Genomic DNA, 224506 nt, shown 5'->3' with positions numbered 1-224506 from the left:
AGATAAATGTGACACAGTACAGAAAGATCTTTCTTTCGCTGCACAGCAGTGGTTCTCAAGTGGGGGAGATTTTGCCTTTACGGTACAATTTGGTAATGTCTGCAGACCTTTTTTTGGGGGGGGTGCAACTGGCATCTCGGGGTAGGAACCAAGAATGTTGCTAAACATCCTGAAATGCACAGGACAGACCCCACAATAAAGTGGAGCAGCAATTTAAATATCAAGTCTAAAATGTCAAAGTCGAGGTCGAAAAGCCCTTGTTGTACAGGGAAAGAGGATATTGGTGGTAGCAGGTGAGAAAAGTAGAATAAAGAGAGGATTTTAAGAAAGGAGAATGAACTTGTTTACATATTGATAGGAATGAAGCAGTACATATCACTGGCTAAATAGCAGGAGAAAAGTTGATAATTTCTCTAAAGAAAGAGTGCTAAAACACACCTGTGCAGTTGACAAACTCACAGAAAGAGTGCACAAAGCAAAATATCTATAGAGAAAAAGAAAGAGGTAAAGGAGAATCCTTTTTGAAAATTTTTAACAATCCTTTTTAAAATCAACCCAAAGGGGCGCCTGGGTGGCACAGCGTTTAAGCGTCTGCCTTCGGCTCAGGGTGTGATCCCGGCGTTATGCGATCGAGCCCCACATCAGGCTCCTCCGCTATGAGCCTGCTTCTTCCTCTCCCAGTCCCCCTGCTTGTGTTCCCTCTCTCGCTGGCTGTCTCTATCTCTGTCGAATAAATAAATAAAAATCTTTAAAAAAAATAAATAAAAATAAAATAAAATCAACCCAAAGTAAGATAGATTCATGATCAAGTTCCATCAACCTAAGAAAAGTCAGATCATACTGGGGCACCTGAATGGTGCAGTCTCTCCCTCTCCTTCTGCCCCCCCCCCTTGTGTGCGCTCTTTTTTAAAAAAGAGTTAGATCGTACTGATTTTAATATTATCTAAAGGACATGTACAATGTTAAACTCACTTGGGACACTCGAGAGATATACCCAAGGGGACCAGGCCTCCTCTTATGGAATCATCTTCTAAAATGATAATTTTGGAACTGGAGGGGACTTTAGAAGTCATCTCACTTTTAACCTCCATTTTATTGGTGAGGAAACTGAGGCTCTGGGGTGGGTTGATGTGAATAGTTACACAGCTGGCCCTGAACATTTAAATAAGCCACTTACATACTGAATGATGTGGATATCACGGATACTGTGGAGTGTTGAATCAAATACATTAGAGGGACAATTTATAAATGCAAATGTTCTGCTCCGCTTAAGTTCATTTCCAAATGTTCAGCAGCCTCCTAAGAATGAAAATCTTTCCCAGCTGCATTAGACATTTTTCTTAGATCTGTCTTTTGTACAAGGGGAAAAACACAACACTTGTAAATTGCTCTAAGGGAAACATTACTTAACATTCCTTAAGTGTCTCCTGGCAGTGACAGCTTTCCTTTCAAGTGGAAAAGTAACTTCAGGTCAAAGAATTTGGAGGGAATACTTAGGGCCATCTTTCCAAAGGACGTTTTCCCCTTTTCTTTCCTTTTTTTTTTTTTTTTGATTTTTTTTTTTTTAAGGATTTTATTCATTTATTCGACAGAGATAGAGACAGCCAGCGAGAGAGGGAACACAAGCAGGGGGAGTGGGAGAGGAAGAAGCAGGCTCCCAGGAGGGAGTCTGATGTGGGGCTTGATCCCAGGGTCTTGGGATCATGCCCTGAGCCGAAGGCAGACGCTTAACCACTGTGCCACCCAGGCGCCCCTCCCCTTTTCAGTAAAAGTGGCTGGCAAGGGAATATTCTGAGGTTCTAAGGTGTTCATTTTATTTACAAAATGGTCAGATAAGTAAGGCTAGAACAACTAACTCATTCAAACACAAATGCAAACTCAAGAAAGCTTGCCCCAGTCAGTGTTCAACTGCCATAAAATAAAGTTTTCTGTAGATTTTAATACTATTAGCAACCCCCTCCAAGAAACACCTATGACTCCTATGCTTTATTGATCAACGTTTCATTCTGACTAACCTTAGACTGATTCTCTGCTAATTCCTTCCATCTTCCTGATTCATAACTGCTGATTTGTCTCAGGGATCAGATTCTATTTCCCAATTCCACTAGAAGTCTTTGTTTCTATTCCTGATCTTTCACATATATTTGCACTTGCTGCTGGATTTCACCCAGGCCATCAGCTGCCCCCTCAAACTCAGTGTGCTCAGTATTAAACTCATCTCCCACGTCCCTTCCAAAGGACTCCAAGCCCAAGTCCTCGGGACAATCCCAGTTTATGTCCCCTTTCCCAAAAGAATTAACCATAGCGTGCTCTTTTACACCCAAGAGTTTGGATGACAAATTATATTGTCACTCAACCTATTTTCATGAAAGGCACTGCTATTCTTCAAGTCAACTAGACTCAAAACTTCAACCTAACCTTTAGCTGCTAAATTCAAGGTAGTCAAATCCTCTTTTAGAATGTCCCTCAAATCTCCCCTTATTCTTGCATTCCCAGTAACACCCGCTAAAACCTTACATCGGAACCATTAATAAAGCTTCTTACTCCCTGGTATCTCTCTCTCTCCCATATTCCCACCCTCCAATCCATCTAGTATAATGTAACTAACTCAATCTTATAAAAATCCTGATTTTATCCTCTCGCCACTCTGCTTGAAAATCTAAACGTAACAATTCAATGAATATTTATGGTATTTACTATGTGAGAAGCAGTCAGTATTGGCTCTCAAAAAGCTTCATTCATTCAATATATATTTGAGTGCCTACTGTATGCACCTCACCTTTGTAGGCATTGGAGCATAGTGATGATAGGCATGGCCCATGGCCATGTAAAAGAGCTTCAATAGCAATATAAGACAGTCAGATAATGGCTTAGAGAGAAGTTTTAAGGGGACATGTGATGAAATGGCAAACGGGTGTTTTTTTTTTAAAGCACCCTAAGAAACAGGAACTTGAAGAGAAACCTACACACTGATGTTCATTACAGCTTTATTCATAATGGCGAAAAGGTAGAGACAACTCACCAACAGATGAATGGGTAAACAAAATGTGGTCCATCCATACAATGAATTATTATTCAGCCATAAAGAGATTGAGTTCTGATACATGTTACAATACAGATGAACCCCTAAATCATCAAGATAAGTAAAAGAACCCAGACATAAAAGGACAAATATTGTATGATTCCCCTTGTATGAAATATCTACAATAACCAAATTCAGAGACAGAAAGTAGATAAGAGGTTACCAGGGGTTGAGAGGAAGGGGAACAGGGAGTTATTGTTTAATGGGTACAGGGTTTTGGAAATAGTGGGGATGGTTGTACATTATTAGTGTAATTAATGCCACCAAACTACACTCTTTTTTTTTTTTTAAGATTTTTATTTATTTCACAGGGAGAGGGAGCACAAGCAGGGGGAGTGGCAGGTGGAGGGAGAGGGAGAAGCAGGCTCTCTGAGGAGCAGGGAGCCCGACCTGGGGCTCGATCCCAGGACTCTGGGATCATGACCTGAGCCAAAGGCAGACACTTAAGCGTCTGAGCCACCCAGGCGCCCCCAAATGACTCTCTAACAATGGCTAAAATGGAAGATTTTATGTTATATATAAAAATTAATGTAACATGGTAAAAACCATTGAATTGTGTATTTCAAGTGGGTGAATTATATGAAATTTAAATTATATTTCAATAAAACTGTTTTTGAAAAAGCACTTGAGGGGCACCTGGGTAGTACAGTCAGTTAAGCCTCCAAGTCTTTTGTTTTCCACTCTGATCATGATCTCAGGGTCATGAGATCGAGCCCTGCGTCGAGTTCCAGGCTTGGGACTCTCTTCTCTTCCTCTCCCTTTGCCCCCCTGCCCCCACCCGAGCTCGCTCTCTCTCTCTGTCAAATCAATCAATCTTTTTAAAAAAGCGCTTGAGAGGGGCTGAGAGTTGAAAAATAGATCAACATTCTCCCTCAAAAATAAATAAATAAATAAATAAATAAATAAATAAATAAATTAATTAATTAATTAAATAAAATAATAAAATAAGAGCACCTGAGAGTCAAGTGCAGAAACCGTGGAATGGTTTGGAAAGGAAACAAGAGTAGGAAAAGTGATGGTTGCTCAGGCAAATGGTTCTCATGGTGGTAGATAAAAGCAAAATGGTGCCCTGGTGTGGAGAATCTGTCCTGTTGTCTTGCTAATAGAATAAAGGTTAAAGGTCTAAGCTTGACCCTGGCTCTCAAAAATGCGAGACAGCTGCTTCCCTACCATATTCTTCACCCGAAGGTTTCCTTCACAGGAGGCTTGCGTCTACATGAAATCTTCTCCAACTGACCTTAGCAATAACAGCCTGTTCTTTCTCTGAGCCTCTAGGGCTAGGCAGTCTTGCCAATCTCTGTGTTTCTTGGTTCCATCTTGTTATACACATTTCTCATCAGATGGTTAAGGTCTTGGAGAGGAGAGTTCATATTTACATTTCTTGTACATACTTTCAGTAGCGGGCACAGCCGAAGGGATACAGCAGTCTCCCGATCTTGTTGCCAGAATGCATTACTAAAAGTTGCAGTGTAGCATAGTAATCACCTTATAATGGCCAAGAGGGACAGCCCTGGGTTCAAAAGGACTCGGGTTTAATGGCCATTATTGCCAACTTTCAGGTGTGTGAGTTTGGTCAAGTAATTGAATTTCTGTACACTTCAGCTTCTTCACCTGGAAAAGGGGAGAGTACTTGTATCTGCCACAAGGGTTCTTGCAAGGGTTAAACAGGATTTTAAAATGTAAAGTGTTTAACACACTGCCAGATTACCTGTAAATTGAAGCTGCAGTGTAAAAAGCAAAGAGGGAAATTATGACTGATGATTTACCTCAAAATCAACACGGAACAGATGTAGCCCTAAAATTATACTCTGCTAATGGAATGCTCTTCCAAATTTCTATAAACAAAGTGAAGGGAGAAACAAACCAAATGGCTTTTGGTGTAATAGTATCACATCCCTTTCTGGACATAGCCCTGAACTCATTAAGGTCTTCAGCACTGATAATTTTGGAGAAAATGCAAAAAAAAATAATTCTCATAAATCTTGTTCAAGTATTCTCATGTAATCTTTCTACTCATGATAGTAATTAGTAGCATACTAAAATGATAAATGTAAACCGGATGCTTAAGAAAAGACAAGGTGACTGTTGTCCTTAGCCTGTTTTTGGCTGTTAATTTTTTCTAATATTTCATTTTTTATCAATCTTTTTTTAAAAAGTAGTCCCCACCCTGGTTATTAAGGTGACACATATGTGACTTGGAAGGGGCAGGTCTTTGTAATTTTGCTTCTGCCCCAAGATAATCACTGTTAACGGTTTGGTGTATGTTTTCCCATAGCATTTCCTGGAGTACATACAATTAAATCAATAAAGATGGAATCACATTATAATACTGTCCTTTTTTTTTTTTTTTTTTTTGACTCAACGAAGTATACCAAGATATCTTCCCATGACAGGATAGAATCTTTTATTATTTTTAATGGCTGCATATTTCATTTTATGGAGGTACCACAATTTAACCAATTCTCTATGAAAAGATGACTCCAGGTGTGTGTGTGTGTGTGTGTGTGTGTGTGTGTTTCAGCATTCAACAATGCTTGAAGTTGAGTTGCTGGATCACAAAGAATCTAAAACTCTGATACAGTTTTAAAAAGAAACAAAAAAATATAATTATTACAAAATTGCCTTCCCTAAAGAGCCATGCATACTGTGTAACAAACTTCTTTTCATGCTGGCTTTACCTTTTGATGAAAGCTGTATTTTATAACTCACCATGCTACACTTCATGTATAATTTATTCTGGATTCTTTGGAGACTATTCTCTCAGGTGCATTAAAAAAAAAAAAAAAAAAACTCCTACTACAATATAGCACCAATGGAAAGGCTTTAGAAGCCAGGTTTTAGCTCTTATTGTCTGCAATTCCCCTGCCAACACTAATGGAACAGGCATCAGAGTGAGCAGTTGCTATCACAAACCTTCCACAATAAAAAAACAAAAAAACCAAAAAACCCAAACAAACAAAAACTCATCTGTTATAAATAAACCTTGATATGAATAATCTTGATATGAATCACTGTGGCTTTCTTTCTTTTCTTTCTTTTTTTTTTATTTTTTTATTTTTTATTTTTTTTTTAAAGATTTTATTTATTCATTCGACAGAGATAGAGACAGCCAGCGAGAGAGGGAACACAAGCAGGGGCAGTGGGAGAGGAAGAAGCAGGCTCATAGCGGAAGAGCCTGATGTGGGACTCGATCCCATAACGCCGGGATCACGCCCTGAGCCGAAGGCAGACGCTTAACCGCTGTGCCACCCAGGCGCCCCTCTTTCTTTTCTTTCTGACATGTGTCTGAGTTTGTAATAGAAGTTTAAACCCAAACACACAGAATCTGATCTTATTTAAGATTTTATTTATTTGAGAGAGAGAGAGTGAGCGAGAGAGTGAGAACAAGAGCAGGGACAGAGGGAGAGGGAGAAGCAGACTCCCCTGCTGAGCAGGGGAGCCCAATGTGGGGCTTGATCCCAGGACCTTGGAATCATGACCTGAGCCGAAGGCAGATGCTTAACCACTGAGCCATGCAGGTGCCCCTAGAATCTGACTTTAGATAACAATTTTAATTATAAAACAAAAACACAACGCAATAAAAACACTCTTTTGGCTTTAAGACTGAGCTTTCATGCGTCTGTGGAGTATGTTTTTTACATACCCATAGTCCTGGGTATGTGAAATTGGTACTTAGTCCGTAACTCAGTTCTTCAGTGAACAAGATGGTTCAAGTAGATTTAACTCATGCATTACAATTATATAGTAAGCCATAAAACCAAAATGGAAATACAGTTGACCCTTGAACAACATGGGGGTTAGGGGCACTGACCCCCACTCCCCGGTCAAAAATCTGTGTATAACTTTTAACTCCCGAAAAACTGAACTACTCATAGCCTACTGTGGACTGGAAACCTTACCGATACCATAAACAGTCAATTAAGATGTATTTTGTGTATGTCTTTTATACTATATTCTTGTAATAAAGTAAGCTAGAGAAAATAAAATGTTTTAAAGAAAATCACAAGGAAGAGAAAATAACATTTACCGTATTGTACTTGTAAAAAATCTGCATGTAAGTGGACCCAAGGAGTTCAAACCCATGTTGTTTAGGGTCAACTCTATTCTACATCAAGTAACACCATCAAGCTCCAGTTTTAATACGATCTGAAACTTAGTTCTGCTTCTGTATGACCTTCCCTTTGTCCTTAGTAGCACAACACAAATAATAAGGGTAGCAATGCGCTCTGCTAAAATTTTCTTCTTTCCAGACTCCTTTGTAGCTAGAGGAAAAGGAGACACAGTGCAAGTTGCTGAACAGGTTTTCTGGGAAGGATGGTTAAGGTGGCACTCAGCTGGTGTGCCCTTCAGTCCTCGCACTCTCCCCATGTCCTCCTGCCGAGCCCAGAGGAGCCGGAGCATCCAGAGACACTTGACATGCGGCATGTTAAGGAAGGTAGAGCAAGGAGATTAATTGGAGGAGCCTGGATCTCCAATGACATCTTTATTTTTTTTTTTAAGTTTTTATTTATTTTTTTAAAGATTTTATTTATTTATTTGAGAGAGAGCCAGCAAGAGAGAGCAGGAGCAGGGCAGAGCGAGAGGGAGAAGCAGACTTCCCACTGAGCAGAGAGCCCCATATGGGGCTCAAACCAGGACCCTGGGAATATGACCTGAGCCAAAGGCAGACGCTTAACTGACTGAGCCGCCCAGGTGCCCCTCCCATGACATCTTTAAATGGCTGCCCCATTCAGGGACTATTTCCAGAAACAAAAGAAAAACAAGACCCCCAACGCACTGCAAATTGTGCTTGGGGCCAAATATAATCCCAATGTAGATACAGAAACAACTGCCTCTTAAAATAAAAGCCAAACACATATAGGTTTGACAGAGATGACAGTGCAGTAACTTTGTATCTAAAGGACTCAAGGCACTTTCTGAATTATCTAATTTATAACCTTAACATACCAGGAAACATGGTCCCGTAAGTATTTGGAACAACTTACATAATAGCTACTCTGTCAGTCAAATAATGAAAACCTCTTAAATGCTAAGAACTGGCCAAATATAAAAGTGAATGTCACATAAGGACAGACAATAGAGTCCAGAAAGAAACCCACACATTTATGGTCACCTGGATTTTGACAAGGGAGCCGATTCAATTCAAAAGAGAAAGGATAGTCTTTTCAACAAATGGTACTGCAAAGAATGGATAGCTGTGCCCAAAAGAATAAAGCTGGACCTCTACCTCACATCATATATAAAAGGTAACTCAAAATGGATCAAAAAACCCAAATGTAAGAGGTGAAAGTATAAAACACTTAGGAAATAAATACTTAGGTGTCAATTGATGCTTTGGATACATGATGGTTTTTTATTTTTTTAATTAATTTTTTAAAAAGATTTCATCTATTCATTTGATAGCAAGAGAGGGAACACAAGCAAGGGGAGTGGGAGAGGGAGAAGCAGTCTCCCCCTGAGCAGGGAGCCTGATGTGGGGCTCGATCCCAGGGCCCCAAGATGCCCACACGATGGTTTTTTAAACATAACACCAAAAGCACAAGTGACCAAATTAAAAGGAGACAAATGATAATTCACCAAAATTAAAAACCTCTGTGCTGGGGCACCTGGGTGGCTCAGTCAGTTGGGCATCTGCCTTCAGCTCCCATCATGATCTTGGCGTCCTGGGATCAGGCCCCGCCTCAGGTTCCCTGCTCATGGTGGAGTCTGGTTCTCCTTTTCCTTCTCTCTGCCCCTCCTCTCCGCCTGTGCTCTCTCTCTCAAATAAATAAATGAAATCTTTAAAAACAAACAAAAAACCTCTGTGTTTTAAAGGACAGAAGAAAGTGAAAAAACCTTACATAAATGGGGGAAAATGTCTGCAATTCGTGTATCTGATAAGGGCCTAGTATTCAGAAGACATATAAAGAACTCCCACAACTCAACAAAAGATAAATAATTCAAGTAAAAAAAAGGTCAAATAATTTGAATAAACATTTCCCCAAAGAAAATATACAAATGGCCAATATCCACATGAAAAGATACTCAACATAGTTAGAGGAGTACAAATCAAAACCACAATGAGATACTGCTTTGTGCCCACCCAGATAGCTCTAAGTTACAACTGTTGGTGAGGACATGGAGAAATTAGAACCCGTATTGCTTGCTGTTAGAAATGTAAAATGGGGCGCCTGGGTGGCACAGTCGTTAAGCGTCTGCCTTCAGCTCAGGGCGTGATCCCGGCGTTCTGGGATCGAGCCCCACATCGGGCTCCTCCGCTGGGAGCTTGCTTCTTCCTCTCCCACTACCCCTGCTTGTGTTTCCTCTCTCGCTGGCTGTCTCTGTCAAATAAATAAATAAAATCTTTAAAAAAAAAAAAAAAGAAGAAGAAATGTAAGATGGTGCAGCCACTGTGGGAAAAATTTGCCAGTTCTTCAGAAAGTTAAACACAGGGGCGCCTGGGTGGCTCAGACGGTTAAGCATCTGCCTTCGCCTCAGGTCTCCTGGGATGGAGCCCTTCATTGGGCTGCCTGCTCAGTGAGGAGTCCGCTTCTCCCTCTCCCTCTGCCCCTCCCCTTGCTGTGCTCTTTCTCTCTAATAAACAAATAAAATCTTTGGGGAAAGAAAAAAGTTAAGTGTTACGGTATGATTCAGGGATTCCACTGGTAGGTACAGAACCAAGAGAAATGGAAACACATATGTACACACAAAAATTTGTACAGCAATGTCCCTGGCAACATTGTTCATAACAGCCCAAAAGTAGAAACCACCCAGATGTCCATAAACTGATGCATGGATAAACAAAATGGGATATATACATGTACGGGATACATATATATGCACACACACACACATATACACACTGGTTATACAATGGAATATTATTCAGCCACAGAAAGGAATGAAGTATTGGTACAGGCTGAAACATGGATGAATCCTGAAGACATTATGCTAAGTAAAAGAAGCCAGATATGAACGGACAAATGTTGGATTGCATTTATATGAGGTGTCATAATAGGCAAATTCAGAGATTGAAAGTAGAGATTACCAGGGGCTGGGGGTTATAGTCACCAGTGGTGAATGGTTAGTTTCTGTTTGGGGTACTGAGAAAGTTTTGGAAATGCAGTGCTGATGGCTGCACAGCACTGTGAATGTAATTAATACCAGCGAACTACACACTTAAAAATGGTTAAAATGGTAATGTTATGTATGTTTTACCACAATAAAGAAAAAGAAAAAATGAAAGGAATGGAGAACTATTAATGTCAGTAACATGGATGAACCTTGAAAACATTATTCTAAGTGAAAGAGACCAGACACAAAAGGCCACATGTTATATGATCCCATTATGGGAAATGTCCACAAGAGGCAAATCCATAGAGACAGAAAGTAGATCAGAGGTCGCTGGGGCTGATGGAGGTGGGGGTGGTCGGGAGAGGAAAAGAATGGGGTGGTGATTGCCACTGAATTGTATACTTTGTTCTTTATTTATTTATTTAGGTAGGCTCCACACCCAGCATGGAGCCCAATGAGGGGCTTGAACTCACGATCCTGAGATCAAGACCTGAGTTGAGATCAAGAGTCAGAGGGCACCTAGGTGGCTCAGTCGCTAAGCATCTGCCTTCAGCTCAGGGCGTGATCCCAGGGTCCTGGGGTCGAGCCCCACATCAGGCTCCTTGCTCTGCTGGGAGCCTGCTTCTTCCTCTCCCACTCCCCCTGCTTGTGTTCCCTCTCTCGCTGGCTGTCTCTCTCTCTGCCAAATAAATAAATAAAATCTTTAAAAAAGAAAAAAGAAAAAAAGTCAGATGCTCGACCGACTGAGCCACCCAGGTACCCCAGTATTGTACACTTTAAAAGGGTGAATATTATCTCTAAAAACTTTAAGTGAATGTCAAAGATAAGCAATAAAGTTTTTTGACATGGAATGTTAGAAATTTCTTTATTCTTACTTATTCTTATTAAGCACCAGCTTAATACTGCAGAAAATTTCAAATCACCCTCTGACAACCCATTCTTCCCTCCCCCACCCAAATTCTTGATAAAGAGCTCTTCAAGTGAAGACATGATCTCTTCTCTCTTCTGTATAAAACTTTATCAAATAAAGGCAAAGAACTGTGTACATCTTGCTGTAAAATGCTGCCCACAGCTTAGAAAGTGTCTGCCCAGGCTCCTTTCACTGTCCAGGTCCTGAAAGACTCTTGTTCATGAACTGTCTCTTCACAAAGCAAGTCCACCACTAACAAGAGGGGATAAAACAGAATGAACAGTGGTGGTCAAATCACAATGCAAGTTCAAGGTAAGGTCAGGGTAGGAATTTATATAACAACAAAATTTAATTTTGGCCTGTCATCCCTTATGTTATAAACTTCTTGAAAACACATGTAAAAAGTGGTGTTTGTTTGTTTTTATCACATCAGTCAAAATTATGACCAAAAAAAATGTAATACGGTCAAGATATCTCACACAAAAAATCTCCCCTATGGGTTTACAATGCCCTAACATAAGAGCATGCAAATAAAACTGTTTATTACCTGCAATTCATTATGCAGCGTGACTCACTGAATCCCTACTGTGTACTAGGCACATACTCGGAGTTAAGCAACACTGCAATGCAGAAACTGGAAGTATTCTCGCCACAGAAAACCTTAGTTTGTTTAATGGTAGCTACATGATAAAAGGTTATTTATGAACTAAATAGGTAAAGAAGAGGATCTTACCTTGCTAGGTTTATCATTCTGAGGGTCAAAAACTTTCTCACAAAGTCTCAGTCCAGTCTCTTGTCTCAGCTGCTGTAAGTAGGCCCTCATCACCTCTAAAATAAGGAGCAGGCAGAACAATAAAAGAACCCTGAGAACACCTCCCTCCTGTGCTGGTCGCTGGTCTGTACAATGATGTGGGTGATACACTTCTGCACATTCAAACAGGAGGAAGCAACAGAAATGACAGCCCCAATGGTTTTATAACCATTTTGGTTCAAAAGATTCTCTATGTGTTATATTTGTTGCCAAGAATCTTTTGTGAGAGTGACTGGTAAGATAACATCCATGCTAATAATTCCACTCTCAACCTGTACACCAATCAAGACAAGGAAAGGACGGGGGTAAAAAGCCAAATGGAGGAAATCTTGTGCCATAGAGAGGGAGGTAGAAACCCTGTTCTTACCATCTTCCTGTTTGTTTGCAGGTTTGGCATAAATTGCATTAAGTGGAAAACCAGGCTCTCCAGGAATGGGAAAATTAGTGATTCCCAGCGTGTACATTTCTTTTTCGCCTTGGCTTTTGGAATTGCACTAAAAAAAAATTACACACACGCACTTTACAGAGAAAAGGATAACAACATCCAATTTGTAATTTTTTTAGTCTAAGTAGATATGCTTGGGATTACTAATGTTTTTGGGTACCCTTCTGCAATCCAGGGAAGGCTGTGGACGCCTCAGAATAATGTTTTATTCATTTATTTGTTTTATTTATTTATTTTAAAAATTTTATTCATTTATTTGTCAGAGAGAGTGAGCGAGTGTAAGCAGAGGGAGCGGCAGACAGAGGGAGAAGCAGGCTCCCTGCCAAGGAGCCTGATGTGGGGCTCGATCCCAGGACCCTGGGATCATGATCTGAGCCGAAGGCAGATGCTTAACTGACTGAGCCACCCAGGCATCCCCAGAATAATGTTTTAAATGAATACAATAAAATACACAAAATTACAAAAGAAATCAATTATAATCAAACACAATAATTACAATATTAAAAAGCCATATTTATGACACACTCATACATGTGCTTCTTTATTAATGCACAAAATGACAAGATCCAGGCAATGGGCCTAAGAACTAAAATTTGAAGTAGTAAGGCATGAAAATAAAATTTTCAAATATTTTCAACTCTAAATGTAATATGAAAATGCTGTGGGGGAACCTGGGTAGCTCAGTAAATTAAGCGTCTGCCTTCGGCTTAGGTCGTGACCCAGGGTCCTGGGATCCAGCCGCAGATCGGGTTCCCTGCAAGCAGCGAGGCTGCTTCTCCCTCTCCCACTCCCCCTGCTTGTGCTCCCACTCTTTCTCTCTCTCTCTCTCTGTCAAATGAATAAATAAAATCTTAAAAAAAAAAAAAAAAGGAAAATGCTGTGATTTCTAATGGAGAAAAAGTCACAGGTATGGCTAATGCTACTGTGGGTTGTTGCCTACATTAATAACTAAAGTAAATGCTAAATCTCAGTTACAAGGTAGTGAAAAGAGAGACGTAATCTTTTCCCACTCAAGCTCACGAACCCGTGAGTTATATCCTTGGCTCAGAGGTTCTTAACCTGGGGTTAAGATTTCTGTCTTGGGAAAATACATGCAAAGCCTTAAAACGCCAGCCCCATATCTTCTCATTAGTCAACTAAACTACAAGTTTAGAATCCACATTCAGATTTTTCTCTTAGGTCCATGCTCTAAGTGGGAGGAAGTATTGTCTACTTGTCCTTAAAGTCTCAACGAGTCCAAACAGCTAGGAGAGTGAACATGTATTAGTACTGTGTTTTTCTGAGAGACAATCATCCCAGTTTAATTACCTTCTGGAGTTTCTTTAGACACTCAGAAATGTAGAGAGTTATATATATCAAGGTTCTATCAGCTTCATTCTGCAGGGGCGTGGGGTGGGGAGGTCAGGGAGGGAGGAACAGAAGTTAAAAACAGTCCTGATCAAAACATAACTATCACATGCAATAAATGAATTCAAGCTTTGTCTCTTGAGTATCACCTGAAAACTGCGCAGGCATAGTTCCTACAGCATCAACAGTTCCCACTCACCACATGCAGTCCTCCCCAGCCAACTTCTGTCCGCTCTGGGGGAGGGAGCCACCTCCTGCCATCCTGAGCTGTGGGGCTGCTCCTGTTCACCTCGGCTACCCTGCCTCTGGGTCCCAGGGAGCTGTGCCAACAGCCCCCCTCTCCGTGTAGGAAGGAGAGTTCAACAGAGCCGCCCAGAGAACCTGAGGTGCACCATATGGCCGGCTAACTGTTAAAACCCTTTCACTTCAGGATCTCTGCCGAGAACAAAAGCATTCCCGACTCTAAAGCAGGAAACAACTATTTCACGTGTGTCTTGTTCTTGAAGAGCTCTAAGAGCCCACCTCTTGATCTAACCAAAAGGAAAATGTGAAGACTGGATGTTGAGCAGAAGTGGCATGTACTTCAGGTCAGATTTTACACAGATTTACAGTTAAAAAAACAAACAAACTACACCTGCCCCTATTTTTAAGAGCATATGACATTCAGAAGAGAATGAAATGTGGCAGAATTATATTTATTTACACCTACTACAAACATCACACTTAGACCGAGCATTAAATACAAAAAACACTGTGAATATCATAGGATGTTTAGACTACAACTTGTAGACCAAGAGCCTGCAAACAAAAATTTCACACCCTGTTTGACTCCACAAGGTCAAAGTTTGGCAAGGAGAGGATGAAGTTCCATATTCTAGAATATTATCAAGAAAAGTTGTTGACATTCTTGTACCTTGCTCATAGGAAGAACTCAGAAAAGTTCTTTTTTCCACTTCCCCTCTCCTTTTCTGCCACACACTTTCTAAACTTCCTTTTGACCTCATTCCTCACAAGAACTAAGAGCAGAAAAGAAAAAAGGGTAGTTGAGGGAAGGGTCAGGATCACTGAACTTTATTTCTCCATCTCAGGTCCAGGACACAAAAGTATATAAAAATAACACAGCTACAATGTAGAATTTTTGGTTTTGGACTGGTGCATAGTAGGTGCTTTATTAATGTTGAATGAATAAAAAATGTCTAGATCATGGGTTGGCAAACTTCCTCTATAAAAGACCAAACATTAAATATTTTAGGTTTTGTGGGCCAAATAGTCTTTGTCACAACTGTTCAACCCAGCTGCTGTGGCATGAAAGCAGCTATAGAGAATATATTAAAAAATGAATGTGGCTGTGTTCCAATAAAACTTTATTTAGAAAAAGAGGCAGTGGGCCAGATTTGGCCCTCAGGCTATAGTTTGCTGACCTCTGGTACAGACTTTGGAGGAAAAGTAAGAAACTAATATTGATACAGCATCTAATATTAAGCCCTATTCTGAGTTTTTAAGGTTATACAAACTCATTCAATTTTATTTACTTCTCAGAACAACCCTGATCGCCAGGTAGATTATTATCCCCATCAGAAAACTAAATTAAATATTAAAAGCTCTATACTTTACCTTAATTTCATAGTTTTTGAAGAAGACATTGGCCTTGAAGTAATAGATGGCTTCATCCACAATATCTGTATCTTTTGCTAAACAGGACACAAGGGGGGAAAGGCAGAGAACATTAGCTAAATGTAAAAATAATATTTAACGAAGCTATAGAGAAAAAAACGCCAGTTCCATGGTCAAAAGTCTTGGAGTTGAGTAAAATAAAATGAGGCCACTGAAACGTAAGGTCTTTAGAAACAATTTCTAGAAAAATAAGCACATGGTTTAGTCTGATAGCTATATTGTTTTTATAAAAAAATATACTCATTAGAAACAAATTAATCAGTACAGAAAAATATTTTATTCTCACCTTAAATCTCACTACCTAAAAATAACTACTATTAACATTTGGTGAACATCATTTCAGACATCTCTCAACACATTTATAAAAATAGACTGAGACAGACTAACTTTGATAAAATGCTGTTTAAAAATAAAAAGTATTCAATGTAATTTTATATGAATTACCATACTGCAATTTCGGGGGAAAAGATCTCAATTGTCATTTAGGAACACACTGGGTTCACACATACGTCTCTTTTTATGAAAACTGTGACTTAAAATATACTTGGTACAAGCTGTTCTAGGTGGCTAGAGACTGAGAAAAGCCAGAAATACTGCTGTGACAAAGACAGATCTTATTATACAATTTCTTCGGGAGTTTTTTGTTTCCCTTTTCTTATTTTAAAAAGGTCAAAATCCCAGGGTCTTGATATCCGGCAGGCGGTTGCAGCAACGCAGAGACAGTCCCCCCCCCCCAGAGTTATTTATATTTCTTGTCCATGACTGCTATTCCTCTCACACAGCAGAAATGCAAAGTAATCCTGGAGGTTTAGTACTCTGTGATTCAGCTGTCTTTAACCCTGCTTGTTCCCCTGCTAAAGAATTTCAACAGAATTCTAACTCTAGACTCCTGTTCTTGCAATTTTCTTATCTGCAGAAAGGAAGTGTCCTCAGAGGATTCAATGTCTACAAACCCAGCTAGTTCTTCTAAATGTAACATTGTCGGGGTGAGGGGTAGGCTATAATCTTTGGAACCTAGAAGGGTGTTTGGCACATAAAGGTGTTAAAAAGGTGTCTGTGAATGTAAATAAATGAATTTGATTAATGCTAACAGTTATTTAGCTCACAGCATAGGCTTGTACTCCTTTATGATTCCAGTTTAGTTCTAATCCTGTTCCCTGGGAAAGAGTAACAGGTCATTCCCTGTCTACAGAAACCATGAAGATCTGGTTTCTTAGGGTCCTGTTCTCCCTCAAGGGCCCATGAATTGTTGCAAAGGTGGTAATTAGATAGACTCCATCCTTGGTCAACTGTATCTTCCGATATGCTACATGGTATTCTGTAAAGATCTGAGAAAGGTTCTTCTCAAAGAATCTGGGCCAACGTTGATTTTTTATTTTTTTGCACTGTAATTCTTTTAGATTATTTTTCTTCTTTGGTCTTTTTTTTTTTTTTGGTCCCCATCTGTTCCTTTTCCTTCATCTTGGAATCAAGCAAAAACTGTGGTGACTCACCAAATTTATTTAATTTACTGAGCTTTCAACTGATGTTAAAAACAAAATTAAAAAGAGGTCACGTCAAATAGTCTGGTAAAGGAATGAAGATGGGGTCAGTACAAAATTGGCAATAAAAACCACAGTCTTAAAAACCTTGAATGGAACTCAGTGCAAATGCTTTCTGGGTGCAGGGAAATGATGTCTAATTTAATACAAATTATACTGCTGGCAGAACATCTCAGAATGTGTCAGAAGAGACTAAAAAGAATGGGGCTTTCTAAACAGTAAGAAATGGTTCGAAAAAAGAGAAAGTGAGTATCAAAAAAGAAAGCAAAGATACAAAATTAAGCAAGAGAGGGGCGCCTGGGTGGCGCAGTCGTTAAGCGTCTGCCTTCGGCTCAGGGCGTGATCCCGGTGTTCTGGGATCGAGCCCCACATCAGGCTCCTCTGCTGTGAGCCTGCTTCTTCCTCTCCCACTCCCCCTGCTTATGTTCCCTCTCTCGCTGCCTGTCTCTATCTCTGTCAAATAAATAAAATAAAATCTTAAAAAAAAAAAGGAAAAGAAAAGCAAGAGAAAGAATGTATAATGTTATATAGGACACTTAAGATTTAAGATAGGGGTACTGCTGAAAATGAAGATCTTGAAGAATGAATAAAGGAAGTAGATACAGATGAGGGAAGGGGTCAAAATGTTTTGTTTTTTTCCACCAGTCTTACGACAGAAAAAGGATGGGGACACGGTATTCTATAGAAGTAACAGCATTAGATCCCTTTGTAAGATCTGAGAGTGACGACAGAACAGTGTCAAGAATTAAGAATATTTCCTCTTCCCTCTCAACAAAATATCCATAACTCAGCAGCAATAATACACTTTCTTACTAGATATAACATATGCTCATGATCTTGAAAGGTCTAGAATGCTATCTACCAAGCAAACAGAAAATACAAGAGCAGTCTGAGACAAAGGACTGAGCTAAGAATTTGCTGATTTGATAATGTCAGAGAGTTGCTAGATGTTTCCTACTAAAATCTGAAAATAATGGAAAGAAGTTTCAACTTACTCTCTCTAGGGGCAGGTCCTTTGAACTGACTTCTGATGGGCAACAGTGCCATGTTTCCAATGAGTTTGGTGTCAGGGTCCATGAGAGAAGAGTGGTAAGCCTGTAGTGGCAAGCCAGGTACGAATATGGAGATAAAGAGAGCAAATGTCAGCAGGGAAGACAAGTAACATTTCTCCAGAGGATAAAAGAGGAACCCACCCAAGACTAACTAGGAGAGGAAGAAAAGGGATGGTAGCAGCGATATGCTGAAGCTCGCTCTTACCTGCTCATGAAAATTGAATGTTAAATTTTGAGCAATTTTTGAATTTTTATGTATTTTATTTTAATTTTTTTTAAGACTTTATTTATTTGAGAGAGAGTGAGAGTGAGAGAGCACAAGCAGGTGGGGGAGCAGCAGAGGGAGACTGTGAAGCAGGATCTTCACCAAACAGGGAGCCCAATGTGGGGCTCGATCCCAGGACCCCGAAATCATGACTGGAGCTGAAGGCAGACACCTAATCGACTGAGCCACCCAGGCACCCCTTGAGCAATTTTAAAAATTTTTATTTATTTAAGTAATCTCTACACCCCACGTGGGGCTTGAACTCACAACCCTGAGATCAAGAGTTGCATGCTTTTCTGACTGAGCCAGCCAGGCACGCCTGAATTTTGAGGAATTTTTACAAATTTTGAGGCAAGCTGTTGTTAAACACAGCCATTACTAAAAATTAAATTACATAAATTTGCAACTAAAAAATTATATAAAAAACAAAGGTAATAAATACTCAAAATTCATTACTCTTATTTTAAAAAATTATTTTACTATTGCCTATGATCTTAAGGTTATTTATAGCTTTTGTATCTTTGTGGCAGAAATACTATGTAATGTGTGTGCTACTGCACATCTTCCAATTCCATGTTCAACGACATCACATTGGTAACCGGTGGGAGTATTTATGCTATAAAAATAGGCAGACATTATACAAATCAGGGGTGGACCGCCCCCCCCCCCCCAGCTATAATTAAACCAGAACCCAAGCACTGGCTTTTCAGTTCTGCCACTTCCTGGTGTGTTTGACCAAGACATCACTTTTCTTCTCTTAGCCTGTTTCCAAATTTATAAAATGAAGAGTTATCTACTGTCCTCAGTGGGTAGGTGTGAGTTAAAGGAGCAGAGGAAATCACACTTATTATGAGAGCAATTTGTATGCTGATTCCTAGTTCTGCTTTTTACAAGATGTTTGGCTTTTAGTAACACAAGAAGCATACCTGTGTTTCATTCATATATTCGTACGCATATATTCACATATTCATTCACCCACCAAATGATTATCAAGCACTTTCTCTGTGCAAGACATGGTGATAAAATGGTATGCAAGGCCAGCATGCTCTCTGCCCTTGAAGAAACTTCAAGCTAATGGAAGAGGCAGATATTAAATAAGTAATCATAGGGAAGTCCAGGAATGAGCACAGGACTTTAAAGTCCTAGCTTAAAATCTGGCTTTACCTCTAGTACTTCAACCTTGGGTAAGTTACTATACTATTCTGAGCCTCAATTTCCTCCTCTGCAAAATGGGAACAGTAAGTATCTACTTTCCAGGGTCACTGTGAGGATTAAATGGGATAATATACACACAGTGTGTAGCTCAGGGCCTGTCTGGCACACGTCAGGAGTGGAATGGTACCAACGGGATTCATTAAGTAAGTATTTCTAACTATGGCTTGCTCCTTTTTGTCACAAAACTTCATGGCATTTGTCACTACCTAAAACTATCTTAGGGGTGCCTGGGTGGCTCAGTCGGTTAAGCCACAGACTCTTGATTTAGGCTCAGGTCACGATCTCAGGGTGGCGGGATAGAGCCCCTCAGGGGGCTCCAGGCTCTGCACTCAGCGTCAGAGTCTGCTTGTCCCTCTCCCTCTGCTCCCCCCCCCCCACCCAGCCTGCTCGCACTTTCTCTCTCTCAAAAAAAATCTTTAAAACTATCTTTTTTTTTCTTTATTTACATTTACATGTTTGTCTCTCTCCCCTTTAGAAGGTAAACTCCTTGAGTGTAGGGATTTGTTGGCCTTATTCGCTGCTGTAACAGTTCTTGGCATGCAGCAGGTGCTCGGTAATGTTTTTTGTGTGAGTAATAGCATTATTGAACCTCCTTTTGCTCATCTGCAAAATGGAGACCATGATGGCGATAAATTCACCCCACCAGACTGGCTGTCAGAAATAAAGGACAACCAGACTACAATCAATTTTACTCCTACTCTGATGCATATGAAAACAGAAACAGACATTTGCGTCTGCTCTGGCGGCCCTACGCCCAGCACATAAGGGTGGCCACCAGTGCCCGGGCGACAGAGGAGGAGTCCGGGAAGTGGAGTCTGACAGTGACAAGCAGCGGGAGGGCCCTGGGGCTGAGGAGGAAGTGGGCCTGCGGGCGGGGGGTAGGGGGGGGAGAAGCCGGACCCTAGACTTGAGAAATGAAAAATAAAAAGCACAGCCCTTGGCTTCTCGGCTCTAGTGAATCTTTGGGGATCCTGACGGAGTCGAGGAGTACAGAAAGAGCGAGAGATGGGGTCGGCACTGGAGCTAAGGGGGCGAGAGGGGCCGGCAGCCTCCTCTGCACGCTCAGGGTCTCTGGCCCACTCTGCCGCGGCCCCGTCCCCTCCTGGCCGACACCCCCGGGCCGACCCAATCCTACAGCTACCAGCCCCCTTTCCTCGCTTCTCGCCTTCTCAGGCTCCGCTTCTTCTCTGCCCTCCTCGGCCCGCTTCTCTCAGTTCACGCACGATTTCTCGCCGCTACCCCTCTAGCTCTCGTCATCCCCCCACACCGCGAATTGGCCCCCCTACCGGCATCCTGGCGGGCCCCGGGTTTCAAGCTAGACGAGGAGGTTGGGGCTCGAGCGCGGCGCTTCCGGTCCGGCGGCCCGGGCGGGGTAGGCGGAAGTTAGACGGAAGGGGAGGGTGAGGGGAGGACGCGGCACTTCCGGTCTTGCTGTCCCGCCGCAGGCTGCTGCGGCTGCGCACGGTCGAAGGGACACCAGAGGGCGCCCGAGCACTAGGCAGGGGCTGTGAGTGCTGCGCATGCGTAAAGTGTGCGCGAACTGGGGCTACATCTTGGGTTACAGAATCATTGGTTTTTCCTCAGAGTTCATCTTTTCAGTGAAGCATTTCCTGGATCACACTATTTTAAATTCAGCCCCACTCCACTCCCCTGCGTCATCCTTTTTTCCCTCTTTTTTCCTTAGTTAGGACTCTTATTATTTAGCTTTTGGTATTTGTTTCCTTATCTATGTGAACGTCAAAAAGGCTGGCATTTTGTCCGTTTGGGACACTACTGCATCCCCAGCGCCTGTAATGGTGATGTACGTAGTAAGCATCAATAAAGATCTGATGAGTGAATGAATGAACCCAACAGGTTCGTTCTGGATTTAACAATGGGTAAAGGGGAGTGCTCTGCAAAGGGCTTTATGTATTACACTGTAGTTCAATTTTTGTGTGTAAAAATTGAGAAAGTGGACTCTGGATTTGAATCCCAGCTCCGATATTTACTAGCAGTGTAATTCTGAGCAAGTTAATTAACCTCTCTATGCCTCTGTTTCCTGAAAATGGAGATAATAGTACTTACCTCATTGTTTCCTGAGGGTGAAATGAATTACATGTAAAATGCTTAAAACTCACATGCCTGGAACATCCTGAAAGTGCAGTTTTTGTACCTATTACTGGAAAGCACTTCATGTGTTAGTTTGTAAACTGGCCCTTGTACACAGTGTAAGGACAGACTGAAGAGGCAGACAAATCCGGATGTATACAGGTGATGGTTTTAATAAGCGAGGGAACTTACTTGTGAGGCTTATCGTTAAAGGCTTTTGTGTCCCCTTAGTGCCTGCAGTTCTTGGTCATGCTACTTTGAAGAATGAAGAGGTAGACCAGACGAAGAGTGGTGGGCAGCAAAGCAAAGTTTCTTGAGCAGGAGTACAAAGCTCCTGGAGAGGGAGGGGGATGCGAGTGGGTTGCCCTCAGAGTTTCTAAGTTTAGGGGATTTTATGAGCTCTTTTGTGTCTATCCACCTATTAGGTTAGTGTCCACGTGCTGACAGGTCTTTTTTTTTTTTTTTTTTTTTGCTGACATCTGGGGCTTATGTCTTACTTGCCTCTTGCCTGTGATATTGACAAATGCTTTGTGATTGTCTTATTTTAGGACGTTTTGCAGAAGTCATTTCTGCAAAGGCTGCAAAGCAGAATGTTGGTGCAGTCCCGTCTAAGCTGCAAAGAGGATGTCAGTCTTGTTTTATTTTAGTTGTCCTGACCTGATATTTTCTTGTTGGGGACCCTGGCCCTGACTACCTAACTGTCCAACTAACTCCTAACATTATCTCTGGCGAGGCACCCACCTACCTGACAGAATCTTCTAAGTTTATATGGAGGCCTTAACTGGGTTCAGTCACATCCAATGGTCTCAACACCTTATTCTCTCCAGACTGTGTCCTTGGAACATCTCCCACAGTGAAGGGTGAGAGGGGTGAAGAACCTCCCATTGCCTGGGCCCAGTTCAAGGGTCAACCAGTGGTCACATCCTCTTGATTATCTTCTCCAACATCACCTTCCTTCAGTGCCAAGTTCATTGCTGCCTCAGACTATTTCTCCTGTCCGTCCCTCAGACTGGAATACTCTGCTCCATGTTCCCACAAATGATTTCTCATTCAGGTTTCTGGCCAAATAGTACCATTCAGGAGCCTTATGAGCCCAAAGGAGTCCGTTAGTCACTCTCCGTTTCGTTACTGTTTTCGTTTCTTCCTATTCCTTATCAAGTCTTTCTTGTTTATGGTCTCAAGGGCCCTGCATGTCGGCTCCATGAGAGTAAGGCCTTGTCTGCTCTGAGTGCTCCCATTTTATCCTCAGTGCCTGGCACCCACCAGTAAATTTTTCCAAAGAATCATGTCAGGCTCTCTACCAAGATAATGAAATCCTTGAGGACTGGAATGGACATACTCATCTTTGAAACCTGTGTCCAGAGGGGAAGGAAATTCAATCTGGCCCTTCACTTCTTGCTCCAAGGCACATACTGGACTCTCCAGAAGCTGAACCAGGGAAGAAATGCTCAAGGAGCAAAGAGGGCAAATGAAATTGCCTCTCCTTTCTTCCATAACAATAAAATTTTTAAGAATTAGCAACACTGGGAGATCAGGGTGTTTTTACCCGCTCATACTCAGGGCCATAGGGAGAGACCCAAGTGGGACAGCACATTCCCATGATGCCCATTCACGTTCTCTCCTGATTGCCCCCCCCCAGACACAAGTTACCACTGATAGCTAATCATAGATAGCTATGGTTCCTCACACTTGGCACGTCTTTAGTTAAAATGGATCAAACGTGACACTGCAGGTGTACTCCTGCTATCTAGCCCAAGAATGATTAAAAATTCAACCTGAACTGTGGTTTCTGTAAGTGCTTAATTTGTATCAGCTGGATGATCCAGGGCCAAATGGCCAATGAAGCTTGGTCCGTTATGAGGACTAAATGAAAGAGATTACATAAAATGTTTCTTAGCATAAGGTCTGGCAGAACTCATTAAGTTTGATTCTGTTTTGCTTTAGCAGGGCCTGGCCCATGGTAGATGCTAGAGAAATATCTGTTGACTGACTAGCCACTTTGTAAGCTTTTACACCCAACGCTACTGAACTTAAAAACACTGAAAATAAACAATTCAATGTGTATATTAAAAAGGAAAAAATCATGTCTTTTGCATTTTTGTGTGCATCTGTTATTATTCCAGGAAAGTATAAATTTTTAAATGCTCAGCGACTACAAACTGCATTTTTTAAGAAATCGTGGACTATATTTTGACAGTTGGGCAAATTTATTCATTCAAAAATTTGCCCTGGCTGAATATTTCAAATTCTGACTGGAAAACAGGAGAGTAATGAAAGGTTAGCACTTTCTATTTCTTTTATTTATATACATACATATATATATTTTTTAAAACACTTTTCATTTTTTAATTACACAGATGATACATTTTCAGTGTTAAGAAAACTCAGACATACAGATAAGCAATAGTCTTAACTATATCCTTCCAGATTTTTTTCCTTTGGACACAGATGTGTATGTTTTGTTACAATAATTCCTGCCTCTTCAAAAAACCTTCTTAAATAATAAAAATCAAATAGTAAAAATAAAGGTAGACTGGGTCCTAACTGTACCACAGATGCTCATTTATACTATATACAAGTCTGTGCACTGATGTCAATTTCAACATTTAAAATCTTAAATTGATGCTGTTAAAATAATACTAAAAGATTCCACTTGAAATGCCAGCCATTTCAGAATAACTAGAACTTGATTCAGGCATGCTGCTGATAAAGAGCCAAGTATTGCATTTTTCATTAAAATAAGTAGCCTTCTAGTATTGTTGCATCCTTTGAAGAGAAGAATGTCTTGCTGCTTTGGCATATATAGTTACTCTGATAAATTCTTCACTCACTCTGGTGTCCTTGAAAATATTCATCAAACATAGAAGAAGATTCATCTTCATGTTCCTGACACAAAGGAAACACAAAACAGAAAATATTCATTTCCCCCAAGTGAGACCTAGTATGTGCTTACCTATTTTTCAGGTCATGCTCTACCAGGAGATAATGCCCAGCTGCATTTTAGGTGTCTTTTATAGCAGCAAAAGGCATGACTGATAGGATTTTTCCAGCTAAATTAAAGTACTTATATCTCATTGGAAGCATTTTTTACTTGAGTTTACGGTTGCTGACTCTCAGTTCATTTGCTGAGATAGTGGCCTACGACAACTACCATCAGGCTTCCTACTGACAAATGTGAGGGCGGCCCAATTTCAACTGAATTTTATCTCCTCTTTGCACACCCCCCCAAGCCCTGAGGACAAAGAAACCTGGTAACAGTGCCTCAATAACAGGGAGAGTAAAACTGATACACCTTGTTGAGCACAGATGTCAATTTCAGATGTCCCCTTGACAAGCCCAGTTTACTACTGCTGCTAAGACAATCTGAGGAGTTGCTGGGCTTATGGAAGGGCCAGTGAGTGCTGGCAAACATGGTTACCAAAAGCCAGTGATCAAAAATTACCTTTGGTTCTTTGAATTCTAAGTCTTCTCCATACTGAATGGCAAAATCAATATGCTGTAACACAATGTTCATGCTTTCTTCATCTGACTGATCGTAAGGCAAAAATCGAACCATGCTGTAGTCATCAATCTACAAGTTGAGAATTTCATAAAGGGTCATTCTGAAGCTGTACAAAATACTTAATTTTCAATTTACATTTTAAGTTTATAACCAGTTATACTTCTGATTAAAAACATTCGATGTGTGGAAGGAGCGGGGAGGAGGGAGCCTGAACAAAAGCAAATCATCGATTTTTCTGACCTCTGACCTCCCAGAACACTCATTAACTTATTACTTAACTAGACACTTACTGTTTCATAGATATTTATCTGAATTCAACAACCATCAGAAATTTCAGAAGGGTACAGTTCTGAACTCCCCAAATGGTTTGGAATAATAGACAAGTCAGTTACCTTATCAGCTACCACCAATAACTACTTCTAAATTAAACTACCGACTGGCCAGCCCACAGCCTGCCCCACCCGCCTCCCCTTTCCAAGGAAATAGGATTGGAGTGTGCTTTCCATAACGGTGGCCACTGCCTGGCTACAGGTAAACAGATGACCAGGTCATTTAAAAAACATGAAAAACTTACCAGTCCACATATAGCTTTAGTCAATTTTTTGAATTTTTTGCTTCTTAAGTCACTTGCAGAATCATCTAATAAAGAATACATGTCTGGGTCTAGAAACCTTCGAAAGTGAAAAAGAAGACTGATGAATGAAAGGAAGAATAAATCAGGAAACCAGATTTGTAGACTAATAAAACCTCACATCTCTGCAATTAAGATCTGATGATAATGGAAGAAGTGAACTCACTTTTCAATTTCCTTTTTAGCTTTCTTGCTCAGCAGATCCATTTTTGTCATGATGTTAACTTGTGGAATTTCTAGAGAGATCATAGCACTCAGAGCTGCCAAGATGCCAGAAATAAACTGAAGGAGGGAACAGAAAAGAGAAGATGGAACTGTTGCCAACAAAAATCGCTGTCTCCACAGAAAAGAGAAGCTTTTGCTCCTTACAGGAACAAGTAAAAGAAATGTTCCTAACGAAAAGACAATCCACTAATCAGACAGTTGACCCTTGGCTTCCAAAGGTGAGAATAAGGAGGGAAGAGGTAGATTTAATTTGCAGTGATCATGGGGCACCGGACTGGCTCAGTTGGCAGAGCATGTGACTCTTGATCTCTGGGTTGTAAGTTTGAGCCCCATGCTGGGTGTAGAAATTACTAAAAATAAAATCTTTTAATGGGGGGTGGGAGAAGCGCCTGGCTGGTTCAGTTGGTTAAGTGTCCAACTCTTGATTTCAGCTCAGGTCATGATCTCAGAGTTGTGGGATGGAGCCCCACATTGGGCTCCACGCTGGGCTTAAGATTCTCTCTCTCCCCTTCCCTCTGCCTCTCCCCTCACTCGAAAAAAAAAAAAATTAGTGATCACAAATCTCAATTTAGATGGTATCTTTTCCCACTGAATATTCCTTAAGGGCGATTAATGGGAAATATAGTTCATAAACTAGACAAAAGGCTCTCAGAGAATTAAAAATACTTATAAAATATGCATCTGCCTCATTTTTCTTGGTAAGTAGTTTCCCCAAATCTATATGATATCATAACATCATTTTTGAGTTAAAAATATGTCATTACAATAAATGAGTAAGAAAGGATACTAAATTATTCTGGAATATAGTTTCTGAAATATCCAGAGTGCTGAAATCACAGATTCCTTAAAGGAGACTGTCATCTGCTTGTACCCCCAACTAAAAACATCGAAAGACTGATCTTCAAACCTTGAACGACTCCACCATGAACTGGGAATCAACGAGAAAAACTCCACAGACTCGGAACTCCCACTGTTCCAGCTGTTGGACCAGCTGTTTCATCACGGGCAGGTGCGTATACAACTCAATCTGACCTACACGAAGAACATGACAAGACTAATACAAACAGGAAATATGTAGTCATCAAACTACACGGAAAAAAAAATTTCCCATAAGATGGTTAAAAAGGGAGTGAAAAGCAAGTGCCACAACGGTGTGTGTTGGGGTATTCATCAAGCTGCATGGTTCGGATGGACGTGCTTTTCTGTGGGTTCAATTAAAAACAAGGGGAAATACCCTCTCTCTTTCTAAAAAAAGGACAGGGGGCGCCTGGGTGGTTAAGTCGGTTAAGTGTTCAACTCTTGATTTTGGCTCAGGTCTTGATCTCAGGGTTGTGAGATCGAGCCCCACGTTGGGCTCCACACTAGGAATGGAGCCTGCTGAAGATTCTCTCTCTCCCCCCCCAATCCTTGTGCACACATGCTCTCTCCCTAAAAATACAAAAATAAAAAATAAAGTAAAGGGGCGCCTGGGTGGCTCAGTCGTTAAGCGTCTGCCTTTGGCTCAGGGCGTGATCCCAGGGTCCTGGGATCGAGCCCCACATCAGGCTCCTCTGCTGGGAGCCTGCTTCTTCCTCTCTCACTCCCCCTGCTTGTGTTCTCTCTCTTGCTGACTGTCTCTCTCTCTGTCAAATAAATAAAATCTTTAAAAAAATAAAGTAAAATAAAATAAAATAAAAGCAAGGGAAAATAAAGGGAGAGCCACAAATGATCAGAGCTAGGTTAGCCTCAAGTCTAAAACCCATGATCTGGCTTAAGAAGTTGTGTTATCTATTCCCCGCCAGCCTCACCTTATGACATTTCCCTGGGTTTTCAGTACTCCAGCCCCCCTACCCTTCTTGGTACCCCAAATCCACCTCACTCCTTCCTGCCTCAATGCTTCTGGAATGCTGTGCCTCTGCCTGGACCATAGCCTCCCTCACCTTCACCCCCCAGCCCAGCTTACGGACCACTTGATCAGAAGCCTCCCAATCTTATTGCTATGCGATGGTCTGTGCGACTCCTGCGGAGCACCTGTCACAAATTAATGTTAAATGATAATCCAGGTGACTCTGTTCATTCTGTCTAGCACTCCCACTTGACTGTGAGCTCCATGAGGGCAAAGACTATGGCTGCCGGGGTCTCTATGGTATTCCCACCATACAAACTAAGCACTCAGTAAATTCAATGAACGAGTTAGAGCCAATAAACAAGAGCTTTGTGCCTCACTGCACTATAGTTAAAAGCCAGGAAGGCTCAGTCCACTTTCTCTCACTGGGGACAGAATTAGCACAATTTCCAGGAAAATGTCACATTCAAATTGTTGACTTACCTGGACAGTCAAAAAGGATATAGTCGTCCTCTACGTGGCCAAGACAGTTCTCTAGCCAGTCAAAATTATTGGCGAAGTACTCCATGCAAAACACCAATCCTCCATTGGGACCAAACCGCAGAGAGTCATCCTCCATGACATCATCCACCTCAATCAGTTCCCGGATGTCTGCAAAGATAGGGCTCAGAATATAAGAATGTCCATTCAAAAATTGTTATCCTTGTTAGCAACAGTTAACAGTTATATAAAAACTCACATGCGTAAAGCTATTTCTGTACATGATTATTCACTATAGCAGTGTTCGTGGGAACCAGTTAAATTACCGTACAGCCAGACAACAGAATCCTACATAGCCATTAAAAGGAGAAGTTCTTTAAATATGGATGTGATATAATCCGCCAAGTATACTTTTTAAAATTAATTAATTAACTGAGAAAGAGCGTGTGCATGCACACACATGTGGGAAGGGCAGCAGGAGAGGCAGCGAATCTAAAGCAGACTCTGCACTGAGCATGGAGCCCGACCCAGGATTCGATCTCACGACCCTGAGATCATGACCTGAGCTAAAGCCAAGAGTCAGATGCTTAACTGACTGAGCCACCCAGGTACCTCATCCCAGGTACACTTTTAAGTGAAAAATGCGAGGTGCAAAACTCTGTGTAAAAATGCCATCATTGTGTTAACAACAACAACAACAAGACAAAGATGCACTACACATATATAATAATACATATATCTGATTTTATATCCATAGCCTCTCTATGGAAAGACACCCTAGAAACTGGCAACACTGCCTGCCTCCAGGGAGGGGAACCAATTACTGGGACACAGACCTGGGAGGGAGACATTTTACTGTATACTTACTCTTCTGTACCTTTTGCATTTTAAACCGAAGTCAATATATACTACCTATTCTAAAATGATTAAAACAAAATCAAACCAAAAAAACCAATTGCTGTTTTTTGTTTTTTTTTAAAGATTTTATTTATTTGTCAGAGAGGCAGAACACACGCGTGCACAAGCAGGGAGAGTGGAAGAGGCAGAGGGAGTAGCAGACTTCCCACTGAGCAGGGAGCCTGTGCCAGGTCCTGTGCTCGATCTCAGGACCCCGGGATCATGACCTGAGCTGAAGGCAGATGCTTAACCAACTGAGCCACCCAGGCGTCCCCTGGTGTTTCATAACATGACCTTGGGGAAGCTACTTAATCTCTCCACACCTTATTTATAAAATGGGGGACAAATCATATTCCTGGGGTACAAGGATGAAGATTCTATGAGGTAATGTAGCTAAATCACCTACAGCAGGGGCTTAAAAATTCTAGCATATTCATAGTTCTCTTCTACTACCAATTTTGGAAATCTGTATTTATAACCTTCTCCCATAGGTTTTTTTATGTTTGTGCACAAACCTACAATCTGTCCACAGAGCACTGACTCACTCATAGCCACGTTTATGTGGATAATACCTTCCTATGCACTTCCTCTCTCTATCCAAGGGGTAAACACCTGACTAAGTTGGGTCAATGAAACTGGGTCTTCTAAAAGGATGACTCAAGGACACAAGTCAGTCATTAAGACATCTGGACCAGAAAGTGATGAGAAGCTGAAGTTGGTAGCACGTTGCTGGGCCCTCTGAAGCTGAGAAAGCTGGTCTGTAAGAGGGAGAAAAAGGCAGAGACAGAAAGAAAGCCAGCTTCGGTCTGTTAGTTTTTGTTTTGGGTTCTAGTCTCTCATTAAGCCTTGCTCTTGGGTTTTGTGAGAGATCCCCTGATTCCTTCTAAAAAACAAATCCTCCTTTTACATAAGATGGCTTCAGTGATTTCTGCTGGGTGCAACCAAATGATCCCAAAGATATGCAAAGCCTTTTTATTTTGTTTTGTTTTGTTTCTTGAGGGGCAGAGGAAAAGGAAGAGAGAGAAATCTTAAGCAGGCTCTACACCTGGTGCGGAGCCCAGCACGGGGCTCGATCTCACAGCCCTAAGATCATGACCTGACCCAAAATCCAGTTGGATGATTAACTGACTGAGCCACCCAGGCGCTCCTGCAATCCCTTTTCCTATGCAGGATGACTATTTCATACCTCCGCCTCTTCATTCAACCCCTGCCTCCCAACCCCATTTTTACCCACTTCCAGCCACTCTCATGTCCTGATGGCACACATGTCATCGCTTCTCGGGCTTTTGGCTAAGATCAAGTGTAGTATCTGACGGCACACGTGTCATTAACAGAAATCAGAAGCCAACAAAAGAGAATTTCCCATATTCCCACTACCAGTATTGCATGGTGTCTTCCACCCTGCCTTCCCTTTGGTTACAACAGAAGAAGCATCCCACTCCTGGGGCACCTGGCGGCTCAGATGGTGGAGCATGTGACTCTTGATCTTCAGGTTGTGAGTTCAAGCCCCATGCTGGGTATAGAGATTACTTAAAAATAAAATCTTAAAGCAAAAAGAAAAAAGCACCCCGCTCCTAGTGAAGGCAAAACTCCCCACGTGTTTGGGATCCCCCTCCCCCTTCTTGCTCTTGAAGTTATTCCCATTGTCTGGCATTTTCAGTTTCTCTTTGTCTACCGGATCTTTCTTTCTTTTTTTTTTTTTTTTAAAGATTTTATTTATTTATTCGACAGAGATAGAGACAGCCAGCGAGGGAGGGAACACAGGCAGGGGGAGTGGGAGAGGAAGAAGCAGGCTCATAGCGGAGGAGCCTGATGTGGGGCTCGATCCCAGAGCACCAGGATCACGCCCTGAGCCGAAGGCAGACGCTTAACGACTGCGCCACCCAGGCGCCCCAGTCTACCGGATCTTTCTGTTCAGCAATCAAGTCCATTCCGGTTAGCATCTCCAATGTTAAAACACAACCTCCCTTGGCCCTCCTACCCTCTCCAGTTCTCACTCCACTTTTCTGCTCCTTTCATAGTGAAACTTCCTCATCTCCTCTGCTGACACTGCATCACCTTCAGGCCACTCTTCCAATCACTCCACTGAAACTGCTGGGCACAGTCACCTCCATCTCCACGTCCCCCCATCTCACAGCCACTTCTCCGTCCTCATACAACTTCACAGCCGTACCTGACATACCATGCACACAAGCGTATTCTTCAAACAGTCTCTCCTGGCTTCTGTGATGGTACATTTTCCTGGCTTTCCTCCGATCTTACTGACGCCACCTCTAGGCCTCTGAAGATTAGACAACTTCAAGGCTTGGTCTTGGGTTCTCTTCTCTCACCACACTTCCCCACCCCCCCACCCCAATGATCTCATCCAGTCCTGGAACTTTATGGTCTATACGCTGACTCGCAAATTTATACCTCCAAACCAGACCTTGTCCCTGAGTCCCAGACTATTGTATCCAGTTGGTTCCTTGATATCACTTCTTAGATATCTATCAGGTGTTTCAAGCTTGGTTAAGTGCAAAGAGAACTGCCCCAAACCTAAACGGATTTGCCTTCCTTCCCAATAAATGGTATCACATGCTCTCTTCAGCAATTCAAGCAGTTCAAGTCAGATATCTAAGAGTCACCCTTGATGAGTCCTCCCTTTCGTATACCCTTCTGGTTCACTCTCCCACAAAGTGCTGCTAATTCTACTTGCAAAGTAGATACTGAATCCATCTGCTTCTTTATATCTCCACCATGACCACCTAGTCCAAGCCGCTTAGACATCTGTAATAGCCGTCCTACTCGTCCCTGCTTCTACTCTTGACCCCCTTGAGTCCATTTTTCATCTGAGAGCCAGTTATCTTTAAAAATGTATATCAGATATCAATCCTCTCCCCTGCTTTAAACCTTCCAATGGCATTCCACTGCTGACAGATGCTGCAGATTGAATGTGTCTCCTCAAAATTCCTATGTTGAAAACCTAATGCCCAAGGTGATAATATTAGGAGGTGGGGCCTTTGGGAGGCAATGAGATCATGAGAGTGGTACCTCATGAATGGGATTAGTGCTTTAACAAAAGAGGCCCCAGAGATATTCCCTGCCCCTCCCCTCATGTGTGGACACAGTGGGGAGTTGGCAGTCTGCCACCTAGAAGAGGACCTTCACCAGAACCCGACGATGCTGGCACCCCGATCTTGGGCTTCCAACCCCCAGAACCATGAAAAATACATTTCTGTTTATAAGCTGCCCTGTCTGTGGTATTTTGTTAAGGAAGCTCAAATGGACCAAGAAAACAGGATAGAACCCAACTTCTCATGTCCTACTAGCACCTACGACTTCTTTCCTTCACTCCTTATGCTCCAGCTCATCGACATCTTTGTTTTTTCTGAAATATACCAAACCCCTTCCTATCTCTAGGCTATTTATTGACCTGATGTTCCCTCATCTTGGAAGGCCTCTCCCCAGCTTGGTGAGAACAGAATTATCTTTGGGTCTGGGCCCAAATCTCCCCTCCTGAGACTTCTTCCGAACCACCCTTCCTAAAGCAAGTTATTCCTTCTCATCAGCCTATTTGCAAAGTTCTTATCACAATCTGCAATGTTTATCATTTTGCTCATCTCCCGGCTAAAAGGTTCATGAAGGCAAGGACGTCAGCCTTGTTCTCTGCTAGAACCCTGGTATATGGCATAAAGTGGGTGTTCAAAAGACATCTGAATGAATAAATTAAATGAATTTTATTTGGGGGCACCGGGGTGCTCAGTTGGTTAAGCATCTAACTCTTGATTTTGGCTCAGGACATGACTGTGAGACCAAGAACGGCCTGGGCTCCACACTGGGTGTGGGAGTCTGCTTAAGATTTTTTCTCTCCCTCTCCCTCAGCCCCTCCCCTGCCTCTCTCCCCTTCTAAAAAAATTAAATAAATAAATAAATAAATAAATAAATAAATTTTTTTAGAGAGAGAGAGCAGGAGGAGCCCCTAAAAGAATTTTAAAAAACAAAACAGTTACACTGCTCACTTATACCATGATCTGCAGTAAACCCGATTCACCACAGCAGAACTAAGCATGAAGGGGACAGAAGGGAAGTGTGATGGAGGAGACTACTCACTTAATACCTAAACTAAAGACCAAGAAAGATACATGTCACTATGAGTGGATGTCACCAAATGACATTCAGCCTCATGTTGTTCACCATGAAATAGGGGCGCAGACTGTAATAATTGAGTTTTCAGCTTCTGTGCCAAGCAGCCAGCACTCATGGCCTCTCCACCCCCTTATTTTTCCTGAAGGAGGGGGAAAGCTCTGCTCAGGACTCACCAGCCATCACGGAGTAGTTGAAGTGTTCTGCTGCAGGATCCAGGTTCACAACTTGGACAGACCGATTGAGGGCTTCACAGTGCTGGACCATGGTGGCACAGTAGGTGCTCTGTAATGTCACAAGGCACAAGGGGGTCAAAGCAACAGGCAGTGTAGTGCTACCCCCTGCACCCCCAGAAGGACACCCTATATCACTTGGTCAGTATCCACTAAGGCCAAAACCATGCCTTCACTGACCAAGAAGCTGAATGAAAACAGGAAAGTTACCGGACTGGGAGTCAGGACATCTGACTGGGCTGCACGCAGGTCTAGACCTGGCTGGGATTCGTGGGTAACTTTAGCGAAAGTGCTTCTCTACTTTGCCCCTCAGTTTCCTCTTTCTTTCTTTCTTTTTTTTTTGTTTAAAGATTTTATTTTTAAGTAATCTCTACACCCAATGTGGGTCTCAAGCTTAACCCCAAGATCAAGAGTTGCATGTGCCACCAAATGAACCAGCCAGGCACCCCACCAAGTTTTCTTGTCTCTAACTGGGATGGCCTCCACGATCACTAAGGCTCCTTGCTGCTCTAACATGCGGCAAGCGGAATTTAAAGGGAAGACTTCTGATCATACCATGCGGCACCTAACACCCTATGTCTCCACCAAGATGATTACAGTCCAAACAAAGCTTTAAGTAGGGTAGTCATGGATGTTTCGGGTGGGGTGGAGGTATGTTTGAGCCAAGGAATATGAATGTGCTTGCTGAGCCAGGGAGAGAATTTCAAAATGAGAGCACACAAAGGTCAATAAATAGTCTAGAGATGGGCTATCAGTTTGCACTTTAGTTTAGAGAATTCCTTATCCCCCATGTAGTCCTTAACATACTATGTTAAAGTCTCTAGGCTACTTGTCTGTCTTTTCCACTTTCTATTTAAAGGCAGGGATGCCTTTTACTCAGTTTTATAAGCCTAGGGACTAGCACAGTACCTAGTACATAATAAATGCTTGATAATTATTTCTAATTCACTTAATATGTTTGATATAAACTCTACAAGAGCAGAGATTTGTGTGCATGTGTGTATGTGTTTTGTTCATTACACAATCTCCAGGGCCCAGAACAGTGCCTAGCACAGAGAACACACTCAGTGAGTACTTCAAACAGTAGGCATCAAAAATCTGTAGGAAGGTACTTGTCTAACACAATCAGTCTGAAAATTCATCTGGAATATAGAAAATAACTTCTATCATGCTCAGTGACTTTTCACATACTATTATCTCTGCCAAAGAGGAGGCCCTCTCCGTGCATCACACTGTATTTTAATTGGCAAGGCATCTATCAGTCTTCCCAAATAGACTATAGACTCTGGGTAGGCAAGGGCTGGATTACAGTCACATGCTGATCTCCTACACCCAGAATAGGTCAAGCTTTAGAACAATGTGCTCAAGACTGAAGCCAGACAACACCTCCACAGACTCCAGTGCTTCTCACGCTCCTGTTATTTGACTAATACCTTCACCCATTTCTGTATTTGAATGCCTCTCCTATTATTCCATGCATACTTATTTACAAGAAAAAAATTATACCTCTATTGTAAATAGAAAACCAGTTATATTTATCATAACGTGAAGGTAATTATAAAATTAAATACCCTTAAAGCTCTTTTTGTTCCAGCGAAAGATAAATGTCTGTCAAAAGCTCTAAGATCTGATCTCTGAAGAGATTTGGGGATTAAAAAAGTATTAAAGATATACAAGCATCAAACTGACAATTTCACTTCAATGCAAACCGAAAGAGGATTGAAAAGGGAGTAACTTTCTCAATATATGATTCAATGTTCATTAAGGTTAGGCCCTCCTAATGTACCTACTAAAATCGCCTCTATGTACCAGAAGTCCACGTTTCAAGCTCTAAGAAACAGTGATTTAATGAGACCTCATTTGAACTTTCTACGAGCGAGACAGGGCCGGATTCTGGAATTACACAAAAGTGGATTCAAATTCCAGCCGTCACTTAGCAGCTGTGGGATCCTGGGCAAAGAACTTAACCTTTCTGTGTCTCATTTTCTGTAAAATTCCCATCTGCAAAAATGAGAAAAACAGGACTTATCTCACAGCGTTGTTCTGGAAATAAATTAGGAGTTCAAACGCAATATCTGGAGCATAAGTATAATATAAACGTTAGCACCATCGTTAGTTACTCCACTTTCAAAACCCCAACAAAGAGCACTGAAGCCCAGACTGCAGAAGCGAGCTGCCCAAGGGTCCCCAGTGCACGCACCCGCCGGTCCCCCCATCAAGACCAGCACGTCCCTGCCTCCCACGAGCTCCGACTTTTCTCCTCTTCTCCCGCCAAATCCTCACCTTCCCGCTGCCTGCCGGGCCCATGACCAGCTGCGCATACCGAGGCATGTCGGCGCTCCCGGTAGCGGGTGCTGCCCGCGGCACGGCGGAATCCGAGCGCCCCGCTCCCTTCAGCCTTCGCGCGGCGCTCACTGAGTTCCGGGAACCCCACGTGCGAACCAATCGCAATCCAAAATCCTTTTGTGCCTTCTGTTCTAGTACATCCCAGACTACGGAGCGTCCCGCAGGTCAAATTTCGTGTGAAACGCGTTCTCAGGAAACTTCGACTGAGGTGGGAGGACGGGAGAGAGGCGGGGCGTGGAGCGGAGTGGGGAGGGAGGGCGGTTTGCGTGTGCGCAGAAGTAGTTGGCGGAAATTGGCGGTTGGGATAGTAGAGACGCCTGGTTGCCTTGGTGATAACGGATAACGGCTAACCCTGCATCCCTGCGCCGGGGACTTTGGTCCTTGGTTTGCGTCCTGATGTTTGACCTATATGGTGACACTCAAGATTTGCAAATTTGTAAAGGGTCTGGAATACTAAGGGGGAAGGCATCTCCTGTTTTAGAGGGCATGTATATTTCCTTCCCGTGACTAATCCCTTCCACAAACCGTGCAAACGCTCAATCAGCTAAAGAACTCCTGCCCCTCCCCCAATTTAATTCCAGTGTCGTGCATCTGCCCTCCCCGCTCTCCCGAAGCTATTCGGGCAGTGTCCGGAGCGCATCGGAGGGGGCTAGAATACGGCGTCCGCCTCTTCACCCCCAATATCGTCCAGCCTGACGCACGCGTGCTGACGGGGGAGGGGAGAGGGCAAAGCCGCTTCCGCACACCGCTCGAGGTCCGGGCACCGGGGAGGAGATGCCCGGCCAGGGTCCGGTGTCCGACTGGACAGAATGCAGCTCTTCCGCAGAGCCTCCCGCAGTGGCCAGGACCGAGGGTGGCGGCGGCGGGTGAGGCTGAGGGGCCCTGAGGGGTTAGGGAGGACGACGACCGGCCCCGGGTCGTGATCCCCTGTGGAGGAGGGGGTGGGAGCTGGCTGCTCCAATGGACTGGTCTGGGGTGGACTGAAGTGGGAGGAGGGGAGAACCTTTGTTGTGATTGGGGTGGGACAGATGGAAGCCGACTCACTGTTTAGGGGAAGGGCTTGTGAGGTAAGGTTGAGTGTTGGTGCAGTGACTAAACGCGGTGACTGCGACAATTGCCTGGGTGCATTTTTCTGCCCCGAGGGGGCGCTGCGAAACCTGCTGGAAAATACGCCGTCTCCCTCTCAGGATCTCTTGCAAAAAGAGGGGGTTGGGGGCCCAGCAGAAACAGAGGCTCAAAGGAGGGTTTCCAAGTCAATAAATCATTCCGTATGTGCGACATTAGCCACCTTTATGTCCAGGGGATTCATAAATGCCAATGAGAGAGATACGTATGAATATTAGAGCACCTTGATCTTGACATTTTCTTCCTACTGAAGTTTTTCTTCATAAATCCATTTTATTTTGAGTAGGTTTTTTACTATTATGTCCTGGATGCTGAAGACAATTAGTATTTAGTACCTTCTCATCCCTTCCATCAGTTTGTTCCCTAAAAGTGAGAGCTGCAAGGGTGTTCCTCTCCAAAAGCACACAGTCATGGCTCCTGCTGCACCCATGACTATATATATATATATATATATATATATATATATATATATATATATATATATATATATATATATAGTGGATCGAAGACTTTCTTAAAAAGATTTATTTATTTGAGAGAGAGCGGACGCGCGCGGGACGGGGAGGGTCGGAGGGAGAGAGCAAATCCTCAAGCCGACTTTCCACTGAGTGAGGACGCCCAAGATCATCCCAAATCAAGAGTGAGCTGCTTAACCAACTGAGGCACCCAGGCGCCCCTGGAAGACTGTTAAAGATGGAGTCTTGTCTTTCTTTTCTGTTCATTATAGTGCTTGACTAAGTGCTGGATCCTAATATATCAGGAGATCGATGAACACTTGGTCATTGAATAAATTGAAGGAAGCAGGAAGGAAGGGTGTTTTGTCTTAATTTGAAAAAGAAAAAAGAACTTGCACAAAAATAGAAACATTCTGGACCTGGGATGTCTGGGTGGCTCAGTTGGTTAAGCATCTGCAGGGTCCTGGGATCGAGTCCTATATGGGGCTTCTTCTGGAGGGAGCCTGCTTCTGCTGGCCATTACCCCTGCTTGTGCGCTCTCTCTCTCTCTCTGACAAGTAAATAAATAAAATCTTAAAAAAAAGAAAAAAGAAACATTCCAGACCAGTTTATCAGTTCCAGTATACTTTAATTACATACAGTAAAGAACAAGATAGTCTTTTCCATATCAAAGTTACTTTATTAAAAATAAAGAGAGCAAAGAAATACCACAGATAACACAGAAGCGCAAACTACTTTATTGAGCTCAATGTAGGAATTAGATTAAGAGGCCTTAAAAGTAAGACCAAATCTGGCTTAAGGTAAATCCTTTCTAGTATGGTAAAAACCTCAGATAACTCACTTTGAAAAAGCCTGGAGCCATTAGGATATAACCAGGATTACAGTAGAAAAATTGCAGAATATTCCATCTGATGGAAACATGAAAAGTAAGAAGCATATGCAGTACTGTCCTTTTTTCATTTAAAATACTTTCTTTAATGCTTATAAAACTGTCAATTATTGCATATTATTTAAATCCTTTTTTTCCCCCAACAGATCAGCTGGACATTCTTATTATCAGAATTCCAAAGGTATTGGTAAGTAGAGCATATAAAGTAGATAACACCTATAAATAACACGGTTCAGAGATGCTAATATTGCTATAACTACAAATATAATGGAGTTTTATAAATATAAATATAACATGGTTCAGAGATGCTAATATTGCTATAACTACATGGTTATAAATAACCTATAAATAACATGGTTCAGAGATGCTAATATTGCTATAACTACAAATATAATGGAGTTTTTAAAATAGACATTATTAGCATCCTGGTGAACTTAGTCTTTAAGATTTTCAAAGAACAATCCAGCAGGTTCTTTTTCTCTTATTAAGATACTTCACATCAAGCATTTTAAAAAGAGTACTTCAAAATAGCAACAAGTCTGAAAAGAACTGTGTTTATAACTGATGTTTGAAAAGCACAGAGTATGGCCTTGGGTTTATACATAAATTGAAGGGAAAAATTCTAACTTGAACAACTTTAAAGAACATAAAATATTTCTCAATGCTGCTATTTTTCCTCTCACTTGAAATAAAGGATAAAGCTGCTGGAATTGAGAGAGTAAGACAAACCCCCAAAGGCATCTCACTAAATTTTTTTTGTGGGGGGGGGAGCAATTTCAATTCAATGATACATAAACCTGGATTCACTTTACTTTTCCTTGGAAAATGTATAGTCCTTACAGTTACTTGAGAAAAATACAAAGACACATACCTATTTGTATATACATGCATAAAAATGCATATATACATATAAATAATGTGGTTGTTTTTAAATGGAATTGCTGGATCATATGGTGATTATTCTGTTTAATATTTTGAGGAACCACCACACTGTTTCCCCAGCAGCTGCACCATTTTACATTCTCACCAGCAACGGACACAGTCTGAGTTTCTCCACATGCTAGCTAACACTTGTTTTCATTTTTTTTTTAAAGATTTTATTTATTTATTCGACAGAGATAGAGACAGCCAGCGAGAGAGGGAACACAAGCAGGGGGAGTGGGAGAGGAAGAAGCAGGCTCATAGCAGAAGAGCCTGATGTGGGGCTCGATCCCATAACGCCGGGATCACGCCCTGAGCAGAAGGCAGACGCTTAACTGCTGTGCCACCCAGGCGCCCCTGTTTTCATTTTTTTAAATGATAGTTATCCTTAGGAGTATGGAATGGTACTTCATTGTTATTTTTATTTCTATTTCCCTAATGAGTAGTGATAGTGAGCATCTTTTCATGTGTTTATTGGCCATTTGTATATCTTCCTTGGAGCCATCCAAAGTTTAGTCAAGTCCTTTGCCCATTTTTCAGTTGGGTGTTTCTTTTTGAGTTGAACTATTATTTTTAAAAAAGATTTATTTATTTGAGCGGGGGTGGGGCAGAGGGAGAGAAATCTCAAGCAGGCTCCCCACTGAGCATGGAGCCAGAGTCAGCTGCTTAACTGACTGAGCCACCCAGGAACCCCTAACTATTATTTTTAAATGTTTCATTTTCTTTTTTTTTTTTTAAAGATTTTATTTATTTATTCGACAGAGATAGAGACAGCCAGTGAGAGAGGGAACACAAGCAGGGGGAGTGGGAGAGGAAGAAGCAGGCTCATAGCGGAAGAGCCTGATGTGGGGCTCGATCCCAGAACGCCGGGATCACGCCCTGAGCCGAAGGCAGACGCTCAACCGCTGTGCCACCCAGGCGCCCCTAAATGTTTCATTTTCTGTAAAGAAATACTATCAAGTTTTGAGAAGTTAAATTTTAGTCCAGGCTATAATACACATTTCAGAAATACTGATTAGCAGGGACACAAAAAATATATTCTTACATAATTAGCCCACATTTATGACTTGAAGGATTTTTTAAAAAATAAACTTTTATTATTACAGATTCCAGATTATATTTTAAGGGTCGTAATAACATAATTTCCAGATGATTTTCCATTTGTTGGCAAACCAGTTAGTCTTTCAGCAAGGCAAATATAACACTTACTTATCTGAATTAACTCTCCAATTTGTCAAAATCTTGAAGAAATAAATAACTAAAGTTTAATATGTAAAATCTTAGTGGCCTTTGTTGTCAATACTGAAACAAAATTGTGCTTATTTAATTCAACTTACTAAATATATAAACTTTTAACTTAAAAATCTGTTCTTCCAGCTTTATTTGTACTAGCCTAAAACTGGAAACAACCCAGATGTCCATCAACAGGTGGATGGATAATCAAATTGTGATATATATCTATATATATCACATATATGTGTGTGTGTGTGTGTGTGTGTGTGTGTGTGTGTATATATATATATATATATATATATATATATATATATATATATATGTTTGTGCGTGTGTGTGTGTGTATATACATATACTGGAATGTAACCCAACAATAAAAAGGAATGAACTATTGTTACACATCACACACTGATGGATTTCAGTATAATTATGTTGAGTGAAAGAAGCCAGACACAAACAGAATATATGTATGTTTCCATTTATATCAGACTCAAGAAAATGCAAACTGATCTACAGTGATACTAACGGTAGTGATGGAAAGTTGTCTGGAGGGAGGGAGTGTGTGGGAAGAAGGGTAGTGTTACAAAGAGTTATATACTGGTTAAATTTTCCCAGATGTTTTTCCCCAAACTGCTACTGAAGTTTATACCCTAAATTAAGTTACTGATTTCAATTATGTCTGAAACTGAAAACCAATTTCATTCTTCTAGATATATGTCAACTTTTATCTTTATTAAATGACTGTTCTTTTAATCTACCCACATCAATATTAAAAACATTAAAATAACTGAAATTGTGTAAAAATAAGTTTTAGTAAAATTCTGTAAAGCCCTTCCTTTTAACACTGCCTCATTAAAGATATAAAATTTGTGTTATTCTATCTTGTTTAATACTATATGCTAAAGGCAAATGAATGATAAAATATTGTTGTAAATCTTGTAATACTGTATATTCCTGTTTAATGTGGTCTGACATACAATTAGCTAACAAAAATAAACTACCATCAACAGTTTGCATCTCAGCTGAGTTCCAAATAATGTAGTCTATATATATAATGATATATATATATAGTAAATATTTATAAATAACTTAGAGTTTTTTATGCTCTAAAACCAAATGGCCATATCAGTCTCTTCAAATTTAACAGAATGACTCATACTACTACTCCAGGATAATCAGACACAATAAATATATAGATATTAATACTCAATTTGTTGAGCTGATGTTTGCTCATGAAATTCAAATAATGTCCTTGCCTACAGACAGAATCAAAGATGGACACAAAGTGAACACACACATAGCCAAGCTGCAAGAGTTGTGGAAAACTCCTCAAATTCAAGCAATTCACATCCCTAAATCAATGACAGATGCGTCCTTTCTAAAGGTATGCTAACTAAATACCAATACTTTGTGTAAGTACCAAATTCTTTGTATTCAGAGATGAACTTTTTATTGAAGATAAGCTACTTAGAGGGTAAGGCACTTCAGAAGACAAGCCCTTTCAGGGCTTTATGATACTTGAGATCTAATGTACCTTTACTCCGGAAGCTCAACACCCCTAAGGAAAGTTACATTCTAGAGACGGAAACTCAAACTCATAGATTCCACTGAAGGTCTGCAGAATTAGAAGCAAGAAAGTAAAGAAAATGGCAGTAAGCATTTTACAACTCTTGAACCTCTATTACCCATTAAGGGTCATAACTGCCAGAAGTATCCTTGTGAGAGCAATGCAAATGAAGGTTATAACAGATCTGTGTAAATTGGTCAATTTTTTGACCAAAATGTTTGAGTTTTCTCTGGATGTCACAGTAAATCCTGTGTGTGTATACCCACATACATGTACAGTGGAGTCTTGCATTTCAAGTGAGTGTTACCTTCTAAAATCAGCAAGTAAAAATCTTAGTTAAAATTACTTTACCAAAGACCAATAGACTATCCCTTAGTCTGTACAACACAGTTATTCTTCTGGTGCTAGAAAAGACTGTTTCTTTAGTTAAGACTAAGTAGAGTGGTTGAGTTGCTTTTAGATACCACAGGATACCTCAAAAATTGTATTTAGAAGGCAAGATGCCTACGCTCACTGAGAGGCACCCAGGAACTAAGACTCACTGACGGAACAGCATATCCCTACTCTCCTTATTCTTCTAGGGCAGTGGTTCTCACACCGCAGATGCATCTGAATCACTTGAGTGGAAACAGCAGGCGGAGTCACTTGTGCTGTTTAAATGGCCATTTCTTTCTCTTCGTGGCCCTATTAGCATAGCTGAATTTGAATAAGCAAAATGTAAGATGGTACAGCTCTCCTGAACATTCATCCTTTCAGATAAGGAATACTGCCAACCTCTTGTTCTTTTTTTTTTTTTTTTTTAAAGATTTTATTTATTAATTTGACATAGAGAGACAGCCAGCGAGAGAGGGAACACAAGCAGGGGAAGTGGGAGAGGAAGAAGCAGGCTCCCAGCGGAGGAGCCTGATGTGGGGCTCGATCCCAGAACGCTGGGATCACGCCCTGAGCCGAAGGCAGACGCTTAACGACTGCGCCACCCAGGCGCCCCGCCAACCTCTTGTTCTACAGTGCCTATAAATCTTGTTTGTCTTTTAGCATCCGGACCTCACCACAGGCCAGAAGCGTTATCTGTGCGGCATTGCTAAGATCTACAATGCCAACTACCTGCGGACGCTAATGAAGAGGCAGTACATGCACGTGATCCAGCACACGCAAAAGCCAGGCAGGTGCACCTCGTTAGTTTCTCACTAGTTCTCACAAGAAAGCAGAGGGTTTTCTAACTGAGGTGATCTGTATGACAGGTATCCTCACTCATCACAGGAGCCGCCTCAGTTCTCGTTACTCACAGAAGCAGCATTACCCCTGCACCACATGGCGACACCAACTGGAGAGAGTGGACTCAGGGCCTCCTAACATGGCAGCTGCACCCGCACCTGAAATGATCCTACAGCATTCCCTTTGGCGACCAGTGAGAAACAAAGAAGGGTCTGTTTCTTATTGTTTAAAAGGAGGAAAATATACCCCAATTTTATTTGAAGGGTAGCTAAATGAGATTAAAGCTTGTTTCCTGATATGTTCATTGGGCTAAATTCAGAATTTGTTAGACAAAAAGCACTAAAGGATCTTATCTTATGGTCTCTTTACTGATCTGACTGGGATATGCCACTCCTTTTAGAACACATCTTGTGGAATTGTAAAAATTTCTTGAACAGCTAGAGATCTGCAAGACTGCCCTTTTCAGTAATTCCCACTCAAATTCGAAATAACACAAACACTTCCAAAAGGAGCATATGGTTGCTTCTGCACAGGAGAATACTATAAACAAAAAAAGGAATTAAGGAAAAGAATAAGAGGCCTGATTATTCAACCTGCACTACAATATTTAGCTTTGCATTTCAGGGTTATTAAGTCATAGGAGACTGAGAGTCTTTTTGGTGATGCTGGCAGCTTAATAAAAAGAATTCGTATGGTCCTCCACATGCATTAGACAGCTGTTGAGAAGATGCTTCTCTTTCTTACAGTTTAAAAACTGGATATGCATCTAAAACAAGATGTAAGTCACTGAAGATTTTTAGAAAACCAAGCAAACTGTTCATGCAATCAGGTAAATGTGGAATTTTAAAAATACGCATTTTTGTAAGATCTTATGCTTAAAAAATATTAAACCCAATAATTTCATTTCTATCACAGAAGATATTAAAAATTTAGAATGTAATTTGCCTTTAATTCTCCAAATGAGTATGAAATATAGTTTCTGCTTTCATTTAAGAGAACATACTGCTCAGGGGAGTAAAATTCAAGGTCGTTCTAAGCAAAGGTAGAATATCAAGGTCAGAGACTTTAACAGAATGAATTTGTTGGAACCCAGAACCACAAACGTGACTTTTTCAAGCCATAGCACTTTTATGAGATAGTGCCATTTTTGGATGAACAACATATTTTGTATGGCATCATAGTTTATGAAGGGCTGTATCACCTATATAATTTTAACATTCAACAAACCAGTGGAAGCAAGCCAACCAAGTTGTATCAAAATTTTGCGGAGCAACTCAGATAAATCCAGAGTTGGTAAGTTATCAGTATAAAGGATCCTACAAGTGCAGAATACTACAAAATGAAAAGGGCAAAAGGGGAAGATAGAATGCTCAGAAGTATGCCTCAGAATTGATAAAGTGGAGAGGATTAAGTGGAAGTTAAACAATTTCATAGTTGTTCCTATAATGAGTAGGGAAGTAAACAGGAAGTAGGGAAGTTAGGCCTTCTGAACTCCTATCCCATTGCTGGGTGACAGTTCAAAAAATGAGGGAAACAGCAGGGGAAAAAGTAAGTCTGGGTTCAAAAATAATAGCTGGAGGAACCCCAGGTAGGGGGGAAGTCCCTGTGGTCCCTGAGAGAAGAGTGGAGTCGGAACTTAATGCTTAAGGAGAGGACAATGCTGAAACTATGAGAGGAGAAAGCTGAAGCTATAACCAAAAGATTTTGACAAGTGAAGACAAAATAGGACTTAGTAACAGAAAATTTGCTATACAATAACATGGCTTGAATACTTACTGGGTATCTTATTTTAAAAAGTAAGAGATTTGGAGGAAGGGGGAAGTGGTTAAGTTTTGATAATTGCAGGCCATTTGTTTTTGTGAAAGGCTTATTACTAAGGTAGTCATTTTGAAGGTTGTTCTTATATACAAGTCTCAATACTCAGGACGAAATACATCTTTGTTTCCAAAACAGACATTATAAACTCTTTTTCTTTCAGTTTCTACAAATGATTCTGAATCATACATGAATGAAGAAAAAAAGGAAGAAGATTTACTAAATAAGTGTATGCAGTCGATGTCAATTGAAGAACAAGGAGAACATCTGATGTGAATTTGACAGTCTTGTCTTGTGAATTGATGAGGTGCCAAAGGGGGGGGAAGGGTTGTGAATTGTGTCCTCTTTCTACATTAAGGATAGTATTGTTATTCACCATGAAGTCATTAGGTAATTTTAGTTTGTTCAGAAACATTTACAACAGTGTAATTAACTGGTTTGATGTAGTTCCATGTACTAATGATATCTGTGTAATAAAAGTTATGTGCAATATATGCTTGTGTTTCTAGCTAGACACAATTAAAATTTTTCTTGTCGCTTAAAATTGAATTATTTTTCTTTATATCTGTCAAATATTTGTATAATTCTTTTTCTGCTTACATTAAGTCCTAAAACAAAAATATGAGAATCCCCTACAAGTATTTTCTTGATTGGGCTAAGGAAAACTCTGAAATAGTCTGATACAGAATAGCATTTGATAGACTTGCAAAAAAGGTGCTTAATAAATATTTACTCCTTGAATACAACTTAAAAGTGGAAGTATCAATTTGCCCTACTTTATGAAAATTGCCAAACATTTGGGCTGTCAAACTAGAGTAAGTTGGGAGTAACTGTACCGAGAAGATTCTTTACGTTATATATTCACTCTACCATGCTTCCTTTCTAAACAATTAAAAATAAAAAATACATACACACACACAGTTAAAACTTGAAATATAGGAACAGGGCAATTTAAACCAACAGTTTTTGAGAAATTATTGCTAATATGTGAGTGTAGTATATTCTTTAGAAAATAAAATCTGAGCCCAACATTTTGACCCAGAACATTTTAAGAAATGAGAGAGCCCTGAAAGGTCAACCCATCTACCTCATCACTTTAATGCTCTGGTGCAGTTTCATACGGTCTCTCATTTTTATGATTTTTAAAAATTAAAACACAGTTTATCAAGAAAGTATAAATGAAAGGTAACTGTTTATTACTGGAGAGAAAAGTGTATACAAGAAAGTCTAGATTTTTCTTCCTCATGCACTACTTCTGTAATAAAGTTCCAGATATCAACTTTGAAGATATTTACAAGGATAAATTTTTCTTAACACATGACCATTTACTGTGTGATGGACTTTTTTTCATAGAAATCATATATGGAAACGGAATATATTCTTATAGTTTACAAGAAGCTTAGAACATTGTATTAACACTAGACGATATATTTTACTGCAAAATATTATAAAAGTGATACAATTTTGTGCCTCATAAATGTTTAATTACTTGATTTGAACAGGGGAATGAAAAAAAACAACCACCCAGCAAGACAGGCCTGGCTTTTAAGATTTTTTGTATTCAATTCGTTCTACTTTCACATCATCTCCAATTAGTTGATACACGTAAGTGACAACTGTAGAAGCCTGGATGTCCATCAACACAAATGAAGGAATAATGTTTCTGGAAGAAAATATAAATAATGTCAGTGTTTCGTACTAAAAAGCACCAGCACTAAAAATTTCAATTTACAACAATTTGGATTCACAGAGAATTCTAGTTGTTATATATTGAAAATAATCACCAAAAGAAGATTGCCCAAAAGGCTATAATTATTGAAATGGTTGCATTTCTCCTTTATGAAATGACACACATGAAACTAATAATTTTTAAAAATCCCCAAATCCCCAAATTACTACTCACGTTTCCAAGGCATTATATGCTCCGGTGGCAGAACCTGGGTTAATGTAGAATTTATTTTCATGCTCAAATGCTTCAAATTTGTGTGTGTGTCCCGAGATAAGAATGTCTACATCAAACTGCCTCTGCAACAGGGCTAAGCTGGCCATATCTCCCCATGGAATAACTTGATGCCCATGGATCAAACCAATTTTGAACTGCCCAACAGTCACAACTTTCTGTTCTGGATAATTCAGATTCTAAAATAAGAAACAGACATAAATATATATATTTTTAGAGATATTGATGTTTAAAAACAACCTGGTTCAATATTTAATCCCCTGTGGATATTTTGATACAGTGCTCCACAACCAACACATTTATTAAATATTTGATTTTTCCTCAGTCTCTAAGGCTACGACTATGTTCAAAACATAACTTGGGGTGCCTGGATGATGTAGTTGTTAAGCGTCTGCCTTGGGCTCAGGGCGTGATCCCGGCATTCTGGGATCGAGCCCCACATCAGGCTCCTCCACTATGAGCCTGCTTCTGCCTCTCCCACTCCCCCTGCTTGTGTTCCCTCTCTCGCTGGCTGTCTCTATCTCTGTCAAATATATAAATAAAATCTTAAAAAAAAAAAAAAGAAACAGCTGCCTTTATGGCATGTTGCCGTGGAGTTATACGACAAACTTCCCCCATCGTGAAGGTTAACTTGTTTCTAGGAAAAAAAAAAAAAAAAAAACTTATTCCAGGTAAACTGGAATTTATCATGCAATCCCTGCCTCGTGTTTATCTTTTTTTTTTTTTTTAACAGACTATCGGTTCTTTGGGGAATGCTGTAGAGAATAATTATTCCCCCAAATTTGTGAGTTTCTTCTACCTAAGAATCCTAGGGATATGACCTATAAGTTAGGTGTGTTCAAATTATATCCCAGACTTTAATAATTATATAGATGGCTTCAATTAATAATGATAGTTAACACTCATATAGCACTTAGTATGAAGCAGGCTCTAAGGGCTTTCTAAATATCAACCTATTTAATACAATCCTATGAGGTAGCTTCTCTTATGACCCCCATTTTATGGATGAGGAAACCAAAGCAGAGAGAGGTTAAAATAACTTGCCCACACGTTAGTAAGTGGTTGAGCCAAGATCCAAACCCTGGTAGTATGGTTCCAGGGTCTGTGAATTTAGCAAATCAGAAGCAAAAAAATTTAATTCTTGCTGTTGAAACTGTCTTTAGCACAACACAAACAGAACCCCAAATATGTTTTTAACAAACCAAACCTATATTGTATTTATTGACAAGAAATCTGCCCCTTCCCTTCTCATCTCCCTGTCTTTTGCCCCCAGGTGAAAGGTTATCTGAATTCTTTTTTAAAATCCACTAAAAAAAAAAAAAAAAAAAAAAAAAAAGACATGATGCTTATTCAGTTTCATATAAAGGAGAACCAGTAAACATCACCAATGAAGTTAAATGATTTTGACAAAGCTTATATTCCCAGAAACACAAAGGGAATTCTTCACACATCAGATTTATCATGCTAAATCATATAACATTAGTATGGGTTGGGGTCTTAAAAATCATCTATTCCAATCATATTTACATAGAGGAAACTGAGGCCAGAAAGAGGATGCAATTTGCCTAAAATCTCATTATTAACTAGTGGGCAAAGCTGCAATCCCAGAACTTCTAACTTTGTTCTTTAAAGTCAGGTTTATTGAGGTATAATTCACACAGAGTAAAATTACTCTTTTTAATTCAAGGGGTTTTGACAAACGCATACAGTTATGTAAGCTCTGCCACAATCAAGACCCAGAACAGTTTTATCACATCCTCCCACTTCCTCATGCCCCTTTGTAGTTAACCCTGGAGTTAGAGAGCCACAGCAGGGCTTTCAGCATAATGGTGATGTGATCTTACTTCACCTAAAAAGGATCACACTGGTTGCCACTTGGAGAACAAAGTTATGGAGGAAGGGTAGAACGAGGAAGTTGGAATACAGGAAAGTGATATGGTGGCTTGGAACAGGGCAGTAGAGGTGGTGGTGAGAAGTCTGTAATAAAAATTTTATAAACTAAATGACAGTACTACAAAAATAGTGACAAAATCACTTTTATTCCATATCAATTTAGTTTAGAACAAGTATTTAATATGTTTACTGAGTAGTCAGGGACAAGTATGTGTAGTAAATTTGTATTTGGGAAGTTAACAACCACAAGAAAAAGACCGCGACAGCTGAGAAACTCAGGTGTAAAGGATAAAGCTTATATATGTAAGAATCAAGAAAAGAAATATTTGTGAATGGAAAGAAATAATACATCACCTCATCGAAGTCTCCTCTCACAATATGAACATCACCGGCCAGAGTCTTGAGATAGTCATAACTCTCTTTGGTGCAAAGGTTTCCAGTACAGAGAATATGCTGAATCTTTCCTGGCACCAGCAGTTTTTTGAATTTAGCTGGCAAACTGTTGCACCGGTGTGGGATGTGCAGGTCTCCTAATACCAACACCAACTTTAAAGTGTCAAGGTGAGACAAGGTGTAATGTCAAACATGACGTCAAAACAAGATGTTCTCCTCTCTTAACTCCCCTTTTAAACTAACTAAGCAGAGATTCCAGAACCCAAAGGAGCAGAAGTTATCCATACCGTTCTTATGACCATTTAAACAAAGACACATACGGTAACATATTCTGTTCTAATCAGCCTTATTTTATTTTGGTCATAACAGTGTGCGTACACAATACAGGGCATCATTCTATTTACCAAGAATAAAATCAGGCTTTCTAAAGCAATTCATTTAGAGACCTATAAATGACACTGAGTTTTAAAAACTGCAAAATGAAATATACTATGGGGTCCTATGGAGTTTGGCATTTTTGAGTGATATGGTAATTCCTATTTCTGCAGCTATAATGTAAAACATAATGTACAGGTTCCTATGTTCCAGGAACATTAATAAAGACAATTGTTAAAAATGTAGTGATAGAAAAAAAACTTAATTCTATAACTTATGTTTACTAAATAATTTGGAGAAAAGTAAACAAAATTTACAATATTTGTTACCAAAAACTATTAGCCATATAGTACAAAGGAAGAAAAACAGCCTACGTTTCAAAGAGTCTCAATAGGACAAACACGTGCTTTTGAATTATGATCTCTGTTCTCTCCTCTTTCCTTATTAGAAATCCTGTCATACTTCTACTGTCTGGATTAAATGGCCTATGTACCCTCAGTTTGGTTCCCAAACTTAAAATAACATTATCACGGTCTTTCATGTGCATTAGAGCATTAAAAAAAAAAAAAAAAAAAAAGAGAGAGAGAGAGAGAGAGAGAAAGAGGTCAGCTAAATAAGTGATGAATTTAGCAGGAGGTAGTTTAGAGTTGCAATACAGTCTCAGATGACAAAAATAAATTTTTCACTTAAGTATAACAGAATAAAAAACCTCAATCCTGTAAAATTTTAATTTTATAATTTCAAAAATTGACATATAAACATTACTTAATTCAGTCATTTAATGGAATATTGTCAAAACGTCATTTTGAACAACAATCAATTTCTTCATGTTGATTAGTATAAACACCATTCTGTAACAGGATGTCTTCCCATACAGACATCCCATCCATAAATGTACATGCCCTTTAACTGCTTTTAAAGAAGGCATGACTATTCCTTAATATCATCCAAGAAAACATATCTAAAGTAGAATAAAAACAGAAAATAGTTTTGCCACCACAGACTTTGTAAACTGAAATTAATCAAAACAAAATGTGTGAAACTAAAATTATTACTAAAACAAACAATTCATTTTGCAACAAATATCAACATGATTACAAAGGAAAAGAACTCAGGACACAGAGTAACTGAAGTAACACAAGGTTAAAAAATTAGCACACTTTAAAAAGAAATTGTTAAATAAGTTTCTTCTTTTTAAAGAGTAGTTTCAGCTGGTATTTGTTCAATGACTTAATTGTTTCAATCCAGATCTTAGTGGATAAAACATCTTATTGTAAAACTAAAAACCACTATGAAGTTTCCATCCTCATCGGTAATCAATGCAAAAGTACCTGGAGAGAGAACAATCTTCATCTTTAGAGGGGGATCCCTTCAGATATGGATTGAAGTACATAATTAATGTGGGAAGCTGGCATTTGAGAAAAAGGTAAAACATAGATTTCTATTAAAAAAAAAAAAAAAAGAACCTGAAACTCATAAACGGTATATGTGTATTGCAGGATGAAAATCTTTGAGACTGATAATGAATGGGCTGTTCAATCTAAATGTGCTACAAAGAATATTAGTATGACATGATACTTTATAATGATCGATGACCTCAATTCTATCATGTATTATGGATTACGCCCAAGTGTACCCAGATTATTAGCAGCTTAAAAATATAACTATATAAATGAGCAAACAAAAATTATTTCAAATTAGTAAAGATTCTTACTAAGACTCTTGTTTCATGTAGATGACTAAGTTATTGGGAAATAATGTCACATAACAAATGTCATACTTTGAGGAGTGTACTTGCCCAAATTCCACACTTTTGACAGTTCAGGTTAGACAAAGTTTATAGTCTTTTGAGACAGCAAAAGATCCTGGAAATGGCAGTCTTGTTAAATTCAAATAAAGAACCAAACCAATCAAAGCATAGGCATTTGGCCACTTCCTATTGGATAGACTGTAAAAGGGTGGAAATCCCAGTAATCAGCCACCCAACCACCATTGTTAGTACGAGCTAAGAGAAGAAACTTACTCTGTGCCCAGCCTTAGTGGAATGAAGAAGTTGATTGCAGACAGGGGAATGAAAAAAAAGGGTGAAACATGACCAATGTTAAAAGAAAGCAACGAAAAGAAACAAACCGAAAATAGAGCAACAAAAAACCCATATCAAATGAATATGCAAACAATTGTTAATGATTTCTGAGTGTTATGAAAGAAAATGTTAAAAACTGGCTTTGCTCAAAACAATACCAAAAGAACCACTTGCTGTATTTTCAAACATGACACACACACACACACACACACACAGAGCAAAAAAAAAAAAAAAATTTTTTTTGCCTTGTCAATATTTTCTACTTCTAGTCTTATTCTCTATATAAACTCCCTTCCCTTTTGTTTCCTGTTCTGTTTAGAATTTTATAAGACAATTTGGAAAATTTATCAGTAACAATGTATATAGAATTAAGGACTAATTATTCCTCAAGTATACTGATTTTAATTCTCTTATGCTCAAAGTTCTAGTAGCTGGAAATTTATGCTGCAGCTAGATCATTATTTTGTATAGAAGATCTAACACAGCACTCTGAATACATTATCAGATGGTGAAGTCACCAACTAAAGATAAAAAACCAAACACATTCCTCCAGCTAAAACTGGACCTTCTCCACACCTGGAATTTGCTGCCCATAGACTCTACACTACTGAGTGTTGAACATTTCTAGTCTACTCTGCCAGATGAAAGATTTTTAATCATGAAAGAATCAGCTAATCCTAAATTTTACCCAGTTCTATCTCAGGTAACAAGCTATGTTCCAGTATAACTACCCTAAAAAAGTGTTCATCTTTCAAAAAAAAAAAAAAACAAAACTTTAGAAACATGAGTATGGAATCATATGTCATCTTCTCAAAGCTGTCTCAAAATTACTGTAAACCGGATCACTCTAAATTGGAGTCTATTTAGGAGCAAAAATCAAAAATGGGATTAAAGCCTTTCACATATACAGAGACACTAAAGAAGCACATACCACAAATCTCTGGCTGTCACATCTATAAACTACCTCAACGGCTATGCTTGTCACCGAACCCTGATAATCTTAAAAATGCAATGGATGCTCATCAGAAAGAGAAGTCCCTTTACAGTTACCCTCATCAACACAAATAGCAAGATAATAAGAGCTCCTTTTGAACACGTTCTTAACTTCTTAGGGGGTGAAGGGCACCTCTTAAAGTCTGATTACAGCTACGAGCCCTCTCCAGTAGCAGCTCCTGAGTTTTTACGTAGGACGGTCTTAAGGGCAGAAACCTACTGGAGGCCAGTGGGTGGGGGGCCGGGCTTGAAGCTGGCTGGGCAATCTGGTGAACGACTGAGGTGAAACTCCCCAAAGTATCCCTTGGAGCCAACACTGGCTCCTTACCTGGAAAAACATACATATTCACAAAATTTTCCAATTTCGAGGAGCTCATAAACCATTTAGGAAACAATAGTTCCAGCCATTCTAAGAGCCAAATCCAGTCCCTTGAGGACTCACTACCACATTTCAATGGCAGCTGCACTTTATTTCAGGGGAGAAGGGGATAGTTTGTACCCCTTTTCCCCTGATGGCAAACTAAAATGGATAGGGGATTCTGCTCGTTACTTCCCGTTTTGCATTCGAAAAGCCAGCTTTCAACACAGGCGGCTGGCAAACGGTATGCCCCAACCAGCGGGAGGTGCCTTTTAAGGGAAAGGAGTAGGGAAACGTCTGGAAACGGAGGGGACCATGCCCCTTTCTCGGGGACGCTGGAGGCACAAGCTCAAAGGCCTTTCCCGGCTCGGGCGTGCGGCTCTCGTGACAGGACGAGCCGCTGAAAAGGGCCCTTTCCCCCTCGGACGTCCTCTGGCCCCTGGGGCGGGGGTGCGAGGCCAGAGCCTGCCGCACCCAGAGGTGGCTGCTCCTTATCCTCCCCTGCCCTCCCCCGGGCCTTCTCCAGGCCTGGCCCTGGGCTGCACCCTCCACGGCCCCCAGAATGGTCCATGCCCTCGTCTAGAGACTCCCGGCTGCTCCCAACGACGCAGCACCGCGGCCGAGAGCTAGGCCTCGGTCGCCGCATCTGCCGTCCTCACCATCCTGTCACTGGGCTCCGCTCAGTCACCACCACCACCACCGCCGCCTTCTTCCTCGGGCTGCTCGGTGACCCGCCCACCTCGCTCTCAGCCAATGACAGATCATGTCGGCAGGAGACGGCCTACGGAGGCCCGCAGAGGCCCTTCCCCGCCGTGAAACACAGCTGCACTTTGGGACATTGTGGCGTGGGGGCGGGAGGGGTAAGATCTCGAAGCTTCGAAAAGAGCGGACGACATCCGGGCACCTGGGGCCGTCGAGCAGAGGCGCTCCTTGGAGCGCGGCTTGTTAGGGCTCGCGGCCATGCTGAAGTGCGGGATGAGCGGCAGTCAGGTGAAAGGTGGAGCGACTTTTCTTGCTTTCCTATGTAGAAAAGGGAAAGTTAGAGAGAGAGTAAGCTTCATGGGGGGCGATTTCCCCTTTGTCCTTTATGTTCAGGGGCTGGTGGCACAAGGCCTGGCCACGAACAGCCGCCACCCACCCAGGCTCCTAATAGCTTTCGAGGGGAGGAAGAGGGCCCATCTGCTTTTATTTATGCATAGTATTTATTGTCTTCAGTGTCCATGATATGGAACTAAACCATTGGAACAGAGATTGGGAATGCGGGCATCAAACTCGGAATAAGGACTGCGTGAGGAGGAGTTGGGGGAAAAATGATGCTTAGGCCGTTAAAGTATTTTAGTGCCATGAGGAAAGCATCAACCTGGTTTTTGCCCCAGATTCTACCATTTTTTGATGTATGACCTGGGGCAAACCACTGAATCACTGTGGGGCTCAGTTTCCTCATCGGTAAAAAAAGAATAACAGCATATTCGTCACAGGGCTTGTTGTAGGAATGAAACAGATGCATGTAAAGAGCTCAATAATAGATGGGAATGTAGATGAATATGTTATAAATAGTACTTAAATGTAAGTTACTCCAGAAAATCTCTATTTAAGAGAAGAACGGTTTCCTACAGATTGTAACCTGGAAGTGATCCTAGAATGGCGTCTTGTGTCATGGTTAGCTTCCCCTGGGTTGAGGCCATCCATGGAACGGTAGTAATGAACAGGAAAGGGAAGCCCAAACTCCCAGCTGTTCCAGGTTCTTAGAGTTCTAGAAGTTCTCTTGCAGTTTATAGCTCAGTTCTCAATAAACAACTATTTGTATGATTGTTTTGCTTTTCCTCCTGTACTGTACGCCATGCGCTGTGAGGGCAGGAACCGTTCCTGTCCTGTTCATTGTTCTACCCCCATCGGAGTGGGCTGTACTCGGAACATAGTGGGTGTTCCAAAACCATTCATTGGATGAGTGAAAGGTCTGCATCAGGCAACTCCAGGAAAAAGTGTTGAATGTGAAGTGGTAAAAAGGGAGAAATGCCTCTATCCTTTTTTATTACCCCCCTGGTCATCCCATCTCGGGTTCACGCTGGTACCCCCAATTCACAAACTTCTGATTCTTAAGCATTATTATAAGCTGATTTTATGTTCTGGAATTTTTTCTTCTTCTTTTTTTTCTACTGTTCTGAGGATTAATCTGGCCATCCATTTTATTTACTTATTTGAGAGAGAGAGTACGAGTCGGGTAAGGGAGAGAGAGAGGCAGAGGTCATGCTGAACATGTAGCCCAATGTGGAGCTCACATAGTATTCTCTGCTGCATTTTGTACTTATTCATAATTCTTAAGAATATTAACAGTCTCATATCAGATTAGACAAATATGTCACCCAGCCTAGCCTCTCTTCCTTACAGGGCACTGAGTGTATTTGGTGGGAAGATCTCGCATCTTGCATGCTTCCCTCAAATATCAGAGATGCATCTTGAATGCCTCTAATTTCTCTCTCATGACTTGTTTTGAAGTTATTAAACCCCTTCAAATCCCTCCATGCTCTGTTTTCACTCTTGTTTTTTGGGGGGGGGAGGGGGCAGGTAATATATTTATTTAAACCAAGTCTAAAGATACAGTAGTATGGAAATTGACTTGCCACAGTAGCTCCATGCAAACATAAAGGAAGAGGGTGCATTTTATCATTTTGCACATTCTGTAAATTTATTGAGCTCTTACTATGTGCCTCTCATTTTGTCATGAGTACTATTATATATTTAAAGCAATTTTTAGCATTAGTGTATAAAACACTGTTCTTTATGCATTAAAACTTGAGTCCTGTGAATGCTGAAGTAGTCCTATGATTTGTATTTATTGTTTGAGGAAAGAATGTAAGCAGTACCTTTCTTTTTCTCTGTAGTATTTGGGAAAGCAATTCAAGCTCTATCACGAATCAGTGACGAGCTGTGGCTAGACCCATCTGAAAAAGGTGTAAGTAAGAAAATTAACCAATATACCATCTATTAAGGCAAAAGAAGATGTTTAAACATCCCAGTCCAGATTGAATGTTAACTAGGAAACCCAGAAATTGTAATTATCCCTTTCACTGTTCATCTTTATTTTATATATGTGAATACATTGAGAGCATATTATAAAAATCATGCAGAAAAACACAAGAGATTTAAATTAGAAATTGTGAACTGGTGGTCAAGAGGCTAGGTATGGCTTGCAGAGGTATTTTCTGGGACCGAACTGTTTTTTTTTTTTTAATGAAATAATTTTCTAAACTTAAAAATTGGGAGAGTCTACACAAAGATGTGAGTTTCTTGCTTCTCTTAAAAACTTAGATGGTCTGACAGTTTGGGGCCAGCATTACCAGGTGGAAGTAGTTGGCTGGCACTGACCAACAGTTTCTCACTTTAGATGAGGCAAGAGATTGCCATTTTGCTTCCATCTTTTTACCCCCATTTACATTGCCTTCTGTCACTTCGTGCATTAAAGTTAAAGGCATTTGCAACTTTACAATTTCAGCATGCAAGATTTTAGAGTTAAACCTATATGTATTCATTACAGATGTGTATCCATTTATGTATATGTGTGCAAATTCAATATACAGTGTATGACGCAACCCATTTAATATCTATAATAATTAATATGTATAATGTCCATATAATGCAGTTACCATCCCATAGCCTTATTTGAACTAATTGCAGTGTTAAATATAATAGAATTTTTTGAATTAATCGTTTAGAGAAAGTTGATTTTTTCCTTAATACCTCTTATTTTTCAGCTTGCTTTAAGATCTGTGAATTCTTGTCGGTCAGCATATGGATATGTCCTCTTCTCTCCTGTGTTTTTTCAACATTATCAGTGGTCAACTTCAGTGAAAGTAAATGAGAATGATTCGACAACATCAAATTTAAATTGCAAATTGGGAATGAAGGTAAATATAAGTGGCCCTGGTTTTCTCTTGTATTGTAGAAATATTTATTACATAGAACATGACATCTATTCTGCATTTAATACATGGTTTAAAAGGCATGCAGAACATCCCCATGTTTATAGCAGCAGTGTCCACAATAGCTGAACTATGGAAAGAGCCCAGATGTCCATTGACAGATGAATGGGTAAAGAAGATGTGATGTATATATACAATGGAATATTACTCAGCCATCAAAAATGAAATCTTTTTGCAATGACATGGATGGAACTAGAAGGTATTATGCTACATGAAATAAGTCAGAGAAAGACAATTATCATATGATTTCACTCATATGTGGAATTTAAATTCTTAAATTGTTAAGAACTTAACAAAAGAGGATCACAGGGGAAGGGAGGGAAAAATAAAAGAAGATGAAACAGAGAGGGAGACAAACCATAAGGGACTCTTTTTTTTAAGATTTTATTTATTTGAGAGAGAGAGAGAGAGCACAAGTGGGGTAAGGGGCAGAGGGAGAAGCAGACTTACCGCTGAGCGGGGAGCCCAACATGGGGCTCTATCCCAGGACTCCGGGATCATGACCTGAGCCGAAGGCAGACACTCAACCGACTGAGCCACCTAGGCACCCCAGGAGACTCTTAATATAGGAAACAAACTGAAGGTTGCTGGAGGGGAGGTGGCTGGGGGGATGGGGTAACTGGGTGATGGACATTAAGGAGGTCACTTGATGTAATGAGCACTGAGTGTTATATGCAACTGATGAATCACTAAACTCTATCTCTGAGACTAATATTACACTACATGTTAATTAATTGAATTTAAATTTAAAAAAGAGAAAAAAAGTGTTAAAAGGAGGGGAAAATACATTTTCAACCCAGAAAAAAAATGAATATTGGCTATTTTATTTTTAAGGTTGACATTACATAGTTACATAGCTCAAAACAGAAATAAAAATTTAAAAATACTTTTAAAAAAGGCATGCAAGCCAAATCTATTCATTTGTGAATATACATACTCTTCTTTTGTTAGTTCATTTAAACTAATCAAACAACCATATTAAGTATGTGCTATTTGATAATGTATTTGTGTTACAGTCAATTCTGCCCATCTTTAGATGTCTGAGTTCCCTCGAAAGAAATGTAGAGAAGTGCAAAATATTCACCAGATCTGATCAGTGCAAAGTTGTCATTCAGTTCTTCTGCAGACATGGTAGGTATCATTAAAACTAGTTTAAAGTATTGTGTGTTTTTTTGTTAATATTTTTTATGTTTAGAATATTCAAACTGCATATTAAGACTTCTCATTGCATTACTGCTTAGAATTTGGTTTTATGGTAGAGCTGTTGTAAGTACTTGAAAAGTATTATCTTGTCTCTGTAGAAGTATTATGAAGTGATTGGTATTAAATTTTTCCTTTTTCAACTTGTCAGCAGCACAAGCTTTGCTTGCATACAAACCATTTTTTTTAAATGTCCACTTGAAGTCAAACAATAGGTGGTTCTAAAATTAACTGTCTGCCTGATGATATTCTGTAAGAGTGCCTTGGTAACAGTGTTCTTTGGTAAGAACAGAAAGGAATAATGCCAACCTGTATTGAAAGTCCTCTGGGTGGCAGATAGTACTGTATCTGGGACCGAAAGAAGTGTGGTAATGGGCCCAAGGTCACAAAACCAGTAAGTCGCAGAGCCTGGCTTTGAGTCAAGCCTCACAGTAGTAGGAGCTGAAACCATACATTCTCTCTGTCACACCAAGCTATAAAACAGATTTCCTGCCTCACAGCCTTGCATGGTAGATATTCAAATGTTTTACTCACAGGACATTTACATGCTTAAGTATCTCTAACACAGTGATTAAGAGCATGGATTGTGGAGGCCACAAGGTCTGGGACGGAATCCTGCTCTGCACTTTCCTTGCTGATACTTTGGGCAAATTATTTTACATCTGTGTGCCTCATTTGCCCCAAATATAAAATGGGGATCATGTTAGTCCTAGCATTCTTGGGTTTTTGTGAGGCTTCAATGAGTTATAGGAAGTTATGGTTCTACAGTGTTTAAAAGAATGCCTGGTACATTCTCTAAGTGTTAGCTCTAGTTATAATTTTTATGATTGCTGCTATTTTATTTGAAGTTAGCAGGTAGAATTGCATGCTTTAAAAAACTCATGCTTGTGATATAGTCCAAATCTTGTTTTGTAGTGGAATGGTCTTCTGGAAGGTTATGATAGTGTTACAATTATCTTATATCTGTTACTTTGCCTGAGATTTATCTTAATATCTTAAACTCATATTCGTGTTATATTTTTAAATTTTTTCCCTTCAAAATATCCATGATTTAACATGATTTTCCCCATTCTTTGAATTTCAGTTCACATAATAGCAGAATCACGTAAAGAGCATGATTAAAAGCACAGCAGGCCTTGACATCACAGACTTGGGTGTGGATTCTTCTATACTTCTTATTAGCTTTGTGAAAGTACTTAAGCTTTGTCAACGCAAATTGAACAAACTTTTTAGAATCTTAGAAAGTAAGAAAGAGAGTTTTATTCGAGCCCAAGTTAGGACAACTGCCCAGGAAACACACTTTTCCCAGGGAAGAAAGTGCTCCAGAGAATGAACAGTTTTTGCAGGGTTATATACATTTTTACATCATGTAAAAGCTGAAAAGATTATAGATTAGCATGTAGGCAGGCATCATGAGTTTCATTGTGAAGGAATGCAGGGAGCAGGAGCATTGATTGAGATGCCTCAAGGACAAGATGGTTTTCCTTTATGCTACTCATTCACAAAGCAGATGTACATTGCATGTGTGGTAGGCCAAAAATCAGGCTTTTGGTCTGAACAAAGTTTACGTACATCATGTGAACTTAGAAAGAAATCTAAGATGGCCTACCTTGTATATCAGGCCTTTAGAGTTTTTCTCTCGTCAGTTCTCTGAACTGTCATTTTCTTTTCCGTAAATAGGGATAATCTTACCTACCCTCACATTCCAGAGTTGTGAGTGTGAAGCAGGATAACCAGTGTGAAGCATATAGTGTGGTGTCTGACGTAGTCGATGATTGCTATTATTACAATTGCCCTCATCCCTTATTTCCAGCTGGACTTTAAACAACCAACTTTTCAGTTTCTTTTTTAAAAAAATTTAATTATTTGACAGAGAGAGAGAGCACAAGTAGGGGGAGCCGCAGGCAGAGGGAGAGGGAGAAGCAGGCTCCTCGCTGAGCAGAGAGCCTGACGTGGGGCTCAATCCCAGGACCCTGGGATCATGACCCGAGCCGAAGGCAGCTGCTTAACCAACTCAGCCACCCAGGCGCCCCTTCAGTTTCTTAAAAGTCTCTCAAGTAGTTTGATTAGAGTAATGTTTAATACATATTTGTTATTGGTTGATTTTTAATAGCTTTTGTAGGAAAGCTGTATGAGTTAGGATGCTTTAAGTTGCAAGTAATAGAAAAAAGCCTTTAATAATAAGGAGGAATATTGGCTCTTGTAAACGAAAAGTTCAAAATTAGGTCATAGGCGTGGTTTGGTCCAGGCTGCAGCAGCTGCTGCTTCTTTTCCTCCTTCCTTTTCTTTTCTTTTTTTAAAATATTTATTTGAGAGAGAGAGAGAGAGAGAGAGAGAGAGAGAACACAAGTAGGCAGAGGGGCAGAGGGAGAAGCAGACTCCCCACTGAGTGGGGAGCCTGATACGGGACTCAATCCCAGGACCCTGGGATCATGACCTGAGCCAAAGGGAGATGCTTAACTGACTGAGCCACTGAGGCGCCCCTTTCCTTTTCTTTTTTAAATTCACTCAGCTCTACTTTCCTCCATGTGATTTATCCTAAGGCCAGCTTCTCTTACAAATTTTCAATGACCAGGTGGCTTGCAGCAGCAGCCAGGGCTACATGTTTCCTCTTTCACATCAGTGGGAGTGAAAGCCTTACCTCACGTATCCAGTGAACAAAAGTGCTTGACTTTGTTCTAACTGGACCAACGTAAATTAATCCTAGTGGCCAGGGCATTCCCATCTATAAGTGCCATATCTGGTCCAAATTTAATTGCAGGGGGGATAAGATTACACCAATTGATTTGTACCAGTGAGGGCCTATCAGTGATGCAGGAAGTAGAGTCAGTCTCCCCCATCCCTCGAAACTCATGGCTGTGAAATGGGGAAGGGCCAGCTCAGGAAGGAAGGGGACTGGAGGACATGGATGCTACTATGTAATTGGAGTAGTTATAGTTTCCAAAACTGTATGCACACAGAAAATTATGCTTGCAATTTTATATCTATAATCCGGTGGGGAAACACTGTTCAAATTTAGTTGAGAAAAAATGACCTGGGTGGAGATAGCCCATAAGCTTCTAGAAATACATGTTGGGATTTGGGAAGGAATTAAGGACAGTGATGTAAATTTGGCTCTCTTCACTGATAGCAAACAATCGAAAAACATGAGCTACTAAAAAAGACTAACTTCTCTAAATCTAACCATGAAAAGTTTCCAAAAAGTGATTTCTTGAATTATTTAGCATCTGCTAATAGGAAACAAGGATTTGTATCATCGAGAACCAAGATTTATCTGAAATATTTATCTTATTAATAATTCCACCAATTCTCCATACTTTCTTTGCAGCGGCCCTAGAGTTGCTAAAAATGAGTCCCTGAGTTCCTGAGGAACACTCTCTGATATACATCACATGCTAATGTATTCTGTCCTGGCTCAAGGAGACAGGACTCCAGCAGAGAAGGGTTTCCATAAGAGAAGAGGAGTGCACTGGGATACCGAGTGAAAATAAAACTTTGATACATACTCGTGTATTAATGAAGTGATGTCAAGAAATGCTGGCCTCCCACTTCAAGTTTTGAGTTTTTGTCAAAGGGCGTTCTACAGATGTGCTAATGACTTTAAACTCAATTAACAGTGAGCGTATAGTTATCGGGTCTTATCTGAATAACTTACAAGAATTTTGAAGTATCACTCACCTCTGAAATTCTAAACTTTACAAATGTAACATCTCCAAACTAATCGTTGTTCCTTAGCTGTACCCCTTCAGGTTTGAAAGAGTTCTCTGGACCCACTGAGGGGAGTTCCAAATTGAGCTTATGAAATGGCAAGTAGAATTCTCTCCTAGCATCAGGAATCCCATGGCCAGGAGCAGATCTTATGAAACACTACTACTCAGAATGATCCTTGTCCTGGCTGCTGGGCCCCACACTGTGGTTACCAGTCTGTGAGACAATAAGGAGCTTATGCCAGAATTTAAGTCAAACATATGACTAAGCATTTGCTTTAGTTCAGCTGTTGTTGTTGTCTTTATCTTTTTTTTTTAAAGATTTTATTTATTTATTTGACAGAGAGAGACAGCTAGCGAGAGAGGGAACACAAGCAGGGGGAGTGGGAGAGGAAGAAGCAGGCTTCTAGCAGAGGAGGGAGCCCGATGCCAGACTCGATCCCAGGACCCTGGGATCACGCCCTGAGCCGAAGGCAGATGCTTAGTGACTGAGCCACCCAGGTGCCCCTTTATTTTTCTTCTTAAGTAGGCTCCACTCCTAGCGTGGAGCCCAGGGCGGGGTTTGAACTCACAACCTTGAGATCAAGATGGGAGCTGAGATCTAGTTGGATGCTTAACCGACTGAGCCACCGAAAAGCCCCAGTTGTTAATAGTAAGATTTTCTCAATGAAGGAAGTCCATTTTAATGCAAAACTCCTTATCTCATTACAGTCCATTACTTTGTGCAGCACAAGATAAAGTTAATAAATGACCCAGGGAGAAAACAGGACTTCTAAATGTTTATCCCATTTGTATCCTATCAAGGAAAATTGTTATTAAACCAGAAGACTAGAAAAACCGCAGTGAAGAGGTACATGCTTGAAAGAAAGTACAGTGGGGGGCACCTGGGTGGCTCAGTCGGTTAAGTGTCTGACCGTTGATCTGAGCTCAGGTCTTGATCTCAGGATTGTGAGTTTAAGCCTCATGTGAGCTCCATGCCCAGCGTGGAGCCTACCTAAAAAGATAAAATAACAAGGGTACAGTGGATGCTGTTTGGGTCAGAGATTCAAAGGAGAGAAAGGTGAAGAGGAAAGGCTTTGTGGTAAGTGGCTAGGTGAGTAACTAGGTGAGTTTCCAGTAGGTGGAAATGGGAAGGCATTCTGTGAGGAGGGAGCAGGAGGGAACAGTGTGAGCAAAGGTATAGGTTGAAAGTTTAGCACTTGTAGATAAGGAAAAAGGAGAAGGAAGCAAGTGGCAAGAAAAGGAGCATCAGGAATGACAAAGAAATTAGACATTTCTCTGCTTGGATGTCTTTGGCAATGCCAGTATTTACTTGAGTGAAATATTTAGAGGTATGTTCTAGAGGTACGATCGTGCTGTATATGCCAAGGCTGTTTCTGAAGAATACGTAAGAAACTGGTAAAAGCGGTTCCCTCTGTGGAGGGTATGGGGGTGGCAGGAGCCAGGGGTTGGGGTTGACTTACTTTTCACTGTCTATTTTTTGGTATCTTTTGAACTTTAGACCATAAGCGTCTAATACCTGTTGCTCCAAAAGCAACTTGGAAATAGTGTTTAAAATAGGGTAAATTATGCCAACTTTTGAGCTTTGTGTCTTCCTGAAATAGACATCACAGTAATTCCTCGCAGTGCCATGCTCTTTGTAGTACATCTAAGATGTATGGATGAATGCAAAGATGAAATAGGTTGAATATGTCACTCCAGTGCTCAAAATTCTCTCAGCGCCTCCCCCCAAACCCTCCCCCATTTACCCAGGGTGAAAGCCAGAGATCTTACAATGGCCAGTAAGGTCCTACGTGGGTTGGAAGCCCTCTGCCTAGCAAGCTCCTTCTCCAGCTAGCATGTTGTTTCTTTCTCCTCCTCCAAGTCTTTACTCAGATGGCTTCGTTTCCTATGAGCTCTTCCTTGACTTCCCTATTTAAAATTGCTATCTACCATGACTGGCATTCCCTAATGCCCTTTCTGCTTTGCCTTTTTCCTGTGGCCCTTACCACGATGTGACCTATCAATTATTTTACTTATTTATTTTATTATTGTCTGTCTCCCCTCCCTAGAAGGTAAGCTCTGTGAGGATAGAGATTTTCGTCTAATTTGTGCTTTGCTAATCTCTAGCTCCTTAAATTGTTCCTGTGTAGTAGATTACCAAAAAAGTGCTCACAACTTATTTGCTGCTCCCCACCCTTCGAAAGCTGGAGTCTGTTTCACCAGCTGGAATCTTGGCTAGCCTTGGGCTTGCTTTATCAATTAAATAGAAGTGATATTGTGTGAGTTCCAAGCCCAGGCCTTAAGAGGCCTGGGAGCTTCCTCTGTTAAAGCAGGAACCTTTCCCTCAGAATGAGAGCAAGTGCTGCAAGGTAGACTTTGGAGGATTAAGACCATGTGGTGGGAGGCCTCAGCCATCCCAGCAGTCTCAGCTGTGCCAGTTGTCCCACGGAGGCCCTAGACATGAAAGTGAAGCCATCCAACATGTCCAGCCACAGCTAAGCCAGCTGAAACCAGAACTACTCAGCTGAATTGTGAGAAATAACAAATGTTTGTTATTTTGAGCCACTGAGGTTTGAAGTGGCTTGTTTTCCAGCAAAAGCTAACTAATGCAGCTTTGTGCATAGTAGGTGGTCAGTAAATACTTATGAAATTAATAAATGTTGCCATTACTAATTTTGTATAAAAAAAATCCAGCGGCACCTGGGTGGCTCAGTTGGTTAGGTGTCTGACTCTTGATTTCAGCTCAGGTCATGATCTTGGGGTCGTGGAATCGCTCCTTGTGTCGGGCTCATGCACTGGGCATGGAGCCTGCTTGGGATTCTCTCTCTTCTTCTCCCCCTCCTCCCCAAAAGAAAAAAAATCCAAGTTAGATGAGAAATGTTGTTTCTAGTGACTCCTTTTTTTTTTTTTTTAAAGATTTTATTTATTTATTTGACAGAGATAGAGATAGCCAGTGAGAGAGGGAACACAAGCAGGGGGAGTGGGAGAGGAAGAAGCAGGCTCCCAGCAGAAGAGCCTGATGTGGGGCTCGATCCCAGAACGCTGGGATCATGCCCTGAGCCGAAGGCAGACACTTAACGACTGAGCCACCCAGGCGCCCCAATAATCTAGTGACTCCTTTTGATTCTCACCACAACATTATTTTGCTGTGGGAAGTTATAGTCCACTTGGATTTTATTACATGGGCTCTATGTTCAAACTTAGATTCAAATTCTACCTATACTTGTTAAAATAGCATCACCTTGAAAAGTCACCGAGCTACAGGTTCCTGTTCTGAGACTAAGTGCCTACCTCATAGGGATATTGTGAAGATCATAGGTAATGTATGTAAAATGTGCACTATAGTTGCTGGCACATAGAGCCATAGCAGTTATGGCTACACACCCTTCCCCTCTTCTTCCTCTCAGAGAAAAAGAATTTACAGGCCAGATGTTCATATCTGACGTCCAAAATTCCCAGAAATCCAGAAATATCATACCTGTGAAAGGTAGTGAGAGGGAATGATGGGTACATGAACTATAGTGGGCAATCACTATTTTACACACAATTTAAGAAATAACCTGCATTTCAAAAGAACTTGGGAGCTGTACTGCCTGATTGGTCCGAGGATACGGCATGTTGCATGGAGTCCACTAGGAGGCGATAAACACATTTCATAAAGGAGTAGTGCTCCTTCAAGCTACATGCACCTGCCAGATAGGAAATGTTTCTTTAATTTTATTATTTTAACGTGGCTGTGAAACTTAGACTTTTTAAATAGTTCATGTTGCAATAAAATTATTAACAGATTGCTTTATTCTTTTTAAGGTATTAGAAGAACTCATAATGTGTGTTTTCAAGAAAGTCAGCCCTTACAAGTTATTTTTGAAAAGAATATGTGTTCTAATACACTAATTATTCAGCCAAGGTAATGAGTTCGCTGGTGTTTATTTTTCTTTTTCTGAATATAATGTGGGCACAGAGTAAAGAATTAATGCCCTTAATTAAAATTTGAAACCAGTTACATTTTTTTAAAAAGCTAACATTTGACTTGGAGAAATCCCCTTACAAGGTCAAGAGGAAACCATGAGAAAGATAATAGTAGATAATAAAATTGCTTAATGGTGGCAATAATAATTTAGTGGCAAGAAAGTTCTGGAAATATCAAATATCCCATTAGTGGCTTTTTTTTTTTTAAGATTTTATTTATTTATTTGACAGAGAGAGAGACAGCCAGCGAGAGAGGGAACACAGGCAGGGGGAGTGGGAGAGGAAGAAGCAGGCTCCCAGTGGAGGAGCCTGATGTGGGGCTCGATCCCAGGACCCTGGGATCACATCCTGAGTCAAAGGCAGACACTTAACGACTGAGCCACCCAGGCGCCCTATCCATTAGTGGCTTTCTATATCAAGTGATATCAAGAGAAAAATATATCACTTAATAATACTTTGCATTTATATATTGCCTTCTGTCTGAGTCTTAAAACACACAAGGAAACATTAACATTTTTTATGTAAACTGATTTTATCCCAAGTGTTTGCATTTTTCCTTTAGAGAATGAGTTAGATGCATTTGTCAGTAAAAGTGCACCCAATTTTTTGGTTAAGCTGTAGCACTAAACATTAAACATTAATTACTTTGTGAGCCAAAAGATATTTTATCCTTATTGTTTTTTAAATTATGCAAGCAATACACATTCCTTGTAATACATCTATAATTTATAGAGGAGTGCAAAGATAAAAAATGAAAAGTTTTTCTCCCCTACCTGTCCCTCTATCCCACTTGGCAGAGATAACATCAATCAACAATTCGGTGTATATCCTTGTAGATCTTCTTCTCTATATAGCCAATCTCTCTGTAACTCACCCTCTCCCTATAGCTATGGATACTTTCTTTCTCTCTCTTCCTTCTTCCCCCCTCTCACATTTATATTACTTACTAGACACATACTTATAAATATTTTTTTCAAAGAAAATGTCCTACAATTATTGTTTGGCAACTTGCCTTTTAAAGTTTCTGTGTCAGTTCACTTAAATCAATCTTACTGTTTTTAATGATTACATAATTTTTCACTGTATGATTGAACCATAATTTAGTTACCCATTATCCTATTAGTGAAAAAGTAGGTTGTTTCCAGCTTTTTGCCATACACAAAAATTGTATTGGTTGCCTATTTCTGTGGAACAAACTCAGAGCTTTAAGAAACCAGACACTGATTACTTCATAGTTATAAGTGTGGCTTACCTGGGTGCATCTGGCTCAAGGTGTCTCATGAAGTTGGAGTCAAGCTGTCAGCCAGGGCTGCAGTCGCATCTGAAGGCTGGACTTGGGGGGGATTCACTCCCAAGCTCAAGGACATGGCTGTGGGGAGGACTCAGAAGATCGACTTCCAAACTCACTCGTCTGGTTGCTGGTAGGCCTCAGTTCCTCACCACACAGGCCTCTCTGTGGACTATCTGATTGTCCTCACAACATGGCCACTGGTAATCAGAAAGAGAGAGAGTTGATTGAGATGACTGATTGAGAGCGAGAATTCACAAACGGAAGCCAAAGTATTTTTATAACCTAATCTCAGACTCACATTTCATCACTTCTGCCATTTTCTTTGTTAGAAGTGACTCTGTAAATTAAGCCCACACTCAGGGTCAGGGGATTATATGAGGGCATGAATACCAGGAGGTAGGGGTAGATGGGGGTCGTCTTATAGGCTGCTTAACACAGACAGAGTCCTAGAAATGAAATTGCTGGGTCAAAGGCTCACCAAATTTTAAATTTGCATGCATATACTGACTATCAGATTGCTGTCTTAAACAGTGTGCCAATTTATATTCCCACCAGAAGTGTAGGGGAATTCTTTCAAGTAACAGATATGATCAATCTTTAAAAATTTTGCCAACCTGATAGGTAGAAAATTGTATTATTAGATGTTCTTTTTTGTTGTGTCGATTGCTTGGGAGTTTGAACATCTTTTCATATATTTATTAGCAGTTGTATTTTTCTTTCTTTTTGAATTGCACGTTTATGTTGTCATTTTTTTAAAAAAAGATTTCATTTATTTACCTGACAGAGAGAGAGACAGCCAGCGAGAGAGGGAACACAAGCAGGGGAAGTGGGAGAGGAAGAAGCAGGCTCCCAGCGGAGAAGCCTGATGTGGGGCTCAATCCCAGAACACTGGGATCACGCCCTGAGCCGAAGGCAGACGCTTAAGGACTGTGCCACCCAGGCGCCCCTATGTTGTCATTTTTTTGTATTGAGTTATTTGATATCTTATAGAACACCTCCCTTGTAACACTGGAGAATTTCCTAGATGAATTTGGAAGGGGTTCCTCACATTTTGGCATCAAGAAACACTGCTGAGCTAACATCTAACATTGGGTTAACATCAACATTACATACATTCTAAGAATCTCATTTCTATCTGACAGCACCTCGATTTCAAAAGCAGTCAGATCTTGTAATCCAATAATAAAAAAATAATTAAAAATGGGCAAAGGATTTGAATAGATATTTTGCCAAAGAAGATATACAAATGGTTGAAAAGCACATGAAAAGGTCCTCAACATCATTAGTAGTTAGGGAAATACAAATTAAAAAACTTTAAATCTGTGAATTATACAGTATGTGAATTCTGTATCAATAAAGCTATTTTTAAAAAGGGATCCCAGGATAAAAGGGCATTTGGGTTGTCAAGACAACCTTGAAAGTAATAGGTAATAATCTAGGACAAGTAACAAAGGGAAAGAGAATATAAGTAGCAGTCTCCTCGTAAACCTCTACGACTCACCCAGATCTCCAGCATAGTTCTGCCAGGTTCTATCTGAATAGCTATGTTTTCTAGTACCTCCCTGAGGAGTATGATTGCAGGCCATTAAAAACATATATTGGGTATATAAAACTATAGAATTAAAGACATTTCTTCCAGTGTCTCATTTATTCTGCCCCTTTCACATGTCTTACTAAGAATATATTTTACTCTTCTCTTGGCCTAACAATGAATTTCAAAATATACTAAGAATATTCAGCTCACATAGAAAAAAGAAGATAGGTTTTTTGGTAAGTTTTTAAAAATCTAGGCTGACTGTTTATTTCCAGATTAAAGATTTGAGTCCCATTTAATAAGATTCTTTCTTCTTCTTTTTCATGTAACATAATACTTTTTATCACATTTTGTAGAGTGCTTGCTGAGGCAGTAGTTCTTTTTACATCAAGTCAGGAAGAAGTTACTCTTGCTGTTACCCCACTCAGTGTTTGCCTGAAGAGTTCCAGTGACGAACCAATGGGTAAGGACCACATCTGTCGTGGTGGTTGGATGGAATGTCACTTCCTGGGTTTCTTGATGACCGACCATACAGTAAACATTGGTGGCATAACATTTATTCTTGTCTAAAGAGCAGTAAGATGTAGAAAGATCATTAAAATTTTAAGAGATCCAGGAAATGGAACACGATCAATAATTAAAATATTTGGCTTTGAAATTCAGGTTGTTTTAAAATTAGGAGAATGGTTACTGAGAAAAGTATATTTTCAGTTAAGATTTTTAAGGTCTGGTTTCCATCTTTTTTTTTAAAGTTTTTTATTTATTTAAAGTAATCTATACACCCACCATGGGGCTCGAACTCATGACCCCAAGATCAAGAGATGCATGCTGTTCCAACTGAGCCAGCCAGGCACCCCTGTTTTTCATCTTTTATCACCCTTGTGGTTAGCATTAAGGAAAATTAAGAGGCCAGCAATTCAATTGAGATTATCTTTAATGACATAAGAAGAAAAAGTAGCTTTGAACGAGAGATATGAGAGTCCAGATGGCAAATACACGTGGCAGAAAATGTGTTATTGCTTCTTTTTAGTCTTATCTAGCATTGTTTTTTTGACACTCAGAAGCTCATGTTCTGGGAAATATATGCTTCACTAGTGAAAGGGTCTGTTTGTATTCCATAATGCCATCTCTGAATAAAGATGGGCATTTAGTAACCAGGAGACATTGTCCCTTGTGAGCAGCTTTCTAATGAGTAGTTATAGTTATGGTTGACTGGGGATCCAGTTGTTTATTATTGAACTTACTCTATGCTAGTACACTGGAAAGTGACATGAGCCTTCTTGTTTGATAGGAATTATTTCCAGGGTAGTGTTTGGTCCTTTTAAAAAATATATACTATTTATCCTTTGTTCTTACACATAGATTAATTCATGTTCATTGAAGAAAAGAAAAAGCACAAAATAAGCACTACTAAAAAAAGTCACCTGAAATTCCACTACCCAGAGATAACCACTTTAAATAGTTTGATACATCTCCTTCTATACTTCAGATCTAATATCAGAAGATTGGTTGAGTAAAGATTATGAAATACTGTGAAGCTATGAAAAGTAATCCAGTAAAAAATGGGCAGATTGGGACACCTGGATGGCGCAGTCAGTTAAGCATCTACTCTTGATTTTGGCTCAGGTTGTGATCTCAGGGCCGTGGGATCGAATCCATGTCAGGCCCTCAGTGTGGAGTCCGCTTAAGATTCTCTCTCCCCCTGCCTCCTGCACTCTCTCTCTCTCAAATAAAAAAATAAATCTTTTTTAAAAAATGGGCAGAGTACCTGAACACTCATTTTTCCAAAGAATGTGTACAGGTGGCCACAGACACATGAAAAGATGCTCAACATCACTCATCAGCAGGGAAATGCAAATCTAAACCACAATGAAGATGTGAGGGAAATGTGGCTGAAACATCTGTCACCCCATTGATCGACAGGATTGATTCAGCTGATCTGGCTGCTGGGCGGGTGTCCTGTCCTCCCTTATCGCTCCATGTGTGTCCCTCCCAAAGCTGCGTGCTCAAAGAGGACAACCTTCCCAATAGACGAGGACTGTTCTTTGGTCAAGGGTATACGAATAGCTGTGCTTCCCTGCTAGAGCCTTCAAACAAGCTCTCAAGGTCCATTTGCAGGAGAATGTAGGGTAGTCAAGCTCCCAAGATCCAGACACATCCAAATGAGGCGCTGCATGTGGCAGTCTGCCTTTCCTTAAAGAGAAAAAAAACACCACAATGAGATATCTGATACCTGTCAGAGTGGCTAAAATCAAAAACACAAGAAATAAATGTTGGCGAGGATGTGGGGAAAAAGGAACCCTTGTGCACTGTTGGTGGGAATGTAAATTGGTGCAGCCACTGTAGTGTCAGTATAGGGGTTCCTCAAAAACTTAGAAATATCATATGATCCAATATGGTGTTTACCCAGAGAAAATGAAAACACTGATTTGAAAAGATATATGCACCTCTGTGCTCACTGCAGTATTATTTACAATAGCCAGGATATGGAAGTGACCCAAATCTATCATAGACAAAGGTAGATAAAGAAGATGTGGTGTATACATAATGTAGTATTACTCAGTCATAAAAAAGAATGAAATCTTGCCATTTGCAACAACATGGATGGACCTAAAGAATATAATGCTAGGGGTGACTGGGTGACTCAGTCAGTTAAGTATCTGACTTTGGCTCAGGTCATGATCTCAGGGTCCTGGGATAGAGCCTGTGTCAGTCTCCTTGATCAATGGGGAGTCAGCTTGTCCATCTCCCTCTGCCCCTCGCCCTGCTCGTGCATGCGTGCCCTCTCTTTCTCTCTCAAATAAATAAATAAAATCTTTTAAAAGAATATAATGCTAAATGCAATAAGTCAATCAGAGAAAAACAGATACCATATGATTTCACTCATGTGAAATTGAAGAAACAAATGAAAGAAAAAGACAAAAATACAGAGAACAAACTACTGGTTGGCAGAAGGGGGATGAGAGAAATCGATAAAGGGGATTAAGAGCAATTTATCTTGAGGAATACTGAGAAATATATAGAACTGTTGAATTTTTATATTGTATAACTGAAAATAATATAACACTGTATGTTAGCTACAATTCAATTAGAAAAAAAAGAAAAGAAAAAGGAAGAAAAGGTACTCGTGTGTGTGCGTGTGTGTATGATTTTCTGAGCATGTATATCAAACGTTTTTGTAGTGAAAAAGAATAATTTATTCTTTTATGTTTCTGTGGGTTGATGGGCTCAGCTAGACAGCTTGTACTTGGGGTCTTATGCAATTGTAGTTAGATGGTGGCTGGGTCTAGAATCATCTAAATCCATCCAAGATGGCACACTGACATGGCTGGTGATTGATGCTGGAAGAACAGCTGGACTGTTAACCAGAGTGACTGCACACATATGGCCTCTCCATTAACTTGGCCTTCATATAGCATGAACTCGGCATGGTGGCCAAGTTCCAAGAGTAATTGTTTTAGGATAGAGGAAGTGGATGGAGGATAGAGGAAGTGAAAGTTGCCAGTCTCTTAAGGTCTGGGCTCAGAAACCAGCACCAGGTCATTTCATCTAGAGCACCATATCCTATTGGTCTTAGCAGTCAGAGAGCCCAACTACCCAAATTTGAGGGGAGGGGACATAGACATACACCCCATCTCTCAGTGAAGGAGTGTCAAAGGATTTGTGGCTATTTTTAATCTACCACTTACAGTTATATTTTCATATTAAAATTTAACAAGTACCCCTGGAACTAATTCTATTTTTTCTTTTCCTATAATATTGAACAGATTTGACCAATTCTGTGTACAGTGAAATGTTTGTTGGCCCAGATGAGTTTGACTTCTTTCAAATTGGAGTTGATACTGAAATAACATTCTGCTTCAAAGAATTGAAGGTAAACAAAAATTTGTATCAAAATTTCACTGGTAGTTTTTTAAATAAAGATTTCAACTATTTTTCTTCTTTTTCTCTTTCAGGGAATGCTGACATTTTCAGAAGCTACACATGCTCCTATAGCCATTCATTTTGATTTTCCTGGGAAGTAAGTCCTTGGGAACTTTTCTCTCTCCCTCCCTCCCTCCTTCCCTTCCCTTTCCTTCCTTCCTTCCTTCCTTCCTTCCTTCCTTCCTTCCTTCCTTCCTTCCTTCCTTCCTTTTGTTGTATATCAATAATAAAACCCTTTGGATCACTTTGAAATTAATTCATACCTCAAGAATTCCTTAACTTTACTAGCAATACTTACCAAACTAAAATTTTGAAGGATGCCATATATGGCATTTTTAAACTGGTAATTGAAAAAGATATATTCTACAGAGTGAAACATTATAAATTTGGCATGGTGCTAAATTAATTGCCTAAATAGAAAATTATACATGGCTTAAACAAGTCTAATTTCTATGAAACGATGGTATTTCATATGGTATTTCAGAACTAAATTTTCAGAGATTGGGTTAAGATAGATGTGCTTTTTGAAATTGGATCTGATGATGTCTAAGGACCTTTTCAGCTCTTAGGACTGTTAATTTGTGAAAAGACAAATAGGACTTCTACTTTTACTGTCTCTTTTTACTTCTGAAGTGTCATTTTCTAATTTTCCTAATGCCCATCAGAAAATGTGTATGATGCTTGCTCTGACTTTGCCTTTTTTTAGACCTATGGCTTTAAGTATCGATGATATGTTATTGGAAGCTAACTTTATTTTGGCTACATTAGCTGATGAGCCAAGTAGAGCATCTTCTCCACAATCACTGTGTCTTTCACAAAAACAAAAAAGGTAAGACCAACGTTTTAACATCTTTATTGGTTGGGAAAAAGCCATTGCAATCTTATTCTGAAATAATTCATTGGCATTCATTTAGGAAACAATCAAGGAGTAAGACATTGGAAGATCAGAAATATTGACTGAATCAGTAAGAGCTACAGTAGGACCTAACTAGCATAGAAATATCACCAATCATGCACTAGACATTTGCTTTTTCTCTTCTAATCAGAATTTGACAGGACTGTCTGGTTTATCTTTGTTATTACCCACGCCCCTTATTTTCAGTTTTGGCAGTCATTTTTTAGGAGGGTGTATGTTAAGGTTCATAGGTAAGTTTCTGTTCACTGCCTAGAACTCCCTTTCTTGGACATAGGGATAGCTTTTGTTTTTCTTTTCTTCTTTTGTCTCAGTAACTTTTTTTTTTTTTTTTTTTTTTTTGGTGCAGGGTACTTCACTGTAAAAGTAACTTTAAGGTACTGTGGGAAATTTGGAAAATAGAGAAAAGTACAAAGAAGATAAATTGCACCACCTGGAGATAGCCACGGTTAACATCTGGCTCACTGACTTTTCTTTCAAACTTTTTATTTTGCATAAGATGTTTTAAAATAAGATCAGGATCATATAGGATATGTAGTTTTCTATCCTGTTTGTCCCCCCCCAAAATATATTGTGAACATGTTCCAATATCACTGATTATGACTTAGAAACATGATTTTTAATGACTGTGTGGAATTTTTTCATACAGATGTATAAGAATTTGAATTTTTTTCCTAACTCAGGCCCTGTTGCTATATCACAAGTTTGTCTCATGCACATTGGGTTGCTTTACTGAAGAATTTGAATGTGTAGAGAGAATTCTAATTAATCATATATGTAAATTTTAGCTTTCTTTTAAAAAAATTATTTAAATTCTAGTTAGGTAACATACAGTGCAATATTGGTTTTAGGAGTAGAATTCAGTGATTCATCACTTACATACAATACCCAGTGCTCATCATAACAAGTGCTCTTCTTAATGCCCACCACCCATCTGCCCATCCCCCACACACCTCTCTCCATCAAGCCTCAGTTTGTTCTCTGTCATTAAGTCTCTTATGGTTTGGGCAGAAGACTTGAACAGACATTTCTGCAAAGAAGACATCCAAATGGCCAACAGACACATGAAAAAGTGCTCAACATCACTAGCCCTCAGGGAAATACAAATCAAAACCACAATGAGATACCACCTCACACCAGTCAGAATGGCTAAAATTAACAACTCAGGAAACAACAGATGTTGGTGAGGATGAAGAGAAAAGGGAACCCTCCCACACTGTTGTTGGAAATGGAAGCTGGTGCAGCCACTGTGGAAAACAGTATGGAGGTTCCTCAAAAAGTTGAAAATAGAGCTACCCTATGACCCAGCAATTGCACTATTGGGTATTTACCCCAAAGATACAAATGTAGTGATCTGAAGGGGCACCTGCACCCCAATGTTTATAGCAGCAATGTCCACAATAGCCAAACTATGGAAAGAGCCCAGATGTCCATCAACAGATGAATATATATATATATATATATATATATACATATATATATATATATATATATATATCTCACATCTTCTTTATCCATGTACATACATACATATGTATATAGACACAATGGAATATTATGCAGCCATCAAAAAATGAAATCTTGCCATTTGCAACAATGTGGATGGAACTAGAGGGCATTATGCTAAGCAAAATAAGTCAATCAGAGAAAGACAGTTATCATATGATCTCACTGATATGTGGAATTTAAGAAACAAGGCAGAGGATCATAGGGGAGGAGAGGAAAAAATGAAACAAGATGAAACCAGAGAGGGAGACAACCTATAAGAGACTCTTAATCTCAGGAAACTAACTGAGGGTTGCTGGAGGAGAGGGGGTTGGGGGGATAGGGAGGCTTGGTGATGGACATTGGGGAGGTTCTATGTTGTGAGTGCTGTGTGTTGTGTAAGACTGATGAATCACAGACCTGTATCCCTGAAACAAATACTACATTATATGTTAATAATGGTGAAGTTTCTTATGGTTTGTTTCCCTCTCTCTCTCTCTGTTTTCTCCCCCTCCCATATGACCTTCTGTTTTGTTTCTTAAATTCCACAGAAGAGTGAAATCATATGGCATTTGTCTTATTTTGCTTAGCATAATACACTCTAGTTCTATCCACATTGCTGCAAATGGCAGGATTTCATTCTTTTTGATGGCTGAGTAATATTCCATGATCTATCTATCTATCTATCTATCTATCTATCTATCTATCTATCTATCCATCCATCCTAATCTCACATCTTTATCCATGCATCAGTCGGTGGGCATTTGAGCTCTTTTCATAGTTTGGCTATTGTTGCTAATGCTGCTGTAAACATAGGGGTGCATGTGCCCCTTCAAATACAAATATTTTTGTATCCTTGGGTTAATACCTAGTAGTGCAATTGCTGGATCATAGGGTAGTTCTATTTTTAACTTTCTGAGGTAAATTTTAAACTTTCAACAATCAGTTCTATGTTGTTTCAATATATTCTCTAAACTAGTGTTATCATTGTCATCCCATATTGCTTCATTAGGTATATAAAAATATACATTTCCAGGCAAACAGTTCATTCATTTAATCCTTTAATACCTCAGGTCAGATCTGATGTGTTCAACAAACAACAATTCAAAGACTGGTAAAAATGTAACCAGCAAGGCCCCCGGATGTATCTTGAGAAAAGCAGCACCCAAAAGGCTTTATCCTAATGAGACTCAAACAGACATCCCTACATTGGAAAACTGTGGCAGCCCTATAATGAAAAGAGTGAATGGAGACATTAGCGCAGTGCCAGAAAGCAGTGTCAGCAACACGGAGGAGGTGCCAGGGTCTTCACATCTGAGGAAGGTAAAGGGAAAATGTTGAAGAATTCTCATCGTCTGTCTCCTTTCACAGTCTTCCTGCCCAAGCCCACCCCAGTGTCCTGAAAATAGTTTCCTTACTTTTTGATAGGGGAGAGGTGAAATCAGTCTGAGATGGAGCAAAGACTGACTTATATACTGTCAGTACAAAAGAGTTTAAATTGCTCATTGAGCAATAAAGTATATTCAAGTAGATATTTGGGTCACTTGTATTAAAGAATAAATTATGATTGCTTACAGGATAATCTTTGAATACAAATAGTATGCTGACATCATATAATTTACTTTCTAAGATAAGTGTCCTCATTTTATTTTTCAAATTGGGTTGGGAAATCCTTTACTCATTGTAGTACAAATATAAATTTCATCCCAACAAATATCACCAGTTATTTTTTGTGGAGTCCCTGTTAATAACCTATTATATAACCACGTTTTACTAGCTGGATGATAAGCTTTACAGAATGGTATTGTGTTAAACCTTAGATATCTATTGAACTGAAGATAAATATGATTTATTAGAAACTGAAGTATCTCAAATAATAAGTCCCAATTTAACATCTTTACATTAATGTTTTATTCAAGCTTGATTTACTGTTGCTATTATTATTGGTTTGGAAATATGAGTTTCTTAGAAATTTGAAGGGAGAAATAGTATTTCTAAAAGTCACTATCTTATGCTGTATAAAAGACTAAGGGCAGTAAAATTGGGTAGTAAACTCCATTCATTATTCAGTCTGATGCTGCTTATTGAATACCTATTATATGCCTAGCAGTTACAGCAATTTTCTCTTGTGTATTACTAGCTTGGCATAAGGTGAAAACTGAAATTTGTCTTTCATTATACAGAAACATTTTCCCTTACTGTTTTTTTTTTTTTTTTTTTTTGGTCACACATATTGTGCTTACTTTTTCAAAGGTAACAACACAAAAACATTTTCTGGCCACTTCACTTCCCTGAAATTCACATTAAGATTGCCCATTTCCTCACTAGGGAAAGTGACATTTATAAAGAACTATAAGCTCCATGAGCACCATTACAGGACTCTTCTTCAAATTTCCCATCATGTCACTTGAATTCTAAAAACAAAGTTCTATTTTAAAGGGTATTATTTGCCTTAATGTGGCAAACTCCAGCAAAACTGAAATTACAATATGGTTGTTATTTAGATCCTTATCATCTTCCACCCAAACTATTGTGAGCCTTCCCATTGGCCTCCATGCCTCTGTTCCCCTCTACTCTGGTTCTCCTCCAATGTATAGAAGATTTTGTCCAAACCTTACATTTATGGTGAAGTACAGAGGTTTAGAGTGCTGGCTCCAGATTTAGAATTCCTAGGTTCACATCTCTGTTTGCCACTTATTAGTTGTGTGACTTGGACAAGTTACTCCTCTTTGCCTTGGTTTTATTATCAGTAAAATGGGGATAATAATAGTACTACCCATTAAATAGAACTGTGGAAATTAATTGAACTAATATATGGAACATGGCTAATGCTCATTAAATGTTAGTTATTGTTATACATCACTCTCTTGGATCATTTCCCTTGTCCCATAGGATTACAACTAAACTCCTTGGAATGGCATTCAGGGACTATCCCTAGGGTATTTATTATGCCCTTCACTAGGCCTCCCCCTTTCCTCCTTCCTGCTTCCATACAAAACATAGTCTATGCCGGGAATGACAGATAGGTTTCCTCTTTAGTGACACCACCAGTCACTGGTTGGGCAGACTGAACTGAGCGTGACTAAAGCTCTATCTGTAGTTGATGAGCAGTGTTTGCCATGCACACAGGAGGGCCACCACCTGCGAACCAGACCCGAGCTATAGCCATTATGGTGCTAGTAAGAATCTGATAATAATATGGCCCATCCTATTTGTTTGCTTGTTTGTTTTTAATTTTTCATTTTAAGATAATTTCACTTTTAAAAAGTTGCAAAAACTGGGGCACCTGGATGGCTCAGTTGGTTAAGTGTCTTCCTTCAGCTCAAGTCATGATTCCAGGGTCCTGGGATTGAGGCCTGTGTCAGGTGCTTCTCTCTCTCCTTGCTGGTGCTCGCGAGTGTGCTCGCTCTCTCTCTTTCAAATAAATAAATAAAACCTTTAAAAAAAAAGTTGCAAAAATAATACAAAGAATTCCTACATACCCTTCTCCCAGACTCTCCAAATGTTAACATTTATAATAGTACAATTATCATTTCACCAGAGAAAAATCAGAAAATACAAATAAGAGATTATCTGAGATAATCACTACAAACACTTCTATTATTACTGTTAGGACTTTTTCCATGCACATATACACACACATGCTTGCACACATGCACATCACATTTTTTTAAATATTTGAAACAAATTCAGACTCACTTGCAGAAGTAGTATAAAGAATTCCCATATACTGTTCGCCCAGATTCCCGAAATATTAACAGGGTCTCCTTTAGTCAGGAACATTTTCTAAATCATGTTTTGTCTTTCTTTACCTTGACACTTTAGTAGAATGTCCCTGAATTTGAATTTTTCTGATTTCTTCGTGATTAAATTTCAGCTGTGCATTTTTAGTAAGAGTGCAACAGAACGATGCTGTGTTCTTCTCATACATCTTATCTGGAAGCACATGATGGAGATTTGTCGTCTTCTTGGTGATCCTAATTTTTGGTGATCCTACTGTTTTCTGTTAGTAATTGAAAGTGGCTTGGTGGGTGATACTTTGAAACTCTGTAAATATCCTGTTTCTCTTCATACTTTTTGCCCACTAATTTTAGCATCCACTGATGTTTTTTTGTCTAAAATAGTTATTACTGTAATGCTCGACAAATAGTAATTTTTCTATCTTCAGATGCAACTCCACTTTAACAACTTTCCTTCTCTCCATTTATGTTATTCAATTATTTATGTCATAAAATACTCTTGGATATTAATTTTATTTGGGGGGTTATAATCCATTACTATCATTTATACTGGGAGCCTCTGTCTCTTTGACATATCTCCAGTGTTTTTTGAGCACTTCCTTACTTTTTGGAAACTTAATAGTATTCTAGGCTTAACTTGTATTTCCCAACTCCAACCCAAATGGGATCAGCCATTTCTCCCAAGATTCCTGGTTCCTTTGATCAGAGATGGTAGACAGAAACAACTTCTAGGTGGTAGGTGTGCTCTTTTGTACTGGGATTTCCTTGCTTCTAGGCCCTCAGCAGACCTCAAAGCTAGGAAACGTATGCATTTATTCACACACACACACACACACACACACACACACACACACACTGATCAATTTTTATATCTATTTGTATACATACATATATATGTACATTAAAACCCATGAAATCATACTGATACCTCCAGTTCCAGTCCAACACCACAGGGTTCATACTGGCCTCCCCCATTTCTTTATTTTATTATTATTATTATTTTAAATATTTCATTTATTTATTTGAGAGAGAGAAAGAGAGAACATGAGCAGGGGGAGGGTCAGAGGGAGAGGGAGAAACAAGCTTCCTGCTGAGCAGGGAGTCCAGTGTGGGACTCGATTGTAGGACCCTGAGATCATGACCTGAGCCAAAAAGGCAGACGCTTAATGGACTGAGCCACCTGGGCGCCCCTCCCCTGTTTCTTTATAATTCCTTTGTCTGACAGTGAAAAACTTGGCTGTTTTTCCTCACAGCCTGTTTACTTATTGTTCAATCTAAGAGCAAATAATTTCAAAATTGCTAATCCACACCCCTGGAAAAAATGAATCTGCTAACAGAGGTACAATATTTGTGAATATTATTTTGTCTTCAGCTATTAAGTATATATTCAAAATACTGTTTCTCAGGGCACCTGGGTGGTACAGTCGGTTAAGCATCCAACTCTTGGTTTCGGCTTGGGTCATGATCTCATGGTCGGGAGATCGAGCCCCCACATCAGACTCCATGCTTGGCACAGAGTATGCTTGAGGTTCTTACTCCCTCTGCCCCTCCTGATTGTGCTCTCTCTCTGAAATGAATAAAAAAATCTTTAAAAGAATACTGTTCTTCAAAGTTACTCAGGTTAGTTTTCTTCCCTCCTTCATATTTCAGTATGATTATATAAATCATCTTTAATGCAGGTAGCTTTGTTTGCTTGTCTTCCATTTTGGTTCTCCGAAATCCTTGTTGATTTGGGTTTTTGAGTGCTGACCTATGAACAGCACCAGAACTCAGAACTATACAAAGGGTGTAGCAGAGCAGTGTCACTCATTCCCTTCTTCGCACCCTTTGTAGAAAATAAATCTCATTAGTTTTTCATTTGTCATTTATGTTTCTTTTTGCACAAATGAACAGATACATATATATCTTATTTCTTCTTCTTTTTTATAAATGCTCTTTTCCACTTTGCTTTTTTGCACCTAGCAGTACTGGAAATCACTCCATATCACTTTTAGTTTTCCCCTCAATAACTGCATAGTATTTCACGTGTGATGTACCATATAGCTAATTCAACCATTCTCTTATATGTGGGCATTTAGATCCCCTCTTATATTTTACAATTACAAAGCTGCAGTGAAACCTTTTACACATGTAAAGGTTTTCATATTGTCTGAAATGTATCTTCAAGGCAAATTCCTGAAAGTGTGTTGGTTTAAAAGTGCATATGTTAAAAAAAAAAAAACAAAAACGTATGTAGTTGTTAGGTGCTGCCAGATTCTTCTCCGAAAGGTTGTACCAGTTTGCAGTCCCTCCTGCAGTAGAGGGGAGGGCCCGTTTTCTCCAGCTTGCCAAAGAGCATGTATGTCATACTGATAGTTGAGAAACGGTATCTCAGTGTAGTTGTAATTTGCATTTCTCTGATTGTGAGGTTGAACATCTTTTCATGTGTTTAAAAACGTTTGTAATATTGGGGCGCCTGGTGGCTCAGTTGGTTAGGCATCTGACTCTTGGTTTCAGCTCAGGTTCTGATCTCATGGGTCGTGGGATTGCACACTGACTTGAACTCCACACTCAGCGGAAGTCTGCTTGGATATTCTCTCTCTCTGCCCCTCCCCACTCTCGTGCTCTCTCTCAAATAAACAAATCTTTAAAAACTTTTAAAACTTTTGTGACTTTATTATCTCTTCTCATTTTTCTATTTCTTTGTCCTTCAATTTTTAAGATATATATATATATATATGGATATTAGCCATTTATTTATCTGTGATACATGGTGCAAATATTTTCTCTCAGTTTATCAGCTGTCAAATTTTTAAGGTTTTTTTTTTTCCATGCAAAATTTTTTCATTTTATGTAGTCAAACTTATTTTTAAAAAAATTGTCATTGGATTTTGAGTCATTAATTAGAAAGAAAGCCTTTCCTCATGTGGAAGTTAAAAGAGAAACTCACCCACGTTTCCTTCTAGAACTTGTATGGTTTCATCTTTTTTTTTTTTCTTTTTCTCTTTTAGAGAAAGAGTGCATGAGCAGGGAGGGAGGGATCAAGTGGGGGATTTGGGGAGGGGCAGGGCAGAGAAAGTAGGAGAGAGAATCCCAAGCAGTTTCCACGCCCAGCACAGAACCCAACACAGAGCTCCATCTCACAACCCTGAGCTGAAATCAAGATTTGGACACTTAACCGACAGCACCACCCAGATGCCCCTGATCTCATCTTTTTAGATTTACATCCTGAACCACTGGGAGTTTCTCATCTTGTGTATGGTTTGAGGTAGGGGTCCAATTTATTTTTTCAAAAGGGCTACCCAGTCATTCCAGAACCCCTTCTTTTAAGGTCTACATTTGCCCTACTGATTTGAGGTGCTCCCTTTGTCATATACTACATTTATGTATGTTTTGGGATCTATTTCTAGACTTCCTTTTCTATTCTGCTGATCTGTTCATTTGTCAGAACCACGTTTTTCATCATAGAGGCTTCAGAGTATGTCTGAATGTTCAATAGTCTGTATCCCTTTGTAGATTTTGTCAGTTTTTCCTGGCTATTCCTGAATGTTGAACTTTAATATCAACTTATCTAGATCCATAAAAGTCTGTTGTCATTTTTTATTGGGATTTCCTTAAATTTCTATTAAGTTGAGGAAAACTGACATATTTATCATGTTGAGTCATTCTGTCCCAAAACAGGCAATATATTTCCACTTGTACAGGTCTACTTTTGTGTCTTTCAGGGGTGTTTTAAAATTTTCCTCATATAGGTTCTATACATTTATTACATTTATTCCTAAGCAATTAACCTTTTATGATGCTATTGCAAATGGAGTTCCCTCTGCCATTATATTCTCCAACTGCTTATTATATGTATATGAAGGCAATTGTCTTCTTGTGTTAATTTTATATCCTATTACCTTGCTGAATTATTTTGTTAACATTAGTTTTATCATTGATTCTCTCAGGTTTTCCAGACATACTATCATCTTTATAGATAGTTTTACTTCCTCTTTAATGCCTCCAAACTGATCTTTTTGTTCAGCTGCATTAGCTTATAATCTCTAGCACAATGTTGAGTAGCAGTGGAGAGTGGGCATCCTTGCTTAGTTCCTAATCTTAGTGGTAAGGTTTGTCTTCTACTTTTGCTCATGCTATTGTTCCTACAGCCTAGGATGATAGCAGTTCTTTCTTTTCCACCTTTCAAACTCCTACCCATCCTTCAAGGCCCAGCTCAAACGATACTTCTCATTTTGAAGTCTTCTCCTTCTGCTCAAAGTACTTGTGCATCCTATTCACTGTCACAGTCACATAATAATTTAACATACATGTTTGTTAATCCATTGGGTAGACTGTCAGTTTATCAAGAACAAGCCTGAGTCTTACTTATCTGTATCCTAGTGCACTGCCAGTGGTTGGCAAACCTTCAGTACTGGTTTGGGATAGCCTAGGAAAGTTTTTAAAATCCTTTCAAGTAGCATCACAAAATTCCAAAATGAAATCAATTTCAGTTCACTTTAAAATAATATATGATAGTATATTACTTTGGGAAAGGGGATTTTCAAAATTAAATTATGACAGAGTATTTCTATGTTCTAAACAATGGCAAGTGTTTTTTTTCCATTGTGGATTTTCAATAAGTTTAAACAAGTTTTCCACAGTTCTCAGAGCACCAAAATGGGGGAAATACGTAGATTATTAAAAGAAGATTTTATAATAATCTATCTTCTTACCCAGTTCATATTGGACTTGAGGTTAATTCCCAGTTGCATGGCTGTTCACAAGCATTTTCCATTAGAAGACTGTTAGACATCAGGAAAGGGCTCACTCATTCACTCATTCAAGATTTAAAGGCTGAAGAGTAGGTGGGAACAGAGAGGGTAGCAAAGAGCATTTACCCTAATAACAAATTTAGGGCAATTTTCAAAAACCAAAGTAAATCTAAGTTTCTAGTCTATTGTATAGCACCATAAACATTATGAAGAGTTGTGTGCATTTGATATTATACATTGTACAAACACAGGTGCTCTCTTTAGGTCATTTCCAGCTTTAGGATCTTGACCTTGGTCAAAACTAGATTCTTCAGAGGCAACTGAGACTATGCCTCTCAGTACTGTATTAATTTCCTATTATGGCTATAACAAATAACCACAAATCTAGAGCCTTAAAACACCACCAGTTTATTGTCTTATGGTTCTGGAAGTCAGAAGTCCAAAATAGGTCTTACTGGGCTAAAATCTAGGTGTCAGCAGGGGTGTGTTCCTTTCTGGAGACTCTAGGGAACAATCTGTTTTCTTGCCTTTCCTAGTTTCTTGAGGTTAACTGCATTCTTTGGTTTGTAGTTCTCTTCCATCTTCAAAACCAGCAGTGGGGGCACCTGGGTGGCTCAGTTGGTTAAGCGTCTGCCTTTGGCTCAGGTCATGATCCTGGTGTCCTGGGACGGAGCCCCACATCAGGCTTCCTGCTCAGCAGGGAGCCTGCTTCTCTTTCTCCCTCTGCCCCTCTCCCCTGCTCATGCTCAAATAAATAAAATCTTTTTTAAAAAGTTTAATAAAATTATGAAATATATTCATAAAATTAAAAAGAAAAACAGCAATGGCTGGTCAAGTCTTTTTCACATCACTTTACTATGACCTTAATTCTTCCTCTCTCTCCTTCACATTTAAGGATTCTTGTAATTCCATTGGACCCACCTAGATGGTCCAAATCAGCTGATTAGCAACTTAATTTCCCTCTTCCACATGATGTAACATATTCACAGGTTCTTGGGATTAAGATGTGTACATCTTTGGGGGGGCATTCTATCACAGCTAATTTGGGGTGTTCCATCTGAAGCAAGAATTCCATAGCTGCTGTCAGACTGCCACTATGCAGAGGGCATCTTCTCCTTCTGATGTGTGAGAATGAGCCAAGAACAGGGCTCATTCATTTATTCGTTCACGCAACTACCATGCAATTCCCACAAGTATCGGTTAAGGGTCATGTGTTTTAAAACTGAAGGCTTCAGAGGGGAGGGGGTGTGGGGGAATGGGATAGACTGGTGATGCGTAGTAAGGAGGGCACGTATCGCATGGTGCACTGGGTGTTATACGCAACTAATGAATCATCGAACTTTACATCAGAAACCAGGGATGTACTGTGTGGTGACTAACATAATATAATAAAAAAAACATTAAAAAAAAGGGTCATGTGTTTTAGATGTAGGGAATACAATGAAGAGCAGAATAAACAAGAAAGATTCTTAAACTTGATTATTGACTGGGGGGAGATACACATTAAACAAATAGTCACATGACTAAATATATGCCAATTTTAAAAAACCATGATAAGTTCAATAAAAGAAAAGTTCAAGATGCTTTGAGAGGATTTAAGATGTGACTGGCCTAATGTAGGTCAGAAAGCCTTCTCCTTGGGGGTGCCTGGGTGGCTCAGTCGTTAAGCGTCTGCCTTTGGCTCAGGGCATGATCCCAGGGTCCTGGGATCGAGCCCCTCATCAGGCTCCCTGCTCCCCTGGGAGCCTGCTTCTTTCTCTCCCACTCCCCCTGCTTGTATTCCCTCTCTCACTGGCTGTCTCTTTCTCTGTCAAATAAATAAATAAAATCTTAAAAAAAAAAAAAAAAGCAAGCAAACCTTCTCCTTGAAACTGGTGATTGGGCTGAGCTAGAAAGGTTAAGGTAGTAGAGCTGGGTGAATATATGGCATGTGCAAAGGCCCTGTGTTGGAGGGAGTGTGGTGGTTTTAAGGAAGTGAAGGCTGGCCAGTGTGGTCAGAGAGCAGATAGCCAAGGGGAAACAGTGGCATGGGGTGAAGTTAGAGCAGTTGTTGAGTACCAGATCATGCCTCAAGAGTCCTGGAAACCATGTAAATGGCCATTTAAGTACCTTGGCATTTAAAGTTTTTGAAGAATTTTAACAGGGAGGGCTGACAAAGTTGAATTTTTATTTTAATAAAAAATTTTTTTAAAAAGATTTTATTTATTTGACAGAGAGAGAGAGGGCACAAGCAGGGGGACAGGCAGGCAGAGGGAGAAGCAGACTCCCCACTGAGCAAGAGGGATGTGGACCTTGATCCCAGGACCCTGGGATCATGACCTGAGCTGAAGGCAGATGCTTAACTGACTGAGCCACCCAGATGCCCTATTTTATTAAAATTTTAATTTTTTTAGTGTTTGTTAAATGTTTTAATATTTTTTACCCTTACTTAGTTTTAGTTTTGCAGTGAGGCTTTGCCTTCTACCTCTTTTTTTTTTTTTTGGTTTTAATTCATTTGTTTACAGTGTTGTATTAGTTTTAGGTATACAATGTAATGATTCAACATTTCATACATCATCACTGTGCTCATCACTGACAAGTATGCTCCTTAATCCCTGTCCCCCTCCCTTCTGGTAACCATCAGTTTGTTCTCTGTAGTTAAGAGTCTGGTTTTTGTTTTTGTTTTTTTTGTTTTGTTTTGTTTTTACAGATTTTATTTGAGAGGGAGAGAATGAGTTGGGCAGAGAGAAGCAGAGGGAGAGGGAGAAGCAGACTGAGCAGGGAGCCCAATGTGGTGCTTGATCCCAGGACCCTGGGATCATGACCTCAGCCAAAGGCGGACTCTTAACCAACTGAGCCACTCAGATGCCCTGAGTCTGTTTTTTATTTGTTTCTCTCCCTTATTTTTCTCCTTTGTTTTCTTAAATTCCACATGAGTGAAATCATATGGTATTTGTCTTTCTCTGACTTACTTCGCTAATAACCTATACTCTCTAGATCTATCCATGTTGTTGCAAATAGCAAGATTTCATTGTTATGGCCGAGTAATACTCTGTTGTATATATAATACATCTTCTTTATCCATTCATCAATTGATAGACACTTGGGCTGCTTCCATATTTTGGCTATTGCAAATAATGCTGCTATAAACATAGAGGTGCTTGTATCACTTTGAATTAGCATTCTTATATTCTTTGGGTAAATACCCAGTAGTGCCATTGCTGGATCATAAGGTAGTTCTATTTTAACTTTTTGAGGAACCTCCATACTATCTTCTACAGTGGCTGCACCAGTCTGCATTCCCACCAACAGTGCACAAGGGTTCCTTTTTCTCCACATCCTCATCAACACCTATTTCTTATGTTGATTTTAGCCATTCTGACAGGTGTGAGGTGATACTATAGTTTTGATTTGCACTTCCAAGTGATGATGAGCATCTTCATGTGTCTGTTGGCCATCTGTAAGTCCTCTTTGGAGAAATGTCTGTTCATGTCTTCTGTCCATTTTTTTTTTAAGATTTTATTTTTGAGAAAGAGAGAGCACAGTGCATGGGGGGAGGAGCAGAGGGAGAGGGACAAGCAGACTCTGTGCGGAGCCTGACATGGGGCTTGCTCTCATGACCCTGAGATCATGACCTGAGCTGAAATCATGAATTGGATGCTTAACCAACTTGAGCCACCAGGCGCCCCTTCTGTCCATTTTTTAAATTGGATTGTTTGTTTTATGGGTGTTGGGTTTTTATAAGTTCTTTATATATTTTGGATACTAACCCTTTATTGGCTATGTCTTTTGCAAATATCTTCTCCCATTCTGTAGGTTGCCTTTCAGTTTGTTGATTGTTTCCTTCGCTGTGCAGCAGCTTTTTATTTTGATGTAGTCCCAGTAGTTTATTTTTGCTTTTGTTTCCCTTGCCTCTGGAGATATACCTAGAAAGAAGTTGCTACAGCCAATGTCTAAGAAGTTACTGCCTGTGTTTTTTTCTAGGATTTTTATGGTTTCAGGTCTCACATTTAGGTCTTTAATCCATTTTTAATCTATTTTTGTGTATGGTGTAAAACGTGGTCGTTTCATTCTTTGCATGTTGTTGTCCAGTTTTCCCAACTCCATTTGTTGATGAGACATTCTTTTTCCCATCGGATATTCTTTCTTGCTTTGTTAAAGATTAACTGACCATATAATTATGGGTTTATTTCTGGATTTTCTACTCTGTTCCATTGATCTATGTGTCTATTTTTGTGCTGGTACGATACTGTTTTGATGACTACAGCTTTGTAATATAACGTCAAGTCTGGAATTGTGATGTCTCCAGCCTTTGCTTTTCTTTTTCAAGATTGCTTTGGCTATTTGGGGTCTTTTGTTTTTCCATACAGATTTTAGGATTGTTTGTTGTAGTTCCGTAAAAATGCCATTGGTATTTTGATAAGGATTGCATTAAATGAGTAGATTGCTTTGGGTAGTAAAGATATTTTAACAATATTTGTTCTTCTAATCCATGAGCATGGAATGTCTTTCCATTTCTTTGTGTCATCTTCAATTTCTTTCATTAGTTTTTTTATAGTTTTCAGAGAACAGGTCTTTCACCTCTTTGGTTAGGTTTATTCCTAGGTATCTCATTATTTTGGGTGCATTATACAGAGCTTAATTTTTAAAAGTTAACTGTAGAGCAGCCAAAGCAGCTACTGTGTGAAGAATGGGGTACCGTGAGGCAAGGATGGAAGCTCAGCTGTAGCATCTGAGATGGTGATTCCTTAGAGAGGAAGGGACATGGTCAAAGATGACAACTAACTGAGGAGGTAAAAATAACAGGATTTGGTAATGGATTGGTTATGGAGGTTAAAGGAAAAGGAGGTTTCAGAAAGACTTAGGTTTGGAGAAACAGGTTCACTGCTCACTAAGATCACAAAGTCAGTTTTGGATATGTTAAGTTGCAGAAATCAAGTAGGTAGTAGGATGTATGGACTGAAGTTCAAATTTTAACTGAGACTCCCTGGCATATACAGGTGGTCATTTCAGCCAGGGATGTGAATGAAATCTCCTGCAGAGGACACAGAGGAGAGGACTGCCGTCATAGAAAGCAATGGTTCTTAACCTGGGGCAATTATGCTCCCCAGGGGACATGGAGCAATGTCTGGGGACATTTTTGGATGTTGCTGTTTGGTAAGGGAGCTGATACTGACATCTAGTGGGCAGAAGCCAGGGATGCTGCAGCATCCTCTGCGGCACAGCACAGCCCCCACGATGAAAACTCATCAGACCCAAAATGGCAGTAGTGCTGGCAGAGAAAAACCCTAATTCAAAGGGTGGGTAGAAGAGGGCCAGCCAGCTGAAAAAGTCTAAGGCAACCAGGAGAGTGTGGCATGAGGAAGGTACAAGAAGAAAGTGTCAGAGTGAGTATCAAGTGGGATGAAGACTGAAAATGGCCACTGGCTTAAGGATGTGGTGATTTTTGGTGACCATAAGAACAGTTTGTAAAGTGGGGGGGGGGGTCAGCAGCTTTTTCAGAATGGACTGAGGAATAGGAGAATGAGAACATGGAGACAGTGAATGTAGACAGCTTGACAGCAGAGGTGAGGCAATAGTTGACGCAGGGGGTGGGATGGGATAAGGCTATTTTGTATTTTAAAAATGAGAGACATTTGATTAAAGTGCTGATATTCCTATTCAAAAGAGAAGTGGCATGGGAGGGCCTGGGAGGCAGTGACAGGGAGGGAACGACTGGCTTCAGCTGGGAGTGGTAGCTTCAGCTGCAGCAGGAGGGAAAGGGGAGAAGATGGATTAGTCAAGCAGGATTGCCTGCAGAGGGTCCCTCGGTCTGTCTCTCGTTCCTTGGTGTGAGTTTTAATGGCAGAGGAGTCCGAAGATCACTGATCCCAAACTGTTCCTTTCAGTCAGGGAAGGGTTTTGTTTGGGGATGTGCTGTACCAGTCATGAAGGTTTGGGTGTTCCATGAACCATCACCATCAAAGCTAGGGAGACCACGTGGGCCAAGTTTCTGAAAAGGGGCTGTTACCTGGAACATCTACTGAGCAGTAACTTCCGCTCAAATAAACAGTGGAGTTACTTTTTTCCCTCCAGTTTTCTTGCATGTTCTTTGGAGCAGTTTCTTCTGACCAGCAAGAACACTTCGACCACCCATTTGACAGTCTGGCAATAGCAAGTGACAGTGAAGAGGACATGAATAATGGCAGTTCTTCCACATTCTAACACTTAATGTTGGCTGAATTGGCCCCCAGCCCATTTGCTAGCTCACTTGCACCTCAAATATGTTTTCACGTTTAGTCTATAAAGATACCTTCTTGGACTTCCTTGAAATGGGAGGATGGGCTTCTGCTTTGCTAAACATCATCATCTTGTATGACAGCCATATCTAGAAATAGCTGCTTGTTAAGTGTACATATTTGCTTTAAATCCATTATGCTACTTGGAGGCAGAGTCTTCTGTGCAGGGAAAAAGCTCATTAGATTTCTTCAATGCACGTTCACACTAGAGCTTTTAGCATTTTCTTTGCCAGTTTTATAAAGGTATTTAGACTTTTTTCAGCAGCCATTTGGAGTGCATCAATACGGCTTGTCGTTCTGTGACTAGTAGGTAGCTTTTGTATTTGATTGCAGACATTTGAGTTTTGGTGCTTTCAGACATAGTAAAAAGCTATGCAGTCTTTTCCCATGTAATGCCATGACTTTTTTGTCCATTGCTTTTTATGTTTTGTTAAGATTTTAAGTAAAAATAATCCCTGAAAAAAAGGTCAAGAATAATAATAGATAGCTACCCTCCTCACTTTGGAGTCTTTTTATATATTGTAAAATTTTATTTCATAGCCTTAAATTGTTCTGATTTTCAGATGTGATTTTTACATTTTGCAGTGGGATGCAGAACAGAATTTAATGGAACTGGTGCCAAAAAATTATTTCTGTATTATGACATAGAGCAGTAACCTCCACTGCAAGAGCCTAGGTTTGGAGTAAAATGAGGTAGATGATGAATGTTTCTGTTCTTTGCCCCTTTAAGAATTAGCTTCTTACCTGAACAGACTAAAAAATCTGGCACAAAACCATTATTACATAATATGATGCATGCCTCTCCCTCCCTCAAAACTGTTTATAGTCAATTATAACCTGACAAACTCTAGACTTCTGTAAGATCTTACTGTGAAGTCTTTGTGAAACCAACAAATCACAAGGAAATGTTAACTGGCAAGCAGTTGTACATTACATTTTATGAGGAATTCATACATAAAGGTGGCTGAGTGAATTAGTAAACTTTATTATTTTTTTAATGATTTTTTATTATATTATGTTAGTCACCATACAGTAGAATTAGTAAACTTTAGAACTGTGAACAGAGTTCTAACGAAAACCAGAATGAATTTGGCTCTTGTAGCTTAGTAATGAGTCAGAGCTACCCACAATTACCTAATAAAAACTCAAGTTCGTCCCAAAATATTCCTCAATGAATGAAAATGGGCCTTCACCAAGCTTTTTGTGGAAACTGGCAATGCCCACATAATTTCAAGTCCTTTCATACTGTAGGCTAAAGATTTACATATCTTATGCTTACACTGATGATTAACACTGAATTTCACATATTTCTGACAGAGGCAGATGACGACAAAGAGAGCATTTATACCCGAGTAACTGTAGGTCTCCTTGCAGAGGGTGAAGTTTCTGGTTCACTCACTGAAACAGGCAGAGGGGTGTAGGTTGTGAAGACACCATCATCAGTAATTGCCTGGATACAGCACCAGCCTGGAAAAGATAGTTACACTATTAAATTATATATAATTTAGGTTTTTGAATTTGTATACAGAATGTTAAGTTTAAAGGACACCAGATTTTTTTGTGGCTTCATTCCATACCATTTGGAAGATGCAAAAGCCTTCTTAGTTGGGAAAACATCTATATTTTACATTCAATTATCAGTCCATTTTGATGGAATTTCTGAGGCAGCTCAACTGATATATTAAACCAGCTGGTGAAAAAGAGCTAAGGGAGATAAACTAGTAAAAGACAGAAAATGACAGCTACAAAGTAAGGAGTCCCTGCTAGAATGAGTAAGAGGCTTGGAAATGAGGGCTTGATATAGAGACCAACAAAATGCCAAGAGCTGGTGTCTTACTCAGTTACAGTTCAAATTAAGAGGAGTTACACAGATTAGTATAAATACTATATTTATTAAATATCTTTACAGTTTATTTAAATGTATTTACAGAACTATTCCTGCATAAGTTATATTTCAGACATCCAATTCAGGTCATTGCCTCTTGGGTAAGACAAATAATGATAGTCTCAACAGAAAAAAGCAGCTCATTAGTATACACAAATTCAAATTTGCTTCAGTATTTAGCCATCTTTGCCACAAACTACCTGCTAACATTTAAAATTTTGACATGGACACAGTTGCTTTTTAGTTGAGAAGTTCAATTTTGCAAAGAATTTTTTTTTTAACAGATAGGATCCAAATGCTTTCTGCTTCATATTTTTAATTTTATAAGCAGATTTTGGGGATTTTTTTTCATACTGTAAAATTTGTTAACTGCAAAAATGTGACAGTTTCCAGGGAAATTGGATGCTGTAGCTTCTAACAAAGATAGCTGGTATAAGGTGACAAGGAACTATGAACTTATTCAAAAGTACAAACATTTACAGTTCTAGCCAATCTTGTTTACAATCTCCAAAATGCTCAAAACTGACTCAGTGAATTCCCACAATTCCTGCCTTGTTACTTGATGTGGTAGGTTGGTGGTACTGAAGGTGGTACTGAAGGCTACTGTTCTATGCAGAACAAATTCAGCTGATAGAAGAGGACACTCTCCTATCATGCAAAGCTTGAAATCTAGTTTCTACTCTAGACATAGCCCACCCCCCAGACATGCATACCTGGAATGGATTCTTTTGTGATTTAGTACCTATCAACCATGTTAAGCCAGTACAGTAATTCAGGACAAATAACTTGTTTCCCCCACCCCCATTTCTTCTTTCAGTTTTTAAGAGCCTATGGACTCTACTGCATTATCCATTCAGTAAAATTTTTTTTGTGCGCAGGCAGCTTAAGTTCACAGGAAGAAATAAGGTTCTGATATGTTTAGAGTGCACATTTTAAAACAGAATAAAATAAAAATTTCAAGCATGTGATAAAAATATTGATTTTTATAATACAGTATTGCTTTATAAATATAGATGGAAAAGCTATAAACTTTACTGGTCTTTGGTGCATCCAGAGAGGGATAAATAATTTGCCATTTGTAAATTAGAAATCCAAATTCTCTTTTGTTATAAAAGTCCATTACATGAGGCAAATGTGTGTGTGTTTTATACTGCTTGATTTAAAATACAATTAACACACATCAAGTTCAGAATCAGACCCACCAAGTGGTATATCTCAGTCACACCCCACAGAGACTTGGGTTCTGTGACCTGGAAAATTCCAGTATGGGTCCAGCAGAGCCGCTAGTGACTACTGGGAATGGAAGGAGAGTTACTTGTTAAGCAGCACTCCAACTGATCACCACCACCCCCTCCCCGCCCCTGGCAGTCATAAAATTAATTGTGTAACACACAAAGGACAGGGCAAAAAGAAAATAGAAAAAATATTCTGTGTCACTAATCCACAGGCCAGGTCCAAAGTCAGTTCCATTGTGAAACTCAAATTCTTGTCCCACTATTTTCAATATCACGGACACAAACACATTGTTGATTCTAACAGTCATTTCTCAAAAAAGACCAATTTGATTAAATGAGTCGTGTAAAACACCACCAATCTAGCCTTATAAAGATTGTGTCTGATGGGTTAAATGAGAGCAGAGAAAAAAGCCAGTGATTTGACCAGCACCGCTCTTACAAGAAATTAAATGTAGGCATTGGAAAATTAATGCAAAATATATCCAGATCATAAGGCTACATACCTCTGACCAGAAATAATTAAAAACCCAAACAAAAGAACTAAAATTGTCAGTCCAAATATAAATGTATTCCTTCTAACAAAACCCTTCTGGATGCAACTTTCTTTACTTTTTAAATACACAGAGACTGCAAACAGTTTGTGCAAAATAAATACCCTGCCACTTGCCACTCACGCTGCCATGTTTTATCATAGCACGATGGGTACTCATTATTTAAACAGAATATTCCTCCACCCACCCCTCCTGGCCCTGTCCCCTATCTCCTCTACCAAAGAATTCTGTTTTGTCAAGTTAGGGTAGTTAAGGCATTCTGACATGTAATTAAAGGTGATTCAAAATAGATATCTAACATTATGCCAATTTAGGAATAGTAGATAAATTACTGAACGGCTTACAAATGAATAACTCATTCTTATTATAAATGAAATGCCTGTTACAAGCATGATGCATTGAAATATAGTAATGACATGTACATGGTACATGTTAAACAATTTTAAATAAAACAAAAGCTTGACAGTTACTCAAATATACAGTACAATTTCACAAAACAAAATCTTTTAAAACAAGTTGAGGTAACCTCAAACATAAGTTTTAATGCAATAAACCAGGGAATAAGTATCTCCTTTAGAGAAAGACACTTTCTGTATTCTCCTCCAGTAGATCCTCATCAGGTTTAATTGCATCCTCATCTATACACCAATGTTACCTGACTTATATATAAAACATGGCTTTAATTTAAGGATTTCTAAGTATATATATTTTTCTACCACCAAGTTAATGAAGGAAAAAAAACTGACCCAAAAATATATATCTTTACAGCAGTCAACTTGTACACAAACCTTAAAAATAAGTTTGAGCTTGCAGATAAAGGGAAAACTGAATGTGGGGTAGTTTTATAAGGAAACTATACACTGCAAGATGGCTATTCAGAAACTGTAAACATTAAGCTTGATTCAGAAACCCCTAAATTTCTGTGTAGGGCAAATGCAAATGTCAGATCATCACCAGGAGTTTTCCTCGTGGACTCTTGTGCTGTTGCCACTGCCCACGGTGCTCTTTTCACACGGACTCCCTGAATTTGGTGCATGCTCTACGGAAAGCAAGGCTAGTAATGAAAGTTCTGAGAGGGAGACTAGGAGTAGCATGACCATCAAAACCCAACAAAATTCAAAGTTACAGCTGTCCGTTCTCAACCCATTTGGCCTGTGGGCCTAGAGCTCCCACACAGGGATATCGTATCAGAAAGCTGGGAGGAATTTCAGCCATAACATTAAATTTCTAGGCTTTGAGGTGTTTTATAATCTTGAGTAATTTTTCCATTGAAAAAATTTGGTAGGGAGTCTCCCCAATGCCTCCTGCCAATCAGGCCACCAGCCTATAATTTGGACTAATCAATAAACTGCTGGAACTTTCCTCACAGGAGCACAATTAAGCATCTTTTAAAAACCAAAAAACATGTGCATCCATAGAACTAAATTTTTCTTCCAATTTGTAACAAAAAAGCTCCTGGGATGAAGATTTCATAATCCAGAGCAATGTTTTAGAGCAGAATTATAAGCCCCTGAAAAATAGGAGTTTATAATGAAAACATAAAGCCACACCAATCATAACAAAGACTGTATAGTACACATGTAACATTTCTTTTGATGATAATGTATGTTTCTAGTAGATGTACCATAACATACAATTTGTGTTAGACTTTTAAAATCCCTTTTACACATTGTAATTTTGAATTCACTTTACCAACACCACTCATTTTCAATACTTAAACCATTTTTTGAAACATAATAGCCATTTTGGCATTGAAAACCTCCATTCTATCACAGAAAGGACAGTAAGAAGTGAAGGTCAATCTTCAAATCTTGATTCTCTTCCAAGTTGCTGGCAGATATGAGCTAGTAAATGACAGTAGTGGTTCTCCACAAAGATCTCAACCAGGTCTCAAAAAGACAGGCAAAGGCTTACATCACTGGCCATTGAGATCAGTGGCAAAGAAACACAGTCCTGCCAGCAGGATCAGCACACATGACAAGGGAGAATTTGGGAAGATGGAAGGAAAGGCTGGAGTTGACACCTAGGCGAGTCAGTCTGTATACTCAGCCACTATTGAAAGAAGGACAGTGATGTCATCTGGCTTTCCACCTAAAATGAAAATGAAAATGAAAATGTCTTCAAATGAAAACTCAATTAAAAATGTAAGCCTAAGAAAGTACTAAAAGACAAATGCTTGCAATTCAGGCAGGTTTGGTTTGTGCTCTAGTAGAAAAAAGAAAATATTTGATAAAGAGAAATAGTTTTTAAAATTACATGTAACTTAACAAGTTTTTTTTTTAATTTTTTTTTAAACCTTCATTGCTTCTTTATAACAGGCGCTCTATTAAAATGGCCACCACATCCTCTGTTTATAGCAATCACAGCAAAGACAAAATCTGGTTAAGATAAATTCTGCCTGATGAGAAAGTTACATGCTTCTACTCACAATCCTAATTTGGATAAACATATCTAATGTTTTGAAACTAGGAATAGTCTTGTATTCTAATCTGCCAAACAGCTATGGCATGTGCTTTTTTCTATTTTAATACTTCCTGGAGGGCTAAGAAACGCTTTACATGTCATAATATTGTATCAGCAAAAAACTGACCAACTCTGTGAGTTCTGATATGATAGCACCAACATGTCATCCCAGCTCTAAGACTGAGCTACTGGCCTGCTCCCAAAGTTACATATCGTTCAGTAGATAGAAGGACTCTTTAGGCAAGGACAGTTTAACATTGCTTCCCTCTTCAAAATCTGCTGTGGTAATTTGGCAGGCAAATATTGTCAACGAGTCCCACAAAGCCAGAGCAAAGGGAGAAGTGAAATGTCAGACCCGTGAAGGGCAGAATGTTAAACTGTTAGGAATGTCCAGGGCCTCCAGGCGAACTTGGAGGCCTTTTGGGCTCAGGTCCAAGCAGTGGAGTGGTGGCAATAAAGGGCTTCAGGTTCTGCCTGCCTCTACAGCCAATGAACTTCAGTTTTGGAGGGCATCCTCTGTGGGGAAGACATGATGACGTGCACTTGCTCTTGTGCCCCAGTATTAGGGCCCGCTGACCTTGCTCAAAGCCACGGGCTCACAGCTGGAAGAGGACACCTCACCAGTCTCACCCCACTGCTCTAGTTTACCTCACTCCACAGCCAAGAATGCTCGCATCCCACTATGTCCCCAGTTAGTCCCTATGACCTTCCTAAAGAATGCTTACCTCTCACATTCAATCCGTTGTCACATGCAAACTGTGCAAAAGGTGACATATAATTTGGGTCATAGGCCAGCTCATGGGCTTGCTCAGCAATACTTCTTGCCGTCTGTTGTATACTTTCATAATTTGAATTCTAAGATGAAAGGATGAGGGAGTTATTTTTACTGTAATGCCTCACATGATTTCTGCATTCAAGTATACTTCTTGCAAATATCACTTTTTGAGAAGAAACATTTATCTAACCACAGTTTACACCACTTAAGTTTTATTACAGTAAGAGAAGACATGACAACATTACATCTTCAGTAAAATGAACAAGACCACCAGTGAGTGCTGCCTGCACAAGATGTCAATCAGATGTCGCCCTTTGCTAGGGTGGCCTTGGGTCCTAAAGTCTGGATTTTCATTTTTGCTTTTTTTCCCATTTGGAATTCTTAAGGCATTCTTGCTAAAACTGGATGGGACTGAAAAGGCAGATTTTGATAGCACTTCAGGGATGACCTCAAAAGTTTCCTTGCTTAGGAATGCAACCCTGGCCAACCACAGTTTGCTCTCTAAGTAAGAGCTGCCAGTTGTCCTACTGAAAATACCTTTAGAATTTTATATCATGATGAAAGATTCTTGTTTAGCTGTGTAATCTTGAGTCATACCCTTATCCTTGCTGCTTCAACTTCCTCATCTGTAAAATGGGGATGGGAAACAAGGTCCATTTTAGCTCTCCCATTCTAAGACTCAGAATAGTTTCAGGATAAATAACGAAAGGTCTCTGCTTCAATGTCACCTCCTCAAAGAGGCCTTCTCTGACCAATCTTTCTAAAACAGCAGCCCTCTTTATTCTCTATTCCTTTATCCTGCTTTATTTTTCTTCTTATTTACCACCAACATTTATCATGTATTTCTTTTTCTGTATTGTCTGTCTTCCTCCACTAGAAATATAAGCTCCATTTGGGAAGAGAATGTGACGTTTCTCCTTACCACCCCGTCACCACAGAGAGCACAGTGCCAGCATCATGAAAGCCTCTGACCTTTACTGCATCCCACAGATGGGGCATGGCACTAAGGATTCTGTACACATGGTCTTAGTTAATCTTCACCACAATTCTATAAAATAGGACCTCTGGTACTCCCATTTTAAAGGTGAGGAAAATACTGCTTAAAAAGTTTGGAAACTTACTCATAGGCATACTGCTTAGTGTTAAGAACATAGGAAAAGACTAATTTCCCCCAGAGTTAGTACTTTTACAAAGCCAGGAAAATATGGAAAAACTGGTTTTCACTTCCTTCCACTTTCTGTATGGGCCAAGTCTGAACTGTTTCATTACTGGTGACAGCTCAGATCACATCAAGGCCCCTAGCTGCCTGCTGCCCTTGGCTGGCTCTGGTATGGCGATTTCCTGTCTTTCTCAACCTCAACACCTGCTGGGTTTGTTAAAAGAATAAGAGGAGAAAAAGACAACCAGGAGCTAACACCATTAAAAATATAAGAAATTCTCATCTGGGCTTTCCTACCTTTACCACTTTACTAATGGGGTGGGTAAGAAATCTCTTTTTCCCTCAAGTTCTCCAATTGTGAATATTTCCATTTACAATTGCTTGAAAGACCAGAACCATTATTTTCCTAAATTCACTAAACAGCCTTTTCCAAAACTACAAAAAGAGATAATACAATTGGACCGATAAAACTTAGCTGCCCAGAGAGGGCCATGGTTTCCATCAACCAACCTTTGAGTCAATTACCTTTAATTTTTTTAGCTCCTGAAGGATCATATAATCAGGCATGTTGTCAAAAAGTCCATCTGTTGCCGTCAGGATAATGTCTCCTAACTGGACATCAAAAGATGTGCTATCAGCAGCATCCGGGCTGTGACAAGGACAGGGTAGGGGCAAAGTTATGAGAGGCCTTCAGAGATAAGGTTCAAAGTTTTCAACAGGCACTATGTTACAATGTAATGAGATTTTAAGAAAAAATATAATAACAGAATTAATAATAAAAGCCAGTCATTTTGAAATTCCTAACCTTGAAAAAAATTAATTGTAAAATCTGATATAAATATTTCAAAAGCTTAAGTGAAACTACCAAGTAGAACTGAGTTTGATGATTAGTCACATATGGCTTAAAAGGAAGAAGAGTTCTTTTCTGAGTCAGAACTAACATGCCTCTAAAATCCTGGTAGAAATGAGTCTTTATTTCCTAATTCTTTAAAGCCAAATTCCATCCTCTCTTACTCATTTTCTATTCATCGGTTTCCCTGCAGGCTTGACTCTGGCTCTCAGGAGGCTGCAGTATAGTGGAACAACAGAGCACTATGGAAAAGAACATGCAAATCCCATAAGAATTAATTCACATGATATACCTACAATGGTATTTATTAATATTATCATTAGTATTATTATTACTAGTATGGACTAGTAAGGCAGAGTAAGGACTGCGTGTCTCCCAGGGCTTAAAGAGTGCTCACCACGGATAAGTAATTAATTATTAGTGTGCCCAGCACATAGTAGGTCTTCAAGAAATATCTAATAAATGAAGAAATAAAGTAACTAATCCTCCAAACTGAGGGGGGGGAAACTCCTTAATATATTGTTAATGAAGAGAGGAACATACAGACAGTATGTGTGTGTATGTGTGTGTGGCAGGGGGAAGATCCATAGATACAGATGCTCCTATATGCAGAGAATAAATCTGGAAGGGCGCAAAGAAACAGGTAATTGTGGCTGCCTCTGAGCAGAGAAAATGTGTGGCTGGGGATGGCATAGGAGGTAGATTTTTCTCTACATCTTTTTGTATAAAACTTTAAAAAAGATAGAAGGGGTTTTTTTTCTCTGATAACACCTGATGAAAACATAAAAGAATTGGGGGTGGGGGAGGGACACCCAGTGGGGAGAAGAGAAAAGATCATATATTCAAAGTGTTAGTGGCCCTCTCAAAGGCTGGTTCTCAGCCATTTCCAGAGGCCAGCTTCACTGAATCCAAGCCTCCAAGGTGAGGGAAAGGTGAAATATCTAATAGTCTGCCTTAACCTGTAATTAGGAAACAAGTGCAAAGAAAAAATTTACACACTGACCCAGAAAGGAAGAGCCAGAATCAAAGCACACTAAGCTTGACAGACCCCAAAACTGTGTAACTGACATGTTATAAAATATGTAAAATATGTGAAGAAAAAACATAAAAACGACCCACCAATGCCTGCTGGGGATTTACACAAAGTACACTGAGAAAATTTCAGGTATATCCTCTCTTGACTGAGGAGAAAGAAGGGGCACGTTTAAAGTTCTGTGATGGGCTTTGGCAAGGAACTTTCACTTACACATTTATACCACGAACACTTTGTAAACAAACAGCTACTAAAGGAAAACCTGCAAATTAAGGTTAAAATTATATTGTATAGATAAGAGGAACTAAGTAAAAAAGGAAGTAAATGCTTTCATGCAGCAGGGGAAAAAAGACTAAAACTGGTAGAAACCGGGTCGATTCCCTCTGTGGAATAAAGAAAAACAATACAAGACACTTCACAGTTGCTCAAGCTTTGGAAACAAATCAGATTCTAGAAGTTTAGATTAATGACCAGGTTGGCAGCGAAGCTCTATTTTATGCTGAGGTTTTTCTTCCCCAGGAGTGTCCTTTGCTATCCTGCCTGTGCGAGACTTGCTACCATTGGACGGTTCGTCCTCTTCTCCCAACACTCCCACCCATGAGCTTGGTGTTCTGCCAGCTGCAGTTTTGCCCATTTCGAATGAACATACTGTGCCGCTGGAAACTTTTGACTGCACTGAAACACGAGCTGAAGTCACATGCTAGCAAACTGTCCGTGGGCTCCAGGGGAAGCAACCTCCACCTCGCTGGCAGACCAGGCAGAGTGCTGCCCTAACCACACAGTCCCAAAGAGAGGGTGTGAGATATGGCAGGGCAGCTCTAGCACTCAGAAGCCAAAACAAGAACCAAATAAAGGAAAATTAAAACACTGCTCTCTGTAACTGTTAGCTGAGCTTGGTATCTACCAAGCTGTTGGGGTTCTGCTTTCTCCCCACTCCAATATGGCTAATAGGAATATACATATTACAGCCAACTGAAGAAGGGCGTATAATGAAATATTGTTCCAATTATGGTAACGTACCTTAATCTGACAGTAAAAAATGCTTTCCCCTCTAAGAGTCAGCAATAGACTTCAGATGGACAATCCTCAATACCTAATTATATAATATACTTACTTCAGTTTTTAAAATGGCAGCAATAATCATTTTATCTTAGTTTGTACTCAAGATCTGGCTTAATCAGAACTATTAAGTAGAGATAATAGACACTTGCAAGACTATTTCTATTTTTACAAAAGGTTCATTACCCATTTAACAACATTTATGAATCACCAGCAAAGTCTGTGCCAGGTCCTATAAAGTTGTTAAAGGCAGAAGAATCTGAGACTGTCATAGCCTCACTCTGTATTCTCATCTTAGAAAAGATAAACTGTAAAAGTTGATTCAAAAAAGTAGTTATTGTCTTGGAAAGATCTTGACAATTTAAAAGTTCTATTTGATGCAAATAATAGAAGGCCCTGAGAATCAGGAAGTTATTCTGATAAATAAAGCAGATGTCTGTTTGAACTCTTCCCTAACAACATATGCAAAATCTTGTACAGGCAGTGGCATGGACAATGACTCATTTCTCCAGCACAATTTAACAAATATAACCGTATGTACCATGTCGGTCTCGGTATGAAAAACTGATATTCTATAAGCTTGAAGAGTATTTTCAGTCTTGTCAAATTATTGGGTTTTTATTTGAATTCAACTTGGCTGCAGTAGCCAGCAAAATATCTTTTGAAGTCAAACTAAAAGGTCCCTTTGATGAGAATATTCTCGTTGTACCTTCTTATCGCACGTGACAACTGAAAATGCCTATCTCCATTGTAGTTAAGGAGGACAGGAGGAGGAGCAGCCATGCCCTGCTCACTCTTAATGACCAAAGGGAGAGATTACCTGTCACTCAGGACGACTCCTTCGGCTTCAGGTGGTGCAATTGAGAGCTGGAATGGAGTGTTGAAGTAATGCTGCTGCTCATCTGATCGGTGCACAACTTCCCCACCCCTGACAACCAGAAAGCCCGAATCACCCAGGTTTGCTGTGTGTAAGCGGTGGCTAGTTCTGTCCAGCACCACGATGCAGGCAGTACTGCTACCTAGAAACAAAAATGATCTCCATTTATTTTCTCTTCCTGGGCTATCTTTGCATCCGTATTTTAATCCCATCACCCCAAAAAGCAACATACCACATTGGAACCTCCTTTGCCTATCTTAGTCGTGCTCCTAGCTCCAACAAATAGCAACAATAACCTGATCAGGGTCAACATGATGGGGAAAGAAAAAGGGATTTATATTATATACAGTAAGCAGGCCCCTGAAATCTGAATTCTCCCATTTGCAGAGATAAGAAACAACAAAAATGGCTGGTACTTAATCACACTATTTCATTTCAGTAGTACTATAATCCATGCCAAATGCTCAAAAGCATGTTGTTGAGATATTAAGTTTTAATACTTAAATGCCAGAATAAGAATGTTATATTTTCCTGACATTTCTCATTAGTCATTGGCAGGAAGCCTTCTCCATGAAATTCACTAAAATTTAAGACAGGGCACATAACTACAATTTTTAACCAGATTTCCATCTGTTGAGGTCATGAAGAACCTTCACTGGAGTGACTCACTATGAACTGACAAGACCAATTTTTCCAGGTAGCCTGTGGAATCATCCTGTTCACTTTACAGAGACTACTAATGTTCAGAGGAAAGAGACCACATTCCAAGCAGAGCGCAAAAAGCTCCTGTGTACCTTTGCAGCCCACAGCTCACATGACTTTCCCCAGATTGAAAAGCTGATGTACAACCAGTAAGACTGCTTTCAAGTACTAAAATTTAAACCTATACCTACAGAAAAAAAAAAAAAAAAGGCAAAATAGAAAAATAAACAGTTCACCAAGAAGTAAATGTAAATGGTCTGTAAATATATGAAAAAATCATCATCACACTAGTAGCCATTTTGCCTATTAGTTTAACAAGAGCTAAAAAAAAAAAAAAAAAAAGAAAGATACTGCATGGTAATGGCAAGAGTGCAGGGAACATGGTCACTCTTACTCCCTGATGGCAAGAGAGTAAAACTACTCCACCTTTCTAAAGGGCAGCATAACCTTGAAAAATGTGCATATCCTTTGATTTAGCCATTCCTAAGAAACAACTAGAGATGTAAACAAAACAAGTACAAAATCACTGCTTAAGATCAAGAAGAACTGGAAACAACCTCAACGTCTAAAATTAAGGGATTGGTGAAATAAATTACAGTACATCCATACAGTAGAAGGCTACACACTGTCACATAATACTTAGGAGTACAGACTGTGGAGTCAGCCTGCCTGCATCTGAATGCTGGCTCTGTTACTTACTAGCTCTGTGACCCAGGGCAAATTACTTACCCTCTTTCCTCATTTACAAAATAGGGAGAGACCATAACTACCTCTTAGTGTTGTTGGGATAAAATCAGTTAAATCATACCAAACACTTATAACACATAATAAGTGTTAAGCTGTTTGGAAGCCACTAAAATTGTTTCAAATTCCATTTGAAAATGAAAGATAAGTGAAACAAGTAATTTCAAGCTAATATTAAAGTTTCCTTAAATAAAAAGTGTTATCAAACTTATATTGTATATCAAAAAAAGTAAAATTTAATATAATTAAAAAAAATAAACCACAGTAGGCAAAAGCTAAACTGTTATGATGACTGTTAAAAGCAAAATAAAAGAAGCAGGCTGTGGAACCAGCTGTGTTAAGTCCCACGGCTCCATTGTTATCTAGCTGTATGACTGTGGGCAAGTCACTTATTCTCTCTAGGCCACAGTTTTTTCCTAACAAAACAGGAAATAAAAGCAAAAGAACCTACCTCATGGGGCTGCTGTAAGCACACAGTATATTCACAATTCCTATTACCATTTTTCTGTGCACAAACATACACAAAAGAAAAATCAGGGAGCATAATCACTAAAATATTAATAGTTTTCTTGGTGGGATTATGGATCATTTAATTTCTGTTATTTTTCCTTGATGAAGGATGTATGATGAAAATGTATAACTAAATATAAAAACACTTAAATTTAAGCATTTATCTCATCATAATGTTCAGAAATTCCATTTCTTTGTTATCTAACCTGACACCCTAATGCTAAGCTATCTAGTCTCTACCCACCAAACATCAGAGAAAAACACAGTACTGTAACTAACTGACAGTGCTGCCAGATAACCTACTGCTTAGCTTATGTTAGAGTTAAGATCACCAATTACCCTTCCTTCTTAACTCAATGCACAAAAACTCCAATCATTTTTCATTAATAGAATCCCCACACAAAAGATCTTCTGAAAGCTGATGGGATTAATCTGAGGAGGAAAAATGACAGATGAGTAGCACAGCCTTGAAAATCCTGGGGCAGGAAAGACTTGTGTTGACTCATTATTACTCACTGACAAACCCAGGCTATCATTTTGCCCCCCAGTGGCTGTCACCATCACCCCCTCGCTGAGTTAGAGTCAAAACAATCCTGAGAATGACGGTTTTAATATGCAAAGCAGCACAATGAAGGCAAGTCCAGCCTCACAGAATCATGTAAGCTTAGAGTGTATACTCCTCCTCTGCCTCTTCATATAACTGATGCGTGAACATGGCTCAGGCCCTAAGAGCCTAATACTGGGAGAAGAGCTCATTATTCTTACATAGGAACAAGCAAGAAAAGAAGAAAAGAAGTGCTGAGAACAAGAGCATCAGGTGTTCAGACCACTGACAAATCAAGACAGGCACCCAAGCAAACCACTCACACTAAAATGGAATTTTTTTTTTTTTAATCACTGGCCCCTAATTTTGTAAACTACTATGAAACCTTCTGTGCAGCAAGGAAAGAACAAACTGTATTAGTATCAACACCTCAAATTCTTTTTTTTTTTTTAAGATTTTATTTATTTATTTGACAGAGAGAGCCAGAGAGAGAGGGAACACAAGCAGGGGGTGTGGGAGAGGAAGAAGCAGGCTCCTAGCGGAGGAGCCTGATGTGGGGCTTGATCCCAGAACACTAGGATCACGCCCTGAGCCGAAGGCAGACGCTTAACGACTGCGCCACCCAGGCGCCCCTACACCTCAAATTCTTAAGATACATTGGCTCCATAAGACTTAACTCCACTTAAGAATTTCTGAGGAAATGTATATTAACAATTAGCCTGTGATGCCAACCCAGATCTAAAAGCAGCTAGAAATTCTCAAAAAATACGTAGTTGACCTTTATATTGGAATTGTGTTATAGACTTTTTAGCAATTGGATTAAAAAAAAAAAAAAAAAAAAAAAAGGACTAGGGCGCCTGGGTGGCTCAGTTGTTAAATGTCTGCCTTCGGCTCAGAGTCCTGGGATGGATCCCTGCATTGGGCTCCCTAATCAGCAGGAAGCCTGCTTCTTCCTTTCCCATTCCCCCTGCTTGTGTTCCCTCTCTTCCCTGTCTCTCTGTCAAATAAATAAATAAAATCTTAAAAAAAAGATCAAAAAGAAAAAAAGGATTACCTAATCTTTTTTTTTTTTTTTTTTTTTGACAGAGAGAGAGACAGCCAGCGAGAGAGGGAACACAGGCAGGGGGAGTGGGAGAGGAAGAAGCAGGCTCCCAGCAGAGGAGCCTGATGTGGGGCTCGATCCCAGGACTCTGGGATCACGCCCTGAGCTGAAGGCAGACACTTAACGACTGAGCCACCAGGTGCCCCAGGATTACCTAGTCTTGTAAAGTTATCATTATTTGTAATTATATCTGAGGTTCAGTAATACTGAGTAGGCCGTCTTTGCCAAGAAATGCTTGCATTTAGTTACAAAGAGCTTAGAGGTATGTGTGTAGATTAGGTGAGAGAAGTGTCTACATGTCAAACATAGTAATGAAGGATTATTTCAACATGTCCTTTAGGAGAAAAAAAGTGATTATAACATTCAGTGTTAAGAAAACTTCTAATATGTCCTTAAATTTATTTTAAGATTCTGAACTACATGAGGGTAAATAGGAAAGTAGGAGGGATAAGGAAGAAAAACAGCAAAAAAACGAATCTTCAAATTGCAAAATCAGGATAGGTGTTTTGCAAGTGCTTATTCCAAGTCACAGTAAATGGATAGGAGGGTGTCAGCAGAGGACTCAAGGGAACATGCAGGAGTTGGGACCTGGAATCAGTATGTATAGGCTCTTTGTTAGATGTCAGACTATTAGATAGTATTCTGCAATGTCCTCTTTCCCTCAACATGTTTCTGAGTGTTACATGAAGCTTTGAGTCGTTCCTTTTCACAAAAAAAGATCTCTCCATTTAACAAATGAAGCAAGGCGGGTCAGAGGTCAAGTAGTTTGCCCAAAGTCATAGGACAAGTTGACAGAGAGGTGCTAGAATAGAATCTAGGATGTTTCACTGTGCCAGGCAAGCTCCAGATTGCATGTCCAAAATAGCGGATTAAGACAAAGCGGTATATTGAAACCTCAAGACAAGGTTTCTCTTCAGTTAGAAGGAAAACAAGCTGATTAGTCACAGCACAAAAAAGATGGCACCGTGACAAAAAGAACCCCTTCTTATAAAAGATTTAAATTGAAGGCAAAATTGTACAATGTGGAGAACTCCATTAACACTGAACAGAGGCTGATTTTTAATATGGATGGTGACTTGGGGGGAGGCTACTTCTAGTAACCAGAAAGATGCTGGCAACTAGCAGAAACTTAATAACACCCTCTGAGAGCTTGCTCAGAACAAATGTAGAAGTTTGGCCAAAAGATGCTCCATGAGCATACCACATAAACACACACTAGATATTTGGAAGTTTTCTAATATAAGATTAACGGGGATCTATTTTGTACCACGCTATTTCACAGACTAATCAGCTACCTGCTAGCAGTGTGGGGTGTCTATCTGCAACTTGAACTTCCCAGCTTAATTTTACATACCAGATCCCATTCCCTTTCTTCCTCCCCTGGAGAGAACCACTATCCTGAATTATAAAACCACTCACTTTTCTTTCTTCTTTTATCCTATTTTGGAGTCTCTGAACAATATGGTTTTACTTTTTTATGTTTTTGAATTTGAAATATGGAATCAGACTGTTAGGTGGTATTCTGCAATGTTCTATTCTCCCTCAACAACATGTTCCTGAGTATTGCATGCAGCTTTAAGTTATCCCTTTTCTTTCTGTATTAAATTTGAGAGAGAGAGAGAGAACACGAGCTGGGGGGGAGGAGCAGAGGGAGAAAGAGAAGCAGATTCCACACTGAGCAGGGAGCCCGCCTTGGGGGGCTCAATCCCAGGACCCTGAGATCATGACCTGACCAGAAGACAAACACTTGACTGAGCCACAAGGCACCCCAAGTTGTTCCTTTTCAAAATGCGTTTTTCTACAATAAATGGACTTTTCAGGTTGTTCCCGGTTTTCTGCTGTTATAAGCAATGTTACTATGAACATTCTTTTACCTATCTCTTTTTTTTTTTTTCTTTAAGATTTTATTTATTTATTTGACAGAGATAGAGACAGCCAGCGAGAGAGGGAACACAAGCAGGGGGAGTGGGAGAGGAAGAAGCAGGCTCATAGCAGAGGAGCCTGATGTGGGGCTCGATCCCATAACACCGGGATCACACCCTGAGCCGAAGGCAGACGCATAACCGCTGTGCCACCCAGGCGCCCCTCTTTTACCTATCTCTTAATACACAGATGCTTAAGAGTTTCTCTAACCTAAGGTATAGACTTAGAAGTGAAATTGCTAGGGCATACTATCTGTTTACATTTAACTTTATTCCATAAATCCAAATGGTTTTTCAAAGTGGCCATATCTATTTACATTCTTTCTAAGAAGTAGTATGTATTCTGGTGAGCTCGTATCTTCTCTATCAAACTCTGCTTAATAAAGAGCTTCAAAAAAAAAGCTGGGCTGCTAAGTGATTTTCTTGGTTTTGTTATTAACCATCTCCTGAGCTGCTTTACAGAGGAAAACATAGTATATCTACTTACCAAGCAAAGGTACTTTGTTTTGCAGCAACTCACAGTAGCTTGTGGTGAGGATTCCAATGGGATTACTTGGGACAAACCGTCCTTCTTTTACTAACCGTTCACACGTCCGCATTAAAGTCCCTGAGAACTGGGATGGATCAACTCCATAGTCTCTCCATCCTCCTACCCCATCTGCAACCCCTAAAAGCAAAACAGAACAAAAATTACATTGAAAGGATGTATTTACTGACTTCTCAAATTCTTATCCCCGTCTCCTCTTAACAGTTAATTTTACTACATACTAGTACATACATTTACCCTGAAATTCAGAATGAAAAGTACTCAAATTTAATGCATTATACACTAGTACTCTTAATCCACATTTTCTACTTAGAATCTGATCTTTCATATATTGATGACTAAATATGTGAGCTACCACAGGGTGGCATTGCGTACTAGCCAAGAGTTCAATTTCAGCAGGATTATCATCTTTGTATGGAAGTATTTATGTTATTCATCTTTGTTCTATCTTATAAGAATGAAAATACATTTTTTAAAAATGTGCTGAAACTAGTGATTATACAACTGAGTCAGAGCTGGCAATCATTCAGAATATCAACCACAGCAAACTTCAACTTCAAATTTTGGTCAGTAACTGTGAAATAAAGAAAAAAAATTAACAACATACCTCATCCTCTTTCCTCCTCCCTCAGAGACAACCACTATCCTTTCTGTACAAGCCTGCATTGTCTAATACAATAGCCACAACCAAACGTGACTACTGAGGCTTTGAAATGGTATTGATTCAAATTAAGAAGTCCTCAAAGTATAAAACACACACTGGATTTTGAAAACTTGGTAAAAAATATATTGGATATAATATGCTAAAGATTAAAATTAATTTCAACTACTTCTATTTTTAACTAATGCAAATACTAGGAAATTTAAAATGACATGTGTGGTTCATATTTTATTTCTATTGGACAGCAATGGTATAGAGATTTTCATGGGTTCCTAGAGCTGCTGCTGAGTTCAGAGTTTGCACAAGACTCCTTTATCAAGAGGAAACCAGTGTTCAAGAAAGTCAATAAGACATAAAAGTCTACATCATACTATTGCCTATTCAACCCCTTGCAAAACACTAAGCTAATTGTTCAACATTAAAATCAATTTCTGTCTACTAAATTCAAACAAACTGAGGGAACTAAAAGATCAGGTATTACATTATAAAGGATTTAAGTAACTATATATGAACCTTTCTGGAAGGATCTATAAGAAGTATTAATAGTTTTGGAAATAAGAGACTGCAAGTGACCAGTGAACAAATGGGGGAGATTTTATAGCTTTTTTACCTCATACTGTTCTGTATTGTTTGAAATCAATTTTATAATGATCATGTATTGATTTCATAACAAAAAATATTTAGGAATTTTATCATTTTTATGGCTTGCTGAGCATTAGACATCCTCCCCACATACATATTTACCTTTTTCATACGTTCAACTTTCACAACACATTTTATTTTTAAAAACTTTTTTCACACATTTTAAAGAACCTGTTTGGTACGAAAGTAGGAGAGTGCCTATATAACGCATCCCAGAAAAAAACTGGCTTAACATGAAATGAACACATGAAACTTTTCTGGTGATGGCATTTCTCAACAGAAATGCAATATGTCCTGAAAAACATGAGAGGAAACATAATTGGAAGAGAGTATAAAGAAGGTGACAAACAACATCAGTATTGGGGCAGCAACTTCCCTAACTTTTGAGACCAACCAGTAAGCAAAATTTCACTATGGGGCAGTCCCAAATCAGTTGATTAAATGATATGATGTCTGGTGGCGCCTGGGTGGCACAGTCGGTTAAGCACCCCGCTCTTGGTTTCAGCTCAGGTCATCATCTCAGGGTCGTGAAACTGGGCCCTGAGTGGAGCTCTGTGTGCAGCATGGAATCTGCTTAAGATTTTTCTCCCTCTCCCTCTGCAACACTCCACCGCCTCGCCCCCCGCCACTGTGCACTTGCGCTCTCGCTCTAAAATAAATAAATCTTTTTAAAAAATGATATGATGTCTGGGATTTATTTCAAAATAATAGGGGGGAGAAGTGATGGAGGAATGGATGAAACAGGAGTGGCCATGAATGGATAATTGAAGTAGAATAAGAAGTACTCTCACCTCTCTGCTTTGATACATACTTGAAATTTTCCATTACACAAAGTTTAAACAGAACTAATGATAATTAATAAGAAAGAAAAAAGATTCTTCTGCTGGCTGTGTGGAAAGCAAGAGCAGGAAAAGGGGATGAGTCAGGAGTCTATCTTAGTAGCTTGGTCATGAAATGGTGGCAGTGCTGTCAGAATGCAGGGATTTGAGATCCAGTGAAACAGAAGGATTTACCAGTATACTGGATAGGGGTATAGCAGTGGTGGGGAGAGAGAAGTATAAAGGATGACTGAGGTCTACTCTACCAGGAAGAAGTATTACTTTTCTCTGTTTCTCAAACAGTTTTGAGGATATATGGAAATTCTCTTTTTTTTAAGATTTATTCATTTGAGAGAGAGAGAGCACAAGCAGGGGTAGTGGCAGAGGAAGAAGTAGACTCCCCGCCGAGCTGGGAGACCGATGTGGGGCTCAATCCCAAGACCCAGAGACCATGACCTGAGTCCAAGGCGGACGCTTAACGATCTGAGCCACCCAGCGCCCCGAGGGTATCTGGAAATTCTTAAGAGAATTTAAGATAATTAAATAGGAACTTCTTTTGAAAAATTTTATTAGGGGTAAGATTTCATCATTATTTTACTTATTTTATTTTTTAAAGATTTAATATTTTTTTTTAAAAATTTATTTATTTATTTGACAGAGAGAGACAGCCAGCGAGAGAGGGAACACAAACAGGGGGAGTGGGAAAGGAAGAAGCAGTCTCCTAGCAGAGAAGCCTGATGTGGGGCTTGATCCCAGAACGCTGGGATCACGCCCTGAGCCAAAGGCAGATGCTTAACAACTGCGTCCCCCAGGCGCCCCTGAAGATTTAATTTTTAAGTAATTTCTATACTCACCGTGGGGCTTGAACTCACAACCAAGAGCCACATGCTCCACCAACTGAGCCAGCCAAGCAACTTGCCCTCATCATTATTTTAAATGCAACAATTTGTGTTAAAATATAGAATGCAATTATAATCCTTGCAATTCCATCTGATGAATCAATCATTCATTCTTTTCAAATTACTGCCTGCTTGAGGAAAGAATTTCTCTTTAACCAGTCTCTGATCTAAGAGCCACAATTAATTTTAAATACAAAGTGGTTTCATCTACAAATACCCTTCACAAGAAAACCATTAAAATCTGAGATAACGTTGAGAGTTGATCCTGGCACTCACTAAATAATCTGTCAGCAGGTTATAGAGTCTGACCTGACACAGCCCTTCAACATTAATCAGATTTCTCCCAGAATAGAGTGTAACCTTTCAAGCACCTGTTTGCTTTTCTATGGGAAAAAGATACCAGGCAAAGCTCCACTGGTGAAATCTCTTTAGGGGAAAAAAGAGATTCAAAAAGCATACAAATTGTTCAATAAAGCTGTGGGAAAAAAGGCCTTAGTACACATAAATAATTTACTTACAAAGAACAAGTTATAAAAGAGGAAGAGTCATATCTGGGATTAGAATCAGGCTAAAACCAGAATAACCTACCACAGGTACATTTGAAACCTAGTTTAATTAATATCAGGCAGTTATTTCTACAAGGAAATGAGCATTTCCTCGCATGCACAAGCAAAACCTTCCATCCACAAAGGCAGAACACCTTTTAAACAGTGGAATTAATCCAGATATGAAGAGAAATTCCACTCAGAATACATTTCAAAGGTAAAGAAAACAACTGTTAAAGGAGAGATTGCTTAATATACCAAAGACATGAAAGAGCAAAGAATAAGAACATCTCTAAGAGCAAATGGAGGCCATAGTAAATACTAGGAAGTAGAGAACTGAGGGAGACACATCCTGCCTATGAGCAGCTCACCTTTTAGTGTGCAGTGACTACTCACTCACACAGGAACTAGACAAACAGCTCCCATAAATGCTGCTATAGGGGGGTTAAGAGCAAATGGTTAATGCTCATGGGGCACTGTGGGAATGGCGCAATCCTCTGCTTAGGAAACAGTATTCACATTAGGCCCTGGAAGGTAAGTCAGATTTCCACAGGCAAGGGACAGTAGTAACAGGAAAAGAACGGAGGGCAATTAGGTGTGGCTGGGGTTTGGGTAAGTGCTGAGAAGTTGAAAAATGTAGGACAGGAGGAGCTGAAGTTGTGGAGGGCCAAGAACTGTTATCTAAGAACTTAATTTTTTTTTAAAAAAAGATTTACTTATTTTAGAGAAAGAGAGCATGAAAAGAGGGAGGAGCAGAGGGAGAGGGAAATCCTCAAGCAGACTCCCCGCTGAGCACGTGAGCCCAACTCTGGGGCTCAATCCCAGGCCCTGGGATCATGAACTGAACCAAAATCAAGAGTCAGGCACTTAACCAACTGAGCCACCCAGGCTCCCTGTGATCCAAGAACTTTAAACTTTATGCTATAGGCCTGTGCTGTCTGATATGGGAGTCAATAGACACATGTGGCTACTGTTTGAAATGTGGCTAGTTTGGATTGAGATGTGCTGTATGTAATTATGTAAAGTACGTAAATATGTAAAACTGTAAAATAACGCACTGGATTCCAAAATTGTAGTACAAAAAAATGGTAAAATATTTTAGTGATAGTTTTATACTGACTAGATTGATATATTTTATATATAGTGGGTTAAATACATATATTAATTGAAATTAACTGAATCTATTTCATTTTACTCTTTTAAATATGGCTACCAGAAAATTTAAGATTACATATGTAGTTTACAGTATATTTCTACTGGACAGCACCTGCTATAGACAAAAAGTCATCAAGGTTTCTGGGTGGAAGTGATACAATCCAATCTATTTCTTAATTTTTTTATTGTTAAAAAGATTTATTTATTTATTTTAGAGGGAGACAGAGACATCGTGTGTGGGGGGGGGGGGAGCAAGGGGCAGAGGGACAGAATCCCCAAGCAGACTCCCCACCCAGCAGAGCCCCATGTCATGAGATCATGACTTGAGCAGAAATCAAGAGTCCGACACTCAACCAACTGAGCCACCCAGGCGCCCCTCCAATCTCTACTTTAGAAAAATAATCCTGATAGTGATGGGAGAGAATGGGTTGGGAAGAGGTTGGAGGTCAAGCATCAGCTGCAAGATTTTAGGTTAGAGGTAACGAGAAAAGTAAAATAATCACTGGAAATAAAAAGGAATGAATACAGAAAGACACCTAGACTTGATATCAATGTATTTTATCTCAAAAGATTTCCAGACTTCAGGAATGAGTACTGATTAGATGATTCCCCAGTTGGGAAAGGAGTGGAAATGCCTTTAGAAGATATTGAACTCTTTCTCAGAGGTATGTGCAGTTTTAGGTGCCAGGAGGCATTTTTAGGGAAATGTTCTGTATGAAGTCAGGAACTATGAGTCTGCAGCTGGGAAGGCCATCAGAGCCAGATCTTTAACAAAGATCGGGAATTGACACCATTAGCGGTGGATGACATGCTCAGAGAGAGCACAGAGCGTAATAAATTCAAGTGGGGATCTTATTAAGAATGAGAAGTCCTGGCCAAATAGCTCATTTGTGAATTGCATCTTACTCTAGGCATCAAATGACAATCACAGATATGATAGCTGATTAAGTTTAAGGAAGTATCCAGTTTGGCAGAATGATATAATTTTTTTAGAGGTGAAAAAAGGTGAAGCTGAAAAGTAGGCTGAATTAATAACTGGGAAGGCTTTGAATGCCAAGAGAGAGTTTACACTGAATATAGAAGCTATTTCCTTTAATTCATTGTAATCATCTTATGTCTCCACTAATAACACTGTCAGCATATGTCTAGCTTTAGTGTTTCCCTTGACCCAAAAATCCAGTTAAAACCATTATTAGATTAAGATAATGGTTACATATCTGAAATAGCCAAGCAAAAAGCTGAGAAGAGACTATAGAGTACAGGTAATTCCTTTAGTTGTACTATTTGCATGGAAATATCAGTTTTGTGAAGTGGGAGATAATCAAAAAAATATATAATTACAATTTTTCACATAATATTTTGGTTAAGTTTCCCAGAGACTGTTTTTCTAAAGTGAAGAGTTAAAAGAAAAAGAGAAAGGGTAATTCTGGTGTGTTTCCCATCATTTAAATCTATCTTTTTATAAAAAGAAAAATTTTAAAGTAACAACCAGTTTTCACTTTTCTAATTAACACATTTTTGGTTTTGCTTTAGCTATACTCACCCAGAAACAAAATTTTGCTGTACTTTAAAAATCATTTAGCTTTTCATTAAACTCAGAATTTTACTTAATAGCTTTGTTCTATGCCAAAAGGTGAAGGAAAAAAGATCTGGTAAGCTGAAATTGTGGAAGCTTAAAAATCCCATCTTTCCAATTACTTATGGTCACCTTAACTGTGTAGCTGCAAAAGGCTCACCCTGAAAAAGACTTTGAACTAAGCTGTGTCTCTCTAGCATTTTCCTCCATTAACCATGAGCCATGCGGCTGCCATTCTAAAGCCCTTCTACTACAACCATCTTCAGACTGACATGCAATTAGTTACAAAGCAAACATTTACCAGAAGATAGTGATGCCTAGAGTATAAATACTAAATTTCAATTTTAATATAAGTATCAGTGAAAAAAAAACCTGGCAATTTTATTTTATCCAAAAATAGACTACCAAAATTTCAAATATTAAATAGTACCCAAAGGTAATAGCTTTATTCCTTGCATCTTTGATGATCTTGAGGCATTTTACATTGAGCCTCACACTCTAATGAAGCAAGACAGTTTTACAGGGATTGTTTTTCCATCAGTGAAACATCTCCTATCTCCTATCTACCAGGATGGGTACTTGATAGTGAACTGAAATTCCAGAAGAGAAACTGAGTAAGAATCTGGCTGGATCACAAGAGTTGAATAAGGAGGGATAAAGATATTTGGTTTTACACTTTCTGCAGCAAGTATTCATCTAATGAGGCCCTGGCTAGGCGGTATTCATTGCAGTGCTACAGCCAGCTTCTTTTCAGATGAAGAGGTTCTTCTTCAAATACTATAATCTAGTGTTCTCAGAGCCAACCTTATTTGTCTAGAGACATCACAACATGAAGCATTATAACTAAAGAAAAATGAGATCAGGGTATAAATTCAATATCTATCAAATAGAACAGATCATGTTTGTATCAACATTGCTGAAGCCTCAACTATTTGGGCATTAAGAACACTCCCCTGTGATTCAGGACTGTGAAATGTTGTATCTGCAAATAATTATCCCAAAGGGAACAAAAAGCAGGATTACTGGGAAAAAAAGTTCAACAGTTGAGTTATTCAGAAAAGTACAATTTGCTTTGACTAACAGTCCTTTCAGTTCTCTAGAGGTGAAATTATATAGATTATGATGTTCTTCCTGCTTTAACAAGCAAGTGATATATTCCCTTTGCAAAAAGTTTCCCCAAAGCAACCACTCTGCATTAATCACAATGAAACCTGCTTCTTCTGATTCTCCAGAGACCAAGTCTACGTCAAGAACTCAAGATCTCTAAGCAGAACAGCTAACTCAAAAGCTGAGGCAACGAAGCTGAAAGAATGCAAAGGAAGAAAGGTTCAACCCCGTAATGTGCGAAAGTGGAACCTATAAGCAAAACTCAAATAAGGATCCAACGCAGGAATAAATGGTCTATTTTATGTTTTAGAATTCCAAACAAGATAGCTATTTCTTCCTATTTAGTGAACACAAAGTTACTTCATACTTAATCAAATTAAAATGTACACACATATATACACATATACCTACTGCCCAGAATACTTCATTATCTAGAGATGGTAACTCCAGACTATTCTGGGCAATTGCTTTAGCCTTAAAAAACCTGTGAAAAATGCTGAAAAGAGGTTAAGGAAATGATAGTGTGAAGGCAAAGAAACTCAAAGTCAACTTTTCTGGGGCGCCTGGGTAGCGCAGTCGTTAAGCGTCTGCCTTCGGCTCAGGGCGTGATCCTGGCGTTCCAGCATCGAGTCCCACATCGGGCTCCTCGGCTGGGAGCCTGCTTCTTCCTCTCCCACTCCCCCTGCTTGTGTTCCCTCTCTCACTGGCTGTCTCTCTGTCACATAAATAAATAAAATCTTAAAAAAAAAAAGTCAACTTTTCTTTTTTTAAGATTTTATTTGAGAGATAGAGAGAGAGAGTGAGCAAGAATGAGCAGGGAAAGGAGAAGAGAGGGAAGGGGTAAGGAATCCCAAGCAGACTCTGTGCTAAGCACGGAGCCCAATGCGGGGCTCAATCTCATGACCCCAAGGTCTTGACCTGAACCAAAACCAAGAGTCAGACACTTAACCAACTGAGCCACCCAGGTGTCCCCAAAGCCAACCTTTTAAAAATAAAATGTTCTTCCTCTAACTTCAGCTCTTCTGTTTAAATACGAAACGCTTAATGTGGAACATTTGGCTCAATGTGGCCTGGGGACCTTGGCTATCTTATAGACTTGGGTAGGAATCACTACCTTCTCACCACACAAACTGAAGAGTTGAAGGTGAAGTCACAGAAAAGGTCACTTCACTCCTTTCTGAGCTGCAACAGTATCTTCCCCAAATGCTAAATGCTGTTAGCAATGCTTTCTGAACAGAAGAAAGTAACAGGCAAATCACAGGCTCACACTTATTGTGAACTATGGACAGTATGGGCAGGGCCCTTAGTGTGTTACAGAATTAAGGACTTCTATTAAAGCTGAGACTCCTGTTAGTTTCTAGATATTAGAAAATATTATATAACACCCAACAACTTAATGTTTTAGTAAGAAAATAACAGCAATTAAAGTCTAGCTATCTGATGTGTGCCTACCTGTACTGGCCCTTTAGGCTAAGGGAGAATTTTTCCTTCTATTTATAATTTATAAGATTAGATCTAGAATTCTGGTCTTAAAGGTTAACCTAATATTTATGACAAATTTACCTATATATCCTTGACCTAACCCCAAAGAGGTTACTATTTACCTCCTTGGTTTTCTCACCCCTCTATAAAAATAAGAGCTGGCCTTTACTGAAATACCACCCTCTGGGAGAGGTCAAGAGTTACATGTAGCCCTGGCACAAACACTCTTTTTGAGAACATAATTCCTCTGAATAAGCCTGCCAAGTAGAGAACTGTCCCTTAATTTCTAAACAATAATTATATTTTTTCCTACATGCTGTTTAATTAAGTAATGATCTTTGGGTGGTAGGACCAGTAATTGTTTTTTCTACTTTTAATTTTCCATATTTTCCAATAATGAGTATATATATTATGGGAGGGATTACAAAAACTATATAAATCCAGTCAGAGCTATATTTTACACTTACACTCAATATTAAAGTTATTCAATACAGTTTATTGAACCTTTTCTATATACATGACACTGTAGTGAAAAGCAGCTAAAGGGATTTACATATAATAAAAGATTTCCTGCCCACGGAGCTTAAAATCAAGTAGTAGTGACTATGGCAGGGGAGAGGGGTTTGGAGAGGTTTATGATAAATGGCTCTAACAAAATAAATATGCACCAATAAAAACTAAAGCAAGAAGATCAGATTACATCTAGCTAAAGGAATCAGGAAAAGTATTCATGGAGAAAAGAAGTGCCTGATATGAGCCTTGAAGGATGAGAACGTGAGTCATAGGGAGGAGGTTGAGGATAGAGCAAAGCAATTTGGGCATTTCCTTAAGATTCTGACTAATATGGATAAAGCGCAGTAATAAAGGTAAGCTTAGAGCTCTAACAGCAGAGAAACCTGACCTCCAGGTAAATAAATGTCTATTACATTCCTGCCAGGAACCTCTGACCAGCAATCAGCCCAAACAATGCACTGCAGCATAAAGGCGGCCCCAGAAGGAAAGGGCTGGCCTGAAGCCACCCAAGTCCCTGTGGCCCACCGAACTAGTTCAACTGAGGCCTTTATTTGCTTTAATGAAGGGGCTTTGCTCAACTGTTAGCCTATGAATAGCTAATATCAAAGTACTATTCAGACTCAGTAAAGATCACTTCAGTAAAAACAAAGTTTTAAAAGATCATTTGACTTGAAAAGCAGTGTGTACACACTAGCCAAGAGCATAGGCTTTGGAGTCAGATCTGGGTTCAAACTGCAGGTCCAGGACTAGAGTTAAGTGTAGCAAGAGTGCCCTTGGGTAGCTCTCTGAGCCTTAGTATTTTCACCTGTAAATGGGTATAATAATGGATATCACAGGGCTGATGTGAGAACGGGGATAATGTGTTAAAGAGTACTTGCCACAATGCTCAGCTCCCAGTCAACATGCAATAAAACAGTTATGCCTCTCTTTAAGAAAGACTAAATAACAGCATATAGAACAGTCTAGTCTGTAGCAACCAGAAAAAACAATCTTTGATTAGTGTTTGTAGTCTACAAACACTGTTCTGTGGTCACAACCAAAAGACAATTCCTACTCACAGATAATGTATGAGATGAGTTGATCCATTCAGCTTTTCCCATCACACATCCACTACCATTCAATATCTCATTAAACATTTAACAGTAACTAAGAAACAAACTTATATCTCTAAAAAATACATAAGGAAAAATAGATCCACCTACACTTTGAAGAAATCAGTTCTCTTTTTCCAGAAGTGACTCTGAAATAACCTTATTTAACAAATATCTCTTAAGTGCCTGCTGCCTACTATGTGCCAGGGTTCAGACTTAGATATTCCTTATTTTAAATGGAAAATCTTATAACACTAGTGATACATAAATTGGCCTAAACCATTTCCTTAGGTAATTATAATAATTGCAGCACCTCTATCACAACTTTCCTATCTCCTTTCTTCCTCTCTATACTGTGACTCCCCTTCAGGGCCGAGTCTCTTTCACATTGCTAACCAACCATCTCTTTCATCTCTGGGTGCTGGCCTAGTACCTGGCACAAAAGTTCTCAATTCTTGCTGCACATTGAGATTACCCAAGCCCCACCTCCTGAGTCAGTTTGTCCTGGGCCTCCTAAGTAAAGTATGAAAACCAAACTGCACAGGTGATTCTAAGGAGAATCACTGCTGGAACACTCAGAACTCAGTAAAGGCCAACTGGACTGAAGCACTCACTATTTCAGGAGCCAGATGATTCCACCTCTGAAGCGCCTCTCCCACCAAGAAATCCTGTTTTCCATTCCCAAATGTGATCCTTCTCTTGTATATCCTAACTTGATTAATGGCAGCCCAACCAACCCACACTTGCAGGCCAGAAACTTTAGGAGGCTTCCAGATGCAAAACCTCAACATCAACTTCAATATCTCTTTTCTCCTTCATCCTCTTCGTCCAATTATCACTACGTCCTATTGATTCTATGTCTGCAATGTTTCTGAAGCCTGACTACTTTGAACTGCCCTAGTTAAAGCCTTTTCTAGCTCAGACTATTTCAGAAGCTTCTTAACTGGTCTTTTGCTTTCCTATCTTCCCATTACACTCTGTATCATTTTCTTTTCTTTCTTTTTTGCTTTTTCTAAGATTGCTATGTCCATGTTACTCTTCTGGTCAAATATCTTCCACGTATATACAACTTTCTACTTGTATATGTAAAAACATTGTCTGGGGGGGCATGTGAGCGTCTCAGTTGGTTAAATGTCTGCCTTCAGCTGAAGTCATGACCCTGGGGTCCTGGGATCAAGCCCCATATCAGGCTCTCTGCTCAGCAGGGAGCCTGCTTCTCTTTCTCCCTCTGCCTGCTGCTCCCCCTGCCTGTGCTCTGTCAAATAAATAAACACAATCTTAAAAAAAAATCCTCTGGAAGGATACACAAGAAACTGATAACATTAGTTCATTCTGGGAGAGGAACTTTGCAGCTAGAGGACTAGAGTGAAAGAGACTTTTCACTCAGCACCCTTTTAAACTTAGAACACCTTTTGAATTTTATACCATTTGAATGTGGTGCCTCTTCAAAAACCACCAAACCAAACGCAAAACAAAGGCAAGAAACATCTTCTATAGCTTCCTAACAAAAAAAGCAAAAAATGAAACCCAGTTATTTACATGACCATTGTGACCTTCAACAGTTTGGTTTCAACCTGTTTCCTAACAATTCTCAACCACCCTCCCAACCCCGCTCGGCCAGCCCAAACTACTCTCTTGCCACAAAACTGCCATAGTTTGAAGAATCTTCTGTGTCTGCTGATCCCACAATCTGGAGAGATTTACCATTCTTCTCACTTGCCTCAATTACTGAAAAACTCATCTATCAAGACCTGACTCCTTGATTCCACAACACCTCATTTGTGTGTATTCTTTATACTGTTCCTGTGGCCCTCCCTGCCAGACTTCAGAGCTGAAGTCTCTCTTGTTCTTTGTCTTCTTCACAGCACCTGTCGGGGATTGGGAAACAACCAGTAAACAATGAATTCAGTTGACTGTACTGAAAAGTTAGAATACCAACACTCTGGTGTACAAACTTTCATCTGAGAATTCCAAAAAGAGAATGAACCCAAGATTTCATCCTAGAGTTGCACAAGATGTTGTGACGCTAGCTACAAGATGCTCCTCTCACAGACCGTTGTAAGAAAGTTTGATGGAAAGAACCCTGAAAAGAAGTCAGGGGATAACACCACTCCCAGCTTACTTTGCCACTAACTGGTTGTAGGACACTGGCCAAATCACTTCTCTTAGCTTTAGTTTTCTCATCTGTGAAATAAGGGTCAGGAGGACAAATTCTCTCAAGAGTTCCTTTTTCTAAGATCTAAGATTCTGGGATTCTAAGTCTTACTGCAAGAAAAGGGAACCTGTTTTAGAAACTATAAAATAAAGCTTAATATACAGCTATACTTTATTTTTCACATACAACATTACAATTATTACATGAACTAGTTGAAGCAAAGGCTCCATTTTAGCCTTCCCAAATTTTCCTTTCTCCTTATTACATGTTTTCATGTATGTTTTCAGAGAAGTTTCAATAATGATTCAGAGAGTAAAAATAACTGCCCCATGTCCTTTTACTTTGGTTTTAACCACCTAAAATGTTGGAGAATATGCTTCTTCTTTAAGCCCAACTAACAAAAGTCTAATTAAACTAAGCCTAACTAACACAAAGTCCAGCCATTTTTCAATTTGAAATTCTGATAAAAGAATAAAAGATAGTTATGGATTAGTATTAATTCACTGAATTCAGATGATCTGTAAATAAATATGTGTATGCGGAACATATTCACAAAACACACTTTGTTATCCAAAGACCATTGACTGTTCAGTGAATTTATCGTATATGAACAAGAAAAGCAATGATAAGATCCAAGTTGCTGCTCAAGAACCAAGAGAAGTGAATTCTTAAAAACAATGTATGCAGGGGCTCCGGGGTGGCTTAGTCGGTTAAGCATCTGCCTTCAGCTCAGGTCATGATCCCAGGGACCTCCAGGGTCCTGGGATCAAGCTCCACATCAGGCTCCCCTCTTCCTCTGCCTGCCACTCTCCCTGCTTGTGCTCTGTCAAATAAATGAAATCTTTTTTAAAAATGTATGCATAAGACATCCTTGTTTACACTTCATTTCATAGAAACATTGATGACCATATTACCAATTAGTGGTTAACTTAGAGGCCATGAACAGTTTTCTAGCTCTTATGCAAATAGCTCACATCTATTTTCTTATCCCAAACTGCTATCCAAACATTGATGTGAAAACAGAAGCACTTTTTGTTTCATTGAGCACAGCTAATCTTTTTCATCTACATCAAATGACAGCATAGACTAATTCTGATAAGTCAAAAAAACTTCCTGGATGATAGCATTCTTGAAAGATCAAAATGTACAGTCAAAGCAGCATACATACACACACACAAAGAAATTCCCTTTCTTTTCAAAATAGTCTGTTAATGAGTAAAAGAAAAATCGGTACAAAAATGTGTTGGAATTGGCCTGAGTCAAAATAATACTGGGTCTTTCATGAGAAAGCACTCTTTGTAGTAAGTCACTTTTGTAGTCTCTGGCAAAGTTTTTGCAGTCATTTTGTAGTCCGTGGGATTCATACCAACAATCAAATCAATTCTAGAACTATTCACCAAACTTATTCACCACAAAAATAACTATTTAAGAACCTAGTAAATTTATAAATTATTAAATGTGACAGACTCAAGATAACAATAAGCTTATTGATGAGAGTAATTTCATAACAATTGGATACATATAAATTAGCATAACCTTTCTGGAGGCACCCATGCTAATATTCATATCAGAGGCCTTGCAAATGTTCATAGCCTTTCACTCAAGAACTCTTCAAGGAATTTATTCTAAGGAACTGTTCAGATGCAGAGATACTCATTCACTCTAATAGTTACTCAAAACAGAAAACTGGAAATTGGGGCACCTGGCTGGCTCAGCCAGTAAAGCATGAGATTCTTGATCTTGGGGTTGTGAGTGTGAGCTCCACGTTGGGTGTAGATATAAATAAGTAAGACTTAAACTAAAATCTTAAAAAAAAAGAAAACTGGAAATAATCTAACTAAAAATAGAGGACTGGTTATTAAATTATGGGCTATATGTGCAGAAAAATATGATGCAGTTACGCATGGAAATACACGCAGTTCACATCACATAAAAATAACATTACAAAGGAGGATATATATATATTAACTCAATTTTACTTAATAGTATGTATACATACAATTGTATATACACAAAAGCTGGAGGAAACCACACTGACTATAGCTCAGTTATGAGTTACAGGTGTTTTATATTGTGCTTTTCTGAACATGTGTTATTTTTATAAGCACGAAACAAAAGCATTTATTTAAAAGCATTAGACACAGAAGCAGGAAACTTAGGTCCAAGTCCCAGCTCTGATGCTAGCTGTACTGTTGACCTTATTGATGAGTCAACTTTATAGATAAGGAAACAGATGCAGATTAAGTGGAGATGAGAGTGGCTATTCATAGTTGAAAGATTAACGTAAAACACACTGTTACATCTAAATCACTATATATAAAGCACTAATAAGATGAATCATATTTTGTGTCAAGATAAAGATACTGAATAAATGCTTAGGAAAAATAGAGTGAAGTACTTTGACTCTTTAAGGAAAAGCTTTGTACCCCCACCCCTTAATTCACCCAAAATCTTATTTGGGATCTTATTCAAAAGAACTGAGCATCTTTTTTTCCTCAAAATTTTAAACTGAAAGAGCTATGCTACTTGCCAAATCAAGTTTAAATGATTAAGTATGTGTTACAGCCCAATGCTCTCTGCAGTGAGTCAGCTTTTGCAAAAAGTCTTGATTTATGATGCAATTCTATAAATTGTGTGTATTGTTTAATAATAGGAAACAAATGATTTTAGCTCCCAAGGAGATAAACTATTATATATTTAAAATATCTGACAACTCCCAAACAAGACAGATCACTAAATTTTATTAGTACTGACAAAAATTAGGATCCAGGCCACCACTTCTTAAAATGAGACCAAAAGTTAAAACTAATTTTGAAAGGCAAACTCACAAGGCACACTGTTTTCAACTAACTAGAACTTCTTGTTTGAAAAGTCAAATTTCTTCAGGAAGGAAATAACTGTTAACTTACTTTTCTAAAGTATCTTCCTGGAAATTCTGAACCTAAAGGCTCATGTAAGCCCTCTCTAAAAGGCATGGGGAATCTACATAAAATGCATTTGACACTTAGCTTGAACTTGACATAAGCGTTTACTCAAAGGACATGGCTGTAAGTCAAATACTGTGGCCTGGGTATAGTGCTTCTTGAGTCACACATGAGTACAAACTCCATTTGGATACTGTTGCAACTATTCAAGTTGCCCAGTTTCATAAAGCAGTGCTAAAGTTCAGGGAACAGTCTCCTCTGATCCAGCCCCTTCCCCCCCAAAAAACCCCACCACAACCAACTAACACATGCATCTTACCTTCTGCTACAATTTAAAACCTTTTAACAAAGATGTATTTTTGAAAAAGTATAAACAGTCAAGCTTTCAAAATTCAGTTACTTGCTCTATAAAAAAGATTCATCCAAAATCCTTTAAAAAGATTAACACATTGAGAGAAGGTGAAAGTTAGGAAAGTTTAAATCTAAGCTTGTGAATCTCTAAAGACTGAACAAAGGAAAAGTAGTTCTGACAGTATAACAAATGAGGAAATGACTTAAAAATAATGTGCCTTATAAGAACCTTATGAAAAGTACAATATATCTGTAGAGCAAAATGAGAAAAATATCAGGGAGCAAGAGTTTAAAAAACGACAAAATTCCTCTATCCATCAACCTTGTAATCTTATTTATTACACAAGACAGAACACTCAGAAAAGTCAGACAGCAACTAGTCAAATCTGTGGCTTTTTTCTCATTCTTTTTTTTTTGGTCAGCGGCTTCTTAAGCCTGGCTGTTTCTATGAGTCCTAGAAAGCTCTTTTACTGAACCCACAACTCTCCATTTCCTTAATATTCCACAATTTTCTCTTGAAAGCATGTAGATTATGAAATCAGGCATAGTTAAAGTACTGACTAGGGACCTGGATGGCTCAGTCAGTTAAGCATCTGCCTTCGGCTCCAGTCATGAACCCAGGGTTCTGGGATCAAGTCAAGCACACGGCTCCTTGCTCAGCAGGGAGCCTGCTTCTCACTCTGCCCACCGCTCCCCTTGCTTGTGCTCGCTTGCTCGCTCTCTTGTTTTCTGACAAATAAATAAATAAAATCTTTAAAAAGTAAAAATAAATAAAGTACTGATTAATCTTAGAACTTACATTTGATTGTTGCCTTTTAAAAAATATTTTTACTTGGATAAAATAATTATAAGTATATAAAAATAATTATATAAAAAACTATTCCTCATAAAGTTATAGTTATAATAAAACCCAACAATTCCATTTTTAGATATATACCCAAGGGAATGAAAAATATATGTTCACACAAAAGCCTGTACATGGATGTGTCACAGCAGCACTATTCACAAAAGCTAAAAAGTGGAAACAACCCAATGTCCATTAATAGATGAATGGATAAACAAAATATGGTATATCCATACAATGGAATATTATTCGGCCCTAAAAAGGAAAAAAGCACTGATACAAACTACAATGTGGGTGGACCTTAAAATATACTAAGTGAAAAAAGCCAGATACAAAAGGCTGCAGTTTGTATGATTCCATTTATATGAAATGTCCAAAAACAGGCAAATCTATAGTCAGTATATACTTTTTTGCAGGGGTTGAATGCTAATGCATAGGGGTTTCTTTTGTGGTGATGAATATGCTCTGGAACTAGTCAGTGGTGGTGGTTGCACAACCCTGTGGATGTACTAAATGCCACCAAATTTTTTTTTTTTTTTTTTTTTTTTTACTTTAAAAGGTAAATGTTGGGGCGCCTGGGTGGCACAGCGGTTGGGCGTCTGCCTTCGGCTCAGGGCATGATCCCGGCGTTACGGGATCGAGCCCCACATCAGGCTCTTCCGCTATGAGCCTGCTTCCTCCTCTCTCACTCCCCCTGCTTGTGTTCCCTCTCTCGCTGGCTGTCTCTATCTCTGTCGAATAAATAAATAATTAAAAAAAAAAATCTTAAAAAAAATAAATAAATAAAAAAAAATAAAAGGTAAATGTTATGACAGATGAATTCTATATCTCGATTTTTAAAAATTCAACCAGGGTCATGTCTGCTGTCAAGAGGTAGATCAGGCTAAAATCTGACTTTCAGAAAATTATGACTATATAATAATGAGACTAGTTTCCTGACACAGCTTAAAATCTACTGAGGGAAATTCCAAAGATGACTTCTTCAAAGGCTAAACATGCTAAACACATGCACCCTCTCAAAATGTGACTACTTTGTTATTAAAAGGATAACTCACTTTCAGATACCGAGGTTCTTTTTTTTTTTTAAGATTTTTTATTTTTTTATTTATTTGACAGAGATAGACAGCCAGCGAGAGAGAGAACACAAGCAGGGGGAGTGGGAGAGGAAGAAGCAGGCTCCCAGCGGAGGAGCCCGATGTGGGACTCGATCCCGGAGCGCCGGAATCACGCCCTGAGCCGAAGGCAGATGCCTAACGACTGCGCTACCCAGGTGCCCCTCAGATACCGAGGTTCTACCAAATACATTAAAATTATCAAGACTGTTGGAAAACAAAAAATTCTACTTAATCTATTTACTTCCTAAATATACTTTTGATCCTTATATTGTTCACATAATCCTTATACCTTAAGACAACTACTTTTAAGATTTCATTACTCAGAAAAACACTTCAAAAATCCTGGCCACAAACAAAATCATACCCAAAGGCTAGAATATGAAATTTTCATTTCTCTTTAAGGTTTTAAGTTAAATCAAGCTTCAATAAACATCTGGCAGTTTTATAAGAATTACTTTTCAACTCTATTGAGAGGTCAGATTTTACATGGGATAGATCATGCTGCCATTTCTCAAAGAAGTGGTTTCAGTAAACTGTGGTTTAGTATGCAGAGCTTTTGTTGCATTTTAGTTATGAGTCATAGTGTGAATACAGAAGTTGTAAATATTCACATACACACCCTTAAGCAGGAAAAGCATTATAAGGACAAACAGTACTTGAAGAGGCTGGTTTTGAATTCACCCGTGTTATCAAGAAAACTTAACTAGTGATGCAACGGAAAGTGGATTGTAATGGGCAGTCTTGGTGCTTGTCCTAGTTCTGCCATTAACTAGTGGAATAACATTAGCGAAATCACTTGACCCTCTGTAGGCCTCCATTTTCTCACTGGACGCCAAGGTTTCTAAGTCTTAAAACTCTCACAGTCTTTGATTCTATTGTTAAGCAGCTTAGAGCTGTGGGAGGCCTAGCAATTACACACTAGGCAGCTCTCATATTTTTGTGTACTTAGACATCCATGCCATATAGAGTAATGAGAGAACTCAGGATTAGCCACAATGAAGAAGAAAAAAGTGTACATAGCTCCTGCTGGTATTGGTTTACTCCTGTTGGACCTAATAAAGAGAAAGCACCTTTGCCAATTTTCCAGGGGATAGGAGTGGTTCCTATGTCTCACCACACCCACCATAGTTGGTTTTTCCTAAAAGAAATCCAGTGGGGACTCCACAAAAATGCTGTAAAGCACCAAGTACTTTTAGTCACTGCATACTAACAGAACAGCTCAATTCTAAATTAAAGAAATAAAACAGTTTTCTCTAATACAAAAAGAAATAAACAGCTTTTATTCCAAAGAGTCAAGGAGTTGTAGATGAGCACAGGGAGTTGTATATATATTTAGCAACACAGTGTCAACCCAAAGAAAATGAATTATCTGTAGAACTAGAAGGTTCAAAGCATTGAGTTTCAACATAACATTATTCAACATAGTCCTTTAATGCTTTTCAGTTTACAATTCCAACTTCCAGAGAAAAAGCATTACTAAGGACCTGCTGAGATGCCTCACCTCTTTCACAGCAAGAAATAATCAGACCTGCCTGTGATGGGATAGTGTCAATAAAATAGAAGTCACCATCACACAAACTGGTTTGTGGAAGCCAAAGATCAAATGAGGCCCACTCAGAAGTTGTTTGAGGTGGCCCCCAAGATGGCTTTCTGGAAGAGCTCCTCCAAATAGGACAGTCCTAGAGAACCTGTCTACCCTGATTTGTACACCAAACACACACACATTCTTATTCCTTCTCTTTCAAAACGGCTCTTTGTCAAATATGGCCAAAGACCACCCCTAGGTCACATAAGCAACACCTGTATGGTTATGCCTGGCAGCATTCCCTTTGGAGGGGTTACAGAGCTGTGGTTCTTAATCTAGTCCCTGTGGATGGACCTTTAACTGGTACACAGATGGACTTCGTGAGGTCAGTGAAGTGCCTGAATGTCTATGAAAAATTTTGTCTTCATGCACATTTTTCCAGGGAGAGAGCCCTTGGGCAGTCAGAAGTCCTGAGGCCATGAACCAAGGAAAGAAAAGAACCACTGGTTTAGCGCCATATATAAAACAGGAGAAATATACTGAAGGTACCCATGTGAATACGATAGGAAGTAATGGCTGTTACTTGAGATGCAAAATAACAAAGGATGAGGTTTTTTCAAAACAAAAAGAAAAAATGATCTGATGGTCAGAAGTCCCTAAGGACAGGTAGTCCACTCCCTTCATCCTCTGTCTAGATGAGGAAAATTAGCTGAGAGGCTCTTGCCCAAAACCACATATCACAGAGCCAGGCTGGCAAAGCTGAGCACCAAATCTGGCAGGGTTTCTGCCAAGATGGTAGGTTTATACTTTTTTCAAAATGGATTTGACCAAAATGCCCCATATCCTTATAAATACCCCACTTCATTAAGAAGGTAGCCTTCAAAAATTTTTATTTTTTTTTTTATTTTTTAAAGATTTTATTTATTTATTTGACAGAGATAGAGACAGCCAGCGAGAGAGGGAACATAAGCAGGGGGAGTGGGAGAGGAAGAAGCAGGCTCATAGCGGAGGAGCCTGATGTGGGGCTCGATCCCATAACGCCAGGATCACGCCCTGAGCCGAAGGTAGACGCTTAACCACTGTGCCACCCAGGCGCCCCGCCTTCAAAAATTTTTAAATCAAGCTTAAGCATAGGGACTTGACTCATTAAAATGTCCCCAAATCATTAATCAAATTGCAAACCTTTCCCAAAAGCCAGCACGCAGATTTGTAAGGGGGAACTTTTATTTTTTTTTTTAAAGATTTTATTTATTTATTTGACAGAGATAGAGACAGCCAGCGAGAGAGGGAACACAAGCAGGGGGAGTGGGAGAGAAGAAGCAGGCTCATAGCTGAAGAGCCTGATGTGGGGCTCGATCCCATAACGCCGAGATCACGCCCTGAGCCGAAGGCAGGCGCTTAACCGCTGTGCCACCCAGGCGCCCCGCCTTCAAAAATTTTTAAATCAAGCTTAAGCATAGGGACTTGACTCATTAAAATGTCCCCAAATCATTAATCAAATTGCAAACCTTTCCCAAAAGCCAGCACGCAGATTTGTAAGGGGGAACTTTTATTTTTTTTTTAAAGATTTTATTTATTTATTTGACAGAGAGAGAGACAGCCAGCGAGAGAGGGAACACAAGCAGGGGGAGTGGGAGAGAAGAAGCAGGCTCATAGCTGAAGAGCCTGATGTGGGGCTCGATCCCATAACGCCGAGATCACGCCCTGAGCCGAAGGCAGGCGCTTAACCGCTGTGCCACCCAGGCGCCCCGCCTTCAAAAATTTTTAAATCAAGCTTAAGCATAGGGACTTGACTCATTAAAATGTCCCCAAATCATTAATCAAATTGCAAACCTTTCACAAAAGCCAGCACGCAGATTTGTAAGGGGGAACGTTAGTGGCTCATTATCACCTATCCTGTTGCACTGACTCCAATTTGAAAAAGCAGCACAGATCAGAAGCTCATTAAATGAAGCTTCTAAATGTAATGGGAAAAGACAGCTACTGATAGCCCTTTAAAAAAGATACTGAGTCAGGGTCAAGCTGACTTCAAAGTGAATTTGTAGGATTTCTGTCTACAAGTTCCTTCAACTACCAAATCCTCCCGGACCCTCTTAAAGTTAACATCAAGAGTGTTGCCTAAAATCACTTCTTGGCCTTTTGGCTAAGATCAAGTGTAGTAAGAGTGTTGCCTAAACACTAAATGATTTTTTCAACACAGGTAATGGGGTTATTCATAAATTAAACTGAGAACAACCTTTCCAGTAACCATGTTCACAAACACTACATGTAGTAGAAACAAAGATAATAGGCAGTTATTCTGAGATCAAATTAAAAAATAATTATTGTCATAAAAAGTTACAGGACCATTTGTTCCAATGCCAAACTGTGCCTCAGCATATGAAATTTAAAGTAGTCAAAAACTCTACCTCACCTGAGAAGTGAAACCAAAGTGACATTTGAACCCAAGTTCAATGACAGCATGTCCTTCAATTTCAAAGGAAGTGCTTTACTCATTAAAGGAGATTTAATGGCATATGATTCTATGGCATACACATTATCTCCAAAGAGGTACATTACGGTAAACTTTCTGATTGCTTGTGAATTATATTTAGTCTTTTCTATAAGCTCTTACGCTAGTCTCTCAGCCCCAAAGGTGTTACTGGAATAGGCCTTTGGAAGCACCTGTGGCCTGAAAATGCTTTCACCAATTCTCAAGGCTTTCTTCGCTGCAGTTTGAAGAAGGTTCAACCATTCTATTTTGGGTCAAGGAGACTCTCTTCCACCCCAAGTGACCTCAAGTGGGCAAGAGCAGTTTGGGAGAATGCACTGCGAGGGTTTTTTCACCAGGCCAGCGCCACCGCCTGCGAGACTCCGAAAAGGATGGAGATCTGGTCACCATCGAGGCGGCGAAAGAATGCGGCTGGGCTGTCTGGGGCTCACTACGGTCAGTCCGCTCTGGATCCCGCAGCCTGTGACCAGGCTGTGGTGTCAGGAGCACGCGAAGAATCAGAGATCTCCGGGGCACGCAGAGGGAGGAGGCGGGGAGGGAACAAGAGCGAGGTTAGGAGTCTGCAGGTGTCTCGGGGGAAGGGACGAGGTCGTCGGGACTGGCAAGGCAAGTGACTAACAGTGCGGTTTTGGACTCGGACAAACTGGTCACATTGTCAGGCTGTGTGACCTTGAGCACAGAGCTAGACCGCTCTGCGGCTCAGTTTCCTCATCTCTAAAATGGGGGTTGTTTCAACGGAAAACGCACCTTGGAGCGCTTGGCACGGCGCCTGGCACATAGTAAGTGCTCCCTCCCTACAGCTACTACTGGCTCTCGGGCTCCTCTCACCGCCCGGAGGAACTGGGGGAAGAACTGGGGAAGCCCCAACCAGGGGAGTCACCAGGAGGCGGATCCGGGGCTGGGGCGGGGGACCCAGGCCGGGGACTCACCGAGCACGTCTGCCGAACGGTGCCGGGCCACGAAGCACGCGTCGTCCCCGTAGCACGCGCCCTTCTTGAGAAGGCCCTTACGGAAGTCTTTGCCGAAGCCGCAGCCGGCCGTCACCAGCCCGTAGTCACCGCCGCCGCCGCCACCGGCCCTGGGGTCGGTCTGCGAGAGGCCGCCGAGAACGGCGCGGGCCACCAGCCGCCCGTACGAGAGGACCGAGAACATTGCCGCCGCCGCCCCCCCGAGGAGGCGGGGGGCCCGGGGAGCAGGAGGACGCGGAGGCCCGGAGCCGGCTCTCTCCTCAGCCGCAGCAGCGCCGCCGCCGGGGCGCTCCTCAGGGCGGCGCACAATCGCCGCCGCCGCCCCTGCCCGACGCGCGGGGCCTCGCACACGCTCCACTGCGCGGACCGGAGCCAGAGCGAGGTCAGAGCCGGCGGCTCCTCCGCCTCAGCCCAAGTGGGGTCCCGGCGGCAGCCACCGCTGCCGCCGCCATCTTCCGCTCCACTAGCGTGTTCCGGGCCGCGCCGGCAGCGCCGCCCCCCCCATGGCCCCGCCTGTAGCCCCGCCCACAGCTCGCAGCTCAGGCCCAAGCCACGCCCCCTCGGGCTCCTTGCCTTCTGCAGTCTCCGAGGTCGAGCGTGCGCAGAGGGTGTGGACGCAATGTCTCCTGGGAGCTGTAGTCTCTGTTTACTTCACGGTTTAGCTTCTAGGACCTAGGAGGATATCCCCCACATGCGGGACCTGAATTAAGTTATCGAAAATTACAGATGGGCGGCTTGAAAGTTTCCTCCCTGTTTTAACCATATATTTTAAAAGCTATTGTTTTAAATAACGCCACCATCCCTTCAAAGAAAAACTCAAAAGAAACTAGGGTCAGGTCATGTAGTATTACTCTGCAGTACATACATTAAGAAAATGAAGTACAGAACTCGAGTGACATCTCCAGAATTTATATACTGGAAGGGCTACGAGGCAGCAATCTGGAAAGAAGAGCCGTTTTACATATTTAGGAAAATTCGAGGAGATATTACTGTCTCTATTAGATGGCGGGGGTGGGGTGAACAGGGGGATAGTGATGGAGATACAGAAATGGCCATTATAGATATACCATATGGAAGTGTTTCAGACTTTGCAAATGGTTCTGCCAATTTAGGGATAAACAATTCCAGGCCCCAAATTTCTTTGCCCCAAATCTTAAATTTCTTGAGGGTCCACCTGTCTAAGCAGGTTTTCTGACCTGTGGCTTGGGTGCCCAGACAGGTCACGCAGTGCCAAAGACGAGGCCCCTTGCTCTCTCCTTCCACACTGACACCTCTTCTCTTCAGAAGGACAGCCCCTGGCAAGCAAGGCAGTTCCTCTACTTTTTTGTGTTAAGCACTCAGCCCATCCCTAACAAAGACATCACAGTAGCCTTCTCCAGATTTTGAGTATGATTATTAACACACTTTCTCTGAAATTATTTAGGTTAAATAACTAAATTTAACAGGGAGTTTGTAATCTAATGGAAAGATTAGCTCACCAAATATGTGTAATTTGTTTGTATGCATGTATGAATGTACAGATTACATACCATGCCTCTGGGTCTATACATAATCTAGCCCCTGCATACCTCTCCATCTCATTTGGTGCCATGTCCCGTTCACTAAGTGGGCTCTAGCCATGCTCACAGATGCTTCAGGGCCTATGCTCTTGCTCTTCCTTCTACTCACTAGAATGTAATTTTGTTATCTCAGGGTCCTATGTCTTTTGTTGCTGTATGCCCAGAACATATGGCACACAGTAGATACTTTAGTAAATGAATGAAAGAATGAATGAATAGTTCACTAGATCCTAAACTCTCCAAGAGCAAGAATCATTTGCCATTGTATTTTTAGAATCCAGTGTACTGCCTAGCACATAGTAAGGCAGTTTGTAAATGCATGTTGAATAAAAGAAGGAATAACTGAATAGGAACCATAAATAATATAAAAAGTCATATTTGTTGAATAAAAGAATGAGTGAATGAAGACTAGCTACAAATAAAAGAAAACTGAGATTTGAGACAAGTAATCCAATTTAGAATAATCTTTAGTTTTATTAAAACAAATATTTATAACCCAGATGTATTGGTCCTTTTCCAGTTCACTTTATTAAAAAAAAAGATTTTATTTATTTATTTGAGAGAGAGAGAGAGAAAGAGCACGAGAGGGGGGAGGGTCAGAGGGAGAAGCAGACTTTCCGCTGAGCAGGGAGCCAGATGCGATGCGGGATTCCAGGACTCCAGGATCATGACCTGAGCCAAAGGCAGTTGCTTAACCAACTGAGCCACCCAGGCGCCCTCCAGTTCACTTTTCACAGAAGTGTAGTTACTCTGGGGATTCCCATTTCATTCTTTAAATGATTCTTTTTTATACCTTTCTTGACATATCTAAAGTCCTGCCAAACATTCAGTCGAAGTGCATTGTTCCCTTATCCTAATTACCACCATCATTAAACACTTCTGTGTTCGACCGTGCGCCAAGTGCTCTACATGTTTCTATCCTTAAAGGTTTTCATAAAAATTGGACTGAATAAATCACTTTGCATAGTGAGTGGCATTTTGTCAAATATGTAGACTAAGAAAAAGTTCATTTACTGGATAAAAGATAAGGCGATTCCAAGATCGCAGTCACACCTTGCTGTTTTTTATGACCCACAAGAATTGGCAAGCGCCCAGAAGAGGGGGTGGAGCCTTGCGGATCCTCCGCTTGGCATTTATGTCTATGCCAGCTGTGCTAAAGATTGTTCTTTCAAGCACACACACCACTACCAAATCCCAGCCAGGCTGTCAGGTAATTCTACCCCAAGGACAAACTTTTTAAAATAGCATGTCAACCCCTATTCCTTGCCTCATCAAACTTCTTCAGACTGCTCTTACCTTTCATTTTCAGGGCATATATTATCTAATTTTCGTGTCACTCACAAGAACCGGTCGGATGAGATGAACAGGAACATAAGATGTGACTCTGAAGCTGGTAACCTCTGCTCTGATGGGGCTGCTGTTTTCAGTTAAATGATACCGGTGCCTTGAGTTTCCCGCAAACGAGTTGTTCACCGGAGCACAATGTGAACAGAACCCTTTCTTAAAGCTCCTTTGCAGTTTTTGGAAAGGAGAGGAAAAACAGGGCCTCAGGTTCCCTTGAATCATTTATTCCAGAGACAGATCTGAAAAGTTTCGCCATCGTGGGGAAGTCAGAAGAGGGTACTTTCAAAAAAACACCTTTCCCTGCCCTCCCCCAGAAACACAATTCCGTTTTGACATTTTGATAGATTTTAAAAGCCCTAAGAGTTTTCTTCCTTAACAGAATTACATTCCTAGCACTTCAAAGATTCCTGGGAGGTCAGCTGTCACTCTCAAAGGCGAACAAGTGGTGAAAATACCCTCTGTGCTCCCAGGGCACCTCTGTGGCATTAGGAAAGAGTTTTGCGCTGGAGTCACCCCCAGCTCCTAAAAAAAGAAAAAAAAAATTCCCTAATATGATTTTCTGCCAGAGTGGTGCACTGATCTCTCCTAATTTCTTTTTGCTAACCTATTCAAAAGGAGCACTAATTAGTTTACAGCGATGTTCCTCAACCTTGGCACTACTGACATTCGAGGCCAGATAATTTTTTATCGTGAGGGGCTGTCCTGTGCATTGGAGGGGGCTTCGCAGCATCCTTGGGCTCTGCCTACTAGATGCCCATAGCACACCTCACCCCCTAGTTAGGACTGTAGGAATATATATATATATATAAAACAGGCATCATCTGTTGAAATAAAAAAGGAGCATAGGGAGGAGAAATGGGACCTGTTGGGGTGGGAGAACACTCAGGGCACTTCATGAAGATGTGACATTTGTGAGAGGCGTGACATTTGTGAAAGGCCTGAATGCACAAAGAGAGGTCTGAGGAGAGGGGACAGGGGGATGGCCAGTCCGAGAGGAAGGAATAGAAACTAAACAAATGCAGAGTGTGATTGGAGAGGAATAAGGAGTCCAGCGCAGCCCCACCTTAGAATTTGAATGAAGAATAATGAGAAACAGGGTTGGAAAGTAGTCTAGGAACTATTCGGCCATAAAAGCGAGTGAAGCAGTGACACAGGCCTCAACATGGATTACGCCTGAAAACATGATGCTCGATTAAGGAAACCAGTCCCCCAAGACCGCATGTTGTATGCTTCTATTTAGATGAAATGTCTGGAATAGGCAAACCCATGGAGACAGAAAGTGGATTAGTGGTTGCCAGAGGCTGGGGGAATGGGAAGTGACTGTTAATGGGTGTGGAGTTTCTTTTTGGGGTAATGAAAATGTTCTGGAATTAGATAGCAGTGATGGTTGCACAACCTTATAAATATACAAAAAGCATTGAACCGTACACTTGAAAGGGCAAAAATTATAGTATGCGAATTACATCTCAAGTTAAAAAACAGTTTAGGAACTATTGCAGAGGGCCTTATATGCTAAGCTTGCATGCATTAAGCTGGAAATACCAAGGGGTCACCAAATGCTTTTAATATGCCAGTGACAATAATAAAGTAATAAATAATACAATTATAATAAAATAATAAACAACAGTGATGAGAAGATGATGAATGAGAGTGAGAGCAAGAGACACCATAGGCTGAGCTCTTGCCATGTGCTTTACCTGTATCATCTGCTCTGACTACCGCATCATGTGACTACCCAACAGTCTCACCTGCTGTTTCTTCCATAGCATGTAGGACTTATTTTGTTAACTGTTTGGCTCCTCCCTGACTAAAATGTAAGTTCTCCCAGAGCAGGGGATTTTGTCCATTTTATTCACTACTTTATCTCAAGTCTCCAGAACAGTGCCAGGGAAGTACAGGTCCTAAATAAATCTAGTAAGGGGATGTTGTTGAATAAAAGAACTTTAGAGATCACATAGAACACACAACTTATTCTACAGCTGAAGAAAGGGAGCAAGTAACATGTTCTTCCCACATGAAGCTAATGGATGGAGCTGGGCTGAACTAGAGAGGCATTCAGGAAACTCTTGGTGACTGCCCTGTAAAGCCCTTTTGATAGAATTAGCCATAGGCTGTTCTTTTCATTGAACTTACCTTGCTTTGCCTCGTGTGTGATGGTCATGTTTTTCCCATCTAGAATCCATTCCCCCCATTCTCTGATAATAGTATTTTGATTTTCCTTGGAGGTATAATCCAGCACCCCTTGGTTTAGGTAGACGGGGTGGAACTGGACCAGAGGAGGACACATGACCCAGGTCTGACCAATCAGAGCACTGCATTCTCTTGGTCACAGTGATTGGTCCAGCATGAAGGCACATGACCCAAGATAGGCCAATGAAATTCCACTATGCAATTTGGGGGAAGTGTTACGAAGGAGAAATTCTCACCAGGATTAGTTTGTAAGCTGGTGGAACGCAAGCCTGGAGCTGCTGATGGCCATTTTGCCACTACTTAGGAGGAGCTAGCCTGAGAAGAAAGGCAAAGCAAAGAGATGCAGAGCCTACAGATGGTAAGAAACAGAGGCCTGGTGACATTGAGCACCCCCCTGAATCCAGCTTTACTTGAAAAAGTAACAGTCCCTGAGCTCCTATTATTTCCCTGTTTTGCTTCAGTCTTGAGTTTGGCTTGCAATACTGTGAATCCTGACAAGCACATCATGTGACCCAGGTACCATGGTTACATTTATTGAACCAAGAATAAGTCCCCAAACCAAAGGCAGCTGTGAGAAGGGAACTTACCCTCTGCTTATTCACATAGAGGAGGAGGCATTCCCAGTCCTCATTAGAAAAACTAGTGAAGGCAAACTTCTGAGCTCTTCCTTCTGAACCTCCGTGGGATGAGGAGATGAGGAGTGCTTTGTCTGATTAGTGGGTTTGGGGGAAGATGCTGAGCGTGCGGCCCAGTCCCTTTCTCTTTTTTCTTTCTTTCTGTGGTCTGACCTTGGGGAACTCATGTTTCCTCCTCCAACTTGGAAGGCTTGTCCCTATGGAGGAGGCTTGCAGTAATCCAGCCTGTAATCAGGTGAATCAATGTAATCCAGAGGGGGAACTGAGTGCACACAGAAGCCATGATCTCCAATCAGCCTTATCCATAAAGCTGATACTTTTGAGCCCGGGCTGCCTGATTCATACATCTACTTCTCAGTGGGTTTAGAATTTGGAAAGGCTGAGAAGGGTCTAATTAATGATCACCCCATACATTTACTGCCAACGTGTTCATTTTCTCTTCAGAAAGCTTTGAGAGGCAGGCATGAGGACTGACATTTGGGGGCTAAAATAGCACACGGAGATCAAGTTTCTGATGCAGTCAGGGCTCTAGGCTCAAAGGTAATTGTGGGTCAAGTGGGTTTTGACCTGGGTATTTTGTGACAGCTACAGTTGTTTGGCAGGGGCCTAAGTACAAGGGCTTCTTGGGCAGGCCTTGACCTAAGCCGTGTGAGCACAGCTTTGACCTCAGCAGGTGGCAGGGACAGGGATTAGGTCACTGGGGAAAAAAATCTTTTTGTCCTGGGAAAGGCTTACCTTAAAGAAGGCAGAACTTTAGCCTCCAAACTGTTGGCTCTGGTGGACAGGTTTTTGCTTCTCGTAGTACATCTTTCAGCAAAACTTTAGGCTAGACTTTAAAATAGCAAAGGCAGCCAAATTATACAGGGTCCGCAGAGCTCTTTGTGAGATTGTAGCCTCCCTGCAGCACAAACACAGGGTGTAGGTGGATGCCACAAAGTCAACAACCTCAAATCCGTTCTTCTGTAAGTTATTGTGAGCTTCCTTTGGGGCCATGAGCCAGACCCATGGAGGGGCTGACTTCTTAACATTTGGTTTGTCACACGCTGGAAAGGCTTATTTCACCACTGTGATCCCAGGATGGCTTCGATTTGTTAATTGCATAAACCTTGATAATGGCCTTGGTTTTAGAGAGCTCAGACTCTGACTTTACCCACAGAATGGGGGTGTATTTTATTAATGAAAACAAATGAAAAGAATAGGACCCTTATTAAACAGGAGATAATGTTTCTTTATGGGTTGAGGTAAAGAAAGCTAACGAAAACCTAACAGCTAAGAAGGCAGTTAATGAAGCTTATGCCCAGAAGACTTTGTCTCTGGGAAACAGGTTTGCTGAGGAAATCAGGGAGGGGTGAGGTTGTTGTTGTTGTTGTTTTAAAATATGCTTCTGTCGTGCTGCAGAACGGAAATAGGGGAAGAATGAAAGACACATAAGGGATTGGCTCACTAAACCGGGTGGGGGAAGTCTGGGATTTTTTTTTTTAAGGCTAGAACCATGATCTTAGTAGACTGACCAGACAGATATGAAAGGAAAATGAGTTTTTGAAGGCTCAGCTAGGCAGATATTAAGAGGGAGAAGAGACTCACGTATCTATGGAAACTTGAGAGGAAGCCAAGGTAATATTACAGATTAATGTGAAAAATGATGATGATGATGATTTTTTAAAGATTTATTCATTCATTGTAGAGAAAGAAATAGAGAGAGGGAGAGTGTAAGCAGGAGAGGAGCAGAGACTCCGAACTGAGTGCAGAGCCCCATGCAGGGCTCCATCCAATGACCCCAAGACCGCAACCCAAGCTGAAACCAAGAGTTCGCTGCTCAACCAACTGAGACATCCATGTGCCTCTATTATTATTATCTTAAAAGATTTTATTTTTAAGTAATCTCTACACCCAACATGGGACTTGAACCCACAACCCTGAGATCAAGAGTCACACACTCCACTGACCTAGCCAGCCAGGAGCCCTGGGGGGAAAGTTATTTATTTATTTATTTATTTATTTATTTATTTATTTATTTATATAAAAAATAAAAATATTTTTAAATGGTGTGAGGACATTGGTTATCCCTCTGGGGAGGAAAAACTTAACTGGACCCCTAACTCACACAATATACAAGAGTAAATTCCAGGGGTCAAAAGCAAATCTTTAAAGCTTTTAGAAAGAAATACAGAATAGAATAGTGGGATAAGAAATGATGGCTTCAATAGTAATAAAAATGTACACATTGTTAAGAAAAATTTTGATCAGTTTGATTGTGTTAAATGTTAAAATTCCTCAAAATGAATCAAAGGCCTATACACGAGAACTAAAACTATAAAACCCTTAGAAGAAAATATAGAGGAGAAGCTTCATGACATTGGATTTGGCAGTGATTTTTGGCTATGACTCCAAAAGCACAGGCAACAGAAGAAAAAATAGATAAATCAGACTAAATCAAAATTTAAAACTTCTGTTCATCAAAGATCGTAATCAACAGAGTGAAAAGGCAATCATAGAATGGGAGAAAATATATGCAAGTGATAGATCTGATAAGGAGTTAGTATCCAGAATATATAAAAAAAAAAACCTCTCACAACTCAACAACAACAGAAAAAAAAAAAAGAGGATAAAAAATGGGCAAAGGACTTGAATAGAAATTTCAAAGAAGATACACAAATGGCCAATAAGCACAGGCAAAGATGCTCAACATCACTAATCATGAGGGATATGAAAATCCAAACCACAGAGACAGCACCTCACACACATTAGGATGGTTACTATAAAATAATAATAAGTTTTTATTATAGTAATAATAATATAAATCAGAAAATAACAAATGTTACCAAGGAGGTGGAGAATTTGGAACCCTTGTGCACTGTTGGTGGGAATGTAAACTGGTGTACCTGCTGTGGAAATCAGTATGACGGTTCCTCGGAAATTAAACACAGAATTACCATATGGTCCCGCAATTCCACTTCTGGGCATATACCCCAAAGAACTGAAAGCTGGAACTTGAACAGTTATCTGTACATCCATGTTCATCGCTGTATTATTCATAATAGCCAAAAGGAGGAACAACCCAAGTGTTCAGCCACGGATGAACAGATACACAAAGTGTGGTCTAGCCATGCAATGAAATATTAGTCAGCCTTAGAAAGGAAGGATATTCTGATGTCTCCTCAAACATGGATGAATTTTGAAGACATTACGCTAAGTGGAATAAGCCAGACACAAAAAGGTAAATATAATAGGATCCCACTTAGATACGTAGAATAGTCACATTTATGGAGACAGAAGGTAGAATGGTGGTTGCTGTGGACTGAAGCGTAGAGGGAATGGAGAGTTATCTTTTCATGTATATGGAGTTTCAGTTTTGCAAGATGAAATGAGTTCTAGAGATGGACGGTGGTGATGGCAATAGAACAATTTGATTGTAGTCAACACCACTGACCTTACTCTTAAAAAGGGCATCTTAAAACTTATGTTATGCGTATTTTACCACAGATAACATTTTAAAAAGCTTCTGCACAACAAAAGGCATCATTAAAATATTTTTTTAAAAGATTATTTATTTATTTATTTGACAGAGACAGAGGGAACAGCGAGAGAGGGAACACAGGCAGGGGGAGTGGGAGAGGAAGAAGCAGGCTCCCAGCAGAGGAGCCTGATGTGGGGCTCAATCCCAGAACGCCAGGATCACGCCCTGAGCAGAAGGCAGACGCTTAACCGCTGTGCCACCCAGGCGCCCCTAAAATATTTTTTTGAAAAAAGATAAGCCACAGACTGAGAGAAGATATTTGCAATGCATAAAGTCAAAAAGGATTAGTATCCAGAATAAAGAACTTCTTCACACTGATAAAGAAAAGGAACTCAATAGAAAAGTAGAAAAATATGAAAAATGACCAACAGGGTGTTAAATTAATGAAACATAGAGGCTGTTGGAGTGAGGTGGCTTAGTGCCCTAACAGCCTACATAAGCAAACCCAAAGCTAAGCCTGTAAATGCCTCAAGGTTAAGAAATTCAAACCTGAGGACAACCTGTCACAAACAGTCAACTGGGCTCTCTCACATAAGGCAATCACTTAAGGTACAGCCAGTCAAGTTATTTCCTTCCTTTGCTTCCTGGTCTTCTCTGGAAGTCTTGCTCCTAGCTCCTATTGGTAGAATACTCCTAGCCACTTCTGATTTGGCACTCCCTCAGATGGATTTGTGCTTAAGTAAACTCCTAAAATTTTTGACATGCCTCAGTTTATCTTTTAACAAGGGCATTTCTGAAGACAAAACCCAATTGTCCAATAGACATGTGAAGAGATAACTGATCTCACTAGTGATCAGGTAAATGACTCCAGTGGGGAGGCTCCATTAGGGTGGGCAGAGAAGGCCACTCTGAAAGGTGTCATTTGATCTGAAATCTAAATAAAAAGTTGAGAAAAAACAGCCAACCATTCATAGTTCTGGAGGAAGGGCATTCCAGGCACAGGGAAGAGCCAGTGCAAATGTCCTGGGGTGGGAATAGGTTTGGCCAGGTCTTAGCTTGGGCTGTCATAACAAAATACCATAAAGTGGGTAGCTTAAACAACAGACAATTATTTTCTCACAGTTCTGGAAGTCTGAGATCAGGGTGCTAGGGTGGTTGGGTTCTTCTGAGGCCTCTCTTTCTGGCTTGCCTATGACCTCATCCATAATCCCCATCCTTATGACCTCATTTAACTTTAATTATCTCTTAAAAACCCTATCTCTAATTACAGTCACATTGGGGATTAGGGCTTTAACATATGAATTTTGAGGGATGTCATCATTCAGTTCATAACAGCTTGGTGAGGAACTTGTTTTTTAAAAAATGGATTTGAGGGGCGCCTGGGTGGCACAGCGGTTAAGCGTCTGCCTTCGGCTCAGGGCGTGATCCTGGCATTATGGGATCGAGCCCCACATCAGGCTCCTCCGCTGTGAGCCTGCTTCTTCCTCTCCCACTCCCCCTGCTTGTGTTCCCTCTCTCACTGGCTGTCTCTATCTCTGTCAAATAAATAAAATCTTTAAAAAAAATGGATTTGAGGAGGCTAGGATTTCAGGACTAAAATGTGGAAGTGAGATCCTAGAGATTGCTTGAGACTGGGTAAGATAGAATGAATCCTCCCATAATCTATTGTTTGGAAATATAAAGAATTGTACCTTATTCGTGCCAAGGGGAATCGGGGGGGAGGAATGATACGGGCTTTAAAAAAAATTCCTTGCCAAAGTCATAAAATCTCTGTCCCTACCAGAGGGTTTCTCTCCTCTGAGTTTGACAACAGATTAGAATGCAATTCCTAAGTTCTTTCTTTAGTACCCTCCATGATAACACAGAGCTCTAAGGTAATGGATTTTACTAATTACTGGGGAACAACAAAAGTATAACAAACAACAATGTCAAAAGTTACAACATGACTCATTCAAAGAGGATAAACACATGTGAAAAATTTATTCCACTTGTTAAAGAGGAAACAGCTGGGTCAGAGAGTGTTTTGAGAAGTAGGAAACTTAAATACAAAACTGATTAATCTCCACAAGGTAATAAAAGCTATATGTTTCAGGGTTCTTCTTCTTCTTCTTTTTTTTTTTTTTTTGTACTGGATAGAAATGATTTGAAACTCTCCCAGACAAAAAACCTGAGTTTTTAACCAATAGTAAATAGCTAGGCAAATAAAAGTACATTCCTTGGCTGGGGGCCAAATCTGGCCCTGCTGCTTACATTTGTAATAAAGTTTTGTTGGAACACAGTCACGGCCATTTGTTTACACATTGTCTATGGCTGCCTTTGCTCTGCAGCAAGAGAGAGTGCTAAGACAACAGAGTTGAACAGTTGAGCATATAGCCTGAAAGCCTGAAATATTTTACTACACGGACCTTTACAGGAAAAGTTTCCAGACCCCTGCTAGAGAATTCCTCCTTGGGTGGGCTTGTTCAACAATGTCAAAGAACTATGCTGCCCTGTCTTGGTCTTATTTTCAAATTCTGGATAATTTTTCTTCAAAAGGAGATGTATGGCTTAAAAATTGGGGGGACATTTGAGAGTTGTCATCTCTGGTCTATAATTCCTAAATCCTCCCATTCACCCACTCCAACACCCCAAGACCCCTTTCTGCATTGGTGACTATCTCGATGCCCATTAGCCTCCCAACCCTGTCCTTGGAGGGTGGAACTTAAATGAAAATCTTTAAGTACAAGTAGGCCTGAAAAATTATTGGAGATAAGTAATGTCCTTTATAGCATCATTTTCGCTCAAGAGGAAATTCTATTTCTTAGTAGGACTCCAGTTAGGGTTTGTGCCTCATACCTGCACAGTCATGTGGAAGGTTTTTCTGGAGGAAGAATGTGGGGGCAAAAAGGGTCCTCTCGGCCTCTTTGAATTAAATTCCAGAGCTGTTGTGAACTCTTTAAGTTCTGAGAAGGCAGTGGCGGTGTGTACTTGACCACTGTTGTTTCCATGGTTCCTGGCACACAGTAGGTACTCAGTAAATACTGAGTAAATGATTAAACCAATGGAAGACTAGAGATAGAGGGTATGTTTTCCCCTCAGGATGAGCTCCGGCTGAGGAACAAAGTTTTGGTGACAAAGGTTGCCACCTGCAGGACAAATATGAAACTGCAAGGTTCAAAGCTGCTAAAGCCTTGAGAATACAGTCAACTTCAGGACAAGATGATCAGAGAATCAACAGTTTACCCTTAGCTTTTGGCAGAATTAATCAACATCACTTTGTCCTTTCCTTTTTTGTTTTTTAAAGTAAGCTCTATGCTAAACATGGGGCTTGAACTCATGATCCAGAGATCAGGAGTCGCATGTGAGGTAGGAAAGAACATTAGGGGTCGAAGACTACGGCCAAGAAAGAATTTTTGAGATGTCTTTGGTGCAAAAAGGTGGTCTTATTAAAGCACAGGGGCAGGAACTGTGAGCAGAAAGAGCTGCAGTGGGGTCCTGAGGAGTGGCACATTATATACTCTCAAGTTAGGAGGGGGTTAGAGATAGCTTAAGTCTCTAAGGAATTTTGGAAGCAAGGTTTCCAGGACGTTGAGGGGGCTAGCTATTACTGAGAAAAGGTCATTTATTACCGGCTAATAAAACCTGAGTCATGAGACCTTTCAGATATATATCCGTGGGCCATATGCTTGGGGGATGATTGCCAACACGTATCTTGGGGGTTTAGAGATAAAGGAAATTTCTAAAGGAATTTTTATATGTTAAAATAGATTTACAGGATCCTGGGCGGGAGGGGGGTGGCCAGGCTAGGATTGCCTTTTGCCCTTAGCAAAGTGTCAACATCGAGGCAATTGAGTCCCTAGAGGTCTGTCACTCTGTCCGTTTCAAGCCCACTTGTCAGTGGGCTCTAGGTAGTAAGGAAATTTAATAATTTTTCTTCTGCCTTTGTTTCCTGCATCAGCATGCTTTACTGACTGAGCCCACCAGGGACTCCATTTCGTCCTTTCCAGTTAAGGAACCCTGTACCCTTTCTTTAATAACATTTTTAAACCTTCGGAGTGCTTAATAAGTGTCCAGTACCACGCCACACACTCACACAATTTTGTGACCGGTCCCACTATTATCCCCATTTTATAAAAGAGGAATGTGAGCACAGAAAGCATGTCCAAGATTACACAGCTCGCAAGTAGCAGAACCAGGGACCTGGACCCAAACACCGTGGGTGTACTTTCCATCATTCACTCCACTACCTCTGTACTCCTGATAAGGAAAACATTTACATGAAACATAGAGAAACATGGTGGAAAGGACCCGTGTGCTTATCTCTGCGCTTTCCTGAAACACTTCTAACATGATGGAAGAGGAAGCAAGAAGGTCTAAACCCATACAGAACTCAAGAGATGATGACCGCTCCTGAGCGATGTCAAATCCTTTTCGGAGGCTAGAAAGCGGATGGATGATTTAGCTGAGTGGAGAAGCCCTAGGTCTTGCAGGAGTTGCCAGCAAGGAGCAAGCCTGTTGCAGCTGCGGAGCCCCAGAAGGGCTCAGGGGTTGAATGTCCCAGGTATCTGGGGGTGGGGTGGGAGGAGGTGGTAGTCAAAGCAGACCATTAATTGTACCAGTAACATATACTAGGATTCCAATAACATAACCTCAGATTCCCCTCCTGTGACGCCTTGCCTTGATCCTTCAGAAGATTAGGTGTTTATTCTTTAGAGAACATCAACCAGAACAGCTCTAAGTTCAGAGACAGCATTCAGAGAAAAGAGTGGAGGCAATGGGATAAAAACAGAGGGATTAAATGAAAGTGTGCAGCTGAAAAGAAATCTCCTGTTTTTTAAATACCCATGTATTTGGTGATAGTATTGGCATCATAATTCTGAGACTTAGCCCTGTGCTAAGTGTGTATTTTGGGGTAAATCAAGTAATAAATTATGTTGGAATTACCGAAACCAACATTTATGGTGTGGGAGAAAAGAAATACATATGCAAGATCAGTATGTTTAAATAAAACCTCTGCTAGTCTTGGGACGCCTGGTTGGCCCAGTCAGTTAAGTGTCTGCCTTGGGCTCGGGTCATGATCTCAGGGTCCTGGGGATGGAGCCCCTTATCGGGCTCCCTGCTCAGGTCATGATCTCCGAGTCATGATCTCAGGATCCTGGGATGGAGCCCTGCATCGGGCTGCTTGCTCTGCAGGGAGTCTGTTTCTCCCTCTCCCTCTGACCCTCCTCCCCACTTGTGCTCTCTCTCTATATCAAATAAATAAAATCTTAAAAAAAAAAAAACTCTGGCCTTGATTTTATTTATTTTTATTTATTTATTTTTAAAGATTTTATTTTTAAGTAATCTCGTTACTCAACATGGGGCTTGAACTCACAACCCTGAGATCGAGAGTTGCAGGCGCCACTGACTGAGCCAACTGGGTGCCCCATAGTCTTGATTTTAATTGGAACCATCAGTATGGTAAATTTTATCAGAAAAGCTAAGTACCCAGTTAATAAGAGATGGAACTAGATTAACCCAGACTGGTCTTGCTCTGAAATTTGTGAGAGTCTGCCTCCTTGGTGGGTCAGGGCTGGAGGGCCTCCTGGAGGAGGTGAAATCAGAAGGCTAAGTAGGAGCAATAAATGGACATCTCTTCTCCTGATCTCTGGAAGATCGCTTATCATGACCCAGTAATGCTGGATGATCTGGAAAGATTTTATTTCTGAAATGTCAAAATGGAGAGCCAGCCTGCAAATCCTGGTGACCAGTGACCAACAGAAGTTACCCACCCAGGCAGCAAAATGGTCTCCCTCCGTGCCATCCCTCAAACAAATGTTTAAGAGTGACATATATTTTTGATAATCCCTGAAAGTAAACACCTCTTATGGTACAATCATAGAAGCCTACAGTATTTGCTTGAGTCTAATTTTTTTTAGACTTGAAAATGTTCACAATCTTTAAAATTTGCTTTCAAGTCTAGTGTAAGCAGTAGAGATTGAGCAAAGCTGGGAGGAAGGAAGGATTTTTGCCTTATTTTCCAATTGTTCTCTCTAATGGAATATAAGGATGATGATTAAGAGGGGAAACATAGGGGTGACTGGGTGGCTCAGTCAGTTAAGCATCTGCCTTCGGCTCAGGTCATGATCCTGGGGTCCTGGGATCAAGCCCCAAGTTGGGCTCCCCACTGAGTAGGGAGTCTGCTTCTCCCTTCCCCCTCCCCCTGCCTCATCTCTCAAATAAATAAATAAAATCTTAAAAAAAAAAGATGAGGAACATATGTCTTAAAAGTTTATTTTGTTTTTGTGTTCGTTTGATTTAAAAGTCAATTTTATTTTATTTTTTAAGTAAGTTCTATGTCCAACATGGGGCTCAAACTCAACCCTGAGATCAGGAGTCACATGCTCCATGGACTGAGCCAGCCAGGCACCTCAAGAAAAACCTCAAGAAAAACCAATTTGATTTTAACTGAAAAGTAATACAGGCACAATAGATGGAAGAGTGACTCGCTTTCCTTCCTCCTCCCCAGAAACCGTTACCATTACCAGCTTCTTATACCTTGAAGAGAGTATTTTTAAAGGAAACTTTTAGGCCTGTTCATGATTCGTGTTGGAGGGGCTAGAAGTTAAAATATAACTGATATTTTATTATCCCATATAGTAAGAAGCTGCCTTTGAGGGAGAATTTGTAGCTGGATTCAGATCGGAAGGACATTCTTTCTTTAAAGGAATTCACAAATATCTCAATAAAAAAGAGATATCAGTTTGTGTCTTTGTCCAAACAGACGTAGATAAAATAAATCTTTTCTCATCAGGCCATCCCCCCCCCCCCCCATAGATTGACAATGATGTGAAGATGGGGATTCTGGAGTTTGGAATTAGCATTGATTCCATCCAGATTTTCCATAACCATGGCCACGATAACTCTGAAGTTTCCAGGACATTCCAATTTTTTTCACCGTCTTCATAACGACACGAAGACTTGTCAGATCATGGGTCCTGATTTGGGGTAAGGAAAACATGTTTCAACAGTGTGAGGCTGAGGCTTTTGACATAGGCTTCCCCAATCTTGTGTTTGCTCTTCTTTGGTCTCCACGTTCTTTCCAACAGATTTAGGTTAGATATATGCTTTGAAACAAGCTGTAATAGAACTGACTGGCTCCATGACAGGGCAAAATGAAGCAGGTTCAGGCCTCAAGAAGAATTCACTAACAGGCTTCCAGTAAGGGGTGAATAAAAGCAGAACTACCTGCACGTCCTGAGGACAATGATGAAAACATGTTTACCACAGAGAAATAGAAATAGCAGCGGGGGAGGGGAGAGCAGTGCCCCTCAGTGGCACCCGGAGGCCAACTCACTTCCATTTTTTCGAGGCTCTTTGTCTACAGAAAAACGAAGAATTCATTTCTTCATTTGATATTTAACAAATGCTTTTGGCACCCCAAGATTAAAACGCAGTATAAGTGTGCCGTCACAAGATGACCGCATTTATTAAAAGCCAACTAATAAAGCCACAATGAGATGCTAATTAGAGTAGCTAAAAATGAAAATGAAAACAAAACTGACCATACCAAGTTTTTATGAGCACGAAGAGCAACTAGAAATCTCTTACCTTGTTGGTGGGAATCCAAAGTGTACAGTCACTTTGGAAAAAAGGTTGGGCAGTTTCTTGTAAAATTAAACAGACACTCACCATACAACACAGAAATCTTACTCCTAGGTATATACTCCCAAGAGAAATGAAAATATATGTTCATATAAAATCTGTATATGAATGTTTATAGTGACTTTATTTGTAATTTCCCAAAACTGGAAAAACCCAAATAACTTCAATTGGTGAATGAAGAAATTGCGGTATATCCATCATGGAATACTTGTCAGCAATAAAAACGAGTGGACTGAAATAAACCCTTGAATATATGGCTAAATGATTTTCAACAAGGGTGCCAAGGCTACACAATGATATTATAATAGTGTTACATAGTGACAGATGGTAGCCACATCTGTGGGGAGCGTAGCATCATATATAAACTTATCGAAACACTATGTTGTACACCTGAAACTAATGTAACATTGGGTGTCAACTACAGTCAGATACATTTTTTTAAAAAAAGAAATGTGGTATACATACATATACAGTGAAATATTATGCAGCCTTAAAAAGAGCCTCAAGGATATTATGCTGAGTGTAATAAGCCAGTCACAAAAGGAACCACTGGATGGTTCCACTGATACGAAGCATCTAAAGTAGAATCACAACAACAGAAAATAGAAAGGTGCTCATGAAGAGCCGCGGGAGGGGCAGGGGAATTAGTATTTAGTGGGGAGAGTTTCAGTGTTGTTCAGATGAAAAAGTTCTAGAGATCTATTGCACAACAGTGTGAAAACACTCAACACTACTGAACTGTACACTTAAAAATTATTATGATGGTAAGTTTAATGTCATGTGTTTTTTACTCGATTTTGTTATTATTATAATAAAAGGAACGGATTGTTGACAGAAACAACATGGACAAATCTCAAAGGCATTAAGCTAAGTGAAAAGCCAGGCTCAAATGGCTGCATACTGTATGATTCCATTGATGTGACATTCTGGAGAAGGGAAAACCTTAGGGACAGAAAATAGATCACTGTCCTAAAGAGCTGGGCCAGTGGGAGGGGTCTGGGGTGGTAAAATTGTTCTATATCTTGACTGTAATTGTGGTTACATGGCTGTATGTGTTTGTTAAAACTCATAAAACTATACCCAAAAAACCCTGTACATCAACACGAGAAAAACCTCTACAGGAAAAACTGTACACAAAGAAATTTATACTGTATATAAATTACCCCTCATGAAAATGACTAAACACAAATATGGAGTAAATATGGCAAAATGTCAAATCTGATCACAGTGCAGTGGTGTTCTTTTTGTGACTTTCATTGTGACTGAAGTGTTTCAGTATGCAAATAATAAAACCAAAAATGATTCTTCTTATTTTTTTAAGATTTTATTTATTTGACAGAGAGAGAGACAGACAGCGAGAGAGGGAACACAAGAAGGGGGAGCGGGTGAGGAAGAAGCAGGCTCCCAGCGGAGCAGGGAGCCTGATGCGGGGCTCAATCCCAGAACCCTGGGATCACACCCTGGGCAGAAGGCAGACGCTTAATGACTGAGCCACCCAGGCGCCCCCCAAAATGATTCTTAAAAACCCAACTAGTTTATTCGAACTGCAGTATGGTCCATTGATAGGATGCAAGTTTAAAGTTGTTTGGTAGGGGCGCCTGGGTGGCTCAGTCGTTAAGCGTCTGCCTTCAGCTCAGGTCATGATCCCAGGGTCCTGGGAGCCCCACATTGGGCTCCCTGCTCAGTGGGAAGCCTGCTTCTCCTCTCCCACTCCCCCTGCTTTTGTTCTCTCTCTTGCTGTCTCTCTGTCAAATAAATAAAAATCTTAAAAAAAAGAAAAAAAGAAAAAAAGTTGTTTGGTAAACAGGGAATTCGTATTTCATTCCTGTGAGTGTATGTCTGTGACCATATTTATTACTTCATTTTCAGAAAAAGTCATACTTATAAAATTGGGAATTTCCAAGGATGTGAAGTCTGCTCGAATAGTCCAGTCCCCATAATGTTTCAGAACAAGAATAATGCCTGGTGGTTGACTGGGCATGTGAAGAATGGGAGGAGGAGGGAAGTTGAGGGTTATTTTCTTCTGGGTGTTGATTTAGAAATCGAGACTGCTCACTTCAAAGTAGTAGGGTCACTCCTTTGTCCTCACACAGCCTTGATCTCCTTGTAGTGCTAAGCAATTCCTTTATAAAACTTGATGGTTCTGCCTCCCTATCTGTAAGATATTTGGCTAAGTTGAATAAAGATAGGAAAAACTGGATACCTAATTTTAGGTTAGAAACCAGTTCACCCCAAACTACGCCAAAGACCGAGACACAGTGTTTTCCCACCTAGCCACGCCTGTCTTTGGCTTTTCAGGCTCCTCATATAAGGCAGCTTCCAAATGCAGAATTCCAAAAAGCTGAATTGTCTTGATTCCTCCCAATGTTGGCACAGACTATAAGGAATCGAGAACGCCAATAATCCTAGAGAAACAGATGGACATTTTAAATCACAAACGTTTATGCACAACCCAAATGATGCAGTTTTGGATAAAATACAGAAATTGATCTTGGCCTTCATTGTGTCCTTCCATCCTAATGAGGGAACCTGCCAGGGGCAGGGGAGAAGGAAGGGGAAGGATGAAAAAAGCCTGGCAGAAATGGGTCACCTGTGCAATGAAGTTTCAATGTTCCCAAGATTTGCAAAATGGATCTGAGTTGATGTAGCCCTCATTTCAACTTTGCAAGATGTCATAAAGTTACCTTTGGGCAACGTACCAAGTATTTGAGATTGGACAAAAAGGGGTGGTGAGATGATTTCCCAAACCATTAAATGAAAATGTTATAGCCAAAGGACTCTTCATCCAAGTTTAACCCAGCAGCCTAAAATTTCAAAACAGAAAACAAGACAAAGTGATTCACAGATATTAAGGAATAGAAAAGAAAGTAGTACCTGGAAGTTAAGAGAAGGTTTAAAAAAACAAGTCCTGGATTTCGAAGTTATGAAATAAAGGTTTGGAAAACACAGTTTCGTTTTTTTTAAAGGGAAGCATTACATCAGTTGTTAAAAATGGTCCAGAATTTCAGTCAGATGTTAAAGCAATCCTTTGTAGAAAAGAAAGAAAGAAAGAAAGAAAGAAAGAAAGAAAGAAAGAAAGAAAGAAAATATCTGTAGTACACCTTTGATCTAATTATATTTTTCTACACTTTCTCTGGTATGCCGAGAAAGGTGCTCAAGGTGCCACTTTGATGATTTAGCTTTGCTATATTAATTTAATAAACTAGGTATATGTACTGTTCTGGAATTTTTTCCTGAATTGGTAAATGTGTTTCTTGAGTAAATACCATGACATTTTAATTTGACATTTACTTCTGAATTGTAGGGAAATTAAGTGTTAACGATATAGCCCACATCACTGGGCTTGGGTATCTTTATAAATAAGCCAGTTTAGGTTGGAGGGGCTTTCCTAAGTAAGTCTTGTGATCTCCATGTCATTTTGTAGAGTTATATACAGATTTGTTTTTATTGTTTTTTTGTTTTTCATTTAAAACTTACACATCTTCCTATTTAATTTTTGTCAATTTTTTTGTTTGTAAAAAAGTGTTCATTTGTCCCCCTTATTACAGCGGGGTGAATATAAATTATCTGGCCCACCTCCTTAGATCCGGCCATCTAAAACAAAAAAGACAAAGCTAGTGTTGACAGGGCGTGTGACACAAAAAGTTCAAGGACGATGAAGTGGTCTCTGTGCTCCTTCGATGTTTAGTAGCTTTAGGAGATAGGATCCCAAATTTCCGTTCCCTCCCTGGTTACGTCAAGACATTTGTTAAAAATACTGATTCCTGGACACTGCCCTAGACCTACTGAGTCTGAATCTCGGGACAGAACTTGGAAATATGCATTTTTTTAAACAAGCACCGCAATCCGCTTGGAAACCACCGCCGGGATTCACAAGCTCTTTGCTCCCGCTAGCCTCACACAGCCCTAAGTCCGCGTCCCTCGTCCCGCCCCCACACACCGTGGCCCGCCTTGCCCAGGCCCCGCCCTCCGCCCCCGCGGTCTCGTGCGGCCTCGCGGGACCCTTCCCGTAATGCCCCGCGCGGAGCCGCCGGGGTTGCCAGGCAACGCGCGGTCCCGCAGCCGGCGCGTGGTGTTCCGCGCGGCCATGGGGCAGCAGGGCCTCCCTCCGCTCCTGCTTATGCTCCTGGATTGCTGGGCCTCCGTGAGCGCCCAGACTAGGGCCACTCCGCCTGTGACGACCGAGGGCCTCAACTCTACGGAGGCAGTCCGGACGACTCTCCGACCCGCCTTGTCTCCTAGGCCCCATGGAACCCCCAAGGCCCCCGTGCCCACCTCTGGCCCCAGGCCCACCCCGGTCACGGACGGTGGGTACGAAGTGGCAGTTCCTGGGGATCCAGAGTGATCCAGCCTGGAGCGGGTAGCCCGGGTGAGGCTGTCATCATGATAGCAAAGGTTTATTGAACACTTCCTGTGTGCAGGCATTGCTGAGTATTTCATAGGCGTTAATTGTCTCAGCAGCCCGAAGGGCAGACCTTACTGTCCCTCTCCGACAGAAGAGAAAACCCAGGCTCAGGGAGCGTAAGTGGGACAGTATAAAATCTTTGAAAGTACTTGCAGTGGTCCTGGACAATACTCACGCTGAATGTAATAATGAACGAGTCGTTGCTCTTTTGCAGCCAGCGATGACATTTCGTAAATCCAAAGTTTCTGGGCAGTTGTGGAAACTGAAGGCATAGGATGTGTCGAACTTTTCATTTATCAAAAAGAAACGCCAGAAGTCCAGTTTACTAAATGTGACTAGGCCCTTGTCTGTTGACTTGAATTATGAAACCCCAGAATTCCTCCCGTGTTGAGTTGGAGGTGGGAAGCTACGGGGTGAAAGGTTATACCCACTTCTTAGGATTCATCATTAGGGATAATTAACATATTTCTCAGAAAGTGGTCTAATTCTGGACTTAAACATTATTGAATATTTTATAATCTGATTTGATATGGATTTAAGGGGATGTGACCCTGAGATGCTTTGTGAATGCATATTTCTGAATATGCATTTTTCTTGGTGAGGGTTCTTAGCAGTGAGCAGTTTCTGAAAGGGGTTTGTGATCTCAAAAAACAAAACAAAACACCTCTTTAAGTCCTCTGACTGTAACCCCAATATATATATGCAGTATCCCCCCCCCCCCTTCGTAAGAGAAAAAGATCTTGAGTAAGGCTCGGTATTAGTAAATAGAAAACTCATCCTTGGGTGCTATCTTGTACTGCAGGACTTCAGTTCCTGAATCATCATTTCTCCAAAGGGCCTCCTTTATAAATTAGTAAGGAATCAGTATAAACGTATAAATAAAAGTGTAAATGAGTAAGGAAAAGTACAGAGAAATACATTTTCTATTTTAGTATAAAGCTTTTATATTGAAACTGTTGATTTAATGAATTAGTAGGGGAGGTAAATAAGTGATAAATGGGGACAGGCTACAGCATAGTATTCAATATCCAGATTGTTGTCTTTTGTCCATCTAAGTATTCCATCTGTTTATGTGATTTCTCCCCTAAATGAAGCTATTCTTGAACTATCATTATTAGGGCATGTGTTTAGGGCTGTTTTTCCAGCATGGGGGGATGAGTTTGCACTTTATCTGCTTGAAGGGCACACTTTAATGATAATAGATGACAGCTGGCATTTATTCCCTGCTTACTGTGTAGCAGGCCCTGTGCTAAGATTTTTGTGAGTGATATATCTCATTTAATCCCCTATGATGTGGGTTATCCCCGTTTTTCAGGTAGGTGAATTACTTGTCTGATTTGAGGTCACACCCATGGCAAGTGTTGGAGCAGGGGCTGACTCTGAGTGGAGACTGGACACCATGTTCAGGATGAGTTACAGGTAGAAGACGAAAGTGGTAACTTTCATCTTGATCTGAGCTCCGTTCCTTAGTGTCTTGCTTTAGAGCCAGGCATGTCGATGTTAAGAGGTGTAGAAGAGCAGCCGAGAGCTACTCGGACCGTGGGAGTGCTCAGCAGATACTCGTTGGCTGATTAAGTACACTCACATCCTGGATGGAGACCTTCCCCCACCCCCCAGCGGAGTTATTAAACACTATTGCTTTGTCCTTACTAGTCTTATAGCTACTGACAAGGATTTTGAGTTCTGAAAAAAAATCAAGATTGTAATTTTAAACACATAAGGCAGGGAGTCTGAACACTTATTTTTTAATATTAACATGCACGAGGGGCGCCTGGGTGGCTCAGTCGTTAAGCGTCTGCCTTCGGCTCAGGGCATGATCCCAGGGTCTTGGGATCGAGCCTTACGTCAGGCTCCTCTGCTGAGAGCCTGCTTCTTCCTCTCCCGCTTCCCCTGCTTGTGTTCCCTCTCTCGCTGGCTGTCTCTCTTTCTGTCAAATAAATAAATAAAATCTTAAAAAAATATTAACATGCACGAGTTGCATTTTCATTTTACTAAGCACATGGAAGAGTTCTTGGCTAGAGGGAAGTATGTAAGCTTACGGAGGAAGACTTCTGTGTCTCAGATTAAGAAAGGATTGTGTATTTATTGGCGAAATCTTCCTCTTATTCATACACTTCTTTCCAGAGTATGTTGTTTTACCTTTTTTGAGCTGTATTTTTCTAGAGCTCATTTTTGTTGTGAACTAGTTCATACATGCAAATCAGAATGTTGTAGGGACTCTACCACCATTTGCTTGAGATCCTTGTTTGTTTTGCATGAGATTTTTTTTGAAAAAGGAAACATTATAGGCAAGACAAGTGTGATCTTATTCTCCCCTGCCCAGCAATAATTACTACCATGAATTCAGTGTTTATCATTCTTAGGCTCTGCCATCTTCTGCCTCCTCTGTTTGACAGAATAAAATACGTAATTAAAAGTCCAGAGAGTCGTTATTGTTAAAAATCAAATGTTGTTGGGGTACCTGGGTGGTTCAGTATGTTAATCTTCCAACTCTTGGTTTGGGCTCAGGTCATGATCTCAGGGTTGTAAGATCGAGCCCCACCAGGAGACTCCTTGCTGGGCGTGGAGTCTGCTTAAGATTCTTTCTCGCCCTCAGCCCCTTCCTCCCTGTCCCTCCTCACGTGCTCGCTCTCTAAAAGAAAAATTAAATGTTGCAAAGTGGGGGGATTTCTATTCCCCTCATGCTGTATTGTGTAAATTACCAAAGATAGGGGCACCTGGGTGGCTCAGTCAGTTAAGCGTCTCCCTTCGGCTCAGGTCATGGTCCCGGAGTCCCAAGATCAAGGCTCCCTGCTCAGCGGGAATCTGCTTCTCCCTCTGCCCCTCACCTCACTTGTGCTCTCTCTCAAATAAATAAAATCTTAAAAATTGCCAAAGATATTTCTAGAACCCCAAGTATGAAGCACCTGAGCCAGTTTGATTCTTGGTCAATAGTTTGTGAATATGGGCTCAGCTTCAAAGCCACAGGTGACATCTGAAGAGAGAAACAAGTTTGAGAACCCTGATTCCTGGTGGCCATCATTGGGCTCTCCCTCTGAGTCAGAATCTCCAGAGGAGGGGCTTGGGAACCTGTACTTTACACCAGTGCTTCTTATGGTCCGGCAAGTGATTCAGCAGACTGGTTCTCCGATTATCAGCATCACCTGGGAAGTTTTTGAGAGTCAGACATCTAGCTTACCAACTGGTGGTTCTAATGGGCAGAGAAGTGGTTTAGCGTGCTGGTTGTTAAACCTGTTTTAATTATCAGCATCACCTGGATAATTTTTGAAAAACACAAATGCCTGGGTTTCATAGCTTACCAAATCAGAGTCTTTGTAGGTAGAGCACAAACAGAACTTTCCAAGTGAGTCAGATGATTAGCTACTTTGGGGAAACCTTTGGTTGAGAAGTATTCAAACTGACTAATTTTCACTTCACAGATCACCCCAAAAGTGCAATAGGAAAAATAGAATGGACCTTTTGTATGAAATGGACTTTTGGTACTTTGCAGTGCAGGGGGCAGTCACTCCCTGCTGTTGGTGAAGTTCTGCATCCTGCCTCTTTTGTTTCTGTAGTTGCTGCTTTGTGTGTCTGTGACCTGACTCCAGCACAGTGTGACGTCAACTGCTGTTGTGATCCTGATTGCAGCTCCATGGATTTCAGTGTCTTTTCTGCCTGCTCAGTTCCAGTTGTCATGTAAGTTGTGACACGTGCAGTTTTGGTGAAATTGGACCAAGATTATAAAATCTAGGTACAGAAAGTGAAAAATCTTCCAGGCTGAAAAACCCAAACCTGGGTTTCTGAATTTTGCATCATTCAGAAGCCATGCTGTCCAAACCAATATGTAGAAGAGTATCTCTCCCTTATTTGCATCCCACCGGATGATAGTGCAGGCAAAAGACAAGAGAGAGTGTACTTTGTTAAGAGTATAAGGAAATCTTTGTATTCAGAGGTTGAATTACATTTCACTCTCATTCGTAAACAGATAATGTGCATATTTTTGTATAAGTGAATTAGTCTCATGTATATAGTCTAGGGTGGAAAGTGCAGTTGGATTTTAGAGCTTTTGTTGTGGACATAGTACTTGTAACAAAAAATTAGACAGGAAAGCTTTGTTTATACTGTTCTGATATATAACTCTACCAGGAATTCTCACAGTTCACATTGTATAGGAGAACAATGGAAAATGATATTCCCAGTCGATTACAAGGTAAAGAAACAATCTCTTGTGAATGATTTGTTTCTCCTAGTTCAGACTTCAAAGGTCTTTGAAAAATACAGCACTTAAAAGAGGTTGATTTATTCGGGATGAGATCAATTATTATTCAGAGATAGCTAACTTAAATTCAGTCTTGTAGCAAATTGTAGCAATTGATACTTGATAGATTGAATGCTTTTTAGAAATACAGTGTGTTTTTCCCACAAGAAACTATCTTTTCTTTTTTTTCTTTTTTTAAGATTTTAATTAATTTGAGAGAGAGTGCACACACAGCACAAGGGGGTGGGGAGGGCAGAGGAAGAGAGAATCTCAAGCGGACTCCATGCCAGCCGTGGGGCTCCATCTCACGACCCATGAGATCATGAGCTGAGCTGAAATCAAGGGTCAGACACTTAACTGACTGAGCCACCCAGGTGCCCCTCATGAGAAACTATATTACTGACCAATGGGAAATTGAATCTGCTTGTAATATTGTAAAAATGTTTGGAGAATGATATGTTGTAGTCAGATTATTTTTCTGGGTATCTAGACTTCAGCATGGTTCAGTCGTCATTAGAAATCATTCTGCTTTTCTGTCTTAATAAGTATCAAAAGCCTGAGAGTGAGATTTTGGCTCTATTCAAGATCATAATTTAGAATGTCATTTTTTCTTTTATTACTCAATACTGAATTTTAGATGTAGACTATTTAGAATGTGGTCAGCAGGGGCGCCTGGGTGGCCCAGTCGTTAAGCATCTGCCTTCTGCTCAGGGCGTGATCCCGGGGTCCTGGGATCGAGCCCCATATCAGGCTCCTCCACTGGAAGCCTGCTTCTTCCTCTCCCGCTCCCCCTGCTTGTGTTCCCTCTCTCGCTGGCTGTCTCTCTCTGTGTCAAATAAATAAATAAAATCTTAAAAAAAAAAAAAAAAAGAGTGTGGTTAGCAAGTTTTTCTGTAAAAGGCCATATGGTAGATATTTAAGCTCAGAGGCCAGTGGTCTCTGTTGCAACTTCCTCACCTCTACCGCTGATGAGCAAAAGCAGCCATGTAAGTAAATGGGCATGACTACGTTTCAGTAAATTTTCATTGACAAAATTAGGTGTGGTTTGTGGACCCCTGGTATAGAAGTTAGAGCTGAATCCGTAGTGCCCTCCGGTAAGGACTTCAGAATTTTTTTGAGTTAGTTTTGCTTATGACTTTCTCCTGAATAAGAAGTGTAGAAATAATGAAATCAAAATTGGTAATACCAATTGCTTATTCTCATTATGTAGGTTCTAATTCAACAAAGGTTTGTGTACATCTGCTAAACTGTCAACAGCTAATCCTATCATCTAATGATTTATAAATTCATGATTAAGATTATTGGATTAATGTGTTTTCCTCACTAGATGTAAACTTTATGAGAGCAAGAATAATATCCCTTATGCCACTAGTGCCTAGCACAACTCCTGCCACATAGTTGGTCCTCATTAGAAGTGAGTTGAATCAATGAATGAATTTCTTCCCTCCACCCCTAACCAACCCTCTAGTATTCTCTTGACTTCTCTACCATTGTTCTCTCAGGCAGACCTAGGCCAGAACCTGGAGGCTACCCTGACATCCCGCCTCCCCTCTGCCTTCTCACATCTAGCCCTTTTTCACACCACACCTTACTTTTCATGAGCGCCAGGGATGTAAGGTGAGCTGGATGCGGCCCTGCCCTCAAGGAGCTCACTGAGTAAGGGAGATAGAGGAGGGGGTGGCAGTTCTGCCCCAGGCGCTGGGACAACTCAGAGGAGTAGCAATCTAACCTATGCAGTTGGACTAGGGAAGGCTTTCTAGAAAAGACGATCTGAGCTGGGTTCTGAAGGACAGGTGGACATTGGCCAGCATGGAATCAGTGGAAGGCATTCTAGGTCGAGGGAGCCGGATGGCGGAGTCTTGGAGGTGAAGGAGTATGGCTGTTGCCTTAACTGCTGGTAGCTCAGTGTGGCTGGAGGAAGGGGCTGAGAAGAGTGTGCCGCAGTGACAGGGGTCCGATCTTGAGGGACCTTATTTGTATGCTGAGGGGTTTGGATTTTGTCCTGAATTCTGCAGGGCACCAGGGAGTGAGGGGATTAGATTCCCATCTTAAGCAGTTCTCTGGCAACATGGATGATGGGTCCCAAGGGCTAAGCCTGGTGGCAGGGAACTGAGTAAGAAGCTGCTGCGGATACAGATGAGTAGGTCCCCTCCTCCCCACGCTGAAGGTCACGACTAGAGAAGTATGTAGAACTGATGCTGATCCGCTGTGCGGGATTTGAGAGTGGACAGACTGGAAGGGAAGAGTAAGGAGTCCCATTCTGCTGCGTTCCTTCATGCTAGCCCTTGTGTCTGTCCGTTCCTCCCCCCTCTGTATAAGCTCACGCCTCGTCTCATCGCTCACTTGCCAAAAAGCTTTCAGAAGCTCTCACTACCTACAGACTCCTTAGTCTGGATTCACATCCATCGCCAAACTCTTTCAGATCCTATTTCCTACTAACCCCCATCTTGAATCCTCCATGCAGCCTAACTTTGGTACGCAGAGTTTTCTAGACCTCACCAGTACATTACCCATCCTTGGCCATTGCCATTCTAGCACTTGGATTAGCCATTCTTTCTCTGTCTGACCCCTGAGCATCCTTTAAGACCCAGTAGGCCTCGTAAATTTTTCAGTGCTAGATGTTTTCTCATAAATACTATTTATATTTTTTCAAAAATATTCCTTATGCCCACAGTAATGACTGATATACCATTAGAACTATATAGCGCTTTTGGAAAAGTGGCCTTATAAAATAAATTGATAGCTTCCTTATACTTCAGCAGTAACCATCAAAAAATATAATGGAAATGGATCCTATTCATAAAACCTAATAGAAATGTCACATAAGAAAAAACTTAAGGGATGCCTGGGTCGCTTAGTTAGTTAAGCGCCTGCCTTCAGATCAGGTCGTGATCCCAGGGTCCTGGGATCGAGTCCCGCATCAGGCTCCTTGCTCAGTGGGGAGCCTGCTTCTCCCTCTGCCTGCTGCTCCCCCTGTTTGTGCTCTCTCTCTCTGACAAATAAATAAATAAAATCGTTAAAAAGAAAAAAACTTAAGTACTCAGAATTTATGTGAAGAAAACCTGAAATATTGTGAGAGACAGAACATTTGAATAAATGAAGAAGTAGTTTATGTAGTGGGATAGGAAGAATCATGTAAACATGTAAACTAACTTATAAAAACCTAATTTATAAGTGTAATTCCAGTCAGATAGGGGATGGATAATGTGTCAAAATGATTCTGTATGACAAAAAACACTGTAAAATTGAAAGGTAGCAAAAGGGAAAAAATATTTACAACACAAGATACTCAAAGGAGATTCTTAAAGATATGATTCTCACAAACCAACGAGAAGACATTCTATTTTTTTTTTGAGAAGACAAACAATTTAATAAAAAATGGTCAATAGATATGAAGAAGCGCCTTACTGAAGAAGAAATACCAATGAGCAATAACCATATGGAAAAATGTTTACGCTCCCTAGTAAATGAGAAAATTCAAATTAAAACGATATAACAGATTTTTCCCTATGAAATTGGCAAAGGGTAGAAACTGGATAGTGTCTATTCTTGGCACGAGTACAGGGACCTAGGCGCTCTTACTGTAGTATTGGTGAACATGCATTGTCCTTTCTGGAGGGAGATGTGGCAGTATGTCTCAGAAGCCTTGAACAACACACCTACCTTTTGACCCCGCAATTCCGCTTCAGGGAACATAGCCCAAGAAAATAGCTGGAGACCTTCATAAAGATATATGTGCAAGGATGATGTTATAGCATTATATGTAATTGGGGAAAACTAGAAATAGCCCAAACCAACAGCAGAGAACTGGCAAAAAAAAAAAATTGGGGTATCTTAGTAAGTTGGTATACAATGAAGCCATTTCGTATAATATTGCAAACATATTGATGACATGGGAAATATTGGGGGGCAGTGCGTATTGAGAAAAGGCTTTAAAGCAGCAGGTAGATTATGGCCCCTGTTTTGTTACATCTCTGTCTCCGCACCATATCTGTATCCGATTGATTAGAGTTTGTCAAGTCTGGGAGTGGTTGAAGTCTTAAGTGTACCCTAACTTCTAAGCCCCCAAACTTCCAGATGACTTCACATTTTCTGATTTTCACAGACCTTTGAAGACCGCTTTATTCTAAAGACAAAGAATTTTGGATCCATTTTGGGTACTTACAAACAATCTGAAGTTCTGCAAAATTCTCTATGATTGTGTCAGAGTTTACAGGGTTCATTTACATCAAAATTATACCCTGATCTGTATTCCATACTTGACAAGGTTTCCTTAAAGGTTATTCTACTTGTCTTAATATTTTCCCTGTTAGAGGAAAGAGTTTCAAATGCCAAACACTTTAACACTGAATAAACTAAGTAAAAATGGATTGGGTTCTAACATCACGCTTTCGTAAGTATCTTCCATGCCGTTGTTAACGTAGTACGGTACAGGCATCCGACAGTTTTAAAATAATCTAGCTAAGATTGTGCGCCTATGCCTTAAAATTTTGTATTTTTTAATTTTCAGGGGAGATAGTCAGTTTTGTAGTCAAAAAGCAGCCATCTACTCATTGAATTTTACAGCAAATCCACCTCAAAGGATATTTAAACTTGTCGACCAGACTAATCCATCTATTTTCTGCATTCATATTACAAACTGTAAGTATTGGATGGCGATATGCTTTGAGAAGCCCTGGAAATTTTTTCTCTAAAAAGTTCTTTTATGGAGGGGCGCCTGGATGGCTCAGTCAGTTAAGCGTCTGCCTTCAGCTCAGGTTATGATCCCGGGGATCATGCCCCGTGTTGGGCTCCCTGCTCAGCAGAGGGCCTGCTTCTCCCTCTCCCTCTGCCTGCCACTCTGCCTGCTTGTGTTCTCTCTCCATCTCACTGTCAAATAAATAAAATCTTTTTAAAAAAGATTAAAAAATAAAAAGTTCTTTTATGGAAAAATGTCTCATTCAGATAGATTTAAAGCAATAATTTTACTTTGGTTTGGCTAAGGTGCATCTTCTGCAGCCGTTTCCCAGGCCACTGCAAGTAAATTTATAGACCTGTGGGCATGAGCATTTTCTTTAAAACTAATGTGCTCATGTAGTTGTCTTTTGAAATCTCATACCTATTTCACTGGTGTTTATAATATGTAGACACACGTAGGAATCTCGGTTTATTTAGGTTACGTGTGTGTGTGTGTGTGTGTGTGTGTGTTTTAATTTCATACTGGTTTAATGGTTGAAAATCAGGTTCAGCTTTGGTTTCAGTTTTCTTTTTTCTCTTTTATTTTTACTAAGAATATTTGCATGAAAACAGGATCTTTATTTTTATCTGAGCATTTAGCTCAAATAGGTGTCTAGATCCAAAGTACATGTAAGTGTAAAATGTTAACAACATACCTAGGATCAGAGATGTATTTATGGTTCTATCAATTAAGTTTCATCATCTTTTCAGAATATCTTTGTATTTTTGAATTTGTTCCCTTGCAGTTGAAAACTAGGCAAAAGCTCTGTGATTTTTTTTTTTTTTTTTTAGATGGGGGAGAGAGGAGCGGGGAGGGGCAGAAGGAGAAAGAGAGAATCTTTTTTTTTTTTTTTTTTAAGATTTTATTTATTTATTCGACAGAGACAGAGACAGCCAGCGAGAGAGGGAACACAAGCAGGGGGAGTGGGAGAGGAGGAAGCAGGCTCATAGCGGAGGAGCCTGATGTGGGGCTCGATCCCATAACGCCGGGATCACGCCCTGAGCCAAAGGCAGACGCTTAACCGCTGTGCCACCCAGGCACCCCAAGAGAAAGAGAGAATCTTAAGCAGGTTCCACACCCAGGATGGACACGGAGCTCAGTTTCATAATCCTGAGATCATGACCGGAGATAAATCAAGAGTCAGACACTTAACTGACTGAGCCACCCAGGTGGCCCAGTGCTCTGGGATTTGTAATCTAAAGTGATGACTGGTCATTCATTGTCAAGTTCTATGACATAACACCAGGCAAGTGAACATACCAGCCCATTTCCTTCTTTCCTGAGCTGTTCTATATGCAGCACGTTATTCTCATGGGCTTTGGTTTGGAGGTGGCTGTGTGAGGGTAGAAAAAAAATCTTTTGTCCCTGTGGCCATCTGCAGAAAGCTTTGCCTTAGAGGTTAATGCAGCAGGCTCCTCAGTCCATGGGCTGGAGAAAGATTGGTTGTTAGTGGCTTCTGTTGTGCTGTTTGCCTGCAGGAACCATTACTTTAGAAACTATTACTTCCACACTGTTAGAGAAGCAGGCCGAGTCTGCGGATACTGTTTATTTAATAAGACTCAAGAAATTTTGGGTAAAGTAAATACGGAAAGAGACACTATTTTTTTTCACATCAGCCTTAATGCTACTAAAAACTATTTCCAAAATATGTTATATGTATAATGTACATATTGTATGCTGATTTAAAATACTTTTTTTTAAAACAGATGAACCCGCGTTATTCTTTATTAATCCAGAAGTGCCTGATGAAAATAATTTTGATAAATTGATGAAAACATCTGATGGTTTTTCCTTGCATTCAGAATCAGAGGTTTCTTTCACAACCCAGTCGGACTCTCCAGATACTGGTAAATACAAGGTGAGCCAAGAACTTCATTAAGTCCACTCATCTTGTTGCAAGTATCCTATCCTTGTAAGTTAATTTTTCAGTATGTTCTCAGCAAAACTGGCTTCCCCGGGACAGAATTCACATTATAGAGGGAAAAACTTCATGTCTGTGCCTAGAAATCAAAGATCACAAATATTAAAAATGAGTAGTTCTTTTTTTTTTTTTTTAAGATTTTATTTATTTATTTGACAGAGAGAGAGACAGCCAGCGAGAGAGGGAACACAAGCAGGGGGAGTGGGAGAGGAAGAAGCAGGCTCCCAGCGGAGAAGCCTGATGTGGGGCTTGATCCCAGAACTCCGGGATCACGCCCTGAGCTGAAGGCAGACGCTTAACGACTGAGCCACCCAGGCGCCCCTAAAAATGAGTAGTTCTAACATAGGGTGTAAAGTTTTTTATTCATTAGTAAGCCTGCGTTTGTCTGCAGAATTCTTTGTGCTTCTCCACCTCAAAAGATGCAGCAGAGTGCTTGAGTCATGCTGCTGGGGACACGGAGTGGACTGGTGGGGCGCCTGGTCCTCTTCTCAAAGCTGTATTTAGTTTTACAGACTTTAGGAGGATGTGTGCTGTTTTATGTCTGTTCATTAGTAAACCTGTAAATGTCATGTGCATTAACTTTGAATAAGCTTCAGATTTTTTTGGAAGCATCTTTAAAGAGAAGTACAAAAGCATCCTGTGCTAATTCTAAAAGTTAGAAGTATAGAAGTACATAGGATCGGAAGGGCTCTGTGTCCACTAAAATGCATATTGCAAATCACTGTTAACACATTGGTTTATATTCCTGATTTTTAAAATGTATCTATAAAAATATACATATAATATTGTACAGAAGCAGGATTTATAGTTATCTACATTGTTCTGTAAGCTTCCTTATTCAGTGATAAATCTTACACATCTTCCCGTATCAGTATAAAAGTTACCATTTCTTGCAGAGCTTTCCAGACATTACTTCATATGATCCTAAAAGGGATACATCATTGTCCCCATTTAACTGATAAGAACAACTTCCATATAGGCAGGTAACTTGTCAAGAGCTACTGTTGGAGCTACATTTTAGTGATACAAAGTATCCCTTCTGTGGATGTATCAGTTTTCATTATTGAGCCATTCCACTATTAACAGACATTTGTTTCCAGTTTTTGCTATTATAAATAATCCACAGTGCACATTCTTATAGATACTTATATCTGTAATTAAATTCTTAGGATACCTTCCTGTAACTGGATTAACTTGGTCAAAATGAATGGAAACTTAAAATATCCATATCAGATTGCCCTCTAGAAAGATTACAGGAGTTTAAACTCGCAGGTCCAGTGAAGGAGAGGATTTATTTCCCCATATCCTTGTTGGCACCGAAGCATTTGGATACTTTTAAATTCAAGAAAATTGGTTATATGCACAATAGCTGTAAATTTTGTTTCGAATATTGGGGAAAGGTTTCATGTGGTTTGGTTTTGGGAACGAAGGCCCATCAGTGTTATGATTTTAATGTGTACTGTATCTGTTATTTAAATAATTACTGCTAGTAAAAAATAATTACCGTAGGGCACCTGGGTGGCTCAGTTGGTTGGCCATCTGCCTTCTGCTCAGGTCATGATCCTGGGGGCCTGGGATCGAGCCCCATGGGCTCGCTGCTCAGCAGAGAGCCTGCTTCTCCCTCTGCCTCTGCCGATCCCCCTGCTTGTGTGTGCTCTCTGTGTCAAATAAATAAATAAAATCTTTTTAAAAATAATTACCTCTCTCACCCCTGTTCCTGGCCACCCAGTCCCTGTCTGCAGAGGCAGACACTATGTCAGCTTCTTATATACCTTTCTGGAGGGATTCTGTCATAAAAAGCCTGCAGGGGCACCTGGGCGGCTCAGTCCTTTAAGGATCCGACTCTTGATTTCAGCTCAGGTCATGATCTCAGGGTTGTGAGATTGAGCCCCATGTAGGGTTCCACACTCCGCCGGGAGTCTGCTCGAGATTCTGTCTCCCTCTGCCCCTCTCCCTGCTGGCATGCGTGCACTCGCACACACACAGTCTCTCTCTCTCTCGAATAAATAAATGAATCTTAAAAAAAAAAAATCCTGCAAATAAAAACCATGCACATACACAGAAACACATATCCTTGAAAGAAAGGGGTAGGGCAGCTGGGTGTAAGCTCCACGCAGGCAAGGACCAGCTCTGTTTTTTTTTGCTCATTGCTGTGTTTCTGATGCCCGTAATGCTGCCTGGCACATGGTAGGTGTCCGGTGTGTGTTGCATGAGTGCTTTCATAGCACCGTAATAGCTGTTGGTTGGTCTCTTTGCAGTATGGGGCTCGTCTGCAGACTTCAGATTCATTCTTGAGATTTCCCTCTCCCCTTACATCATCTCTGTGCACTGATGATAACCCCGCAGGTAAGACTGTGGGTATTTTTCTTTCTCTCTATAAACAGAGTTTGCTCTTAGTTTAAATTTATAGTAGTCATAATTAAACAGGCTTCACAACTGCAAACAGTCTTAGAGCTGAAGGAGGCCTCAAAGGTTATGCAGGTCAGATTCCCAACCACATCTTTGCTGCCGTATGCAGTCACTGCTTGAGCACTTGTAGTGATGGGGAACTCACTACGTGAAACCAGCCTGCTCAGTTGTTTAACCCTTTTTGGAAAGTTCTTTCTCTACTGGGGCTAAAGTTTGTCAGTAACTAGTATTTATTAAGCACTCAGTGTGTGCTTGAATGTGTTTTTCCATTTGGTTGTCACAGTAATCCCTGAAGGCCAGGTTATTCATTTTTTAGATGATGAAACTGAGAAACATTGTCTCTTGCTCAGGCTCACTCAGGCAGTGGTGGAGCTGGGATGCAGCCCACACAGCCGCCTCCCATGGGACCTGCTTCTTTCAAGAGCGTCATAGAATCTGTGGAGTTACTGTGAGGGGCGGCAGGCGTGGCTCTCCAATCCTTAAGGCAGCACCACTGGAAGAAGCTAGCTAAGTAGTGTGTGGTGCCATGTGGCCTAATGAAACATTTCGTATAGGAACAGAAGTGGATTCTGTTGAAAAGACTCCACCTTGCTCACAATAGGAACAGTGTAAATTAAAAACCAAACTGAGGGGCGCCTGGGTGGCACAGCGGTTAATCGTCTGCCTTCGGCTCAGGGCGTGATCCCCGCATTACGGGATCGAGTCCCACATCAGGCTCTTCTGCTATGAGCCTGCTTCTTCCTCTCCCACTCCCCCTGCTTGTGTTCCCTCTCTCGCTGGCTGTCTTTCTCTGTCGAATAAATAAAATCTTTTAAAAAAAAAAAAAAAAAAAACCAAACTGAGATCCCATTTCCATCTAATGGATTGGCAAAGCTGAAGAAATTTCAGGCTCTGGAGAAGTAGGCACTCCTCTGCATTTCTGGTGGGACTACAAATTGGTACAACCTCTGTGAAGAGCAATTTAGCAATAGGTGTTAACATTGCAGATGAATATGCCCTTTGATCCATTGTTCTGCTTCTAGGAGTTGGTCCTACAGAATCTGGCCGGCTTGCAAAATAGTAGATTGCAGCATTGTGATGGCAAAGCTAGAGACAACTTCAGTGTCTGTTAATGTGGAACTTGAATAAATTATGGCATATCTATAATAGAATACTAATTATCGCTTAAAAAAAAAAAAAAGAGGAGGAGGAGAAAGCTCTTCATGTTCTAAGATAGCCTGAACTCCAAGATACGTTGTTCAGTAAAAAAAGCGAAGGGTAGAATATATAGCATGTGTTTGTTTCCAAGAGGGGAAAGAAATACTAAAAATATATGTACACACATGCTTTTATTTGCATAGAATATTTCCAGAAAGATACACAACAAACTTGATGCTGATTATCCCTGGGGACAAGCAGTTGTCTCTGGTGGTGGCTGGGAGGATGGGTGAGAGGGGACAAGTGCTGGAGGGAGACTCTCTCAGTATCTTTCTGTGCATTTTGAATTTTGAGTCATGTGAGTGTATTATCTATTAAAACTATACTTTTTAAGCCCCATTTTAAGCATGTTGTGTATCTGTGTTGTAACTATTTTATGGTTTTACTTAGACTACAGTTTTTTAGTTACCATTGGACAGTTGAAAAATTTCTTCTCTCTTTTTTTTTTTTTTTTTCCCTTGGGAATGTTATGATTTCCAGCATTTCTGGTGAACCAAGCTGTCAAGTGCACCAGAAGGATAAATTTGGAACAGTGTGAAGAACTTGAAGCCCTGAGCATGGCTTATTACAGCAGCCCTAAAATTTTGAGGGTAAGAATTATTTTGAAGTGAAACTTATTTGTCAGGTTTGTTTTTTATTCTTTGCACCCTTTTGAAGTATGACAAGTATAGAATAATTTCAGTACATGATTGACAACTCAAGTTTAAATTTTTCTTCTCTAGTTCTTTGGTGTACTGATACCAAAGATATTGAAAAAATCACTTAAAATAATTTTTATTTTTATATAGTTCATATTTTGCTTTTATTCATTGTTTTGTTTTTTGGCTTTCATTCACTTTGATGGTAACCAATAATGTCTTTCTCCTGAATAAAAAAAAAAAAGACTTTATTTAAGAATTGAAAACTTTAGAAATTATAAAAACATCTTAATGTCTGTGACAGAAATGATCACATTAGCACCAAAAAGATACTTCTCTGAGAGGCAGGCCCGAAAAGAATAGAAAATCCACTTTGTGGTTGGCAGATGAAATCAGCAGGAAAGAACAGGCAGGAAATAGGATTGCTGGAGAAGGAGAAGAGGTCACGGGATGTCATGGCAGTATAGAGGGCCCTTCTGTCTGGTTGCAGTGACTGAAGCCTGAAGGGATAAGAGAGGCCACTGGCCCGTTTGGTGGATGGCTTGAAGGGTTGCAAGATGTGAAGACTTTTTTCAATGATGAAAAACCATATGATTATTGTGAACCCTCACCATCCGATTTCCTTATTTTGGGGGGAACAGGAAGGGAGTAGGGTGGTCCATGACATCAGTATTCATCCAGACTGTAGTCTTCAGAATCTAGTTGAAGATTTTCCTCTCCCTTCCCATTCCCTCTTCCCCTCTTCTAGTAAGTCAGCTACGTAGGCCTGTGAATTCTTCTAGTTGTTTGACTTCTCATGGTGGTCCTGGAAGTAGCCTGTCAGGTGTGCAGGTGCAACTCTGTCTGCACAGGCCTCCCCAAACATGTCTACTTAGCCCCCTCGCCAAAGCTCCCTTTGGCCCTGTAGGGTGTCTTGTGATGAGAAGTGAGGCTGGGGGAGACGGGGATGAGAAGTGAAGGGAGGTCGAGGCCTTCGGAAGGAGTGCTTGGCTGTGTTGGGGAGGCAGGAGCTCACCATTGAGGGGTTTGGGCAGAGGCGGGAAGAGCAGATAGGAGGCATTGGAAATCACCTGGGCCAGTGATAGTGGCCTTCCAGTGTGGACAGGCACTGGAGGGTGACCAGGCAGCCAGGAGCCACGTCTTCCCCCACAGCACTGTGTCACTGGTGACCATGTGGAAAGTACTGAATGATTACACTGAAGCATGGAGGCTTCCTGAGACCAGCTCCGTGGGCCTGCTCTATTCTATTAAGCTTCTAATCTGAAGGAAATGAAATAGAAGGAAGACAAAGTTACCTCTTTGATTATGACATAGATATGAAAATATGTAGGTGGCAAGTCTTGATTAAGGAAATTCTGTTTTTCTCTTTATGAAGTCTTTAATAAGATAATTATGCCCTTTAACCTGTGGTCTGAAAAAGCAATAAAAATGTTTCTTTCCATTGTACTTAACAAATTTTTTTGTTTCTTTTTGTTTAGGTGCCTGGTTTAGGAACAAAGGGAGAGGTAAGAGTATTTCTTGATGGAAAGTAAGATAGTTTATAGTAAGTGGTCTTATTTCGAAGCCTTTTGAAATGAATACACTTAGGATTACAAGGATACCTTACTGCCAGTAACAACATTTGCCAAAAGGCAAGCACTGATGAAACAGGGAGGCTCTGTAGCCGACCCTTTGTAATTACAAAAGGAGCAGATTTTCAAATTCCCTGTTTTCACAGTTAGCACCTTTTTTTTTAAAAGATTTTATTTTTTTATTTGACAGAGAGAGAGACAGCCAGCGAGAGAGGGAGCACAAGCAGGGGGAGTGGGAGAGGAAGAAGCAGGCTCCCAGAAGAGCATGGAGCCCGATGTGAGCCTCGATCCCAGAACCCTGGGATCAGGCCCTGAGCCGAAGGCAGAGGCTTAACGACTGAGCCACCCAGGCGCCCCAGTTAGCACTTTTTCATATTTAAATGGCATAGCTGTGTTAATGGACAGTGGGTGTGGTTGGCTTCTGCGCTTTCCCAGCATCCCTTGAGATCTTCTTGGTCTTTTGTCCAGAGAGCTGGCGAGCCTCCAAGATGCTGTCTGTCTGGTGGAAGATAGAAACATCTTGCGCCGTGAATGCCTACAGCTGTGTAGGGCCGGAACGCTCCTGGTGTAGCTTCAGGGCTTGAGGTGTGGGTGTAGGTTCTGCTGGACCCCAGCTCAGGGGGGCCAAGTCCTTCTGTGGATATGTCAGAGCAAAGGAACATGGATCTACTAACCCTTATTTTTGGGTCTGTGAATACAGTCCCCAAGGAGGCCCAAGGCGTTGGCCTTGTCACGGTCTCCCAGAGCTCATGGGATTGGCTGGCCTTGGTTCAAAATTCAGCTTTGCCATTATTTTCTCATGTGACATGTGCTTCACACCCCCTAGTTGTCCAGCAGATGGTAAGTGTCCGCCCCAGAGGCCGACGTGAAGTTCGGGTGGGAGAACGCACATGACGTGCGCTGCAGCGTCTGGCACCTAGGCAGCACTTGGGACCGTGATACCTGCTGTAACTGGTTTCATTAAGTCTCGAGACACAAACATGTGTTTGGGGTGGACACTTGGAAGGAAACAGTCATATGATACACTTCTGTGTGTGGGCCTGGATTTCCTCATCTGTGAAGATGTTTTCAAACTTGTTTTAGTTAGAGAGTTTTTTCAAATGTGATCTCAAGCAGAACTCGCCCTAGTGTGTAACTTGGATTGAATCCAAAGCCCCTGGTTAGAGCTGGCCCAGAGCCCTCCACCTGCCCGGCTTTCCCATCTCTCTCCTTTTTGGTCCTTCTGAGGAATCCTATGGCTCCCGGGAACCCAGTTTGAAAACCATATAATAGACTAGCTCTCAGATACCTCCAACCTCTAGAAAGTGCTTTGATTCTACCATTCAAAACTTGAAATCTCTGTGGGGGCAGCAACCCCTATCTGCCTTGTTCGTGATACATACGTAGTGCTAAGGGGGTGCCTAGTATGTATTGGGCACTCAGTGGGTGGTGTGTTGATTGAGTGAATGCCTAGGGGATCGGTTCAATCAAGCAGGGAAGACCTATCGTGAGGACGATGGGATGTTATGGAAAGGCATGTACTGTGTGCCATACACTGTAAGTCCTGTGCATGTTTGAAGTCCGTTAGTTGTCTCAGGAAGCCTAGGAGGTAGGTCCTGTTGTTGTCACTCCCTGGCACATGAATTACAGAGCAATGAATTAGCTTGCTCAAGGCTACCCAGTGGGGAAGTGGTAGAGTTGGGACAGGAATCCCCAAACACCATACTCTCAACCACGACACTGGACGAGCGGTGCTGTGTGCCAGGCCCCGGGTTACAAGCTTCATACATATTCTTTCTTTGCACCCTGTGGCCATGCAGTCAGGAAGTGGTGGACCGGGGCTTTTAACTCAGATCTGTGTGACGCCAGAGCGTGTGCTCTAATGGACAAACATGTCAACTCAGAGAGTTGCTTAAAGTTTTTTTAAAAAGAACTTCCAAGATTTGTTAGAAGATGAATATAAAAATTGGATCCAGGCTCCCCATTAAGTGCAGCCTGTTAGGATTGCCTGGAATCAATATCTATTGAACCATCTAGGAAAGAGGAAGTTATGGCTCTATAATTTCATTGTTAAGTATCCTTTAGTTCTTTGCCACAGGTAGTATGGGAATGGGATATGACCGAATAGGACATTCAGGAAACCATAGTAGCCCTACCATTTTCATTCTGTGACCATTCCAGTGGCTGTTGATAGACCAGTGCAGCTCTTGCCACCTACATTCATCCATCCATCTTTCCAAAGCTTGTCTAACCTGGACCTTTGGTTTCTGCCAACCACGCCCACATCCCACTGGAACAGCTCTGTCAGAGGCTGGTGTGGAAGGGTGTGCATTTTCTTGGAACCCCGTATTATTGCTGAATCAGGGATCAGTAGGTCCAGATAATCCAGCGTTGTCTTTGAGGACGTACACTGAAGAGCTCACGGACTCATAGCAAGGGACTCCCTCTGTAACGCTTAAACACCGAGCCGGAGGGCTTGTTACGCAGAGGGTGTCGTGGTGGTTGGTACTGCCCTTCTGCCACTCTTGTCACATGACGGCTTGTCTTTGCCTCTGAACCATGTCACGTCCTTAGAGGTTTGACTTACAAGGACAGTCACAGGTCTTCTTGGTCATGAATAGTAAGAACTGTTTATAAAATGACAGCTTAAATACTTAGTAATTTTGAATTATAAACAGCATGGTACACAATTGAGGGTAAAGTTCAAAGCAATATAAACAACTAGATACAAGGTAGATTCCTTCCTAAACAGTGGTTTCTAAGTGCTGACCTTTAGCGCAAACGTCAGATTTGTCACACAGTATGAAGAGGCCCAACTCCCTAGAGGGTTGAGCCATTTAAAGGATTGCTTGCTGCTTGTCACTGTGCTGCCAGTGGCCATAAATGAAATATGTCCTCTAATAGCATTGGGTTATTCAGGGCTTCCTGATTCTGCTTAAAGATTTGTCTCTGTTTTCTCTTCCCACGATCCCACCACCTAGTGTGCATGCGTAAGGGCGTGTGTAGAAGTTGTGCATGAATCGGGTCGAGCATATGTTCAGGGAGGGTGTGGGGATGAGGGGATGTGCCCTAGGACTATGGAGCACGGGCACCTGTGTGTGCAGAGCGAGCGCATTGGTCGGTAGCTGTGCTGTGGAGGGGAGTGTATACACGTTGGGTAGTGTGATGGAGTGGTGAGTGCATGTGAATGAGATATAGTTCACATATCAGAAAACCATTTTTAAGTGTACATTTCGGTGGTTTCTAGTGTATTCACAAGGTTGTGCAACCATCACCACTACCTAATTCCAGAATATTTTCCGTCACCTCAGAAAGAACGCCTGTGCTCATCAGCAGGCACTCCTCATTCTTCTCCAATCCTCTCCCTCAGCCCCGGGCAACCACGAATCTACTTTCTGTCTCTGTGGATTTGCCTGTTCTAGACCTTTCCTATAAATGGGATCATGTAATATGTGACCTTTTGTGTCTGGCTTCTTTCACTTAGCATGTTTTCTAGAGTCATCTATGTGGTGGAATGAATCAGCACTTTGTTCCATTTTATGGAAGAATAATATTCTTTTATATGGATATACTATGTTTTTCCGTTTATCAGTTGATGGACATTTGTGTTGTTTTCAGTTTCTGGCTGTTATGAATGCTGCTGTGAACATTTGTGTACAGTTTTTGTGTGAACGTAGGTTTTCAGAGAGAACCACTTTTAAAGTTTTGGTTATATTCTCTAGTATTTTCTATGTAAAGCCATGTACGTATAAATATCTGCATTTTTGCGGGTGTGCAGTTAGAGTACGCCTGTTGTTCTGGTGAGTGCTTTTCCCTGCTTGGCAGTGTATCCGCAGAGGTTTGTCTCCAGGTTCTCGTCACTGGGACCCGTTCATCTCTGTTGGACAGTGTCCTTAGTGAGCCAGGTCTCCTTTACTTTGCAGATCCCCATCACTGTTCTGTCCATCTTCATTCAGTCTCTGAATAAAACACTAACCCGACTGGAGGACGCGGCCGTATTGAACCAGACTCTTGTTGAGGCTGGGGACGTTAAAATCTGCACTAACGTCGTTCTTGAGGTGGGTACCCGATTTGGCTTGGAAAGCTGAGTCTGTGTGTGGCGGACTCAAGCTGCATGGTCCTGAGGGGGTAGCCGGACGCCCGTCCTGAGGTGTCGGCGTTCTTGGCTTGCCCTCCTGCTTGCGGGTACGCTGTGTCTTCGGAGGGTGCTGCTTTAAGTAAGGTCTCTGGAATAATCACGTGTGATTTTTCTCCACAAACCTAGTGACTTTCAAGAATATGTCAGAATTTGGTTTTGTTGCTGTTATTTTAACACATTTCCTCTGCAGAGATCAATCCCATTGGCTCAAACCTGCTGATTTGGAACTCAGGTAACTAGGTACGGAGAGGCACAGGTGACCCTGTCAGCTGGGGGTGGTGCTGAGGCCTTACCTCCTGAAATCTGATGGGACAGGAGAGAGAAGCCTCTACAAGTGGAGCAATGGGGAGGGATTTGCCTCCTGTGTGTATTTTGAGTCCTTGATGCAGCTGCCGAGTGCCGCGGGCACAGGTGTGTGTGGAGTACCGTTTTGTTTTCAGGCGAAGTACAGCGTCACGTACACGGATGCAGGTGAGATAACCCAGGCCGGCCTCGCTCTCCTTCTGGGGACAGTGAGCAGGGCAGTGGTTCCACTCGAGCAGAAGTTCGAAATTCATTTCATTCAGGTAAGCTGGATGAATTCTGTACACGTATTTAATTGCAAGTAATACAGCTTCTTAGTGGAAAAAAGTCTCATTTTAGAAGTCTTACTGTCAATCCACCTGTATGAAACAAAGGGCTTTATGTAGCATTTGTTCGCTACGAAATCAGGCAGAGTCCTTGTATCTTTTTCCTTTCCCGGAATAAGATTCTCTTCCACGCGAGCTTGTTCTTTTATAGAATGATGTACTCCTACACTCAGCAGATATATTTATAGTTCTGAGTAGGGGGAGAAATTCTTTTATTGGTTGGAAATCCCTGATTTTTACTGTGAAAAGTGTTTTATTTTCACCCTATTTCCTTATTAAAATGAGAATTATTTGGGGGCATTTCTGCATTGTCTTTCAGCAAAATACAAAGCCCGTTCCTCTCAGTGGAAACCCTGGTTATGTTGTGGGGCTCCCATTAGCTGCTGGATTTCAGCCTCAGAAGGGATATCCTTTTTGATTCTGTGGAGAAGGCTGATTTCCCTGTCTACGTGTGTGTGTTGCTCTTCTCTTTATTGCTGAGGGTCCTGTGGGCTGGAGGTTAGTTTTGGCCCGGACTTCCCCTGGGTGGCTCTGGTGGGTGGTGGGTCTGCTACACAGCAAATGGGGCTGTGTGGACATCGGTGGTTGGGGGTGGAATAGCAGGGCCCAGGAACATGGGTTTTATGACGAAAATCTTAGGACAGAAAAGTTGACAGACTTTTAGATACATTTAATTACATATTCAAGCAGAAACTCTTAAATTTAGTAATTTTGAAAATTTGGAATGATTTTGGAGGAACAGTTTCTGAGGATTTTTCTTCTGAGAATCTACTACTCAAGGAAAATAGAGCTATATTTTGCTCTGCCCTGGGAAATAACTGTCAAGATCACAGCGGCCTGGAGAAGGGATATTTGGGTTTCAGTCATGTTTCATGTCACACGTGTCACCGTGTCCTGAGAATCAGACTGCTAAGCAGTACTGAGTGATTGTCCCTTAACTTTCTATGAATATCTGGGATTATTCAGACCATGAACAGATTCGGACAACTTACTGTTCTTCGTAGCACAGCTGAGCAAGACTGCTTAGCAGTTGAGGGGATCCGGACCCCAGTATTGTTTGGTTATGATATGCAGTCTGGCTGTAAACTAAGGTAAGAGAGGAACTTGCTTCTCTTGGAACCTTGTCTGTGTTGATCAGAAAACAAAGCATTCCTGTTCTTCCCCGTTCTAATCGAACCTCTGCATCAGCCAGTGAGCGCATGGGAGAGCCACGGTGTGACCGGTTAGCACTAGTGACAGTACTTTGGTTTTCTAATTTTAATTTTCACAACCGTAAACCATTTGTCGTGATTCAGAGGAAAACTGTTGTAATCACTTTTCTTATCAGATGTGGCAGGGTAAAAATCCCAAGGCTTCTGTGGGTTTGAAGGTTGCACAGCACTTAAAGTTCACAGTAAAAATACTTTGCTTGAAAGTCCTTCCTGTATTTCTGAATTTTAATATACATAGTGCAGCAGCCCCAGTAAGAAGAAGCCTGAATGTGATCTCTGTTTTTATCTTTTTAGCATCAAACGTGTATATATAGTGGAAAATGTCAAAGAGCCCTGCGTGGCTTTATTATAAAGACGCCAGCTCGTACTTCATTTCCCCCACACTGCACACGGTCACTTGCAGCTCCTGTAGCTGATTGTTTGGAAATTTACTCCCAAATCTGTCAATAACGTATGAGTAATACTATTTCTGATACTTTGGTTTTATTGTGTTTTTTAGACCAACACACACCATTTACATTATTGGTTCTGATCCCTTTAGACCGGTATTTCTCAGAGGGTGTTCCTTGGATTACATTTCCAAAGAGTCAGTAGGGGTATGTCTGTGGTCCAATTAATGTTTGAGGAAAACCAAATTAAAAACATGCTTCCTTACTGTAAGGACTTCTCAGAGCCTTTAATATGCCAGTGTGCTCCAGGAGGGACATGGGCATGCAATATTTCCCAAACTTTTGGCTACAGAACTCTTCTTGTACAGAGTGTCTCAGTGGGATGCAGTTTTGTTTCTCCCTGGCCAACCAAGATTTCTCAGAGTTAGAGACACTTGGGCTTCTGTCAAATAATCCGTTTGGAGAGAGAGAAAATAAAGCAACTGGAGATGGCTTGCGTGTTGTTGAGGCCTGTGAGAACTGTTGGAATGAACAACAACCCCATTCCGTTGACCTCTTTTTCCTTCCCAAAAGACTGCCCAAAGCCATCACATGTCAGCTCGCAGTGCAGAAAGTGAAGAGCCTCCTGAAGGGCCAAGGCTTCCCAGACTATGTGGCGCCTTTTGGAGATTCCCAGGCCCAGGATGTGCTGGACTGGGTACCCATCCACTTCATCACCCAGGCATCCCCCATGAAGGTAAAGGGGAAGTTGAAGGCCACGTGCGAGTGCTCTCTCCCACTCGCTCTGCTCCGCCCTGTGGGGAGGTAGAGGGGGCGGGGGGCACCTGTTGAGGCAGAGGGACGGCCTGGGTAGGAACTTGGGCTTTTTTATCCGATGGGCCTGGGTCTTGAAAACAGATTTTGCCTTTTGTTACCCCGCTTGCCTTTGAGGGTTTGAGCCTGTTTTCTCATCTGTGAAATACGGAGTGAGCTATAGTATCAGCCTCCTGGGCCTGTTGAGGTAAATGAGGTAACATTTGCGGGGCCTGGTGGTCACTCCGCACATCACCAAGGATGTAGGAGACTATTCCTACGATCATTGTTGGTGTGGCGTGAGGCATCGTGATAGGGCCGAGGAGTGTGAGGACTGTGGCAAAAAGTGAGACGACTCCTGTCCACAGCACCGTCCCAGCCATTGTCCCCTGGTCTATAAAGGCAGCCCACCTGTGAGAGCTTTCAATTCCAAAGTTCCTGAGTTTATGGAAGTTGACATCCTACGAAGACGTTCCTGATCACACGTGACTCCTCTGCCCACCTGTTTCTTTTGTCTCAGCCGTCAGAGTGTGGGCTGGTCCCCGTCACTGGAGGCGTGCTTTCCATCTTATCCTTTAATCGCCCAGCTTTTGCTTGTCGCAGCTTCTCAGGCCTCTCATTATCTGCTTAGCATATTAATAGCAGGGGGCCAGTGGGGGTGAGCACTAGTTCTCCAGCTCTGATCTGGCCCTCCTCCTGAGTCCCCAGCAGAGACCCATGATTACTAAGTCCCTGCTCTTCAGCTGCTCAGTCTGGGCTCAGCTCTGCCGCCTCGGTGAACCAGGCACGTTGCTTCTGGCTTCTCAGAGGTGGGTTAAGACATTGTTACTACCCCCTCAGAAGGGAGGACAGGTTGGGAGGAGAGGCAGTGCAGACATTCGCATTTTCGGGGTCTGTGCTGGTGCAGGGAGCTCAGAGGTCCTGGAGCGGGTTTTGTATCCACCTTGCAGGAAACTCAGTTGGCAGCAGACCCGAGCGCATGTGCCAGGCCCAGCTTCGACTGGCTGCGTGTTGCCTCTTCTCCTAATAACAGATACTCTCAGGCTTTTTCAGCCTGTGACCTTCCTAAGAGGCAGTTCCCAGCTAAGGAGTTCCACCAGTGCCTTTTTGGCAGGCACCAAATTTAGCAGGCTTGCTAGCCTTTCATGCCCTGAAGAGGCATATTTTTAAAAACTTGTTATTGTGGGAAAACTTCAAACATACACAGAAGTCGACTATTACAATGGAATTCCTTCTACCTGTCATGCAGTTTCAGCGGTTATCACATTTGCCAACAAACATGGTGTAAAGGCAGGAAAAGGATTGGGAAGGCCCACTTGGCCACTCTTCCCTGGGGCAGAGGCCTCAGGCCCGCTCCCAGGTCTCTGGCCTGCACTCTGGCTTGTGGCAGCGCTGCTCTCGGTTCACATGGAGAGTTAGTATCTTTTTTTTTAAAGATTTTATTTATTTATTCGACAGAGATAGAGACAGCCAGCGAGAGAGGGAACACAAGCAGGGGGAGTGGGAGAGGAAGAAGCAGGCTCACAGCGGAGGAGCCTGATGTGGGGCTCGATCCCAGGACTCTGGGATCACGCCCTGAGCCGAAGGCAGTTGCTTAACGACTGAGCCACCCAGGTGCCCCAAGAGTTAGTATCTTTGACAACTTACAGACTTAACTGTATCCCCCCCGCCCCCCGCCGTGTAACAACTTGTCAAGTGATGAAATTAAATAAAAGAAAGCATTTACATTTCCTCTAGGTGCATTTTAACATGAAGACGCCATTAGGCTTAATTTCTATGACTAATGCCATGCTCTCTCTCCTCCCCACCCAATGCCAGCTTCTCCCCTCAAGAATCTCTGAGTTGGATGGAGTTGGGGCAGTTAAGGCCCAAGGTCCCATGGTTCGGTGTTGGGAATCTCCACAGCTTCCAAGTAATGCTGGCCTCTTTAGAAACAGGAGCGGATGGAAAAATGATACTTTAGGTGTTAAAATATTTTTGGAGCATCGAGTACTTTAAAATATGTGCTCTCAGCTGTTTTTATCTGAACTTCTAGAGTCTCTTCACTCTCTTGTTCAGAACATTTTGTAATATGTGAAACATTTTATAATTAAAACTCTGAACTGCAGAGTAAGTTTGACATGAGGTTGTGTAATGTTTGGACTGATTAATGGCATTTCGTTGTGCAGGATTCTTGCCAGCTCCCGGTGGCTTTGGTTATAGAAGTGAAGTGGACTAAATACGGGTCCTTACTGAACCCACAGGCTAAGATAGTAAACGTAACTGCAAGTCTCCTTTCATCCTCCTTTCCTGAGGTAGGTCTAACTTGGGTTTCAAGGTGTGGGTTAAGACGTAAGTCCAGACAAAACTCAAGTGTGATAGTGAAATTTATTTTGTGAAAAAGATTATTATTGAAATTTAATCTGAGTTCTTAAAACAGTTCAGCATTTTCACTGACAACAGTTGAATTGACACTAGCATTCTTGTTTAGATTTGATCTTTAAAATTCTTTGAAAATGGGGTTGGGACTGACATTGGTGGGTTAGGACAACCTAGGTAGAAACTCTCCCGGTTGAGTGGCTGAGGAGCCCTCCTCATGCGCAGGACGTGCACTGACCGTGGTCGCGAGAGGAAGGGAACACACCTGTCCCAGCTTTGTTATCCCGAGCACACGCGCGCACCCTGGAAGGCAGGGCTTGCAACTCTCTCTGTGTTACAGACCAACTCAGGAAATGAGCGGACGGTTCTCATTTCCACTGTGGTTGCTTTCGTGGACGCGTCTGCACCTGCGGAGGCAGGCTTCAGAGCTCGGCCAACCATCAATGCCAAGCTGCCGTTTAATTTCTTCTTTCCGTTTGTTTGACGTAAGTTGTTCATCGCCTCTAGAAGCGAGTGCTGTGGGGCCTGGGCTCCCTGGGAGACATCCCGGTATTCTCCCTCTGACCTGTGGGGTTGCCCTCAGACCACACACTTCCCCTCTCCACTCACTCCCCTCCTTTTGGAAATTTTATTCTCCTTGGTTTGACCTTAGAATGGGGCACCATCTGGTCTTGGTGATTTCCAGTCAGCACGTAGGTCATGTGCGGAAACCAAACTGCATCTTTGGGAAGATGGTAAAGGGGACAGACCCGGAAGTAGTGCAGGTGTTGAGGGTTTATCCAGTTTACGCATCCTCTGCTTCAATGTGAGTTATTTTTAAAATACTCATTATTTATAGTTCAGGTTTTCTTTCCTTTTCAGGTCCCATGGAGATGAATACAAAAATAGCAAAATATTGTATATAAAATCATGCGAGTAGAGTACTCGGCCACATGAGGGGATCTTTCCCCCAGTGTCATCTTCCTTCCACAGTCTTGGGTCTAACTGCTGTTTCGGTGGCAGGCACTGGAGCTCTCCATCTGGTGGGCTGTTTGGGATGCCACAGAGCAGTTCCACACAGTTGATGCTGGAAAGAATAGAGTAGGAGGGCCCGAGGGAAGGAGTTTCTTTTATACGTTAATCGTACAGTAATTGAGAAAAACGTTGTCAGGTGGCAGAACAAGGTAGAGCCAGTTAGAAGCTGGAGGCTGCAGAGGAGCTAAGAACCACCTCTGGGGGAACATGCGTGAAGAGGAACTGTTTAAAACAGCTTGAGAAGACAAGACTTTTCTAGAATGGGCTGGTAGCTAAGGTCACTTCCTTTTTTCTTTTGTCTTTCAGAATGCTCATGAAAGGGTACACTGGTTTCTCATACATGCGAAATGTGAGAAGTATATTTGATGAGATTAAATTTTATATACAACTAGTAGTCCAGCTTTGCCTTCATTTTCAAGCAAGAGTCAAGTGGTCAACATGAGAAAATATAGTTTGTGATACATTGTGATATGGGGTGAGTATGGGATGGGAAGCTCTTGGTCACGCCAAGAGAGAGCGAGCCTTCCCATAGACTTTCTCCCCAGCCCCCCGGAATCCAAGTTGGGTGGGGCTGAGGCAAAGGCATCAAACCAAACCTCTCCCCCAAACGGCCCCAGGGCGGGCAGCTGGCTTTCTCATCAGAGGCACAAGCCTGTGAGGCAAGGGTCTTCTCTTTGGGATGGAGCAGGCACGTGTCTAGTTGACCTCAGCGAGAAGTCCGTGCTGTCTCAATAGCTTGTTCAGTCTTTCAATTTCTCGTTCCTGTCATTACAAAAGCAGACAGATAACTCAGTTTGCCTTCTGTGCCTCACCAGGGATGTGGCAATTATTCAGTAGGCCCCAAGAACACAAAGCTGAATGAACACAACGCTCCTGGTGGAGTCTGCCAACGTAGCCTGTGGAGGGACCTGGCATAGCTCTGGGGAAGGAGGCGATGCCTAACCTGAAAGGACAAGGAAAGCTGAGCCAAGGGCAGTGTCCAAGTGAGGGCCTGGCGGGGAGAAGCACCGGACTGAAGGCAAACAGATGGCATTTCCTAAAGTGTCTTCTTACCTTCTCAGAGCAGCTGAATTCAAGGTGTTGGATCTTGGCGGCCAACTGTATATTCATCTGTTTTAACCTCAGCAGTTGCCGTTCTGAACGTGTCTTAACTGAGATGATTATTCCTGTAAAATAATTGAGGGTCTTAGTGATACAGGTTGCTATTTAACCCCTTGGAAGAAAAACTCTGTATTCCTTCTAAGTGTAAACAGTTGGGAAGAATGGTGGCAGACAAAACAGTCCATCGCTTAAAGGCATTGGAACCAGGAAGGTCAGATTTTTTTTTTTTTTTTTTTTTAATTTCTGAGCTACTGACTAACAAGTTGTGAACTATTATTTCCCTTCAGCTCGTGTGGGCTAAGAAATCCTTTATAGTCACGTGACCAGATGAGTGTTATCGCTCCTCCATACAGAGCTTGTTCACCACGGTGCACTGTACATAAAAGACACAAAAGTGCGAGACTGGAAATGCTTACACTTAGCCTTGGGATTGTCAGTTTCCCAGTTTTCTGCCTCCCACACCTACAGCCAGTTCAGCTGACAGGCGATCAACTAAGTCTTGGCCGACAGAGGGGTCATCAGCCTCATCTGATGGTTCCCAAATGTCTACACCACAGCGGGGACATGGCCTCAAAAGACTGTGCAGCAACTGGGGATGCTCTGTGCCTTCCAAGAGTGACCATGTCTGGACTTGGTGGCCGCGAGGCCCAGGAGCACTGGCCCCTTGTCCCCGGCATTCTTGGCTGTCAGTCCAGTTGAAGCGTGTGTTGCTTTTTCAGACTTCTCATGTCCGGCCACTAAATCGATAGCAGCGCAGCAGTGGGCATTAGGCAGTCCTGTGGCCTGCTACCATTCAGACAAAGAAAATGAACAAATCTCAGGCATTTGGTTTTATCTGCAAAAGCAAATCTCACCATGGTGTGATACGAGAGTAAACGGTAGTAACCATGTTCATGAGTCATTCATAGGAATGGTTCATCTACCTCCGTGGTACATAACCTTTGCAGAGTATTTTCCTGTTCGATGAATAATCAATTAGCATATTCAATAGTAAGTGAAGAGCTTCCTTATTTCCTTTGACAGAGCCCAAATGAATATTTTTAATGGGCTTTCATCAGTAGATCTAAACTGGCTCCTAAAGCCAGGGGGAGCCCACAGTGCCCACAGGCAGAACCCCTCACACAGCCCTGCATCAGACACGTGACACTTTACTTGCCAGCAGGGGAGGCTGGGATAGGACTCACTGTGCTGCCGAGCGAAGGAGCTCCATGTCAGAGGACAGGCCTGCGTCACTCACTCTCCTGGCAGTGACTGAGAGCCTCGTGCTGGGCCCTCGTCTAGGGATTCCCAAACCTGGCTAGACACCCAAATCACCTGGTAGTGCTTCAAAAACAGACACCCTGTGAGGGTCTACCTCAGACTTCCAGAAACACTGGAGGTGATTCTGATGTGGTGGGTTCACAGATCCAGTGACTAGAGTTCACTGACAGCCGAACAGTTAACAGCAGAAACATGGCTTCTCAGAAACGGAGCCTCCCTGCATCACTAGGGTGTGTGTGAGGAATAGGATCTTTACCTCAAGTACGGTAGACATTATTTCCCCAAGTGTGTTCTCTAGAGCCAAAGTCTACGACATGTTAACGGGTGTTATTTCCCCAAAAGTGTCCACTTGGTCAATTTGGGGAACTCCCGAGTTCTCAGTCCGCCTCATGCCAACAAGTGCTGTGACTTCCTTGAAGGGGCAGAATCTAGTGTAGAACATTTCTCAGCTTACTCACACCCCTTCTGGATGGTGCCCCTCCCAGGGTAGAACATTCTTCAGGAAACACCAAATTAAAAACAAAGGAGCTCTGGGAACCCAGCTGGAGGGACTTAAAGATTAGTCTGACCCTTTCTATAAATACCTTCTAATAATCATGAAAATAAGGCCTAACGGAGAAAGGTGGTTCCTCTTAGAACATATGTAACTTGGTGTCAATCTGTAGCCACAGAGGCATTGGTGGGACACCAAATCAGACCACTACATTTTTCTCTACAAAACACTAGCTAGGAGGAGGAGGAACCACGACCTCTGCGTCCACTCCCAGGCTCTGGCCCCCAGCTATCCCCCTGCAGCCTGGGAGTACCGGGGACATACCGTTGATGATCCGGGCCACCCGCCACAGCCGGAGCAGAATCAGCAGGCCGAGAGCCTCAAACTGGTGCTTTCGGAACAGGAGGACAAAGTCAAGGATGAAGGATACCACCACCACAATGGCGTCCAGGATTTCAAACTTGTGGTGAAAGAACTCCATGCGGAAGACAAATAATTTAAAAAAAATCTCCATCATAAAAAAGGTCAAGATGGCAAAGCTCATGTAGTGGAACACCTGGAGAGGACAGAGAAGGCGCAGTGAGAACAGATCCAGGGCTGGCCACAGGCTGGGGCAGGGGACACACACGAGCTGGCCTGGAGTGCACCTGCCTGGGCGCCGGAGAGTGAATGCGTTCATTTGACCCCTCCCAAACTCCGCCGGCAGGGCTAGGCCGGGACACCACGGACGAGGGCTCTGCTCTGCCCTCTGAAGGGCAGTTGGGCAATGGCAGGATTGAAAATCTCCCCCATGCCCTTTGGCCCAGTAATCCCAACGCTAGGATTTTATCCCACGGCTATGCTCACACGTGCACACAGGCATGTTGCAGGGATATTTGCTGCAGCATCATTTGCAGACAAGAGATTTTCTACGTTGTAGAATAGAAATACCTAGTGGAGGGCACTTGTCAAATGCATCACGGTACCTCCATACGGAGCACTGTGCAATTGTTAAAGACCAGGGCTGGCTCCTGTGTATTGACTAAAAATGGTCACCAAGGTAGATGGTAATTGAAGAGGGTTGCCAGATCTTGATTTGTAAATACCAGTTTTCATTAAAGTAACCACGGCCATCCTAGGACAGGGAAAGTACAAAGTGAGCTGGGACATTATCTTGGGCCAGAAAGCAAGGAAATGCTCAAAGACTGTGGAGTCGTGTTAAAAGCATATAGCAGTCAGCCTGAAGAGATGGTGACCAAATTTAGTAGGACAATTTGGACCCTGAACAGAATGACTGATTGTAATACACTGAATTAAAAAAAAAAAATCCATGAGTCCTTAGTGATACATCCACATTTGGGGAAAAAAGGAAAGCTCTTCTCTTTCTCTCTCTATAAAAACCAACAAAAAAACCACCTACCAGATGTAAAATGAATGACAGAAATCTCAGTTTGCATCCCCCAGTGTATTCACCGACTCGGGCAGTGGCCATCAGGTGGGTGCTAAGTGGGGAAGAGGATCTTTGCATGGTAGTCTTTGCACAGTGTCACTGTGCAGATTATTTATAACTGCCCCTGGACAGTGGAACAGCTCGGCATTTACCACCTGTAGTGATCCCAGTGAGTAACCCTGATAGCGATGTGCCATGCTATAAAGAAAACAGCCCACCAGCCAAGCACTCTCGCTAACTGAGCCTCTGGACCTAACCTCTGGTGTGCAGGGAATAAGAGAGCAAGTTGAATGACCTCTGGGGAAACAGACAAATCCAGAACATGGGACATCCTACAAGATGACTGGCTGGACTTGGGAGTGGGCGGGAGAACTCTTCCAGATCAGAAGAGCCTGAGGAGCTATAACCAAGTATCATATTAGAAGTCTGGATCCTAGTTTGGGGGAAATAAAAGGGAGGGCATTATAACAGATATTCTTGGGACAAATGAGGAAATTTGAATATAAACTGGTTATTATGGAATTACAATTTTTTAGGTGTGATAACGTGATTACAGTTTTGTAGGAAAAAGATCTCATTCTTAGGCATAGTGAAGTATTTGTGTCCTGATGTCTAACTTACTTTCAAATGGTCGAAAATACATGGATGTGTTCATGGATATATATTGAGATAAAGCAAATGTAGCAAAAGTATATTTGCCATTTTTCATAGTAAAAAGTTGAGGAAAAAAGCACAAGACAGTGAGGGGCGCCTGGGTGGCTCAGTCAGTTAAGCATCTGCCTTTGGCTCAGGTCATGATCTCAGGGTCCTGGGATCAAGCCCTGCATGGGGCTCCCTGCTCAGTGGGGAGTCTGCTTCTCCCTCTGCCCCTCCCCCTTCTTGTGCACACGCACATGCGCAAGCTCTAATAAAAAAAAGTATCTTAGACGGTACAGCAGGTATGTCACTGATCGTGTTAAAAGTAGAGGGAGAGGAAAAATACTCATCCATCTGTGGAAGGACCTGGACTGGCCACAGAAGAAAAGCTAGCAGCTGCCTTGGGAAGGCTAGACAAATGTCTGGGATGGGCTCAGGCAGCAGCTGGGAATTGGGGAACAAACATAGGGACCATGTCAGAATGTTGACAGGCCAAGACATAGCTCGTCTGCTACTATAGATGGGACAGTATCACTCTCTTGGTCAGATCCTTCCTCTAGAAGCAGTGACATGCCTCAGCTCAGCGGTCTAGCACTATTCGAAATTCAAGCCATCAAGTGAAATGAGGTTTCCTGCTTATAGTAAATGCCTGTCTATAATTTGGAAAGAAGACATTTCCCCTGCTCTTTGGTTAAAAGCACCCAGTCAACTTAGTCTGTTAAGGACTTGCTACTCCCAGGAGGGTGCCATCTGCCCCCATCTGCCCACCTCAGGAAGGACAGAAATGAAGGGTATTAAAGGGCTGCCGGCACCCTACCATGGCGGCATAGTCGTTCTTGTCAAGCTCGATGATCTTCAGGTCCAGAATGAGCTCGGCAAGCACCAGGAGGGCATCCAGAATGACCAAGCAAATGATGATAACCTGCAGACCAAGGGAAGGATCGAGAAACCATGAGACCTGAAAATTGACCCTCCTTCCATCTTTAAGGGCCAGAAACATCTAGGGGAAACCACTGGGTGAAGATGCCAAGGATGGGAGGCCACTGCCCACAGCCACACACCTTCCAGAACTGTCAGACCCCCAGGCAGTGCCTGTTCTGCTAGAGCTGCTCTGCCTGGCTCACTGAGTGACAGTCACCACTGGTCTGTGTTCATTCGCTGTTTCTCAGCATCTCTCAAGCCAAACTGCTAATTCCTAGATGGCAAAAAAAATTTTTTCTGAAATTTTAATTTTTCTATTTCTGGAGACTTTCTTGCCAGGGTATACCCAGAACAGATGCTCAATAGATAATTAAAAAGATCCGCCTCAGAGATCTGAGTCACGGAAGTCCCTCCAGGGACTGCCTTCCTTGAGGCAGCCGGATTAAGTGATGTCCACTGTACGCATAGCGTAGCTTCTGGCTGGGGCCGTCAATAGCGGCCCAGCTCAGGCGGGCTCGTCGGGGTGACGGGCAGATGGAGTCCAAGGTTTCCTGGGGACTGAGGAGACGTGTGAGAAAGACCATCTCGGCGGCTCTGTGACCTGCTGGTGGAGGAGGACGGTGGGGACCAGGGTGCCAGGCGTGTGGGCTCCCGCCGACGATGGGGGGCCCACGGTGACAGAGGTGGTGGAGACGCTGGTGGGGCTCCAATGGCAGGGTGGGGGTGATGGTGTTCGGTGGTGGAAACGGCAGCAATGGGAGGAACCCCAACAGACACTGTGTGACCCCTGTCTTCCCTTGGGAATTCTGGACCCCCCACTGCCTCGCTCAGGCCCTGCTTCCTACGTCTGACACGCTCAGGGAGATTCTGCAAGTCCATGTGCCATTTTCTCGCAGTGCCAGCACTTTCAGGCTGAAACTGAGCAGGCCTGGGTAAAAATGGACTAGTAAACCTTCTGACCGTTTCAGGCCGTAGCTAATACTTCAGTAATTAAAGCGTTTGAAGACTTGGTTTACTGTGCAGATTGCACGGCAAAGTGCTTTGTAATGAACTTTTCACACATATCCGAGTTCAGTAGCTCAATAGAGATTCAAGCCTCTGGCGGGTGATTTTTCCTTTTGCTTTCTTCATCCTTGGTTTTATTTTAGAGCTAATGGGACATGAGAGCTCATCTGGTCTAAAACCAAGGCACAGAGACATTAGAAACAGAGTGACTATGAAGCCCTGACACACGCCACACGGGAACGCCCGGAGAAGCCACGATGCTGCGAAGAGCAGCCACACGCGGAGAGACCGCCCGTCGCCTGATTCCACTTGTATGAAGAGTCTGGAGCAGGCGAATCCACACACACAGCGGATCAGCGGTTATCAGGGGCTGGGGACCTATTGTGTGATGGGTACCGGAGCTCCTTTTGGGGTGACGGAAGCAGTTTCGAACGAGACGGTGGTGGTTGCTCAGCATGTGAAAATGCTACATAAGTGCCACTGAATTACTCACTTGACAATGATCAACTTCACATGAATTCCTCCTCAATTAAGACCAAGACAGACCAACCCAAGGTCACAAAACTACAATGCCTGGGTCCCACTCCTGGCCTCTGTTAACTAATCCCCAGACCCTGAATTTGCCACTTCCCAAGGCAGTGCTCTTTCTGCGGGGAGTCATGTCACAAAGAGAAATGCCGAGAATTGAGGGAAGCTGGTTAATTCCACATCCAGACGGGGCAAACAGGGCCAGGCCCAGCAGGAGGATGCAGTGGTGTGAGCGCCGGCTACGGGGCCGCCAGCCCTGGGCCAGCCCCACATTAGCCTCGACCCTGGGCACGTCTCTCAAGACCGATGAGCCTCCGGTGTTAACTCTAAGCTTCAGCGTCCTCTTGGAGAAAATGGGGTTGACCACATTTTCCACCCTAGATTGACAGTGGGAGCATGACATGAGGTAACGCATGAAGGGTGCTTAGTACAGAGCCCCGCCACAGTGAGCAGGTAATGAAGCGAAGCTCCTTGACCTTCACGACTATCCTCCCCTGGCTCAGCTCCCCTGTCCACGCATGGATTCCACAGAGGCCCAACACCTCCTGTGTTCTCTCCCTGGCTTGTATCATCCTGTGGGAGAAGTGATGGCAATTAACTATGTATCAGGTCATCTAGGCTGCTTCAAACCATGGGAACAGGTAGATAATACATCCAAGAAAGGGATTCCAGAATCCTCTTACATGCTGATTCTACTGACTGAGATCAAACCCCTGAACTGGTATCCCCACTCCATGCTGGTCTCCCTAAGCCCCTCTACAAATCTCGTCGTGTCACTCCCTCCCACCCATACATTTAGATTTTCTGTGGCCGCCCACTGCCCACAAATGACCTTCTAGCACCTCCTCTCTCGCCAAGTTATCCCTCTACTTGCTGCACGTAAGCCATATGGACCCTTCTCAATTCCAGGAATGCGGCAGATCCTTTCCTATCTTGGGCCCTTTGCAAACACAGTCTCTCTCTCTGGAAGGTTCCTCCCCTCCCCATTCACAGAGCTCACCCCTGCCCAACCTTCAGGTGTCAGATGAAATGTTGCCTCTGCCACCACACGTCCTCTGACACCCAATCCTAGGGTCAGGTGTCTTCCTACCCCCAGGATCTGTCAGAGCCCCCTTCTGTCTCCCTACAGAGGGCTTCTCTTCACTTGCAACCAGCATCAGTCAGGGTGATGGTTCCTGGAGTGCCTGCCTCTCCACAGACCATCGGTCCTCTGAGAGTAAGGATGGGGGGTACCTGCCACACTTGCTGCTCTGTCCCCCGCACACAGAAGTCACTGCTCAAGAAGTGACTGTCCAGTGAATGACTAAGCATCTCTGCTTACGTTTCAAGGGTCAGGCTGCTGCTTCTCAGTAGGAGTGTCCTTAGAGGTCCGGGCTCAGCGGGCAGCCCTGTGGCCCAGTTGGGAGGTGAAGGGCCTCCCGGAGCAGGGAGGCCCAGGGTTCCCCTTGCAGCTGGAGGGAAACTGGCTCCCTCCTTCTGCTTCTGAAATTGAGGGTTTGGGATTTCAACCCCAACAACTTAATACCACGTTTCCTTTCCTGTCACAGCCGCAGAGAAACGCACGGAGCTGCGAGGCCTGCTGGGCTGTTTGGCCTGTTTCGTTTCTCTAAGCTACACGAAAGCGAGAAAAAGACCAAAATAATTTTTTTTTCTATCTTACCCTGGAACAAAGTCAGTGATGGGAGAGGCAAGGGCTGTGTCTGCTTCCAGAAGGGAAGTCAGCTCTAGGGAGGCACTGGTTTATTTCAGTTTAGGAGGACACTTGCCACAGGGTCCCCAGAATGGCTCCATTATGGGACCTGGGCTGACGAGGGGCTGCATGCTCCCCTAATGTCCTGGGCCTCCTGCATTCTCCTCAAAACAGATTTCCAGACACCTGCCTGCACACTTCAGGGCTAGGGGCTGAGACAGGGCCCTCCAGACTCAACCTGCATTTGTCCTTCCAAGTCAGAAGATGCAGACAGGCACTGAACCCTTCACTGTTCTTTGAAGTCCGCGTGTCCCTCTCATGTTCTCCCCCAAGCGCACCCAGAGGTCAGTGGTGGGCTACCAGAGAAGGATCGCTCCACAAAGTGAGAGACTGAAGCCCCCATGGTGATAAGTCTGGGAGACACAGGACCCTCTTGGCCTTGTTCAGCTCAGGACAGGCACTCAGTGTTTGCTGAATGAATGCAGGAACGTTTTCTCTGCCTCCAGTGTCTACCCTTCCGTTTACTTATTGTGTAGGGATAGTAAAATCCACAGAACGTAAAATCTACCATAACAAAATGTGAACCATTTTGAAGTTGGCATGTGGTTCAGGGGCATCAAGCACCTTCACAAGGTGGTGCAAGCATCACCACTACATAGTTCTGGAACGTCCTGATGACCCCACATGGAAACCTGTATCCATTAAGCAGTCCCCTGCCATTCTGCCCTCCCTCCAGCTTGGAACCACCAGTCTGCTGTCTGTGTCTATGGACTTGCCTACAGTGCACATTTCGCATAAATGGACTCAGACAACATGTGGTCTTTCATGTCTGGCTTCTCTCACTGAGCGTCACCTTGTCAACGTTCATCCACTCATAGCAGGTGTCACTGCTTCATTCCCCTTCATGGCCGAGTATGGACAGCCTACATACACGTGGTTTATTCACTCGTCAGGTGACAGACCTTGCACTGACTTCGGACTGACGTATTTTATCCCTGACAGCATAGGTTGTGCCCAGCGCTGTACAGGGCACCTGACACAGGGTTAGTATCAGTAGACAGACATCGAACAAACAGGGCGTTGGCAGAGATAGGCCCCCACCCCGGCCTCGTGACTCTTGGTGACGGCGCTGCCCCACCCCAGGCATCCTGGGCCTCTGCCCACCTACCTGAAACCTGTGGGAGCTGAAGAGCTTCCTCAATGTGGCCCTGAAGTCGAGGGGGGGCCGGGGCACGGGGACAGGGTCCGCCATTGGGTTGGGGGCTCTGCCCTCCTCGCCAGAGGCAGGTGCTGGTGGTGTCTGCTCCTCCTCCTCGTCGTCCTCCTCATTCTCCCATTTCTTGTAGTTGATGTTCCAGGCATGGTAATCGTCCCCAACGACAGTGAAGTGCTTCAAGAACTTGCTCATCCTCTTGGCTGGAGCCACTTTGGCCGTGCGGGAGCTGGCCTGAAGGGAGGGGAGAGAGAGCCCGTGCTCAGGCAGGGAGGCCCCTGGAGCCCGTCCAGACCACTCGGACCTCACGTTGCTCTGGCGGGGAGCAGGGCCCAGGCTGGGCCAGGCCGCAGGGGTGAAAACAGTCCTGGCCCTCAGAGCACCATGCAAGCAAAACCGTGAGGTCACGGTGGTTTCTTGTGCTTTTATTTTTGGAATCCAAGGTCTCAGTGCCGGCGAGGCAACAGGAAACCCCAGAACCCATCAGGCCTGTCACTATGGTCTGGTTGGCAATAACCAATGAAATTGGTACCGCAGCCCAGTCACAAAATACCCACCACGTGTAAATACCGGAAGAGTGGCCCCATGGTTCAGAGACATCACAACCTGAAAAACCGGAGGTGAGAGTTGGCAGGGCAGGGGTGTGGAAAGCCAAAAGTAAAAGTACCCACAGTTTCACAGAAAAGTGAGGGTCACCCCCTTCGTGCCACAGATCAGCTCTTGAAATGTGAGTGGCAAATAGATTTTCCTAAGTTCAGCCAGTGTTATTTTAAGTACATGATGGGCAGTTGTTTACAGACAAGGACTTCAAAGCAAAAAGCAAATAATCCTCCCTTTGCCCAACTGACCCTACCAGATATTAAATTTCCTATAAAGTTCAATAGTGAAAACTTTGGGGTATGGGTCCAAGAATGGGCAATATGATCAGTGGAACCGGAAAAATGAGCCCAACCAGACCCATACCCCAGTAGGGAACTGGATGTGATGGTGGTGGCAGTACAGATCAATGGGAAAAGGCTGGAGAGATCAGGACGCCTGGCTTTCACAAAAGGAAACAAACAAAACCAATAAAAGATCCCTACCTCACACTCTACACAGAATAAATTTCAGATGCATTAACCTTAACATTTATAAATTAAAAAAATTTTAAATTAAAATAAAACATAAGTATCTTCATGCCCTTCAAATAGGGAAAGTTTGCTTAAATAAAACACAAAACAAATGGATAGACTTGATTCATCAAAACTAAAAGCTTTTATATTTCTCTCTCTCTCTCTCTCTCACACACACACACACACACACACACACACACACACACACACACACACCCCACACAACCCTAGAAAGATACACCACAGACTGGGTGTGACACAGACATACTTGCAATGTACTTAATAGACATTGTTTAGTTTAGTGTCCAGAATACATAAAGAAATCATACAAATTAAAAAAAAGAAGACAACGCCATTGAAGACTGGGCAATGGATATTAATAAGTAGGTCACCTAAAAGGAAACCCAAATGGCAGAGACACAACCTCACTAGGGCTCAGGAAAATGTGAATGGCAAGAATTCTAAAGTCTGCAATAGCAAATGTTGGCAAAGATGTGAAGCAACGGGGACTCTTGAACACTGAACATAGGAATTGACACTGGCACCACCATTTTGGGAAACAATCTGGCACTGTTTTGTCAAGTAGAAGTTGTGTATATCTTTCTTAATAATCTAGTGATTCCATCCCTAGAAAGGCTCCAAAGAGAAACACCCCCACATGTGCTCAAATCAGTGGTTTGTTCAAGAATGATCACTGCAGGGGCGCCTGGGTGGCTCAGTCAGTTAAGCGGCTGCCTTTGGCTCACGTCATGATCCCAGGATCCTGGGATCAAGCCCCGCATCAGGCTCCCTGCTCAGTGGAGAGCCTGCTTCTCCCTCTCCCTCTGCCTGCTTGTGCTATCTCTTTGCCAAATAAATAAATAAAATCTTAAAAAAAGAAAAAAAGAATGAGCACTGCAAATGTTCACCTAAGTGGTGGGAGATAGAGGAATAAGCCTTCTCTCTTCACATGACGGAATGCTCTACAGCAGTTAAAATGAATGAACTGCATTACTATATGTCACTGATGACACCCCAAGTACCCACGTGGCAGCACTGAATACAGTAGGTCACTCCTGCCCTCACTGGCTTCTGGGATTACATACTCTCCTGGTTTTCCTCCCACCTCGATGGTTACTTCTTACCAGTCTCTTTTCCTGTATTCCATAAGAGGAAGACCTTACATTTAAGTATTGACATGCCCAGGGCTCAGGTGTCTTTTCTCCATACTCAGTTCCTAGGGGTTCTCATTCAGCAACATAGCTTTAAAAGCCATCTGTACATGGATTATACAGAAACACTATCTCCAATCCCAATCTCACCTTAGTTATCTAAAGGTTATCTAATACCTAGCATGTTCAAAGCAGAATTATTCATTTGCCACCCAAAATATCTCTATCTCAGTTTAGGGCATTTCGTTTGTCTAGTTCCTTGGGCCAATAACTTTGGCATCATTCTTTAAATGTCTTTCTCCTCATTCAATACTGACCTAACAGTAAATTTTGTTGGCCCTGCCCGTAAATTACTTTCCAAGTAAGACCACTTCTCCCCATTATTTCTCGCTATCTCTTGGCTAGATTACAAGAGCAGCCTCCCACCTCCTCCCAGTATCTGTTCTCCATCCAGCAACTCGAAAGAACTTTCTCAAATATAAATAAGATCACGTCATGCCCTTCCTTAAAACTTTCACATGTGGTTGTTTTTTTTTTTTTCTTTCCAGCACACTCAGGTCTTCTTCCTGGAAATGTCTTCCCTCAGACATCTGCATGGTTCACACCTTCACTTGGGTCAGGCTTCTGCTCAAACATTGCCTCTGCTGAGACCTGGTCTAGTCACCCTTCCCCAGTCACACTACATCCACTTACCCTGCTTCATTTTTCTTTTCTTTTCTAAGATTGTAAGTACTCTCTACACCCAATATGAGGCTCGAACTCACAACCCTGAGATTAAGAGGCTCATACCCTACTGACTGAGCCAGCCGGGGGCCCCTCATTTTTCTTTATTGCACTTATTGGTGACATTATATATGAATTGTTTATCTGTTTATTATCTGCCTACACTCCCCCCACCCAGACTCTAAGGTCCATGAGAGTGGAACTTTCTCCATCTTGTGCAAATGGCCTACCCAGTGTCTTGCACTTCATACACACTCAAAAACACCCAAATATTTAAGTGACTGAATGAATACATAAATGTGGATAGGTCTTTACAAATATATTGGGGGGCACCTGGGTGGTTCAGTCGGTTGAGCGTCCGACTCTTGATTTTGGCTCAGGTCGTGATCTTAGGGTTGTGAGACTGAGCCCCACCTCGGGGTCTTTGCAGGGCGTGGAGCCTGCTTAATATTCTCTCTCTCTCCCTCTGCCCCTATCCCACCCTCTCTCTCTCTCTCAAAAAAATATATATGTTGAGTTTAAAAGGAAGATATAGAAGACTATGAATATAATACCATGTAAGTAAAAATTTAAAAATACATGCAGAATATTACTATATGTGGTTCTGGGAATGTGTAAAATGGCAATGTAAACATACAAAAGAAGGGGATTTCTGCTTCTGGTCATGATAGAGTAACTGGTAGCAGATTAGGCCTCTTGCCGTAAAAAACTATAAAACTGGATAAAATGGATGAAATCTACTGTGGTCCCTGAGAGAAGAGGAACAGATGAGGTGAGCCCCCACACTGACCCTGGCTTTCTACCTAGAGGTACTTTCTGGACTATGGCAGCAAGGCTATTGAGCCTCCCTCCCTCCCTCTCTCAAGAATTTGCGTAGCAAAGTACCGGAGAAAAGGAAGCTCTACAGAGAAGGAACTCCAAAAATCCAACTTTGGCTGAACTCTAAACAGCTGAGAAACTGCCAGAGATGACACAAGGCTGGGTTGGGAGATGTGTGAGTTCCAAACATCCAGAGTAGAGATATCTTGTTGAATACCCTGAGCATTCAGTAGAAATTCCGGAAAAGTCATGCCTTATTAGTAGGCATAACCTAGCCCTATAGTAAGAACTACCTTACACCTGTCCCAAATATACGTAAAAAGAAACCTTGAAAAGATCAAGCAGATCCCCAGGTGAATTCATTGCCTGTTGGAACAAAACTCATATTCCACTAGGGAGGACAACAAAATCACTCAACAATCATAGCATTTAGAAATGCACAGCATACAATAAAAAATTACTAGACAGATAAAGCAGAAAAACATGGCCTATAACCTATAGAAACACTAGCTTACCAAAATGGACAGAGATAATAGAATTGGCCAACAAAGACTTGTAAATAGGTATTATAAATACGTTCAAGTATTTCAAAGAAAATATGAGCTTAATGAGGGAACAAATAGAGAATCTTGATATAGAAACAGAAACTGTAAAAAAAAAAAAATCCAAATGGGCTCAAAGCTGATTAGATACAGTAGGACAAAAAATCAGTGAACTTAGGGGCGCCTGGGTGGCTCAGTCGTTAAGTGTCTGCCTTCGGCTCAGGGCGTGATCCCAGGGTCCTGGGATCAAGTCCCACATCAGGCTCCTCCGCTGGGAGCCTGTTTCTTCCTCTCCCACTCCCCCTGCCTGTGTTCCCTCTCTCTCTGTCAAATAAATAAATAAAATCTAAAAAAAAAAAAAAAAAACCAAAAAAACAAAAAACAGTGAACTTAAAGATAGAGCAATAGAAAATACCAAGTTGAAACCTGGTGAGAAAAAAGGCAGGGGAAAAAACCCAGAGCCTTAAGGACAATAGCAAACAATCTAATATACGTGTACCTAGGGTACATCAAAAGATAGAAGAGAAATTGGGACAGGAAAAAATTTGGAGAAATAACAGGCTGAAAAAATTTCAAAATTTGATGGAAAAATATAAGCATGTAGATCCAAGAAGCTCAATGAACACCAGGGAGGACAAACGTAGAGAAGAATGTACTGGAAGGAGACACCAAATTCATGATGCTGGTTGCCCTTAGGGAGGGGCAAGGGCTAAAAGCAGAAGGAGCCAAAAAGCACTTGAATGCTATCTGAAAAAATTTGAGGAAAATAGGACAAAATGTTAATAGCTGTCAATTTAGGATGATGATTATATAAGTAGTTGATAATATTTATATTCTTTTTTTAAAGATTCTATTTATTTTAGAGAGAGAGAGCACAAGAAGGTAGGGGCAGAGGGAGAGAAAAGGGAGGGAGAAGCAGACTCGCTGCTGAGCAAGGAGCCCAACATGGGGCTCAATCCCAGGACCCCGAGATCATGACCTGAGCCAAAGGCAGATGTTCAACTGACAGAGCCACCCAGGCGCCCCGGTATTTGTATTCTTTTATATTTTTACACTTTTCAAAGTAAAACAAAATGATCTCTCTCCAACAATACACCTTTGATGCATACTCAGGTTTTTTTTTTCCATAATAGGTTTCGTGAGCTCAGGAAAGGTTAGAGTCCAAAGAGATTACCTGGTCTGATCTCCCCACTCTTTCAGAGATGGGAGCACTTCAGACATGGGCAGCCAGGGCTTGCTCAAGGTCTCAGTGCACTTAGGAGTAGAGAACTCAAGCTCTTTTGCCCTCAGTCCACTGTCCTTTCGTCTATGATGCCTTGTACATTTCCAAGCTCCCAATTTGGACAAGGGACATCAGCTCTTTCAGAAGCCTCCCAGAACCCCAACGTGTTCTTGCTAAGTGCCCTGGGGAAGTCCCTGCTCCAAAGACTGCTGGGTGAGGTTGGGGGTGATGAGTGCAGAGAGGGTGGTGCTCCAAATGCTCCATCCAGGAATCCCATGGTTTGGATTCCAGACGGCCTCCTCTGTCTGGCTTTCTGTATGGTCCCAATTCGAGGCTCCCTCAGATACTAAGAGGTCCAAGGAGACCTTATGACCACTGCATAACCTCCTGAGAGTGAACCTTCTGGTTCTTTCCACATCCATGATCCTGGAGCCTGTCTGGCTTTCCTCTCCCCATATATGTTATTCATTCTTCCTCTTCTACCACCCCAGTCCAAGCCTTCATCCTATCACCCCAAAGCCTGCAATAGCCTTGGGGCACCTGGGTGGCTCGGTTAGTTAAGTGGCTGCCTTTGGCTCAGGTCACAATCCCAGGGTCCTGGGGTCGAGCCCCACACCGGGCTTCCTGCTCAGTGGGGAGACTGCTTCACCCTCTCCCGCTCCCCCTCTTTGTGTGCTCTCTCCCAAGTAAATAAATAAAATCTTTATTAAAAAAAAAAAAAAAAGACTGCAACAGCCTTCTTGTGGACTTCTCTCCCTGGACCCAGTTCTTCCAGTGCATTCTCCAACCAGTAGCCCAAGCAGGCCTAATAAACCCTCACCCCTGATCTCAGCACCTGATCATATCACGGCCCCCTGATTTTTGGATAAAAATCCAAGATCCTGGTGGCTCAGTCGGTTAAGTGTCTGACTTTGGCTCGGGTCATGATCCCAGGGTCCTGGGATCGAGCCCTGCATCAGGTTCCTTGCTCAGCGGGGAGTCTGCTTCTCCTTCTGCCTCTGCCCCTCCCCACTGCTGGTTCTCTCTCTCTCTTAAATAAATAAAATCTTTAAAAAAAAGAATCCAAGATCCTTCCTATGATGTACATGGCCCTGTGGGATTTGGCCTTATCTCCTTCCCCATGACCTGCTCACCACACTCCAGCCACACTGCTTGCTCTTCTGTCCCTCCAAGCTCTGCATTCTCCCCAGGCCCAGTATTCACACAAGCTCTTCCCTCCACCTGGACTACTCTTCTTCCAACTCTGAGCTTGGCTCACTCTTACTCATGATTGAAGCCTCAGCTGACATGGCCCTTCCTCAGAGAGGCCCTCCTTGACCCCTAAAATCTAAATCAGTCCCCTTCTCAATTTTATAACCTCTCTTTGTATTTTTTTACAGTTTCTAATCAGAATTTGTGTGTGTAGCCATTTATTTATTAGTCCTCTTTCCACACTAGCAAGCTCCATGAAAGCAAGGCCTGTGTCCCCAGAGTCTCATGGGACACCCGAGAGCAGAAGCCCATCAAGCATCCGTTGGCTGAGGGCAGTGGTACCCTGTCTCCCACGCTGGGCAGCAGCTTGTCTCAGGCTGGACCCTCCACTGCTAGGCTCCCAGGTTGACCAAGGGCCAGGTGTACAGCTATCCTGAAGCCCTCTGGCTTCTCCTGGCCATAATTTTCCCCTTAAAACCCTTTATCTGGCAGATGGAAACTTCCGGTGCTAGTTCTCAGCACGGTGGGAGCCTTGGGGTGCTTTGCAAAAACCACATTTATATTTTACAGGAGAGGAAATTTTTCTTTCTGAAACCGTGCGACCAGTAAAAAGCAACTTTCAGTAATCTGGGATGAAAATATTTATGGCACCCAGCAGAGCAGAAAACAACTCTGGTTTTAAGTCAAGAATATGACATACCAAGAGCAGAGAAGTTTCAGAAAAGGTCAAAGATATAGCTGATCATGAAAATGTTGTGGGCCTCGGCAACCTCACCACCCACCTTGGGCTCTCGGGTTCCTCCCACCCTGCCTGGGCGGTGGAAGGACTGACTCAGGGAGCTACACGGAGCTACACGGAGCACCAGCTTTGGAGCCTGACCTGGTGCCCCCCCATAAGGGCCCACTGTTCTTCAGCGACACAAACTCTCATTTCCACTCCTCCGACTTCATCACCGTCCGTGGACGTTTCACTCTGCTTACCGCCCGCTGCCTGCCCCTGCAACCTCCCAACTCTTCAGTCACACAAACTGATAGAGTCCCTTTGCGGCTCAAGCTAGATTGAGGAGTTGTTTCTGTCACTTGCAACCCCAAGAATAGAGACCAGTAGAGTCCCTTGGACTGGACAGCCCCCATCTCCATGTCCCCTGCATTAACCTTCGCTGTCACATTACATCCCAACACCACTCTCTCCAGGATCACCTTTCTGTATCAAAGCCCATAATGGGGTTCCCACCCTGACTGTCCTGCTTCCTCTCACTGTTGGCTTGGTTCTGTTTGACCATCTCGCCTCTTCATTTCTCTCCCATCTCCAGCCACCCTCCTGGGCCTCCGTGTCCCTGCCCCCACGCCACTGGAAGTCCCCTGGACCCCAATCCTGACCCTGTGCTCATGCAGGGCAACTCCCCCACTTTGGTGGTCTCAGCACACCTGTGTTCTCAACACTGAGAACATGTGCAAATCAGTCTCATGTGCAAATCAGTCTCCAGCCTGATGTCTGGTATCCTGCCAGGTCATTAGTTTGGCTAGGACCCAAACTGAATCAATTTCTTATCTCTTCCCCATATCCACTCTTTTTTTTTTTAAGATTTTATTTATTTATGTGTGTGAGAGAGAAGCAGGCTCCCTGCTGAGCAAGGAGCCTGGTGTGGGACTTGATCTCAGGAGCCTGGGATCATGACCCAAGCCGAAGGCAGATGCTTAACCGACTGAGCCACCCACGCATCCCTCCCCATATCCACTCTTCCTTCCGTGTTTCCCTAGGGCACATCATCACGTGCACCCTGCCACCCAAGCCAAGAGCCAAAGATCATCTTGGGCTCCTCTCTCTCCCTCAAGGCTTGTCAGTTTAACCTCCTAAACACGGCTGCTCCCACTTCCCCTTCTCTTCTCTCTCTTACCCTCTCCTACGGCCAGCACCTCTTGCCTGGATGCCTGCACTGGCCTCCTTCCTGGTCCTTTCTCCACACAGCAGGGGCCAGGGTCCCCTTTCTGCAGTGACAACAGGGCTGTGTCCCTGCTCTCACCTGCCCCTTCCCCCAGGACCTTTAGCCTCCCACCCCGGCCCCTGCCAACTGCTGCCTTCAGGACAAAGGCAAAGCTCTCTTGGTCTCCCCAGGCCCTGGTCTCCTCCCCAGGCCCCCTCTGCTTCTGCCACACCCCAGCCACACCCAGTGCCTCATGGTTCTAGAATAAACCTCACTCCCTCTTGCTCTAGGACTCCGCACACCTGTGCCCACTGGCTGATAGATCTTTTGCCTTTTGCACGCTATTGCTCTTCCAGATCTTACAGACATCTAGATTCTGCCTCCCCGGGGAGGCCTTCCTTAGCCGCCACCTGCTGGGTGAGCCTCCTTCCTCTATTTCCCTGTCCTGCCACTTACTAAGGACTGCTGTGGCGTCTCAGTACTGTCTGTCTCCTGCCCTGGTCTGTGAACCCCAGGAGGGCAGGGACTCTTCCTCCCTCAGTCACATGGAGGGGTTCGGTAACTATTTAATAAGCGAATTCACAGCAAACTGCAAGAGCTACCCCTCAAAGGTAAATGGATCGCCTATTTCTCTTTTACACGTGACAAGTATCATACCAGAAAGATTACTACCTGGGAGAGAAAAACAGACCTAGAAGAGAGAGGAAAAATGTTCTTATGCACGTCTATTTTTACAGGCTCGGTTAGAAGCTGCCATCTGTAGGAGGGGAAATGTCCCTATTTTGTGGTCATCCAACAATCACAGAAAACAGTACTTTTAAAGAAATTCGGCAGACTCCTGATGTCCCTTAAGTCCCTGTTTCCCTGCTCCCTCCCAGAGCCTCCTTCTGGGGACCTGATTTGCTTATCATTCAACATCTCCTGCCTCAAAACTCCAGTAGGACACAGTAGTAGTGACATCTATTATTACTAATTATTTATTCGGTTCTTTGTTTTATTGTATTACCATACCACTAAAGTCCCTTAAACGCATGATTTAATTTTATTCCTAACAACCCCCTGAGGTTGAGGCCATCATTTTGGGTCTTGGTGAGGCAGGTGGCATGTCCCAAGTCATGCACTTGGAAAATGGCGGAGCCAAGATCTGCTCCTGGGCTGCTAGGACTTGGAGCTCATGCTTCAGAACACAGGGCTGAGAAAAAGCCACACAGCCGGGGACTGGAGATCCGCCTTCCAGGGCAGTATCGTGGGCTGGTTGAACTGTGGCTGCCCCCAAATTCCTGTCCGGAATACGACCTTACATGGAATATGGGTCTTTGCAGGTGTCACTAGTTAAAAGGTCTTGAGATGAAATCATTTAGGGTGGGCCCTAAATCCAATGACTGATGTCCTTCTAAGAAGAGGAGGGGACCATGTGCAGATGCAGGCAGAGACTGGAGTGCTGCATCCAGAAGCCACGGGATGCCAAAGATTGCCAGCAATGACCACAGGCGGGGAGAAACGCACAGAGCAGAAGCTCCCCCAAAGCTTCCAGAAGGAACTAACCCTGCCAAAACCTTGACTGGAGACTTCGAGCCTTCAGAGCTGACAGAATTCATTTCTGTTGTTTTAACCCACCTGGTTTGTGGTTATTTATGATAGAAGCTCCAGGAAGCTAAGGCAGAGAGTATGCACCCGAGCCAGCCTGTGACGGGTGGCCATGGGCGCCGTGCTCCCGCCCTTTGTCTTCTCAGGCCACACATCCATCCCAGCTCCGAGGAGAAAGCAGGCTCCTTCAGAGGTCACAAAACCATTGGGAGAAGCCCGTTTCTGCCACCAATCCTGGCAGCAACTGCTTCCTTCTGCTCACAGCTTACAGACCACCACCACCCACTTCTGCTCTCGCCTGATGCTTGTAACAATCCAGAGAGGTAGGCAGGGCAGGATCTCCGCTCCACAGAAGGGGAAACTGAGGTGCAGGGAGGGGAGACCAACTGCCCAAAGTCACATGGTGTGGCAGGATGAGAGAGGCTAGGGAAGGGGGTAGGTAAATGGGTATATTCCTCTTAGGAAGGCAATGGGACAGTTTCTCTCATCTTTAGAAAAAAATGTTTGGGCGGGGGGGGCCGCCAGGGTGGCTGAGTTGTTAAGCATCTGCCTTCGGCTCGGGTCATGATCCCAGGGTCCTGGGATGGAGCCCCACATCGAGCTCCCTGATTGGCGGGAAGCCTGCTTCTCCCTCTCCCACTCCCCCTGCTGGTGTTCCGTCTCTCGCTGTATCTCTCTCTGTCCAATAAATAAATAAAATCTTTTAAAAAAAGAAAGAAAAAATGTTTGGGGGTGCTTGGGTGGCTCAGTCAGTTAAGCATCTGCCTTCGGGGCTCAGGTCATGCTCCTGGGGTCCTGGGATGGAGTCCTGCATCGGGCTCCCTGCTCAGTGGGGAGCCTGCTTCTCCCTCTCCCTGCCACTCCCCCCCCCCGCTTGTGCACATGCTCTGTCAAATAAATAAACAAAATATTAAAAAAAAAAAAAGAAGAAGAAAAATGTTTGAGTTCCTCCAATGTGCCAGGCATGGGAGCGAAGAAGGGGATCAGCCTTAACCAGTTTCTATCAAAATGTAAAATGTTCCTATCATTTGACCTGACAAGGGACTCATACATAAGCACATGGGTGCTCCCTAGAGGGCTGGTACAACAGCCCAGACCTGGAATTGACCTCAAAGCCCATCATTAAATACACTGTGGCAGCCCCACACTAGAGAATACAGGCACTGTTCAGAGGCAGTCAGCCGGTGTACCTGGAGGGACAGACAGAGAAAGGTGTCCTTGATCTGTACGAACTCTATGTGAAAACCAGCACTGCACGGACCAGATTGTGTCATATCATGACATCTTTGTTAACAACAGGCAAAATCGGGGCGCCTGGGATCGAGCCCCATGTCAGGCGCTGCGATCGGCTCGGAATCTGCTGGAGATTCTCTTTCTCTCTCCCTCTCCTCTGCTCCTCCCCCGTCCTCTCTCTAAAATAAATAAAATATTTTTAAAAAACCACACACACAGACAAAATCAACAACCCAAAGCAAACGGTTCCCTCTGGGAAGGGAGTGGGGTTGGAAGGTGAAGAGAAACTTTCAAATTTTATTCTATTAGATTTAAGCATGAGAAATAGCCATTTTTGGAGGGAGATCCTGCCTACAGAGAATTGAATGGTGAATGAAGTATTTGGGGGTCAGGCAGGAAGGAGAATGAACCAATATATACATTACTGGAATCCCTGGATAAGAAAACCAAAACAAGGGTACAGAACAAACACCTAAATACAAAGAAACGTAAGCGGTAAAGCCAGCGTATGAACGCACATCTACCAGCTTTGTTCTTTCTAAAACGCTCTGCGAATGAGGCGGAGATATGGCAGAAAAGCTGATCTTTTGAAGCAACAGAAGGTTTTGCGAGAGGTAGAATCAAGGTTCTGAGGAGCAATCTTCCCTCCCTGAGCAGATGGGGAAACTGAGGCCCTACAACAAGGCAAATGCCTCCAGTCAGCAGACAGTCCTGGACATGTGCCTGGGTCTCCTGTCTTCCAGTCCATTTTCCCTCTCCCTCCTCCACCCTGGGCCTACTCATCACAAAGCCTGGAGCTGCCTACTTCTCCTATCCTCTGCCACCACCCCAGGGTCACCTCCACCTCTCACACCAGAGAGCACTTCTCAAAACATAATCCTGTCACTCTCTGTGCAGAACAGGCTTGAGGCTGCTGTCCTTCGAAAGGCCTGCTTGGCCCTTGGCTGGCAGCGGGGGAGGGGGGGGGGGGATTCCACCGTTCACTGATATGAACAGCTCACAGGGCCTAGAATGTGTACACAATGGGGCTTATGTTGAGCACTGGCTTTCGTTCGGGGAGTCTGGAATTTTGCAAGTGCTGGACAGAAGGTACCCCTGTGACCAGCCCCCAGCAGAAACTGCGGGCACTGCGTCTCTCCCAGGCTTCACAGTGGATGCTTGACCCACACAGTCACCACTCGCTCCTGGAGGAACTGGGTGAGTCCTGTGTTTGAGACTGTCACCCACCATCAGGGCCCTTCATGCCTGGCAGCCTGCAGTTTCCTGCTGAACGTAACGTGGATGGTGGAACAAATCCCCCTGAGCAAACCTCTCCTCTGTGGGGAGGCAGGAAGACTTCCAGCAGCAAGGTGACCTACCCCAGTGCGGGGGTAGGGGTGGGGGGCCCAGCCCCCAGGGGATTTGTGTTCTGAGGAATGCCTATTTTTAAAATCAGGGAAGTCTTTAAATAAGCGTGGCAGCTTTTCCTTCTCTAGGGTGGGGAGGAAGTCTGAGGCTGACACAAACAACCACGGCTGGTGGCTGACCAGCTTGTGGGGGCTGCTGCTTACGGGCTGAGCCCAACCAGCGGTCCAGGTACCCCCAGAGATGCTGCAACATTCCTCTCCTTTTCCTGTGGGGTCAGGATCCCTCCTGTCTTGATAGAGTCGTCTGCCAACCTGGCAAGACGATGGCGAGGCTGGGTGGAGATAATGGGGGAAGGAATATCCAGGAGCAGGAGCCGTAGCATTAACTCCCCCCACCCCAGCACCTGTCATTTCTGAGCTCGTACAAAGCCCTCTGATAACACAGCACAACAACCTCACTGGGAGGAGACTGAAACATTTCCAACGGAGAGGCCAAACAACAGGCCCCAGGGCACACAGCCAGTGAGAATTCAGAGGCAGGCTGCCTGGCCCCAAGCCCCCTCCCTCTTGCAAGGACCGCTCTGAACACCACCCTGGAGGGAACTGGCTACCAGCTGTGAGGAGCTCAGCGCTGTGCAGGGAGCTCAGCCCAGTGTTAACTCCATGAGAAAAACACATTTTAATCCTGCCTTTTAATACACACTGACGTACGTGTGCTCTACAACCAACACTTAAGTTTCTAAGTGCGAGCACTCTTGTGGTATCCACTTCATTCTGTTTCATTGCTTAAATGACTGATAGCAGCCCATTAATGGATTTCAGGAGTCACCAATGAGTTGAGTTTGAAAGACACAGGGATGGGGAGGATGTGCCCAGCCTATTTCCCTGGGAAATGGGAAGCGATCGTCAGAGAGGAGACGGCCGTGTCCAAAGTATGACATCAGCCATGTTAACTGGGAAGCATAATCATGTTATTTTATTATGAAAGCATAAAGAAAAGGAAAAAATAGCAAGAAAAAATAACAGTTATTTGGCCAGAAATTAAGACCTATCACCAGTGTGACTGAATCATCCAGGCAACTCCCAGCCCCAGTGTCTTAGCAATGCTTTGGCCGGGGAAAGTTGGGACGAGCAGAATTCAGGACACCCCTCTCGCCTGCCTCACTGTGAAGCAGCCCACGGAGAGCGGCCCTACCCAGCCACAGTCTAACCAGTGCCTCTCAGCCCTGGCTGCACTTTGGAACCACCTGTAAGCTTTTAAAAAACCCAAGGCCTGGGTCCCAGGCCCCAAGATTGTGATTCAGTTGGTCTGGGGGTAGCCTGGGTGTTGGGATCTCCCATGTGCAGCCAAAGTTGAGTACCAGCACTCTAAATAAACCTGAAGCCTCAGCATGCCTCATGAGCAATGAGCAAAGGGCTACCGCGATTTCTAAGCACACTGGCTCCCAAGTTCCCCAGATGTGACTGGTGACACGCGATCACCCAAGAGGAGGAAGAGGTCAGCTGATGGCTAAGAACCCAGCCCGTCCTCATGACCCAGCAAACAGGCTGTCTTTGCTGCGGCCTGGCCCTGTCTCAGTGAGGGCTTCCCAAGCACGAGCTGAGCTGCTTTGATCCCTACAACCCTAGAGGGAGTATCATTGTTCCCATTTCACAGAAGAGGAACTCTGAAGCGCAGGGATATGGGCTCCGCAGAGCTGGCTATGCACAAGACAGGTCTGAAAAACCCCGCCAGTTTCTCCTATGACACCATTATTTTCCCCTCAAACACTAGGGCCGCCAGACAATTCAAAAGCTCCTAAAAGCAATTCAGTTAAAACAATTTTTTAAAAACACAATTAACTCCATAAGGGTAAATTACTAAAAGAACTTGTCCTTTGAATCAATAGAGGCGCAGTTGCTACTGGTGGTCCTGGCCCAGTATTCCCCAGCTCTTGCCAGCTCCTTGTTCTGACGTCTGTGTCAGGACAAAAAGGCTCCTGTGCGCCTCCCCGCAATTGTGTGGGGGGAGGCCCTCCTTGGTTCTACATCCCCATTCTGTGCTTCTGCTCCTTCTGTGCCTTCAACCCCTCCCCCACCCCACCAGCACCCTGGCTTCATTCAGAACCCCTGCCCAGCCCCCATCCTCAGCTTTACCTGCTGTCATTCACCCCAATAAGCAGACTTTTACCCTACATCTATCTCTTCTAGCATTGTGAAAACACCAGCAAAAGAAAAGAAATTCACGATAATCCCAAAACACCAGACTTCTTGTCCACCTAAGGTCTCTAATTATAATCAAAGACGGCAGGCAACTTTGTATCTTATTTTTCCCACTAGTTACGCGATCAGATTTATGCCTTTTTAACGGCCGAGAAACTTCACCAAGAAGTTAATGCTCTCACGACTGCATCTACTGATTGCACCTCATTTTTAGCACCTTTATCACCAATTCGAAGACCACATCTTCTCATGGTTTATCGTTCCCGAAATCTGCATGTCTCACAATTGACCAGTTTCAGCCTTAGGTCACATCATGTCACAGTAAATGGCAGTACATTTCTTCTACGGAGAAAATAATGGCACATCTACTATCAGCGGTGCCCGATGGGCTATGAAATACGGTGCTAGCAATTAGTTTCCTTTTTATGGGTTATTTCCTTTTAAGGGAGATGACCAGGTTTGATTATGAACATTTTCATGATTCTGGATACACACTATTGAATTTTTGGGTTGATCCAGCCCCTCACTAGGTATAAGCTGGTTTCACCACAGAATAACCAGCATCGAGCATTTTGGCTTTTTGGGTTTGTCTGATTTCATAGGGAACTACAACTACAAAGTAGGAATTGTTTCCATTTGCCTTTGATTAAGAACAATCGCTGGAACTCCCAGAGCTCCTCGCTCTGAGTGGCAGCCACTGTGTGTCCAATGCCTTACCAGGAACGGTCACAAGTACATGGCGAGGACTGTCGACCTCGGACACGGAGGCTCAGGGAGGTTCGGAAACTGATCTGAGGTCGCACAGCCCACCAGGGGCAGAGGCAGGATTTGAACCCAGGCTGTCTGGCCCCAAGCTGCTCTCACTGCGGCTCACCCCCTGGAGCCACAGAGCAACAGGTAGGATGCCAGCGTCTCCCAGATTGGCAGGAAGTCTGCCCCAGGACTAGGATTCTCCGTGAGGAAAGAGCAGGCTCCTCAGCTGGCCACTGGGGGACCTCCTCCATCACTGCCCCCACCGACCCCCCTCTGCTCTGTGGAACTCTCCCCAAGCCTGCTGTCAGGCCTTTGTCCATGCTATTCCCACTGCCGCCGGAAATGCCCTTTCCTTGGACCCCATGAGTCCAAATCCCAAGGCCCAGCTCAAAGGCTGCCTCTTCTGCAGAACTGTCCATGACCCTCTGAAGGAAAGGGGACAACCTCTGAACATCAGCCCCACATTCTGCGCCATTGCCATTGTCGCCCCAGAGTCTGGGCACTTCATTCACAAATCCCTCCCAATGCACTCCTTCTCCCCAGTGCCGGTGCCGTGCCCCTGCTCCCGACCTGCCTTGCAGGCCCTCCCTGTCCTTGCTGGCATTTCCACCCACTTCCACAGGACACGAGAGAAACTTTTCCAAGTTCAGGCCTGACTGGTCGCTGCCCTGCCTGCCCACTGTTCTTAGCACTACCCCCAGAACCTTCTGTGTCCCCTGGGCTCTGCCTGGCCTTGCCTCTCCAGACTCAGCACCTTCTGGCCCCCCACCACGTTGCCCTACCCTGGCCTCCTTCAGGCCTCCTTCCATCTGCCTTCTGGCCTCTGCATAGGCTGCTTCCTCTGCCAAGACACGGTCTCTGTCTTCCCCCTGTACCTGGTTACCTGCTCTGGCCTTCCAGGTGTCAGGTCAGAGAGGCCTCTGATCTGATCAGAAGGTCTGGAGTCCCTTCTGATCTCAGTGGCTCCTGTGAGGGGCCCACATGAACCAAGGCCTCTCCTTTACGGCTCTGCCCATGTGCACCTTCACATATTCCGTTTCGTGACTTGACAGGGCTGTGTCGCTCAGCCAGAGAGGAAGCCACGTGCAGGCAGGGACCAGCGTCTGCCGCTTTGCTGCTACAGCCTGACAGGTGTGGTTGGTGCCAGAACACAGCTGGTGATGATAAACATTTGTTAGGTGAACAAATGACCGAGGGAGGGAATCCTCTCCAGCGAGCCCTTGCTGCCTCTGTGATCCCCATTCCCTGCTCCCTTCCTGCCAGGGGTGAGCCCTTCACCCTGGAGAACTTTCCTATCTTTGGGAAAGATTGTGTTTCAGAAGCATACAGGGCACAACCACTAGTCAGTAATTAGGGCATGGAAGCCAGGCAGCATGGGTCTGAACCTCTCGCCAGCTGTGTGGCCTTGGGCAAACTGCTAAGCCTTGCTGTGTGCTTCAATTTCCCTAGCTGTAAAACGGGGGAAGGAAATAATAGTACCAAATGCACAGGGTTGTTGTGAGGATTAAAAAACCAAATATATAGAAAGCCCTGAGCACGTGCCTGGCACGGAGAGAGTGCTCAGTAGATGTCGTTCACGTTATTATTGCTACTGCTTCTGCTACAATATTTCATTTAATTCAAAGACGAGCATTTTCCCCAGATTCTGACATTTCTGAAATCAGAATTGGTAGCATCTAGCATGGGCCATTTCCCCCTGCCACACTGTAAAAAGCCGTAAAATCCAAATGACTCTTACAGTTAAAGGGGTCATCATTATCATCCCATGATTCGGCTTCCTGAACCGTCCCTGATCGCCCTGCTGCTACCTGAGCCCCAGCTCTACCTGCCAGGCCCCACAGAACCTCCCAGGGAACAGCAGAAATGGAAGCTAGCATTTCCTTTCTACCTTGCCCTCACCCTTCACGACGGATGTCCCCCCAAACCCAACAAACCTGCACCCCAGATACCAAGGACAGAGTTTAATAGTTCTGCTTGGGATGATCGCATGATACAGGAGGCAAAGAATTTGCTCTGGAGTCAGGCCAGGGTGAACTCCTGTTTCTGCCACTTCTACCTGTGTAATCTTGAGCAAGTGTCTTCATCTGTAAAACGGGCAGTAGGGAAAAACCACTTATGGCCTCAGTATCAGCCTAGCATTCTGAGATCATGGTCTCCTCAACTCTTCCTAACAAGCCTTCAGGAACAAAGGTAATTTTCTCTCCCTTTTCCAGATAAGGAGACAGAGGTCTCAGGGAGGTGAAGGTCTGGGCCTCATGACACATGGTTATTAAAATGCAGAGGTGGGATTTGAAGGATCTGATTCAGATTATTAGGCTATCCTGAGGTTTGTGAATTCCTGCTACAGTTTTCACCTTTGTGACCGAACACGGGTATGGCAGAAACATCCCAAACAGGTGTTTTCCCTTTATCCTGTTTGAAACACCAGACAGAATTGTCTTCAAGCCTGGGGAAGTCCTTTAACGCTGCTGGTCCACCAGAATTAATTTACCTTTTCATCCCAGGTGGCCATTTTCCTGTGCTCTCTGGATCTGGAAAATAAGAAAACATTTGTCGAGATCTGACATCCTGCTATCATTTAGCTTAGTATGTGCTCTGCAACACTTTGTTACAAATTATTTTTAACTTGTTTACATTAACAGTGTCTGAAAATAGCATAAAGCTTGAAGTGTATGAGGAAGGAGGCACACCCTTGGTATATATCCAAAAGAATTAAAACAGGCACTCAAGACAAATACATATACACAACTACTCATAGCCAAAAGGCGGAAATAACCCAAGTGTCCATTAGCGGATGAATGGATAAATAAAAGATGTTCTATCCATACAATGGAATGTTATCCAGCCATAAAAAGAAACAAAGTCCTGATCCATGCTACAGCATGAATGAGCCCCTAGAACATGACACTAAATCGAAGAAGCCACACACAAAACTTCACATATTACGTGATTCCACTGATATGTAATACCCAGAATATGCAAATCCAGAGACAGAATGCGGATTGGCAGTTGCAGGGACTGGGAGGTGGGGGCAGGGGAGAGACTGCTTAATGGTTGCAGGGTTTCCTTTTGGTTTGATAAAAATGTTCTGGAGCTGGATATAGGTGGTGGTTACGTGACGTTGGGAAGGCACTAAATGCCACTGAACTATTCACTAAATGTTCACGGAGTTGTAAAATGGTTAATCTCATGTTATGTGAATTTCACTCCAGTTTAAACTTAAAAAGAAAAAGACACACAGACCTACGTTACAGTGACGGGAATGCTCTGGAAAATAGCAAAGTATCTGTATGTCCACCAACGAGGGTCTGGTTAAGTCAGTTTAGGTGCATCTGAGCAGTGAGAAACTCTAGTGTTGCTAAATCTTCTTCATATGTGGGTGAGGAAAGAGGTGAACGATATAGTAAAACAAAGAAAAATTCACATTATAGAATAATATATACAGTATGACCCCAACTACGTGAAAAATTACATATGCATTTTTAAAAATAAGTCTGTAAGGATTTACAGTGATTATTGCTGGACAAAAGGGAGTGATCTGGGGGACTGACTTTTGTAGGTATTTTTCTTCACTTCTGGAAGGTCTGAACTTTTACAATGAGTATGTGTTACTTCTTAAAATTTATTTTTAATGTGAGTGACATAGGCATGTACTAAAAAACTGAAACAATTCAAAAAGATATACTATGACTAGAAAGATTCCTTTCTACCCATTCTTCCCAGAAGTAGCCACTCTTACTGGTTTCCTATGTGGCCTTCAGGGGTATTCTATGCCTTCACAAGCACATCCATATTGACTCTTTCTCTCTTTTTTTAAAGTTCAACAAATGTGAGCCCACACATTCTGCTCTGAACCTTGCTTACTTCCCTTTAGGGTGCCGGTAGGCTCCTTAATGACCGCCCCCTCCCACAAAGGTGCACCTGTCCTAATCCCCAGAACCTGTGAATATGTCAGTTTCCATGGCAAAAGGGACTTTGTAGATGTGATTCAATTAAGTATCCCAAGATGGGGATTATCCAGGTGGGCCCAGTGTAATCAGAAGGGGCTTTATGAGTAGAGCAGGAGAATCAGAGACAGAAGGACATGTGAGCACAGAAGCGGAAGTTGGAGGCCTAGATTTGAAGATGTTATGTTACTGGTGTTGAAGATGGAGGGAAGGGATTACAATCCAAGGAATGTGGACAGCCTCTGAAAGGTGGAAAGGAAACGATTCTCCCCTACAACCTCCAAAAGGAATGAAGCCCTGTCAACACCCTAATGTTGGCCCACCGAGACTGATTTTGCCTGTCTGACCCCCAGCACTGTAAGGTAGTAAGTCTATGTTGTTTCAAGCCATCCAATTTGTGGTAGATTGTTACAGCGGCCATTAGAGACCTAGTATTTCCGACTGTTCTAGACCAGAGCGTGCTAGACCAAGTGCTCTCCTTGGAACGATTCCACAAGAGTTCCCTGGAGGAAGGTGTGTAGTCCCGCTAGTGATCAGAATTTAGATTATTTCCCAATCTTCTGCTGCCCCAGTGTTCCAATGAATAACCCTGCACACTGTGTGCTTTTATAATTTAAGAAAAAATTACCATTTTGAAAAAACTATTCATAAAGACATAAAAAAAAAGTTCTTTCTCTCCTCAGTACCATGCTGCGGGCACAAGGGACTCTCAAAGGGTTTCTTGCTGGTTGACTGGCAGAACAGCTTCTGCAACCAGCAGAGTTCAGCTCGGTGTGTTCCATTTCTAACCCCTGGGGGCCCTCACCCTGCTCTCATGAGACAGGCTCAAGTGGAACCTTTAGCACAAGCAAAGGTGAAGGGAGCAATTAAGGTGCCCTGGAGATTTCCTTCCTTCACAAGACAGGAAATAGAACAAGCACATTTATAGAAAAACACCGAGCTTCACTAAATCAAGCAAAAGAAAATTTAAAGATACATACGTGACCTTTCCATTAAACTAGACAACACAAAAGTAATAAAACTCAGTGCTTGTGGGGCTGTAGGGAAAGTTGCACACACTGCCAGGCATAGTTTTTCCTCAGCAGCCTTCTGCTGCTAAGTGGCAAGTGCCTTCAAAATAATCGTACTCTGGACTTGAACACATCAGTTTGGGAGCCATCATCTCAAATCATTTGGTAGCAAAACAGGGGTGAAATGTGGACAAGCTAATTTGGATACGATGGCTAGAACCTGGAAAGACCCCACGAGCCCCACTTTAGAGAACAGCTGAGGAAAGCAGTGGGCCGTTAGAAGGAATGACAGTTCTGAGGTCTATGTAGAAATACAGAAAGAACGCTGTTAAGCAATGACAAGTAGAACCCTGACGGTTGTGCACACCACTGGCAAGTACAACATAACTGGAACACTTACTATGTGCCAGGCACTGTGCTGGGTTCTGGGGGAACCCAAAGTGGCGAAGGAAAAGGTAGGGCCCCGGCAGATGGATACTTTAACTGGGTAGACAGACAAGGAACCAGGGAAACACATAAGCAAGGTAACATTCCCCGAGGCTAGGCATGGGAAGAAAGACAGCAATGCAGTAAGAGAGTAGGCGAGTGTGGCTCCTGCTGGTGTAGTGGTCAGGCAAGACTTGAGGAGGCGACACGGACAGAGGTCCCTGAATTGCAAAGAGGTAAGTCACAAGAAGATGGCCGGGAAGACCATTCCCTGGAGAAGGAGAAGGGGCCCTCCCCCCTCCCCAAACCTCAGCAAGTCCGAGGAAGAAAGAGGAGGTCAGTGTGTCTGCAGGGAGCATGCAGTGAGAGAACGATAGCAGGAGACAAGAGTCTGATCTTGCAGAGGGCTTGGGAGGCAATGCTGATGATCTGGGGGGTCAAGGGCGGTGGCTGGAGGCCAAGAGGAGGCAAAAGATGATGGGGATGCAAAGGAATGGCCAGATTCAGAACATGCTGAGGAGTAGAACCTGCTGGAGGCTTAGATGTGGGTGGTGAGATGAGCAGGTTTTGGGGCAATAAGAGTCTGGGCTTCCTCTTTCTTGCTAAACCAGTGATTGCGGAGGGCTTGGAGACCTCAGAGTGGTTCTGGAATTGTGCAAGCCTCAGCCCAAAGATTTTCAAAATGCTGCACCTACTAGTCTTTCCCCCAGGGACTCAAGAGTGTGAGAAGTTGCAGCTGCCAACCTTGGTCTTACTCAAGAAGCTTCCAGCTGCTGGTGGGGCTGTCCGGAAATACTGCAGATCTCAGATAGTCCTGACTGACCTGTGGTTAAAGGTGTCTGGGACAGAGGAGTGTTTTCAGAGGGATGGGGATGGAGCTGGGGGTGGGGGGGCACAGCTCCATAGTAACCTTGGGCCAGGTGCTGGGCTAAGCCGTTATACCAAGCATCTCACTTCATCTCGGCAATGCTGTAAGTACCATGCTTAACCCCATGGGACAGTCAAGGGACGGAGGTATGGAGAGGTGAAGGCCCATGGCTAAGCCTGCAAAAGCCCTGCACCCAGCAGAGGTGCTGGGTAGAGGTCTGTAAGTTCCGGGGGGAGGGGGGACGGCTGCACCTCTGTGTCCTGGAGTTTAACCTGTCCCCAACCCACCATTCTAATCCTCAGCACACCTTGTCCCAAGAGGTGAGTGTTTAAAAGTACTCCCAGGTGAAGGATTTGCTGCCCTGGAGATTCGCTCATTTCAGCCTCCACCTGGGATACCCAGTACTACCTTTATCCTTACTTCTCTCCCTGCAGTCTCCCCACGGAGGGGAGGGGGGGCGGGCAGGGAGGGGCAGGGATGATGAATAAAAGGATTTAGGGGTTCACACAGACCTGGGTGTAAGTTCTGGCTCTGCCTCCTCTGGCGAGGTGACCCAAGGCAAGTGGCTTGGCCCGAGGTTCGGTTTCTTCACCTGTAAGAGGAAGACAAGGATGGTACTTACCTTACCTCTTGCGGCGCTCAGCGGGTGATGAAGGCACCTGTCTCTAGGCTTAACCTGCAAATGCTTGTCAATGCTTATCAGTGCTCCCGTTTTCAAGGGGAGGTAACCGATGCCAACCGATGTCCCTCCCAGGTCCTGTGGCACGCGGTCTCCTGTCCTGCCCCTCCACCTGACTCTGGTACGCCCTGGGCAGGGCAGGGGGTCTCCGGGGAAGTCCCAGTCCGCCCGCGTTGGCCGGCGCTGTTAAACGCAGAACAGAGGGCAACTGGGGGCGGGGTCCCAGGTACGCCAGCAGGGGATTGGGGGGGGGCCCGAGGCGGGGGTGAGGGTCGGCGCCTCGGAGGGCCCTGGCTGGGAGGGCTTGGGATAGGGGCTGCGCGCCAACAGCCGGCGCGCCCCCGTCCCAGCCGGGGAGCACTTACCCTGCGCCCCTCCCGCCCGCGGCTACCGCAGCAACTGCGAGCTCAGCACTCTCCCGGCCGCCCCGCCCGCCCCTTCCTCCCCGCCCCTCCTCTCGGCCCCCTCCCCTCCCCCGCCCGCTTCTAACCCGGCTCGGGCCGTGGTCCCTGGCTCTTGCCTGGGTCTCAGTCCCCTTGCCCTGGCCTGTCTCCCCGTTGGTCTCGGGCTGGCCCCCTCCCCCGACCCCTCCCGCTCCGCAGGCCCGGGCCTGGCCTGGGCCTCCTGCGCTCCCGCAGACGGACAAAGGTCCCGCCGGTGGGAGCCAATCGCGAATCACGAGAATCCTGTCCCAGGCTAGCCTGAGGGAAGGGGTGGGAGGAGGGAACCACTTCCTTCCTCCTGCGGGATGCAGTGGGGGCGGATCCAGTCCCCTCCCCACCACACACACTCGGGGAAGCTGGGCCTGACGCCTGGCGGCACCCCTGTCCTGTTTACTTAGGGGTGGCTCTGAGTGGCTTTGCTTGTCCCCTGCGCTGTATCTGCCATGCAGAGGTTGGAGAGTGGGCAGAGTGTCCTAAAGGGATGGCCAGCGTTGAAGCCGGCAGGCCTCCCCTGAATGCGAGGTCTGTCCGCAGGAGGAAGGAGCCTTCCTGCCTGGAGGCTGAGCCCCCTTGCTCAGGCTGACTCCTCCTTACCTTCCAAGCCCAGCTTCCATGTCCCTCTCCTCCCACGGCTTCCCCAGCACTGTGCTCACACTTCATTTCTGGCACTGTCCTGGGATCAGTTTCCCTTCGACTCCGTCTTCCTAAAAAGACCATTTGTCCCAAACCTCAGGGTGGAGGCCCTCTCCTACACACCTCCCTGCTTCTGTTTTAGTTGGGGGCCGGAGGAGTCTAAATCCTTGGAGAGGTAACCTGGTTACAGGTTACCACAAACCCAGTGGCTTAAAACAACACAAATTTGTGATCTTAGGGCTCCAGAGGTCAACTGGGCAAATGGTCTTACAGGACTAAAATCAAGGTGTTGGCAGGGCTGTGTTCCTTCTGGAGGCTCTAGGGGGTCCTTGCCTTTTGGAGCTGCTAGAGGTGGCCTGCCTTCCTCCACTGCTGGTGGCTTCCCTCTGACCTCTGCTTTCATCAGCCCAGCTCCTCTAGATCCGACCCTTGTCCGTCCCTCCTGCAAAGACCCTTGTGATGACATTGGGCCCACCGGGATAATCCAGGCTCCTCTCCCCCTCTCTACATCCTTGACTTAATCACACCTGCAAAGTCCTTTCAGCCAGGTATGGTAGCATATTCACAGGTCTTGGGGGGTAGGATGGGGACATCTCTGGGGGGTCTGTGGTCTGCCTATCACAGCAGTATTGTTTCCATTGGTTTCCACAGAGTCTGCTTTTCCCAGTCCTGCCTCCCTACCTCCTGCAGGGCAGTAGGCTTTCTTAAAAACATCTCATTCTGGGGGAGCCTGGGTGGCTCGGTTGTGCATTGGACTCTCGATTTTGGCTCAGGTCATGATCTCAGGGTCCTGGGATCAAGCCCTGAGTCAGGCTCTGCACTCAGTGGGGCGTCTGCTTGAGGATTCTCTCTCTCCCTCTGCCTCCCCCCATCCCCCAGGCTCTCTCTCCCACTCTTTAAAAAAAAAATAACATCTCAGTCTCATCTGACTTCTCAGTCACATTTTGTTATTGCAACATTCCTATTCCAGTCCTTAAGCCACAGTCTGGCCCATTTTATTGTTTTAAATATTTATTTATTGGGGGGGGGGCAGAAAGGCAGAGGGATAGGGAGTCTCGAGCAGACTCTCAATCTCACAACCCTGAGATCAAGACCTGAGCCTAAACCAAGAGTTGGACGCTTATCCGACTTCGCCACCCAGGCGCACCTAGTCTGGTCCAGTTTAAATGTCAACCTTATGTTTAATCAAAAACATCCCTCCCCTACCAGTGCTGGCTGGACAGAGTGGAGAGGATGTGTGCACTGGTCTGGTCTCTGCATTCACTCCCTCAGGAATGGGAACAGGTGGAGAGAACAGGTATCAGATATCTCCTCACCTAATTGCCCACCCCACCACTGCAACCCCCTTTCTGTGGACTTTAACAATTGCTTCTGCCGGCAGTTACAAGCTTAGTGCAGACAGGTGGTGGCCTCAACAGGCCTGAGAAAGCAAGGCTCAAACAGTGCCCCTGGCTTGATCTACGGGCTGACCCCTGCCAGAGGCAGCTCTCATCATCCTTCCCGTGTGCTGCCTCCTTGCCCTGCCCTGCGGTGGTCCTGGGGAGGCCACAGATGCCAACCTTGCCCTGGAGACTGGGACCACCAGCAGCAACCTATTTCCATACTTTTAAGGAATCAGGATCCTAAGAGAGCAGGTTACCAAATGGGGAGAATTTAGTAATGGTCTCAATATTTCTGTCCACAGAAAGCCTCTACTGCTCAGTCTTCTCAGTTGGACAGGAAAAGATCTCAATTTTGTCACATCTGGCACATCTCTACTGCATAAATTAATAAGTGAATATGGAGCATAAGATAAGGGTGCCCACCGACACTGCTTCTGTTCAACATTGTACGGAACACCCCAACTAATGCAGTGAGACAAGAAAGGAAGTGAGAAGGACAAGGACTGAAAAGAGAAAATCTCTCGTCTGCAATCTATGTGATTATTTGCCTAGACGATCCAAGAGACTCAACAGAGTCGTGTTGGATGCCTGCCGTGTGGTAGGCAGGCTCTTTCCAGACACTTAATATAAGATGAAGGAGCATGTCCGTCCTCAGAGAGCGCCCATGTGAGTTGGGGAAGCGAGGCTCAGGCACGCTCCTCTACGGGCCAGAGAATCTAAGAGGCTAGTCATTTAGGATGAGAAAAAATTATTTTCATTAACTGAAATTGAGCATTTCCTTCCATGATGAATGCAGGTAACAGCCCCCACTTGTGTCAGCAGTACCCACGGCTTTGTCATCAGTCGAGATCACAGATGTCTACAGATCACAAGACAGTTATTGCAGATATCTTAAAATATAGCTTATACTCACCACTGCTTCAAAACTACTGTAGTTACTAAACCAGCTGTTATTCTCATATTTATCATAATTTAAAAAATAATTCAATAACTGCATTTCAAGATAATGGGTCTTTTGTAATGCAAGGCATTCTATATTATGCATTTAAAAACATTACTCCAGAGAAGAGGACTCATGTTACAAAAAAGGACTAGGAACTCCTGCTTTAGAGGAAGGACTTGTTCTCTGGTTTGAGCAATGCCAACACAGTTCTCTTGCACAAGGGAGTCCCTGCCCCTCACTGCACATTTCTTATCAAGCAGTAAGCCCAGCTTGCTCGAGGATGAGTCCGTCACTGTCCCAGGAGCTTTCTAGATGCCCACCTTTTGATGGTCATGGAGCATTCTGAGAAGGGCAGAGCACGGCCACTTGTACCCCAGGAGAGCTGCCACCGGGCCAGGACATGGGCCCATTCTGGCTTGACCCAATGGAAGAGAGAGGGCTGCCTTTGCTGGTTTTGGTTCCTCCAGGCCAGTGTTTTCAGCTGCTGCAGTTGACTACTTCCCTTTCTAGGGCAAAACCCTGGTCCTGGCTCTAGGAGAAAGCGAGGAAACAGAAAGGAGAGAGAAGTCCATGAGATGTCAGCTGAGGCCCTGTTTGGATTTTCCAGAGTTACATCTGCCGTCTGGGTCCAGAGGCTGCTTTGCCAGCAGACGTGATTCATCTAGAGCAGGTGACAGCCACACAAGGCTGGCGTACCTGTACGTGATGATGTAGCTACATTAAAAGGTCATGGCTGGGGCGCCTGGGTGGCTCAGTCGTTAGGTGTCTGCCTTCGGCTCAGGGCGTGATCCCGGCACTCTGGGATCAAGCCCCACATCAGGCTCCTCTGCTGGGAGCCTGCTTCTTCCTCTCCCACTCCCCCTGCTTGTCTCTCTCTCACTGGCTGTCTCTGTGTCAAATAAATAAATAAAATCTTAAAAAAAAAAAAAAGGTCATGGCTAACTCTGACCCCCTTCTCTGATACTTGGTTCAAGCTTCTCCTTCATACATAGTTCAGAATCACATGGAGGAATAGAAAGAACAGAAGAGTTGGCATCAAAAAGACTCGGCTTTAAATCCTGCTTCCATCCCTTCCCTTGCTAGCTGGGTGACCGTTCCTTAATTGAGCAAATAGTGTCTGCGCGCCAACTATGTGTTAGAGGTGAATGAGACAGACAGAGCCCACCTCCTCTCATGGAACTCACTCTCTGTAGGGAGGCACACAAAGACCCAATGGTGGTATTATGGAAGAAATGACCAGGGGGTTATGGTGGAGAATTACAGTGGTGGGGAGAGAGGAGGTCCCACTGAGGGAGGATGGTTGGGGAAGGCCTCTCTGTGTCATTTAAATTAACACTGAAAACTGAGGTAGAGCCAGTCATGAAGGGAGAGGAAAGCTCTCTAAGCAGAGGGAACAGTATGTGCAAAGGGCCTGAGGTGGGAAAGAGCCTGGCTTGGTGGAAACCAAAAGGAGGCCAGAATTATCCCAACATGGTAGGAGGGGCAGAGAGTGGCGAGAAGTAGATCAGAGAGGAGAGCAGAGGCCAACAGGAAGCACTGGAGTTCACGTGAAGTGCAAGACGCCATGGGAATTTTAAGCAGGGGAGGGACACAGTTTGATTTTTTAATTATTGTGGTAAAATACACATAACATAAACTTTACCACTTTAACCATTATAAAGTATACAGTCAGTGGCATTCGGTACATTCACAGTGTTGGACAACGCTCACCACTACTCAGTTCCAGAACTTTTCTGTTATCTCAAAAGGCCACCTGGTACCCATTAAATCGTCGGTCTCCTTTCCCACTCCCCTCCAGGCCAAAGCACCCACCGACCTGCTTTCTGTCTTTATGGATCTGCCCGTTCTGGACATTTCTACACAGAGTCATACACTACGAGGCCTTTTGTGACTGGCTTCTTTCACTCAGTGTGTTTTTGAGGTTCCTGCATGTGGTGGCGTGGATCAGTACTTCATTCCTGCCCTGGCTGAATGTTCCATTGTGTGGCTGTGCCATAGTTCATACATTCTCTCATCCATTGATACAGCTGGCTTTTCCTGAGGTATCTCTGGTGGCTGGCTAGGGAGTAGATCTCAGGGAAGGCCGAAGTGGGAGTGCAGGACAGACGATGGCTGGGACTAGTGTGCTGGGAGTAGGAACAGAGAAATGAGCGTGGATTCGGGAGGCAGAACAGATATGGGACCGGGACCACGTGGGGACTGGACATAAAGGGGGGTGGGGGGCAGGGGCGCCCGAGTGTGCAGTGGAGCCATCGCTGGGACGGAAAAGCCTGGTGGGGGAGGGGGGGACATCCCAGGTGTTTGTGATCACATTTGAATTGCTGAAGTGGAGGGGGTCATGTGGGCAGTAGGATTTGAGGCTGGAACTTGGCAGAAGGGTTCGGGGTGTGATGTTGTGACAGAAGAAATAGGTATTTTGGTCTTCGCCCATGGCTCCTGACCAGAGCGCTTAAAGCCCTTGTAATTTCCTAAGTGATAAGAGCACAAGCAGCATCTTATAATATCTTGTCCCCAGCTCCTGAAAAATCTCCAGGGTCATAAAGATGAAAGGAGCATCCGTTGTTATTTGTAACAAGCCCCTTTCCAACACACCTGACTGTGTGTGAATGAGGTGACTTTTGGAAAGCCTCCCAAGGATGGGGGGCTGGTTGCCAGGGGCTGGAACTTTCAGTCCCATCTTTACCCGGCCTTCTTCCCACCCCCACCCAGGCTCTGGGGGAGGGGGAGAGGGGCTGGAGGCTGCGGGAGTCATCGGTGGCCAGTGATTGAATCAACTGTGAGTGCACAATGGGGTCTCCATTCAAAACTCTGAGTGGAAGAGTTGAGAGGGTTTCCTGGCCGGCGAATAGGTGGAGGTGCTGGCAAGGTGACACGGCTGGAGAGGGCCTGGAAGCTCTGCATGCCGCCCCGCAAGACCTTGCCCTGTGCACCCCTTCCATCTGGCTGTTTGAGGGTTGTGTCCTAGAATAAATCCTTGATTATAGGTCAACAGTTTTCCTGAGTTTCCTGTGAGCCATCCTAGCAAGTTATCGAAACTGAGGAGGGTCAGGGGAATGTCTGATTTATAAAAGAGGCACAGGTGACAACCTGGACTTTCAAATGGTGTCTGAAGTGGCAGGTGGGGGGGGGTGCAGGGTCTTGTGGGACAGCACTTAACCTGTGGGGTCCGCACTAACTCCAGGCAGTTAGCATCGGAACTCCTGGGTGTGGAAAACCCACACATTTGTTGAAGCAAAAGTATGGAACGTGGAGAAACACATGAAGCTTTTCTTTGAGGGGGTCATCAGCACAGAGCTGGTATTGAAAACCCTGAACCAGGCTGAGAGGCCCCCTCCAGGGGTGTGGACAAAGGGCCCAGCGCTGAGCTAGAAGTTGAGCAGGTAGGGACGAGCCTGCAGAGGGACCACAAAGAGTAACCGGAGGTAGAAGGAAGAGCCAAAGGTGTGTGGGTCCTGGAGGCCAGGAGGCCCAGTGGTCCGGGAGGACAGAAATGTGAGCATGTCAGAAGCTGAGGGGAGTGGGCTGACAGGGAGGGACAGTGCAGAGAAGGAGGGACATGGAGAAGAGACACAGGAACCACTGGGAACAATGGGGGCTCACCGAAGGGAGCCGAGAGAGGGGACAACAGCGGGAGGACTGGCAGGGCCTACACAGAGCCCCCCAGGCTAGGTGGTTCCTAGAACAGAAGAATGTCGGGCTAAGCTGTACTGAGCATCTTGTCCCCGCTTCATGGAGAAGACGGAGACTCTGAAAGTTAAGTACAAGGTCACACAGCTGGTGAGCGGCAGAGCTGGAGCAGGAAGTCTGCTCCAAGGCGGGGTTCTCAGTGGACTCCTCACTTGCCTGTGGCAGGAGCAGTGGGTGCTAATGTTTGTGAGCCGAGTTCTTCAGTTCTCTGGAATCTTTCCTGCCTATTGATGTGGGTGAGGCTTAACATTGGGAAGATGGGACAGAGGACCCTGGGAGTATTTTCTGACTCTCATGTTGGTGATCAGAACCTCAAACTAAAGGATTGAGCAGCACTGCCTTGTTCCACCTGCTGGTTACTCATGGAAAATACCCAACAATGTGGTTCAGCCTTCCTGGCCAGCTGGAGAAGGTCCAACCAGATGGGTCCCACCTCTGCCCAGAAGCAGACCCAGGACTGACCCCCCAACTAATCTCAGGAGATTAGTCCAAACCCATTTTGGTGATTCCATCCGTCCTTGCCATTATGTTTCCAGAAACGGCATGTGACGCAGTGCTCTGGCCAGTGAGACCTGGGGAAATGTCTGCTGGGGCCACTGAGAAGTGTCCTCTTCCCAGGAGTGGCGCAGGAGGGGCCTTCCTCTCTTCTTCCTCCTCAGGTCTGGAGCTCCTGCTCGCAGCCTGAGGGCGGAGCCAGGGGTGGGAAGTACCTGGGCCCCGGTGATGTTGCTGCTGCCGATTTACTGATCCACTCACCTGAGCAGCCACATGCCGACGTGCGTTTTTGAGAGGTGCTACATTTCACTCTTGTTTGGGTCAGGGTCTTTGTTACTCACTTCCAGGAGCACCCAGGCCCGGTCCATACTTGGGACATTTCACTTTGCGTTTGGGGAACGAACTTACCCCTGTTGGGTCTGGTCCGGTGGAAGTGTTCACCAAGGTGTCCGCTCTTCCGAGAGGTGGGCATGGGACCCACACGGGGCCGGGGGATGCCAACGGTTGGCATCCGCTCACATCAGGGCAGGATCTGCAGCGCAGCAGCTGTGGCTGGTGGTGCCCGTCGGTGCCGAGCCTGGGTCTCGGCCTCCCCTGCCATCCCGTGGGTGCCTTGCAGTCTTCCAATAATCAGCCAGAGCTGGTTTCCATTGTTGGCATCCAAGGAACCCAGGCCAGAGCTGAGGGAGAGAGAGAGAAGACAAAGCCCCTGGTGTGAAGGCGCACGCCCGCGCAGGAGGCCAACAACCCGCTCCGTACGTGAGGCACAATGACAAGGACAGTTAGAATAGGAACTGGGAGGAGAGAACAGCCACCTGCTGGGGGGAGTGCCTACCGTGCATCAGGCCCTGCGCCGGGCATCTTGACCACATCCTCTCATTTATCTCCACAACCACCCACGGGAGGTAGGGACTCTGAGTTCGGGTGATGTTCTGCTGTAAAAGAGGGCCCCAAATTATCATGGCTTAAACACACCAGAAGTTACTTCTCATGCCAAAGGCTGGAGGCCTGGCTTGCAGGGTGGGTAAGGCAGCTCCGTTCTACAGAGCAGCTTCCGGGTCACAGCTCTGCTGCTCCTGGGGCCTTCCTGCTGGCCAAAGGTGGCAGCGTGTGCATCTCGGGCAGCAGGGCAGAGGGCGTGAGCCAGCAAGAGACAACGGATGCACACCAGCCATCCCCTCAGGCCAACCTCTGACTCTGCTGCTCCCACCCCATGGGGAGCCCTCGGTCCCGGGACACCTAGCTGCAAGGGAACATGAGAAATGTGCCTTCTGTTCAGGGCATTGTGTGCCCAGCTAAAAGTCTATGATGGTTGAGGAAGTGCAGAGAGTGCTTCGGGAAGTGGCCAGGTACTAGACAGATGAGAGAAACAGGGCTCAGAGAATGAAGTCCTTTGTCCAAGGTCGCCCAGCTATGAAGGGGTAGGGCAGGACCCGACCCCACGCTGCCCCCGGGAGCTATGGTTACAGTCACACAGAAGGCGGCAAAGCCACAGGGAAGCTGGGGCAGGAGGCTTCTCGGGGAAAGTGAGAGTGCCGCTGGGTCTCCTGGGTTAGGAAAAGGCAGAAGAAGGACATTCTAGGAGCTGAGGTCTGGAGGCTTGAGAACCATTTGGAAGAAAGCTTCCTTTCTGGGGGCAGAGACTTACCAAGTGCTCTCTGGCCACTGGGGGCTCACGCCTGGGAGAACTCACTGTTTATAAGGCTATTTCTCATCAGAGCTCCTTTGGAGTGGGGTGGCCATCTTCAGGTTTTTCCTGCTCAACACTTGTCCCCCTTCTTCTGGGGAGGTCAGCTGCCCCTAATTTCAGCCCCAGTGGTTCGAGAGTGGCTGACCCAACCAGGCTCCATGGGAGCCTCTGGCTGGGACCCTTTGCGGACAATTCCTCGGCTGGGACTGCCACTTGCAAGGATGGGTGAGCCTGGGCCTAGGGGGCAGCATGTGGAGAAGGCGTGCGTGGGGGTCAGGCCAACACAGGCAGGAGCAGAGGCATCTCACGGCGAAAGGGAGGCTGCATCCTGCTGTGCTCAGAGCTGCCCTGCACAGGTGAGCTGCACAAGCCAATAAATTCCCTTTCTGCTGCAGCCAGTTTGATGGGTGTTCCTGTCACTGCCACCAGAAGAGTAACTAACAGAGGTAGAGACGTCGGGCCTCTTTTTACCACCACCCGGGCAGGGGTGGTCGTGGGGGAGGGTGGGAGAGTATTGTGTGTTTTATTATAGTAGGGCCCTGCAGACTCCAGTACCTGCATCACTCTGGGACTGAACTCGATAAAGCACACATTCCTGGGCCCCAACTTCCAAATCAGACCCTCCAGAGACAAGGCTGGAACTCTGTATTTCTGTCAAGCACTGCAGGGGAGTCTCATGGCACCCAATCTGAGAACCAGTGGCTGAACTGGGTGACCTGGGATCCAACCCAAATCCTGCCGCCAACTTGGATGTTAAAAAGTCTCTCTAGATTTTCAGTAACAAGAGAACAGAGCCCTTCCACTGACTGGTTGTTCCCCGTGTGCCTGGCACTGTGTGTGTGAGAAAACGCTTTATGTGCACGCCCTTATGCAACCCCGCAACAACTGAACATCTTTAAGGAAAGAAATGGAGGCTCTGAGAGGCTGCCTGACTTGCCTCATGTCACTGCTGGTGAACCTGAAACCAGTTCTGTCTGTCCCAGAGTCGCCACTAGTCAGCACGGCGCTTTAGTGCCTATTGTCTTTCCAATGGAAATAGAACTTCTTGTTAGGCACAAGGCTTTTCATCTTAGAAAAGGATCTTGAGGGGGCCCTGGGTGGCTCCATCGGTTAAGCAGCTAAGCAGTTAAGCGTCTGCCTTCAGCTCAGGTTGTGATCCCCAGGTTCTGGGACTGAGCCCTGCGCTGGGCTCCCTGCTTAGCGGGGAGCCTGCTTCTCCCTCTCCCTCTGCCTGCAGCTCCCCCTGCTTGTTGTGCTCGCGTCCTCTCTCTCTGTCAAATAAATAAATAAAATCTTTAAAAAAAAAAAAAAAAAGGATCTTGATTCTTCCCTACCCGCCCCCCATGACTCACGTGAAGACTTACAATTCTGCCTCCTGATGTCGCTGGGGTACATCCTCTCCTGTCTTCACTGCAACTACCCCATGCTATGTCACCACTGTCTCTTGCTTGTAATAGTCTGTGTTCACTCTAGTCTTCCTCAGACCTGCTCTCCACACTGTATGAGAGTAATTTTGACACAATCTCATCTCTTTGTTAGGAAATATCACAGACATTCAAATAATTATGCAGAATACTATAAAAACATGTCTTTACCACCAGGTTAAGGAATAAAGTGCTTATTTCTTGAATCACAAAGCTCAGGAACCTTCCCTGGCTTCCCCTTGCTCTTGGGATTAAAGCACAGGAGGCCCTGCCTATCTGGCCCCTGCTTCTCTACACCCTGCTCACAGCCCTTTACTCCGCTCCTGCTCTGCCGGCCTTGATGTTCTCTCATACCACAGGTTCCTCCTTCAGGGCTGGCGCACCTGCTGTTCCTCCTTCTGAAATGCTGTGCACGCCAGCTGGGTCCAGCTGTTCCTTCTCATGCTTGGCTCTGTCACAATGGCTTTTCCTTTAGGATGGTCTCCCAACACCCCCAGACCAGGCCGCTTCAGGTTCCTGCCCCATGCACACCTACCCACAACACTCAGTTCTTGGCTCACTGCCCATGTCTCCCACCAGACTGAATTGCATGAGGGCAGGACCTCTGTCTCCCCAGGCCTGGTGCAGAGTAGCTGCTATAAATAGTCCCTCAATGAAGAAAGGTATTAACGAGTTTCCAAGCTTTCGCAACCCCAGTAAAATAGGCAACATTCATTCACTTGGTGCACATTTATGGAGTGCCTACTGTGCTGGGCTAACATTTCATTTTAAAAATGTATCGTTTGCCTTAGTAATAATGATCTGCCTCAGTTTCCTCATTATTCAGTAAAGCGGGGATCGAAGTACCTACCTTGTGCTAGGGCTCAGCACAGAGCCGGGCACTCACAGTGAGGCGGGAGGGATGGCGGCCAACAGGCAGCGGGTTTTGCACGCATCACTCATCTTATGCTGGGTCTTTTCTTGGGCTCTGGCCAGCAATGTCCAGTTTCTTGAGCCACACCAGTTTGTGCTGGCGGCCCCGTTTCCTCCTACCCTCCAACTTTAGGCTATGACTGCTCATTCAGAGGGATTACAGAAGCACTGGAAGGTGCTCAATGCCTTCCTATCTACGTGGGGAAATTCACTCCTCTGCTGTCAGAGAAGGAAGCGGGGGGGAAAGGAGCACATTGAAACAACCTCTCGTACAATTCCACCCCATCGGCCACCAGAAGGTGTGGACTGGGCTGGACCACAAAGGTGATCTGTGAAGATTTTTCCTGGGAAACACAAAGATATAGGTACTTGAATAATATAACAGTTGATATTTGATAGTAATTTTAAACCATTTTATTGAGAAGCTGCTTTTTTTCCTATCACTCACTCAGTAAGTCGATGGAAAACATAAGAAGCCCATTTTGGCTACAACTAACAGAAAAGTCATTCAAACTGACCTATATAATAAGGGAAATTTGTCTCTTTACTGAACTAGTCCAGTAGTAGGATAGGTGTCAGGTATGATCTGATCAAGACTGGCTGTTCCTCTGCTGTTCTCTTGACCCTGCTACTTTCCTTGGGCTGGTTTTCTCCTCAGACTAGTTTCCTCCCTTGCTGCAAAATGTAGCAGTTCTAAGGTTCACACTGGCGTATCATAACTTCTAGAGAAGAGGGGACTTCTTGGTGCTGCCCCCACTCCCCAATCAAAGGATGGTCCTGGGCTTCCTTCTGTTTTGATTAGACTAATCTGGATTGTCTTTCCACCTCTGAACACACTCTGACCAGGGGAACACTGTGTGCTAGGTGGCTCAGACTGGGCTGACCATTCCTAAACCACTGTCTCTGCCAAGGAGTAGT

At 42.5% G+C, this 224506-nt stretch overlaps 8 protein-coding genes and 1 pseudogene across 18 annotated transcripts; 4 read left to right on the top strand and 5 right to left on the bottom strand.

Moving 5' to 3' along the window:
- Positions 1 to 10983: 10983 nt before the first annotated feature.
- ARPC3 (actin related protein 2/3 complex subunit 3) lies at positions 10984 to 20813 on the bottom strand. Its single transcript, XM_045777117.1, has 7 exons — positions 20682 to 20813; positions 17859 to 17958; positions 15263 to 15339; positions 13610 to 13678; positions 12224 to 12350; positions 11779 to 11873; positions 10984 to 11297 (listed from the first exon to the last, which is right to left on the bottom strand). Exons 1-7 carry the CDS (start codon positions 20685 to 20687, stop codon positions 11235 to 11237), a joined length of 537 nt encoding a protein of 178 aa, XP_045633073.1. The 5' UTR covers positions 20688 to 20813; the 3' UTR covers positions 10984 to 11234.
- A 2948-nt stretch (positions 20814 to 23761) lies between these two features.
- On the bottom strand, positions 23762 to 35841 carry GPN3 (GPN-loop GTPase 3). The gene is made up of 8 exons (XM_045777055.2): positions 35682 to 35841; positions 33342 to 33450; positions 28150 to 28317; positions 26749 to 26873; positions 25783 to 25898; positions 25560 to 25656; positions 24926 to 25054; positions 23762 to 24369 (listed from the first exon to the last, which is right to left on the bottom strand). Exons 1-8 carry the CDS (start codon positions 35727 to 35729, stop codon positions 24307 to 24309), a joined length of 855 nt encoding a protein of 284 aa, XP_045633011.1. The 5' UTR covers positions 35730 to 35841; the 3' UTR covers positions 23762 to 24306.
- A 243-nt stretch (positions 35842 to 36084) lies between these two features.
- FAM216A (family with sequence similarity 216 member A) lies at positions 36085 to 45508 on the top strand. Of its 2 annotated transcripts, none has more exons than XM_045777076.2 (7): positions 36085 to 36610; positions 38360 to 38394; positions 41630 to 41751; positions 42970 to 43096; positions 43176 to 43359; positions 43896 to 43978; positions 45128 to 45508. In XM_045777076.2, the coding sequence occupies exons 1-7, from the start codon at positions 36519 to 36521 to the stop codon at positions 45238 to 45240; spliced, it is 756 nt and encodes a 251-aa protein (XP_045633032.1). In that variant the 5' UTR covers positions 36085 to 36518; the 3' UTR covers positions 45241 to 45508. The 2 variants fall into 2 exon arrangements, with proteins under 2 accessions (XP_045633032.1, XP_045633022.1); XM_045777066.2 differs by having other exon boundaries at positions 36098 to 36610; positions 38360 to 38400.
- A 629-nt stretch (positions 45509 to 46137) lies between these two features.
- On the bottom strand, positions 46138 to 51614 carry VPS29 (VPS29 retromer complex component; the record flags this gene model as incomplete). Its single annotated transcript, XM_045777091.2, has 4 exons — positions 46138 to 46627; positions 46868 to 47103; positions 49172 to 49363; positions 51609 to 51614. Coding segments are annotated over 4 exons (552 nt in total), but the record flags the coding sequence as incomplete, so codon positions are not given.
- A 2213-nt stretch (positions 51615 to 53827) lies between these two features.
- On the top strand, positions 53828 to 102669 carry RAD9B (RAD9 checkpoint clamp component B). 2 transcript variants are annotated; one of them, XM_087857360.1, is made up of 11 exons: positions 53828 to 54016; positions 55902 to 55972; positions 56772 to 56924; positions 58016 to 58130; positions 65696 to 65795; positions 69039 to 69145; positions 72450 to 72556; positions 72639 to 72703; positions 73313 to 73435; positions 76078 to 76327; positions 97521 to 102669. In XM_087857360.1, the coding sequence occupies exons 1-11, from the start codon at positions 53980 to 53982 to the stop codon at positions 97602 to 97604; spliced, it is 1212 nt and encodes a 403-aa protein (XP_087713486.1). In that variant the 5' UTR covers positions 53828 to 53979; the 3' UTR covers positions 97605 to 102669. The 2 variants fall into 2 exon arrangements, with proteins under 2 accessions (XP_087713486.1, XP_045632992.1); XM_045777036.2 differs by having other exon boundaries at positions 53884 to 54016; positions 89532 to 102669.
- Positions 91607 to 131042, bottom strand: PPTC7 (protein phosphatase targeting COQ7). Its single transcript, XM_045777027.2, has 6 exons — positions 130516 to 131042; positions 107633 to 107812; positions 101565 to 101763; positions 98328 to 98451; positions 96594 to 96723; positions 91607 to 95496 (listed from the first exon to the last, which is right to left on the bottom strand). The coding sequence occupies exons 1-6, from the start codon at positions 130736 to 130738 to the stop codon at positions 95438 to 95440; spliced, it is 915 nt and encodes a 304-aa protein (XP_045632983.1). The 5' UTR covers positions 130739 to 131042; the 3' UTR covers positions 91607 to 95437.
- On the top strand, positions 129219 to 129357 carry LOC123780554 (U2 spliceosomal RNA; annotated as a pseudogene).
- Positions 131043 to 151390: 20348 nt separating the features above from the next.
- On the top strand, positions 151391 to 179355 carry TCTN1 (tectonic family member 1). 5 transcript variants are annotated; one of them, XM_087857355.1, is made up of 15 exons: positions 151391 to 151669; positions 155322 to 155442; positions 160515 to 160645; positions 162428 to 162579; positions 164901 to 164988; positions 166729 to 166838; positions 168365 to 168391; positions 172360 to 172494; positions 173015 to 173140; positions 173523 to 173610; positions 174156 to 174294; positions 175377 to 175539; positions 177764 to 177889; positions 178294 to 178438; positions 179274 to 179355. In XM_087857355.1, exons 1-14 carry the CDS (start codon positions 151450 to 151452, stop codon positions 178435 to 178437), a joined length of 1770 nt encoding a protein of 589 aa, XP_087713481.1. In that variant the 5' UTR covers positions 151391 to 151449; the 3' UTR covers position 178438; positions 179274 to 179355. The 5 variants fall into 5 exon arrangements, with proteins under 5 accessions (XP_087713481.1, XP_087713482.1, XP_087713483.1 ...); XM_087857357.1 differs by having other exon boundaries at positions 151478 to 151673; XM_087857358.1 differs by having other exon boundaries at positions 151627 to 151731.
- Positions 177944 to 212682, bottom strand: HVCN1 (hydrogen voltage gated channel 1). Of its 5 annotated transcripts, none has more exons than XM_045776995.2 (8): positions 212595 to 212682; positions 211813 to 211892; positions 207541 to 207580; positions 189199 to 189477; positions 184704 to 184808; positions 182146 to 182377; positions 180021 to 180133; positions 177944 to 179729 (listed from the first exon to the last, which is right to left on the bottom strand). In XM_045776995.2, exons 3-8 carry the CDS (start codon positions 207559 to 207561, stop codon positions 179664 to 179666), a joined length of 816 nt encoding a protein of 271 aa, XP_045632951.1. In that variant the 5' UTR covers positions 207562 to 207580; positions 211813 to 211892; positions 212595 to 212682; the 3' UTR covers positions 177944 to 179663. The 5 variants fall into 5 exon arrangements, with proteins under 5 accessions (XP_045632951.1, XP_045632959.1, XP_045632921.1 ...); XM_045777003.2 differs by having other exon boundaries at positions 212500 to 212652; XM_045776965.2 differs by lacking the exon at positions 212595 to 212682 and adding an exon at positions 212470 to 212594.
- Positions 212683 to 224506: the final 11824 nt, after the last annotated feature.

This window comes from Ursus americanus, chromosome 30 (assembly GCF_024610735.1).
Source record: "Ursus americanus isolate L20-20 chromosome 30, mUrsAme1.1.p, whole genome shotgun sequence".
NCBI lineage: Eukaryota > Metazoa > Chordata > Mammalia > Carnivora > Ursidae > Ursus > Ursus americanus.
The sequence above is the reverse complement of the archived record's forward strand: the minus strand, read 5'-3'. Positions and strand labels throughout refer to the sequence as shown.

Bases quoted from the DNA above. Each gene is read 5' to 3' on its own strand.
- ARPC3 (XM_045777117.1), bottom strand. The intron at 15,340-17,858 runs GTAAGTTGAAAC...TGTCCTGTTTAG, and splicing joins AGGACCTGCCCCTAGAGAGA to CAAAAGATACAGATATTGTG. The intron at 11,874-12,223 runs GTAAGAACAGGG...TCCTTATTTTAG, and splicing joins TGCAAACAAACAGGAAGATG to AGGTGATGAGGGCCTACTTA.
- GPN3 (XM_045777055.2), bottom strand. From the start codon at position 35,729: ATGCCTCGGTATGCGCAGCTGGTCATGGGCCCGGCAGGCAGCGGGAAG. The intron at 28,318-33,341 runs GTGAGTCCTGAG...CTATCTTTGCAG, and splicing joins CAACTACTCCGTGATGGCTG to ACATCCGGGAACTGATTGAG. The intron at 25,055-25,559 runs GTAAGTTTTTCA...CTCAACTTGTAG, and splicing joins CTAAAGCTATATGTGGACTG to ATTGATGACTACAGCATGGT.
- FAM216A (XM_045777066.2), top strand. From the start codon at position 36,519: ATGCCCGGCCAGGGTCCGGTGTCCGACTGGACAGAATGCAGCTCTTCC. The intron at 38,401-41,629 runs GTAAGTAGAGCA...CCTTGCCTACAG, and splicing joins TCAGAATTCCAAAGGTATTG to ACAGAATCAAAGATGGACAC. The intron at 41,752-42,969 runs GTATGCTAACTA...TTTGTCTTTTAG, and splicing joins CAGATGCGTCCTTTCTAAAG to CATCCGGACCTCACCACAGG.
- RAD9B (XM_045777036.2), top strand. From the start codon at position 53,980: ATGCTGAAGTGCGGGATGAGCGGCAGTCAGGTGAAAG. The intron at 54,017-55,901 runs GTGGAGCGACTT...TTTTCTCTGTAG, and splicing joins GAGCGGCAGTCAGGTGAAAG to TATTTGGGAAAGCAATTCAA. The intron at 72,704-73,312 runs GTAAGTCCTTGG...GCCTTTTTTTAG, and splicing joins CATTTTGATTTTCCTGGGAA to ACCTATGGCTTTAAGTATCG.
- PPTC7 (XM_045777027.2), bottom strand. From the start codon at position 130,738: ATGTTCTCGGTCCTCTCGTACGGGCGGCTGGTGGCCCGCGCCGTTCTC. The intron at 101,764-107,632 runs GTAAGTAGATAT...TTTTGTTTCTAG, and splicing joins AAACAAAGTACCTTTGCTTG to GTAGCAGTACTGCCTGCATC. The intron at 95,497-96,593 runs GTAAGCATTCTT...TTTTCATTTTAG, and splicing joins CAACGGATTGAATGTGAGAG to GTGGAAAGCCAGATGACATC.
- TCTN1 (XM_087857355.1), top strand. From the start codon at position 151,450: ATGGGGCAGCAGGGCCTCCCTCCGCTCCTGCTTATGCTCCTGGATTGC. The intron at 160,646-162,427 runs GTAAGTATTGGA...TTTTTAAAACAG, and splicing joins CTGCATTCATATTACAAACT to ATGAACCCGCGTTATTCTTT. The intron at 172,495-173,014 runs GTGGGTACCCGA...TTTTGTTTTCAG, and splicing joins GCACTAACGTCGTTCTTGAG to GCGAAGTACAGCGTCACGTA.
- HVCN1 (XM_045776995.2), bottom strand. From the start codon at position 207,561: ATGGCCACCTGGGATGAAAAG. The intron at 184,809-189,198 runs GTAGGTGGGCAG...CTTGGTCTGCAG, and splicing joins TCAGCTCCCACAGGTTTCAG to GTTATCATCATTTGCTTGGT. The intron at 180,134-182,145 runs GTATGTCCCCGG...ATTATTTTACAG, and splicing joins GGTGGCCCGGATCATCAACG to GAATAATCATCTCAGTTAAG.